Here is a 252709-nt window from a genome sequence, read left to right on the forward strand (position 1 = left end):
CGGGCTCGGCCTTGGCCAGTGGTGGGTCCTTCTTGGAGCTGCTGGCACTGGCTGTGTCGGACATGGGGGAAGCTTCTGGCAGTTTCTCACAGGAGCCACCCCTGCAGCCACCCCACTACCAAAACCTGGCCACGCAAACCCAGTACAATCATGGAGTTAAATATTCTACCGTGGGATAAAATGAGTGTGCACAGTTTCAGCCCACATGTTGGCTGAAGTTATGAGCACGTAAGAAAAAGGGATTTATAATGAGAATGGCAATTCAACCTCAATTATAGTGCACGACTGTCTGCACACTATAAACTGGAGGTTTAATAATAAGGCAAGTAGGCTGAAGGAGAGAATTTCATTGTGTATGTTTCACAGACTGGAATTCTTACTAAATTCATCAGATCACTTGAGTTATCCTGACAACTGTAGCAGTGTAACTAATTTTAAAGGGGTTTATTGTACTTTAAGACTGCAACAAAACGTACAGGCAGAGAAAACCTCATAGAGAAAGAGAACTCCAGATTCAGAACTATAATGTATATGAGATTTGAAAGAAGTAAGTGCTAAAAGATGTAGACAGCAGTTTTTCAGGGTCCTTAACCTTGATGCATAAATGAATAAAATCCCTTTAAAAATTGCAGTGTTTCTTTCAAGTGATTTCCAGCATGTTAATGATCAAGAGAAGCTAAGAAAATTGCTGGGAAAGGAGATGACTTTCCTTAATATGCTCTTACCACAGAGACTATGAGACAGACTTGAATTGTGAGCAAATAATATGCATTGCAAAATATGACAGAAAGGAACAGAGGCTCTTTAGCTGTCGATAATGCGTCTGCATACAGGTGTATTAACTGCAGGACTTTGTGACGTTGCCAAATCAAAGCTTTAATGGAGACTTGGAGCCTTCCAGTTCTTCCAATATCCAGGTACTTAGACAGGGCCCTGCTGTATTCTGTTTGCTTACCTTACTGCCCCAAAATAAAGAGAATAGGACCCAAACTGAATGAGGGCATAGAGAATACACAGAAGCCTTTGTCTACCACCGTAAGCATCCCACCCACCATGTACAACCTCCTGACAGATAATACTGGATGCCAAAGGGGTCTGAGTTGCCCACCTCCCTCATTTCTATCAGCAAAGTCTCATAGGTGTTGCTGAACAAGTTAAAGACACACCAGTAGAAAGCACAGCATCTCACCCCTCAATGCAGTCCACAAAGGAGGCATCTCACCACCTTCTGCAAGATAGGAAGGGAACGTCTTGTTGGTGTCCTGGCATGGCCTTGCCCCAGGAGGCGCTGAGGACTGGAGGAAGGTGCAGCTGAGAGGTGCAGGGAGCATCAGGCACTGGTGGGCAACCTGGTGCTCCCAGATTAAACAAGCTGTCAAAGGAAATGGCAAATGAGGAAGAGGTATAGAAGACTGAAATTTTGAAGGCATCATCTCCAGCAATGTTTTCACCTCTCAATTTTACTGGCTGAGAGTGCTTGCAGATAATGCTCCTGTCTCTCCCTGTCTTTGAACCCTCTCCAGCACCCACATCACCCACACACCCCTTTTCTCTCCTGGCCCCACCAACCTCTAGCTAATAACGTAGCTGATTAGATCTTTCATCATTTTTATTGTTATCCACCCGTAGATTAATAAAACAGCTCTCTGGCTGTTTCTGGCTGACCACATTCCCTAATTTATCATAAAGCCTTCGCCTGAAATACTTCCCTGTGACATGTGGGGAGAGTTGCAGTCCCTCCCAGCCAAGCATATCTGCGAGAGCGCAGCACAATGGTCCTCAGTGATACAGCCCATATTCTCACCACAGAGAGCAGAAGTTAACACTCCATAACCAAGCTGCTAAAGCAAAATTACCAGAGATTGGTACCAGAGGCACAGAGGTGGAAAAATGAGGAGTTAACTCCAGCTCACTGGAGCACACGGCTTCATACATGTACTGTCTCCGAATACAAGGGAATATGCTTTTAAAGCAGTCCAAATTTTCTTTTTAAAGACAGTAATCACAAGGGTGACTTAACATGGCCTCGGGGACTATCCTACAAGAACTGGAAGACTTGATCCCTTAAAAGTCAAGAAGCTGGAGGAATCATGAGACCAGTGATGTATTTTTTTCCCTAACTTTCTTCTTCTCCGCTCCCATCTCATCCCATCCTCTGCCTTCCCCTTGCCCTTCCCTCCCCTCCCTTTCTCTTCCCTTCCCTTCCCTTTCCACTTTTCAGGGTACTGATTTAAAGAAATGCAAAGCTCAAATGTCTTGCAGTCCAAAGGAGGATTTGAGCCCACAAACTAGAAGACAAACACCTCAAAATCACACAGAGCTCTGTTGAACTAATGGTGTCTTCCATTTATTTTGAGCACATGACATTCACTAGATGAAGATGAGTTCATCTTTTTGTGGCTAGTGTTATACTGCAGGCAACTGAGACCTATTCATTATTTTCCAACCCAAAGTAAGAAAAAAGCTAAAAACTTCCGTCAGCTAGACATTTTTGTAGGATTTTTCCTGTTTTAAACTGAACAACATAAACAATTTTCAAAATACCAACAGAGGAAACAAAACCAAAAAGTAAACAACTTTTTATTAAATAAAAAATGAAATAAAAATATTTTTTAAAAATTTTTAAATAAAAATCTTTTTGTTAAATAAAAAAAATTTATTAAATAAAAAACAAGATTTCTACAGAACCAATAATGTTTTATAGAAAGATTCCATTTCATGAAAAAATCCATTTTCTGCTGAGACATATTTTAAGGGGACACATTTCAGTCAGGTCTGTCAGCTGTTACTTGCCTTTCAAACACTGACTGATGCCCTAGCTCACATCCCCCACACTGTGCAAAGATGCCATAAGCAATCTTTGGCTTATGGAACTGGGATCTCATTTTGGGAAGAGCTGAATGCAACAAGAAATGGGGTGGGGGTGCAACAAGATCCCCGGGATAAAGCAGCCAACGTGTGAGAACAACCCAAGGGTAGCAAAGTTTGAAAACAAAGAGCTGCCTCGAGCCCGCTATGCCTTGTCTGACTTCATGCAGGTAACCTCAAAGATGTCTGCCACAGTATTCAGTAGGATCTTAAGAAAAGATTGAATTGAGAAAAGGTCTGTGATCTTTCAAGGCAGTGCAGTGGCAGCGATGTACCAAAGGACGTGCACTGAGGATGGAGCAGGAACTAAAAGACCCTGGAGCCCTGGTAGCAGTCATTGGATTTACACAGTGGGCAGACAGGGAGATGTGAGCTGCCTCCTCCTCCCAGACACACATCCAGTTGACTGCATTGCTTCTTGGTAAAGCCACGCACCCTTACCCCTGTAATGCAAGGCTATACAGAACTGCCACGATTGCTGGTCTTATTAGGAAAAGGTGAAGGTATGTGTGCAAGCAGAGAACCAGCAGGCAAAGCACAGAGCTGCTAGTCCCTTCCAAGGAAAAACATATTTCCTACTCCTCTGATATCCAAAATATTGACTTCACTTGGATCAGCTGCTGGTGCAGTTATACATTCCTACCTTCTTTCATTTTGCACTATTCCTTGTGCCTCCTCTTCATTTTCATCCAAACAATCCATGAACTGAGGAACCAAGACTGATTTCCCATGATTTCATGACTCCAAGCAAAGTCCTCGCATGTGTGTGCCCTTCATTGTCTTTCAGGAATTCTGTGCTTACCATGACCTATCCATCAGCAGGAGACAGAGGGGATAATACTTGTGAACATCAGTAACAGCTTTGAGGAGACCTTTCCTCCATGCAGATGCCTATCTTCACAAAACATGCAGGAGCTTAGTAACTTTCAGATCTCTTCCCCCTCTAGATAAAACTTCTTCAAGGCAGTTAAACATTAAAATGAGAGAGGCACCAAGCAGCAGACAGGCACATGCAGTACAATTGCATTAACCCTCCCATCCTTAAGAAGCCAGACCTTGGCGACACACATCCCCTCCTCCATCTGCCTGATGGTCAGTTCATGCATCCTGCCTGGCTACCTCCAGACCTGGGTTATCTTAGATACTCCACCAGTCTCACTTCTTCCTCCCTTTTTATCCTTCCAAAAGCCATCTGCGACAGAAAACAGCAGTTAGAAAGATTATCAGGACATGGTTTCTGGAAAAGAGACCTAAGCAACAAGGCCCTCATGAACAAGTGATACTCTGCCCAACCAAGACCAAAGGGGACCTTAACAAAGTCAGCCTGCAATGAACAAAATGCAGCTTCACTTAGCTTCTCCAGGCCAGAGAGGACATGGGTCTAATTTGCAGCTCATAGCCCAGCCCTGCAGTGACAGATGCTGCCTGGAACTGGCGGAGAAATGATGATGCAGGGCCGTTTCCTTCAAGACACTGTTCTGTCACCATGGAGGCAGACAGCACACTCTCAACAAGTTTATCTGCAAAGTAACATGAAAATTCCTCACAGCAGGAGAGATTTGATGGGACGTGCCTAGCACAGCTTTATAAAAAGGTTTCTTCAAATGCTTCCAAATCCCATGCATCTTTTTCTTGCTTTATCATCCTTTTCAACATCTTCCTTTCTCTTGCTTTTTCTTTTTTCTAACGCCTCCACAAGGCATGTTTATCAACATCAAAGCACATTCTCATAAAGCTCAGCTTTTTCCTCTGAATCCACTCTTATGAAGTCCAAACCTAGCAGTGCTCTCCACACCCAGTGACTTCACCAGGAGAAAAACCTGCCTCTGTGCATGAAATCTCCTTCAAAGTCTGGGCAATATCAATGTCCTAATGTAGGGACCAAGATCCTTTTCACCTAGGTGAATTCCTCTGAGTCAGAGCATTTGCTTGATACTCCTGCATTTGATCGATCAAGCATTTTTTGATACTCCTGCAGACTCCACTGTGCCTGGACTAAATTTTGATGACTGTCCCTTTCATACATTTTTGCTCCCTTCCCAACCAAATCAGAAGTGCACACCAGAGTATATTTGCAGGCTGCATTCAGGTTGCAGACAAACAAGGGCTCTAGCTCTGTGCTATCACCAGAGAGATGCCTAAGGCTTAGTCCTATAGCCATCACACTGCCTTATAGGCAGCCTGTGCTCAGGTAACATGCAGGTCCCCTCTGCCATAATGGCAAGCAATGGTCAAGTCCTTCCAGACCAGTTTCATGACCGAGCACAGCATCCCCAACCTACCCACACACCAGGGCATGGCTGAGTGCATGCTGAAAGTGTTGCAACCATGTTTTTCCTTCCCATGTGGTCCTTGGGTTTCCTCAGGTGGTAGTTACTCTAGGAATATGTGTCTACACAGCTGATGTGAAGGCAAACTAGGATCCAAGGACAGGTCTAAGCCTCTAGTCCCAGGCCCTCAACGATGAGTATCTGCTGTTAAAACTACTTTTCCTCTTTCTGATTCCTTCCAATATAAGGAAGAGCTCAGTCATGCTCCATCAAGCTCTAGAAGCATGAGTGTGTTTGCATGGCATAGGCAGGAAAATTTTTGAAGCCCAGCACTGATCTGCAACTGTATTCAAGACAAAACTACTTCATACAGGTCTGCTTTCCTAGTGTGTTGCTTTCATTAAAAACACCAAGGCAAGACCTACAGGATTTTTTCACTTTAAAATCCAAAACTGGATCCCAACTGGGTGGTAAGAGAGTTCATCCCCAAACCCTTCTCCTCTGTCCGGCTTACAGCACATGACAGTTTTGTCACTCTAATGTCTTCATCTCAGGAAAACAGGTTTCTCTTCCTGTCATCCTCGCTAGCAGAGCCTTACATCCTCTCTCCTTGGCACTGGCACTGCTGTAGGGACAGGCTGGGGAGAGGAGGAGCCTTGACACAGCTCCCTCCACTTTTTGGAAAATTCCAATTGGCAACTGGCCATGGGAAAAATGGAAAATGAGCTAAAGGATTCACTTTCCTCAGTGTGTAAAGGGCTGTGTGTGTTGGGGTGGCAACAGTAGGAGAGAAGGTGAAAGGGGATTTGGAGCTGTGAAGTTTGAAGGTGAAAAAAGTCTTTATATCTGTATTAGTGGAGTCCTGGGGCCTTCAAAAATAGTTAAAATTCCCTTTTCTGAGTAATGGAGAAGTAGTTTGCATTGATCTTAAGAATTTGCTTATAGTTTTCCCTGGAGTTCAATGTACTGGGGAGTGCAAAGCTGACACAGCTCAAAAGTTTTATGAACCTCAGGTAACAGCGTGAAAGGAAATTTTAATAAATATTACATTTATTTAAATTTAATTTTTTTTCCTTGTTAATAATAAAAGCCAACCTTGGTCTTCTGGGCTTTTCTCATATGGCTGCTTAATACAGCAGCTGAATCATGGAATTATTTATACTTTAACTTCGTTTTCAGTAAATCGTCAATCATTCACCTTTCAAAAGCATTAAATTCAGAGACGAACAGCAGGGGAGAGGGAGCCTGAAAAATAAATATTGACTTTCAGGGGTTTGTTTTGGGTTTTTTTAAACACGGGGTTAGAAATAGAAGCTGTTGTGAGTGACAAGTAAACACATAGAAAAAAGAAAAGATATTTGTGCCTATAGATTTCTTCCCATCATGGACCTGCAGCAATATTTCTGCTTCATTTGCAGGAACTCACAGCAGTACCAATGCATAGTGGCCCTTGCTGGCTTAAAGAAGCACTTGCCTGAAAATCATGGTCTGGTCAGCATTGGGTGAATGATCTTCCTTACCAAGGAGACCTGCTATTAGCCATAGATACTAGTATGGTGAGCAATAGTTGAGATCCCAAGTAAATACCAAGCAAAAGAGGCATGATAAAGTTGAGAATTCCATCAGGATTTCCATACAGTGACTCTTATGCTATGTGAAGATTCCAAAGATTCTTCCTTTAAAGTTCAGCAGCCCAATAAATGTCTAAAGATAATCAGAAAAACATAGAATCATAGAATCATAGAATAGTTTATGTTGGAAGGGACCTTTAAAGGTCACCTAGTCCAAGTCCCTTGCAATGACCAGGGACATCTTCAACTAGAGCAGGTTGCTCAGAGCCCCATCCAACCTGACCTGTAACGTTTCCAGGGATGGGGCATCTACCAGCTCTCTGGGCAACCTGGGCCAGGGTTTCACCTCTCTCATTGTCAAAACTTTATTCCTTAGATCTAGTCTGAATCTACCCTCTTTTAGTTTAAAACCATCACCAATCGCAACAAGCCCTGCTAAAAAGTCTGTCCCCATCTTTCTTATAGGCTCCTTTAAGGACTAGAAGGCTGCAATGAGGTCTCCCTGGAGCCTTCTCTTCTCCAGGCTGAACAACCCCAACTCTCTCAGCCTGTCCTCACAGCAGAGGTGTCCCAGCCCTCTGATCATTGTTGTGGCTTCCTCTGGACCCTTTCCAACAGGTCCATGTCTTTCTTGTGCTGAGGGCTCCAGAGCTGGACACAGGACTGCAGGCGGAGTCTCATCAGAGTGGAGCAGAAGGGCAGTATGACCTCCCTTGACCTGCTGGCCATGCTGCTTTGGATGCAGCCCAGGATATGGTTGGCCTTCTTAGCTGCGAGTGCACATTGCTGGCTCATGTCCAGCTTTTCATCCACCAGGACCCCCAAAGTCTTTCTCAGCAGGGCTGCTCTCCATCCCTTCATCCCCCAGCCTGGATTGATCCCAGGGGTTGCCCCAACCCAGGTGCAGGACCCTGCACTTGGCCTTGTTGAACCTCATGAGGTTCACATAGGCCCATTCCTCGAGCTTGTCCAGCTCCCTCTGGATAGCATCCCTTCCCTCAGGTGTGTCACCCACCACTCAGCTTGGTGTCATGTGCAAACTTGCTGAGGGTGCACTTGATCCCACCGTCTATGTCATTCATGAAGATATTAAAGAGTATTGGTCCCAGTACAGACCCTTGAGGGACACTGCTCATCACCAATCTCCATCTGGACATTGAGCCATTGACCACTAGCTTCCAGATGCAACCATGCAACCAATTCCTCATCCACACAACAGTCCTCCCATCAAATCCATATCTCTCCAATTTAGAGAGAAGGATGTTTTGAGGGACCATGTAAAAGGCCTTACAGAAGTCCAGATAGATGACATCAATAGCTCTTCCCTCATCCACTGATGTGGTCACCCCGTCGTAGAAGACCACTAGGTTGGTCAGGCAGGACTTGCCCTTGGTGAAGCCATGCTGGCTGTCTCGAATCCCTTCCCTGTCCTCTATGTGCTTTAGCATAGCTTCTAGGAGGATCTGCTCCATGATCTTCTCAGGCACAGAGGTGAGGCTGACAGGTCGATAGTTCCCAGGGTCCTCCTTGCTACTTTTTCTAAGGGTGGGTGCAATGTTTCCCTTTTTCCAGTCTCCAGGAACTTCACCTGCCTGCCATGACTTTTATAATGATGGACTCATGCTAATGGTCTCTCCTGTCCCCTAGGACAGAAAGACTATGCCCAGCCAATTGTCTCCTTGGATGCTCTAGAAGCCTTCTGTAGGCTCCTTGCCTTCCTGTGAATGAAGGCACCTCTTCAATCCCCAAGTAACATCTGCAACATCTGCCTGTAGCACCAATCTCCCCTGTTACTCTACCCTCTGAATTACGTGAAATTCTAGCCCATGCAGGTTAAAATGCAGCAGGAAAGGCTATCTACAGCCTGTCACATACATGAAGAGCAGGCAAACACCATACAACACGTGTTGTGCTCATGACCACTTCAAGCACCCACTCCAGTCAGAGCTAAAGATTACAGCAAAAAGAGCCCAGCCTGCAGTCTTGGACATCACAGTTCACAGTGAGTCACCTGACAAGTGAGGCTCAACTACAGTTGCACAGTCTTGAATCAAAGACATCAGGAGATGAAATCTCTACCAAGATCTTTGACAATTTGTTCCCAGAGATAGTGACCAACAAAACAGGTGCCTGGATTCCGGCTCATGACTGTGTTCAGCTTGCAGGCACTGGTCTGTCTTGTGTCCTTCTTTCTCTTTTAGATTAAAGAGTCCTTTTACAGCAGATGCATACACACAGCAAGCTGCCACTTGAGCTTGTTGATGAGCTAAACAAACCGCTCTCTTGGAAGCATTTTCTCTAGCCCAGATTTGTGTGGGCTTCTGCATCTTCTCCAATTTCTCATTGTCCCTGAAAAAGCACATGTCCCCAAACTGGAGATGGGTTTCTGCTGTCAGTCCCCTTGTGACTTACACTGAGATAAAATTAGTCCTGTCCTGGGTTTCTGCTGTCAGTCCCCTTGTGACTTACACTGAGATAAAATTAGTCCTGTCCTTTCACCAGTCTCCTTTAAGTTGTCATTAATTGGGCCCAACACCTGACTGAGAATACAGGTCCAGATGAAGGACCTTCCTTTAGGACTTTTCAATCTTCTTCAAAGTCATTGCCTTCCAGAGGGACTCCCACACACCACCGCACACTGAAGGCTGGCCAGCTGGAAAGCAGCTTTGCAGAGAAGGACCTAGTGGACACCAAGATTACCATGAGCTAGCAGTGTGCACTTGTCACAAACAAGGCCAACAGCCTCCTGGGCTGCATTAGGCATATCATTGGCAGCAGGTGGAGGGAGGTGATCCTCTACTCAGCACTGGTGAGACACATCAGGAGCGCTGTGTCCAGTTCTGAGTTCCCCACTACAGGACAGTACAAGACATATTTGAGCAAGTCCAGCAAAGGGGCACGAAGACAACGTATGAACTGGAGCATTTGACATGAGGAAAGACTGAGAGCTGTGACTAGCAAGCATATTCAAGGGGAGGCTCAAGAGGATCTTATCAATATGTATAAATATCTGATGGGGGCAAGTAAAGACGACAGATCCAGACTCTTCTCAGTGATGCCAGTGAAAGGACAAGAGGCACAAACTGAAATACAGAAATTCCATTTGAATGTAAGAAAAAGCTTTGTTACTCTGAGGGTGCTAAAACACTACAACAAGTTGCCCAGAATGGTTGTGGAGTCTCCATCCTTGGAAATATTCAAAACACAGCTGGACATGGTCCTTGAACAACCTGCTCTGGTTGACCATATTCTGAGCAGAAGGGCTTGGAGTAAATAATCTCCAGAGATGCCTTCCAACTTCAGCTGTTCTGTGATTCTGTTGTATACCACTCCATAGCTTCAACCTGTCCTCCTGGTTCCTATTCTGTCTCTCAATTTGATGCTTTGAAAATGTATGCTATACGTGCCTGGACTACTGATAGATCCAGAGTCCTTTCCACACATTGTCAAGTCATATTATGCACTCCTCCAAACTTTTAGGTTATCTGTACATTTTAGCCAGCAGCACTGCCTTTATTTATTTCCAGACCATTGATGGAAACATTAAATTGCATCTAAGCTATGACTGCCTTCTCAGGAATGCCATAGAAAAGTGCTCATTAAACAGATTTCCTGCTCATAATTTCTGTCCAAGATCTGTCAGCTACCCATTGTTTAATCTGTTGAATATTAGCACATAAAAATCTCATAGATCACAGAATCACAGAATCACAGAATCACTAGGTTGGAAAGGACCTTTAAGATCATCAAGTCCAACCATTAATCCAGCACCACCATGTACCCTAAACCATGTCCTGAAGCGCCACATCCACATGTTTTTTGAACACTTCCAGAGATGGCGACTCCACCACCTCCCTGGGCAGCCTGTTCCAATGCCTGACCACCCTCTCAGTAAAGAAATTTTTCCTAATATCCAATCTAAACCTCCCCTGGCGCAACTTGAGGCCATTTCCTCTTGTCCTATCACTAGTTACTTGGGAGAAGAGACCAACACCCTCGTCGCCACAACCCCCTTTCAGGTAGTTGTAGAGAGCGATAAGGTCTCCTCTCAGCCTCCTCTTCTCCAGACTAAACAACCCCAGTTCCCTCAGCCGCTCCTCATAAGACTTGTGCTCCAGACCCCTCACCAGCTTCGTTGCCCTTCTCTGGACATGCTCCAGCATCTCAACATCCTTCTTGTAGTGAGGGGCCCAAAACTGAACACAGTATTCAAGATGCGGCCTCACCAGTGCTGAGTACAGGGGCACAATCACTTCCCTACTCCTGCTGGCCACACTATTCCTGATACAGGCCAGGACGCTGTTGGCCTTCTTGGCCATATAGTCTCTATGTCCTTTTTCTATCCATTAGTAGCAACAGACATCTGGAAATGGCTGCAAGGACTGTGACATATCCACCCACCCCCAACATATTTTCCCCGCTTCCAACTGCTGCAGGTTTAGAAGTCCTTGTAGTAGTGGTAGCAACCAAACCATTGTGTCCTATGGCCAGAAGGAATTATTCTACTTCTTTTTAACCTGTTTGCACTTTAGTTGTTCACTGTCATGATGAGTTCTCTAACAGGGTTGTATGCCCCAAGGAAAACTACTTCCCATCTTTTGTTTTAAACTTGTGTGATATTTTCACCGGATGTCCTCTCCTCTCTGTGGTGTGGTAAGCAGTGTGTCATCTTGCGTTCATCATGTAATCTCTAGCACTTACGATTTCAGAGCCTTCCATTCAGGCCACCTTGCTGAGACTTGTCAATCACCCTGTCTGTCCTTCCCACTGCTTCCTCAGAGCTGGCGTTAGACCTCTGCAGGTAGACAAACAGGGCTTTGTCCTTTGCAGACAGGGCTGCCACCCCACTCTGCCTTGCTAGCTCCAGCTGGCCTGAAACCAGGGTTTCAGGTTTCTCTGGGTTGCATCCATTTGGGACAACACATTTCCTTTGGAAGCGGGACAAGGAACCTCCCTGGTTCACAGGGAAACAGGGGCTGGAGCCCTTACAAGCTTCAGCCTTTTGCAAAAAAGCATTCTCCTTCCCAGTTGGCCTCCTCAGGCAGGCAGGCAGTATCTCACCATGTAAGCAAGCAACCAAAAGGGGAAACAAAAGTTAAACAGAGGTTAAAAGAGTAGGAGAATTAAAACAAATGACTGCTCAGAGCCTGGGGCTGAGTGGCAGGAACAGTAGGAGCCCCTGTAAGCCAGCTCATCCATGCGCACTGCCCTTGCTGTATTCCAGTTCCCAGGAGGGGGTCTAATTTTACAAAAGAACAAACAGCTGAAAAATGCTCGTATTTAAAAATGTATTGAGAGAATTTGCATGTTGTTCGCTTTTGTGTGGGGATGGCATTTATACAGCCGGCGTTTCAGCAGCACCACATCTCAGAGCACTTTACATAGCAATTAATTACACACTGGTCATGGAGTGACTGTCTACAGGCAACCTCATCGGCCATTATACACTCAGCAACATCCAGCGTACAGCTGTGAACATTTGCATTAGCAGAAAGTTGTCTCGGCCGCCATTAGTAGGGTGTGGAAATGTCAGGGAGGATGCTAGGGGTCAGCTCACCCGTGGCTCCTTCCTGAAAAGCCTTTAACAGTTACTGTCACAGCTTTCACAGTCAAGCTTGTGACCCTTCCCTCGTTTCACCCCAACTTTGGACCATGGAGATGTCACCAGCTTACAGCACACTGCAGATTCTGCAGATCTGCTTAAAGATCCTGCACCAGAACAGAATCATTAAGGTTGGAAAAGACCTTCAAGATCATCAAGTCCAACCATTAACCCAACACCACCATGCCTACTAAACCATGTCCTGAAGCCCCACATCCACACGTTTTTTAAACACTTCCAGTGATGGTGACTCCACCACCTCTCTGAGCAGCCTGTTCCAATGCTTGACCACTCTCTCAGTGAAGAAATTTTTCCTAATATCCAATCTAAACCTCCCCTGGTGCAACTTGAGGCCATTTCCTCTCATGCTATTGCCTGTGACTTGGGAGAAGAGACCAACACCCACCTCACCACAGCCCCCTTTCAGGTAGCTGTAGAGAGCGATAAGGTCTCCTCTCAGCCTCCTCTTCTCCAGACTGAACAACCCCAGTTCCCTCAGACACTCCTCATAAGCCTTGTGCTCCAGATCCCTCACAAGCTTCGTTGCCATTCTCTGGACATGCTCCAGCAACTCAATGTCCTTCCTGTAGTGAGGGCCCCAAAACTGCACACAGGGTTTGAGGTGCGGCCTCACCAGGGCCCCAGTACAGGGGCATGATTGTTTCCCTACTCCTGCTGGACACACGATTTCCGACAGCGGCCAGGACACTGCTGGCCTTCTTGGCCACCTGGGCACACTGCTGACTCATCTTCAGCCAGCTGTCAACCAGCACTCCCAGGTACTTTTCTGCTGGGCAGCATCCCAGCAGCTCTTCCCTGAGCCTCTAGCGTTGCACAGCATTGTTGGGACCCAAGTGCAGGACCCGGCGCTTGGCCTTGTTAAACCTCATACAGTTGACCTTGGCCCATTGATCCAGCCTGTCCAGATCCCTCTGCAGAGCCCTCCTGCCCTCGAGCAGATCAGCACGCCCACCCAACTTGGTGTCATCTGCAAACTTACTGAGGGGGCACTCAATCCCCTCATCCAGATCATCGATAAAGACATTAAACAAGACCGGCCCCAAAACAGAGCCCTGGGGAACACCGCTTGTGACCGGCCACCAGCTGCATTTAACTCTGTTCACCGCAGCTCTCTGGGCTCCGCCGTCCAGGCGGTATTTTACCCAGCAAAGAGTACACCTCTCTAAGCCATGAGCCTCCAGCTTCTCCAGGAGAATGCTGTTGGAGATGGTGTCAAAGATTTACTAAAGTCCAGGTAGACAACAGCCACAGCCTTTCCTTCATCCACTAGGTGGGTCATCTGGTCATAGAAGGCAATCAGGTTGGTCAAGCAGGACGTGCCTTTCATGAACCCGTGCTGGCTGGGACTGATCCCTTGGTTGTCCTGCACATGCTCATGCACCCTCAAGATGAACCGCTCTGGTAGGGAGGTCAGGCTGACAGGCCTGTTCCCGGGATCCTCCTTCCAGCTTTTCTCATAGATGAGTGTCACATTGGCAAGCCTCCAGTCATCTGGGACCTCTGCTGTTAGCCGGGACTGCTGATAAATGCTAGAGAGTGGTTTAGCAAGCTCCTCTGCCAGCTTCCTCAGTACTCTTGTGTGGGTACTTGTGTGTACTCCCATCAGGCCCCATAGACTTGTGGGTATCCAGGTGGCTTAACAGGTCCTTAACTTTTTCCTGCTGGATCATGAGGAGTTTATTGTGCTCTCCATCCCCGTCTTCCAGCTCAGGGGGCTGAATACCCTGCAGATACCTGGTCTGGCTATAACACCGTCTTTTCCTATAACACGGGAAACACTTTTGGATGGGAGATTTCTGAGATAGCATATGAAAGTACAAAACACATATTTGTACAAGGGATAGCTATATGGTATGAACTTTGCCCACAGCCTGTGCAAGTTTCTGTTTCATATCGTTGGTGTAGCAAACCACAGCGCAACCCCTGTGCCCCAGGGTCACTTTCAGCACTCCCCACATCTCACCATAAATCACCCTGGAGAGACACTGCACACCCAAATGACCAGCTTCTGACAATTTCCCGTGCCTCAATGCTATTGTGAAGTACTTTGCAATGCCAGAATTCTCTCCTAAGTCCCTTTTTGCCTCTGCTTTGCCCACACCACAGCAAAACCATACGTGTGACTGCCACCAGGAGATTAGAGGAAGCCTGTTGGCAATGGGCAATAGGAAGAATCCCAGCAGTGCACTGACCTTCAGAGGGGACCTGAGGACAAGAAACTGATCAGCAGTACTCACAAAGGACCTGGAGGTATTCTTGCTAGAGTTATAACATAAACTCTCAGGCTATATCTTTACCACCAGAATGAACAGTTGCAAAAATGTCCCTGGACATTAGAAATTTATCTTCTGTATTGCAAGTTGTTAAAATGCTACCTGGCATGTTTTTGGCACAAACAAACTAGCATTTTCCCAAATGATGCCTAGACGCAGCCTGGGAATTAGCACAGACTCGTGCCCATTCTCAGTAGGCAATTTGGATGCAACCCCCCTTTTTTGGAGGGTGAGAGAATTTAATAGTACAGATGCAGGATATCCTGCGCCAGCTCGGATATCCTCCGAGCAAGAAAGCAGACACAATTACAATTAATTTACAGGTATAGACACAGCCTCAGACTCCTGGACAACACCCAGCCGATGACTGCATCCTCCTGCTTTCAATTATACCAACTGAAATGCAAAACAAAGCCACAATGCTTCTAATCTTTAATTGCTGCTGTGTACCATTGAAATGTTTCTGTCTTTTGATCCTGGATAAGATAGTTGAATTTCTGCAAGTTAAGGAGTGTGTGAAGTCTTCGGGCTTTCTTTGAAGGGCCACAGGAGATATGATTGCAGCACAAACCACTTGGGTCTCTTTTCTTTCTATCTTGTTTTTGTTTCATGTGTGCTAAAATGTTCAAAACAATACTTCATTTTGCATTGTCTTTCTTGTTGAGCCCACCAAGCCAGCTCTGGTCACCAAAAGACCCTGGAGAACCAATAATCAGAATCATTATTGTCATTTGGCAGATAACAAATCTTATCCAAGCTGGAGATATAAGAACAATCTACAAAGTTATGTCATGGTAGCACAGATCTCTTTCCACTTTATGATTTATACTAACACAAGTTGGATGGATGGGAAAAAAACTAATCGACTTGTAAGGATAAATACGGTCTTCTTACAAATGCTGTCATCAGTATGCAAACTCGGCTCTCCAGCTTTGGGCTTCTTCTTACTGAAAGACCAATAAACCAGGGTACTGGCAGCATGGGACCATTGCCCGAATGCAGAACAGGTCTCCCTGCTCAGCCCTCCTGTCTAGCCAATACACAGCCTGCATCTGCTGTCCAGGACTGCAGGACCTGTGGCACTAAAGGTGAGCAGACACAAACACATCCCAGATCCTTTTGCAAAGAGGAGAAGGGAATCAAAATTTCAGTGATTGGAGAGGGGGAAAATTCTTCCAAGTAGCTGGTTTACAGCAAGAGCATAAAGTCTTTGGAAACAGAGTACGATACTCTGGGGTTTACTTTATCTCGTCTTTGCTGCCAGAGGTAATTTCTTGACTTCTAACCACTCCTTGAGATATGCACAGAGACATTTTAATGAGCTTTTGGGAGACAGGGTGCTCATCCCACTCTTTAGAGCAGACTGGATCCCATTCTGTGCTTGCCTGCTATTAAGTTTGTCTGCCTATAATTACTCATTGGTTTCCTGTATGACTTCCCAGTTTCTTCCCCAAACACAACCCAAACCCTAAATCCCTTCAAAACCCTGGCAAACCACAGAAATTGCTAACTGCCATATGAGGTTTCAGTGGTGTGTCACTGTTCAGGGACTTCATTGTAAGCAGTGAAACAAGTCAGGAAAATGAAAAGGGTTTTCATGAAGAGATGAAGGAAATGGGAACAGTAAAGCCCTTAGCTATCTGTCCTCAAATGAGATGTCCATGTAGACTTCCTCTGAACAACCAGCCACCAAGCTTGGTTTGGCAGGACTCAGCTTGGCTTGGTGGGTTCACTTGCCATGACGTCCTGGAACAGTTTCTGCAGCCGAAGAAATATTTTTCGCATTAGCACTATAGGAGTTGATAATAGACTTGTGTATTTTCCTGCCCAGGCATTTACATGAGAACAGCTGTAGGGAAGGGTGGCTGATCAGCCTGACCTGGCCCTTACCTGCTGGTGGTAGCCCTTTCCACAGTTGTTTTCCTGACAGAGGAGAAGAGCTGATGTGATGCATGGCCGTGTACTGAGAAGCAGAGCTAAAAACCACTAGGCAATTTCACAGATTCCACTAGAGACCATTTCAGACAAGTCACTGGGCTTGATAACGCTGATTTACATAGCAGTAAAGCTTCCCCCACCGCGGGAATTGCCGGTTGGTGTTCTCTGGCCTGCGTGATGCTGGAGGTCAGGCTGCTGGTCCCATCTGGCCTGAAAATCTATAAATTCAGATCTGGATGAAATTGGGCAATTTTGGATTTGGATAAGCATTCATGAATTTAAATGAATAAATAATAATATAATAATAAATCATTCATCTCGCTGTCTAGCGTGCAAGTACCCTCAAAGACCTGCAGTTCAGATGCAGCCAAAGTTTGACTACCTCTGCAATTAGAGCCAATGAATTTCAAATGAGGGGGAGGGAGGAGGAAAACCAAGAGAAATGAAATGTTTTGGGGGACCATTTATCCAAAGTGACTTCCCTGCAGGCCATACAAGGACTAGATGTTACAAAACTCGTCCCACTGGTGGCTCAGGGTAGTGGTACCAGTGAGAGTTTCCGTCTCCCACTACATATACCCAAGACAAGCAGGACCCAATAAACCCAGCTAGTCCCAGATCTGCCAAGCCAATAGAAAGCTTGCTGTCTTCACAGCTGGCTTCACTGGTCTAGACTCAAGAGGCCCTGATTCAATCCCAGGTGACGATGTTGGAAAGTACATTTCCTTTTGTTTAGTAATTGTCAAAAAGAGCGTTGGGCAGTGAGTTATGCTGCTGCAGAAGCTGTAACAAAAGGCCCTCCTCACCAGGCTAGAACAATGCTACACACTGCTCAGATTCAGGCTCTCTCCCGTGAGCCAGGGGTAAATTTATGGGCAGTCACCACAACGGAGAAGAGACAAGAGGCTGAGCTGTGCTTATCATGAGCAACTTCCACACCTGATCTCTCTCTACCAAGAGCTGCCTCTTCATTCTTACTGACGGGCCTTCACCAGCCGCTCGCTGCAGCCCCAACGCCCGGCACTGTTTTGTCCTCATCCTCATCCCCTCTATGCCCAACCGTTATATCCCCTTGAACCATACCCAGACCAATTCTGTCCTGATTCTCCCTGGTGTGTTTCTGCCCTCCCCAAACCACTGTATTTCATTTTCTCTCTAACCAGCTCTTGCAGCTTTCCCTAGTTTAGCCTCCTCCATTCATTTCATTAACATGCTGTTTACTTCTGCTTGTAGATCATTAGCAACAATATTAAACAGCTGGCAATTTGCCCAGGAGGCTGCTATCTCTGGGGTTGATGACTTGTTTTATTTTCCCTCCCTGAGAGAGCAGCAAAAGCAGCAGAGATGGGTGGACTTGGAAAGGCCTGAGCCATGAGTAGAGATGAGAGAGACAGCTCGCCTTCCTTTACTAGTAAATCTCCTGCTCTGCTTTGTCCTTAAATTCCTCACTCAGGCCCTCCTCTCATTGACATGCTTCTGATACCTTTATGTGGACCTTTTGCTTGAAATAAGCCCCTGCCACCCCTTCAGCCCCTTAAAATCCCTTGGTTTAGAGTCTATGAGTCCATACCTATGACTGAATTTTAGGGCAGTCTCTTTCCAGGCTCCTTGTATCACAAATCCCTCCTGCTTTGCAGCTGAAAGCTGAAACAACAAACTCATTGGCTTATTTCACTCCATTCTCTAACCTATTCTGGCTCAAGGATTTAACACCTTACAGGAAAACCCACCTCCAAGATTCAGACTCTTGAGGTTTTCATATAATTCCCTCAGGCAAATTCCCCCAAGGAATTTTGCAGAGATGCAGGAAAAGTTTAGGTTCAGCTCAGGAATTCAGAAAATCTTTTTAATAACCCAGACCGAGTATGAAATGAACCCAAGGCAATCTGTGAAGCGAGAATGAAACTCAGACAAGGGCAAGGGGACTTGATGCCTTGCAACGGCTCTTCTGTTGTGAACAGAGTAGAGAACTGGCTGCAAATTTTCATTAAATATTCATCCCTTTTCTTTCTAATATGCTTGGGGTTTTTTTGTGGGGGTTTTTTTGGCCAGGAAAAGCTGGAGGGAAGGAGGGGTGAAGGGAAATTGACATACTCAAAATCTTCCAGTATCTGACAAAAATGTCAGCAGAAAATTCACTGGAAAATTCTAATTCAGACTATTTTCACCATCTCTGATCATGGTATTTCCAGTGCTGCCATGCTTCTCTTTGCACACCTAGACTAAAAGCACTATCCACAAAGGACTTACAAGGGACTTGCTGTTGAAACCATTCAGTCCCTGTTATCACCATTATAATTTCCAATGCTAATTCTGAGCCATGTTCAGAACGTGCTCCTTCTTCACTCCTCTTTTCACGATGAGGCTGTTGCCAGCCATGACCACAAAAGGGTTGGAAAACTACATTTAGGTTCCTCACTCAACTCAAGACCAGTTTACACCAGCTTGTTTCTGCTCTAGCATTGCCATAAATCTTTTCTCCTCCCCTCTGCCCACAGGGTACATATGGGGAACCGCTGGATCCTCTCTTGGGCCCCAGTTAGCTAGGTTAAACAAGCCAAATTGTTTAGACCCTTTCTACCTGAAGTACCCTGACTCGCCTAATAGCCCATGGTTCAGCAGATCCTGACATTAGGAACTGACATGGTGGATTCAAGTTGAAATGCCTCCTTTCCCAATTTTGTGCAGCTGCTTCTAAATGTCCCTATTCTGATCAAGTAACTATCCCCCTGCTGCATTGCAATTTCAAATGTGCTTGGTAGTGTTTTTTACTCAAAGGCCTTCCATCACAGGACACTTAGGTGGGGCGCAGACCTTTTTTGCAGTGTTTCTGGCATTACTTACCATTTTTCTTCTTGCTGCCAGCCTTCCCAACACCTTCCTGGCCAAAGGTATCATGCACTATTCCAGATGTGTGCTCCTGTGTCCACCACCCTATGGACACAGACTGCTGTGTCCCAAATTTCAGCAGTTTATGGCTGAGCTGTATGACAGATAGAAGTTGAATTTGTTCTTCAAGTCCACACCCAGGCACCTAAATGTCCTAAATGTGGGCTTTCATTTCTGCTCTCCTGCCCACTTGTATTCCTTCAAATTATTCCCAAGCCAAATGTCAAGCTGTAATTCCCTGCTTGTCTTTCCAACCTCCCCAAATCCTTTTGGTTTTTTTCCCCTGCCCAGACCAGCCCCTCTAGCTCCTCCCAGTTTAGCTTCACCCACACATTTCATTAACGTGCTATTTACTTCCGCTTCTAGATGGTTGGCAAAAATATTAAATAACTGGCCTCTCTGGGCAGGTTGCTTGAGCTCCAAGCCATAGGATGTTGCTCAGAGGCTCCACTTGTACTCAAACTCATGAACTTAATAGCTTTGTTTGCAAATTAGGAAAACCCTGTGTGAATACGCATTGGCACAGGGCTTGAAAGGACAATCTCATGAGTTTCCCCTACTCTGAACCCCTCTACTCCAGAAAGGCACGTTGTCAGTTTTCCTCTTAAAAAGAAGTATATCCATGGATATTTTACAGATTGTCTCCCAGTGATGGAGTCACTCATGTCAGATTCCCACTTTGAAGGGATTTGATTTCCAGAAGACAGCAGAAAGCGGAAATAAAAACATAAAAGTAAACAGAAAACTTCTTGTATCTTGAAATGGGAAGCAAAAGATGGAGAAATCCCACACCAGCAACTCCATTCAGAAATCTTGGCAGCTCCACTTAGGTCATGAATCTGCCAGCAGGCCTTCAAGATCTCAGTGTAAAGTCCTGCTGAGGAAGGACAGACTCCGCAAAGCACCATGCCACCCCAGAACCCACTCGCACATCTTCTGATAAACAAACAGTCAAGAAGCTAGTGCAAGACACCAGATAGGGAGCTCCTTGTGGAGCCCCTGAAAAATGCCGGGAGCAGGTCTGGGCCAGCTTTTGTGGTCCTTTGGGGATCTTGGGCACCTGAGGTGAGCTGCACCAAGGCCACTAGGGAAACCATGTGGATTGTGGGGGCTTGCAGGTTCTCTGAATGCCCTGAGTGGGGTGTGCTGAGGAGTTCTGTGGGGACCTGGGGGTGCTAGGGACAGAGGTCGTCCAACGTGATGTGCTAAAAGGTCATTTAGCAGGCCATCACCTTTGGGGCTGATGACTTGTTTTATGCTTCATCTCTCAGAGTGGTGTGCGCAGCAGAGAACAGCAGGTCTGGAAGCTCCTGAGTTGTTGGGGTGAAAGATCCACATCTCTACCTGTTCACATTTGCAGTGCACCAGTAGGTTGATGCTCTCACCCCACCACCATGCAAGGCCATCGTGTACCCTGGGAAAGCCCCAGGCAGCGGCCTTTTAACTGGAGGCAAGCAGACATGAAGAAGAGAAGTTGGGAGATAACGCTACTGTTTCTCAGGGATCTCCCTACTCCCCAGAGTAGGTGGAAATAGGGGTGGCAGCTAAACAAAATCATAAAGAACATCCTCCGGTGCTGGCACACAGTGCTCTTAGCACTTGTAACAGGTGGGGAAAGACGCGACAGCATGACCCTTGTAAAACCAGTAAAACTCTACGTTTCCTCCAGGCCATACATTAGGGTGGCAGGTTCCCGCAGGCTGTGAGCAAGGTGTATGTTTTAATTCTGACTGAGCTGAAACTGGTTCTTTTGACAAAATACCAACAGGGCACCAATGTCTACCTGAGAACTGGGGAGCTGGGTAGAATCCCTTCACATAGAGCCTTTCAGCCCTCACAAGTCCAAATTTCAGCAGGACCAAAAGCTGTCACTTATGTATTGTGGAGGGGATGGTTTTACTAAGCACCCTGGTGGGTCCTAGGACAAACGTGGGAGCTGACCCCTTGACCCCTTCCAAGCTGCAACCTGGGATCTCTGCTTCCAGGCCACTTCTCCTCCAGAGGGAAAGCTACCTTCCTCACAAAGCATTGACCAGCACAGAAAACCATCCAGAAGGCAACTTACAGCGGGGCGACATGTTTTCTGATGGTCACCTCATTTGATTTAGTGGTCTTTGGAGACTCTCAGCCTGCAAGATCAATCTGGATTGTCATCGGAGTGTCTGAGAGCAATGATTTTGATCAGCAGCTCTTGACTACAACAGTGGTTCCAAGACACAGCCCTTCCACACATGAGGAGTCACATTTCCCTGCCCAGGCTGCTTCAATGCAAGGAAGATGCTGGTCACCCTTCCAGAAAAGCACTCTTTTGGGGGGCTTTTAGAAATACAGATCTTACTTGCCTTTTACACTCCTTTAAAGAACAAGATGCAAAGCGATCTCTTCCCCAATGAATAAAATCACTGACTTGAGAAAAGAAATGTACCAGGTAGCTCCCACTCTTTCCCACCTTTAAAAAAAGAAAAAAAGAAAGAAAGAAAAAAGGCTTTGAGTTGTTCTTCAAAGACTGTCTGATTTTCTTTGAATAATATAAAATGATGATGGAGGGAAAAAAGAGAATATTAAACTCAAGGCTGTAAAAGCTCTTGCGCTCAACCTCAGCCACTGAAAAAGATCCACATACACTTTTCATAAAATAACCACAATGATGTCTTCTTTTCTTTGAAACAGCTGGGGGACCAGTGGCAGTGCAGAGCTGGTCCAAACATGTCATGAATAACAAAAGCAGGGGTGCTTCTTCCCAGGAGATGTTTCCTCTCCCAGGACATCCTAGTGCCCCACACTTTGCTGTGGGTTTCTCCCCCAGCCTCCTCAACAGGGACCCGTCCTGGGACAGATCTCCCAGGAACAGGAGGCCAGATGCAGAGAAGAGGTAAAGCAGAGACACACAGAAAGAAGGGAAAAATGAAGGAAAAAGTATTTTCTTCTGAGCCTTTGGAGAAAATCAGTGCAAAGCAAGAGGAGCTGATTGCTGTCAAAGGCCTGCCAGAGCCCAGATAGCTGGCTGCAGTCCCCAGGCGCAAATGTGATAATAGCCAACAAGCTAAAATCATTAACAGTAATGATTGCCTCTGAAAAGACCCCAGCACCTGGGAGGAAAAATCAGTGACAGAAGAGGAAGAAAAAAAATTAAAAGGGAAGGGAACAATTGTAATTCCCTCTTAGCATTTCTGCACTCTGCTTCCCATAACCCTCTGATCCCAATAAACACTGCCTCACCCAGTCATGGCTCCATCCAGTTTTTCCCAGCCACCACCCCTGTGAGCATTTCTTCCTTTATTTGCTGGTGGGAGAGCAGAGGGAATGAGGGTGAGGGAAGAGATGTAAATATTTGGTGAAAATAGCCATCACCTTTAGCTGGTTCTTAAGAATGCTAACTGATTAAAAAGGGATCTTCCGGTTCTTGGCTGGACACACAATAAAACTCCCACACCCATGCATGTGACACAGAGGGAGGGGGAAAACTAGTTTCTCCATCAGATCTCTAGGATTGCTTTGGAGGCCTTGTAGGTGGTTCTGTACAAGCCCAGATCTGCCCATATGGGGAGCAGATGAGCTCAAAACTCAGTGTATCTTCCCTTATCAACACTGTGTTCCACCAGCCTCAGGGCAGTAGATGCCATTTATGTCCATATTCTTGGATCCAAGCTAGGACAGACAATCTGGATGGGTGCACAACCAGCTAAGTAAAAAGATGGTTGAATGGCTGGACTTAGAGTGTCACAGTGAAAGGGTCATGCTCTACATGGAAGCCAGTGATAAATGGAGTACTGCAGTGACCTATTCTGGGACGAGTCCTGTTTCATTTCTTCAGCAATGACTCGGGGAAGGCAACAGACTTTGTAGATGAAGTCAGACTAGGGTGACCAGTCTCAGCTAAACTGAGACCAGAGAGGTTCAGGTTGGATATAAGGAAAATCTGCTTCTCCATGAGGACAGTCAAGCACTGGAGAATGCTGCTCAGACAGCCTACGTCATCTCCACCCCTGGAGGTTTACTAGACCCAACTGGATAAAGCCCTGAGCAACCTGGTCCAAACTCATAGCTGACCCTGCTTTTAGCAGAATTTTGGACTAGACACACAGTCCTTGGAGTAGACACCTCCTGAAGTCCCTCCCATCCTGAATTATCCTGTGATACAGATCAGATGCTGACGCCCCTCCTTTCAGGTATCCCCCTGGGTCACGCAGCCAGCTTCACCACCCTTGCTCAACCAGGGCACCTCTGTCCACTCCAACAGCCTGGTGCTCCTGGGAATGGCTCCTTCCTACTGAGGAATTCTTCTGTGACAACCAAAATTGGAAAGGAGGCCATAATTAGTTTGAATGCTCCTCCTGCTCTGTGACAAAATGAAACACCCTCAGATTATCCCCTCATTTGCATAGTGCCCTTAAATCTTTAGCAATTCATGTGCCACTCTACAAACGCTCAAAGAATTTCCTCTTTCTTCTCAACTCCTTACCCTGTCTAAGCTTTCTGTTTTTTCATCCTGCTCCCAAAGCAAACTCCATGTGAGCCGCCTCTGGTCAATCAACTGCTTCTATGAGGAAAAGTAAATGACATTAGGTTTTAAAAGCAAAACCAACAGACTTTGGCTCCAGTTTAATTTGTGAGAACATTTGTCTGGCACTGAGGTATGGATTTCAAGCTTTGCCTTGGTACAGTCCCGTGTACCAAGCGCTGTATCCCATCCAGGGTAGATGTGCCTGGTGATGGAGAGAGAAAAATATAAGGCTGTTTCTAAAGCTTATGGCCCAGAGCACGCCCTGCACAAGGCAGTGCTGATGTTAGGGGGAGGGGAGCACACTGACCCTAAAAATCCCCAGTATAATGCAAGGCTACATTTACTATGTTCTCTTTGGACCCATTTGCCTTTCTGCAAACAATTCTTTGCAAAGCCATGGCCGATGTTCAGGAGCAATGAAGTGGAGCACCAGGAGCTTTTTGCACCAGTCACCAAGTCCATTGCTAAGCTGCTTTGTGCAGAAGTTGTAGAAATTGCGTCCCATGCTGACGCTCACCTTCTTGGGGAGCTGGTGGGGAGGACTGGGTTCCCTTCCAAAGATTGTCAGGGCCCAGAAAAGCATTTAGCAAAGCCACACTGAACCTGTTCGGATGCAGTTGGATTTTGTAAAATGGGGGACTCTTCTTCCAAAATTAATTCCTGCCTTTGGGTTCACCTGATGTAAAGAGCGTAATTTTCCAGCTCAGAAAACTCCGTGCTGTTCCTCTAGCAGAGGCATGGGAAAGGTCCCTAGTGTCCCTGCCAGGACCAGCAAAACCGCCAGTTTCCTGGGTGGTTTCCTCCTGCGGCTCATCTGCTCCCTAGAACAACTCCAAGTGTCCTTCAATACAAAGTCCCAGGCTCAGTCTTTTGCTGGTACCATTGTACCAGCAGCCACAGGAATAACCAAGTGAGAGGCAGCGTGATCTGGTAACAGGGAAAAGAGTCAATGTTTTGTGGAGGGGATGGGGACCCCCAAACAAAACCTGCGGGATTTGCCTTAGCTCCTCCGCAGCCTGCTAAATGACCTTTCAGCACATCACGTTGGACGACCTCTGTCCCTAGCACCCCCAGGTCCCCACAGAACTCCTCAGCACACCCCACTCAGGGCATTCAGAGAACCTGCAAGCCCCCACAATCCACATGGTTTCCCTAGTGGCCTTGGTGCAGCTCACCTCAGGTGCCCAAGATCCCCAAAGGACCACAAAAGCTGGCCCAGACCTGCTCCCGGCATTTTTCAGGGGCTCCACAAGGAGCTCCCTATCTGGTGTCTTGCACTAGCTTCTTGACTGTTTGTTTATCAGAAGATGTGCGAGTGGGTTCTGGGGTGGCATGGTGCTTTGCGGAGTCTGTCCTTCCTCAGCAGGACTTTACACTGAGATCTTGAAGGCCTGCTGGCAGATTCATGACCTAGGTGGAGGTTGAGCTCCAAGCCACAGGATGTTGCTCAGAGGCTCCACTTGTACTCAAACTCATGAACTTAATAGCTTTGTTTGCAAATTAGGAAAACCCTGTGTGAATATGCATTGGCACAGGGCTTGAAAGGACAATCTCATGAGTTTCCCCTACTCTGAACCCCTCTACTCCAGAAAGGCAAGTTGTCAGTTTTCCTCTTAGAAAGAAGTATATCCATGGATATTTTACAGATTGTCTCCCAGTGATGGAGTCACTCATGTCAGATTCCCAGTTTGAAGGGATCTGATTTCCAGAAGACAGCAGAAAGCAGAAATAAAAACATAAAAGTAAACAGAAAACTTCTTGTATCTTGAAATGGGAAGCAAAAGACGGAGAAATCCCACACCAGTAACTCCATTCAGAAATCTTGGCAGGGGTTGAGACAGACTTCACAGCCTTATGGCAGGGGTAAGAATAAGAATCTTTCAGAAGTGTAGATAGTGCACTGATGACCTTGCCATCTAATTAGCTAAATGAGTCTCAGTCTTCACTCAAAAGTAAACTTTTCCCAATGTTCAAAAAAGCTGATTAAACTTTAAAAAAAAATTTAAAAAATTAACAGACAAGACATCCCAATCAAGGTGCTATGGGACAAAACTTGGTCACAACAACAAACATTTTGGTGCTATTCTATCCAGCTAACCTTTTCTATTGAGATTTCCCATTCCAGATGAAAGATCTGCAATTTTGATTTTTTAAGAGTATGTCTGGGCATTTGCTCAACCTGTGAAATCTCCACACCATCACTGTGGCTCTCTCCAAGACTGCCTGCCTCATTGTATAGTGCATCCTGCTTCTTATACACCTTCCATCCCCTCGCAAAACATCTGGGAAGGCAGATACTCCCAGTACAATCACACTTAGTCTCAACATCTCAGGGCTTGTCTAGGACACTCAGTCTGAATTAAATAAAGTATAACATAAAACGAATTAGTCAAACCACACCAGCAGGTCCTCAGACACCCTCATCTGATGTCAAAGAGGTCTCTCATCTCTTTCAGTTCACTCCCTAAAAGGTAAATTAAAGGGGTCTTACTTCAACTTATCCTAAACCTGAGTGCTGAAACAGAATCTTGACGCAGTTTAATTAATCCCCTTTAAAAGTGAATTTGAGTTAATTCTCCCATGGGTCTCAAAGTAGACAAGTACCCAGACATCACTACGTGGTTTAATGTTTAGCATGAGATGAAATACTTTCAAGGTGAGCTACTAAACCGTACCTGAAGATTTCATTTTCTTTTTTCTGTATGTTGGAGGAAATGTTTTAATTCAGAGAGCAATTACAGGCAGTACTGTTGTGTTCCTGGTTTGATTGTAAGCTTGATGATGAAGTGGAAAGGTCACAGCTCTTGGAGTCAAGTGGTGGAATGATATTCCCATCCACCCCATAAGTTTACAGCTCTAACAAACATTGAAAAAAAGCTTTGAAGCGTGATCATAAAAGCAAAAACAAGATCTCAAATATATTAGTATTTTTTTAAATCACACATTTTTTTCATCTTTGTGGTTGGCAATATAACATACAATAGCATCTGCAAAGCACTAAGTACTACTTGAATAGACCAAATGCTTAGGAAGGGAGCCAGAAAAATGTTCATAGCAAAATTTACCAACCCTTAAATTTAATTACAAATCCAGAACTAAAACTGTGTTCAGTGGAAATTTCACTGTGGTGGCTATAGTAGAGATGGGCCTGAGCCAAAAAAGTAGCAAAGAAGCAAATCCGAACCTCAGAGATGTGTCTCAAGCCGGGAGCCTGGAGGTTGCTCTGAACTTCACAACTGTGCAACAAGACTGAAAAACCCAGACCTGAGCACCTCCTAGTTTGGATAACTCAAAATCTGTGTCAGACCAGAAGCTCCTTGGCTGAATAAACCTAACTTGCTTTCTTATGAAGTGGGGCCACACTATGAGAAAGTCAGATGAGACTCATCTGTTTTGGCTGCATTTCATATCATCTTCCTGCTTTCCAGAGGAATCAGTTAAATAGCAAAACCTATTCTCTCATCCAAATTCACAATACACCACATCCATTAGTCATGTTGGTTGACGTGGGTCTGTTCCATAATATATTGACTCACCTCTAACTTTGATGGGAAATGCGTTATTTTTTTCCTTTTTTCCTTATTTTCCATTCCATACCTGATGGAAGGAAACAAGCATTCCAGTTTTGCCTGTGTTTGGTCACCAAGGGTGGCCAAAGAGCATTTTCAGAGCCAAGGGATCCGCTGCAAACCTAGACGCTCTGCCTGCACCCCCCCCCGCCCACAGGTGCCACCACCAATTCCGATGGGGATATCCAGGGTCACTGCAAATTTGAAATTCAGCAGCATCACATGCACAGAGCAGGCAGACAAGTGAGATCTGGCACGTACCAACAAACCCACACTGACAAATATTTTTGAACCAGTCCTTGCCAACAAAAGTCTGACTTTTCCTGGGTCTTTTTTTTTTTCGTCTCTTCAGTACCTGCCCACCTCCTACCCAGTGGCCAAATCCACAACGCCTTCAATGACTTTAAGGAGAAGACTCTTTTTCTTTTCTTTTTTTTTTAAATTTTATTTCTCCCTCTACCAGATCTCATGGGGGTTTGCTGCCCAGTATCTCTGTCCAGGGAAATTAAAACAAGAAAATGAAAAATCAGAAGCAGGCCCCTCGGCCCATGGCAGCCTGTGAGCCTCGGCTGTAGATAACATTGGGCGCTGGGTCATGTGCAGTCCTGCTGCTCAGAAATTGCCTAGCAGAAATGATGGTCTGGTAGCTCCGCAAGACTGTCTACATCTATTAAGTGAAATCACTGGCTGATTCCTGCAGCATTAAAAGTGAGCTGGAGTACAATATATTTATTGATCACAACTACACACGCCCCGGACCTTCCTCCAGCTCCCCTTCTCCTGTTTATTCAAGCAGAGCCCAGAGCACACGTAAACATTTGCATGCCCAGGATGGACTTCCCCTGTCCATGGAGTAGGGACCCAAAACTGCTGCCCAAACGTCTGTGGTTCGTCTCTTGGAAGTGGTGGACTTCCACAGACAGGGACCAGGGAGATGGAGTCACAAGGCAGGAGAGGGAGAGATGAGCTGGTGGTGGGGCTGCTGGGCAGCCAGGACACATCTACGGGAACTGGCAAGGAGAAGGCAATGGGCATTAACCCCGGGGATTAAAAGGGGAAGCACAAATGAGGAGGAACCAGTGGAGAGGCTGGTGGAGGTATCTCCACAGCTTTCCCTGGGCTGAGTATCACAAGCAAGGGCAGGACTGAGCCAGCAGAAACAGATGCCAGAAAGGGCACTCGGCTTTGCACAGGGTGGAGGGGCAGAGCAGAGAAGCCCAGATCCAGGCATAGCTCTTAAGGCCTGGTTAGCCCGGCAGTGATTCCCACTTTGTTACTGTTCTCTGGGGGACCCACAGCAGAAAAACGAGCCCCTGGATTTATCCTCCTTTTCCCATTAGCCTCCTTCCTCCGCCTGCTCTCCCTCCGCCCCACTGGAATCAATCCTCATCCTGGCATTTTAAAGGGCAATGTGCACATTTTATGGCCGTCCCCTATAAAACCATACTACGTGATAACACATCCAGCCCTTTATTAGGGACGTTTTGCAAGTTTATTGGCCAGACATTTTTCTGCGCTGACAGATGAGGTCCTGCCATCACTTCTGTGAGCACGTGGGGCCCTCTCCCGTCCCCAGTTCCCCTCTCCCTACCTGCCCAGCCTCATGGTGTGGGCAATCCACAGCCATCCTCCATGCACTGCCAGCCCCATCCCTGGGCAGCTGAAGTCCTCGAGTGTCCTACATATCACCTGCAGCCAGGCAGGGCCACCCCACCTCGCTGGACAATGAGCAGCATTCAGTTATCCCCTGTTGCAGACACATCTACCAAAGACCCATTAACTCTTTAGAACCAGGGAAACGCTTGTCTCCATGCACGGACATCCTGGGATATAGATTTTCACATCATGGGAGGATGGCTCTGCCCAACTCCTCATTTCTCTACAGCAAGGCTGTGCACTGGGGAGCTGGGAGGCTTTTAGGTATCTCAAGTAGGTAATCACTCTCATTAGATACTAGGAACTGATTGGCCTTTGACATTTTGGCAATTGTGATACTTTGCCCCACTCAACCCCAATCCCAAGATCACCACAAACACCAGACCCCGTTCCTGCAGCACTCCATGAAGAGATGAAGCAGGCTGGGACACAAGTGCTCAGCAGATGTTTACACGGCTCAGAGAGGCTCCTTTTCCCAAGACAGCCACAACCACGCTGCCAAAGCGGATTTGTCTCAGACCTCAGATACTGGCATCACCAAGGCAGTCGTTGTGCCCAGCTCCTCCTTTTCTTGCCCACAAGGACCCCCATGAAGCCAGGACGACATGACGTGAAGCCAGGATGACGTGATGTAAAGCCAGCCATGTGTTTTATCATCTTGCATTCACAGCCGTCCACATGCATAACGGCGAGCAGCAGGACCAGCAGAGGTTTAATGAGGGGTCAAGGATTAAAACAGTGACCAAAAGTTATCTAAGTGCTTACCTGGCACCTCCTCACCACAATTCAGGGGCACTGGTGGCTGCTGAGGGATCTGCTCCTTGTGCACTATCATAGTCAGGAGGGACGAGGTCCTTGAAAAAGGGCTGCGGCGGGTGCCAGAGGTCAGGAAGGGGAAGGCGACCCCAGGCTGGGAAGCAAACCTTTGGCTCAGGTCCCATCCCGGCGAGGCAGCAGTTCGGCAGCCGCCCTTCCAGGTCGCGGCGGATGGTCCGTGTCACCTTTCCGGTGTTTGGATCATGCGTTGCACAGTAAAACGGAGGTGAATGTAAGGCTGTGTTGTGATTCCCACCCTGCAGGCAACTCTCCACCCAGCTACCGCTTCTGCTCACTGATCTTGACCCATTGCCGCTCGCTTAACTCTCGGCCGTGCCACCGTGACCGGCGGTGGGCTCCCGGCGCTTGCCAGCCCCGTGCCCGGTGTTGGTTCACATGTCACATTCCCAGGCTGTGTTATTCTTAAGTACTGTAAATCTCTCACTATTATTCTCCCATATGATATACTGAGCTGTGTCATTTTGAAAGGAAATACATAATAGTATATTAAAGAAATCATGGATCTCCTCATTCATGTTTAAAACAAATTTATTACAATGTAAGAAACCCTGAATAGCATGAATTTATTATAATGATTTAAGGCTCCTGGCACTTGAGTTAAAAATGTCTCTCGATAAATATCTTTCCCTTGAAACACAGCAAATTAATATAGTTTACCATTTCCAAAGTTATATAAATCCAAGAGGCTTAAATCAACAGTATGCTGGATAAGATTACTGCTGCTCAGCCAGAGCCTGGTATCGCAGCTCAGAGGATGGAAAAAGTGAAAGATGGATGGGGTTTTTTTGGTCACCTTGCTCTCCCTTCCACCACCTTAGGCTACGTCTGTGCTGTGAAAGCCAGACTAATGTGAAATGGACGAAGGCCTTTGCACACAGGTATCGTTAAAACAGAGCAGCTATTCCGCCATCAGACTCAACAAACGCCGCTCTGGTATTTCCCTAAAGTGCCTCTAACACACGGGGCCCCGCTGCTTTCGGCGGCGGCGTTTTAATTTGACTGCAAACCCAGGAACGGAGATGTCCCCAGCTCGGCTGCCTCCAACTCTGCCGCGGCCTCTCAAGCCCGGAGCAGGCCCAGGGCTCTCTGCGCGGCAGCGCGGGGGAGCGTGCGAGGCGGCCGTGCTCTCAGCCAAGGTTTTAAGTAACCCTCGCCCGCAGGCTGCTGTGCACCTGCGCAGGCGGGCCCGCACGCCGCCTTCCCTCTTCTCAGGGGTCTCCAGCTCAGAAAAGCCAGAACGCCACGGCTGTTCGCGTTCGGGAGGATATGTGTAAAAATACGTATTTAGTGGGATTGTGCAAAACGAGAGGGGAACTATATGCACAAAAAACCTATCTGCACACAAAAACCTATCTATCTGCACAAACACCCACCCACATCCCGGTGTGGGGACCCCCGTGGGTGAGGCAGCAGGTCGGGACACGCCGAGGGGCAGCCCGCCTGTCCCCCAGGGCTGGATCCCGCGGCGCAGGGGCCGTGGGAAGGGAAGTGACACCCCAGGCGTGGCCGTAGCCATCGGTGGGACCGGCAGGGTTTTGGCTGGCACAGAGCTTGCCCCCAGAGCCATCCGTGGAGCTCAGCTGCTCTCGGGGACAATAGGCTGCGCGCCTCTGCGCACATCTGTGCGTAGCGGGAAGCCATGGTTCTGCTCAGCCGTGTGCACAGCTGGGTGCCGGCAGCACCCGCCTCGCGCAGGCGGAGGCGAAGGTGCATGGACCTTCCCACGTGGCGAGTCACCCTGCGGGCAGCAAGGAGAGCTCAGCATCACCGGCTGGATATTTTGGTAGTCCATCCCCGTCAGCCCTGCTCTCTGCAAGGCCCTTCAATGTTTTTTTTTATTTTATGAAGGTCTAATTTTTTTCCCTTTACTGTCAGTGTGTCAATTTTTTTCCACAATATGGCTGATTATTTTTTTAAACAAGGTACAATGCCAGTGACGTTCTGCCAGTGTCAATACAGCCAGAGTACACCCACCTGAGCTTTTCAACATGGGAAGTTAGGGCTGTTAAGAGGCAGACTGACAGCCTTGGTAAATTCAAGTCCTCTGTACAGCAGACAACAAGAAGTTACTAGACACAGACAAGTCACCCAGTCCATCTCCCACCCTGCCTTTTAATTGTCTCTCTCACCCAAGCTGTAAATATCTGACTCTTCTCATCTTGTTTCCTCATTATGTCAATTCTAGAAGTCCCTGATCATTTTTATTACTCCTCACTGACATCTCTCCAATCTGCAAGTAAACTCTCTGGTAATGAGATCCCTGTGCTGAAGGCACTAGTGCAAATAGAGGGGCTCCAGACCCACTGACAAGGAGCCATTTCCTCCACAATTTGGAGATGTCATCGCCTCCTCACCTGCGGCTCAAAAGTTTTCTTGTCTTTTTTTGTTGCTATCAGATGTCATTACTTCATACTTTGTTCACTCTTCCCCTTCTGAAGGTTTCTGCTGTCTGGGTCTCCCCCATACCATCAAGCATGTGTCTTTCAGCTTGTTTTCAAGATGGCTGAGTCCACAGGTGCAGCACACCCAGGTTCATGCTCCATCCCAAATGGAACCTTGCAATTTTTTTTTCTTCCTGCTTAGTATTTCTACTTCACATTATTTCTTCCTCCTCAACTCTTCTAATTTTAGCAGGATCTCCTGGTTTCACTCACAGACTTTCTGTTTCCAAGAAACAGAACCATCATCTGAAGAGCAACGAGACCAAGCACCCAAGACAAGAGCTCCAAACAAGGCTCCTTGAAAGTGTCAAAGGGGAAATACTTTGCAGATGAGGCCACGCTGTCATCGTTCACAGCAACAATACCTGCTCTAGTGTAAACCCTACAGGATGCATAAATGCTGGAGAAAGTTCAAAAACAGGCCCCCCAAATCATCCAGGGGCTGGAAAACAGACACATTAGGACACAAGGCATAAAGGACGCCATCTCGTCAAAGAGAAGGCTGAACTAGGAGTTGATCACTGTGCTTGGGGTACTCAATGTTTGACAACAGGGGAACTTCGTAATCCTGCTTCTGAAGGCACAACTAAGTCCAGCAGCTGGAAATTAAAGTTTGTCTAACTCAAACCTCAAAATAAGGCAGGGTCACAAAGTAGCAAGGATAATGAAACACCAGAAAATTTTGACAAGGTGCTTTTAAAATTTCAATGCAACTTCCTTGCAGTCAACTCTTCCTTGAGAAAGAACCAGCTTTTGTGTCTGTGAATTCATCTTGTCCGTCCTTTCCTTATCACATCTAGCAGAAGAGTTTCCACATAGTCCTTAATGCTCATGTCACTCAACACTCTGTGTTTGGACAATGGCTTTAATCAAACCCACACTTCAAGGTTTTAAGGTAGTTGCCAGTAAGCAACCAGGAAAGACAAATTTTTTCCAATTTTTCACTCTCCTCCTGCCTGCAGGCAGGAGACCAGAAAGAATGAAGTTACACTCCAAGACTGGTTATTCAATGCTCTGAGTGAATAAAGTGTTTTTTTCACATACTCAGAATGACTCCTGAATTAAGGAAGCTACGAATTTATGGCTCTTGTTACAGCTTGTGGATTGGTTTGTCTGCTGGGACCATCTGGGCCTCACCTGTCAGGGACATCTGAGTTCCTCCAGTTTAGTTCCCCAATGCCTGAAATGACCCCTTCAAGCCTCAAAATATATGAAGTCTGGGAGCTTCAGCTTCTGTTAGATGGGAATGACTGGCTGATACGCTTCTGCTCTAATAGCTTACAGTTCCCAGACAAAGTGTTGGTGGATACGTCCGGTGCCGTCTGCTGCAGGCGCTAATGTAAGTCACATCCCTTCCAAGACATGGATGTAAGTCACAGCCCTTCCCCCACCAGCAGAATCCAAAGCATGCTGAAGAAGGAGGCCAAGTGTCTTCCGCAGAGCTGGGAATCAAATCCAGTTCCCCCACATGTCCATCCTCTTGCTGCACTTGGGATGCAGTAGCATCCCTTGTGAACATCGAGCACCAACACTGACCAGACTAAGTTGGGTTTCTTGCTCTTTTTTAGCTGACTTCTGCTTCCAAACACTCTCCCCAAGGATCACAGTGAAAACTCTACTACACAGCCATGCCAAAGATGGTCAAGGTAGCCTGCTCTCTCACAGCTACATGGAGCCAAAATATTGTAAAACATTTATTGTCATTGTGAGCAGATAAGCCTTCAAGAGATGCAGGGAGCAGCTATGGATTGGGAGAGGCATTTTCCAGAGGAGAGCCACCCAGTCAGAGCAGACTTCTCTGCTTCTGCCAGTTTAAATCATCTCATTCAATATTCTGTGTTGTTTTATGCAGCATGCAGTTATGTAAGTTTATAAATCATACACTAATTAGCACACAATTTCATAAATTTAGTAACAGTGAAAAAGGAGGTTCCTAACTAACCAGGTTGTGCTCTCCCCCTCTCAGATGGTACAAATTCAAACACTGCCTGGAGGTCATATTTCAGAAAGTCTCTGCTGCAACTTTTAGAGTTTAACCCTGGGCTCATCTGCGCTTTCAAGGGATATCTTTTAGATATCTCAGGCTCAATCTCTCTCAAGCATAGCCAAGTACTTTCCTTTCCTTCCTTAACTCCAAACCTCCACTGCTCATTGGATCACTGCAAATTTTGTTTTGCTTTTTTCTTCTTTATTCAGATTCTTGCTATATCCATTCCCACAGCCATCTGTCATCTAAGTCCATACCACCAGCCCTTGCTAGCAATTAAATTCAGTCAGTGCTTGGGTTATACCTGGGTTCCACGCTATCACCCTCTTTGTGCTCTGGCCTACCTGTCTAGCCACTCTAAAGGGGAGCAGCTAAAGTTAGGTCATTTTTTTCTTTCGAGGTATCCTTTGGACAGTCGCTCCCCAAATTCAAGAGCATGATTTGGAAAAGGAGTGGGGAGTCATAGTCTCTTCTGGGAACCGGTGCTTGAAGACATTTCTCCCTCTAGGATATAAGCACAAAACTTGCCTTCATCAACTTGTTATATTTTAACAACCCATCTCTATCTTCTGGCTCAGCTCTACTCAACCTACACCTTCTGCCATCCGTTGGTAGAGTTCTCTGCCTTGCATCCTTGTCCTTTACCTCCATCCTTCCTTCCTTACTCCTTAATTCCACCTTGTCCCAACACATGGTGCTGGCTCTCCCCTTCTCTTCTCTTTTGTAATCTGAAACCTCTCCCCCACTTTGTGCTCCAAAAGAGATCTTGCTCCTTCTCACAGAAAAACCCATGTCCTGGAGAGGAAGAGAAGGTTTAAAATGAGTTCCCCATCTATGTTAGCAAATTGGAGATTCCGAATATGTATGACATGATGATGTGGCAAGTGGAACATATTGACGATGGCAGAACTGACATCTGAGCTGGACAAAACAAACCAGGAGATAACCAGGACGACTGGTGCCCCTCAGGGGTCTATACTGGGTCCAGTACTCTTTAATAATTTTCAGTGACATAGACAGTGAGATTGAGCGCACCCTCAGTGAGTTTGCAGATGACACCAAGCTGAGTGGTGCAGTTGATGTGCCTGAGGGACGGGATGCCATCCAGAAGGACCTGGACACACTTGACAAATGGGCCTATGTGAACCTCATGAGGTTCAACAAGGCCAAGTGCAGGGTCCTGCACCTGGGTTGGGGCAAGCCCCTGTATCAATCCAGGCTGGGGAATGAAGGGATTGAGAGTAGCCCTGCTGAGAAGGGCTTGGGGGTACTGGAGGATGAGAAGCTGGACATGAGCCGGCAATGTGTGCTCACAGCCCAGAAGGCCAACTGTGTCCTGGGGCTGCATCCAAAGCAGCATGGCCGGCAGGTCAAGGGAGGTGATTATGCCCCTCTGCTCTGCTCTGGTGAGACCCCACCTGGAGTCCCGAGTCCAGCTCTGGAGCCCTCAGCACAGGAAGGACATGGACCTGTTGGAGCTGGTCCAGAGGAGGCCACCAAAATGATCAGAGATGGAACACCTCTGCTGTGGGGACAGGCTGAGAGAGCTGGGGTTCAGCCTGGAGAAAAGAAGGCTCCAGGGTGATCTTCTTGCAGCCTTCCAGTACTTGAAGGGGGCTTAGGAGAAAGATGGGGACAGACTTTTTAGTAGGGCCTGTTGTGATAGGACATGGGGTAATGGTTTTAAACTAAAAGAGGGTAGATTTAGACTAGATACAAGGAAGAAATTCCTTACTATAAGGGTGATGAAACATTGGCCCAGGTTGCCCAGAGAGGTGGTAGAAACATTCCAGGTCAGGTTGGATGGGGCTCTGAGTCGCCTGATCTAGTTGAAGATGTCCCTGCTAATTGCAGATGCGGTCAGACTAGATGACCTTTAAAGGTCTCTTCCAACACAAACTATTCTAAGATTCTATGATAAATCAAAGAAATAAAAGTCTGGAAGATTAAATTAAACCCCTGGATAATTTATTAGATTAAGACCTCACATACATATATAAATATAAGCTCAGGATGGGATTCAACAGCGAGACTGGAGAGAGTAGAAGTGGAAAGGGTGTGATCACTACAGGTCCACAGCGTGCAAGGTGCACAAAAGCAATGACTACACAAACAGTCAGCACATGTGTGTGCACAAGCCACCCAGGAAGAACACACAGTGAAGCCATGTGTAGAAGTCTTGGCAGAAATCATGTTACTCCACAAAGCCTCATGTAAAACACAGCCCGATGTGTAGCCAAAGCATATTAACTGGGCACACTCTGGACAAACAATCCATGGCCGGACCAACTTCCCAGCAGCAGCTTCCTAATACAGAAGCTTAAATTTAAAAGGACACTGTCAAGTGATTGCTTTTGCTAGTTTAATTTTTGCATTTCCTCTACTGTTTTAGCAGATGGAAAACAATTCCCCTCCCAGTCCCAACTACTGATTTTGTCCTTTCCTATTTGGCAATCATTGATTTTTTTTCTAAGGCTATAAATGTTTTAATAACTTCAACACTGTAGTGCCTCATGGCAAAATATCTGTGCTTGCACTGACTGCTAAACACTATTCCTAATGTAATGCTGATAACTACAGCAAAAGCCAGAATTATAAAAAATTATTTTTCTCAGGGTCTACTAAATTAATATCTTTTGTTTCTTCATTCACATCTCACAGGCAGTTAAAAGAGGCAGGTCTTCACGCATCAGACATTTCAATCACCTTAATTCTAGAATTCTTGGCTTCGTAAAGTAAAGTACGCCTCCTGTGTAGCTCTGACTGATGGACGGCACCTTGAGTGTAGAGCCCAGAGCCCGGACAATGTCCTTTTAAACTACTACCAAAATATAGATTCAAGTCAAAAGTCACTGTCAGAATTAGAATTGTTAATGAACAAAATGGATCATACGGAATCCTAAAGCAGTTAAATACTGGCACCCACAAAGAATCAAAAAGCAGAATCCTCCCACGTAGTATTTTCAATCGGGTACACAAAGGCACCTTTCAAGAGATATACATGTATTTTTTGCTGTTTCAAAAGATCAGTTAGCACTTATTAGAAAAGAGCAATTGAAGCTTCAGTCAAACTGGAAAAGAGAAGAGAAGCAATTGGACTGAAATCAGAGAACTGCTTCTTTATAAATGCCAAACCTTAACAACAAAAAAAACCCCCAACAAAACTGAAAAACACCAAAACTGAAAAGTGCCAAAAAGCAACCCAAAAATCCTAAGATCTACATGGTCGTAATTTCTTCATTGTTTTCCATGGTTTTCCTGATGCTCCTTGTACATTTTTCTCTTCCGTACCATCCCTTTCCCTGCCTTCTTAAAGAAGTAGACTACTCAGCCAGCAGAATGAGAAAACCTATTTCCCCACCTGCTATACTTGTGTCAGGGCACCAAATACATCTTAGGAGCTTTAGGTAGAAACCTGTGCCTTCACAGGCTTGGGGAGTAGAACAAAAGGGACATTCAATAGCAGCTGGACATATTGAACAGAAGTATAATACCTCAGTGGCAGCAGGACAGACCAAGCAGGGCCTTTCCACAGTAGTCATTTTCTGGTCCAATAATGCTGCTTCCCCCCTTTAAACTTCTCCAAGCAGCTTTTAAAAGCTCTTGGAGCTTTTAAAACTCCCTCTTGCTGGGAGGCAAGAAAAGGATATCGCCAAATTTGTGATTAAGACTGGGCATGAATTAAACTGCTCAGAGTAACTTGAGGTTCATCTTCCCCTTCACTCTCCTTTTGTTTCACTGCTCTAGGAGCACGGTGCTGCCAGGGGCACGTGCTAGATACCCTGCACTGATGCTCTTATCAGAGATGCACCATGGGTCTCGTTGCCGAGTCTTGTTAGCTCCTCGCAGAGCACCAAATGTTGCACAGGAGCAAGCACATGGGAGGCAGCCCGCAGTGATACCCCAAGGACCAGTGCAGCAACTCGCTGCCATTAAAATAGGCAGGGTTGCCTAAAGAGACGACTGTCAGAAAAGCTTGTACTGGCCCACGAAGTGGTGTTTGGGAGCAAATGGCCTAGAACTTGCCCGTACTGCCTCAATTCTACCTTTCCCTTGCTGCAATTTTACTGTGCAAATTGAGTATTTTAGCCTCATATTTCTAGGAACACAAGCCGATGGCTACTGTTACAATAAAATATGAACACTGCATTGTGGAGAAAATGACCATTAATCCTGTAATCTGCAGTCATTTTTACCAGTTCGGCACATTTCTTTAAATAACCAAGTACATGCGGTAGATGGAAGTGCATTTAAATAAACTGAAATAGATACAGCATGAATAATTAAAGCCGACAGGGAAATGTGCATTGTGAGCCGCTGGTGGAAATAATTACTGATTTGTCTTATTTACAATGGAGCCTGGATGCAGGATCAAAACAGTGCAAGTTAGTGAAAATGCCTTAAGACAGCTGACTGTACTGGAGACCGAAGTGAGCCTAACTGGGAATGAGTGGCAGAAGCACCCCATTGTGACTGGCCCAGAGGCTCCGTGCACCCTGGGCATAGACTACCTCAGGAGAGGGTATTTCAAGGACCAAAAAGGGCTTTTGGTATAGCTGCCTTGGAGATGGAAGAAATTAAACAGCTGTCCACCTTGCCCGGTCTCTCAGAGGACCCTTCTGTTGTGAGGTTGCTGAGGGTTGAAGAACAACAGGAGCCGATTGCTACCACAACAGTGCACCGGCGGCAATATCGCACCAACAGAGACTCCCTGATCCCCAGCCATGAGCTGCTTCGTCGGCTGGAGAGTCAAGAGCAAGACTCGCTCACCCTTTAACAGCCCTATATGGCCAGTGCAAAAGCCTAATGGAGAGTGGAGACTGACAGTAAACTATTATGGCCTGAATGAAGCCACACCACCACTGCCATTCTAGCACCGTACGTGCTTGAACTTCAGTATGAACTGGAGTCAAAGGCAGCCCAGTGGTATGCCACAACTGATATTGCTGATGTGTTCTTCTCAGTCCCTTTGGTGGCACAGTGCAGGCCACAGTTTGCTGTGAGGCTCTGGAATACCTGCAATACATTGATGACATCATCGTATGGGGCAACACAGCAGTTTTCGAGAAAGGGAAGAAAATAATCCAAATCCTTCTAAAAGCCAGTTTTGCCATAAAACAAAGCAAGGTCAAGCAGAGACCCAGTTTTCAGGAATAAAATGGCAAGATGGATGTCATCAGATCCCAATGAATGTGATCAATAAAATAATAGATATGTCTCCATGAACTACCAAAAAGGAATCACAAGCTTTCTTAGGCGTTGTGGGTTTTTGGAGAATGCATTACAATCTTTACAAAATTACAGTCTGATTGTAATCCCTCTCTACCAAGTGACCTGGAAGAAGAACAATTTTACATGGGTCCCTAAGCAACAACAAGCCTTTGAACAAATTAAAAAGGAACAGTTCATGCAGAAGCCCTTGGGCCAGTCCGGGCAGAACAAGGTGTTAAAAATGTGCTCTACACGGCAGCTGGAGAGAACTGCCCTACCTGGAGCCTCTGGCAGAAAGCACTAGGGGAGACTCGAGGTCAATCTCTAGGGTTTTGGAGTTGGGGATACAGAGCATTTGAGGCCCACTATACTTCAGCTGAAAAAGAGATATTGGCAGTGTAAGAAGGGGTGCGAGCTGCTTCAGAAGTAGTTGGTACTGAAGCACAGCTCCTCCTGGCACCCCAACAGCCGGTGATGGGATGGACGTTCAAAGGGAAGGTCCCCTCTACACAGTGTGCAACTGATGCTGCATGGAGTAGGTGGGTTGCACTGATCACACAGCAGGCTCGAATAGGAAACCTCCATCGCACAGGAATCTTTGAAGTGATCATGGACTGGCCAGAAGGCAAAGACTTCAGAGTATCACCGGAAAAGGAGATGACGTGTGCTAAAGAGGCCCCACCATATAATAAACTACCAGAAAACAGAAAGCAATATGCCCTGTTCACTGATGGGTCCTGTTGTATCGTTGGAAAACATCGAAGGTGGGAAGCTGCTGTGTGGAGCCCTATACGACGAGTCACAGAAGCTGCTGAAGGACAAGGTGAATTGAGTCAGTTTGCAGAGGTGAAAGCCATCCAGCTGGCTTTAGATGACAGAATCACAGAATCACTAGGTTGGAAAGGACCTTCAAGATCATCAAGTCCAACCATTAATCCAGCGCCACCATGTCACCTAAACCATGTCCTGAAGCGCCATATCCACACGTTTTTTGAACACTTCCAGAGACGGCAACTCCACCACCTCCCTGGGCAGCCTGTTCCAATGCCTGACCACCCTCTCGGTGAAGAAATTTTTCCTAATATCCAATCTAAACCTCCTCTGGCGCAACTTGAGGCCATTTCCTTTTGTCCTATCACTAGTTACTTGGGAGAAGAGACCAACACCCTCGTCGCCACAACCCCCTTTCAGGTAGTTGTAGAGAGCGATAAGGTCTCCTCTCAGCCTCCTCTTCTCCAGACTAAACAACCCCAGTTCCCTCAGCCGCTCCTCATAAGACTTCAATGTGCTCCAGGCCCCTCACCAGCTTCGTTGCCCTTCTCTGGACATGCTCCAGCATCTCAACATCCTTCTTGTAGTGAGGGGTCCAAAACTGGACACAGTATTCAAGGTGCGGCCTCACCAGTGCCGAGTACAGGGGCACAATCACTTCCCTACTCCTGCTGGCCACACTATTCCTGATACAGGCCAGGACGCTGTTGGCCGCCTTGGCCACCTGGGCACACTGCTGGCTCATGTTCAGCTGGCTGTCAACCAGCACCCTCAGATCTCTTTCTGCCGGGCTGCTCTCTAGCCACTCCTCCCCAAGCCTGTAGCGTTGCATGGGGTTGTTGTGGCCAAAGTGCAGGACCCTGCACTTGGCCTTATTAAACCTCATACAGTTGGCCTCTGCCCATCGATCCAGCCTGTCCAGATCCCTCTGCAGAGCCCTCCTACCCTCCAGCAGATCAACACTCCCACCCAGCTTGGTGTCATCTGCAAACTTACTGAGGGAGCACTCAATTCCCTCATCCAGATCATCAATAAAGATATTGAACAAGACCGGCCCCAGAACTGAGCCCTGGGGAACACCGCTTGTGACAGGCCGCCAGCCGGATTTAACGCCATTCACCACAACTCTCTGGGCTCAGCCATCCAGCCAGTTCCTCACCCAGCGAACAGTAGACCTGTCTAAGGCACGAGCTGCCAGTTTCCCCAGGAGAATGCTGTGGGAGACGCTGTCAAAGGTTTTACTAAAGTCCAGGTAGACAACATCCACAGTCTTTCCCTCATCCACTAGGCGGGTCACCCGGTCATAGAAGGAGATCAGGTTGGTCAAGCAGGACCTGCCTTTCATGAACCCATGCTGGCTGGGCCTGAACGCTTGGTTGTCCTGCAGATGCCCTGTGAGCACTCTCAAGACCAAAAGATATTGCTGAATGAGAAAAATGGTCAGTACTTTATCTCTGTACTGATTCATGGAGGGTGGCAAATGCTCTGTGGGGGTGGCTACAGCCATGGAAGCAGAGCAACTGGCAGCGCAGAGGCAAGCCCATCTGGGCGGCTGAATTGCGGCAAGATATTGTTGCCCGGGCAGAGAATATGGTTGTGAAAATATGCCACATAGATGCCCACATACCCAAAAGTTGGGCTACTGAAGAACATCAAAACAGTGAGCAGGTGGATCAGGCTGTTAAGATTGAAGTGGCTCAGGTGGATCTGGACTGGAAACATACAGGTGAATTATTTATAGCTCGGTGGGCCCATGACACCTCAAGCCATCAAGCAGCATATAGACAGGCTTGTGATCAGGGGGTGGACTTCACCATGGACACCGTTGCACAAATTATCCATGAATGTGAAACATGTGCTGCAACTACATAAGCCAAGCAGTCAAAGCCTCTCTGGTATGGTGGACAATGGCTGAAATATAATATGGGGAGGCCTGGCAGACTGGCTATATCACACTCCCACAAACTCGCCACGGGAAGCGCTATGTGCTTGCCACAGTGGAAGCAACCACCAGATGGCTGGAAACATACCCTGTGCCCCATGCCACCACCCGAAACACTATCCTGGGCCTTGAAAAGCAAGTCTTATGGTGACATGACACCCCTGAAAGAATTGAGTCGGACAATGGGACTCATTTCCAAAACAACCTCATAGACACCTGGGCCAAAGAGCATGGCATTGAGTGGGTGTATCACATCCCCTGTCATGCACCACCCTCCAGAAAAACTGAATGATACAACGGACTGTTAAAGACTGCACTTTAGTTTAGAGAGCAATGGGTGGTGGGACATTCAAACACTGGGATACACATTTAGCAAAAGCACCTGGTTAGTCAACACTAGGGGATCTGTCAATGGAGCTAGTCCTGCCCAGTCAAAACTTCTACATACTGTAGATGGGGATAAAGTCCCTGTGGCGCACATAAAAAATACACTGGGGAAGACAATCTGGGTTATTCCTGCCTTGGCCAAAGATAAACCCATTCATGGGATTGCTTTTGCTCAAGGACCTGGGTGCACTTGGTGGGTGATGCAGGAGGATGGGGAATTCTGATGTGTACCTCACAGAGATATTATTCTGTGGGAGAATAGTCAATGTTTTGAATTACATGACGTTAATTGCTATATAATACTGTATGTCATCACCACTATGGTCACTATACACCATACTAACAGTATTATAGTAAGAACCACCCAGATTAATGAAACCGAACAAAGAGTAGCAGTGATAGAACCAAGGCTGGCTTCAGCATGCAACAACCCAACATCACACACCATCTCTCCTGCCCTGAAAGGCTGTTATGACAGATGCATCCCAAAGTCATGGACTAAATGAACTCAGCAGACATTTTAGAGGGATGGCCCATTAACTAAGGGAATGATAACTGTGTGTATACAGGAGAAGTAGTAGTGCTTAATTGAAATGTACTGGAAAGTGTAGAACCTGGGCATAATGTAGATGACATAGAATAAGAGGTGGATACTGTCGTGGTTTGGGCTGGGATAGAGTTAATTTTCTTCCTGATAGCTGGTATAGTGCTGTGTTTTGGATTTGGGATGAAAATAATGTTGATAACATACTGATGTTTCAGTTGCTGACAAGCAGTGTTTACACTAAGTCAAGGACTTTTCAGCTTCTCGTGCTGGCCTGCCAGCGAGAAGGCTGGGGCTGCATGGGAAGCTGGGAGGGGACACAGCTGGGACAGCTGACCCAGGCTGGCCAAAGAGATATTCCATACCATATGACATCATGCTCAGTATATAAACTGGAGGACTTGGTCATGGAGGGGCCATGGCTCAGGAACTAACTGGGCATTGGCCAGCTGGTGGTGACCTGTGCAGCGCTTGTTTTGTATATTCATTTATCATTATTATTCTTTTTTTTTCTGTCCTATTAAACTGTCTTTATCTCAGCCCACAAGTTCTTCTTTTTCCAATTCTGCCTCCCATCCCGCTGGGGGTGGGGCAGGGAGTGAGCGAACAGCTGTGTGGTTGTTTTAGCTACCTGCTAGGTTAAACCATGACACTGTTCATATACTACCACTACTATATATTTCATCTTGAAAAGTACATCAAACACATCTTGGACCACTACAATGTCTCTGTTCTGCTTTTTCAGGGTTAGGTTACCCAGCACATTAAATCAGTGGTATTTGACAGAATTTAAGAGGAATGTATTTCAAACAGATGCCTAGTACATCAACCTGCAACATTGTCATTAATGTTATTAGACACTGTACAGTTGAGCTTACGATATACCCCCTAAAAACCCAGCGTGTTAAATATCAGAATGTTGAAGGAAAAAGTAGATCATAAAATCACTGAAAAAAATGCTAAAGTGTTTGTACCTTTATAATATGCCAGGTTTTAAACAGACTTGTTTAATTAGAAAATAATCTACTTTGAACATGGTGGTTCTTGAATGTTAGTCAGTTCTTGCAACTGCTTTAGAGCTAAAAATCAATAATGAAATATACTTCTGATATGAGGCTGGCAAAACCATGACTTCGATCTATTAGAATATGTTGTAGATTAAAAAAAATTCTATTTTAGAATGATTACTTGGCACATGAAAGGTTTAGAAGAAAAAAAGTCAACGCTTTCTGATTGGTCTCCCCCAACAACGTTCTTGCATCACAATTACTAAATCCAAAATGAAACTGGTTGCTAATTATCCATGTTTTAGAAGAGGGAAGACAAGCAATTGGCACTCAAATAATTTAGGAATGGTATTTTGACACAAAAAAATCAGCAATGAAAAGGTCCTCAAAATTCTACAGAAGGGCTGTAGACCAGTGAGGTGTGTCAAATGAAGAAAATCTCCTCAAGGAGCCGGCTCTCCTCTAGATCATCTGCTCTGCTTCTGGAGCTGCGAGGGGTCTGGTACCAAGATGATGTCCTGTGGCTCACATGGCGAGGCGTGTGCATTTTGTTCCTGTCGTAAGATTCTCTGCAGAGGTGTCCTGGGGCAGATATTGGACTCATAGCTTCAACTAGGCCAAGACGACAGCTTTCATACCTATAGAAACACACCAAGAAAATGGAGCTCCATTAAGCATCACACAGGAACTGAACCCAGTCTTCCTGCCTTCATAATTCAGACTAGGCCTAGATTTGTGCGACGGGGGCCACCAGCACAAAATTAATTTTGCTCTATGGGTTCCTACAAGGAATACCTACACAGAGGTAGTGAAAAAGAGGTGAGCAAAGCATGGGTGTTCAGATTATTTTAAGCTGTTTCATCAGTTTTTCCATTTGAGATGTGTAATGTCTTCATTGCACTCTGGATACTGAGGACAGACCTCAGAGATATGACAGCCAAATACACTGAATGGGTACAAGGCATATTGTACCAAGGCACATTACCCACACAGGTAATGGCGAAGTGACTTAAACACATGCTGCATTTCTTCGAATAGACCTCTACACTTGATTTAGTTTCCCAGGGATTTGAAAACAGCAAGAGACTTTATTATTATTGCCACAAACTACACATGCTTCCCGTAAATCTCTATGCGCTATATGGAGTCTGTCTGGTGGAAGCACTGAAGGAGTACAATCTAAGCAAGGTAATACAAAATCAACACTTCAGACACCAAGAGAGAAGGCAAAGATGCTCAACATCACTCAGGCTGTCCTTTAAGTGTAAGTACAGATGTGGGGGAAGGTTGCAAGCCAATGTTAGCTGGTAACGCATGCTGAGTAATAGCAGTTACTTCAGACAGACTTCCTATTAACATCCACACAAGACCTGATCTAAATATCATCACAGGATTGATCACTACAATATATCTTCTCCTGTCTGATTTTAAAGGTCTTAAACAGTACTATTTCCACTGCTTCCTCAAGAAAGTTCTCCAGTCTAAGCGATATCACTCAAGAGTTTTACCCAAAAGTCCCCTTTGTTCCATCCTGTTGTTAGCACCAACCTGCCTGATGTTCCCAACGCTGAAATAATTCACACAATCAATGACTTACATGCACAGAACATTATTCACAGCATCCTACCTAAGGTATCTGTAGCTGACTGGTTTCCATAGGGTCCCACTCTTGAAAGCAGAAAGAATTCAACCATCAGGTGAAGAAACTTTTTGGGCTCTTTCCTGCTTTGAGGCCTGGTGGGAAAGCCTCTCGTTTTCATTTCAGGACAGTGGGAGTCTAGGAAGACTAAGTAACTAAGTCAGACAGATGGGGTAGGTTGCTCAACTCGGGCTGAAAAACCGTTAAGTACAAATATTCACAACAGTTTACTGATGTGAGATTAGCAGAGGCCAATGTATCTCCCAGAGGCAGACTACCACTTGTGCTGTCCAATAGCACCATGCAGGTAAAAAGACTTCCTTCCCGAGACTAGCAATGACGTGCAAAATATCCTCCATTAGGTCCAGCAGCGACTATTATGTCCCAACCATCAGTAGAAAACTGACCATGACAAGGTAACTCGTACTGTGTCCGAGACACAGAAATATATCCTCAATTCAAAGGAGTTAACTGTGGTGCTGAGGGGTTAATACTGATGTTAATGGCAACCATTGGAGTTACTCTATAATTGCTTGGAAAAGTCATCTCTTATTTCCTTCAATTTTTATTGTTTCTTCCCTGATGGTCACCATTATTTCTAACACAGTCCAACTCAACATTACTGCCTCACAGGACTCTCTCCTCTATTTGACTACCGAAGTATTGTTTTATTTTTCTTCATACGAACTAGCTTGTAATTTCACCTAATCAGAACCCCATTTTGCAAATTTTTTCCACATTTTAAGCTTGTCTACATGCCCTTCTGTTATCTAAATCACCCCTGATCCCCCAAAAACCAAACAAATACAAAAACAAACAAAAAAAATACAGCTTTAGGTTTGTTTCCATTGGGCTGTGTAAGTGGCTAACCCTATAGAAATAGGATGCCTTATAGTTACCCTAACCAAAACATTTCAGAAAGACATAGGGATTTCGGGTAGCCAAACAAGACCCAAGACCATTTTAGAGGAGCCTGTTGTTTGTATTAGCATTCAGAAAGTATCCTCCAAAAACAGAGGCTCCTTAAAGATATCTCTATTGTAAGATGGAATAAGCCACAGTGATAGTGAGAACTAGCACATAGCTATATTAGATTTTTCACATAGAGAAGGTTTTGGGCTAAACTCTATGCAGATATACACAAATGCTTTGAACCCCAAAGAAACCCAGTTAACACATACACTGGTTTCATTAGCCACACCTAAATCTTCTTTTTAGATTAATCTAGTCTAGCATACAAATGCTTATCTCCTCTGACTGTAGTGCTATCATAAAATTTCAATTTCTCCAGCAGCCACATTCAATCACAGATTAGGTAGGGGAAAACCAAACCAGCCAGTGCATTTATAGCACACGTGCAGGCCCTAGATTTCAGCAGTACCTTCGAGTTCATTTCTTCTGCAAGTTTATCTAAGTTTTACAGCATTTCCGCTATCAGGAAGGCTAAATGATCTAGCAGATTACAAGCACAGCAAATAGCAAAGATTATGTAAAAGACCAGGTGTTGTAAATCAGTCTATTTGACACCACAGTTATATATGCAATAAAGTGAACGAACTCTGCTAACAGAGTGCAATCTGATAAAGAGAATGCTCCTTGCAGGTATTTAGTGTTTAATCCCACGATAATGGTTTGCCCTGATTTGTCTAGGCAACATCAGACAGCAACTGGCTGGAGGCAACAGAGAAGACCTAGAATGGTTTGAAGCTCGCAAAGACAATTTTCTCACCATTTATTTGTATCCAAATATTTAAAGAGACACAGTCACAATGCTCAAATCTTGAAACACAACTTTCCCTAGAACCAGGATATGTAGTCCTTGCATGATCTGAATAAATGCATAAGTAAAACCAGACTTATTATTATTATTACTATTATCATCATCATCATCATTATCATAATCATCATCATGACACTTAATGGTTTCAGTGAAGTCAAAGCTGCAAGATCAGGCACCCAAGAGTCAGAACATTTCAAACAGGAAAACTGATCTGGCAAACTTGGCTTGTGAATACTGAATGCTCTTTCAATGCAAATTAACAGCCAAGAATTCCCTTGTATTGTTCATGCCTCCCAAGGAGGAAAAATTCCCAAACATTCTGTGGAAGTACCAGCACTGTACATTAAGTCACATACAGATTGCTCACGTATGGATGTTCAACCAAGCAACCAAATGTTCCATCAGTGCTAGATGCTTACACACATTTTCTTTGATGGGTTTTGCCCTTTCAACAGAAGGAAATTGAGGTGGGCAACTGTCCCTCTAAGGATGGTGATTATTCAGTCTATCTTCATCTTTTTGGTACATTTGCTAGTGTGCTGGGAAGTCAATGAGCACCTCCAGAACAGACTTGAAAACAATCTCTTTTCCAAGTCTGGTTTTCACACTTCCTCCATGTAAATTTTTTCATCTAACTTTCATGAGCTTTAAAGTCTGCATATTTCATCACAGTAGAAGAGAATTTGTAAAGTCTACTCTACAAGTTTGGATTAGAAGTCTAATTATTTAGCCAGCTAAAGTTTGGTAAAAGTAATCTTATCATAGAATCTCCAAAAGTTCCATCAGGAGAGGGAACAGAAAGAATTAGTGTACAAAGCATGAGTAAGGCAGGGCCATGTGCAAGAGGACAGAGATGGGAGCAGAGAGAATAGACCAAGGTAAGCTTTGAAGCTTTTCTTTCAATGAAGAAATTTGACCTTTGCTTTTAATGTAGAAGGTAGAACTCCAAATATGGCTCAGAGAGCAACATAGAGATGCCCAAACTACCTGAGAGGTAGTTACCACTGGGATCAAGAGAGTATAGCTGGATAAGTGCAGACCAGTGACCTGGGTAGCTAAATCCATCCTGGTCAGGTGTTGCACAGTGCCGTGACAGTATTCCCTTAATCTCCTCTGTACAATTAACATTTGGCTCCTCAGCTACTAAAATGCTTTCGGAAATTTTATTAGAAACTTTCAGCATTTGCTCCTAATTAAATAAGTATCTCGTAGAGTTTGTAAACTCTTAATGTATAAGAGTTTTGTAGTCCATCACTAAGATAACAGGAAACATCATAAAGCATTATGATTCAGAACAGCTCATTTTAATCGTTCACATTTTAAAGGGGAAAACAGCACAAAAATAAACACAGGTTGACACAGAGCCCAATCCTTCCTTCCACAGTGTTTCTGTTTGCCTACGAATACAACTCTCTGAAAATCTACAGGTGCATCTTACTTTGTACTGTGTTTCCAAATTGAATGGGATGGAAGGCTTTCATACTTTTATGACCAACACAAAAATGTGGCTGTTGCTCTGGGAACCATAAGACCACTTATTCCCAGGATGGTTGCTGAGAAATCACCTGAAACCACTTGGTATTCTGTCTAATAAAACCTGCTGGGCAATCAGAGTTCAGGCAGTCCCACAGTACCTAAAAAATGGTCAGATTATGCAAAAGTGGTGCACAGAACTCATTACTGCACAGGATATTAGAGGAAATGGTGCTCTTAAAAGTAACCACAGAGCATCCTTGCATCAATTGGCTGAACAGTGATGTTTGTTTATTTATTTATTTAGACATTTGGGATATAGCATTGACTTTTAAATGTTTGTCCTTTTCCCATTGCTAGTTAAATATATTATATTTCTTACATGCTGTTCAATTTTTAACCTACACTATTGTATTTTCTTATTGTGCAGTCCCGCTTAACTAATAATATAATTTGTTCCTTCCTGAAAAAACAGCACAAGCCCAAACAAGTTTGATATTTGGAGGAGCAGGAATTTCCCCACAAGGCAAAATAACTAAACTTATTACAGTCATAAATACTCTGGAAGTGAGATATATGCATATTTCTTTAAACAAGCAGTGTCAGATATTATTTGATCACTATGTTCAGAGACATCTTTTCATTTACAGTCTCTGAAATTTTATTCGTCAACCATAAATGTGTACAAAAAACACCGAATGTCTATTCTGCATGGTGATGGCATTTCAACAAAGCATACTGGCAACATGGATTTGGAGATTAGTAGCTGTATAGGCTTACTTTATTCAACTGTATACACCAGATGACACAAAAGGTTTAATTTTATACTACTGCTTGTATTTTCAACATAAAGTTCAAGTGATTTACTAACGTTACATGAATTGCCTTTGAATTATGGTACAGCATTATGCCTAAGTACAAAGTCTAACACTATTTTCTATTCTTAAAATACTGCCTGCCTTCAAGCACTTTATAAACGCTAAGTACAGCTAAAAACACATTCAAGGGGTAGGGAACAGACCCATTTTACAGAAAAGGAAACTGAGCTTATTGTTATTATAAAGCAAGTATCAAATCCCTATTTGACCAGAACAAACAGGGCAAACAAAAGCAGAGAAAAAAAAGATGCAGATAAGAAGTGGCCTCAGCAGTCAAACTAGCCCAAACCTGAAGACACCACTCTAGTGATGTGCTGATGAGGTTATCTGGAAAAAATGGCTGTGATGACTGATCATGCACCCCCAAGTTAACCCAGGCTCTATGGGCAAAGGGCAGAACCCTACTCTAATTAAAGAGTCCTATCCACTTTCTGTCATCTTTGTTCATCCATGTTCCATTAGGGATGCTAGAGGTATGTCCCTGGCTTGTCCTTTCAACATCTGTGTATGAATCTGTTGTCCACAAATTTGCCTAATTCCTTTTTCAACCTGCTGCTTCCACAATGTCCTGTTCATTGCTATTGAAAGACATACTTTTGTTTATCTGTTTTAATCTGATATCCTGCTAGTGTCATCAAGGGCTTTTTAAGAATTGACTGCAGTTAACGTCTCTCACGTGGTGGGATCTGGTGAACAACAGTTGCACTCTCAACTTCAAAACTGCACTTCACAACTTTGCAAACCCTGATCATTTTCTCATTTAGTCTTTTCCTATCCAGAGCCAGAGCTTTTTGATCTCTCCTTGTATGGCAGCTGCTTCATCCCCTTGATGATTTTAACTGTTCTAGCTTCCACTATGTCGAGAGAGAGACCAAAGTACATATAGGAATCAAAATGTGTATCCACAAGCTTTTGTGAAGCTCTGGGAAGCTTTTGACTTCACAAATTGACACCACCTGCTCTGAGTTCATTATCATGTAGGCATAGTGTTGATGACACCTCCCTAGGTAAATTACCTTTTGGTCCACTCATTTTTGATGCTTTTTTGGAGTTTCTCGCTATTGACATATCATTTGACTATCTGAAAGAACTTGGTATCATCCACAAACTTATTAGGTCACTCAGAAGATTTTGCTGTTCACTTCGTGCTCCAAGTCACCTATGACGAACCAGCCCAGTGGGTTCCTGGGGTACCCCAATGCTGATTCTTCTGCATCATGAAAAATGAACATTAAGTCCCTTTGCCTACTATAATTTAAACAGCAGTACATCCATTGAAGGACTATCCTCCAATACTGAAGAAACTTCATTTCCTTAACAACCTTTGATGTGGAACATTGGCAAAGGCCTTCTGAAAATCCAGATGTATTGTGCTCACTGGATCCTCTTTGTGTCACCAGATTTCCAGGTTAAAGATCCATAGGTCTGAGCTGATGTCTCAGATTCTTTCTTCTCTCCCTCCTTTTTGTGTGAGTATAAGCCAGCTTTTAAACAGCATGCTGTTTGGCCCAGAAAGCCAGAGATGAACATGCCAATGAATATTAGGAAATGAAAGCTGAGAAAGAGAAGGTGATTTTGCAGTCATTCCCTGAAAGGTCACAAGTCAGGATAGAGGACCTTGCCTTTCATGCGTGAACTGCATCTTCAGTGACCAAAAAACACCCTCAGGGGATATTTGCATGGACTGACTCTCAAGATGCTGAAAACAAAAAAAGAACACAGAGAAGCGCAGTTCTTGGGGCTGAAACGTCAGGAGAATGAAGGAGATTAAATCGAGAATCACAGACACAAGGACTGTGCTAGTTAGCCTGAGATTCCCATTTTACTTTCATGCAGGCTGGGACTCAGAGCAGACACTTCACTATGGGATACTGGAAGAGGCAAATTCAACAGTACTAAAATGTATTTAAACCAACTCCAGGTTGGGACATATTTCTTGCCTGTAACAGGTCTGTATTTTCCAAAGACATCTCAAAGTTTCTTAATTCTTAAAGGAAAAGATCAGACTGCAGAATATTTCAAAGCAATTAAAAAAAGATCTAAGCCTTTTATTTAAAATACATCACACAATGTAAAACAGAATATATTTACACAGTGTCCTCAGAAAGAGCCTCCTGGAGTGCTGTAAAACCCACACCCACATAATAGAGAGGTTACAGTATCAGAGACTTTTACAGAACTCTCAGAGGCGGTATTCACAGAATCATAACCTAGAGAAGGAAAAGACTTATTGGATCATCCAGCCATCTCCCTGCTGATGGAGAACTGTTCCCTACAGTGTGCTGCTTTGTATTTGTTGCTAACAATCGGCCTCTTGCTATTCTCCTTGGGAAGTCATTCCACAGCCAAATATAACTCACGCTATCATTACCATCATTACTTATTTATAGGCTATGGTATAACCTAAAGGGCCATGATCAGGATCAGGGGGACCCACTCTACAAGCACTTGTAAGAGCAATCCTCTCTCCAAAAGAGAACACAGTCTAACTAGGTAAGTTAAAGTCCAAGGGGAAAGACATAACATACAAATAAGGAAATCAGAATAGCATGGCAAGCACCACAAACATTGCATGAATTTTTGCTTTGGAGTTTGGTAGGAGGAAAAAGTATGTGTCACAAACAAGAACATGTTTCTGATAGTTAGTCATAAACAAAGAGGATTTTCTTTCTGCCAGCTTCACGCTATTAGTTATAGCTAAAGATCTGGCATGGTGCTGAGAAACCAGTCTCCTTTTTTGGTGCAAATACTCCATAAGTATTTGAACAATATTACATTTCTCCCTTCTGCTCCAGTCTCAGCCAACATTTATCTGAGCCACACATATTTTAATCTTCTCTCATAAATCAATAACTCTAGCATAGCAACAGATTTTGCCACTCTCGTCCGATCCTTGACGGTATCTTTCCATTATATGGAAAGATATATGGCAGAACTGTTATAATCGGACTATTCAACTAATCCACCCTCACAATTATCTTAACCGGAACTGCAACCCTACTAAGTGCCTTATACACCCTGTTCATACTACTAATAAACCAATGGGGTACACTACCCACCTACATCACATCAATACAAAAACCTCAAATACACGAGAACATCTCCTAATAATCCTTCACATTGTGCCCCCTCTTCATCCTAATCCTAAAACCAGAACTAGTCTCAGGAATCTCTTCATGCAAGTTTCAACCCAAACATTAGGATGTGATCCTAAAAATAGAAGTTAAGCCCTTCTTACCTGCCAAGGGGCAGTTCAACCAACAAGAACTGCTAATTCTTGTATCTAAGTCTAAAACCTCAGCCCCCTTATAACGGATAATGGCAATCCACTGGTCTTAAGAACCACCCATCTTGCTGCAAATCCAAGTAAAAGTAATGGAGACCACACTACTCCTCAACTCAAGATAGCTCAAGTAAGCGATCACCCAGAAATGAGCACCACATTCCCCTGGTGGGATTACACAGAGACAGAAAGGAGATCAGCTCCCTCCAGCACTCATGCAACGCTTGTCTGTTGTGGACTCAGATGACAACGGCATTTTTGCTGCCGCTTCATCGCTCTGCATGTCACTCTCTCACACATGTTTATTGATACACCACACTGCAACACATCACTGTGTGCTGCAAGACCTACACCACCAATTAACTCAATGCCTCATTTTGTAAGGTTACTAACAATTATCACTAAATCTTGTTGAAAATGGAATTAGAGATCATAGCCTTTGCACAGGAGATTTTGGAGGGAAGCAGCAAAATTACAACATCACACTTTGCTAACCAAAATGAGCTGTGCTTGGCAGTGTTATGGGACAACTCTCCCTCCCCAGTGGGATAAACAGTAGTAAAGAGCTGAAGAGGACTTGGTCTTGAAAGGGGCTGAGCACTGTCGGCTTGTCCCTGGCCTTTTGCATACCAACCAGAGCCAGTGCACTAAAGGACACCGGATACAGCAACAGCATCTCAAAAAACTTGTGCCCCAAGGCAGGGCTGATAACAGATTGTTCTTCCTCAGTTTTCACCCTGGCTTCATCTATGATAGCATCTAACCAGCTGTCATTATTGAAATAAAGGTTACTGCTGCTATCGTTCCTCTTTGCTACACAAACAGGCCATTTTCACTTATCCAGTAGTCAGAGACTAACACCTTCTTTCTTCACCTTTCTGCGCTCCCATCTCAGTGCTCCCAATCCTCAGTTATCCTACATCTTTGCGCCTGGTAACTCAGCCTTTTCTATTATTTCCTCGTCGGACTTCCACTCAGACCCTCCTGCCATGTTACCAACCTGTCAAATACAGTTGAAAGGGCTTCTAGTTTTTATTTCTGTGCTTTCAGTGGCTAAAAAACCAACAACCCTCCCAGACAATTTCTTTTAAGGTATGGCTGCAGGCAGCTGAATTGGCATAACTAAGGTTGTAATAATTCTGGGAGGGAGAGGATGAACAAAGACATGAGTGCAGGGAAGTAAAGAAACCTTTCAAATCAGAACTGCCAGTAACAGAAGAATAATTTAGAATGAAGTTCTAGTACAAAAGAAAGAAATTACAGAACCACAGAACTACCATGGAGTTTAACAAACACCTCTGCAATCCCTCTATTTGTATTGTCCTTCTCTGCCCTCCCACACACCCATTTGCTTCATCAAGTCTGAAAGCTCTTCAGATCAGAAAATGAACCTCAGTATATGTACAGCACCCAGGGCCCTCATTCTCATGTGATATTACATAATAACTTTGCATTTCACAGCATGCTTAGCTTTTATTCCCTTTAAGCACTCTGTCATCACAGCGTATCTTCAGCAAGATCTTCACCCTTTATTGTTCTGGGCCAAAACTAAGCTGTCATCACCTTTTCTGCCATACCTCATCCCCCTACTTCTCCTCCCTTAAAGCCTTTCTTCTCAGTATTTTACTCTTACAAGTTTGTTCCCAAGCATCTTTCCCCTCAAAGCAAACTCTAATTCAATGAATCATCTTCAAAATTGTGCTTTTTCTTTTATAATGTACTAAAGCTTCTGATAAAGGGTTGCATATGTAAAACCCACTGCAATTCTGTAACTCCTCTCTGCCACTCTCAGTGTTGCCCCTTAGTTTTGATTTCTTTTCCATGTTTCATCTCTTTTTCTTAGTGTGCTTTCAGCAAAGCTGGGACTACCTTACACCCTGTACGCTGCCTAGAACTTAACGGGTACTAAATAAGTACAAAACAATTTTAAGGGGCATGGCTTAAGGGAAAAAAACCCCACCACATACAGCTTGCAAAGTCCATCACCATTTATATCAATTAGCAATCTGTCTTTTTTCACAATCTCAGTCTAAGTTCCCAGCCTTGCAGATAATAAATCAACTTTTTGCTTCAATTGTACAGTCACCAGGAGATCTGCATAGTTTTAGGTCAAGCACTTCTAATTATTTTATGATTCCAAAGTTTCTTACCTTGTCATTTAGTTACTGAACTGTGAGCTTTCATTGACTTTCTAACCATTGTGGAAAGAATTGCTACTAGCTGTGCAAGATTTAGAACCTCATTGAGCAGAGGAGCAAAATCAGACTGCAGTAGTTTTAAGTATATATTGGGTTGGAATCGTGACCCTATGGCAGCCAATGGAAGTTCTGACACTGGCTCCCTGGGGCTGGGTTTCTTCCCTGCCTGCTGCCACGTGTTGTGTCAGGGTGCATAGGTATTGCCAGCTCTCTATATTACACCCTGGAAATCAAATGCCTGGAAATTATTTATTTTACTTTTTTCTTTTCTTTTTCTATCCTGGTGAAATATTTTACATACAGTCAATTTCTGTACCTAAATACCAGCTCTTCCCTGTGGATCTGTATTATCCTTCCTCTCCTGCTTGTCAGCTTAATTTCTTCTGCTGTGGCATGGAGTTTTTAATAGCAAAATCTTGCACTAGAATTCTTCTGTTTCTTAATTATCTTTGCCCTGTCAGCTATATCAGTTATGATTCAACAATTCCGATTACCAGTAAACACCAAATTGTGATAATATAGAGTCCTGTATTACTGTCATTACGGAGAAAGCAGTTTCAGGAAGGTTTAAAAAAATTAAATAAGTCCAGTACTTCTAAATGGCCAAAAACCTAAAGTTATCTTAATTATTCTTCAATATGTTAATCATTTTGTAGAATCATGATCTTGTATAATGGCCATTCTGAATGAAAGGTTTGCTGCTCGGCACAGTTGCCACTTCCTTCTAATTGTGAATTAAAGCATAATTTAGCGTGGCTTTATGCCAGCATGACTAGAAAAATTTACAGACACTAACTCTGGTTGAAATAGGGGGGGAAAAGCAGTTAGATTTCTTTAAGTAATAGGAAATCACTCACCAAGTTGTACTTTAAAACAAAACACTACAGCTTTAAGTTGACAAACTGACTTGAATTAAACCACATAAAAAGTGCTTGCACTGTAAATCTTACAAGGCAAAAGTGATGGTAGGTTATCATTCTGTTTATTAGCATGCACTTTGGAGAGTTCAGGGCAAGTATGGATACGCATTCATTCCATTTTATGCCGCACATTACTGAAAACACATTCTCCATAAATAATTCATAATGCATTGTCTGAAATTTAAGATGCCAAAAATACGCATGTTTTCAACTTTATGGTTGTTTGGTCTTCAAAACAGAAATAGACAATTGGATGGATGGACTTGGCAAACCTGATAAGAACTTATCAGTCAGAATTACACTCCAGAGGTAAATGCAAACATCTCCAGGCTCCTGATCCCCGGAACAGCAAGGCCATGCTGATAGCCCCTGTGCTTGTGTTAGCAGTCCCTTGGTATGGAACAGGGAGAAAAGAGAGAAGGGGAAGAAGTAACTAAGCAGTGAGAAGGAAGCGTTCAGTCAGACATTTGACTTCAAAAAGAACTTTTCTTAGGAAAAAACAATGCCTTGCTGTTCTCTGTTAATGAGCTGGGTGTGTAGCAGGAAAGTTAGAAGAGGAAAGGATGTTTTACAGGGTGGTGTGGTGGGGAGCTAATAGGTTGAAACTGCCTAGAAATCCAGAGGAATTTAAATTTAAGGTATAGTAACACTCAAAATACAGAGAATGGACACACTTTGCCTTGCAAAAAAGCCTGTTTTTCTGCCCAGATTGCAACACAAACTTAGAACTCTGCTTCTTGCTCTCAGCTTTTAATCAGTATCACTTCGTTAATGCTGTCACAGAGTAAGTGGCATCATCGTTTATGCCAGCTATGCTAGCATAAGAGGTGAATAGGATCTTGCAGTTCATCTAAAGTCTAATTTCTGCAGGGAGCAGAGTGACCGCAACACCCATCGAAGAAACTGAAGTATGCTTCACAGGCTAGAGCACTTCAGCTTTATATGCCTTGTGATTCAATATGTTGCTGACATTATATATGTAGTTTATGCTCAGTTGCTTCTTTTTCCTTCCTAACGTACTCAGAAGCCTCACATCAGAAAGCAACTGCTTTTCAGACAGATTTGCACTCACTTGCTCTGTTCTACTCGCCTCCCAGTGAGAGGCACACACAATTTCTGGCACCTTATCTAAAGAAACCCTTGGTGCCTAGCCCCTAACAGACCAGACCACGACCTCCCTATTAGCCAGCTCTTTATTTGAACTCATTCTTTCCAATTTGCCTGAGAACAGATGTTGAAAACCAAGCTCAAATGTATTGATTGGTTGTGTGCAGATCATACACGAAGAAACAAACGCTCTCATAAAAATTGTATTCCAGTACCCGACTGCTGTAAAACTTCCTGCTCGGCGCTCTGGTGTGGAAGGGTTGGGACTATCTGCCGCTTTATTAATTTTCAGGTGTGCTGAACTCTCTGGGCTAATCTTTAAATCAGCTGAGATTTCATACATCAAAGATGAGGATACATAATTCAAGAGAAGCCACTGAGATAAAACAGTAACTGTAAAAAATACAGCGTGTTGGTGGTGCCTGGTTTAGCATGTCAAGGAGGGCTGACTTGCTGGTGAGGAGTTGCACGCAGTCGGCACAAGAGCATGCCGTGTGGCAAAGCAGGTAGAGTTGTCGTAAGCTTCATAGGGACACAGGCACTGAAGAGGCTTGATACTGTGCAAGTACCAAGTTAGAAAGCACCCTACAGAAAAAACCAGCAGTAAAGCAAGGAGTACAAGGCGCTCAGGCCTGGTGTCCCTTGGCTGTCATCACACACTAACAACATCTTTCAAAAACTTTACACAAGTGATAGGTGTCCCACAGAGATAAATTATCTCCTTCCCGTTGCTGAACAGATGGGCAGGGAAGTGAAATTTTAGTTTGCTCATTCCCAGCAGTAACTAGCAAAGATGATCTCAGGCTCTGCAGGATTACTTTTCGAAAACCATACACCTGCAGACAGTCCACATTTCTGTTAGAAACTACATAAGGTCATTGCTACACTATAAAATAAAGCAGGGCACTTAATAGCCTAAGAGACTGCTGCTCAGTCTCTCATTCCTGTATCCTTCTGAATATACTCCAGGCTGAGAGGGGCCAGAAAGTGTAAAGAGAGGGATCTCAACAGGCAAGAGAAATGGGCCCACAAGAATCTCACAACATTCAACAATGGGAAATGTGAAGTCATGCACTCAGGAAGGAATAACCCGATGTACCAGCAAATGTCAGGTTTGACTGGCTGGAGAGCAGCTTTGCAGAGAAGGACCCAGACTCACTGTCAACTGGACTAACTGTCCAGTAGACAAAAAAATTACCATAAGCCAGCAAAGGCCAGCACTGCCAGCAGGTCGAGGGAGGTGATCCTTCCTCTAAACTCAGCCCTGGTGGACACAGCTTGAGTGCTGTGTCCAGTGCTGGACTCTCCAGTACAACCGAGACATGGACACACTCAAGCGAGTCCAGTGAAGGGCAACGAAGATGATTAAGGAATTGAAGTATCTGGCACAAACGGAAAATCTGAGAGATGTGGGACTGTTCGGCCTGGAGAAAAGGCAGCTCAGGGTGGTGTTAGTTAGGGGAGGAAAGAAGATGGAGTCAGGGTCTTCTCAGTGGTGCCCAGTGAAAGGACAAGAGGTAATGGGCACAACTGAAATGCAAGAAATTCCATTCAAATGGAAGTAAAAAAACTTTCTTACTATGTAGGTGGTTGAACACCGGCACAGGTTGCCCAGAGAGGTTGTGGCGTCTCCATCCTTGGAGATATTCAAAACCTGACTTGACACAGTCCAGAGCAGCCTGCTCTAGCTGACTCTGCTCTGAGCAGAGGCTTGGAGCAGATGACCTCCAGAGGTGCCTTCCAACCTCAGCTATTCTGTGACTTCGTAGTGGGGTATTCCTCTTCATCAACACATTAAACCTTACGGACAGCATATGACAACATGGCAAGGACTGACTAGCAAGGCCAGACTCTGACTTATCCATACAATACAAGCATGGTGCAATCAGAGAAGCTTAAAATGCCAGTGCCTGCAAACCAGGAAGCTCAATAAACCAACCCAAACATTAACCAAAGGCTTCTGCCCAGAAAGATTTGCAACTCATTAAAACCAGGATGTATGGAAAAACCTGACAACATACTTAAACAAGGGTTTTCCCTTACTTCCCTACATATGTTACCAAATCATTTGCAGCTATTCATAGACAAATATATCACAGTGTAGCACACAATCCCATACACATTTTTTTTCTTTTTGAATAGGATGGTCATAGCCACACTGTAAGAAACTTAGTAAAAGTATTTTTAGTACCTTCACTTTAAGCTTGCAAATATTTTTCTGGCAGAAATCCCCAGCTAACTTTACAGTAAGATCTCTCAAAGGAAACAGACCTCTTATTTAAAAAAAAAATAACCAAAACCACACTACAAAATGAATGTGACCCAGGGACTTACCCTTCTATGCAACAGCATAAGCAGAGAGCACAGAGACAGTGAAGTCCGCAGGGCGTGAAATTAAAAGTTTCACACAGATACAATGAAGTAATGATACAATGTTACAACATTGGCACAAAAAATCTTCTGGTTTGAATAAAGTCAATGTCATGTGATGTTACGATTTGTGCACTAGTAGAAATGGTCTGCTGTCAAAAAAGTTCGTAACAAAACAGAAGGAGCAAAAGCAAGAAAATTGTATGGATAATTACAATAGGCCTATACAATTTAGTAATCTAGACATTCCTTAAGGTGCTCATCACAGTAGTATCTAGCTGTCACTGCAGGCCAAGTTACGAAATCACGCTTCTCCTTCATGCCTAGAAATCTAGATTCTGAGATGCCATCAGGAGATAGGAAAAAGAAGACTAAAAGAGATTTGAACTTGGCAAGGAAGAGGGAAGGAGAGGACATCTCTCTTACTAGGTTGGCTTGCTGCCTGTGAAGGAGGTGGGTATGCAGGTTCCAAATTCCAAGCATATGGGTAAGAACAGGGATGCCCAGAGCAATTAACAGAGTCAAGCAGAAGCTGGGATGAGCAGCAGCTGGAGCACTGTTAAAGTCCTTCTAGGAATTGCATCACCTGTTACAGTAAAAAGAAAAGGCAGTGCTGGAAGAACATAGGCTCCTCAGCAAGGACAACGTCATTGGAACAAGAATGGAGCTTGAAAAATCCCAGGCAGATCCACATGCAGGGGCACAGACACTATTACATGCTACATTAGACTGAAGACTTGCAAAACGAGTTACAATATGCACCCTTTATACTACAAATATACCTACACAGTGCAACTCTGAATTATCAGATAATCTGCATGGAGCAGGAAGCATTTTATTTCTAAGAGTATGAAAAAGCCTGTAAACTCATAAATCATAAAGCTGCTTGTACATTATGATGTTTCACAGATACCTGATAGACTGACAGAAGTGCATGCATTCTACAAAGCATATTTATAGGTCTGAAGTACAGGGGGAAAAATCGGAATTCAGTACTACTGCTCATCTCAAACTGCAATTTCGTGATCAGCACAGAAGTCGACGAACACAAAAACCTTCCAGTAACCCTTCTGGAAATGTGACAGAAAGAGGCAGTCTAATAGTGCAAAGATAGTTCTTTACAAGGCATGTTTCTCACCCTACTGATCCAAGATGGTACACACAGAGAAACATACAGCCAAATGTGACTTAATAAAATCTTCAAGTCTTCAGCTTATTAATTTTTTTTAAATTTGTCTCATTTCATTCCAGTGATTTCATTAGGTTAGACTTCATCTTTATTAAAAAATAATCAGAACTGAAATGTTTCAATAAACCCATTTTCTGTTTTAAGTAGTAAAAGATGATTCAATGCAGATGAAGCAAAAATGAAAGTTAAAACTACAATAGCATTAGAGGCTTTGAGAATCTCCTTTAAAAGACTTCAAATACATAAATTATAAATTATTACTCTGGAATGTCTTTGTTTTTTACAGAAAAAAGAACTTTAAAAGCACTTTTTTCCACTATGTTCTCCAGCTGCATGTATCAAAACAAAAATCCTTTAAATTTACGGGTGGGAAGAACCAAAGGAAAAAGACAATGCTTAAGGCACCCTTACTAAAACAGATAGAGCTAACTTTCTACAGGGCAGAAAACAAAGATACAATATTATTTTCAGCAAAAGGCTTAATTTTCCAATATGCTTTCAAATTATTTCCCTCCCAATACATTCAGACTAAAGGAAATAACTCCCTCACACACCCCAGAGGGCAATAAATGAAGTACCACCTCATAAAAAACACAAACCGGATCAAATTATCAGACATGTCCCCAAATTACCTAGGAGCTAGAAGCAAGTTGCACTGAGAAATTCAAATGTCAAATATAAACAACATCTACAATGAAATAAATGGTGACAAAAACCCCAAAATACTGTTTTCTTTTAAGATTACCTAAATGTTGAGGAGATAATTTTAGTGCTCTAGTCATAGCCCATTACAAAGACAAACTTAACAATGTTCAATAGCATACATTTTTCAAACAGAAATGTGGTCTAGGAAGAGAAAAAAGTCACACCTCCAGTAAAAATTGGTGCACTCAGCTTGAACAAAGATCCGTAACCAGGGACTACCCCATCAACTCTTTGTTTCCTTCAAATCTGTATCAGAAAACTAGAAGGTAAGTTACATGATTCAGGGTTCCCAAAAGTATTGCTGGAAAGACTACAAAACAAAAATGTATTTAACAGTTCAGTAGTCTTTACACTGAAATACTACCATGACTTTCCTTACCTAAATGTGGAAGATACTTTGTTTATTTCATTACCCTATCCAGGAAAAATCAGGGCCCAAGTCCTCTATTATTATGTCTTATTGTAATTCCACTTGCGTCAATGAACAAATTCCATATATGTAACACTATGAGATTGAGACTTAAACCTAGATATTGTTTTTTTCCATATCAGAAATGTCTTAACAAGGATGTTAAGAGATGAATATGTACTTACTTAAAAGTCATTATTGCAATCCATTTATTATGCATGACTTTAGCTAAAAACCTGTATAAATAAGAGAAAACCACAATGACACAATCTTGGAGTGGAGTTAAGAACACAGTAACGACAAGAAGTCAGGATATGGCCTAACTGGGCCTCCTGTCTCTGTCTAAATGTTGCACACTGTGAATGTGCCATCTCACAATTCTACCTGATGCCTGCCAGTTTCTCCAGTATACCAGACAATAAAGAATTGTTACCTATTCATCTTCTGCATCACTTTTGATTTTATGAAATTTTAAGGTATCCTAAACATAGCTACCTTTTTTCCAACCTGAAGGGTCCTACCCTTGTTGGGTTGCTCATTCTGTGAAATCTCTCCCACATCTGAGCAGTGCAATGGACTGTTCAGATGTGATGACCAAAGAGTGACAACACACTCAAACTTCTGAAGGAGCTCAAGTATGAAACAGCTGAACTATTAACTGTAGTGCATAACTAATTGCCTAAAACTGCCTCAGTTCTGGGGCAAATGCAGGGTTTTTTAAAAGTGATCTGGAATGATGCAGGAATCTACAAATGAAGAGGTCTGATGTTTAGAACAAACAGATTGGTAGATATTATAATTAAAAAAATGATAAATTTGACATATTTGCAGAGTCTTTATATTAAGTTCTAATGCACTGGGGACCTCTACTAGATTTGTAGAATTATTATTCATCCCAAAAAGGAAAATACCATTTATATAGTCTATCTGGAGTTCCAAAAGCTTTGCAGCAAATCTATCACCAAAGACTTAAGAGTTGCCATAAACTAAGAGGAAAATAAATTAATGGATAGATAACTGGTTAAAAGGCAGGAAATAAAGCGAAAACACTAAAATTGGTCTGCTATAAAGTGGCCAAGGAAGTCACCAGTGGAGCATCATGAAAATCTGTTAGGGCCTGAACTCTTTAATGCATTCGTAAGTGGCCTAGAGAAGGGACAAATAATGAGACATTTGCTGCTCATACTATGCTATTCATGATAGTAAAAACAAAAGCTGGAGGTCTTTATTGAGGCAGAGAATTAGAATATCATGAAGAGGAAAAAAAAAAGTACATAAAAAACTGGAAATGGGGCAAATCAAATAGTATAAAGTGCTGGTTAATGTCGCTAAGTGACAAAGAGGTAAGAATTTCTTTTGTCAGTAAGCAACTCATCAGCTGGAAAAAATTCAGAAGAGATAGCTGTGTCTGCCTACTGAGACCATCTCCTGATGCACACTATGTTTGACTAGCAGAGGTGGGAAATGACCAGTGCAAGGCCCTGCTCATACCTCAGAAATGCTGCAGTACCCTGGTCACCTGTGTTTAAGTTGCAGTGTCGCCACTTTACGTCACCTTTTAAAAGGATTCTTTCCAACTTTCTATCACCACAACTTTCATTAAATATGTTACCACGTCACAAGCTCACATTTCACTGAGGAAGATGCTGTATGTTCACAATCATACATATCCACCCCCTCTCCTAGAGTGTTCAGTACCTAAGCCCTTTAATTTATAATGTGAGCATTAATACTGTGTTAATGATCAAGGTACTAACCATGCAGCACATAGGTTAACCCTGCATTTGCCTCCACTCCATAATCAAAATATGAATGACAAACAACTTATTTTTAGATCCACATATTCAGCTACGACAGGGATAAGGTGTCTGTGCACGTTACTCTAGGCTTATTTCACAGTCCACAGGCAGACAGCTGTCATCAAAAGATGATTTAGCTGATCCTAAAGTAAGTCATTGACTATAAAAGGAGCTGTGGGTAACTAGCTCAGTTGTCTCAAGACAAGCAAGATGAATTCCACCCTAACTATACTAGAATCACAGTTAATCATCGTTATTACATGGACAAATCAAGCATGGTAATGCACTGTGCCAGGATCCTTGCCCTGATGAGTTTACAGCCTGAGAAGTCCAGGCAGGTGAAGGAGAGAGAAAAGGGGGAATATGTTAACACATAAGCAACGTGGTGGAAGTATGACAGAGCCATCTTTTAGGAGAATGGTTTCTTAAGTAAGAGGTGATTATTCTGTATATATAATTATTCAATTTGTCCCATCTCTAAAAAAAAACCACCAACAACAATGGAGAGTCCACTGAAAGAGAAAGAGTAGGGAAATTACTACAGTGCTAGGAAGAGAACCATGCACAACAGTTCCTTAGAGAACTATGAAGAGAGAAAGCAAGACTGGTTTTAATTTGCCAAGTTCTGTAAAAACTGACATTACAGTAATTGCAAGAAAATGGTTAAAAGCTAGAATACAGAGCACTCAGAGTATCAGTGGAGGAAGAAAAAATAGATAAAAAAGGTTTTTTGACAGAGAAGTAAAGCACAGAACAGAATGAACCTTAAAATATTTTTTTAAAGAGTATTTTGAGACTAAGTTTTTATTGCTGTGATTACAACTGTAAACAGGAATCACATCCAATGAACCAACTTTCACATAAGATTGGACATGGTATTTGAGAACTTGCAAAAGCACAGAGGGGTAAAAAAAGTAAAAAAGTAATTAAGATAATGACAATGATGGTAAAAAGCAGACTTAAAGAGTTAAGTCAGCTTCATAATATAATTTGTACTGTATTTTCCTTTTTTTTATTATTACTTTCAAACTACAACCAAGTTATTGTCATACCACTGAATGATGAAAACCTTGCCAACTAATCCAAAACTCTTTCTGTTGCACTGAACATTCCCAGAAGATATTTCTCCTCATTTTAATACAAACACCTGTCAGATCCACAGAGCTGAACAAAAAAACTGTGTAGAGGATATGTAGCTGTAATAGACCTCCCCCAACTAGCCAACTCTGGAATAGAAGATGATCAAAAAAGACTCAAAGATCCCATGCTAGATTAATGCAAATATCTGCCTGTTTGCAAGTGTACTTTTTGATTAAACTGGCATACATTAAGTACAATTAGAAAGGTTATTTATAACTAAGAAATACATAATTCTGCATTTTAATGAGGATGACAATTACAACCAACAGTTGCTAATTAACATTAATCCTTTTGCGCTGCAAGTCAGAATTTCCCAATATGATTTTCATTGTCAGCAACGGACACACCAAAACTGTTACCGCAAAGCAGCTACTAGGTAGGCTGCTTTGACACAAATAGGTTGTTACACATGTAAAGAAAAAGAAGCTGAAGATGCATTAAATTTTATAACCTCAGTTGTAAATACAGAATGTCATTCCAAAATTTACTTGATGCCTACAACATGAAATATAATCAAAGCTTATCATTTTCATGGGTGAACCCAATTCCACATTTCCCAAGAGCCAGGCTTTACCGCTGAAATCTGATTTCAACACAAGCTTGAAATCTCCCATTGTTAAATTTGGTTTTGATCCCTGTCCTGGGTTCACATCTGCATTTCACACCTGAGACTTCAAAGCTTTCAGTGGTCATAACCAAACAGCGTAGATAAGGAGTAGTGTTTCCCCAGTCTGTATCAGTTTCTGAAGTTAAACTCTGGAGATAGGAACTACTACTGAAGATAGGAATGATTACTATTGATTTGACTTCCTACTGTAGCACAACCTTATTGCAAATGTTTTTCTTACATAGATTACCAAGAAAAATTTGATTCTCAAAACCACTGAATTTTAAATCCTAATCTTTCAAAATTGCTCTAATATACTACCATTCATTGATTAAAAATTCCTGTGTAAAATAAATGCCAACCTATAATAACAACTGTTGACCTAATTAAACACTTCATTTCTTATAGCCACAGTCCTCTAAAAGAGAGATGATTTAGATTTGCTATGCATGTCTTTCCAAAAGAGTACTTATCTCTGTTTTAGCCTCTCAGCCATCATCTTCTCAGACAGAAGCACTAGAAAACTATCTAACAGTCTTTTTTCATACGGGTCTTTAACAGGAAGAGAGACCTGGTCCAAACACCATCAGAGGCACAAGATCATAATGCAGACAGTAAATAAAGCCTCTAGAAGAGTGCTGCGGTGCTCATCATCTGGGTCAGGCAATTGGAGTGGGATCAATGTCAGATGTAAATAAATGAGAAGGCAGAAAAGGAGAATTGTGAGCACTAGGCAAAGAAACCTATAATGCACTTCTTACAAAGTGCTGTAAAATTCACATTTATTTTGTAAGTATGAGATAGATGGGTTATTTCTACACACAGAGGTGCTCAACTAAAATCAAGATAAGTGATATTAATGTCCTATGGTCAGTATTATTGAACCTCGAAAGCAATAAACTATGAGTCGATAAATATTACATCTGCAACATAGTTAACATTCTTCTACTGTCTCTGGCACTTATTACACGTTGTAACCGCAAGTCTACAATACATTATTCATATTTGGGGTGTCACTGAGTGATGGATTGCTGTAAGAGAGGCTGTCCTTTAAATAAATCAACAAATAAAAATGCAAATGTTAACATTTTCAGCCACAACTTTTTCCATCTTGAATGGGGAATGAAAATTTCACATTATATCGACAGCCAGCAGAGAGAACAATTAACAACCTACACTGTGAATAAGAGAGATTAATTTGCCAATGTCTGGTTTTATCACTTGCATAAGGAACTATATTGGACTTTTTGTGCTGCTGGCTTTCTCAGAGAGTAGGCAAAACTTGTGTCTCCTACTACACTCAACACTTAACTCACCACCCAATTCCAATCACACTTTTAATCCCTTTAAATGTTCCCAAGTTAGATTTGGAATGAAAGGTATCTCCTCCTCATTCTCCTTTTGAATCTTGAATGGTGTCTGATCCTAGGTGGGGAAAAAATAAATCTATTTCTTTGGCACTGCTTGTTTAGACTCTACAGTAGAAGGAACTTCATAGTATCTTCTTTAAGAACCATATCATATTTAAGCATCCAACATGCACAGATCTGAAAGGCAACTACCGCAATAAGGTAAGGCAAAAGCTTAAATCTCATCACTGTCATATTTCCTAATACTCAGCATAACAGATCTACTTTAGACTATTCCAGCGTGCATTATTAAGTATACAACTCTGCACATGATATTTTACATCAGATATTAATTTGCTTAAAAGTCCCCGAATACACATTCACCTGAGATGTGCTGGGCAATTGGGTAAATAGTTTTGTTTTTAAAATGTCCCTAAACACAAATTTACACAATACAATCTGTTTATAAAAACTCTAAACAGGCCACTGTAGTCTAACAGATAATAATATAGCTCGAATATAGAATTCATATTGCAGGAACTTCTAAATCACTTATTATAATGGCTACAAGAAACTTCACTCCAAGACAATGTGTTCAGCTAGCATTAAAGCTCTGATTTAAAACTGCAACAAGAAAACACAGCTTAATGCTGAAATCCCAGACTATCACTCAATCCCTTAATTTACCTAACTGTTCTTAAATTCACTTCTCAGATGCCCAAAATGAACAATGTTACAGGAGAATTATCTGCTTCCATGGTGAGCAGGACAACCTTTGCCTGTATCTTTTTAAGTGCTTGATTATCTGCAGTGTTATAGGACTTACTGTGCCAAACGCGACACTATAACTGTTTCTGCGTGGGGAGAGCCTGACAGTTGCACCAGGGCTGTAATCAAATTAAATGGTCTTTCACAAGGCACAATTCACAGGACTTTTGGAAAAAAAAGAGAATAGCTTAATACTTTGATTTAGAGCAGTTTCATTTCTCTTTTTCAGTGCAACACTTGTTTTGCTGAAATCAGTACCTGGTTATACCTAAGGTAAGATCTAGTTTATGTAAAAAACTTCTTTATTACTAAATGAAAGCATACAAATGCCATTACCTCACCTTTCCAGCTCCCTTCCAGCCTACAGCCAAAACCCAGCCATGTCTTTCTTTAGGCAAACAATAGTCATGAAAAAGATATCTCTGGTCACTAAAAAAGTAATGTTTAAGACAGTCAGAGGAACTATGATTTAGGGGTAAGGAACAAATTTACTCTTCCAAATTTGCCCAGCCTCAACCTTACCTGTGATTTTTTTTCCCAAATGTATCAGCTTTGGTCTAGATAAATAAGCACAAGGAGTACAAGAGCTTTCCAGGCCTGCTGTGAACATAATTTCAAGGGGCTCATGCAGGTGTAGACACTTGGCTTAAGAACACTGGATAACCAAACATGCAGTGCTTGGCTGTATTATGAAAAGCAGCAACAGGGATGCATAGAACCATGATGGGCAAACTATTAGCCCAACTCAGGATGCCAAATAAAAAAATTACATTTTTTGTCCAGAGATACCACTGAAAACACCTTGTGCACATTCATTCTGCAAGTCTGGTCCTTCTACAGGTCTATCACTAAGGCTCTCAAAGCACACACCTTTACCTTCCAGGGACATTTATTTCTTGTCCCAGACATGATTCATTCCAAGAGAGAGAAGAAAGTAGGACTGCAGTGATTCTTCCTCAAGCAGAAGGTTGCTGTAACACACTGAAGCCTCCAGTTGAGCCCTGCCAAGACAGGCTATCAAGCCAATGCACGTTCTACCTGCCATGCCTGCTTACCCAGCCAGCCCTCCCAAGAAGCAGCACTAGCAACCTGATGCCTCGTGCTGGCAGGGAGCTTCTGTTGCTTTGCAACACCTTCTCCCTGGCAAGCTTTCCATTGCTGCTACTGCCACGTGCCAGGGTTTGTGCTATTTAAGCTGGCACAAACATGAGTTGAATCTAGTCCTATAAATTTAAATAGTCAAAAGTAATTAGGTTTACATGTACTGCTGAATAATAAATTTGTTCTCAGGTTAGGGCTTTGTGCTGCAAGCTTCAGGCCCGTGCCAACTGTTGTGGTTAACCTGTTAACTGCACTCCCCCCGTCCCGTTCTCCCCTTCAGTCACAGATTATAATGAACATGCTGACAAACCCTAACTTTAGTGGCACAAAAGCAGCAATAATTCTCAATATTGATTAATTTATTTAGTTAAACCTGCAGTCTAAGCTTATAACCATTCAGTGATAAATCGAGACTGACCTGCTGCCCAAGCAGGTTTTTTGATGAAGGATAGGATCAGCTTTAGGTCTCCACAGAAATACTTGTCCATTTACCATTTTCAATTAGAGGAGGCCATGAGTAAGGGAAAGCACAACACAGCTGCTTAAACTGGTCAACTATACTTACAGCACCAACAGAGAGAAAGCAAGCAAGGAAGTATGGGAGAGTGCGCCACAGAAATACAGGATTTTTCAAAATTTGTCATCAACTAGTAAAACAAACCTTTAAGGATGACAGCTAATCAGACTCCTTTTACTGATCACTTTATCTGATATGATCTCTAACAGCATACTTCAACAATTACTTTATTCCCCTCTGTGGAAAAGAATGGAACATCAATCCTCTTGAATAAAATTCCTTTTCCTGAGCAGTGGTTGTATGATGTGAATAATTATATCTACTCCTCAGTGCTTGAATGGAATCTCAACTTATCACTATTAGACAGTATCAAGCAGTATCTTTACACACTCTGTATCTGACATTACCGGCTTGCAAAGGTAACACGTGCTTCTAAGAGAAATGCTTAAGCAATCTTGTGATTTCTGTTTGTTTAAACATAGAGTTACTTTGGGAAACACAGCCCAATCTATCTCAGTTCTTAAATCCTCCAAGAATTATCATCCCTTCCTTCAGAAGAAAAAAACCAAACCTGTTTCCATAGCAAGTAAGTACAAATTTGTCAATATTGATAGTGGTTTTTCACCTATTACATATCGCAAGTTCTCTCAGAAGATAGAAATAAACTGCCAGCTGCTGCCAAGAATACAGGGATGATATCAAGCATACATTTTCCTAGTCCACTGGGCCAAGAGAAGATTAAATCGGACTCAAGCCCTCTCATTCTCCAGGAAACATTTAACTCTTCTTATGAACACTCATACATTCTTGTCATCCCATTGCACAAAGTCATCTAACTAGCAGTGTAAAATACAGCAAATTCACACTTTAATCTGCATTTACTTTGTTGCTTAACTAAAGACTTTATCATGAGAAAATGTGGGATATTTTAAAGAAAAGCAAGGATTGGATGCTATTTTTCTAGGCACTTACCACTAGAATTGTATTCCTGCCTAAAAGAAAGCAAGTTGGTTTTAGAGTCATAAGTGCAACAACAATAGTGCTTTCTGTTTCTTCATTGGAGCATAAGTGATAATGCTGCTTTTCCAGTGCATTTAGTGCAGATATATGGTATAATCAAGAATTGCTGACAATGTAATTTTGTTGCTTGTCATTAAACATACAATAACTTTGGTACAAAACATTTTAAAAGAAATGCCATTTGATAACATATGGGAGTGGGGGGAGTGCATACAGAGGGATTAAAATTTTCAAGTGGATTTAAGACCTAACACAGGTTAACACCATCCATCCAAATTATTTACAGATGTATTTAATGTGTCAGGACTTGGAAGATAAAATACTTTCTGTTCAAAATCTAAGTAAAATTAAAATGTTAGAATTTGGCATATTCCTGCTTTTCTTGTTCTAACAAGCAATTTAAGGCTTACTATGTGTCAAAAGGATACAGCAGTTTTTAGTTTATATTATCCAGTTCATGCTAACCTGAAATATCATAGAAATTCAGCCACTTCCCTGCATCTAGGAGAATATGATGGTTGTGTTTGCAGAATCTTAAAGCAGAGATTACATAGTGGCTTACCGTGAAGTGTTATGCTGGATTGGTGATGTGGCTGTGGTTGCAGGCTCTTTGCTGCTGCCTACCAGCACAGGAGACGTGGCTGCATCCTTCCTAGGTCCTGAAGTTTTCCCTGTGGAATCAAGTGAAGACCAGCCAGACATCAGAGGCTAGTTAAGTTTTGGACAGGTGTTTCACAATTCTGCATTATTACAGAACACTGGGACTAAAAGTTGCAACATTTTTGGACTGTCATATATAGTCAAACAGCAACCAAAGAACTCATCAGTTGACAGTACCATGCATAGCATGCATTTCAGGATCACATAGAATCAAATCTGTAGAATATGTCACACTCCACAGCTTCCATCTTACCACACAAATTTTGACAGGCTTGCACTGTTGCAACTTATTATAGTGGTCCACAGGATTCAGCTTGTTTCACAGATGCAGTTTTCATGACACGCTACAAGATACTAGTTTTCCAAGTGTAAATATCACTATAACAGTATTTTGCTTTCAATAAAATAGAACTGTTAGTCCATTCCTTCGTCTCCCCCCCCAATAACTCCTGAATTACAAAATAATCCAGGTTGAAAGGTAAAGTCTGGAGATCATGTAGTCCATTCCTCCATTCAAAGCAGGGCCAACAAGATCAGGTTTAAGGCACTTGTCCAGTTAGGTTTTGAATGTCTCCACTGATAGTGAACCAGTGAACTTTGCTGGTTCCAGTGTTTGACCACCCTCACAGTGAACAATGTTTTCTATATAGCTAATCATAATTTCATGAGTTGTAACTTTTCCTGTTGTCTTTTGCTCTGTTGCTGATGTCTCCTAAGAACAGTCTCATTCCTTCTTCTCTACACCCTGTCCTTAGGTAGCTGAAGAAAGCAGTAAGATCTGTGCTGAATCTTCTTAAGATTGAACATACCCAGCCTTCTCAGTCTCTCTCAGTAGGTCATATCCTCCAACACTGTGACTGTTCTGGAATCCACTGCAAGACTTCCTACAGTTTGTCAGTGTTCTCCTTGCACTGTGGAGCCCCAAACTGGACATTGCACTGTACAGATACAGTATCATCAGAGGGGAAATGTCACTTCATCAACCCGATGACCACAATTTTGCTATTATGGTTCAGTGTGAGGTTTAGCTACTCCATCACACAGGCACACCGCTGACTCTTGTTTAATTTGCTGTTCAACAGGACACACAGTTCTTCTCGGCAAAACTGCTTTCTAGGTTGTCAGCACACAGTTGGTCCTGTTACATGAGATGGGTACAACCCAGTTGAAGGAACCTTTGTTGAACCTAAACAGGCTTCTGTCAAACCATTTTCCCAGCCTGTTAAGGTCCCCCAAAGGTTCCTAAGGTCCCCCCTCTTAAGGGCCCTCCAGCATATTGACCGCTTCCCCAGCTGGTGTTGTCTGCAAACATGATGAAGGTGCATCCTGTCCTACTGTGCAGCTTGTTAATGTTAAGCAGTTAACCACTAGCAACTGGCTGCCAGCTGGACTAATGACAGCCTTTGAGGCTGGCAGTCCAGCCAGTTTTCCACCTATCTTCCACCTTCTACACACCTACCTGAGAACTGGGTTTTATAGATAGGGTTTGGTTAGACAACTTGCATACATGTAGTCAGAGGTAAGTGGAATAGACAAATTAGGAGTAATCTGATCTACTACTCAAAAGCCTGTGGGTCTGGGCTTTTTTCATCTAGCCTAATCATCTCTGTCCAACGAACATCACTTAAGTAAACAGTAAGTATAGTGAAAATACAAGTCTCAGCAAAAATCAAAGTCAAATCAGTGCTTAACTCTTTAAGTAATTCTGTCATGCCTAGATACATCTCAGTTCTGTGAACATCAACATTATCTACCATCCAAGCTAAAACATGAAGCAACACAAGGCTGTAATTCCAGCTTCAGCACAAGATTTGCAGATGCCCAAGGGATTAGGATTATTTAAAATACTGCATTGATTTAAGATGTATATAAATATATACAATGTAGTAAACCCACACTTTTTAAGGTGTATTCTAGGGAGACTAACAAAAAAACAATGGGTTCCTATTGCCCTGTTATAATGCATTGTGATTCAGTACCACACAGTGAAAAAATCTCATCTAACAAAGAGTTAATTATCAGTGAAGGAACTCTTAGAAATATCATGGGGATAAATGTTGATTGTGTGTCCCTGGTAACTTGATAGTGTGCCAATCCATGGTAAGAAGAATGAGTATGCATATAAAGACTGGAAGCCTCTTGCTTAGACTTTTGGCTTTATGATCAAGTAAAAAATATTTAGAAATCATTTCAGATGACAGTGGAATGAGGCAGCTGGATTTTAAGAAACTAATACTGAAGTAATAAAAACCTGGTGAGCACGGGAGAATATATTCAATTCCTAATAAGAGAAAACGCTGGCACACTGTCAAGACACTACATTCAGAGCAAGGTAGATGTATTTCTCAAAAAAAGCAAATATATGGACTCGGAAGTGGCCAATACAGCCTCAGGGGGACTGTTCAAAGACCCAACTTCGAAAATATTACCAGGGCTAGAAATGGAAAACAAGAAAAGGAACTAAGTAGGAATATACTGAGGCTGTTAGGCTGCACAGACATAAAACAGGGGTAGCAAGAACTCCTGAATAAGTGCATATCTAAACAAAAAAATGTTTAAAAATACATCTTGAAAAAGGCATGCAAGTCAATTGAGGGAAAAGAAACACCAAAGAGCAAGCAGGTCTTTGAATACATGAAGAAGATTAAATCAATAATGATCCTAAAGTGGACAAGCTACTAATAATTTTAAAATATACTACAAGAAAAAATAAAGAAAAGGAATATTGTCAACTAGGAGATAATGAAGACCATGTTGATGTCTAATACCTGCCTATATAAAGCTGATGAAAAGAAATTATCAGGGGGGAAGAAAATAGAAATTCTTTAGTCTGAAGGATATATATTTCAGGGCTAAAGGGAATTAGTTAATGAATTTATGAAGTGGCTGGTAATTATTTATGAAAAGTCATAGAGAACTGAGGTGATACAAATGACAGCAAATTAATTAGATTTGCAGGTGTTGGAAGACAGTATGGGACTGGAGACCTTGCAGACAATGTAGAGAAACAAGAAACGTGGAAAAAAAAAAAAGACACATTCACCCTTGAAGAAACAAAAAACTCATACATGGTGTGATAACCTAAATCCTGACACCAACAGAGAGAACCTGGAGTAGCAAAGAATAGCAAAAACCAAACTAGATGTAAGCTTGCGGCAAGCTACCTCCAAAGCAATTACACATGTCTTCTAAATGGTAATGTTAAGAAAACTACTTTCAATTTGGTTAACTTGGTATAAGAATGATTTAAAGTAGATTAAAGACTCATTTGAGAAAATTCAAATAGCAGTATATTTCTGCTTGAGAAGCAGACAACTAAAATGTGAAGAAAGTGGGGAAATACAGCAGACTACATTTTGAAAGTATAAACAGTAAGATTAAAGGAATACAGTTGAGGCTGGTTCAAGCAGTAATGGGATGAAACTAAGCAAAAGGAAATCTAGGTTGATAATCATGAAAGAAATCTTTATGAATTGAATAATACCAATATTCGTAACACTTAACATTTATATAGTACTTCACATCTTCAAAGCACTTCACTAATATTAACTAATTGCTCTATTCGATTGTAGGGAAGAGTCTTCCCTCAAGGGAAGAAGTTCCAGATCCTGAATCCCTAAAAAGCTACATTAGAAAACCTACTGAAAAACAAACACTATACAGAAAAATCAGCCCCTGGAAAAGTACAGATTCTATGAGCTAAAATAACTTTCCTTCTCTGGCTTTTTATTTTACATATGGAAAGGAAAGCTACGCATGCTATACAATATTATGTGGATGCTATGTCCCTCAAATAGATACAAAGGGGAAAATAGTTCTTTGTTTGTTTCAACACAAAGATATTTCAGGAAGGGTGTGAAGAGGAAGACTTTAAACAGAAATGTAGAGAAGTGCCCAATATTGCAGAATGCAACGGGTAGAATCCAGTTTAGTTTCCCAGCCCAAAAGCAAAATTTCCCAGGGCAGAGAGGAAGAAAAACACACATTTCCGTACTCCAGTGCTTTTTAACTAGACAAGTTGTTAGATTTTAGTACAAATTGACATAGTTGCTGGTGACACCAATAAAAACAATTTACTGATGAAAAGATCTAAGACTTGAAGAATGCTTCATCTGCTTGAAGTTTTGCTGGTAAAACTAAAAACTAAAAAAGACACAAACACCTGCTAAAGCACAGGAATAAAAATTAAGGAGCAAACAGAAATAGGAGACAAGAAGTGAGAGAATAAAAGCTGATTGCCTAAGCTGATCCAGTAAGCTTCTACCCTGAAAAGAGAGAGGTGCTCCTTTCACTGCACGAGGTGATGGGACCAGGTTTACAATGTTCTTCTCCCCATTACTAAACATCTGCAGGGAGAAAGGAAAAGTGAGTTTGTTAGGAAGTGACCCTTTCCAAACTCACTGCACTCACAGTAAGTGAGCAGTCCTGTGGGCACTAAAGCCTTCCACCATTTCAGCATGGGAATCGTTTCCTGATTAATCATTTTATCTTCTCCCTCTTCACAGCCCCCCAAAAAAATAAATCTGAGATGACAGTTGAACAAGACAACACTAAAATCTGGTACAACTGTCTATGTTGCTGTGGAGGGACACTATCATGAGTTTTACCATCCCCTAGACACACTCACTGTTCCCAGTGGTAGAGGGAAATTATATAGTGAGCCCAAACGCCCACATCAGCACTGGCACTGCACTAAGGTGTGCTTGGAGAGAGTCCCCATCATGAAGAATATGTAATTTAAACAGGCAAGACAAATCAAGGCATGAGAAAAATAAACTTCTGTAGCAACAGGTTAACATCTGACTGTCAAGAAGTTTTCAGTGGACATGTTTCTGCACGCAGTATCCAGCACTGCTGTCTTCTGACCAAAAGGCCACCTTAAGTTACATGGCTAAATAAAACCCAGTTTCATACCTCAGGATGTCATCTTGTTGACTTCATTACCCTTTCCCACATCACATGGCTTAGCTACAGCTCAGGTAAATGCACTGCAGTAGAGCACTTCATACTGACACAACAGATACTGAACACTGTCTGAGACAGACTCCCCAGCTTGCTGGTTCAGCATTGTGACGCAGTAGGGCAAATACTATTTTTTATAAATTTCACAAGAGAAAACAATGTTAGCATCCCTCATTTTATTTTTGAGAGATGCTATATAATTGCTTCCTAAGAAAAAAAATTAATTCTGAAGCAGAAATCCAAGGTCAGCAACAGATGGCAAGGTAAAGCGGAAGGAAGGACAGAGACGGCTAAGTCCAGAGCTAATAAGAATTAAGAAGCTTGACATTGTGCCCTAGTGATCCCCAAAGATGGAAAAAATATTTTACAAGTATGTGTGTATGCTCATTAAAGGAGTCCACACATATAATGGAGGGAAGACAATTAAAAAGGTACTAAATACAGAAGACTTCAACTTCAGTGATTAGTGCTAGGTAATTTGATTTGTGATAAACAAGCCATTCAAATCTGTAATAGACCTGAGGATGCTCCACAGCTTGAAAGCATTTCTCTGAACTTTATCTGGTATCACAGCAAGTGCCAATGTTTATAACTTAAATTTTGTCACGTAGCTCTACATTTTCAAAGCTAGCAATCCCAGTAAGTGTTTGCAAAAGATACCCACAATCTTCAGACATCTTCACTACGATCACTTAAATCATCATAGGTGCAACTCAGTTGCTATGTGCAATAGCCAGGTGCAGCTTGTAACTTCTCCTAAGTACCACAAAATTAAATGAAGGAATGAGGTAGAGGCTAGGCTGGATTTTTTTCCCCAAATCTATGGAAATAAATTACTTTTTGGGGACTATCCCTATCCAAGGAACAAAACCCATCATCCAACTATGAAAAAAACTCAATTTCATCACTACAGTATTGAGAAGGAAGGGGGACAAGGAAAAGGAAAAAAGAGAAGAAAATAATGATAGCTGAAAAAAACGTAAAAGAAAACCATCAGTGAAAATTGCCCCTGAAACGTTGCAGAATTGTAACGGCTTTCTCTTGCTTAAATTGATTGGTGTAGCAATGTTATAAAATGACTATTAGGATTCATTGTGCACAACAGAAAGTGTGAAATGTCAGCAGACTATACAGCAAAAGTAATGGGTCCTGAACCCCTGTTAGTCAAAAATGATTTTGTTTCAAATTAGAAATTGATTTTTTTGGACACAAGCCCTTTACAGGCTTCCAACTTTTGTAGTTGTGCCTTGGAAGAGATTAACCTCAGCCACTGTTTGGGTCCAGGCTGATGATATCCTTTTGAAAGTTTCTTCACAGGGACTGCTTTTTAATGTTGGTATGGTCTTAACCAATAACACAAGTTATTTGTTCCTTTGAGAACTGCACCACATTTCTTCTCATTTTGCCATTTTCTTTATTTTTATGCTGACATATAGGGTAAACTGGCTGACAAGTTAAAATTAAAAAAAAAAAAGCTAGTTCATAATTGAACCAAGGATTATGTACAAGGCTCTGCAGTGAAACATCCAAGCTGCTTTTGTTCCCAACCCTTTCTCTTCCTAAGACAGACTGCTTCTTTGCTCTTTAAGTTAAGGTACTAAGCTAAGAGCAGGATAGATTCTAGCCGTACAGACATCCCTGCGTGGCAAAATATCAGGTTGTGATGGCGGAGCCATTACTTGGGGAGGAAAAGAATGTGAAGAAGATTACACTTCAAGAGCAAGCCCCACTGCACTTATTCTCTGCTTGCTGGGAAAGGAAAAAAATTGTTGAAGTAGCTTTTTGAGATTAAAAGGCTGTTTTTTCCCTTCCATCAGGAACACCAGCCAAGAAGATCACTTGTTGTTTACAAGGCTTTCTATGCTTTTTATCACTTTAAATGTAGCTACCTTCTCTTGGGTTGTTTTAAGCAACTTGCAATCCTCTCCCTCTAATTGTACATTTCACTAATATGCTCTTGATATAACATATGTAATTTCTAAATGCCATCAGTACACTCATGGCCCTGCAACTGTGGTGGTGCATTCCCCACCCTGAACTCCTCGCCTTGTACCTGGGCCGCTCTAAGTTGCCCGACAAGCCTTGGCCTCCGAACAAAGGGTTTGGTGGTTGAGAAGCCCTCAGCGGTACCAAGCACTCTTCTGTGGCCAAGGAGGAGAATGGCACTGAGTGTATCAGGGACACGATTGCTTAAACAAGGTACGAAACAAGAACGGAACTAATCAGTTATCTCCTGACAATTCTGGCAGTGGTACTGTTAAAACCTGAGAAATCACCTGCCTGGATTGTGGGGAACTCACTGATGCCTAAAGTCAATCATCTCCCAGTCCTATAAATAGTGGTCCCAAGCAAGACCCTTTGAGCTCTCCTGGACTGCAGTGGGCTGCGACCAGCATCTCCCTCTGAGTGGGACGCCTCTCAAAGCCATGAACCCTCAAGTTTGTGATCAACTCAGAGGCTCGACTGTTCACCCGTTGAGCTATGCAAAGCATCCGATATGAGTGTTTGACTGAATTTGAGTGGGATATGTAATAGGTACCTTGTACATATCTATCTCTTTTCTCTACATCTTTTTATGTGTCTCTATCTCTACACCTATATGTGTGTGTGACCACAACAGTCCTTAAGGAATCTTAGTAAGTTTTAGTTTGGTTATGCTGCTAAGTTTTATATTATTCAATACTGTGATTTATCTCAATATCATTAGTGAATTTGATTGCTGTTATTTTGTATTAGATCATTGCCATCCTAAATTTACACCAAGCACAAAATATATCACCACACCAGAACCTCTGATACCCTATCCCTTCAGTCATAAACCGTTGACCAAGCCTGGGACTAGGAGTGGATTCAGCCTTACCTAGACTCCTCTCTGAGAAGAGCTTAGAAAGCAAGGGGGTCCACTCTGAACCTTGTGACTCAGCGAGACTGTCTCCCCTACTTTCTCTCCTCTATATACACATTAAGCAGATTCGATCCATGAGTAAATAATTCCAATTTAATTGGAATTTGGTTTCTCTCTGTATACCTTTTCCACATTGAATAAGTAATAGAGTGAACCTTGCCATCGAATTCTGTTAAGTCGTGCTTTTTACAAATTAATATTAAAATCATTCATTTTCTGCTATTTTTGGCAGTGATTCTTTAAGCAGCCTAAATTCTTCATTCGCAACAGCAACACAGTATACTTCCCCTTACCTTTCCTTGACTTGGTGCCTTCCCTCTTGGTTTGCATCAGAAGAGTTTGCTCACCTTCCACATTTGCACCAAAACCAACCATTTTCTTCCCCAAACTGCTCCCACCACTGCTCCCTGGTGTTCTGGAGGTTTTGCTCACTGGAGGTGTCCTCAGAAAATAATTTTCTTGTTTCAACACTGGTACACTGCGAGGAAATAAAAATCACGCTATTACATAACGCATTCAGTCCTTTTACACTGCACCCAGCCCTCTCCCGCACTCTCACTCTCCGGAAGCATAAAGGTCATGGTGCTGGTTGAGCTCTTGTTGAATGGTGGAAAGCAGGATGCCTAAGGATTGAAGAGTTACCAACGTACTTTACCAGGAGTCTTTGGTTATCAGCAGCTGGCAGCACTCTGACAATCATATTTGGAGTTTCGTGATATTTGGCACATTCCCTAAAGCATGAGGTCCTGGATTTCCTGAGCAGTTAGGGCAGGATAAGTGGGATGAAGACACAAAAAGTACTTTGTCCAGCACAGTGCAGCAAGGTTGGAAGAAAGAGTAATTAAAAAAAAAAAATGCTCACTTTGCTAGGATAAAGGGGAAACAGAGAAAATTATGTGAAGAGAAAACTGGAGTAATGGGGCAGTCTAGAAGCAAGAAAACTCACTTCCCTAGCAGAAGGGAAGCAACATGATACACTGATTCAAGAAGAAAATGAATGAGAGGAGATGAGACAAAAAGAGGTGAGATGAAAGACAGAGGTACTTGTAAGCAGGATAGAGAACGTATGAGCAAACTGGTGGGAGAGCACCTGGTGCAGAAAGTGCAGCAGTTTGAGTAGACTAAGAAAAGAGAAAGCTAACCAGAACCATTATGGCTCAAAATGAACTTCAGTACAAGAACACTAACTGCACAGATACAGCCAGCCAATGAATTTGGTGATATGGAGCAAGCATGACTTCAGCCTCTGCAGACAAAGGCAATCACAAAACATTTTGGGAAGACAGGAGGCTATGGAGACCCATCTTTCTCTCAGTAAAGACAACCTACTGCTTTCAAATTCTTCTCCCTGGGAAAAAAAAATACTGCTTTAAATGAGGATTATCAACATGTATATATCATTAGCCTTGTCACCATTATAACAAGCAGTTAAAAACATTAAAAAAATGTTTGGGTTATCCGCATGAAGAAATACAATTCATCCCAAGATTATACTGCTCCATTTGCAGTCATGGGAGTGACACACATCTTTCCTAAGTTAACAGAAGACTAAAAAATCTTCTTCCTCTTTAAGCACCGATTTCACATGGGCAACCCAAAGGCTGCCACTGAGTTCGCATTATTTGGGATACAGCTTTATGGAGGTTGATTCACAACAATGTTTCACCTAAAAGCTTACACTATAGAAATTACTGTACATCCAAAAAAAAGCAGGTATCTGATGTTTCTATCAGAAACTGATAGCTAAATTAGTAGTTTTAAACCAATGTGCTGTATAAGCCATTGTTTAATAGGGCCCACTGCGCCTGTTGGACAATTAGTATTACTCCTGTATTATTAATGTAGAACATTATATAATGGCTTTATGACCTGTAATAACTGGCTGAAGTGTTGGATAAAACTTCTCTGAATAACATCCGTTTACTTTAGGGCTTCAAACTGTGTGGCCACTAATAATATTGTAAAGTGTTATTAAAATTTATGGTGGATTAAATTAGTATTTTATTTGAATTATATGAAATTATTAGCCTACTAATTCCTGCAACCTTGAGTACAGCAAGACGTGACTTTGGACCCTAGTAACTATTTAAAGAGGCTTAAAGGTGTAATACTTGACACCTGATTTCTCTGATAACACAGGACATAATATTCCATTTGCCTGTACTTGGATGACTAACAGCATTTAAAAAGACTGAGGTTGTCATTATTTGGATGCTTTCTGAGTTTTTAAAGTACTATTAATTACAACCTACAGATCTTCTGTGAAGAGAGTGACCTTTGGTTTGTAGATGAGGAGGTGATTACTCCACTGGTTCACTGCAAAACCTTTTACATTGTGCAGGTACCTCTAGAATAGCTAAAGTTCTGGTTTAAATAATGCTATGGCAGAAACAGACACCAAGAAGAAGTTACAGAAGCTAATTTATGAGGAAATAACAAAAGCAAATGTATCTGCATTTATAGCTTACTAAACAATTAAGTAGAGCCCGGTTCTTTAGTATTTAATAAAAGAAAGCTCATGGTAAAGTTTTTCTCAAGTAAGAATAAACAGTTCAATCTTAAAATGACAAACACCTAATCTGAGGTGTGCAGATCAAGGAGGGAAAGGGATAATGCAGTGAGATACAAAAATTCATAATTAACCATGTACCAAAAGTAAACAAAGAAAATATAAGGGGGAAAAAATTATTTCAGAACATAGTTACTCATTCACTTGTGGAATAGCTAGTGAAATGAATGATGTGACTATTGCAACCTGGAAAATGTAAAACTAACATATGGTCCAAAGAGATCAGTTATGTATAACTGGAGAGATTAGGCAACAAAACAGGTCCTTCTCTATTTTCAAATCCAGCAATCCATCATATCACTCAAATGCAGCATGGTTAGTAGGACTTCCTGCAGGGTACTACGATATCTGATGAATTTTCATGCTACTCCCTGAAACTACACAACAGAGAAGACTGCCTAAATAAAGACCTTATTAACCTACTTAAACTACATACTATGGCAGGAGTTGTGAAGCAGCATAGCCAGAAAAGAAGCAAGTCTCAGCATTGCTGCCTCCTTATGAATATTGAAGTAGATCACCAACAAAGAAAACATACCTTGAATTTGTCTGAGCCTCATATCGCGATATCCCTGCTGAGCGTGAATGGCAAATTTTAAATGTCATTCAGGACTCATTGAATACTGCTAGTATTTGCATTCCTTAAAAAGTAGAAAAACATTAACCTTTTGTTTTATTGAATTAAAATGCCATGGAAATGCTGATGTAGTCTTCAGAGACTAAAATACTTTTACAAAGAAGAATAGCTGTCATTTATTAGACACAAAGAACAATTACTTGATAGGATGCTTTCTGACAAAAAGCAGATTGGTATTCTCATCATAGAAAAGGCATTGTGAAAAAACCCAGCACAGACCTCTGAGACTTGAATAATTTAAAGCTGCATTTGGTGCAATTTGAATTTTTCTTTAGGGAGGCAAAGTTAAATACCTTTAATTTGTTCTAATTATTTCAAATTTGCAAGTTAATTATGGCTGATCATTAAATAACAAAAAGGACTATCGTCTCCATAGAGTTTTACCTCCTACCCTCTGCATTACTTAAGCTAGATTTTAGTATGCATGAATTAACTTTCTAAATAATCACACGGTTTGACTAAATGGCTCAGTAAAATGAGCTCTGATCCTCTGAATAAGCATTAATGGACATTACAAAGGCTATTGGGACCCATGTTACTTACATTATAAGTATTTTTAATGGGGTCTTATTTACTAATCTTTATGTACTGTTCAAGTTAGGGCACCATATAGATACATTATTCTGCTTTAATAGAGGAAAGGCAGTTCTTCAAGATACTAAAACAAATGTCTATTTAGAGCCAACAAAATTAATTTTTAAATTAATGCAGGAAAACTCTGATAGAATTTAACTTGTTTTAGCTGCTCATCTTGATGAATCAATCCAACATAATGGTAGCCCTGGTCTGCAAATGGAGTTTTACAGATCTGTTGAATCACTAAGCAATTCAAGCAGCTAAGACTCTTGCCACAGAGCAGCATTTACTATCAGCATGTGTACGCCCAGAAGGTTTCATCTCTTCCCTGCTCCATACCTAACGCTCATCTGACAGGTTCCCAGTCATCGATCCCAAATTTAGATGCTCACCTTTCACTGAATTCTGATCTTTCCATGCATTTTTCAGTGCAGATCAGTGGCATCCAGAGAACCTGACTACATTCTAACTAGTCAGAAACCCAAAACATGAGGCAATTTATGCTTCCAGTATACATGTTCAACAGATGGCTGCCTTAATGGTACCCTACTGCACCCTGTTGAGGCAAGGGCTTGCGAGTTTAACCATTATCAAACTAACAGATTGCCATGGTAGGTTAGCTCCAAAAGAAAACATGTTGGAATGTTATTTTCCTGTCCTGCAATTTCTGTTTTAAAAATAAAATAATTAACAGTTCATGTGTGCAATCTGCTGCAATTATATCAGGCCAAGGATGCGTAACAATTAATGATGCAAAACTGGTGAGAAGTACACAAACCAAGCAATACATTTTCGTAGCTGTAACCTCTATTGCCTTTTCAGATGCAGTTTGACAAACAGGCTGAAAATTGTTTACCCTTACCCACCCCTTTGGCTGGGAGAGTTTTCAGCCAGATCAGCTTCCCGAGTTAGCTTAGTATAAAGCATCAGTATCACAAGTGCTGGGACAAAAAAGAAGGTGTCAATATATCACATGTTCTTCCTTTCAGCAGGGGTTTGAATGTAGATCAGCTTAAATCAAGTTATCAAACCATCAGTTTGAAAGTGGGACTGCTTGGGAAGTTGGTTGTCTGCATGGCAATTAAAAAATATTCGTGGGGAGAAAAGAAGAACTGTAGACTTTGGATGAGGGCATCTAAGAAGCAACAACAGTGGTCTCCTGAGCAACCACAATGCATGACAACCACAATGCAATGAGCAACCACAGAGCATGTTCATTTATAGTTTTGAGATCATAGAATCATAGCGTGGTTTGGTTTGGAAGGGACCTTTAAACGTCATCTAGCCCAACCCCCCTGCAGTGAGCAGGGACATCTTTAACCAGAGCAGGTTGCTCAGAGCCCCATCCAACCTGACCTGGAATGGTTCCAGGGATGGGGCATCTACCAGTTCTCTGGGCAACCTGTGCCAGGGTTTCACCTCCCGCATTGTCAAAAATTTCTTCCTTAGATCTAGTCTAAATCTGCCCTCTTTTATTTTAAAATCATTACCCCTTGTCCTATCATAACAGGCCCTGCTAAGAAGTCTGTCCCCATCTTTCTTCTAAGCCCCCTTCAAATACTGGAAGGCTGCAATGAGGTCTCCCTGGAGCCTTCTCTTCTCCAGGCTGAACAACCCAAACTCTCTCAGCCTGTCCTCATAGGAGAGGTGTTCCAGCCCTCTGAGCGTTGTTGTGGCTCTCCTCTAGAGGAGACCTGCTCCAACAGCCAGGATAGAGCTGGTTTTCTTCACAGAAGCTAGTGTGAGACTATGTTTTGGATTTGGGATGAGAAACTGTTGATAATGTGCTGATGTTTTGGGTTGTTGCTGAGCAGTCAAGGACAGTCCAGCTTCTTGTGCTGGCCTGCCAGCAAGAAGGCTGGGGGTGCACGGGGAGCTGGGAGGGGACACAGCCAAGACAGCTGACCCAGACTGGCCAAAGAGATAGTCCCTACCATACGATGTCATGCCCAGTACATAAACTGGAGTTAGCTGGGGGGGTGGAAATTGCTGCTCGGGGACGGGCTGTTGATCGCCGGGTGGTGAGCAATTGCTGTATTGGGCATCACTTGTTCTTGTACATTCCTTTGTTGGTATTATCATTGTTGTTTCCTTCTCTCTTTCTGTCCTATTAAACTGTGTTATCTCAACCCATGAGGTTTTTTTTCTAATTCTCTCCCCCGTCGCACTGCGGGAGGGGGAGTGAGTGAGCAGCTGCGTGGTACTTAGTTGCTGGCTGGGGCTAAACCACGACAATAACCTTTGGGACAGTCCATCTCCTTTCTCACATGTTTTTGTAGGCAAAAGGTAGGAGGGCAGAAACAGGCAGAGGAACACCTCAGCAGCCAGCAAGAGTTCTGGAACTGAAATATAAATATTATCAAATCTGCTTGTAATGAAAGGATTTTTGGTCACAGAAAATAGACAGCGATTGCCTACAATCTACATGTTATTATGCACACAATATATTACTGGGGAGTGATGCAGAGAATTAATCTCTTACAATCCTCTTCAGTCTCAGCACTCTTGAATCCAGTAATCCAGTCACTGTATCAGGTTTCTCTGTTGGGTTTTTTTATGTTGAACCATCTCTCTTGGACCGACTGTGTTTGGTTTACTTTTCTCTCATCTTGGAGCAGTTATACCAGCCACTATGCTAAAAACTTGTCCATATATCAAGCTGTACCAGTGTACAGTAATCAATAGCATGGCTTCTCCAGACCACTCTTTCAGAGACCAGTTCCTTCCCCATTCCCTCAGTGACTGGTGCTCAGATATTTAATTCCACCAGCAAGAACTGAGGCCACATATGCTCTTAATTAGCAATGACCTATTAGATCATACCAGCTATAGGTGAAACCCTGGCCTCATTGAATCAATGAGAACACTGCTTTTATCTTCAGTGAAGCCAGGATTTCACTTAATATACAGTTAGAAGGCCATTTGTAGCAAGTACTAAACTAAATTCCACCTAAAATTAAATTTGTGCTTTCCTTTTGAAGCTCTATCCTCTTTCTGCTTTAAGTTAGCTATATTTTAACTCCTTACAAGCACTTTTCCCATGTATCTTAGTTTTCCTTATAAACAGCGAAATGAGCTCTGATTACTGTACTGTCTTCTCTTCTGAACCCAAAGAAAATTCCAACATAAAGGTTTTCAGACAGTCATAGAGAAATGGCCACAGAAAACAGATTGGCAAAGCTTTAGCAGGACAAAATGCCGTGATTGTGTGTTTGGCCTTTCTTACAGAGCAGAGCAGCTGTCGTTCCAGCAAGCAGTGCTGTCAGCCTTCACAAAAGAAAGTCATGTAAATGTCAAGTCATAGGTATAAAAACAATCCTGCAAAACAGCATCTGTATATCTGAAAAGCCTTGCCTGGCTGTCACCAATGGAAGTACCATAAGGAATGATGCAAAAGCCTATTTAGGACAAAGTTTTTGAACTAAATCCAAACTTCTGCAGTAGATCAAGTCTTGTCACTCTCTCCTTCAGGAGGAGAATCACAACCTCTTCAGCCCATCTTAGTGCCTTACCCAGCATCACTATTGTTTGGCTGAGAGCCAGCCCCATTCACAAGGTGCCCATCGAAATGCCATATGCAAGCTATCTCCTGAACAAACATGCCCCAAATTAGACTGCAGTTTGGTTGTGATAAAGGCATAGAAGAACAATGCATCATCCCTTCTCAAGACAAAAGACTTTACAGTAGATGGGCTGCACTGCAAAACAGGCTGTCGCTGAGCTGTTGCTGCAGAGATCAGTCTGAGTATGCAGGTAACCACCTGCTTGGTGGAATTGTCCTTACGTATTCCCCCACTATCAGTACATAAGCACTCTGTCCTCCATAGGAGTTTCCAGGCAGGCTGACAGGTGTTGATAACAGGAGCTTTCAGTAAATGAGCAGCAATTGCAAAAGCCCTTTTTCTGATCATAGGTCACATCATGGGACAATCATTTGCTAAGGATAAGTGACAATATAGCAAAGGAAGGACACAATAAGAGTTGGAAAGTAGGTACTCCCAGGGTTTCCAGTATGCCCTACTAACAAGGCATTTGGAAGAGATGCCTAATTAGGGCAACAGATATTTAAGATTGCACTCTTGTGTGCAGGTGTTATGACGAGTTACATATGCACAGAAAACAAGAGTTTTGGAGGATCCTGTAGTGACATATGTGGACAAAAGAGTTATTAAAAGCATAACATCTACAGATGCTTCTGTACATTGACAAAGTTGCACTTGATAGATGCTAACTTTCAATACTCAGAATACTGGCACGATAAATTATCATTCCTTGTTCTAAGTGAGGAAATGAAGGAACATAAAATCACAGACTTCTCACACTGATAGAAATGAAAATCAATAACCATTAACCTAGTAAAATACACATACCCCTAAGGGTCCTGTGATAACCTTCTGGGTCACTGACAGCTCCCCTAAGATCAGGGAACATGTTGCTAGGAAAGCCTTTCATAAATATATCAAATTCCATAATGAACACAATTAGAGATTTTATCTTTCCTGTTCTTCTGATGCTGCTGTTCCTGAATCTGATTTCCCTAACGATTAGGAACCACTATCACTGAAACCAACATGGGAGCACCCTTAAAGGACCCATCTTTTTCTATTAAAATTCTGTCCTTTTATTCTAATAACCTTTATCTGCATCATGATGATTGAATCAAGTAGTTATAACAAAGATTACTATTGGGTTTTAGTGTTATATAGGTCTGTTAGTGTCGCAGTCTTACAAACCTTGGGACTAGTGAATCTGGAAGCTTCAGGTAATGTATTTGCACCTCTAATACTGTGTCCAGTTTTGGCCCCCTCACTACAAGAAGGATGTCGAGGTGCTGGAGAGTGTCCAAAGAAGGCTAACGAAGCTGGTGAGGGGTCTGGAGAACAAGGCTTAAGAGGAGCGGCTGAGGGAACTGGGGTTGTTCAGTATGGAGAAAAGGAGGCTGAGGGGAGACCTTATTGCTCTCTACAATTACCTGAAAGGGGGTTGTGGTGATGTGGGTGTTGGTCTCTTCTCCCAACTAACTAGTGATAGGACGAGAGGAAATGGCCTTAAGTTGCACCAGGGAAGGTTTACACTGGGTATTACGAAAAATTTCTTCACCAAGAACGTGGTCAAGCATTGGAACAGGCTGCCCAGGGAGGTGGTGGAGTCACCATCACTGGAAGTGTTCAAAAAACGTGTGGATGTGGCACTTCAGGACCTGGTTTAGGGGGCATAGTTGGCGCTGGGATAACGGTTGGAATTGATGATCTCAAAGGTCCCTTCCAACCTTAACGATTCTGTGATTCTTATTCCAAAAAGCCATCAGAGACTCAGTGTGTTGGCACAGGCTGAGTCCAGGTACAAAGCACAGCTCTAATATGATGCCAGCATGTCTCCTCACGCCACACTGGCACCCCAGACAAATACAAACCTGATGTGGTTTTTGATTCTTGTTTTATAGTGATCAAAAATAATGACATGTTAGAATAAAGCCAGGTCTGCAACTATAAATGTACATGGCATCCTAAATGCTGTCATACTAGAATCTTTTAAAATGGTGTCATACACTATCCCACTTCTGTTGGAAACACCCCTCCTGATGAATCTTTACACTTCATCAGCCTTTTTTCCATGATTAAATGACATCTGTGGGACATGATCGCTCTATGTTTAAGAAGTATATTAATGATTTACTACTACACTAGTACTCATCTGTATTATATTTCTTAGTAAAATGAAAACATCAAGATGGTTTATTGATCTCTTTTTAAAAAGTGTTATAGCCCCAAAAGTAGAGATGTTAGTCTTTAGTCTTTACTCAGATTAGTGGATTACCATTGCCCAACCGATGTAGATTTGACATGGTAGCTCTTGGTAAAGGTTTAAAATATCACTTCTGGCCACTTCAATTGCCTTGAATCCACTGAAGTTACATATTTCAAAGAGCATGTTTGATGGCTAGTAACTGAAAAATCAGGTATTTATTGCAAGTGCAATACAGACTTAGCCACCTAACTGATGACATACAACTCCAAAAATGATGGCCTGGGCTGCACAACAAACACCACACTAAGGATTTCCTTTTGGTGCATGGATTTTATGTGAATGTGACCACCGAATATTGACTCAACCAGGATGTTTACGGAACAGATTTAACACTTTTTCATACTCCTATATTCAGGAAATTAAGAGACAATAGAATTGATGCAACACAGAAACCACTACCTTGCTAAGAGACACATATCAGTGAGGTACTTATTGGTACGCTCTGATGTCCAGTATCAAGGGAAGGAACAAAGGGAAGAGATCCTGGCACGAGGCTGTGTGCAGTGAAGCTGTGGGCTCTGCCCAGGTTCTGGGCTGCCAGTTCCCTGTCCCTAGGAACTGAACATGACAAATACACCATGTACTTTTGTTAGTCTGATTCTTGCCATCTTACAGCTACTGCTATCAATCTTAGGTCTTGGAAGTCTACCTTTACACTAGTTTGCTATAACCTGTTTGTAAAAGTCTGTCCAGAGCTGTTGCCACCAATGCCACTCTGACACTGTGATGTGGGTTTAGAAGCTTGCATTATTTGTATTGTCAAACCATCTCAGCCCTACTGAGAGTCAACAGCCAGCAGATAAAACTATCCCATCTCTCAGAGACATGACTTTGTCAAAAGGATGAAAGATGCAGATGGAGATTAAAGGAGCACAAAGTTAAAAAGAAGAAAAGGATTAAGTATGCATCAATCAAACAGAAGGGCATGCATTATACAAAGAGGTGAAGCCTGGTACTATTGACAGAAGACTGAAAATACTTGCACATTGTTTTGTTTCAATCTCTTGCGTGTGCTAGAAGCCATACGTAAACTTTTCTACACAGAAGAACTGGTGATTTGTCACTGAAGGTTAGTTACAATACTTCTCTCCCTCAGTCACTGGTGATATCTTTTGAGTATGATTTAGAGTTTAGGTGGATTTCCTAGGCAGAGACCATCCTTGTGGTCAGTGGAAGGAGGGATTGGTTTGAAACTCTTGAAATTAGGATGGGGGTTGGGATGTAAAAAAACCACACAAACAAACAAACTCTGGAAAAAAAACTCTGAACTCTAAAAAGAGGTCTTAAAGATGTAAGATATGATTGCAGGAAGGATGTAGTCAGAACAGACATATGGAGGCAAGAGTCACCACGTGACTCAGCAGTTCCAAAAGTCAGGAAGAATTAAGGAACACGGTAGGAGCACATGGCTGAAAGTTCATGCAACACCCAAAACAATGTGAAGACTTATGTAACTGAAGTAGTAAGGAAGAGAAGATGGCAGATAAAATAAAAAGAAGCATCTTTGTCATTTTCCGCAGAGCCCTATAGACTGATACAGTTGGCAACCAGTCTTCAAAGGAAGGTTTCAGAGAAGCAATGGTGACAAGATCTGAATAAGTAGACAAGATACACATTCAGAAAACTTATTCTGAAGGAGCAGAATGAATATTGAGCAGTCAAAGAAGGCTTTACAGTAGTTCAGGAGCAAGACGAAGGACTAGAGCAAGGGCTGGTGTTTTAACTGTTGACACACTGAAGGCATGTTTTTGCAGCAAAGGGAAAGGAAGCTGCAATAGCTGTCAGCAGCTCCAGATGCATATGGAGGAGAATGGCCCCAAGGTTATGAATCTGAGTGACAGGGAGGTTGTGGCATTATCAAAATCAGAAGTGAAGAGAGATTTGGAAGAAAAAGTAATGAGTTCTGTTTTGGCCAGATTAGGAATGATCTGAAGGCAAAACAACCAGCAATACATGTCAGGGAGGCAGTCAGATATGCGAGACTAGATGGAACAGAGCAGACCATTTAAGAGTTATTGGCAGAGACATGATAGCCCAATTCATGTAACTGGATGTTGTCATCCAGGGACATGGGTACAGAAATCTCCAAGCAAATCAAGGAATGATTAAATCCCTTCCCTGCCACCTCACAGAGGTTCCTACCTAGTTCACAAAGAAATTATCTAAAACAGTGCTGCAAAAACATGCATAAAACCCCCCATCTCTCCATAAAATCTAAAGATCATACTGTTTCTAAAATTAAGGCAACCACTAAATGAAAGTTAACCCGAACAATAACTTTAGCTAAACTTTTAATATAATAAGATGAAGAATATGAAAAGGCCATTCATAATGGAATTCATTGAGTTAGGAATGCCATGCTTAGCTGCCTTATAACAGATAATTAATGATCCTATAAAAATCCAGCAGTACGAACTCTCCCGGTTGCCCGCAGAACTGTTCTTTTTGCTGGGTAGGGCAAGCAAGCATCTGCTTCCACAAATACTGCCCTTTGAGAAGCTGAAAAGCTTTTTTCCCCTGCTCCTTCAGGGACCACACTGCCATTTCCATGACACACTGAGCTTTGAACCGTTACCCAAATCAGACTATAGCATTTGGCAACCCAGTACACATCTGTCATGATAGACTGGTTATTGGTGAAATGTTAAAGAAAAAGTCATTAACTCTTTTCCATTGCTTCTAATACCCCACCTTCCTCTAGATTATTTATAATCCCCACTAAACCCACCCTCTGTTTATAGTCTTTTAACACAACAGAGAAATATATACTGTCTGGAGATCTGTCTTGCCTTATACCACTCCCAACCATTTGGTACAAAAGATGTTCTCTTGCCATCAAAAGGCCTGATCCCTCCTGAAGCCTTGATGCTTAGATTCAAGGTTAAAGGATTAAGGCCTGAAGCGTTGAGCAGCAGAGGAAAGCAAGCCAAATATCAAAAGAAACACAAAAATCAATCCTCTTCACCGCAGGAGCAGTGTGAAGAACAAATCAGCTGGGCTGAATCTAAAATTTTCTCTGCATGGCTCTCAAAAATTAGCACTGTTATAAATGTAATGGGTAGCTCTGTAAAGCCTCAGCACCCATGCAAAGCCACAGAGTTCAGCTGAGCACACCAGTATGGTCTGGAAAGTTTTATCTCAGAATAATTCAGTGACAAATACACAAAGTTCACTTCAGAGAAAGTGAGAGCCAGAGAGCGAGTGAGAGCACGCGTGCCATTATCTTTATATGTAGTCTGTATATCTGCAAGTGGCAGAACCTAATATTTACTGGAGTTTGCCTTTTGCTTCAATTCTCTCTGTGCTGAAGCGCAGCCAAGGTCACAAGAGGGGTGGAGGAGTGGGTTCAGCTTAGTGCAGCTGTGATCATGGCCAGAACAGCAGAGTACAAAGGATTTCTTGCTTAACTTTGTAATACCAATAGCTTTTGTTCTTAGTCCTGCCCCATCAGTTCTGATAGAAGCTTTTAAATGGTGTGAAAGTTGTGCGGGTGGGTTTAAAATCTCCTAATTTAAAACTACTCCAGAACATTCTGTTTTATAAGATTTGTCTTAACTTTTCCAACTCACAAATTTCTGGGACGTGTAAGTATCTAGATTAAACATAATTTTCTCTTCATCCAAAATTACATACAAAAATAAAAAGTAACAAAATTATGTCTGAAAAAAGTAATCCACTCCAATTTATAAAAATAGAATTCAGGTTTACAAAATTCAATTCAGGCAGTAAACTAACTGTCTACATTTTCCTGTAAAGGAGGCATCTGCGAATGACTTGCAAAAATGTCTCTCACTGTCTGCAAGTGCTGGCAAGAAACAAAGTCCTTCAGGAGATGTATGAATTTTAAATATTTCAACCCAAAGAAAAAAATTCTCCAAGCATTTTCAGTTCTGATAAGTGATATTAGAGAACCATAACCATGCAGAAGACTGGCAGGGCATGCAAGTTTTGTAAAAATACGAAAGCACTTGAGTTTTAGCAAGCCTGTTTTCACTGATTGCTATCCTATGCTTAGCAGTGTTTCTAACACCAGAGCTCCTGTGCTTCTTGAAGACCTCACCTATAGGTTTGGCTCCGTCTCCCTACAGAAACTGCTTATGGTATCTTCTACTTAGATCTTACACCTCAAGTCTGTCAGTAGGCTTCCTGCTCAAGGTTACTTTGGACTGTAATGGAAATGATGTAATACTGTTGTGTGCAGCATACATGATCATGAGAACAGAATCAGCATAATTCAGGTAAATGTAAGACAGGCAGCTTCAAAACACTGCCTCATTTGAAAGTAAACCTGAAAATGAGATTAGTGAAGCAACCAGGTCAGCAGAAATAAACTCACTTCCCAGTCCAATAACTATCACTGCCTACCTTAAAAAAAAAAATATGAATAAGCATGCATAAAAATATGTAAAAAATTGTCACAGACCCCCATTCAGCAATAAGATTTTAGTAACCACATCAGAACAAAAGCCTTCACTCTGCACAAGAACACCTACTACCTTCAGAGTCTGCTTGGGGCACTGATGACGAAAAAGTGCATATCTAACTCTGACTATACTCTCCCGTTACATCACAACAGACTCCAGCAGCCATCTGTTGACGGGATGCTGTGCCTTTGTACAGAGAGACAATGCCATGAGAGAAAGAAAAACTCATATCTGCACCTAATTCAGCATTTGCACTATTGGCAGATCTGCAAGCATTTCTTTTACCATCCAAACAAGTGTTCGCTCCACAAATACCCTGTCTAAAAATGACACAAACTTCAATGTAAAATCATCTGGAACACAAAAGTAACTTGAGTGTTGAAAGTAGCACTACTAAGAAGTGGGTAAGCCACTTCCAGATACACAGATTTTATGGGCCATTTGCAAGCACAGTTGATTTCAGCCTGATTTAATGTGCCAGTCTGTCAAAACAGCGAATTAATTAAAAAAATCCCAACAAACTGTATTCAATAAATTCCTAAAAGTTGGACAAATACTATGTAGATTCACCTCAAGAGACCGAGGACAACTCACAGATGAACTGAAGCCTGCGAGGTCTTGGACAACAAGCCAGTTGTGGCACTGGTGATGGTTTCTCCTCCAGAGGGTCAGGACAAGAGTAATAGGAGGTGACGCACGCCGGCATGAAGAACGGACCAGAAAACTCCAAATACGAAACAAAGTGGGTGCTACCATTGCCACCGGTTTTTAAATACCAGTTCTCTTCAAAAACGGTAGTAATGGGGCCAGCGCAAATCAGGTCTGAGGTGGCAAAGCTGTGTGATTGCCTGTGATTTTTATTTTGTTATTAGATTAGTCAGAGGCAGGGACTGTGTGAACAAACCTGGATATGCCTGGGACAGCAGGGGGAGCTGCGAGTCTGTGTTCCTCTGCACGCCTATTTAATTGTGTTGAGTATTTGGACAAAAACACAGAAGTATGCTTCCACATCACCATAGAAAGATGCCTGCATGTCTAACAAGCCACAAAAAAAATCAAGTTCATAACAAAGCATTAAACAAGGAGCAAGATATAATTGTCACCTTCTCTCACAAGATAATAAAAATAAGTTACACCATAAACATAAAAATCTTAAAAGACGCCTGACAGCATTCCCTCCTGGAACTATCACCATAGCAATGAGCATTCAAATAGAGGGAATATACTGCTGAATTCTGTGTTTGATACTTTCAACTAACTAAAAATACAAACCGGAAAAAATACACACACATGATACAGAATGAAGCACACAAACATGAAAAGCCTTCAGTGAAATTAAAGGTTGCAAATTCCACCTGCAAATCTTTAATACTCCAGGAAAGGAATCCTTTAGCCAGGTAGTATATGTTGAAAGAGTGCTTGCAGATAACTGTAAACCCATCCGATAGCTGCTGTATCCAACAATTCCTATTTATAACATTTTGCACAGGTCAGTGTAGAGGTGCAGTGGCAGCATTGTGTGAAATCTGAGGAAAAGCTGCACATTACAGAGAAGGCAGTAGAAAGCTGTACTGGCAGAGCTGTACAGGAAACCTAAGAATCGGCAAAGCAGGGAACCTTGTATGTTAAGATTTAGGCACACTCTGGGGAGGGGTGCTTGCAAAGTAGCAAACCGTATCTTCTCTAGTTGGTGCTATTAAATAGGTCTTATTTCCATGACATTCAGATCTGAAGTTAAGATTAAATAAAGGAGAGGAGTGGATTGTTTTAAAATTCCTCTCCCAGATGCAGACGTCAGGAGCACACACAAAAGCAGGTGCTGGGTGTATTGATCCTACTGAATACGCATGGAGTGGGTACTTGAGCACGTACCAAGCATCTGCGTGTGGGAGATGGAAAGCACTTTGTACAAGGCTGTTTTATGCTAAACAAATGCACCAGGTTATGTTTTTGTTTTGAATATTTCAAAGCATTTTGCACACTGGGGAAGACTTGAAAAGAAATTATACAGCCAACCAGAAAACTTGCCATTAATTGCACAAGTTACTGTCACCATAACTGAATATTGGCTGTGGGCTCACTTAGGAGCACTCCAAGCCACTAAAAAACATCCTCAGTAAAACCTGATCTGACTGTTGCGCCTTAGAGAACTGGCAATCTGCATCTGAAGACTCTTCAGGTCCCATGCGCCAGCCCATCTGCAAGCAGGCAAAGGGACAGACACATTTCTTCCCAACAGCTCCTCAGCATACCTGGCAGGGAATTGACAAATACAACACTGGAAATTCATACTGGGACCATCCAAAGAGGCAGAGGTGGACAAAGCTTGCTGACTTTGATAATGAAAAAAACATAACGGCACATTTTGAAGAGAGCACAAAACAGCAATCTATTAGAAAATTTGGTTAGAGTTTGTAGTAATCCCCAGGATGAAAGTTTTCCTTTTCACAGACCAAAATCTCTATCAGAAATCAAACTCTGTACTGTATTTGCTCAGGGAATCTTTTTTTCCTTTTTCAAGAAGGGAAAAAATTAATCCCTACAGGAGATGACAAGATGCCTTTTAAAGTACGTATCTCATTTCTGACTACAATTACCTTTCAATAGCCTGGCACAGCTGCACGCTCCTATTTGCTTTTTGTTTTTCATTAAGGGCGCCTCTGTTATTTGTACCCATCCTATAGCATTTATGCCTGGCAGTGATGCACATTCCCTTGCCTACGATTCTTCCCACATATAGTAGAGAATGAATTACAATTAGATTTTCGTAATTGTAGATAATTAACTCAAAATGAGCTGTTAATTATAAAAAAACTATGTTTTTAAGTTCTTGATTATATTATTTATTTTACTTCTAAACTCCAATATCTCACTTCAGCAAGTTTAGTATTTTAAAGGACTTTCACCATTTCCTTTAAAATACAAGGACATTTTTTAGACAAGTTGTGCTTATTTGAAGACTGAAATCAAGTTTCATGCTGTGAGGTTTGCTAGAAGAGCTCTCATGCTGGAAGTCAGAGAAGGCTGGTTTTCCATTAGGGTTCTGATAGCACTTGCTGTAACAAGAACCATTTGGCAGATCAATTAAAAAACAAATAACAAAATAAAATTAAAGAAACCCCAAACCCCAACAACAAAAAAGAAACTGTCAAAAAAAAAAAAAAGATTTATTCCGACCAGCTCTTCCTCCTTTCTAAGCTCTAGCCATGCACTTGCACACTCTCTCTCTATATTGAAGAAAACATCCCTTATATATTCAAATGCATAAGAGAGACAAATGGACTTGTCTTCTGTAGGCTCTTTCAGTCTTACATTAGAGTAAATTATTTAGGGACTATTCATCTGGTAACCTTTGCAAAACTGAAGATGGCATATAGGAAGAAAAAATTCCAAGTGTTTTGCTGCCAAACTTTGGAACCAGCTGGCATGGCAACATGAGACTGCAAGAACACGTATTAACTTTGAAAAATTACAGTAAATTAAACAAGGGGAGGGGTGAACCTTTTGAAATCTGTAACTCTCATTTTGTTAACAGCACAGGTTTTCTTTGTTTTCCCTGCTAGGTTATGAGTCTTCTTCCAGGTTTTTGGTAAACTGTTGCCAAGAAGCCCTACAGATGTTCTAGGTTACATTTTTCCTCCAAGGGGCTTAATATGCTGCTGCATCTTAAACATATCATGACCCTGTATCTCTTTTGTTACAGCAATCACACTTTGATCACTTCAGTCCATGTGAAAGTGAAAAAAAAAGGCATCAGAATACAACAAGGATATGCCAGTAACTCACAGCAGCCAAATACCTGGTTAAGCAGAAAAGTATTCCAAGGAAACTAACAACTCCTGCTTTTCTGGAGAATGAAGTCTTATCACTTTTCAGTGATGAGGGATCTCAAAAAAATAAAATAAAACCGGTATCACTTGATGTTCAAAATATAAGAAAAGAGAAAGTACTGGACCCTTAGTTTATAAATAAATGAACAGTTTTTCCAGTGTTCTCATAGTGGAGAGAAAAGCTTATTGTTTTAAAGTCTTCTTTTGTCACTAAAGAAGGGGCCATTCAAAGGACAGTTGCTCTTCCTGTCCACCAAACAGGGGATATTTTGGTCAAAAGAACACCTATAGTTAAAGCATAGAACAGGAAGCCATTACTTTTTGAGAAAGGGGGAAAAACCTTGTCAAATCCACAGTTTTTAGTTATTGCTTTTCTTATAAGTCTGAATCTTCTTCCAGTGTTAACAGGAAATGTGACAGGGTTGGACAGAAAGAAAGCACAAGAATGTATTGATTAAAGTTTTAAATAGCATGCAAAATTGAGATAAAGAGCTAAATACTGACTTAACTCTACTTCCAGTTATTTCAGTGGTAGTTTGCTCTGATCGCACTGAAGCAGAGGTGCAACATGGCGTTGTTAAAAAAACAAGTAACTGTCACCAATTGTAAAAGATCATTTCTATCCGAAAGTTAAGGGGTAATGTATTTTTCACATGAGGTCCAAACCAAGACTAAAGAGATGTTCTGATCTTAAGTGAAAGAACTATAATGCAGTACCTAGAACAAAGAACAAAAGGTAAGACTTTGTTAAAAATCCACTTTGCACTGGGCTAGGTTAGTGTCTTTAAAGGATGACACACAAAACCTGGAGACCTCTACAGGAAGCCAACCCCTAAACCTTGAGTAATAACAGGTCAGCACAACTTGAGTTGACTCATAAAACCCAACAGTCAATGAATTTTACCTTTCCTGCAGAAAAGAACCTCTTAATCTAAAACAAACACATGAACAAATACACTTAGCCAACAGCACACTGTCAAGAAGATATATGGACACTGCCAAGTACTTAGAAGTGAAGAGAGGCTTTACCTTAGCCCCAGGCTGTTGCCGTTCATCATCAGACCAAGTTCTCCAGGTGCTTCATCAATGGGTGTGTCTTCTGAACCAGGTACATGGCCTCTAAACCTGAAAAAGCAGACTTAGCTGGTTTTGCAGCTGGTCAAATCATCACACCAAAAATACACCACAAAAAGGGGAGTTGTGTGTCCACAAACAGGGAATGTAATGATGGTAAGTGCAGAAGCTTTCATGAGTGTTTTAACACTTTCAAATATACTTTTGTATTGGAAGGCTGACTTAGCTACAGTGCCTTCTAACGGTTTCCATTGAGAAGAAGATTAGAAAAATTTCATTTACTGATTTCCAAGGACCCGCTCCCTTAAGAAAATGGTCATAGTGTCCAACAACAAACATCCCTGTTGGGCTCAGATTACAGCTCCAGCAACACCAGAACTCAAAGGTGTCATGTGTAAACCACATAAAATGTAGATTTTTTTTTTTTTTTTTGAGATGGTTGTGTCTCCTGAAACTATGGGCCTACAGATGATGACCCATTTTTAACAGATTACCCCATCTTTTTCTTTCTCTCCAATTAAGATAGAAAAGTCAACAATAGAAGTGCTTCTCCCTTTATATTTGAACAAAATTCCTGTTTCCAGGATTTACCCATATTTGTCTACCGTGGTGTGGTTTGCACCAGCAGGAGTCACTGAACTGCCCCTTTCCCTGCACACACACCATTTTTGATAGCTGAGCAACTCTGTCACACAGAGAAACATGGCAAACAAAGTACTATGCTCACTTGAGGCTAAATAGAGAAATTTGGGAAATTAAAATGCAGTTATGATGCAGCATGGCCAAAAAAAGGATCAGTTCATACTTTCACTAAAAGAGCAGAAGAGTTAATAGCCAGTAATTACAAATGGTCAGACCTTTTACTTGTCGTTCAACGACAATACTTTCACCAGCTCAGAATGGACCTTAACCAGCACTCCACCCATACAGAAGGACGGACAAAAATAAACACTATCTGAAAATTGATTTTTGTTGTATTGTTTTTTTAAACTGTCATGACATTAAGAGATGAACTAGGTTAGAGCATCCTGACAATGAAGCAATAAGTATTTGTGCTTAGCTAAACAAATTTTTATTGTTTGTAGGATATAAAATTACCCCCTTATCAAGTGCAAAAGTGAATTATATACCTAGAACTGAAACAGAACTGTGATACCTGAGAGATTTATCTGTAAGTATCAAACATAATACTGAAGAGACTGAGTATTTTTTAAGAGCAAGTACACTATATTCGACTTGCTTTTCTTAGAGAGAATTTGGCAAATGTGCTTTCACCTGCACCTCTGAAAAGAGACCACAAAAATACTGAGTCCTCAGACTGATCATATATGATTTTCTTTCATATAATTCTTTTAGGTAACCAGAGCGCTGGTTACCTAAAGTTACCTAAACCATGATGTTTTTGTTTTGTTTTAGTTTTTTTTTTTTTAAGAAAATGGCTAAAATAGGCATAATGGCATTAAAAAGCACATCATTATAGATATATTTAAGGTCCTTTTTTTTCTGGGCTTATGTGCCTCAAATGCTGAAAAAAATCCATTAGGAACAAAACCCACCAAAAAACTCAGTCTGTATGTCCTTCATACTCTGCTTTTTCTTTAGGGGGGTGCATGCATAGAATTAAGGTATCTGATGACTAAGAATCCATCTGTTCATAGTTAATTCTCACCTGAAGTCATAATCCTTTGTTTGTGACCTCAGTCATTTTCAACACACACAACTGTGATTGTCTTTAAGACAGGTATTTTTAAAGCCATATAAACACGTAATTTTCAATGTAAGGCACAATCCGAAACAGAAACAAAAGACCACCTAAATTACAGTATCCTTTTTTAGAGTTTTAAAAGTAAGCAGGGGTTAGGATTAAGAAGAGAAAGTGATATATTCCCATGGTGCTTATAATACATGAATGTAGGAAGTGGGTCTCGCAATGCAGACTCTCAAGGGATGCTGTCAGCTGTTGCCGTATTAAAACAGTATAGAAATAAGCAACCTTGTGAAACCCTCCTATTGTATCTTCTAAAAGACTGCTAGATTTTCCCCATTTGTTTCCCTTCCTCACACTGAAATACTAGTATATAACTGAGCTATCCTGACTAATTCTACTGGCTTTAACCAGCTCCCTTTCACTGATCTTCTCCACTCTAGTAACATGATACCAATAAACCAGTTTCTGCCTCTTTCCCAGAGGCCCCATTTACATTGTCAGGAAGGTGTTACCTCACCTTTGGCAACAAACTCACAGGTCTTTCAAGCCACATCCCATATTTCTGTGGTTATTACCTTTCCCTTCTTCTAGCTTTAAGCATGTATTGTGCCTCAGTCTTGGTTTTCTCCCTTCCACAAACACCACTGGAAAGAAAATGTCTTTGCTACACAGGGCTCCCTTCCTTTTCCATACACATTAAAAAAAAGATATATTTCATACAGATAGAGAGAGAGAGATATAAAAAATTATCTCAATCTTTTCTTTAAAACCCACTTCTTCCAGTCCCTACCTAGGAAGGTGCAATACTTCAAAACTGACCTCTCCAAGGAAAGAAGGGGGAATGCTGCACCTATGTCATCCATACTCACACTGCTCTCTTGCCAAAGGTCTGTATTCCTTCAAATGCCTGCACTAAGATCAACCACTCGCTTTCTTCTACTGCTCCTCTTTTCCTAACTAGTCCATTAGCACTGCTTTTCTTGTGCCTTTCTTTCTACCACATACTGTTTTCCTCTGCTGCTTTCCACAGCTGTCATGCTGTTTCCCAACAGTATATGCTAATATACTAAAAAGTCTCCTCTCCTCTAAATCACTGTTAGAATTTGTGCCACAGGTTTGCCTACCATATTTTATCAGTTCCATTCTCCCACTTCAATTAACTATTGCCCATATGTTCATTAGAAATTTTAGAATTTTTTTTTTTAATTATAAATCTCAAAATCACCTGTTATAATCCATTCGGGATTGGTGTAACTGCTGTTGTTTTAGGAGCAGTTTTGCTTCTTGCTTAGCCAACAAGTGTTGGAGTCGTTCCTTTTCAATTTCCAGCTCCATTTTCTGCAGAAGCAGCTTCTGCCTTCTTCCTTCGTACAGCCTTTTAGCCTGCTCTGTTTCTTTAGGCTCTGAGTCCGCACTGTCATTCAGCCCAGAAACTCGAGAGCGCCTAGAATAATCACAGGTTTTGTGAACTGCCCCGGGGTGACTTCTAAGCACCTGGCTGATATGGTGGATCTCCTGCACACTCCCTGAGCTCCCTACATGTCTGCAGGCACAACCGTGACTCACTTGCTGAAGGCATGTGCTCTGAAACTCATTTGCTTTCTGGTCCATCTCCTGAGCTGGTTTTAAACGGTGAGGGCTCCTCTGCTTGGCTGGCGAAATCGTATTGTTACACTTTCTGTGCAAGCCATTTTCTACCGGATATTCCTTCAGACATTCCTGATGGTTGTAATGGAATTCAGTCCCGTAATTGTGATTATTCCTACACGGCTGAGACAATGAAACACAGGCTGGGCTTCCAGCCTTCGGTGCTCTACTGTTCTTATAAAAAGTTTGAGGTCCCCCAATACCCAGGTAGGAACCATCCAGCTCCAGAGATGGTTGTTGGCATGAGCTCTTCTTACTGGATACCTGCAATAAGATAAACGATTTCCTGTGAATTACCAAAATTTAACTTTCCTCAGTAATTTCACTTAGTAAATGTGTTCTCTCCAAAATAGACTTGCTGTATCATGCTGATGGACATGCAGCCAAACGCGAGAAAATGTGTATCACAAGTCAGACATGAATCTGCTATCAAATCTACATTTCATTCCACCTACACAAGTATAATAAATGTAAAACTACTGCCTGCAGGATCCTCAGCATACAGCGAGTCACTTCAGAGTATCAAGTAGTTGTGAGCATCTCAGGTTACATAAAATCAACTTGAAGAGTGGCAAAAACATTAAATGTTAATGTTTGAAAATGTTTAATTTTGAACACTGAGCCAAAAAATCCATTCAGCCACTATAAATACTCTTTGATTGGCCATTACACAGCAGGAGATTTGATGTAAAACATTTCACCTTGCACTGAATAGGATATTACTTACCGCTGGAAATTTGATGAGAGTTTTGAAATAGCTTTACAGAAACAAGGATAAAAAACAACTACTTTCTGTAAAAAATGATCGTACATCAAAATCTGTCATTTAAATACAAAACATGTTTAAATTCAGCTATAAACATAAGTGATTTTTCAATTAAGCTGGGCAAGTGATTATACTCTGATAAAATTCTGAAGAAAGAAAGCAAGTGTAATTCACATTTGTCAACCCAGTGCAAGAAAATTCTAGTGGTTTTGTTATACTCATGGATATTATGTAACAGACATCAAAATCCTATTTAGGAGTATCTTTGCACTACGGTTCATCTAGGCAGTTAGGCATTTGAGTTTTTATGCACATCAGAACAGCAGTGAATCAGGCACTCATATTTCTTTTGCTAGACCCGTGCATTAGTTTAAATAACATACTAAATTTAAACTCCTTCAGCCTTTGGGACCTTCCACAAAGATCTAATTTTTTTAATTATAGAAATAAGGTTTGTTAAAGATAACAAAACCACTGCAGTGAAAGTGGTTTAGCAGGCCAATTTGGTATCCACTGATGGAAAGAAAAGTATCATTTGCACTCTGGCAATGCTTAAAAAAGATAGGTATGATCCACATAAAATGGAAGACAGTCAGCAAGCTCTGAAACACTAGCACTTAGGAAGGCAAGCAAGTCTCCAACAATGATTAGAAGAGAGCTATAACCCAAATCTATGCAGTGTTTACATGTATAATTTAAATTCTTTTTTATAAATAAACAAAATACCAAATATACTCTGCCACCCTTCAAGACAAACAATTACAAGTTTCTTGTAGATTTCACAGAATGTAAATTAACATGTATTAGTACCTGAATAGTGTTATTTTTTATTTCCAGTTTCATGGATACAATTTTATCATCTCTACCATGTGATTGAAAGACAAGGATGTCATGTTTTGCCCCAAAGGGTCTGGTGAGTTGGAGGCATTTGCATTAATGTCAGTGCTAAATGTCTGAGGAAAGTCTGGTGCTTGGACTGGGTGAAAAGTGCAGAACATTAAAATATTTCAAAGTCAGAGGGGCTGGCAGGGCAACTGAGCAGAAATGCAACATGCTGCCAAAGAGACGGAGTTTTGTTATTTATTATTTGTAGTGTGCCATCCTTGTCTGCAATATTTTCTAGACAAATAAAGGCTACAACGCCCTTTTAATCTAAATTAGACAATACATAAAGGGAGGGCCAGCAAGTGAAAGAAGTATTACAGAAAAGGGAAAGTAAGAGAGTCCTGTGGTCACGCACTATCATTTTCCACCTCACCTGCTTCTGCTAGCATAGCGTTTAGGGCACCTAGTTTCCCAGCACCCTAGGACAGCAGACGTTGGCAGACCTGAAGGCATTCTTAGAGGATCCTATCAGAGCTGGCAGCTTAGGGTGGTCTACAGAAAGCATACACCTACCCTTCTGCAGCCCATAAACAGGAGTAAAAAGGAATAAAAATAGAAGACTCAAACGATGAAATAACTGAGTATTTCTTTATTTTAGAAGTTTATTTCATTGACTGAAGGGAAAAGATAATGTTAAGAAACGTAAGCACACGAATGAAGATGGTACAAAATAATTATCAGGCACAGGTTTAAGAATAAAGGCCCACACGGCAAATTAACTTCATGGCTGAGACTCTATTAAGAGTCCCTGAAGGCCCTAAAAGAGAGGTACCAGTTAGCATTTGTTGACCTTGGCCGCCATTAAATATGCCCTGATGGTCTCAGAAATGGCATTGACATTTAAAGATTTCATAACAAGGCAGAGAAACTTTAATATTATTTCACAGTTACAACATGTTTGCGGGGGGGGGAGGGGGCGGTGTGTGAATTCTCATTAATGTCATTGAATGCAAGTGGGGTTTTTTTATTCCTTTAGAAGGAGGAGGTCATATTAGGCAGAATATTGAGTTCCAACATGCCTTTGATAGCTATTCAGTATTTTGCAGGGTCTAACCCCAAAGAAAAATTAACTATTTATTGAGTGTCAGAAGCTAGTTGCCAACTATTTCAGCAGTGTGTGTTTTTCTGTTAACACTTTATCTGAAAACTACAGCTGGATGGTAGAGGCTGCAGGGAAACCGGACTGACATTTAAACTTATGAGGGATCAGATGAGACCAGAGCATGCCATGACAGACCTGTAAGATGCAGGCCAGGTGAAAGGGAAAAGAAAAGAAAAAAAATAGAATTCCAAAGACTCACCTACTACTGTGAGTCTGAAGTTGCACAAGCATAAGGAACTGGGTAATTTTACAAGATAAGGTTAAGAAAGATATTGCCTATGGGACACATGGAAACCATGACGGACCATGATGGAACAGCTGTGCTTTCCCCTCTGTGGAGCTCTTCCAGGCTTGCTGTACGGTATTTAAAGATATAACTTCCTTTAACTGAGGCTTAAACAAACAAACTCAGACTGCTCCTTGCAACATATGGAGTTAATAAGACTTGATCAGATGTGAAACTCTTGCATGGAAACAAGGAGATATTAAAAAATAGTTCAAATAATCTTTAAAAGGGTTTAAAGAGGAAGACATGGGGAGATCTTTGAAATCTTCACTGCAATCACAGTAATTTTTGCTCAGGGATTCAGAGCAGAGCTTAAACAAACATACAGTCTTTAAAACCTCCTACAAACAAACAGTGCACCAGGTTTATGCACACAGCATTATGATCTCTGCAAATTCTTCTTAAATGCAACTTATGTGCTCTGCAGTGTTAATTCACAGCACTAGCAGGAGAGACACATTTACAAGACTGACTCTAGCACACAGGGCTTTGTATTGCAAGGGACGACCTAGTAACTGATGAGATCTTACAATCTCAATGCAGGCAAGGTCCTGACAGATTTCACTGGTAGCTCTGCATGTACAAAACATGTTTAAGAAACAGCCCTAAATCATCATCTCAAGAAGTCTTACACTCTGAAGACAAAGGCTAGGGTCTTAGCAAAATTCCTATAGACGTTAACAGTGTTAGAGTTTAACCCATAGCACCAGGGTTTGTAGTTTGTAGCTGAAATGCATTTGAATACAGAAAAAGAGGCAATGAACTAAAATAGTTCTCAGTTGCATCTTAAGAACATTTCTGTAACCTGGATTTTCAGCTCTTGGGTTTCTTTTTGTGGGGTAGAAACAGAGGGAGAAACATGCAAGTTCAGAAGTAGTACATTGTGCTGACTGAGCAGGGACTCTGGAGGAAGCCAAGAACAACAAACAGAAGCAGTAACCAGAGGAGAAATACAGAAATTTAAAGATATTTAAAGATGAAGCAAAAACTTCAAAGTGGACAAATGAGAGGCTACCATACATAGGAACATCTTCAAGAGCACCAAAGGCATGTATTGGTGACATAGCTGATGCACTCACTAAGGTACACGTCCTAAACCTGCAACTCCGTCACCACCGTGCATTGTTGACATATGGGTCTCATCTGAATAAAGCTCGGTTTAGGTCTGCAGTATAAGCACTTGCTCTTGTCACTAGAATGAGCAGAATATATTATAAATAAGCTCGGATAGGATATTGGAGCCACAGAAATGTCATTTTAAGAACAATTATTTCAAATGATAGGATTATTTGAAGTGCATTACTAGTGATTAAGGAGCTATTCTTTCCAAGAGTCTGTAAGAATTTATCAAAGAGAATGTAAAAAGGTAAAAATTTTAAAGTAAATTAGTAGGATCTACTGAAATCTATCTTTTTTTGTCTTTAAATCATATCATGCTTTATTAAAATCTCTACCATAAGTAACCTAATATCAGTCATTACAAAGTGCCCACATAATAGCTCAGCAACTGTCCCTGTCAGTACCCAAGATAAATACAGTGGATAACTTGGAAGGTAAGCTGCCCATTTTTCAAATAAGAAATAAAGCACCATTTTCTGTAGTAATTATGTATAGCTATGATTGCCTTATTCCACTGAATAAAACAAGCAGTCTCAAATCAAAGAAACTATGTGAATGACAGTCACAAGCCTGTATTTTTCCTGTAAAAATCTACTGAGCTCATTATACTGAAGAGTTGTAGCAAAAAAAAAAAAAAAAAAGGATCACGTCACAAAAAGGTGAATCTATAGCTGCTACCTGACAGCAGAGGAACACCTCCTATGTTTGTGCTGCCTTCAATTTTTTCTCCTCTTTGTTCAGAGGGTTTGAGCTGGGATGCCAGGTGCACAAAAAACCTGCATTCTAAGTGGCATGTGAGCATTTGCTGGCACTCAGCTTTAAGCGTATATTTTGCATTCACAAACATGCCACCATTCTTCTCCAGCTACACAAATATTGTAGATAATCTCTGACAAATGCTTCCATTTCAGATCAGCAAACTGGGTTTACGCTGCTGGTAAGGCAGTCATTAATAATACAGTGCTCCAAGAAAACTAAAGCGAGGTGCCTGTACATTGAGTCTTGGAAGTCACTGTGAGCAGAACGCCCATTAAAGCCCAAACAGTACCTACATATGGCAATGCAATACCCGACCACTAAAACTAAGGAAACATGTTTGCTTTCCAAAACAAAACTATTGGACCTTTTTGCACTGTAGAAAAATGCCACTATAGTAATGTTGACAGCACCAGGTCTAACTATTAACATTCAGTGTGCTGACAACATTATAAAAACAAAAAATCACAATCTTCTGACTTCAATTTTTTACTTCTGCCCTTTATTTTACTGAAGAATCAGTAGTTCAAGACCTAGATAAATATTTCAAAAACTATACTATTTGTGAGCAGAGCAGGTCACTACCATTTCCCAGTGCATTTGGAGTTCGCGTGAAATAAGGGCAGAAGAGTGATGAGCTGCATTTTTAACATGGGCATACACAGAATAGTTGTCTAGCTGATAGAGAATGCGTAATGCAACATCTGCACAGTACGCCTTGCCAAAGCCCATCCCAAATAAACGTAGCGCATTCTCCCTAGTGCAATTAACTCTCGTACTCTGGCAGGTTTTGCTAGAAGATCATCAAGGTAGATTACCTTCCAGCGTATGAACTAAATACTTACAGGTGTTATATCATCAGTTATTACTTACAAACTTCTGCATTTAACAAGACATCCAGGCAAATGAATGATCTAATTTATGAATTATTTATAAGAATTTCACAGCATGCTCTTAGCATCATCCATGGCCTTTTCTAGGTCATATGACACCAATTAGAGCTGAATTTTAAATTATTCAATAACCTGAACTCTCTTGTCATTTAACATATAGATATCAATGCAGTAAACAAGTTAAGTCTAATGGGCCCTGGAGGTTTGCATTCCTCCACCCATCAGCAGCAGAGGCTGTACGCTACCACTGGAATAGAAAATAACAGAATGCAGCAGTCAAAAACATTTGCAAGGTTTTAATAAGTTATTTTGGCTCCCTTAGGGATTTCAGTATAACTTACAAGCACTGAATCTATAACATATTAAAGTCCTTAGCTATGTGCTTTTAAAACAAAATTAGGACATAGCAAAAGAGCAAGTCTGACACTAACCCTAATTTAGGCCCTTAATTTGAAATGTAGTGGAAATTATGGAGTAAGCAAGATTTACTGTGCACAACTCATTACCTTCAGGCTCTCTGGCAGTATAGCCAAAAATAGCCCCTCTCCCAACACATATACACCTGTCTGTAAAGATAAGGCTACATGCAGGGAAATGGAAATGTTAATTTAACAGCTACCAGTTGACAGATATACCTCACACTCCTTAGCAACTGGGTGGAGAAGAGACCTCCGTGATTCTTCTATCCTGCACTGCAGAGACCAGCGCTCTAGGAACCCATCCAGTTTTGGGTATCGGCTTCAAGATTTATCAGTTCAGAGGAAAGGTTTAAGGATCTTTGCAGCATATTATAAAAAGGAAAGGGGCTATAACAGCCTCTGAAGCACAAATGCAATAAAAGACATCTTAAAACCATAGTTTTCCATGATGACTACAACAAGATGATGTCAACAGCAAAGGTACTGGAGATGAGCATGGCTTCATGACTGAAGGGAAGCATACAGACCCCCTATCTACTGCTGATGTAGCCTAAGAAATACAAGACATATGGTGGAAAACTTTTGAGATTGCGTGCAGCTCAGTACAGGTCTAAACTGTGCCTAGCAGCAGCTGACTCATTTTTATAGTATCTGTGCCTCAACTTTCTGAATGCTGCTGTAATAAACCTCAGACCCATTCCCATAGATGGTCACTTGCAGACCCCTACCTTGGAGGACCCAGCGACCACACTCATCCGTACCTTTCCTTTGCACTCTCACTGATTTGCCAGAATTAAAAAATTTCCTAAGCTCTACCCAACAGCAAGAGGAAAGGATGGAAAGGGTGATGTTCAGTTTATCCTTTTGAACACTAGCAAGAAGTTCTCTAGCTACTGCTGTCAAGATGAATGCCAAAACCCCAATGATGGCGAAAAAACATCATGCCAAATAAGTAAAACCACACCTATCCAAAATGTCTAGGCACATTAGGAAGAATAAGGATTTAAATAAAAGAAGGTAGTATTGGATTTTCTGCCCCCCAACCTTATCATAGTAGAGGTCTGCAAGGGAGCATTTTTCTAAATTATTTTAACTTTTTAAGAAAAATAGCAGAGAGAGGAAAAAAGAAACCTGCCTAATCTCACAGCACATATATTACAAACATACAAAAATAGCTATAAGGGATTTTATTTTGGTTACCAGCCAGATTTAGTTTCATTCCTATGCTGGGCAGCATTTGATCATTACACATTAAGCACCCTTAATGGAACATGTTAGATGATAGAGGGAAGTTCATATTGGTTTTCACTGAAGAGTAATACCCACCATGTATTTGGTCCTTCAAGGTAACTTTTTCAAAGTTATTTTAAAAAGCAAACAGTTTCTTCTTGGAATCACAAGTTTAGCATATCAGAGGCTACACGTGTTCCTGGCTACTGCCAGTCTCTTTAGAATTCAATCAACATTGGCTCCAAAGTCATGCTTTCATAGCTCCAGACACAAGACAAAAGGGCAAATAAAACATGACCCTTCTAAGTAGCTCTGATTACTGTGATTATACAGAAGCCAAATACTTATGTGGATAAGAAAGTACGGAGTTCGATGTGTGAAGATTACTGCAGGAGTAGACATTGAGTTGGCACTTGCCAACATACCTCACCAGGACAGTCAAGATCACTTTCCCCTGTATTTACAATAGGGATAACTGTGGTACCCATTGGCCAGCGATGAATTTTAAGTAACAGCCGCTGTTCACTCAGAAAGAGTACCAGAAAGTTTTACTTCCTTCAGAACATGTCTCCTGCAGAGTCCCTGGTCTATGGACATATGCTTTGAAATACCTTTGCTGCACAAAGGAATAAGCTGGATGACATCTAAGAATTAAAACCATGTTCAGAAGTAGGGACAGTGTTTTGGGGAAAAACATACAACCAGAAAGCTATTTAACTAATAAAGAAATCCAACAAAAAGAAAGACCCTTTTGATTTTAAAAGAGCAGTAAGGTGTGTGCCCAAGAAAGTGCATTCTGTCAGGACTGTCCTTGCAATAAGAGCCAGCCAGCATTTAGATTCTGCTAATGATCCCCTCTCTGGGAAATAATTCATAAAAAGTAAACAGTAATTTTCATGTGCCTGCCCTTTTGATCTTACATTTGTAGGGAATATCCTGAGGCTAGCTATGGGCGCCCCCATGGCTCTGGCTGACTGACCTCTAATCTGCTCCTCAAGTAACGATCATGCCAAGGAATGACAACAACAGTTGCATATAAGCAGACATTTCAATGCAATCCCATTAAAGACAGGCTGACTCACTTCATCTAGTCAAAGAAGAAGTCTCATGTAAGAAATAAAAGCTTTTTAGAAGGCCTTTTTTATTTTGTAATGATGCTTTTCTTCAGAACAAAGACTGGAACAAGACTCATGTACTAACGTCTGACTGGTACATAGCTTTACATCAACTGGCCAAATGCTAGTGCAAGACAGAACAACAGGCAGCCCCAGATTATGTGTTAAACAGTCTTTGTAGCAGAAAATTAAGAAAATCCTCTAGAAAAATCATGGTTCTTGACCTCCACATTTAAAAAAAGTGTATATATGGCATTTATCAGAAAGCAGTTGTCTGAAGGCTTAGATGCCAACTGCTCATGATCTCATCAGCTTTGAGATCACAGCTTGCATGCTTTTTACCCTATAACAACCCACAGTAAACACAGGATGGTATATATGGAGTAACTTATGTCTCTGTCACATGAAGGTAAGAGATAAAATGTCCAGTACAGAGCAGCTGACATGCTGAAACTTGCTGTCATGCAAAGGCGACAATTATCACTTCTTTAAATAAGGGAGTGAGGAAGCTACAAATTGAAATAAAAATTGGAGCACAGACTATTTCTGTTTTACAGTAATACTGAAAAAACATGCATACTCCCAACAAACTGAAGAGTACAATGCAACATATAGATGGATGAACTGGTATATAGGTAGCATTGGAGTTGCTACCAAGGCACTTGAAAGGCTTAGTCTGCTCTGAATGGTGGCAGAACTCCATCATCGGCAGATATTACATACACATTATGCTTCCAGTTCCTGCTTCAGCCTTTTCACAGTTAGTTCATACACCTGTTTAAGAAGATTTTTGTCAGATTCTCTTGCATCAGCAAGCACTCCATTTCTTACCAGTAGTCAACATCTTAGTCTACAGTTACATAGGAAGTCCACAAAAGCACAACTGGCACTCTGCAAATGGAAAGGACATGAACATTTTTGACTAAGAACATACATAGCTGGAAGTTCTGTGCAAAATACAAAAACACCTGGAGAAGTTCCACCTAAGCAGATTTACAACACAATATCTCATAATCTGTTACCTAATCTGACAGTCTCCACATTGGACAGATGTCCCGAGACCTCCAAGCAACAGAGGCTATCTCACTGGAGTCTGGAAGGCTTGGCTCCCTGAACATAAAAATTCAAGCTCACATTCATGCTGGCTTACAGGCTGTGATTTTAGTGAGAAATGAAATGTTTTCTATTTGGGACACTTGCAGTATCTCAAACAGGTACATAAATTAACTAATGAAAGATTGTGGGAAAAGTTGAATCAAGGAATAGGAGCAGGCATGGAGCAAATACCAATCTCCCATTCCCCAGGGGTAATCCAGCTGTTTCCTTTCCAGTCCACTGTGAAGATGTTGACTTCAGAATACTATTGCCACACTTGAAATGCCACTGAGGATGTCCCAGCAGATCTTCCATCTATGGCTGAGAATCCTTAAGAGCTGAGGTAATTCTGCAGTTAGTTTAGTACTGCTGAAGGTAGCAACAGCTGACAGGGGGAAATGACCTCTGACATATCAAGCTGCAAAGATCAACTTCCTCTTGACCCATGGAAATGATCTTTTATAGTCCTGCTTGACACTATAAAGTATAGCAATGGTATCACAGCTATTGCTTGCATAAAATCATCCTAGATGTGGTGTAGAACAGTTTGACAGTCCATCCTGATGGGACTCAGATGCAGAATATTGATATAAAAGCTCTTCTATAGTTACCATAGGCCATTAGGTTGTCTGAATGGACATCCATCACTAACAGCTTGTGTGAAGGAGAACATTAAGTTAAAAGGGCATGACCAAGCATATATTGAAAGCCTCTCCATCACTCCAGGGCAGCAGTGACCTTGTGAGGCAATCGCCTTCACTCTGAGACACGGCAAACTGGACAGACCAAGTAAAACCCATCCACAGGTTTATTAAAGGGAGTTTCATTTAGAAAGGCTCACAAGTGTCAGCATTTACATTATCCTGAAAGGAAATCCTTGCACAAAGCTGGGCCTTTGTCATAAGCACACAAAAGTATGAAAAACTTAAATATGTGTTTATAGCCTTACATTAATAGCTAGCAAAACACTATGCCCTGCTTGCAAGCTGAAGGACAGAGGACAGAGAAGGGCAGTTTCCAACTAAGAACCCTTACAGTACAGTCGTTCCAAGTTACAATGGAGATGTAGACCTTCCTTTCAATACAGAACCACCATTTTATTGTGCTGTGCCAATCTAAGAGCACTGGCTCTAGAGCGATGAGCAAATTTTACATACCTCCTTTGTTCTCTTTCTAACAAGTACCCTAACAGCTGTCCATTTTCAAAAAAATCTGCTCCCCACCTGATAATAACGTAGCAGATATACAACATCCAAAATTTGACATTAATTACTCTCAATTATGGAACCAATTTTAGATGGGAAGTTTTTTTCCCCAGGGAAAACTGTAGAAATTTCAATTTTTGTATTTCACCTTTGCTCTGGTTTGTCATTCCCCGGTTTGTGAACTCAGTGTGTATAAGTCTGCATGATAAGTCTGCACAAATGCAGAAAGCAGAAACTGTCCATGATGCCAAAAGGTATGAATTTTGGAAGTTCTGACAAAATTCTCATGCAGGGTAGAAGGTTCCTCTATCTGGGTTCCCAGGCCACTTCTTTTGATAGAGTTAGTTAATAAATGTATCCTGAGTACCAGGCTTAAGCCTTCCTTATTCCATCTGAAAGAGCTGCACTTCAGCTCTCCTTCTTAAACTCTGGATTCAACAAAGAATAGTAATGCTTTGAGGCTGAAAATCTCTAAAACCACTCAGTGCCAACTTTAACAGAAGCAGAATTAGGTCAACAGTAAAATTCACCCACTCCAGGAACAGAGTTAAACCATCCAGTTGAGCACAGAGGAAATGCTCATCACATTTCCATACCTGTAAAATCCCTTGGGATTTGCAAATATTTAAATAAAAATAAAAATTATTTCCAAATATTGCTGTAGAGCAAAAAGCTCTCTCCTGCTGGAGAAGCAAAAAAGAGACTGAGTCTCCCTCAGAGTTACCTATTAAATAAGTGTATCTTTTCAAGTGCCACAAACTTGATTGGAGAGAAGATACAAAGTTGCAAGTATTCAGAAGAACTGAGTGGGACAAAAAAAAAAAAAGGAAAAAGGGCCAAGAGTAAAGAAAAGAAGAAAGTCAAATCACATTGGTTCAGTCAGGTATTTAAAATGGGTTTTCTTTAATTGGGTGAACTGTAATACAAATTAAAACTGCATTTCTTGTTCACAATATATTCATTGGAGGGGAGGGGATGCAGCTGGCTATTTCCAGAGCAGTTCAAGCTAAAACAGACTCAGTTCTGCAGGACTGAACAGGAGCCAATCTCCATCCTTCTTAAAAGACCGAAAAGCAACTTGGCATCAGAGAGTTTGACTGCAAGCTCCATCTCAGAAATACTTACGAAGCACAACAAACCTGTGGCAGTTGTGACTGAACTCATTAAAATCACTACAGATTATTTAAAGCCCTCATGCCTGACATTCAGGTCCTTTATTATGCTTTAAATGCCTAGAAAAAGAAGCTGTAGACATGGGGCAGAAGTAAGGGCTTTAATACCAGAGCTGATCACTAAGTGACCAGTAAAAGGAGTTTGGTGCCACACGGTATTTTTGGCATGAAATATTAAACAGGATTGATTGTAGAATTTCACTTTGTTTTTGAAATCTTTTGCTTTCTGATGACAGAACTGTTGATGATACAAATGCCCAAGCCCAGCTTTCAGTCTGGATAATGACCAGAAGCAAAGTAATCAGATCTCTTGGATCAGTGTTTGTTTCATGATACGAGATAAGATTAATAGTTTCATGCTGATTTGCCATTTCCTAGAGTGGTGTTAAATTACAAATTTATGGGGGAGTGGGGGGAACTGTGTATTATATGAAACTCTTCGAAAAGGGCAAAACCAAAGCACAGTTATCATAAGATAAAACCATAAAACAATCACAGCCCTTGGGGGACCAGAAGCTCTGTGCAGCCTCTCATGTGTCAGATCACCATAGGGTGCCTGGTTATTTTATGATAATCTTATCTAATGTTAATCTCACCACTAGAATTGCCTGCAATAAAAATGTTACCAACTTTCTAATTTTAATTACTGAGTTGCTGAAGATAACTACTTCAATTCTGTTTAAAAAAAAACCCCTCCCCATGGTTTCTCTGAAGCTGGGAATACTTCAAATATCAAACTTGTGGCTTGAATTACTTCCAATGTCTTTAATTCTATGATTATTAACTCCTTTCTCCCCTTCTATTTTCACCTAGTCATCCTGACGCAGGACGGTATTATATGCATATAGGACAACATAACTTCTTCCATTTCACTTCACAAACTACACCCAAAAAATGCCGAATACCTCAAAAGAAATCCTAATGCATCTATAAGTAGGCATTCTTGAAATAATGCAGAAGGGGAAAAACTATTTCCTAACACAATATTGTCAACGTAATGACCTTAGGATAAGCTGGCAGAAGTGGCAACCACCACTGTAACAACTTCAACAGCAGAAGTCTACAAGCCGATTCCCTGGATGATGTTTCTGTTGAGCAATCTCTTCAGAACCCACCACGAATTTACCAAAGTGATAATCTGAAGTGTTAGTTACATCAACTGGTGTTATAATACACACACCCCCTCCTTGCATTACAATTCTCATACCTGTAAAGCTTTTTAAGCAAGTATCTGTCTCCCACTATTCAATGCACAGTAGCAAATGAATGTAGAGCCACACAAGATATTTACTGTCGTAGGACTCCAGCTGCAGACAAGAAATTTCAAAAGGGGACACTGTGCAAAAAACCTTTAGGCAAACAGTTTTCAGGGGCAGTGGGGGGTGGGGTTCCTCAGGAACAAAAAGGAGATGTAACATTAAATAGGAGAAAAAAAAAACAAGCAGAAGAACTCCGGCAATTTCAAGAACCTCCCATTGTATCACAAAGCAGCTCGATCTGGTCCAAAACCACACTCTCACCAGGGACCCCAGACAACTCATTGGTAGTCCACAGTTTGGGTCTGATGCTATGTTTTTAATCAAATTTTATTATAATCAAACTGAGGACATCGTGTTACAACAGAGGGATACAGAACAAGTCTCTTTTAAGAGTTGTAACATGGTAAAAACCAAATAACTATGCCCCACTCACACTGTTACTCAATATTATCCTACTGTTGTTATTTTCTGTAGATGAAACTACAGAATATGAACAGTTGAAGACAATTTAAAGAATTGATCTGTCATGTTACTCACTAGTACGATACAATTTCCTTACACATCAGTTATTTTATACATGCACACATAACGTATTGTCTGCATTTCTCTTGTGCTTTTAGCATAAAAATGGTTAGAGAAAAACCTAGATGTGTATTACTCCGGAGTTCACCAGTTCCTGCTGTTTGTTTCTCACCTGAAGTCATAATCCTGTCTTTGACATCATAATCATTTGCACAGCCACCAATTGAGATGTCACAAATGGAGGATTATGGCCAGGTAGGGAATAAGCAGCAGGAGCAGATGAACTCTTAAGAAACAAAAATTTTGTTTTCATGCAAATGTCCTTCATAATAGAGAACAAAAGAACAAAGGAAGAAAAATACAACAGAGAGAAAATACTAGAAGCTGGATTGTTTCAAAATACCTGATCTCCCTGAAGTTTCCTCTGAGGAGTCAGCTGATTAACAACTGCATAAATCATTACAAAAATAAAACAAAACTTGACATCTGATGATTAACATCCCTACCACCACACCACACATAGACCGTTTTCTACTTAACAAGATATCAGTAGAAATACGAGGCATGCAGAGAACTTCTAACATTTAGAAGTATATAAATACTTCTAAATAATAAAGTTATAAGAATAAGTTATGCCTGAATATTCCTGGCAGGAACTAAGCATTGTTATCTTTGTTCTACAGATGAAGACACTAAGGTCAAGGAATACACAGGACCTCTCAATCTTAGTCACAATCAGATTACCCAAAACATAGATGTTAAAAAATTTAAAGCTGAAGTCTCCCAAATTTTGGAGGAACAGAAAACCCATAGCTCCAGTTACAGTCCTATGGGAGGCTGTTACAGAAAGGCTACTCTGGGTTAGCAGTTCCAAAGAGTTAGGGGAATTGTGAGCAACTTTTATATTTAAATAAGATCATTCATAAATTAATCTGTCTGAAATTGATTCTAGTTATCAATCTGAATGCCAATATGCAGTCACTGAAAAAAAAAAATCAAAACTGCAATCTAGATACAAAACAACTGAATCTTTGTATGTAAACAGAAATCCAACCAGTTACACTGATATCACTCACACTGAAATGTTGCTGCAAAAAACATGTACCAGAAATTCTTCTGGTTCTATTTGTAGTCTCCTCTTTCATTCAGCTTTGGGTAAGCAGTGCTAAATTATAAACTGGTTAAATTGCCATGTTCTTGGTACTGCTGCTATACCCATACCAGAAAAATCAGTGTTTCTGCACCAGTCTAATTAATAAATATAAGAAATTCATTTCCGGAAAGAGGGAAAAACCATGGTGCTTCACATAATTGTGTTCTGCCTCACTATTGCCTATGATGATACTGAACATATGCAATTAAATGCAATGGCATAGATAGCCTACAGATCAAACGATTCCATCATCTGCATTCTAGTTCCCATACAGTCTTCTGGACATATCCTATCCAGATCTTGCCACAGCACAGCATATGTGGCAGCTCATTTCCTCAGCAGTAAGCAGAGGAGAAACCTTAGCATGAAAATTCTGTCTTCTGTCCTCTTATTTTCCCTTCTCCGATTTACGGTGCTGAAGTACCAGGACTATTTCAAGTTCTTTGGATTGTCCAAATAGCCTCCCTGTAAATAAATGTGTCATTTGACAAAGGAGTTAATTCAGTAGAAAAAACTTCTTGGCTTTGGCAATAATCACCTTCTATTGTGGAAACAACCCCCTCTTTCCTCCAAATCTGAAATAAATACAAGCAGAGTTATAAACAGCATTCTAGCTTTCAAGCACTAACAGGCATGAGAGCAGACTGCTAAGAACACGTAACAGTCTGGATATCTGTACAACACAATTAGACTTGAAAAAAACTTAAGTACTATGTATGACATTTATTCATTACTTCAAGTAAATTAGTTGCTTAATAACTCGAGGCTAACCTAGGATTTTACACTTGACAAACACCTAAATATCCTAACCTGTAATTGCTCTCAACTTGTATTTTCCTTTGAAATCTGCTGTTTCCATTTCAGAACTCAAAAAAGGTTTGGCTGCCCAGAACCTTATTAATTTTCCCAGGCATACCAGTCCAGTTTAATAAAAGATATTATGTCTACCTAGAAATCTTGTCTCGCATTTGCTTTTATACCTATGCTGTATTTTTGAAATAGAAGCCTTATTCATCCACAGTGTGTTTCTTAGCATCTTTAAACCTGTCACTTTCAGAATCCAGCTGGTAAAAGAATGTTTTGCTCTGATACAAATTTATGCATTATGTATTAATAAGGCTGAAATTCTATATTCAGAAAGCAGGTATGGATATTTATGAATAACCTAACAAAAACTGCTTTACAGAAACACATTTAAATTCTTCCTTCCATTTTTAAATAAAGGGTGACAGGCAGTTTGTTATGCTAGTAACAACTCTGAATGTGCAAAGTGGTCTTTAGCTGTGTTCATGTGTCTTACTGGTGGCAGTGACCACACTTGCAAAACTTTCTCTATTGATACCAAAAGCAACAGACATACAACAACACGGTCAAGTTAAGAGTGAGTAGTAAGCACTGTGGAAGTCAGTTTTATCTCACCTGTGCTGAAGCTTCTAAACTAATGGGAAAACACTGATACTTTTAACTTTCACTTTTCTAAGAATTTACAAATCTGTACTGAAAGCAAGTGTTCTATCATTTTGGAAAAACCAACATTGTGTTTGTATTGAATCTTTACTTTTAGGTGGAGGGAACACAGGGTGGAATCGATTCTACACTAAATATACATCTAAAACCTCTATTTCCTTAACACCTTTGTAAGGTGAGTACCACCCATGCTGAGAATTGCCTACTGAGAATACCAAGACACAGCCTCTAGATAACATAGTGCAGCAATGGATAATGGATACTCCAGGAACAGGCTGACAGAAAAACAGTAAACCTTTAAGATAGTAAACCTTTAAGAATAAAAAGAAATCTGCTAGTAACATAAGTGACCAACTGCATTGTACTTTGCTCAAAGTAAAAATAACAGGGGATGCAAAACCATAGTTGTGAAACCAAGGACAGAAGGCCTGTCCAGCCACACCTGCATGTAGTCTGAAGTAGCAGCATTTCATTCCTAAAGGGTATTGGTGTCTACAGTTGAAGGGAAAAATCTGCTAGGTAACAGTATAACCAATGTGCATCCAAGCCAAAAATCCTTACTATTATAAAACTGTTTGCTAAGCAGAGCTTTAAATATAGTTTGGAAGTGAAATGCTCTCAAATGTTAGCCTGTGGTTTCTGAAATTAGGAGGTCAACTCTATTACCCCCTGATGCTTGACTTCTGAAACTTCTTAAAATATGGCACTGGCTTCCCACTTTTAGGAACGCACCTCATGCAGTCAAGCATATGGAGCCAATAAAGGTGTCTCTTCATCTGCCATCTGAAGCTTTTTTTTTTCTCACTTATAAATTACAACTGGTTTTAGTAATAGCAATCCCTACTCACATTTGAAATGCACTTCCATTTTTCACATTGCAGAGCTTTATGGCTCAGTAAATACATGCAGTTTAGGTTCAAAACCATAGCTCCAGGCACTACATATCGAGAATTTTACATTACTGAAAATTAATGCCTTTTTTGCATATGCTTAAACAATAAATTAAAAACCTATGTCTTATATGTATCAATTGGGATTTTCTTAGCCTTCGTTTTAAAAAAGAATCATGCATACAGAGTTGCATTTCAGTTTCTTCTCTGAGCTTTTAATAAGAGAATATGAATTTATTTCAATTCATCAAAAGCAACTAACTAGAACTCTAGGAGTCTCGTATTTTGTACTGAAATTTGTATGTGTTCAAATGCATCAATATCAACCTCTGAATTCAATTCAAAAATTGGCAGCTGTGTGTACTGTACTCAAGGCAGCACCCGAGTAGAAGAACCAAAGCAATAGTCAGAATTTATTTTAGCACAGAAAACTACAGTTCCCATATCAAAGTTGTGTAGAAAATAAATGAGGTTATGATAATTGCTGGAAGGAGGGCAGAGGGGCTAAATAACGTGTTGAAGTTGTTCTCTCTCGGAGAGCTCTGTTCCATCCCAAAATCTCCATTCTCCTGTGTACATGGAATGGAAACACTCCTCTCCCAGCACTGCCTGCTCAAGGCAGCAGGAGACTAAGGAGGTATGCAGGATTTTCTTAGGCCACATGAAGAGGGAACTCGGAACAGATAACTGGAATTGAGCTTTTCCTTCAAAGTTTACTTTTCAGGCTCCTTGACTGTTCTTGCCTTACCTCAGTTTGCTACCAGAACCATCCCTCCAGTTACTTCTACCCCATCTATGATAAGGAGCAAAATAGCATAAAATGGGCAAGTTATGTCTAAGCTTCAACCACAGAGCCTATTCAGCAGTCAGGTTTTAGCATTTACTTGCCTTGGCTTTTATCCAGTATATGTTCAGATCGACTGTGCTACATATTTACTATCTGGCTACCTACAGCGATGCACATCTATTGATTAGGGATCTTTATACATGGATTCTTGCCGTTGTCTTGAGCTATTCCATCTCTCAAGTGACATTTGTTCTAGGCATTTTGTTTATATTTCACCATTAATACTGCCTTTGCTGAACAAAAGGCCTTTTTTTCATTAGTCTTTCAGCATTACACAGTATTACTCAACATCATTCTTCCTGTTCAAAAGCCTCTGAAATACAGTTTCTCTGCAGTTGCTACATTTAACATCACTTAGGTCCACAACTACCACCAATGCCTTCAAAAGGGGTGCAGATCTGCAGCTGTTTGTGACCTGAACCTTTGGACAAGCCAAGGATAATATGTCTCAACAGTTTGTTCAGAAATATAAAACTGCCATACTGGGTCAGAGCAAGTATCAGTCCTTCCTATAGTCTTTAGCTCAGTGCCTCTCAGCAGCCCCAGTGACAACGAGGAGGAGCTGCTCTTAGTGTAGAGGTGCCACCATCCAGGGGACGGCCCACAGTTCCCACATGGTCTGTCAGCCACCCCAGAAGACTGCTGCTGCGATGCACCACGGGGTCTTGCGAATATTATCTGTTTTATACAACTGAAGAGAAAAAAAGGTATAAAAACCCAAACTCAGTGGTGCTTGGGACTCTGGAGAACTAGCTACATTTCCTGCCCAGATGACAGACTGCACACGGGATCTTATGCAAGTCATTTAATATGGTCAATTTTGTTCTAGACAAAACTATAACTATTACTGAATGTTTACTGAAGGTGCATAAGAAATAGTGCAAGAGTTTTGCTCTCTACTAACTAACATAGCCTCACAGTTTCTTATAGCTTTCTCTTTCTCACCCCAAGCTGATCAGTTACCAAGGTTCAAACACTACAGTAAGCCAGACCTTACAGACCCCTTAAAATTCAGGCTACAGTGGACATGGTCCAACAGCAGGCCAAGGAAAGAGCTTTGAAACAACTGTTGGTTCTCAATCCTCTCCCATCCCCTTAGACATCACGTACTGTCCCCCACAATACAGAAGGGAGAGCCTAGAGCCAGTTTAACCTAGCTAGTTGGGAAGCCAGGTCATGCCACAGAAAATGCAGGGGCAGAAAGGCTTCGTCCTGAAATCAGCAAGCTGTTTGTTTAAAGTGGTTTTGAGACATCTCAGACAGACCTCATTTGGGAGATGCCTTTCATTTTTGCCATACATTACCCATAAACACGACAGAATTGGAAATCAAGCTTTTCTTTCTTCTGTGTCTTACTTGCTGCGCTCAGAATATGCTTCTGCTCCAAATTCACATTTAAACTTGGGGACGTTATGCTTCAGAAAATAAAACTCATGCAGAAAAGTTCAAAAAGAACTTTCAACATGCTATTTAATACAATGGGTTTTGCCTCCCAAGTAGAGGTAGAAGAAGTGATTCAATAAGCCAGTGGTGAGGGAAATCTATTAGTTTATTTTCCTGTGAATTTTAGGAGTTCACATGCATTATTAGGAATTATACCATGTGATTTCAGGGAATTCCACGAATTTAAAAATGTATTATTTCATAAAAGCTACAAAAATAATTACATAGATGGGAAGGATGTGAAAATAAGTATCACCTTCCACTTCATAAGGCCAATGAGTGAGCCAGGCTGCCTGCTTATAAAACAGACACCTTAAAAATGATGAACATTTTTAGAAAGAAAACTTTAATCTACTGATTTTTGAAAGGAGCACATACAATTTGTATACAAGCCAAGTTCAAATTAAAGTTTTGTGTTTGGGTTGGTTTGTTGTTGTTTTGGTTTGTTGGGGTTTTTTAAAACCTTCAGACTACAAAACCCACAGAGAAGTATTTTGCTTATGTTTTTCCAGCAGTGGAATGCCCCCGGAACTGGAGCGGTACCAAAACCCTCCATTCTCACAAGATTTGATCTCAGCAATGGAAGCCTTCCTTTCCTACACTCAACCTTTTTGAAAGTAACTTTCAAAGTCTTTCCTATATTACACATACACTAAATGCACCAAAATATAATTTTCTCTAAACAAAACCGTATTCATCAAATCTTCAATCTATTATCCCACATACTCTTTTGGAACACACACATCAATAGAACAGCATCGTCAATCAATCCAATAGATTTTGAGTGTATCCACAATGAATCTACCCTGCAATAAATCAGGTTAAGTCATTTAAAAACTCGTATCTTAATGTTAGGAGAAGGAAAATTATTTTGATCTATTCTTCGCCCCCTTAAAGTACCCTGGGCAAGGGCTAAGCATTAAAAAGAAAAATAACCAACAACTGTATTACAGCAATCAAGCCTAAGTAAGAACGAATGATCAATCCAGAGGAGAAAATATGAAAGACATCATTCCATATAAAATACACACAAAGATTTTAACTCAGAAGTTTTTTACTGTGTCAAATGTGTAACAGTAATTAAACAAGCAGATAGGGTGCCAAAACTGTAGGTAGGTTGAACACCCATGTGTTCCCCCCCTTTTCAATCTTTCTCTCTAGATCATCAAAGCATTTAAAATTGTACCCTTTTACAAACACCGTTCCATTAAGGTACTTAGCAAGAGCACCACAGGAAATGATGACCCAGAAACTGGTATGTAGATTTCTCTGCTAGCACCACAAGAAGAGAAAGCAGGATTCTCTCCTCCCTCCTTTCACTAGGTAGGAATTTGGAACTCCTTTACAGAAACTATTCCGATTACACTTCCTCCTCAATACATGTTCCATTACTTCTCTTGGATGAATCCCAGCTATGTTGTACTGCATCTCAAACTCCTATCAGCTCATTTTAAAATCTTGTTTCCCTTCAGGAAATGGCTGTGCCTGAAAACACAGTTGCCACTTAAAAATATCATAATTCACTACAGTTTGATCAAATGGCAGAGAGCAATTGCTTAGCTCAAATTATAAAGGAAGTAAAAGGTTCACCAAGAGGCAGTTTCTGGTGGCCATATAAAATACATGTCTGACATTAAAGCAACTTAGTACTTTTGAAAGGTGCTGAGCACCTGAGTGCTCTTAGCTTTCACGAATTTCCAAGAGTCAAGAACACTAAGCATCAGCAGTATTAGTTCAAGCCCATGTCAAATCACTTTATCTAAGTATATATTTAAACTTGTAAAGTAAGCTACAAATAGAACAGAAAACAGCAATGTGCATAGGACAGAATCCAGAATCACCAAGGTTAGAAAGGACCTTCAAGATCATCAAGTCCAACCATTAATCCAGCACAACCATGTCCCCTAAACCATATCCTGAAGCGCCACATCCACACGTTTTTTGAACACTTCCAGTGATGGCGACTCCACCACCTCCCTGGGCAGCCTGTGCCAATGCTTGATCACCCTCTCGGTGGAGAAATTTTTCCTAATATCCAATCTAAACCTCCCCTGGCACAACTTGAGGCCATTTCCTCTCAACTTATCACTAGTTACCTGGGAGAAGAGACCAACACCGTCGTCGCCACAACCCCCTTTCAGGTAGTTGTAGAGAGCGATAAGGTCTCCTCTCAGTCTCCTCTTCTCCAGACTAAACAACCCCAGTTCCCTCAGCCGCTCCTCATAAGACTTGTACTCCAGACCCCTCACCAGCTTCATTGCCCTTCTCTGAACACGCTCCAGCACCTCAACATCCTTCTTGTAGTGAGGGGCCCAAAACTGAACACAGGATTCAAGATGCGGCCTCACCAGTGCTGAGTATAGGGGTACAATCACTTCCCTACTCCTGCTGGCCACACTATTCCTGATACAGGCCAGGACGCTGTTGGCCTTCTTGGCCACCTGGGCACACTGCCGGCTCATGTTCAGCCGGCTGTCAACCAGCACCCCCATGTCCCTTTCCACAGGGCAGCTCTCCAGCCACTCCTCCCCAAGCCTGTAGCGTTGCACAGAATCACAGAATCACAGAATCACTAGGTTGGAAAGGACCTTTAAGATCATCAAGTCCAACCATTAATCCAGCGCCACCATGTCCCCTAAACCATGTCCTGAAGCGCCACATCCACACGTTTTTTGAACACTTCCAGGGATGGCGACTCCACCACCTCCCTGGGCAGCCTGTTCCAATGCCTGACCACCCTCTCAGTGAAGAAATTTTTCCTAATATCCAATCTAAACCTCCCCTGGCGCAACTTGAGGCCATTTCCTCTTGTCCTATCACTAGTTACTTGGGAGAAGAGACCAACACCCTCATCGCCACAACCCCCTTTCAGGTAGTTGTAGAGAGAGATAAGGTCTCCCCTCAGCCTCCTCTTCTCCAGACTAAACAACCCCAGTTCCCTCAGCCGCTCCTCATAAGACATGTGCTCCAGACCCCTCACCAGCTTCGTTGCCCTTCTCTGGACAGGCTCCAGCACCTCAACATCCTTCTTGTAGTGAGGGGCCCAAAACTGAACACAGTATTCAAGGTGCGGCCTCACCAGTGCCGAGTACAGGGGCACAATCACTTCCCTACTCCTGCTGGCCACACTATTCCTGATACAGGCCAGGACGCTGTTGGCCTTCTTGGCCACCTGGGCACACTGCCGGCTCATATTCAGCCGGCTGTCAACCAGCACCCCCAGGTCCCTTTCCGCCGGGCTGCTCTCCAGCCACTCCTCCCCAAGCCTGTAGCATTGCATGGGGTTGTTGTGGCCAAAGTGCAGGACCCTGCACTTGGCCTTATTAAACCTCACACAGTTGGCCTCTGCCCATCGATCCAGCCTGTCCAGATCCCTCTGCAGAGCCCTCCTACCCTCCAGCAGATCAACACTCCCACCCAGCTTGGTGTCATCTGCAAACTTACTGAGGGAGCACTCAATTCCCTCATCCAGATCATCTATAAAGATATTGAACAAGACTGGTCCCAGAACCGAGCCCTGGGGAACACCACTCGTGACCGGCCGCCAGCTGGATTTAACGCCATTCACCACAACTCTCTGGGCTCGGCCATCCAGCCAGTTCCTCACCCAGTGAAGAGTAAACCCGTCTAAGCCACGAGCTGCCAGTTTCTCCAGGAGAATGCTGTGGGAGACGCTGTCAAAGGCTTTACTAAAGTCCAGGTAGACAACGTCCACAGCCTTTCCCTCATCCACTAGGCGGGTCACCTGGTCATAGAAGGAGATCAGGTTGGTCAAGCAGGACCTGCCTTTCATGAACCCATGCTGGCTGGGCCTGATCCTTTGGCTGTTCTGCAGATGCCCTGTGAGCACTCTCAAAACCAACCGCTCCATAATCTTCCCTGGAACAGAGGTCAGGCTGACAGGCCTGTAGTTCCCAGGATCCTCCTTCCAGCCTTTCTTGTAGACGGGCGTCACATTGGCAAGCCTCCAGTCTTCTGGGACCTCCCCTGTTAACCAGGACTGCTGATAAACGATGGAGAGTGGCTTGGCAAGCTCCTCCGCCAGCTCTCTCAGTACTCTTGGGTGGATCCCATCAGGCCCCATAGACTTGTGGGTGTCCAGGTGGCTTAGCATGTCCTTGACTGCTTCCTCCTGGATTATGAGGAGTACATTGTGCTCTCCATCCCCGTCTTCCAGCTCAGGGGGCTGAATATCCTGTGGATACCTGGAGTGGCTATTAAAGACTGAGGCGAAGAAGGCATTAAGTACCTCAGCCTTGTCCTCGTCCTTGGAGACAATGTTCCCCGCCATATCCAGTAGGGGGTGGAGATTCTCCTTGCCTCTCTTTTTGTTGTTAATATATTTGTAAAAACATTTTTTATTATCCTTTACGACTGTGGCCAGACTGAGCTCTAGCTGGGCTTTTGCCTTTCTAATTTTGTCCCTGCTTGACCTAACGAGATCTTTGTACTCTTCATGAGTTGCCTTCCCCTTCTTCCAGAGGTGATAAACTCTCCTCTTTTCCCTGAGTCCCAGCAAAATCTCCCTGTTCAGCCAGGCCGGTTGCCTTCCCCGCCAGCTCTTCTTACGGCACATGGGGACCGCCTGCTCCTGCGCCTTTAAGATTTCCTTCTTGAAGACTGTCCAGCCTTCCTGGACCCCTTTGTCCTTCAGGACTGTCTCCCAAGGGACTCTCTCAACCAGTGACCTGAACAGGCCAAAGTCTGCCCTCCGGAAGTCCATGATAGCAGTTTTGCTGACCCCTCTCCTTACTTCCCTCACAATCGAGAATTCTATCATGTCATGGTCACTAAGCCCAAGACGGCCTCCGACCACCACATCTCTCACCAGTCCTTCTCTGTTTGTAAACAGCAGGTCCAGCAAGGCACCTCCCCTGGTGGGCTCACTCACCAGCTGCATCAGGAAGTTATCCTCCACACACTCCAGGAACCTCCTAGACTGTTTCCTCTCTGCCGTGTTATACTTCCAGCAGATGTCCGGTAGGTTGAAGTCCCCCACAAGAACAAGGGCCAGCGAATGCGAGACCTCCGCCAGTCGCTTATAGAATGTCTCATCTGTCTCTTCATCCTGGTTGCATGGGGTTGTTGTGGCTGAAGTGCAGGACCCTGCACTTGGCCTTATTAAACCTCATACAGTTGACCACCGCCCATCGATCCAGCCTGTCCAGATCCCTCTGCAGAGCCTCCTACCCTCCAGCAGATCAACACTCCCACCCAGCTTGGTGTCATCTGCAAACTTACTGAGGGAGCACTCGATCCCCTCATCCAGATCATCAATAAAGATATGGAACAAGACCAGCCCCAGAACCAATCACACCACTTGTGACGGGCCACCAACTGTGTTTAACTCTGTTCACCACAACTCTCTGGGCTCGGCCATCCAGCCAGTTCCTCACTCAGCGAAGAGTAAACCTGTCTAAGCCACAAGCCGATAGTTTCTCCCAGAGAATGCTGTGGGAGATGCTGTCAAAGGCTTTACTAAAGTCCAGGTAGAGAACAGCCACAGCCTTTCCCTCATCCACTAGGCGGGTCACCTGGTCATAGAAGGAGATCAGGTTGGTCAAGCAGGACCTGCCTTTCATGAACCTGCGCTGGCTGGGCCTGATCCCTTGGTTGTCCTGCAAATGCCCTGTGAGCACTCTCAAGACCAACTGCTCCATGACCTTCCATGGTACGGAGGTCAGGCTGACAGGCCTGTAGTTCCCAGGATCTCCTTCCGGCCTTTCTTGTAGATGGGTGTCACATTGGCCAGCCTCCAGTCTTCTGGGACCTCCCCTGTTAACTAGGACTGCTGATAAATGATGGAGAGAGGCTTGGCAAGCTCCTCCACCAGCGCTCTCAGTACTCTTGGGTGGATCCCATCAGGCCCAGACTTGTGGGTGTCCAGGTGGCTTAACATGTCCTTAACTGCTTCCTCCTGGATTATGGGCGGGTTATTGTGCTCTCCATCCCCATCTTACAGTTCAGGGGGCTGAATATCCTGCGGATATCTGGACGGGCTATTAAAGACTGAGGCAAAGAAGGCATTAAGTATCTCTTAATGAGAATTAAACAGAATTAAGAGGGCCAGTTTCCAAAGGCAGAGGATCACCTGCAACGGAGTAACAAATCACACTTCCAAGGGCTAATGAAGAAGTCCATCAGAAGAATCCCAAGCCAGCATTCTCCTACAGAAGGCACACAAACCTGTCTCCAACCATTCTGATACTGTAAGATCAACCTAAGAAGTTTCCCCAGAGTAACTTTCAGGCTACATCTATAATTCTGTTCAAATCCATCCTCTTGCACTAAGGACGACTGGCTGAGATATGGCTGGCATCAATGACAGCACCATGAAAACTGAAAAATTACCTATAAAAGGGTTTGAGAAGAAAATTATCACACTGTATTTTGTATCACTGAGCCTGAAACAGAGCATGCTGTTCTATAATGCTCTTTCAAAGTACTACAATTAAAAAAAATTAAGATGTATTAACAATAGATGGTAATTTACTACACCAGTGAGCCGGTTAAAAGACGAACACTTAAGAAGCAAAACATCATAGTATGCACTAACAGGTTAACACCAAATAAGAGACAACAGTTATACAGGGTACTAAAAACAAGTGTAATATCATGAAACAGGAAATAAGGGCTATAAAAATGCTTTCTGATAGCAAACCACAACAGAAGTCTTCCATGGGAAGCAATGGAAGCTACCTTTCATGATATTTAGGCTGGACAAAAATGTTTGAAAAAGATCTGGAAGAAGAAAAATCCAGCAGTGGGAGCAAGGTCGGTAACATGAAAAGTTAGAGAGATTGAGAATTCAAGGATTAGATGATTTACAAAAAGTAAAACTGGAAATCTCGGAGAAGTCCAGAAAATTGGGAGGCAGGGCAGAGAAGGAAAAGTTTAGAGAAGTTCTTTGTCTCTAACATTTATGATTTTTGTATCATTTCTCCAATTCAATAAAAGAAAGCAGTAATCTCCAACTAGAATTAACAACCACACACAGAGGCAGTAAATATGGATTCAAAGTGGAACATCTAATAAGAAAAGAAAGTCTTTCTCTTTCCTGCAAATGGAGGATGATGATGATTCAAATGAAAAAAAACGTAGCAAACAATATTCATAATATATGGTTTCTGCAGGCTACAGAAATCATTGTAAGGTACTGTATACTGCAGAGTTTTATGACATTTTTTGGCTGAGTTCATGATTAGGAGATTACATAAGCTGTTTATTACTTGCTGCAGCCTATGGAGCGCAAAAAAATGAACTGGTCATTTAACTTACACTAAATTTGTACCAGATAGCAGAAAAAACCAAAGCAACTCACTGAAGACAGAGGAAGCATTAAAATGCTGTGACTGAGAAAACAGAACCATTTTCCAGTATCATGCTGTATAGAGAAAAGAAATAGTTTGGTAAAAGACAATTAGTACAGAAAAACTCTTGAACTCTGCCTAGACTCATGGATTAATGCCTAACAACAGAAACGCATGCATGTGTACTCGCATGCATGCATGAGCATAGCGGTTGTGGATGAACAAGCGAAGAGCTTGAGAACGACATGGGGGAAGGGAGAAAAAGAATAGCAATTCAGTTTTCATGTTTCCTCAAAGTCTCAACTAGAAGTAATCAACATTAATTCATCTGAATGTCTGTGATGGCCAAAAATTTAGTCACACACAGTCTGGCTGTCCAAATGAATGGTGAGGAAAGGGCTCACATCCATCAGCTTCGTGTAAGAAGATTGGCACTACTTCAATAGGGATTGACAGGGTCCAGTGCCTGCCAGACTGATCAGCCAAGCACCAAGCTGAAAAAGTTCTGACTATTCATAATGACATTGCAGTCTAGGGCCTTTGATTAATTAATTCAAGAACCAAAGCTTTCAGTTACTGTAAGAACAATATTTGAGGTAGCTGTTTCTCACCCCTTACTGTATATGAAATCCACATCCCACTGCTCCTCTTTCAAACCTGCACTGGTACCATTACCAGAATGCCTTTGACTGCTGTTACACGGGGTCTAACATACACTCCAGTTCCTCCCCTGCTTCAATTTACTTTCCTACAAAATAAATAAAACCATGTAAATGTTCAGTGCCTTGCCTTTGAGAGGTTTTGCTAAATGAGCCTTCTTCAAGCCACAAATGAAACGTTTGTCTTAATTGTTACTAATAATGTTACCTTTCAGCACTCTCCGAAAATCTCTGACCAATAGCAGGGCCCTTGCACAGCACTGCTAGAAATGCTGCTAGGTAGCATTACACATGCAGGCAATTAACAGCTTAAAAAAAGAAGGTTGATTATTTTATTGCATTATTGTTTAGACAGGAGAAAATTCCTTTTCATTAAGATAAGACCATTCCACTCATTCTCAGCCCTAAATCTGGTTAGAGGAAGGCAAGGTGTCTGCTATATTAATGTATTCCAATTAAACAAAATTAGGTAACACAAACAGGACACTTCAACAAGTTGCACTTAAGTTAGGGGGCTGCTGCTACACTTTCTTTGGAATGCAGTCAGTCACACTGACTATGTTTAACACAAAACTTGAAGGACGGAAGGCTGAAGCAAATCCCTGTTCCAAGGTCTCACCAACCTAACTTATCTCACCCATATTGTCCATGTATTTGAACTGAGTACCTGATACAGACTTGGTTCCAAAGTGGTTGCCATTTCTTCCTTCCAGCATACACCACTTTTCTGCTTAGTAATGCTGCTTTCTATAGCATGATACTTCACTAAAGCTGCACAGAAAAGCACTTTAAAGGGAAGCAACAAGCTTGACATAAACAGTCAGAAGTGAGAACTCAGATAAACAGCAGCAAGGAAAAAAATTATGATTAATGCTGGGAAAGGTTATTAAGTTACCTTACTTCTCCAGCAGTCATTTTGCACCCAGCATGCATTTATTTTTTGAAATTTCACTTGTTCAAAGATAAAGACTTGCATGCTTCTTGCTGGAACAAAGTCAATCATCAAGAAGACTGTGGCCCATGTAAAAGGAGAAATTTAGCTAGAGTCAGACCTATGCTGCATGAAAGTGAAGAAGCATTTCCTTACTTTTCATGGCCTTTTAAGCCATCTTTTTGTTCTAGAGTAAGTCTCACCCGACAGAAGACCATTAAGCACCAAACCACAGAGGATTCTCAATGCAGTGGCATGAAGGGCCCCTACAGGCCACATACAATGAACGCCTAATGGAAATACACATGGCAACAGAGAATGCAGCAAACTCACTGGATTTACAAATTACATGATTCTCAAAATTACAATCCATTTGTAAGGGACACACGAAGACTACAAGGCCCATTATAATCCAAAAGGCATATTTATAGGCCTGTGGCTGTTTACAGCTTTCAATTTACATTTAAGTTTCACTCCTGTTGTGAATAAAATATTCCACATAGAGACTATTTTCTTCTTCTCAGCACTGGGAATTATGACCTTTAGGAGATTCTGACTTAGTTCAAGTGATTTGGCTGCATTTCTCCCTTCCCTCGTTCTTTCTCAATTGAAGTTTATATAATTCATCTTCATCTACAAAGCCTAGGGAAGTCTACAGATAGAAAACAGTGTACTAATCTATTACAAACCAACAAAGGATAAAGAACTATTTATTTCCTCTTAAACACATACTTTTTAAACAAGTGGTCTGCAGCAGTTTCTTGTAGGAAATAAGAGGGTCTGTAATGCCAGTACCTAATTCATAAATATACGTTAAAAAAAAAAAAATCAGAGCAACAGTTATTCCAACACAGAAGGATGTGCACTCAAGGAAACAAAAAGACTGCTAATTTAAAGTAAGTTATTGAGATCGAGCAAGTCTGGATGCAAATGAGACCACCAGTGACTAAACCAAAGTCATCCCATCAAAAATGTCTATACACAAACCTGTATTCATCTCATTTGACCATACATAGGGTAACACCTTCCATTAAACTGCTAACAGTTGACATGGAGAAGAAACTTTAAAAATCTTTACTCTCTTCTTCTGTGCTTCTGCCACTGCTGTGCACTTCAGCCTCCCTGGCTCTTGGCACAGTCACCTCTATGAAAGCTACAGAAGTATTGGAAATTGACTAACAAGATTAGCAAATCTACACTTGACTTGTTCAATAAGGAGTTGATGCATGCAGATATATTTGCCAAAATGACTTCATCCAAAAGGCATCAAATCTCACAGGAGCTCCTTCTATTTTCAGTCCCTAATCCCTAAACCTTTCTAACGGGCATATAACAAAAAAAAGAAGCTGAAAAGGAAGGAGAGGAGATAATGATGCCCGCAGCGAAGGCAGCTGATCAGGCAGTGCCTCCCCCAGCCCCTGCACACACAATCAGTGCCAGCTGTAGGCCAATTAAACCCAGGCACTCACAGGTGTTCCCAGAAATGACTAACACAAAAGAAATTCACACTTCAGAACTGCAATATTTAAAAGCTTTGAGGTGGAACCAAGAAAGATAAAAGCCCGAATTAAGTTTATTGCCACCTTGTGCTTCACTCTAATGCAGGTTTTGAACAGGGCCTCCCATTGGTATTAAAAGTTGGATGAACATCTACATTTAAAATACAGGAAACCGAGCACGTGAAGTGCTTTTAAAATGCCAGTTGCCATAGTAGATAGGGGGTTTTAGTATATAGTTCATTTATTATTGTAGTTGTACAGCAATATGGTGAAATATATTTGCCAAGTGGGCAATACAAGCTCCACTCTAAGTCAACATAATCTGCTAGATTGCCTAGATTTTCATAAATATTTTTGGTGCTTATTTTCCCTAAACATAATTCTCATTTCCCAAAATAACCATTTCTTTAATTTTTAATGAGAACAAAACCATGGTAAGATCTTATCATGCTCTCTTACATTCAGATTACAAACCACAAGAGGGAAGAAAAAGGAAGAGAAGCAGCCCCCTGACAACTCTCCATGTTCTCTTTAAGTGGTCAAATGACAGGAACTATCCAGTAAGTGAATTCTTTCCCTCCCTCCATAGAGTAGCAAGCACAGTATCTGTAAAATGAATTTCTCTTTATGGTCCTATACCAAAAAATACGTATACAAATTACCATCCAAATGTCTTTAATTCCCATGATATGTCTATTAAGCAGCAATTCTCCATAAGGCTGTTTAGCTATCCAAACAGCAGCCTAAAATTATTATCTCTATAAGCTTTCCATAACTTATCACTCAGTTCCTATGAAAAGCCATTAATTTTGGTCTCTCTCTATCTTGGTCTCACAGGAAATATTCTGCAAAGGGATGTAATAAAAATGTGATTTCTGCCATCATTTCATTAAAATTCCCTGTTAAATTTCTATCTGAACAGTGTACATAATATAAAAAAAAACTCAGGGCTCTTATTAATGGTGCTGTTCCTTATGATACAGACTTTAAAAAATAATGAAGACCATTTCTTTCTTGTAAGAATATTGTTCATTTTTCATTCCTATTAAAATTTAATCTGGAAGTTGTTTAAAAATGTTTAAGTTTCATTACATTTCAACATCTTCAGAAGGGGAAAGAGCTAGTGAGTTCATGAACAGGAATGCTGTCACTCATCTATCTCTTCCACTGATACGTCAACAGTAAATCATTCAACCTATCCCTGACTGAGGATACCCATTTGCAACAGTTTACTACTTGCCTACCTCATGAAAGCACTGTGAGATGTTTTCTGAAGAGTTTCAGCTCCATAGGTGGAGAATGACAGAGAACACACGAGCAAATCACTTCCTCTACTTCACAGGATATTTGAAGTTTTGGTAGAGGGTTTTTGGAGGTTTTGTTTGGGGTTGGGGTTTTTAGTGTGGGGTTTTTTTTGTTTTGGTTTTTTTTTTGGGGGGGAGTGGGTATTTTTGCAGGATTTAAGCAAGATGAAATCAGTGCAGAAAACTGTGGTTGATACACCATAAAAAGCCACTGGGTCTCCAGTGTGAGAGCATTGTTAGCAACCACTCTTCCAAGGTGCAAAGAGGAGCTGCATTTCTGAAAATGGAGACCCAAGTTGTGTAGAAGTATAGCCCAGTTCTCAAAAGTGGAAACCAGCCAGCTCTCCCCACAACCTTTCAAAGCAGGTTATTTCACATTTTAAGACCTTTCTAGATGGTACTAGTGGTCTAACTTTAAAATGCTCTTCTCTCTGCTTCCTTATCCCTAAATACTCAGTGGTGAGACAAAGGTTGACACATGTACCATGGAGTCCCACCTACATCACTGGCTCTGCTGCAAGGGGATGTCGCACAGGGCACATTCCTGCACTCACTTCAGTAGTGCTCAACACACTTAAGTCAAGAGAATTAGACATTTTGGGGCAACACAGAGTTAAATGAACTGACAGTGACCCAACAAGAAAACTAAAATTAAACTATCAGAACTACGACTTGCATCTCTCTACAAACACTGTGCTTAAGCACTTTCTACAATCAGGTCTTTTATTCAGGGGTCTAATTTTAGACATCCAAGTATAAAAATTCTGGCCCATACATTTAATGGAAGTGTGCGATTGCCAAGCTGAGAATGTTAAATCCAATTTTAGTTTTTCTTTGCGTACTTTTTTTTTCACACAATTTCTGCAACTGACTAGAAAAATATCTGTGAGATTTTCTGGACCGTATTCACAACACTCATTTTAGTCATTGCTTTTTGTGCAGCTATAAAGCCTACTCCAATGAAATGGAGCTTTTTCATTATTGCCAGTGAAACCAAAATTTTATTCTTAGCAAAGCACTTTCTGATAAATTTTTTTAGTCTTGAAAATATTTCTATTAAAATGAATGTTAATATATTGTGATCTGCACACATCCTAAATTAGGAACGAAAACTTCCCTGAAAGTCTTCCTTTCAGATCTTTTAATCACCCAGCTATCGTGCTACTGGCAAATTTTTGAATTTTCTTCCTCGTGTACATGGTTTCATAACAGGAATATATTGATTTAAACTAGTTTCATTACTACTAACGCTCTGCTAAATTTTAAAGACAACGCAATATTGAACAGAATAATGTGTTCTATTAATAAGCATGCTATTGAGGTACTGAGCAGATTTATTGCATTTGGACGTTCAAATAAACACTAAGATCATTTTCTATAAATCATTTCCTGCCTAAAAAGATGACTGAAATGGGATTTGATTTTTTTAAAAAAGTAATAAAAACAATGAAAACTCATTTGAAAAATTAACCAATGGATTTTAATCAAAAAGAGTATTCTCTGATCAGACATGTTTGGGCCTTGTTTAAAGCAGTGCTTATTTTCAGGTACAAAGAAACTCTAAAGGCACTGGTTGTTGCAACAGCTTGAGGGAAGAAGTTTAAGAAGAGATTCAAGCTCTGTTTTGTAAATGAATTAAAGCAGAAATGGCAAAACTAAGTCCACACTGCACAGTGCTTGGCTCTTGCATGCGTACTTAAGCTGGCTCGGGAACCAGGAGCTAAGTATCCATGTCAGTGCAATATCTGCTTGAGCCTGCTAATTAAGCTTGCTGAGGAGAACTAATTACTGACACAGCTCTACTGCTTGTGGGAGCAGAGCTAACACCACTATGCGGTACAACATATCAGCCCATTTGGAGCAGCCTCAGGTACCTGACCAAAGCAGGGCACAAGCATGCCCTTAAGTAATTAATTTCTGATATCAAACAACAAATAAAGATTTTCTTTCTTCAGCAGTGACCCAGCATGTGATCTCCCACGGGCCCCTTCCTCTGTGCCTCATCTGCCACATATGGAAAACACTCTTGCAAGAGTGCCTGAGCACAGAAGGGCTTTCTGAAAAATGGGAAAATAAGCACCTTCTGATCACTAGTGTAACTGCGACCAAGGGTTTGCACACACTGAAATATTCTTCATTAACTCTGCAACAAAGCATCCTCATTTCCTGTGTTTTCAATTGCTACAAATTTCGTACTAAGTGCTCAGGTTAAAAGAGAACTCTTTAAGCCATTTTCCAGCACAGATTTCAGCTGCCATAAAACATTCACTTCCTATCTTGCTCTAACAGATCTCCATAAGAATACTGCTAAAATTGCATGGGAATCCAGGCTCAGGGAAAAAAAGCAAGATTGTAAGCAGAATAGCAAGCCCTGCTAGGGCTAACAACAACTGCTGGTTACTACAGCCAGAAGATAACAGCAAGGCAGGCACAGAGCACCGCTGTGCACTCAGCAAGCACATAGGGCAATATGCTTCTGTGGTCACCCTGTCTTTCCATCTCTGCCATCATCACTACGTATTTTCTTTGCTTTCTCTATTTCCTGTACCCCAAACTGTAAGCTTTACAGGACAGGAACTGTGTTTTATTTACATGTTCAGCATCTGCCTAAATGACTCCAAGACTGATGATTTGGTCCTATCGTTTCCCAGGATCTCTGCAGTGACACAAATCAACTAGAAAGTCTCTGAATTTTGTTTCTGGTTTATTACAGCAGTTCACAAACCCTGGCAGCTCTCTCAGTAGTTCGGATGTATTTCCAGGCTCAGGACCCTGTCACCCAGAATGGCACCATGCTTAGCAGCAGAACACCACCGGCTCCTTCGCCAGTGCTAGATGTCACTGCCTGGCTGCCTAGGACAAAGCCTATATGCTGGTGCGAGCACCAAGCTGTGCTGCTGCAAAATTGCAGCGTGGGCCAGAAGCCTCTATCTTCCTTTAATATTCATGCAATACCTGAAAGAACGGAGTTTGGGCTTCTGAGTAGTATCACAATACAAACAACTACAGTAATTTTTTACAATCTTCTATTTCTGCTTGCACAGGCCGTACGGCCTACAAAAGGTTATGCATATAAAATTGTTAGGTTACAGTTATTATCTTGTTAGAAAGAGCATTTTAACAGTGTTTGAGGAATGAAAGGACTTCTTTTTATTAATATTTCAGTAAAACTATGAGTGCGTAGTACTTGTTTCTGATGTAGGAAAAACTAATTTCAAGTCAGTAATCCAGCATAACTACATGTTCAAATCCCAACATGCCTCCAAAATCTTAAAGACATAAAACTGGGCCATGGTCAAACTCTAACCCAACCTTCACCACCTCAGCGGAGATCTTCCAGCACCTAAACAAGCTCTCTAATTACAGCTACATGGAAATCTTTGCCTGTCAGATATTAAATTTTTATAATCATGATACTGATTAAGTGTATTTTAAAATGTTCCTAACAATTATTGTCCTTACAGAGGACCTCTCATTGACCTGTACTGCAAACCTTCTACTGTTCTTGCAATCATTTTACTCCTTACCCACATCCCCTTTACAGCCTACCACAAAAGCGTAAAAGCCTTTTTTTTATTAAATGCTGTCATCTTTGATGGGCAGATGAACCTGGCAAACTCATGACACCCACAGTGTAGGAAAGGCATATACTTACCCTTCCTTACAAAGTAAATGTCAGCATTTCTTCCAAGTTTGCAAGAAATATCAACTCTGGATCTCCACAAAGGCCTCTTACCAATATTACATGCACTTACAGATAATCTTCACAATGTTTATCAAAGAAGATTACCCTCTCAAGAAACAATAACCTGGGTGAATTCTTCTTCTCCTGGGAGTATCTACTGAACTGGCATTATCATAGTGCATAAACATCATCAGCAGAGCATGGCTATGTCATCTCCCCATTCCTCTGCTTGAACACATCTCTGTTTCTACAGTTTTCCACATTCTAGTCTTATATTCCCATTTCCTCCATTTACTGTTAATTTCCAGATAGTGACTTCTGTTACAAACAAGTTACAAGTGCTCTAGGTCAATATTATGTAAGTATCAGAGGTCGTCTGCTTATCTTCAATCATTCTGTATCTATACCGGCTTACCAAGTAAATTATTTGCCGACTACTATTAGTCCTCTTCTAGTCCTATAAAAAAGTTAAATTAAATTAAAAATTAAGTTAATAAAAGAAATTAGGATTAAGCACATCAAGTCTCACTAACATACTGAGTCTTTAGCAAGCCACTCAAGATTATTCCGTGCACTTTTCCTTAAAAGGGACATCCCTTTCAGCCAGCATTCTTCAGGGTTACTTCCCCTGCTCCTATCCTGTCTGAACAACTGTTTGGAGCAATGATGGAGTGGATCTTACCAAGGTCATTAGCTCGCTACCTAGCCAGTACCACCACCTGCTGCTACCACTTTGATTTCCATGAACAGGCACAGTTCAGGTACATTACTGCACAATCAGTTTGCTGAGATGTGAAAACCCAGGTTCTCATCTGAGGTTCTTGGGCTTATTTCTGACCGAAAGGAAAGCAGCATTCAAAAGCAGCAGTCCGAGGAAACTAATGATCCAGTTGGCATTTAAATGGTTTGCCATTTTGCATGAGTGCTTCTTATGGTTATTTTATATCTCATAAGTAGAAAAAAATTAACCGACTTAATTCACCACTCATACTCCAGCACAACTGTGCTTATTTCAATAGAGGGCTTTGGTGCAAAGGAGTAATGCAAAAAACTCGTGGTTTTCATGCACAGAACTTGAAATGCTTTACAAGCGTTAGTGGGAAGCACTGTTAATCTCACTGTACAAATAGAGACCTTAGGCACAGAAACCTGAAGTAATTATCCAAAGGCTAGAGAGTGAGTCAGTAGTAGATAAGAAACAAGAACCCACTTACATTCACTCCCAAATTTTCTAATGGAGCATCGCCCCTGCTTACTGCAATGAAGTTTTAAGTGTAAATCAATAATTGAGGCCACTGACAACTTTCTGCATGCAGACTGTGGTGAAGTCACTCTCTAGGAAAGCACGGACAAAAAAGAATTTGTTTAATGAATTTTTCAGTGGTCCTTACATAAGGATAGAGCATTCTGGAAAGGAAAGGGGGGGGAAGAGGAGGGAAAAGGGAGGAGAGGGTGCTTGCTCAGGAAGGTCTGTAACAGGGCTGCAGTGACAAATCATTACTCCCAGAACACTGCTCAAAGAAATGTAATGCTGTCATTTTCCAAATGCTGGGTTATTAAACCTTTCACACATACAATATTTAAAACTGTGAATTACCTTCAAGAATGTATCCAAACACCTAACAGTATCAGGTCATGCTAACAGTTATCTGTTTATAGGTCAGAAGGGCAGTAAATTATTGCAATGAAAGTAGTAAAGCCTGCATTGTATCTAGTTGTGCTGTTTAACAGGTGATAGTGAAAAGTAGGTGATGCATGGAAACTTCAAGTTTTTATAGCTCCTGCCTCAATCTGTACTCACTTATATAAAGATGTCACATTTTTAAACATTTAAAAGTCAAATTGTCTGGAGAATAGATTCATATAAAATTTATTTTCAGAAACCAATACTTAGCCTACTGCTATCAGAGTTGATTGCTCTTATGTATAAGCTTTATTCAAGTTTCTACAGGTTTGAAAATACAAAGACTGGCATTTCAGATCCCATACTCAAGTGTGTCATTAACCAGAAATTGAAATGGGAACATTTCCACTTTCTCAGAAATACTCAGTTTGTTAGGGTGATAACCGCACTAACTGCTTTTGAGTTTTTGTGAAGCTACTAAATATGACTCTACTTTAACACAGATAGGAAGGAGGAGTCACAATGGCAAAAGAAAAACCCTGAATTTGTGCCTTACTGAGCACAATATGCCCTGAAAATGGAATAGTTTCAAAGTTCTGCCAAAATAGCTATTTGTAAGTGGCTAATGGCAAAAATGTTTTATTCTGTTTATGTTAAAGATGTTTGTCAGGCACTGGACAGCCAGACAAATCAGGGTCTAATTAGTTCAGCCAATTCCCTCAGTTTTATCCTTTCATACTACATTGAATTATTAAAGCATCAGAAATAATAAGCTACTGAGACAGCAATAAGGGAAATAAGATGTCAGAACTCTATTAATAATGGCATTTTCAGGAAGCAATGTAAATAGAAAATCAAATTTATGCAAGAAATATATATCAGTAAGTAATGCTCAATATAATCATCCTACATTTAGCTTTAAAGCAGCTCTTTCATCTCCAACTGATCTTAAAAAAATGCTTCAACACATCAGCATAGTGACTTCTTTGGAACAGTGACCATCGTTCAGATTCAGATGCCTACCTAGTACAAGAGGATATTGGTCCCCAACCCAAATACTACACTTGTACAAATAACAGCATGTGAGTAATAATTTATTCCACCCTTGACATTTAGCCAGCTCAAAGAGAACATGTGACAGTTAAGCAGTTGCAAGATAAAAAGAACCGGAAAATGCCACATTCAACTGAAATGACAGGAAATATGTAGGTAGACAGAATTTAATAAATTTGGCAGACTTATGGGAGCCCCTTTGTGAAAAGGGATAAATACATGTAAAAACCATAACTGTGAGGACCAGTTTCTGGGAGGAACAGCTTTCTACTAGGGGTGTCTAAACCTTCATTACTTGAATATGACTACCACAGAAGAAATTTTCTTGTACCCCAGCAGTGATGGTTGCGTTGGTGGCAGCAGCTCCCAGCTCCATGCCAGGCTTCATGCAGGCACCAAGAGGACAGTGGCTTCTGTCACCAGAGGGGCTGTCACATGTACCAGCAACTTCCTGGTCTTACACTGGCTCACGTTTGCTAGCACAGATAGTGAGATGTTTCCTACTTCAGGCAGCATCTGCCACCTAAATAACTGAGCCTCATCTGCTCCCAGAAGACTGTAAGGTGACCTTTTTTCTCCCCCTACCACTGTGAAATAGCTCATCTATCACAACGGCTGCAAAGTCCCACTCTAGCTCTCACTCAAGTGTCTCAAGTCATCCTGTCTGTCAAACTATGACACAGAAAGATTTCTTCATTAACATAGAGGAAAAAAATTTGGTGATTTCACCAGCACCTTCACTGGATGAGGAAAAATTTTTCCTGGGCTTTTATTTGTTTAAAAAATGATCAGGCCCCCATTTTACAGTGTTTCTGACATTTCAAAACATTTCCATAATATCCTTAAACTTTCTTACTGGTTTATTATAACAGAAGTATTCATCTCTTATTTCAATCTATTAACTTTCTCCTATTAGGAAAAAAAGTTAAAAGAGCATAATGAACACCCCCATTTTTGGTGGGTCTGTTTGGCAGCCTGCCACCTGCAATATGCTCCCACACAGAAATTTAGATTCATGGGTCCAAAGAGTTGAAGACAATTTAAAAGGAATACTTAAAATATTTACTAATTTTAACACAAGGGTTTAGTTCAGCATGCAAACAGCATTAATGATATGCCTGAAAATCAACAAGCCACACCAAGAAAAACATGGTCTTACTTATTACTTAGGATTGTACACTTATGTTCAGTGTTGATCATCTTAGTGATGACTCCATTTAATCATTCATGAAAAAGTAGATGGAGTATCTTTATATTTGATAAAAGAATGAGGTTTTCAGAAAAAAGATGATACAGCTTAGAAGAATCTGGGCATCAGCTGGATTTGAGTCACCTTCTGGAGCTGCCTCACAATTTCACTCTTGCTTTCTACAGAGGTACCCAACAGTGACTGAGGCTCCTATCCTACACATCGTTAGGAAGAAGGAATCAGAGAGTAACTTTCTAATATGCCAGCATTCACTGAGTTTAGCCTGACTGACAAAGCACTAGGAAAAAAAAAATGTACAAGTTTTGCAATACTTTTTTAAAAGAGAATCTGTAGTCCTCTACATTTACTTCTTTTTAAATAAGCATGTTGTTACAATAACAGCACTTTGGTTAAACTGTTAAAATAGAAATAATGCTTGATAGAAACACATAACAAGAATATATAGGTCTGTGTCTAACTAAGAGGGCTCTGGTATTTTCTTCTTCTGTTTCACTTAAAGAAGTGCAGACTCTACATTTCAGATTACATGATCATTTTTACCTCTGATGAATAAACACACCTGTGAAATGAGTCATATGTGTACCTGCATTGTGTCATACAGCATTGGATGGTTTTTCCACATGTTGAGCACTTGTTCTCTCTAATCCAGCACAGGCAAAAAGACTACCTTTTTACAAGAATTAACTTACGTACGGACAAGCCGTACAACAGATCAACTGAGCTCTACTTGCATATCTTATAACTAGACCAACAATTCATCTTTGCAGCATTTTAAATTAACTGAGTTTACATGCTCTAACAAACAGTGGACATCATCTTTTACTTAAAGAGCAAGAAACTAAGCCAGCAAGCAATTAAATAACTTGATGGCAAGACAGTAGCAGAACAGAATAAGAACCCAATTCATCTGCTTGCCAGTCCTCACCTACCTGGCAGACCACAGCAACAGTCCCAGTAGCACACTTGTATGCACAAGTCTCACAGTCAGCACAAGTAATGAAAAATATTAATCAAAAACTCTTATGTCCCTTTAATGACATTCCCATGGATAAAATGAAAAACAAAGTCCTAAATATTCAGAGACTTTTCTGCATGTGTGTCTAAACTCTCAATTCCTCAAGTAAAAAGGACTTCCTCCAGACATACCACTGGCTTCACTTTTACCTGAAGCTTCAGAATCATAGAACCATAAAGGTTGGAAAAGACTTTAAGATCATCAATTCCAACCATTAACCCAATACCACCACGCCCACTAAACCATGTCCTGAAGTGCCACATCCACATGTTTTTTGAACACTTCCAATGATGGTGACTCTGCCACCTCCCTGGGCAGCCTGTTCCAATGCTTGACCACTCTCTCAGTAATGAAAGTTTTCCTAATGTCCAGTCTAAACCTCCCCTGGCACAACATAAGGCCAATTCCTCTCGTCCTATCGCAAGTTACTTGGGAGAAGAGACGAACACCACCTCCCTACAACCTCTTTTCAGATAGTCCTAGAGAGCAAGAAGGTCACCTCTCAGCCTCCTCTTCTCCACACTCAACAACCCCAGTTCCCTCAGCCGCTCCTCGTAAGCCTTGTTCTCCAGACCCCTCACCAGCTTCGTTGCCCTTCTCTGTACTCACTCCAGCAACTCAATGTCCTTCTTGTAGCGAGGGGCCCAAAACTGCACACAGGGTTTGAGGTGCGGCCTTACCAGTGCTGAGCACAGGGGTAGAATCACAGAATCATTAAGGTTGGAAAGAACCTTCAAGATCAAGTCCAACCGTTAACCCAACACCACCATGCCCACTAAACCATGTCCCAAAGCAGTACATCCACACGTTTTTTGAATACTTCCGGAGATGGTGACTCCACCACCACCCTGGGCAGTCTTCCAATGCTTGACCACTCTCTCAGTAAAGAAAGTTTTCCTAATTCCAATCTAAACCTCCCTTGGTGCAACTTGAGGCCACTTCCTCTCATCCTCTCGCTACTTACTTAGAAGAGACGAGACCAACACCCACCTCACCACAACCCCCTTTCAGGTAGTTGCAGAGAGCAAAAACGTCTCCCCTCAGTCTCCTCTTCTCCAGACTGAACAACCCCAGTTCCCTCAGCCGCTCCTCATAAGACTTGTGCTCCAACCCCTCACCAGCTTCATTGCCTTTCTTTGGTCACGCTCGAGCACCTCAACATCCTTCTTGTAGTGAGGGGTCCAAAACTGAACACACAATATTCAAGGTGTGGCCTCACAAGTGCCGAGTACAGGGGCACAATCACTTCTCTGCCCCTGCTGGCCACACTATTTCTGATCCAGGCCAGGATGCTGTTGGTCTTCTTGGCCACCTAGGCACACTGCTGGCTCATCTTCAGACAGCTGTCAACCAGCACCCCTAGGTCATTTTCTGCTGGGCAGCTTTCCAGCCACTCCTCCCCAAGCCTGTAGTGTTGAGGGGTTGGAACCCAAGTGCAGGGCCTGGAACTTGGCCTTGTTCAACCCTGTACAGTTGACCTCTGCCCATTGATCCAGCCTGTCCAGATCCCTCTGCAGAGTCCTCCTGCCCTCGAGCAGATCAGCACGCCCACCCAACTTGATGTCGTCTGCAAACTTACTGAGGGGGCACTCAAACACCTCATCCAGATCATCGATAAAGACATTGAACAAGACCGGCCCCAAAACAGAGCCCTGGGGAACACCGCTTGTGACCGGCCACCAACTGCGTTTAACTCTGTTCACTGCAGCTCTCTGGGCTCAGCCATCCAGCCAGTTTTTTACCCAGTGAAGAGTACACCTGTCTAAGCCATGAGCCTCGTTTCTCTAGGAGAATGCTGTCGGAGATGGTGTCCAAGGCTTTACTAAAGTCCAGGGAGACAACAGCCACAGCCTTTCCCTCATGTGGTCATAGAAGGAGATCAGGTTGATCAAGCAGGACCTGCCCTTTATGAATCCATGCCAGCTGGGCTTGATCTGATCCCCCGGTTGCCCTGCATATGCCCTGTGAGTGCCATCAAGATGAACCTCTCCATAATCTTCCCTAGTACCAAGGTCAGGCTGACAGGCCTGTAGTTCCTGGGATCCTCGTTCCAGCCCTTCTTGTACACGGGTGTCACACTGGCAAGCCTCCAGTCATCTGGGACCTCCCGTGTTAACTAGAACTGCTCATAAATGATGGAGAGTGTCCTGGTAAGCTCCTCCATCAGCTCCTTCAGTACTCTTGGGTGGATCTCATTTGGCCCCATAGACTTGTGAGTGTCCAGGTGGTATAGCAGGTTGGGAGTTTGTTCTGCTCTCCATCCCTATCTTCCAGCTCAGGGGGCTGAATACCCTGAGGATACCTGGTCTGACTATTAAAGACTGAGGCAAAGAAGGCATTAAGTACCTCAGCCTTTTCCTCATCCTTGATGACAATGTTCCCCCCCACATCCAATAAAGGATTGAGATTATCCTTGGCTCTCTGTTGTTAACGTATTTGTAAAAACACTGTTTGTTATCCCTTACGTCTGTGGCCAGATTGAGTTCTAGATGGGCTTTCGCCTTTCTAATTTTGTCGCTGCATGACCTAACGAGATCCTGTACTCTTCCTGAATTTTCTGACCTTTCTTCCAAAGGTGATAAACTCTCCTCTTTTCCCTGAGTCCCAGCAAAAGCTCCCTGTTCAGCCAGGCCGGTCGTCTTCCCCACCAGCAAGTCTTACTGCTCCTTTAAAACTTCCTTCTTGAAGGATGACAAGCCTTCCTGGACTCCTTTGCCCTTCAGAACTGTCTCCCAAGGGACTTTCTCAACCAGTGACCTGAACAGGCTGCAGTCTGCCCTCCAGAAGTCCATGGTAGTGGTTTTGCTGAACCCCCTTCCTTACTTCACCAAGAACAGAGAATTCTACCATTTCATGGTCGCTAAGCCAAAAGACGGCCTCCAATCACCGCATCTCTCACCAGTCCTTCTCTGTTTGTAAACAGCAGGTCAAGCGGGTCACCTCCCCTGGTAGGTTCACTTACGAGCTGTGTCAGGAAGTTATCCTCCACACACTCCAGGAACGTCCTAGACTGTTTCCTCTCTGCTGTGTTATACTCCCAGCAGATGTCCGGTAGATTTAAGTCCCCCACAAGAACAAGGGCTAGCGATTGCGAGACTTCTGCCAGTCATTTGTAGAATGCTTCATCCACCTCTTCATCCTGGTTGGGTGGTCTATAACAGACACCCAGCAGGATATCTGCCTTGTTGGTCTTCCTCCTCATCCTTACCCATAAGTACTCGATCTTGTCACAACGATCATCGAGGCCTATACAGTCAAAACACTCCCTAATATACAGAGCCAATCTACACAAAGGACCTAAAATAACATTTCAAAAGGCTGACATCTGTTGATTAACAAGAAAGTTCAAGTTAAAAATAAATAAATTTAAAAACAAAAATCAAACTAGCACTTATTTCTCTGTCCAGTTTTAGAAAAAGTAGAAAATAATACAGTTTCACAACCAGAGACAGTATTACAGGCTTGCTTTCTTACATGTATATCAATCCAAGTGGGAACACTGCACTTCTGTTGGTGTTTCACCATAGGTTTGTGTCTTCACCAGGTGCTACATACTGGTTTGAAAAACAAGAGGTTACTTACACATCTGTCTATACATTCACACGATGGTTGCACATCCTCCTAGGCACACAGAACAGGAGGATTTTTGCACTAGCAGTGCTGGTCAGAAGTAAGTCCTTCCCACATACATGGACATGCATGCTGCTACCTCAGCAATACTCTATCCCAGGTCCTCTGTTCCTCTCAGCCTCAAAGTCTCTAGGGACTCCAAGGTAGTATACCCACACTTCATGCAGAACTTACAGATCAAAATAACTGTTCTGTCTCCTTTAATCCCCATGCCTAAATGTACATACTACGAGGGGCATTATTAAATACTCCAAAACCACAAATCACCAGGAGTCCCAGATTGACTAACTGAATGAGCACTGAAGGATAAGTATCCAAAAGGAAGAGTTGTGCCAATAAGCTGTATTAAAAGTAGAGTATTGTGCTTTATGTGATGAATGTATGGATCTCAGGAAAAATGTGGTCTCCACAGCTGTCACTTGAAATACAGAGGAGTGACCTCAGTTGCTCACAGGCTGTTCTACCTTTGTAATCTCATGAGTTCATTTAATGAGACAAGTTCTCTATTAAAATTTTCATTCTCATTTTCTGTAACCATGACCATAAATGGTTCTTGACTCAAACAACATTCTCAATATGACTATGATTAAAAGTTTTTCTGCTGAGGTTTAAAAGTGACATTAGCCTGCAAGAGCTAGCCATAGAAGGCACCAACATCCTCCCTTCTTTTTGAAAAGTCTTCTGTCTGAAGTTTTAAAGCAGAAACATTGATCATATGCACTGTAAACTGACAGTCTTCAACTAAGTAATTGATGTTCATGACCCAGCTCCAGACAGTAAGAGGAGTTTTTGAAGTTACACACCAGAAAACAGAAGACATCATGAAAATTTGTTTGGCCTGCTCCAGCCAACAGGATTGTTGCTGCTTACAGACAGAAGAACGGATGGGGAAAGGCATAGCATCGAATCAAATGCATCTATTACATCTATTACAGATTGATAGAAATTATTTCACAGCAAGGACCAACCTCAATGTAATCCAGACTTCCAAGACAGGTCAGAGGACATCATTTGCTTTCTCCTACCCTAAATTTTAGGAAGTAGTGCAGACAGCCTGAGAAACCATATATCTGTGTGGTTAGCTTTGACTGCTTTGGTTTCAGATTGACAGTTTTCTTCCATAAACTAGAAAAACTCATGTATCCCTGTTTGTGTTGATGGTACTGGGACTTATCATTGGTGCATGATGGTACTGAATTTCTGCATGGTCTGTTTCTACCAATGTCCCAAGCTCAGAAATCATAGGAGCAAATTTCCAAAATGAACAGACCTGTATTACTATACATCAGAAAGTGGGATATTTCAGACATTTTCTGGCATCTGCCATGAATAGATGGCAATGAAAAATTGTTATGTAATGATATTTAATGCATTCACTGGAACAGAGACAGGTAACCAGGCTGTTCTAAATCATAATCACATGCAGCATGTATGCAGTCTTGCAATAAATGTCATAGATGCACGGTCTGTGCTGATGCCACCTCACTATATATATTCTGCTTATATTGGGAAATGAGTCCAGCTGTCTCAACAACTTTATGCATTTGTCTTATGGTGGATAAAATCCCAGGAGGACAATCCTTACAAACTTCAAATGGCAAACTGTGCATCAGAAAAACTTTAAGTTTGAACTTTTTGCAACTCAAAATGAGAAACTCAAGCTAAATCTTAGGGTATTCAGAACTAACTCGAAGAGATATTTCTGCAGGCAATCATGCCGGTACTGACAGATAATGAATTTCCACCTTCTTAGCTGAAAGAAAATTGCAGCCCTGGCTCTCATGAAAAAATCTTTCCGCCATATAAAACCAACCTATAGGGCCCTGAACTGATAATCACATGGCTTTCATTAAAGACACTTCTAATTAAGCAACCTGATCAACACAAAAATGTGTTCTTTGTAGGCAAGAGATAGTAAGCAATTTATCTTTCAATATGATAATCACTAATATCACACTATCTGGAATTAAAACTGATGAATATTTAGGTTATGAAGTCCTAGATTAGTCTACAGCCTCTATTCATTTCAATAGCAAGAAATAGCAACACTAATCATTTCCACTTTAAGAAATAAGGGTCTAGTTGTTGGACTATTGCTACTGGGCCAGAAGCATTTTCACTTACTACAAAAACAGGTTCTCACAGGATGATCTCTCACATAAATAGGGTTGGTGAAGAGAGAATACAGAATAGGGTCACAGAAAAATTCAGACTGGATAGCAACTCTGCTAAACATCTGGTCCAAACCTCACTAAAACAAGGCCACCTTCGAAGTTACATTAGGTTGCTTGTTTAGTTAGGCTTTGAAAGTCTCCAGCATTGGTTTTCAACAAGTCAAAAACTTCGGGTATATAATCTTGATCAGGACATGCCACACTTAGAGGAATCCAAGAAATCTGTTATCAGGAACTGGTGAATTGAGGAGGTTGGAGGTACATGAGAAACTGATATTGAAGAGTCTCAACTTTTCAAAAAGGTCAAACACAGCAGAACCAAAGTGCATATGCATAGGTCAAATAGACTACAACCGCAAGTGCCAGCATATGGGTAGGAAACTGGGATGACTGCACTCCTAATGGCTGTCAGGTAAACAGGTAACTCCACACACAGGGTAGAACAGAAGTTTTCTTCTTCAAGGTCTGTAGAGTTACACAAAATCTTTGACTGCAAGCGCAGTCTTATGAAGCCTTGCATTCACTGAAGAAGCCGTACTATCACTTCAAAGGGAGATTAAGAGGATGCTGGTGAGTATGGTCACAATGATCTCTCCCAAGAGCCACTATGAAGGTTATACTGAAGAAATTTCAATATCTGATCTTAGAAATTGTAAAGTACTTCTCAAGGACAGGCAGTCCTGCTATGAATTTCTTAAATTCTCTTAGAGATCCAGAGATATAATTTCACAATAGTAACAATATCGCCAGAAGTCCACAAGGCCAAGAAAATATTTTGCTGGAAAGGAAGGCACTGTCTTCCTTCCAGATTTATCTCCCAACAGGAAAATACATACCAGAGATGAGTGTCCACCTAAGGAAAAGGACAGTTTTTAAAGCCAAGTGGATGAAACTGAATGAGGCATCTTCAAAAAAAAGAAAAAGAAAATCAAAAGTCCCCAAAGAGACTAGAGACAAGGCCGATTAAAGACAATAGAACAAAGAGATGGTGAACTGGCATAGACCTCAGTCAAGCAGTGAACTGCTCAGACCTTGCTTAGCTTAAGCTATGAGCTGAGAGTGAAGTGCTTATCACCACGAATACAGCATTGTTCACAACATGCAAGTAGACAGGGCTTTTATGTGAGCCAAATGGTTCTACTATGGCACCCATTTCCAGAGGACTGAGTGCAGGTGGAGTTCTATTGTGAATGCTAGCAATACACAGATATTTCACTACTGATGTTTCCTTTTCATTTAAATGTTTATGTCCATCTGCACTGCTGTTTGGTGTTCGCACTTTTTAGAAAATACAGGTAAATCAACTATGACTTAGTAACCTAGAGGTGAAAGGAAACAATGTGTTTTGTCTACTCCAGACTACACTAAGTTTGAAATACCACTAATCACTTTGAACTCCATGAAGAAGCACCCAAAACCTAACATTCTCAGTAGAAAACAGAAAGAATGGGGACAAAAACATTACCTCCCTTTTACAGATATGATAGGTACAGAGAGAGATCAGAGGATTTGACAAAAGTAACACAGGTAGGGCAAGGCTATTCCTGATATTTACTCATGCTAAAACTCTATTTCTATCTGGCTTCATGAAATTATTCCAACACCCTTGGGCCCACAGTCAAATTAGTTCTTTATTTATTATCCCAGTTCTCAAGTATATTTCAGATGGGTTCATCCATTGTTCCGGTACAGCTGGGTAAACAAAGTCTATTCTAGCATGCAGGCTTAACTTTGCAGCATTCAAAAACCTTTGCATATGTGGGATATTTTTTTTTCTTTAAGCAAGCTAAGAATGTGTTATAAAGGTGACCTGTGTTGAATAAAAGAAGAACGGGAAAGTTTGGGGACAATCAGAAACTTAGGGCTTCTGAAGATTGACTTGTTTCAATATCTTTTTCAAAGGAAAAATAATAAATCAAATAACCAAAGTTTGAAGCTTTAGTATGTAATCACCCTTATTAAGGCAAAAAAATGACAATGATATGGACAAGAATTTTAGTCACTAACATGAAAAGAAAGCAAGGCTTTCTAACCTTTGCAAGAAACTGCCTTCTTTGGACTTTACTTGAAATGACACCACAACTGTGTCAGCAATTTTTAAAATGAACAAGTGATTCAAGAGAAATAGTAATATTGAAAAAAAGTTAAAAAAATTATCCTCCCCACAAAAGTTAATCTCCTTAATATTTTACAATCTTCCCAAAGTAGACCATGTCTTTCAGTATGCTTGCACAGTGCTTAGTACATAACAGTATCTCATTGCTTATGACGGTCTCTGGCATTACTGAAATATAAACACCAAACAGGAGGCAGACAATACAAGAAAGGGGGAGAGCAGATATCCCATTGAAAATAAATTATTGGTATTCCTTTCCATCTACAATCCCACCCCATATCTCTGCCATTTCTACACAGGGGGAAGAACCAAACCTTAAAACACATACACAACAAGAAACCATGTAAATTAAGGGAATTAGCAGATGTGTTGGTAATCTTCCACAAATAAGAAACAAAAGCTGCCAGCTGTACTTGTAAATTCAAAGATTAACATTAATAGGCAATGCAGCGACTATAGGTATTATCCTTCTTTTAGGTGAAGTAGCTCAAGAATCCCCATCCTGCAGAAACTCAAACCACCTGTCCAACTTTTGTGACTCAAGACCTACACTATGCTGCAGAACATCTACAGAGTCATCAACCAGACATTTGCCAACGTAAACTGGATTCTTGCCACAGTTTGAGATGGCAGTGAAGCAGCGACTGTATAACTAGTTCAAACCTGATTACCTAGAACAAAGGCAGTTTTCTTTACAACTCTGTGTAAAGGTCCTGAAAATGGCAAAGACTACATTTGGGAGTGGAGAAAGAACATCCAAATATCATTTTTGATAGAATACGTGTAACTACATGGTATTTTCTATTAACATCAGGGCAGAAGCCTATTGTTCAGTAAAGCTCTTCACTTCCTTCACACAAGAGCTATCTCTTTGAATCTGTTTGAGTCAACTTTAGTGACCACTTTAATATTCACTTTACAATTAATGCTTCTTTTTATGGGTTGGTAGAAGGTAAACCATTTCAGTTTGGCTTCTAGGTATTGAATTTATTATAAAAAATTATGTACTTAAAACTCCTGTAATGAAACCAGAAGCATCATAAGATATTAACCTAAAGTTAATGCTGAGAAGGCCAGTTTGAATAATTCAATTCATGTCACCTTAAGTATCTTTTCAAATGGAATTAACTTGTGCCACAAAAAAAGGAAACTCCATGTTCCAGTTACTGATTGACTCCACGAGAGTTCTGTCTTAAATCATCTCACCACCATCTTCCCAGCAATTTTATTTCACTACTACCAGAATGCTTCTTTAAATTTTGAGGGCTGACTTTCATTATAAAGAAGCAATATTAGGTAAGAGGAAAATATGATTTCAAAATTATTGTTACTGTTAGGTGATACTAAATTGGACAAAAATAAAAGTTAACATCAAAGTAGCTGCGCTGGTTCAATATAGCTACAAGCCAGGTCTGCATTTCAGCCACATGCACACAGCTACTGCAGTTGTTTGCCTCCCATACAACTCCACCTCTTTTTCGCACAATGCAGTAGATGTTTGGTAATGCTGCAGTTCTGCTGACATGTTAGTTGTCCAATTCTAACACAAAGCCCAGCATTTAAAGACTGAACAGAGATGCTTTCAAATACTTGTCTAAGCTGAGGGGAAAGTGACAGATCATGGTCAGCGTTATAGTACAGTAATAAGAATGAGGGAGCCAGACAGGTGAAAAGCAGGTGGTGATGTTAAGATATAGGTGGAACATCAGAAATTAATCAAAACAAACAAGTAGGAAAAAGAGGGGAAAGCGAACAGAAACAAGAAAGAACAGCTCATAACAGGCAGACCAAGAAGTGCTTCAGTACAGACTATAACTGTAGTCCCATGTTTCTGGAAGACACGGGAAAAATCAGAATGACATCTTACGTTGAAGCACAGATGCCCCAGTAACATCAGCAGTCACTTGAAATAGGAAATGCTGGTTAATTCTCCTAGGCAGTTCAAATAAGTGAAAACTAGGTAACAAGTTAGTATCTATTGATTTAAAGCGAGACATATCCAGGATTTCCTTAGCCCAGTCAAAAACAAACAATAGGGAAAAGATTCCCAATACATCAGGACTCAAACAAAACTCAGGAAGACTTCCTTTAGCCTATTATTTAAAAAAGGGATTTTTTTCCAAAATCCAGCTTAAAACAAAAGGAGGGAGGTCAGCAGGGCAGAGACAGTTGGTATGGCAGCACTCAGAGCAGAAGGAACATTTCCTGGGTCTGTCCCCCTCCCAATTCTTACTTCTGCCAAAATCCCTCCCTGCTGCATTGCCCGGTGGCATTCCCCATCGAGGCAGACACCAGAATGCAAGCCCTATGCCTACCTGAACTCCTGTGTTAAGACAACACTCAAACAGGAAAAAAAAGAGACCAACTATAAACCTAACAGCTTGAAGTTCAGGTATTAAGGCAAGAGACAAAAAGACAGCAACAAAAAATATTGTGAAAATAACACAATAGTCCAACAAGAAGTAGCCCAGTGACTTTTCTTCAGTTTTGAGAGCTATCACATGAAGGAGTGTGTTAGGTAAAAAACCGACGCAGTAAGTCTTGCAAATCTCTCCAGTTTCTGTGCTGTGAGGAGAAACATAGCATGACGTGCTTGTCTGGGGAAAAAAGGTAACAATTTATATATTAAGCCCAATGCATTCAAGATATAAAGAGCTCTATGCCTACCAGGACTGCATAGAAAGAGAAAATTGAAGAGGAAGGCTAGAAACATTAGAAATATTTTGCAAGGAAAACCAGTTCAAACATGCTTTGACAGTTTTTGATTTATGCCTACAACGCTTTGCAGAGGGCAGGAAGCCTAGGGTAATTTCAGACTTGCTAGGCTGGAGCTGTAGACTAGGTAACCATAAATGAAATGTCAAGGCAAACTTCAACAGAGTATCTGAATTTGCATTTGTGGACAAAAGCACCTGTAAGTGTGGAAGAGGAAAGAAATAACGTGATCAAAGATAAGCTTGATAGAACTTTGCACATGAAATCTGAAAACAAGTTCAGAGAAGTCTCTGTGTATACACTGATAAAGCGATTAGGAAGACAGAAGAACACGAGGAGATGAACATGGATTGCTGTACCATCAGATGCTGATTTGATAGTTAATGGGATGAAGGTTTCCTATTATCTGCTTCTATACTTTAGCACTGTAGATGTGATTATACCGTATAACTTTATACTAGGCACTAACCTAGTACAAGATACGTGTATTTAAAGTTGAAAAGCTAAAGGTGAAAGGTTAAGCATGGCAAAACCCAAAAGAATTATTGGCATCATCCCAAACACAGTTGCCATGCTGCTTTTGGACTACATGGGCTCCACTGGACTGTTTTCCACAGAGATCCCCTGCAAGCTGCATATCACAGGCAAGAACACAGGCATCATGCATTCTCAGAAAGAAAAGTTCTTGTTTTGAACTCAATGCCATTACAAAATAGATGGCAGATAAAAATACAAAATAATGGAAATAAAATGTTCATAAAGGCTACAAACCTGACATACAGTTCAGTGTCCAACAACATATTTTACCAAAAAAACCCCATCCTCAAGATAAAAAACTATTCTTGATGCCAAAAAAGTCAGAGAAGTATTGCTACCTGCTTCCTGAACAGAATTAAAAATGCACCCCTTCCTTCACAGGCTCCTGAGATGAAGGACCTGTCTGTGCAGTTTTGTATAGTAGGGAACCACTGAGAAACCAGAATCAAGCCACCTTCTGGATATTTTGTGCTGAAGACTTTACTTCTAGCCCTGTTATAAGCCTTTAAGACTCTTCCAGCAAAGAAAGGATCAAGGGCCCAACCTATAAAAAAAGTAGTAGTCTTGGGCAGGGTAGACTGGAGATCTGCAGATGGATGCTACTGAAACAGAATAGCAGGTAAAAGCATTAGGTAGAGCACTTGCACAAGTAGCCTTCATTTCTTGGTACAATCCGCTATCAGCAGGGATACAAATCAAGTACTTGCCTATCCGGAAAAAAATCTCAAACAACCATGTGTTCAAGTCTTTGGGCATATGCATCTGAGAAACGTTTTACCACTTAATTTAACATGTTTTATTTCTACTCAACATTTTCTGTTTTTCAACTGCATATATAATTATAGGTAGCTCAAATCAGATGGGCTGCCTTACAGACTTAAGAAAGCACTTATTGACGAAATACATCATCTGTAATGTCCTTTTCAATTATCAAAGGCCAGAGTGAAAATGTGAAAGGCTGTATCTATAGTCACTGCAATTATTTTACTGTTTAAGAAACAGGACAGAAAACAGAAGGGTATCTTAACTGTCTCCTTAGCAAACGCATAGGTTCCTATGACTCCTACTCCATTACAACATGGTCAATTAACTTCACCCATTTTATCAACCCAAAACTCGGGGTTTCTTTTTTTTTTTCCTGCAATCCGTGTATTAAGGGAAAGACTCATAGGAAGCCAATCACAAAACAGTATTTGACACTGTATAATGCAAGACAACACACTTAAAGTTGCAATTCCAGTAAAAAAGAAAAGACGTTTCAAAGACATCATTAAAAAAGGAGATGGGAGAAAAGAGGTTACCTTCTGCTCCTTTTCCTTGGCAGCATTGAGTTCAGACAGAGAGAGCGATAGTTTTTCCTGCTGCTCAGCTAGGTACTTCTGATAAAGGCTCAAAAGTTCCTGGCATTCTCTGTACTGCTGCTGCAGAGGTGAGACATCAGAAGTTAAGGAAAAATACTCTTTAGCAAATAGTTAAATATATACCAACTTACACTGTGTAAATCCGATTTAGATCCGTAACAGTTCAATTTAAAAACAGATACTGTGTGTTTGAGTACTGCCTAATGATGATAAATCTGCCTAGAGATGAATGTTCAAGTACAACCTTCTTTCTACTCAGAGAGCGGAAAAAGAAGAATTGCACCAAATTCTTTTATCATGGGAAAAGGGACAACAGCAGGAGGCAGGTGATGACATTGTTTCAGTTGGAACAATTACGACCCTCTGATATGTATTCAGCAAAGCCAGACACTAGTAATGTTTATTTATAAATAAATAAACAGCCAGCCAAGTAAGTAAATAGTCCATTTTTAAGCACAGACATGGATTCACAAGCCCACATACCCAAATCCAGTCTCTTTGCTTGAGCACCAACGGTTCCAAAACCCACAGCCACAGATGCAGCACTACAGGCCTTTCAGAGACCAGCAATGAGTTCTGGACAGTAATCAGGAGAAGCAGCAACTGTGGTGTTTGCAAGGATATTAGCAAGCAACAGTGTCCTGCCTCGTTTGCAGCTTTGAAAATCCAACAAGAGATAAATCTGCTCTTCACCTGTCATTGTGTAATTCCCTCCCTTGCTCATGTAGCATGGTAAACCATTTATGCTCCCCTCTCTCCCCCCTCACTTTTAATTATGCATGCAGATGGGATAAGGGCTCGCTGTCCAAAGAGATTACTCTGAATAAATACTTTAATAACAAGTCACCGCAATTAAGGTAGGGAACAGAAACTTCTTCAATCTATAAAATGGTGTTGAGTTACAGATTTCCTTAACATTTTTATGATCTAATCACTGCTTCTGGGCAAATTCATGTTGCAATCATTTTTGCCAATCATGGCTGCATAAATAACTCACTGCTTTGTTATTCCCTGTTATGACCCTGAGGTTTTTTTTTTTCCTCTTCTTCTTGCTCTTTTGGAGGAGGAGGGGCCTTACCAAGGTTTTTTTGTTTGTTTTTCTTTACCTTAAATAAAAAGCTACACAGAGGATAAGCAAAATGTTTTAGGAAGAAATGGGAGGTTATTAAACCCCAAAGTTTAAATCAATCAAGAGAGCTGCTAGAACACCTTTGCTCAGCACGTGGAAATACAGGAGGGTACAAACAATGGTCTAAACAAGCTAACTGCTTTCCAGAGTCAGCCTGCCTGAAGCCTGAGCTGTTTTACATTTCAGTTCATTTCTTCAGAGAGCACCAAAATGCTGAAGTGATTTGTGGTGGTCTCAGGAGTCTCTGCCAGCTATGATGTATATATAAGGAATTTTTTATTCCGGTTGTAACCATAGGCAGTAATGTTTATAGTAAGTGAACATATTAGCCTGGACGCAGGGCATGAATTTTACTCTAGAAAAAGCCAGTTCATTTATACAGCCTAAGAGTTAACTGTCGGTATTTTAAGACAAATTATAGGGAAATTCATTTAAATCCATGTTATGTGGCAGAATATAAAAACAGACAGTCCTATCTTTATCAGTTTTTTACAGCCCTCTTAATTCACTTGGCTTCCAGCAACCCCTTCCCCACAAAACAGATTTTATCCTCCTCTCCCTCCACCTGGCACTCTGCTGGCACAAGGAATGAGTACCCTAAGCAGCCCTGGGGCACATAAGTGATGGCCATGCACCTACCCTCACTCTTGCCACAGTGTTAACATCAGTCCTGCTGGAAAGCTAGGCAAGATTGCCCTCGCTCCCAAGCTTAGCATATATGTGGCACAAGTGTACCATAAAAGAGATGTCCAAGTTGTGTTTTACAGACTGCAGAGCCCTTGTTGTGCACATGATGCCACCACCTCTTGCTTACAGCTGCCAAATTTATTTAAAATACAGCTTAAAACGTGACATGCTAAATTAACATTAGGAAAGCATGCAAGAAAATTCTGATTCTCCAAGGGGCGGTTATATGATCATGAGTGGGAAGGGCAATAGTTAACATGAACTTGAATGGCAGCCGAGATACCCCTGAAATTCTTCTAAGATTCAGCCAGCACTGTAACTATTAAAACTTCCTATATTAGAAGATTAAAACCTTGTTCATTCACACAATCACTCTACATTAAGCAACATATTGTTACAGCCACCATAGTCTCAGAATCCAAACAGGGGTCAACAAAAAAAAAAAATCAAAATCAGAAATGGAAAGGTTAGGATTTCAACAGCCACATTTACATGTCATATTGAAAGTACTACATATTTTATTGAATAAATGCGTTCATTTCACCACTGAATGTAAGCCACAGAATTAAGAGTTCATTTATGGCTCTTAAGAGATAATAACCTCAGTGGAGATAAAGTTGGCTTTGAGAAGAGGGACTGCTAGCACGCAGTGGTGGCACACTTACAGATGACAGGAGCAGATTTCCAGGGACAGGGACATTAGGCAGGGAACAAAGAGCTTTTCCTAGGAGTGAAGCTTCAGGAGAAGGCACAGCCAACCTAATACTCAACTGCTGCCAAAGACACACTCAGCCCCACAGTCTCCCTCCCTTCCTCCCTCCATCTGCACCAGCTCTACAGCTCTTCCAAATCTCTCACTCGCTCCAAGGGCTCAGCAAACTGACCCAGCAAGGCTAAGGGTCAGTCAAGCACAAGAGCTGGAATAAAGGGAGCAGAGGGAACAGGCAGCTGGGAGACGGAAAACACTAGCAACTGCTAGTGTCCAACCACCTTGCAAAGTCTCTACCCTATTCTTTCTCTAGTTCCACTTTTAAGCCTCAGGCTTAAAACATGACTACAGCAACTACTCCTAGCTTACTCCTTGCTGAAATACTTTAAGCCCTCTGACAAGCTGATGTAGGACAGACAGCTACCATTCCTTGCTTCCCCAGAAACTGGGGGGGCAAAAAAATAGGTAGGAGAAAAAGTGCCAACCTCTAGCATACCCACTGACCTTCTGTACTGTTGCCATTACACTGTTTGCACTGCTGCTTTGACTATAAGTGAAGCCCAGCTTAAAATCTGAAATGTTTTGGTTTAGAGCATTCATCAACTTCCTAGGAAGCTTTTGAATTCTACACATCAGCCTCTACATCCTTCTGTGAGCAATGTTCACGCTACAGGAGTTCAAACACCCATTGGTCTCTTCATCTATAGTTGAAGTTTTCAAATGAAGCCAACACAACACTGCTCCACAAGAGGTATTTGCTGAAGTTCTGCCTTTCTTAGATCACTTTTAGAAAAAAAAAGAAAGGAAATAAGGTAGAGGACCTTGTCTTTAGAAAGGTTTTTTTAGCCTGTATCATTCAAGAAGAAATGTTTAGTTTTACCTCACTTTATTTTAAAGAAAAAAAAATAATTAAAGCAGCCTCCAATCACAGAAACCTGGGGCTGGAAAAAGGTTTTCTAGAAGCTATTAGCAAGTGAAGACAACACTACTAATGAGATTTTTTGGCAATCAATCAACATAATAACAAAGGCCTTTTTGTATTTTCAGAGTGTTTGTGAGAACTCCTCACCTAGTGACTCCTTCCTCAATGGCTTGTCACAAGCATTTTTGGTACAGGCAGAAGCTCTAGTGTTCCCTTTTTACACATGGAAAAACTGTGGCACAGGGAGTCTTTGGGCATGTCTGTGAACACAGGTGCAGCCCAGCAATCCCACGGTCCACAAGCCAGCTCCAGGACACAAGTCTTGCAGCAGTACGGTAAGTTAGCACAGCTCAGGCACAGCACCACCAGACCAGATTCATCTTGTACCTGATTAGCTTAGAGTGCAAGTTTGCCTGCATTCACCCATGCAGACAAGCCCTAAAAGACTTCCTGAGCATTGAACAAGATGCCCAGGGATGACTGATACCTATAGTCCCTGACTGTAGCTCTGACTTGGACCGTCCTTTCATTCAAGGCTGCATACTCTGATCCACATCCAGAAAAGAACACAAGAGCTAAATCTCCATCTTCAGCAACAGAATGCTCCAGTTTCATCAGCCCCTATATTCAGTGGAAGATTCTCTAGAGACTTAGAGCTATTACAGGTATGCAAAGAGGAAGGTGGTAGATGCCCCATCCCTAGAAACATTCCAGGTCAGGCTGCTGGGGCTCTGAACAACCTGATCAAGTTGAAGATGTCCCTGCTCACTGCAGGGAGGTTGGACTAGATGACCTTTAAAGGCCCCTTCCAACCCAAAGATTCTATGATTTTATGAATAAAGCAAGCAAAGGAAGGAAAAACTCAAGACAGAAGTTAGATTTAAATTTAAATAAGATAGCAATAACTTACACTTTGCTGTAGAGAGACAAGAAATCTTTAGGGATATGATTTCAGCACATGATGAAGAAAATTTTTTGACATCTGCAATCATGATCTAGCAGCCACAAAGCACTTTTTTTTTTTAATCCTTGCTTAAAGGTGTGCATCTAGAAAGCTGACTAGTTATCATCATATTGGCAGTTTCAGCAAAGACTGAGCTCTCTTCACTGCCTCAGGTAGTCCCTTCAAGACAAAACTAGACTGAGAAGGAGATGTTGAGGAAGTACCACTGCTACTAAGTTGCTGAAGTTAGGCTAAGCACTGAAAAAGAGGTCTTTGGTCTCCAAAGAAAAATCTACCCAGATAAGTTGCAGGCAGTCCTGATCTTGTCCTCCTGCCCTACAACTAGGTGTGCATAAGCTAGACCTATTCAAGGACCTGTGCACAGCCACAGTACAGAGCACCAAGCACTTCATGCCTGATCTAATTTGCTTTGCTTTTATGTTTCTGTGGGGTTTTTTTCTCGGTTTGGCTGCAACACCAACACTACACCGTTTCCAGAATGCAGCTGGACTGTGTCTGGCAACCTGAACAATGTCAAAGCAAGCTCACATCTGTTTAATAGACACACCTCTGCATCTATAACTTTGGCACTTCGTACTACTATGGCATCCCACCGAACTGTTACTCAGTAGCCCAAAAATGCCTTAACATGCTGCTGCAAGCATAAGAAAGCATTTCACCAAGCTCAATGACCCAACATATCTGGGTCTCCAATACTATACAGGTATAATACTATATCTATATCTACAATAAGGCTTAAGCTACATTTAAATGCTCATAATACAAGGGAACAGAATTTGCAGAGTCTGCAGAGCCCTAAAGGCCTACAACAGCCTTTTAGCAAACTGCACTACAAGCACGCTCAGCTTGAAGTAGGCCCACATTTTTCCATGCATCACCCAAGCATATATTTTTCAGTATTTTGACATGAGGCAATGAGTTTTATTTTCTACCTTAATATTTTGCATATCAATAGGCAAAAGATACCATGCCTTTTGGGAAAGAAGCAGTATGTGTGTCATTCTGATTTCCACCTGCAGGCTCTCTTCTTTGTAACCAAATAAAGGATTAAAATAGTGCAGCTTCAACTACTTATATATGAAAAGTCATATGAATAAAAATAAACTGCTGGTATTAATGAATTAACATCTAAAAGGAACACTTTAAAGTATAAACTAAGATATTCTAAGCTCTTTCCTTCAGTATTAAACAATTACATACCTCATTGGAAGCTGACCCACATTTAATTTTAAAATTAAACTTGTGTTTAATACATATACAGTCCTGCACTTTGACAACCTCATCTGAAAAAAGCAACAACAGGACTGCATTTCAAAAATCAAACTACCCAGGCACAGAACAAAATCAACCCTAACACCTTTCTTCTGCCTTTAAAATTAAGAGAAATAAAGTAAGTGGCTTGAACCTATGTGAATCATTGTTCTGTGAAAGGGTAAAGACGAGTAACTTCTATGAAGGTTTATTATCTAAACTCTGAAGATGCTGCAAAGACTGAGGGTAATAAAATGTTTTATGAACAACTTCACTTCGCTCATTCTTATATAACTGAGTTTATGTGGACTCCTTGGCACAGTGATGCTAAGGACCTGTAGGGAACTTTCTGCACATCCACTTTGCAATGCATTAAAGAAATCATCTGGTGCAGGTCTGAACCTTGTGAGCCTTCAATTCAAAACACACAATCTCTTTCTGATCCAAAATGCTCAGGAAGCACATTTCTGAAAACACTATAAAGAAGCAAGTCACATACAATAAGATAGAGTGATCTCCAATCTGAGGCCAAACACTTACATTCTAATTTACACTTGAATATTTTAATGTTGTTATCCAGTCAGTAAATTAACTCAAGATGCAAGAATAAAAAGGGAAGATGCATAGGGAAAAAGGTCACAAGGTCCACAAAAGTTAAGAACTTCACTTCTGTTTGAAGCATCAGCATTATGCTGTTGAATGCCACATCTCTAATATACAGGAATTGCTTAATACTTTCCCATTCTGTTGGAAGAGAAATTAAATTTACATTCTTTGGGAATATGGTATTGTAATTAGTTCATGACTTGATTACACTTTGAAGTGAGCCAAGACTGCATATGGTGCATACAAATTAGTTAAGTTATGGTTACGTACCTAAAGAAAAGCTACAGAGTTAAGAACAAAGTTAGGGACAAAGCCAGGGCAGTCTTTGGAGTTTTCAGGAAGCATATGTAAAACATCAAATTCAAATCTAGTCTCTGAACTTACTGATGTCAGATGGTAACAGTAATAAAAACCACAGTTTCCTAAACAGCCAAATGACTTATTTTTAAAAAATAATCTTTCCATGTCCACTCATACCACCTGTAGGGAAACTGTTAAAATTGATCCTAAAGAAAAAAAACAGAATGAAAGATACAAGGGTTCTGACCCTGGTTAAATCCTCTGGGATGATTTATTCCTAGGACTTGTAATTTTTTTAATTTCTTTTATAGACACACTGAGTTTTATATGACCTACCAAGATGTTCTATTCCACCTAGATGTTGAAATTCCCAAGGTTGCTTTAAACATACTGAAAAATACTGAGATGCACAATATAAATACAGTGCATCTAAAATTGGCCAAACAAAAAGATATCCAGTATGATTTAAAGAGAGCAAGGAAAGCATTTAAACCTAAAACTAATTCCCAACATAGCACATGACCTCAGAGAAGTCTCTATTATACTTGCAAAATGCAAAAGCAGTTTAGGGTACGGGATTTGATCCTATGTATGGAAAATCCTTTCCACAGGCTATGCCAATCAAACCGGACAGCTTATCTGCCATGTTCTCTGGTTCAAAGGTGGGTAAGGACAAAAATATCACATGCCATCATATGCCAGCAGATGTGCCTGGATCAATAAATGCAAAAACCATCTCAGAGCCTGCACTTTCCATTCCAAGTGGAAAACACATCTCCAGCCTTATCTTCATTAATACAAACAAAAGGATACTTACAAGCAAAGAAAAAAGAAAATAAAGGTTTATTCTGCAGCCTGACTGTACTTACAAATTTCTTCTAGTGAAAAGGAGGGAAGAATGCAACACAGAAAAGGCAAGGTATGCCACTACACACACTGGTGAAAACATGTCTTTTCATAATAATGAAAATAAGGAATCGGATGACAGAAAAACTGAAAACCTGAGTACACAAAATACAGATCCCACAGATCATCATAACAAGCTACCGGTCCTGGAATGGGGCATAATTTTTTTTTTTTTACTTTTGGCTTAAGAACTGCGACGGCAGGAGATTTTCCTGCACTGGCAAGAAAGAGTTTGATCAGAACACACCCGCTCCTTTCAGGGGAGCTCTGCCAACATCTACTGTATCTTTCAGGATTTAAAGATTTCCCTTGGCATTTGCTTAGACAGCACAGTCACCCAGACTCTTCCAATGGAAACTGTTAAGGAACTTGTTACTTATGTATTTGTCTATCAGCTGGTAAATGTATGATCCGTTTTTACGGAAAAAAGGAGCCTGGAGATTCAGCCATATATAATTTTTGTGCAAAACAGTCCCAGCATCTGAGAACAACATCACACTTTCATCATGTACGTCAGAAAATAATCTCAACCTGTGTTGTGTGAGAATATGAAGCCAAAAGAATGTATTGCACCTATCACCATCCACAAAAAAAGAGTGCTATTTTTTCCCTTTACATATTTAGAGTGCAAAATTAAACAAATAAAAGGAACACTGCATAATTTAGCTTTCATTTTCTATCAAATTGCTCATAATTGTAACCATAAAATGATAATATTCTACCATATGTGCATCTGTAAAGCCGACAAAAGCACTGGGCAGCCCCCGTGACAAGAAAAATAGACCTGTCGCTCCATCTAGTGACCTCGGTGGATATTACCGCTCTCCTCACCGAACTTGCACAGAGCACTTGTCCAATTTTGAGGTTAATTTTCTTACAGAGAGGGATCTAACACATCGCTTTGAAACATGAAAATCCACCGTGCAATCCTCCTGCTACCGTTCCTCGTCAAATTACGCTCCCTTCCATCCATACAGGCTGTCACAACTTTACATAAAATACCCATCATTGGAAATACTTGCTGGTTTAGTTGCAGGCCTTTGTGAGAAATAAAAAACTTTCACATTAGCTACCGTTACTGTTTACACAAAGCCATTTGTCATATCAGTACTACTCGATATTAAAACAGCCATGTTCTTTACTTTAATTTGACAACAGAGCTCCTGGCAGAAGCCCGAGGAGAGATAAGGTGCTTTTAGCTTATATGGGAATTGAGGTATCTGAGAAAGGATGCTCAGCCTGTTAACGTGTAGACACAGTAAGAGGAGTTATTTAACAGGATAAATGTGAGCTCAGAGTCAGATGCATGGAGGAAAGGGGATGAAGAGGGAAATGAGAAATGGAATGTAAAACCTGAACTTATTGAGAGCAGAGCTGCAGCATCTCCATCTCAATTAAAGAACATGCATAGTAAATCAAAAAAGGGGTCTGCTTTGCAGGGAATGAGAATATAAAAATCACAAAACATCAACTCATTTTATAACAAAGCGAATCAGGTTTGGTCTCGGTTACTATCAGAATGGAGATCAGCTGAGAATACACAGTGGTGTCTGTCTTGTTGCTTCCTCACAGGAAACAATCAATCATCACTCTTAATTTCATATACTTGATGTCTCTTGCTGAACCTTTTCCTTACAGCCCTCTAATGGGACTAATGCTGCTGGAGAAAAGCAGACTTTCCTTCAGCCAAGCTCGTACCACAAGAGATTCCTTGTTCGGGTCTGTACAGGAAAGGAAATCTGGCCTCTATGGGGATTTCATTTGCTGCTTCTTCATATAGTTGCCTCTCATATCTTTCACACTGCATCAGGCTTGGGTATTTCAACTTTCTTTTTCACCCTTCTAAACTAGAACAAACTCAGACAGGAACATGTAGATTTTAATCTGACTATCTGCAAATGGTGCAACGTGGAGAGATAAAAAAATCTGTAAACATTGCTGGACCAAAATTGAAAAAAATTAAATGCCAGTAAGTCAAGAAATCTTGCCTTTCTTATGGAACTGCCTTCAGAGTTATAGCTAGAACAGCACAAAATGTAAGAATGGCAGATCATTCTAGATAATTTAATATTTTCTTTTAAAACTATTGCTATTTTGACAGTCTTTCTAACCTTGTTAAAACACAATCTGTTTGCACACTGTTGATGAGAGAAACGCAATGCTCCTTTTCCTAAAAGGCAGCTGAGGTCAAACCAAACTCCATAGAAGCACACTAATGCTAATTTTAAAGGAGGCGCCCCCAAACACAAAGAAAGGAAAGTATTCCATGTCAGAGTGCTCCAAAGATTTTCTTTTCCATCACGTGTTGTACACACCTCTAATTAGATAAGAATTTCAAAATAACAAAGGCCTCAGAAATTGGGTTCTTTCTTGTAAAAACTGGCCTGAAACACACCAAACTGAAAAGCACTGGTTCCACTGAACTGATGCCAGTGAAGAAAAGATTTAATAAGAGCCTCATTATAAGGTTCATTGTTGTAGGACTATTTAATATACAAGATTAACACATCTTATCTCCCACTTTCACTGAAACCTATTATACCCCTCATTAATACATGCACATTTCTACATCATTTACAGCACTAAGGTCTCAAATAGTATTGTCAGAAACAGGGTGTGTTCTGCTGCTCTTCCTGGTGGTAGGCTTTTTTTGCAGTGACAGTACTCAAAAATAAGCCTCACAGCTCAATATGGAAGACATGGCTAGGTAAACGGGGCTGTTCAAGACAAATTAAAAATAAAAATAATTTGTTTTGCCAACACTCCATATTTTATCTCTTGACTTCAGTTCCCTCACACAGAGACCAAAAGGGAACACTTCCACATGCTCTAAGACAGGAAACTACCCTCCCAACCTAATGAATAATGATATTCTTTCCTCCTGAAAATCTGAGATTTAGAAGTAGATAAAATGAACCACAGCTCCTCAAATTACCAGGCATTTTAAAATTCTCCAGCTCTGGATCATCAGAGGAAAAAAAGGAAGCTGTCTGATACAGACAGTACAACGCTGTCCCAGATTACATACATTTGTGTCTGAAGATATACCAGGCAGCCTAGAACAATGTGCCTTAATATTATATAAAGGGGAGGCAATCAGATAATAGGATAATAAAAATATCAGATAATAAAAATATAATTTTTATATTCTCAGTAGACCAAAGGGATCAGGCTGGACCTTATTCTCGCACAAACAGGAGAACTGTTATGAGCCAGATAAATACAGGACCCAGTAAGACAGAAAATTTCTATTGGAAGCATTTCACAACAGAGAACATGCATTTGTGCAGAAACTGAACAAATGGATTCAGGTGTTTACAAGCTTTTCTGGACTTTTACTCACCAGGTTCCAGGCACATAAAAGGACAAGAGTTTTCACAGAGTTCCCCTAAGCTGTGGAACTGCTCTCCACAGGAGGTTGTGAAGGTTTAAAGTTTACAGGGACTCAGCTAAACAAATTCATAACAAGAACAAATAAAAACACCCAGTGCCCCCCCACACACAGAGACAGATTCTGATTCCATCTTTGAATTACAGGTTTCCGGGCATAGGGAGACTCCTTGGGGCAATTATTGCTACTTGCTTATCCTGCTACTTTGCCACATGGTTATTGCCACTGTCAGAGCTAAACCACTAAACTTGGTGGTTTGACCCCATACAGACATTTTATGTTCTCATCATAGTAAAACTAACAGGTAAAATATATTAAAACTTGCTAAGTATAGTGAAGATATGTCTTCTCCAACCATCTGAAGATAATTGCTACCACTCATAAATTGTTAGAAAACACAGTAACAAAAACCCCTTCCCTTCACACTTGACTTTCTGCAGCTACCCTGTCCAGCACAAAAAGATTTCCAAATCAAATGGTTAATATTCATTGAAGAGGAAGAAAACGAATTACCTGGAATGATTCAACTGCAATGTACTGATTGCAAAAACTTAACTTCCAGGAGCCAAATATACAGCTCCTGGGATTTTCTACTATTCGTGGAGACATAGGTGTTTACTCTGGCTAATTAGCTTTGTCTTAGAAAAAGGGTCTTGCCAGGAAAGCAAGGAAGCCTATCCCCAGAGTGACAGTGACCCGTTCACATTTACTATTGTCTTTTTGGAAGTTTACATGACTTCAGGTAAAAAGAAGTTTCATGGGGCTCTGGAAGTGCAAACTCCTGGAAGAAAAACACTCATCCCTATATCCTCACATTTATTACCACAGAAGAATAGCTGGCATTCCGGAGGTAATCTCATCTTCTTACATGGAGCACTGCCAAGATATCCAGCTGGATGCGTATCAGCCAAGGAAGTCTAATGTGTTGGTGGGGAAGAGAAAAAAGCTTTTCTCCAAAGCTAGGACTTTTTTCCCCCCACATTCTCCATTCCCCTTAGAGAAACATTGCTAAGTGTTAGCCTTGAGGATATCAGTGCTGGAGTGCTGTTACTCCAGAAGACAGGAATTCCGAAATCTAAACTCGGAAGTGATCATCAGAAGAAAAAATAGCTGAAAAGAGTTTGAATAAAGACAGCTACCAGCAGCAAGAAAATGATACTTTTAGATACCCTCCTCTGACAGGATTAACATTTGAGTAAGCAAATAGCTCTTTGTCAAATTCTTTACTTACTGGAATACAGTCAGAATCACAGTATGATGCCTCCACGCATACAACCACTCTCCTTAAAAACAAAACCAGAAGAATCTGTGATCCAGTGGGTCTGCAGATAATGACACCATGGATGATTGGAAGACCTTAGTCAAGTCAGGTACTGAAAAGGCCTTCTTGTAAAATACATTCTCCTGATTAAAATAAATTTCTGAGCCATCAAACCAAAGACACAACAAGGAAATGGAGAAAAATATTCAACACTAAAAGATTTTATACAATAGGGGATAAATATCAGAGAAATTTGGGGTATTTTCCACACCAATAGGTCACCAAGGTAACCTGCACACCAAGCTATATGGGAATGCTCGTTTCTTGCAACAGGTAGGAAAGGAAAATTAGTGTATGTGAACACCTTGCAAGAGCCCTAAACTAGAATTGACTGGCTTTCAAAAAGAGGAACATACAGAAAAAATAAAAATCTAGAGAGCTACTTTCCTTGCAGAAGTTCAAAACACAAGACTGTTCACTAAACAGTTCAGTGAACTGGAATACAAGATCCTACAGATCTTGTGGTTCCACAACAGCTTGCCATCCTATTGTTTCAGAACCATTTTCTGAACTGCTGTGCCCTGTACTGGCAATGTAGCTTTGTGGCCAGTCTCCCTAACAGTCTGATCTGTAGCTAAACGAGAAAAAAAAAAAAAAATGAACCTGTGCTTTTCTCTTTGACAGTTTTCACCACTAAGGCATTTCATATATTCTTGCCTTCCCCTTCCAAGGATTACAGTGAGAGAGAACTGAAGCAAGATAGGGGCAAAAATTAAAGCAGTAAGTGTACCATAAAACATCTGCCTCTGAAGTGAGAGGGAACAGACAGCACCAAAACATCTTCAGATCTGACAGGTTGCTCTGCTACCAATCTGCACTAGCAGGTGAGACATGTCACTCCATGACAAGTATCAGAAATAAAGGAGCTTAATGCAAATGCAAGTGTTTTAAATGATTTCTCTATCATGCAACAGGAGATGACAAGCAGTTCTAACAAAACGTGGAGATTTTTCTCCCCTGAGCTGTAAAGCTTTAAAATTAGCACTCTGTATGTGCTTGTTCTTTTAATGTCTGCATTTATTAAGGAGCAAAACAACCATGTATCCGAAATGCCAGAGAAATATGGATCCATAAATAATGCCATATCCCTATTCACACCTAATCTAAATATTTATGTAGTAATTTACCAGAAAAATATGCAAACTATTGTTTAAATGTTACACTGTATTAAAGGTTAACCACATGACACGTTTTATTATGAGGCTCTGAATTATGTTTAAGAAAAGTTTTTATTTTCAGTGGAAGGTTTGGTGTTGAAATGGATGGACAGAGGCAAGGAAGTCTAGTCACCTCTCAAAGATGAATGCTGCAGCTCAGACTTCTTCAATATTTTTTCAGTCTGCATAGCCATAGGCCATGCAACTCAGCAGCATACTGATGGAGAGAGGAAGGGCCACCTTCTTCACAACTAGAAGAGCTAGAAATAGATCTATTAGTGAGGCTTGGTTCTTATAGCAAGACTGATGATCCTGAGTTTCACTTAGAGAAGCAGCCTCTACTGAAATCAGCACCAAATCAAAAAGGCGGTGTACACACCCCTAAGAGAAATGTTAAATCTAGCAGCAGAACTGCTCCCAGTATAAATGCATGCCCTCAGCTTTCATAACGTTAAGTGCTAGATATAGCCTGTCAGTGATGTAATGCTTCTCTCCATGGTACCTTACGCTGAAATTCATGATCCACTCCTCACTCAGTCCTACAAAGTCCAGCTTCTCTTTTACTTAATATTCTGCTACAGTTATCATCACATATTTATGACCTTAACTGTTCCTTTTGGTTCCTCCTTGAGCTCTCACCATCATGCCTTCTGTTCCTAAAGCCTTTAATGTTAAACATAGTTTTCAACATATCTTCTACTATTTTTCTTACACAATGGTTTCTTTAAAAATGTTACTTTGCTGACTTTGTTTCCAGTTCTCTTGATCTCTACATGATCTTCCACGCTGAACACTTTCTTCATGTCATCACTTTCCTCAGATGCAAGACCTTTGAAGCTCACTACAGACTCAGTCATATAGATACTTATACAAAGATTTTCCTGTGTTTTGCTTTTTCACTAACAGAGTGAAAAAGTTCCACTTACACTCCACTGAATAAGATCCACTCTTGTGTGACTGTTTTGAGCCTATTAGTCTGCCAGAGTTTCCAAGGTTGTAAAATGGAGGTGGGGGGGAAACCACACTTAAGTTTCAGTGGTGTTCTAGTAGGTAAATACTTTCCAGTTTGGGGGATAAGAATAAATTGAGCACTATTGTCAATACTGCCACTTCCTATCCTGAAACCCTTGTGAGAAGATAAATTCCCAAGCTCTAAGCATAAGATATTCACAAATAAACATTACGACCCTTTTTAAATGCACTCAAATATAAATACAAACAACAGAAATAGTAAGAAAATACTGCCCAACTTCTTTACATTTCATTTGTGACTGTTAATGCACACACCTCTAACTCATCAGCAGGAAAGGCTCATTTTTTTCCCAATAGCTAACCAGACAGAGTAACATGAGGAGATCTATTAACGTTCCCTGCTTCAGTGAGACATGAAGTGCAGACTTAGTGATGGAATCTGCATTTTTGGTTCTCATTTGTTCTGCTTGAATAATCTTCCAATTTGAGGCAACATTTTCAGACACTGGTATTTTGAACACCATTGGTCTCTAGGACTATCCTTTTTCTCCACCTTGCCATACGTCAATCAAAGAAAACTTGGGGGAAAAAATGTAAGAAGCTGGAAGCATAAACATTCATTCTTAAGATGCCATAAAATCTTTCATTTCAATGATATACAGAAGTACTCAGAATGTATTACAGCTGATCAATGCAGAAAAGAAGTATAGAATACTACCGAAAATAGACCTTATTTGTATGCACTCCATACAAATATGTTAAAATACGTAGTTAAATATGTTGTTGGAGTTAAGTAGCTTTCATAGAAGAGAATCATTGCAATTATCAGTGGTAACAGCAAATACTCTCTGATACAGATGTTTACTTCCTGTTCCAAGAACTACAGCGGGAAACAACCCTGTTAAAAATATTTGTCTAGCAACACCCATAGTGTTCCTATTTGTTACCCTTAAGTGTACAATCTGTAACAAAAATAAGTGGCTTTTTTCCTCTTCCCAGTATAACTCAATGTATTTAAAATACTTAGTCAGCAAGCAAATGCCTGGTCCCATATTTTGTTACAAGCCTGACTACAGTCCTATCTTCTCAGTTTACAACAGGAACTTAGAATTAGTCATCTCTAGGAAACAACTAGTATTAGCTTTTTATCACAACAAGCTCAATTAAAACCCATTTGAGAGAAGCTGAGCCACTACTTTACTGTATTTTTCCCTTTCCCCGCCTCTTGATAGCTAGGCTGAACCTGAATATTTAACCACCATGAACACAAATATGCAAAGCCTACGTACAGACCTATCTATATAGAGTGTATCTATCAGTTTTGTTGCATGGGGAAAAAAGAGACGGGGGAAAGAGGCATCAACATACAGACAGTTTCTTCCTGATGCCCACACAATTTCTTTTGGAAAATGGTAAGAGGTGGAACTGCCTATTCAATTTCCTAGATTTCACTGTGCATCTTCTATTTCTTAGAACATGGCAAATACTGTCGCTACACAATATCCCTAGTACTTATAATGCAAAACACTTTATGACACTTCTAGCTCTGGGAGAAGAGAAAATGAAGCATGAAATAAGAAATATACTAGTAGAACAATATTCATTGACACTGGTAAGTCTGTATACTGCTGCACTAGGAAAGTATTAATATTTGTGGGGTTACACTTTTTTTTAATATAAGTTTGCCCAGGTTTTCTGATGTCAATAGTATGCCAGTCCTTGCAGCTTTTCTCATGTAACATGCAACCCAGAAGCCAAATTCAGTAAATTGTGCTCAAATCCAACAGATTCAGATGTTCTCATTCAAATGACAAATATTTTTGTGGCTATCTTTGCAAAGTTCCTCATAAATCCTCTGCCCTTGCAAAAAGATGATCACATTTTTGGAAGAGTCTGAGCCCAAACACAGAATTAGCAATAATCTTTTCTTTCCTAGCAAGAGTCAAGAATTAGCAATAATATTTTGTTTCCTAGCAAGAGTCAAGATAACAGATTTACTAACAATAAAGCCAGGAACATAGAATAAAACCCATAAAAGAACATTTTGACTGACAGAAGATTGACCTTAGTTGAAAAAGTTTTAAAAATTATTCTGTTTCTTGTAGCCTGTATTGAAATTGAAAAGAAAATGTCACCAAAAAAATCATATTCTTAAAGTCCAATATATATAAGCAATATACAATTTAACCTGTGCTAATCTGTCAATCTTACACTGGTATTGCATAATATGCTCTTGCACTGTTTTTAATGTACAAATGCTAAAAATGGTGCAGAAACATATACAAAAAATGACAGAACTCTAAAACTCGTAACATCTAACAAGTAAGAGTTGGGCAAACTACAGTTAAAAGAAAATGCATTGCAGACACAGAATAAATGCTTTTCAGGGCAGACTTCTGAACCTCAGTCCCAAAAAGCGAGTGTTCCAATCAGCTGTTCACCGCACATCCTGATCTGGTATTTGGCATGAAAGTTAGGGGAACTCCACACTACCATGCCACAGAAATGTATGGAGGCTGGCACTTCTGCACCAGGTATCCAAAGCAGAAGTAGATTTACTTACATCAGCTAATCAAGACTGGAACGGATCATATATGGCCACCTAGTGCCTTGTGCCACATATTCGAAGTGTGAAAACCACAGCTTGCTTTTCTTTTGGACTACAATGACCAGTACAAACCCCTTCAGACTACACTTGTACTGCTGCCACGTTCCTAACGTCTCAAGGAAGATAGTCCTCTTATTTTCTTTTTCATGGGAAAAAGCTTCGATATATTAGAGGAAGGGACAAGACACATCAGCACACCACTGGGTGAACTACAGTTAGAAATTTGGCTAGAAGTCATTACAGCTAACCGACAAAGGCTTAAATCTTTTATTACTGATTTGCTTGAATAATACATCAGACTTGCACTAATGTAATGGGCAATTTGGAATACAAAGCCCTGATTTACCAAGGATTCTCTCATCAGGAATTACTGAAAGTAAAAAAGCTATAAAATAAGTGACAAAAAAGCAAAGATAAATGTTACAACATTCATTACTATCAGGCCCAGTACAATACTGATAGTGTCATAGCTACGGTGTTGGGAATTTACATTATGAACAAGTAATAAACATTTAAAAATCATTCCATTTATCTCCACTTTGTTTTTTTTCACTGGCTTGGGGAAGGATCATTCACACCTGCAGTTTTACATCCGCTTCAAATCTACCTGGACCTTCTTTGAAGGGAGAAGTTGATATTTCAGAGTTTCTAAACGACTTTCAAAGCCTACCGCTTTGGTCCTGATATATTTCCAAACTACAAAAGGAACTATGCCAACTCCCCCTTACATGATAAAAAATATATTTATAACTATGCTATTTAGGACAGCAAAAGAATTTTCTCCTATGTTGCAGCAACCTTATTTATAGACTGCCATAAATGGACAACAGTATTTTATTCAGTTTCCTTAAGGCAGGAGTAATTGGATATTGCCAGCAGAGACAGCAAAACGAAGATGACTTTCTGTATGTATCCAATGTAGGTAATGCTACATAGGTGCATTTTTCATTTTGCTCCCCAAAAAATTATGGGGTCTTACTCATAAGCATCAGTATTGAAAAAAAGGTGCTTAATGCATACTTTGCACTAAGGATCGTATACATATGGTACAAGTGCCTTGTTTCCCACTAAATTAATGAAGACATTGACTAATCACCCTAAAATAATCTCATGCCACAAACACCACACACTGCTCATCACAGCTGAGATGCTGACATTTGCTGCACTGAACTTAGGCACATAATCCACCTCTTTTCTAATTTAACTAGAATCTATTCTAGTCTGTAGAACAACTGCAATCTTAACTGCACAATATGTATATTTTTCCCTTGATTGCGCCTACTTGTTCTTTCAAGGGCACTCCCATTAGGAACAAACACTTCTCCATCCTCTCTCCCCCTTAAAGCAGAGGGAAAATAATCATATCAAGGGAAACTTATTACTGTTTCCAAATTGCGTCTGGTTCTCAGCAGGCACACTCTCCAGGCAACAGTTTTGCCGCTACATTATGAGTAATTTTTTTTTTTTTCCAGATGACATTTTGTACTGTACATAGGTAGAGGAAGGAGAGATATATGTGATTTGGGATAAGACAAAACCTCCTAAGTCAAGTGAAATAACAGTGTCTCCCCTCACTCTGCACCCTCCTGCAAAGAAATTCCATTTTCACTCTGGAGAACAATTTCTTAGCACATTGCACCATGCACAAACACAGATCTTTTCACAAATTAATTTTTTAAGAGAAGGATGAAACCTGTAGATTGTTCAAATGTAGAGCTCCTCATTACTTTGTATAACAAAACAAAACAAAAAATAAGAAAAAAGGGAAGGGGGAGAACAAAAGAAACCTGAAAGCAATCATTTGATTTCTGGCTACCTGGACAAAGCACATGTTGTCTAATGCTGCCATCTGCTGTCTACTTGTAATGGCAATGCAGCTCTGGCTGTAAAAAACAATTTTCAGGAGTATTATCCAGACTGTTCTCTTCCACCACTATTAGTATATCCTGGATCACCATTTTGAAAAAAAACAAACAACAAAACCGCTCTGGTTTCTTTTCAATTTATATTTATGGCTTTCCACAATCCTTACAAATCGATGTACCAGAGTGTTTTAAATAAACTATTTCTACTAAGAAAAAAAAAAAAAAAAAACACAAAACCACAAAACAAAAAAACCTCAAAACCAAAACACAAAACAACCCAAAACCAAGGCCACATTTAACAGAATAAAATGCTGCACATGTGATTTTTAGGGAGTGGATAAAAAGCAATTTTAAAATTAATTCAAACAAAAGCCACACAGCCTGCTTCAAGATCAATTAACAAAAATGCCTCAAAGGCACAGGTAATACTGCTGAACAGAGAGAAGCTTATCCAATACACACCAAGGGATTTAGGTACAGTTTCTAGCTATTTAAAGAGAACATACATCAACCCACAAGCCTTACTCACAGACCCACCTGACATTTTGCATGATGAAACAACCATTTGAATCAATAGAAAGGGCTTCATATCTTAACAAATTCTTCTGAGTAAAATAAGCAGGGGAAAGAGATACTTCTTTGGAGACAGGACAGAGAGAACACAAGAATTGTACATTAAGAACAGAGTTGTGTACATCAGAACACTATATCAAAACCAGACTGAAGAGAGGTTGATAGCCAGGTTCCAGCCTCTAATCTGTAAATGTAAGAACAGCAACTCTCAACCTACCTATAAGAAAGGTTATACATTTCCATTCTACCTATTAGTAAGCCCTATAGCCCACCTCCTACCTGGAAGTCTTAGTGTAAGGGCAGGTTCAGAGGTACTATCTAGCCACATCACACTTAAGTGAACATTACACTATTCTGCATTTCATCAACCTCCCAAAGGAATTTAAGTAGCCACAGCCACTTCCTCTCCCACCTCTTGTGTTGCTAACCTGAGTAATACTCACCCCTCACCACAACTCCCCATGCACCAGTAGGATCCCCTCCACATGCAGAGGCATTTCTGAAAACCTGGGGCACTCCTGTTGATTCCATAACTCAGGCATGCAACCCTCCTAGATTCAGGGCATCCATACCCTTCCTGCTCACAGAAGTAAGAACCAAAAGCTTACCAAACCCAGAGCTTGTTAAAGTTTTAGGAAAATGTACTGCAGACTTGATATGAAATAAGGATTTAGTTAAAAGACAGCTAAGCAGCATCCCAGGCCTATTCTCCAGATGATGCTTAGATCCAGCTTCCCACTTTCTGCACAGCATCTTTTCACGTCAAATACAACATTATTATAAGATAGTTGTTTAAAAATCTTTTTGGCCAACAGAGAGTAACACTTTAGGACAAGGGTCAGAAGAAGAAAGTAGTAAGAACTACACCATAGCTGAAGTACCAAATTCAAAAAATTACTGATGCAGGCAGTTTTACAGCGGTGGTGCCACAAAGATTGTCAGGAACGACAAAGCTTTGAAGCCACAAAATCCTTTTCGAAGCTTGGCTCCAAGCTACTATCACTTTTAAGTTGCAACTATTCTGCACTGCAATTTTAAGTGAAAGGGCCTGGCAAGCCTGAAGCACTCTGAGTGAAAAAAACAAATAAAAAATAATAAAAATGGAGACACTGTGATTTAGCTCCCTTCAAAAAATACAAATAAAATTACTTATGCCAGGCTTATTTCTTTAACTGTATGGAGTGAAGGAATTTGTAAAGCATATGCAGATTTTTCCAAGTAATTTAAATACTGCAGATCTGAAAGGCCATACTGGGGCAATACAGGTCTTTCTAATTCTGATTTTTGTTTCTTATGACTAGCAAGTATCATTGAGCAGATTTAGTTGTTTCTTCTTCCAATTGTCCAAAAATAGGCTGACCTTGGTCACTAACATCCTTCCTTTGGTTAAGTGAAACAGAATACTTTTTCCTTATTAATTCGCTGCATCCTTCAATACAGCATGCAGTCCCTGTACCCTCATTCTGGCACCCCTTCATTTCCAAAAACATCACAAGTCAGGAGGACAATCAAAATCGAATCACTTTTCCCCCAGCAGGTCTCCATAGCACATTCAGCTTGCTGTGTTTTCCATTGTTTTAAATCTGCAATGTCTTCTTCAGTTTCTAACTGGAACCACAAGACGAGCAATTGTTCTCCCATTTCTGTAACTCTTGGGGACCCTGTAGCACTATGGTCTTGTTATTGAGCGTTTTACTGCATAGCATCTGCCAGTTTGATGCAATTGTTTTCACCAGTGTTTTTATTTGCCACAATCACTAAACTGAGATTTCTACCATCCTACCCATTCTTTTTACTAGAGTCAGACTCAAGTAAACTTTTATCACTGTTCACTGCCTGAAACACTCTAAGTACCTACTGCCTTAGAAATTCATACACAAAACGGAAAGATCACACTTGCTCCAAATAATTTACACTTGAATGTAAGCTTTGTAGTATACTCTCCACTTTTGTTTCTCTCTTCATCATGATCACAAAGACAACTGCTGAATTTTGTATCTTCTCTGAACAAGATTCCCCAATCCTATCCTGAATTAAGTCATATAAAGGAATCCATTATCTTAGTTTGATCTAATGCTCAATCTTGCATTATGTCTGTGTCTCAGCTGTCACTTCTTGGCTTCTACACCTCTTCCATCACTTCAGTGCTTTGCTTCTCTACCTTGCTACCCACATTGTTTTCAGCCTTTACTCCCATTGCTCTCTGGACTTCAAAGAGAACCTGCATCTGCCTTCAGTGACGTTCTGCGTAGGAATTAATATCAGCTTGCCCTCTTCACTAGTGGTTACTCTACAATCTCATCTATTAAGTTGCCATTTTTAATTATCTCGATTTGCAAATCTTTGGACAGCAGATGTACTTGTAAAACACTGAAAATATGCATGATTAACACAAAAGCAGAAGTACAGTTCCAGGCAAGTCACATTTGAACCAGAAAATATAAGGCTGCAGAAGTAACACACGAGTACTTTGAATTAAATTTCAGATGAAACAAGGCAGTAGATCAGAGATCTCCAGTGTGCCGTGCTCAATATAGCTCACATTGCTACAATAAGCAGCAAGCAGAATATTCCAATTGGCTTTCAAAATAAATCTCAAGTAGGGGGTGTAATAATCAAGTTGGCAAACTCAATTTGAACATGAATCGTATTGATTTCTTCTGTGGCTAATCACCATGATGATTCTAAATTATAAAGATCAGAAATTCTCTTCTCCCTCAATGCATAGAGTAAATTGCAAACCAACAGCCACCCATAGAGCTGTAATTGCTATCCTGACAGGATAAAAACACCTACTTGTCCTATTGGTTTTGTCAGTCCATCTCCTCTCTACCCTTTTCCTCTGCTTGTTTATTTTATCTGTTTGTTCACCACAAATGTGAACTTCAGGGCTATAAAAATGAACAGCCTTTTCCAGATGTTGCCATAGAGGAACAGAAAGGACCACCTTCTCACTCCACAGAGTACTTCCTTGGATGTCCCAAAAATATCTCTCATGCAGTAACACATTGAACATTCTCAGCTTAGTCAATAACCAAGATTAATTATTAACATATCCCACATATTCCAGTATTGTTTCTTTGGAAGTTGCATTCCATTTCAACTAAGTATCATCATGGATTCTGTGAACACATCCCTTTTTTTTTTTTTAAAGCACAGTCATCCTGCTCCAAGTTACTGCCAACATACAGATTTCCCAGGAGTCCTGCAACACCTAACTTATCCAGGAAGATAAGCATCACAGGTATTCAAAGTCAGAACTAACAAGATCTGTCACAAACTTCATCACCCAATTTGGGGTATATTGCCACATTTCTGCCCCCAAATTTCACTTCTAGCATTTATTTAAATTCTAAGCCCTTCAGTCTGAAGTGTCTAACACTTTTGATACCATTAATATATACCTACTATACAACTTGGATTATTTTACCCAACTGTATTTGTTTGTTTTTTCCAAATTTAATACTACCATATTATTATCTACTTCTACTCTCTTGGTTCATAAAAGAGGAAATTTGTTTCATAAAGGTAATGTTTCATGGAGGTAATGTTTGTGGTATTTGCTGTAGAAAGACATGGATGATCTTAACTGTGCCTGACAAGACACCCACAAAAGAAAGTCTTATACATTTTTGTTGGGATTACTGCAATAGAAAGGTAAACTCTGCCCAAAGACAGTATCTTTGAGTGAAATACACACAGGACCCAACTTCAGGACAGGGAGAACAGCAGAGCTTTCTTTTTGCTTTTCTAAAAGATATCATCCAAAGCCAATGTTGAAGCTGTTAATTCTGAAAACAATCTGCCACATTCAGAGATCAGGACACACAATATGGGCTTCAGTAAATAACTGAGATTTGGGTCAAAGCAAGGATGGATGCAAAAGAAAGTATGACAGGCTGGAGTTTACTAGAAGGTCCTGAACTATGGACTGTCATACAAAGTCTTCAGCAGCTAGATACAGCTTTGGCATTAAAAATAGAGGGATGCCATTACTTGAAAGGAGTCTGTTGGGTGTCATTGTTCCCAGTATTTGCACAGATCAACTACTAACAAAAGAATTCAGGCACATTTTCATTTAAACTCTACAACATCCACAAAAGTTCCAATTCTGTGCCAGAAATTTCACCCTCATGGGCTCAAGCAAACACAAAGAGGGATTCATTTGCATTCTCCATACAAACAAGCTTTAACAACCGGAAGAAAAGGTGGCCCTCCCCTGATGTCAAGGGAAGACGACTATTGTTCAGATCACTTTTTATCCACAGCTGCCTCTCTGTTCACATGAGGACCAGGCCAACGTAGTCCTTCTAAAGTTTTGATATTGTGAGTAAGTCCTGTTGAGAATTTGGAGAATTCCAATTTTTCATACCCTTCACTGTCTGCATACCCCAAAACCACTACATCTCTCCATCTGCCAAACTGGGACTTTTGCATTTTAGAAGTGCTATATTAGATCCTTACATTTAGTTTTCTGTTAGGCCTGGATATCACCCATATCTGCCTGCCAATGGTAGCTCCCCTCTGAGAAGTAAGGAAAAGTGCCCTAGCATTATCCACTTGGTCAATTCTTTCAATACATAATTACAGCTCGAACAGAATTCTGTGCACCTCCCATCAACCAAGCAGGCTAGGTCATAAACCCCTCCCTGCTGGAACATAAGTCTTTTCTTTCCTTCACTTTGTGGAAGGGAAGGAAGCAATGCTTCTTAATCATTACAAGAACACATAATTGTATACACAAATAAAAATTACAAAAGCATACGCTAAATATCTGGAAGACTGAAGGTAGAGGGGCAACTCAACAGAGCAGCCATGATCATTAGCAACAAGCCAATCATTTAACATAGATGATTTTCCTACAGAGTTAGGAATACCACCTTTCCAAAAGCAAACCAAAAAAAACAAGAAAAAAAGCAAAAGAAAACTAGTCTTTTTCTCAATTGATCAAAAATTTAAGGACACCTATACTGTTCCCAGAAAGTCTTTGGACAGAGCTTGTAGGCAGTGCAGCTTCATAACACAGACTGCAACCAATCAATAAAACACACCTCTTAACAGAGGGAAGAAAAATTTAATGACTGAAACAAAAGGAAGGCTGACTGTCCCAGGCATGCTCTTGGGCACTCTCAAGTATTGCAGCCTTCCAGTACTTAAAGGGGGCTTAGAAGAAAGATGGGGACTGATTTTTTAGCAGGGCCTGTAGTGACAGGACAAGGGATAATGGTTTTAAACTAAAAGAGGGCAGATTCAGACTAGATTTAAGGAAGAAATTTTTCCCAATGATGGTGGTGAAACCCTGGCACAGGTTGCCCAGAGAGGTGGTAGATGCCCCATCCCTGGAAACACTCCAGGTGGTCAGGTTGGACAGGGCTCTGAGCAACCTGATCTAGTTGAAGCTGTCCCTGTGCATTGCAGGGGGGTTGGACTGGATGACCTTTAAAGGTTCCTTCCAACCCAAAATATTCCATGAATTAACTTCATTTAAGGAACCTTACCAAGGTTTGCTAGACAGAAACCAGTAAAGATGTACCTCAGCTTCCTCTGTGCTTTAAAATGACCTTCCTCTTGGGAACGGAAAGTTTCAAGATACAGGTATTAAGACATTTTCTCTGATGTAAATTCCTACACCTACTCAGAAAGGCCATGTTGCCAAAGGTGAGCTACCATATTCCACTTACTGTATCTCAGCTAGATAACAAATCAAGTTTGCAATATAAAGTTGTTCAAGAACAAGATAAAGTACCAGCATCCACACTTCCAAACAGATACTTAACATGGAAATGGCAAAAGACACTGCTTCAATTTTCACCGTTTGATTTTGCAGAAACTCTAAAGCTGTCTCAGGAACTAATGTCCATGTGCAGACAAACAGAGAATGCCCAGGTGTTCCACAAGAAGATTAATGCCAAGTCTGAAATGAAAATATAGGAAGACAAAAGCAGAAGTAACTTGCAAGAACCATTTTAAGGTTCTTGCAAGTACCAAAAAGATACACTTTGACACAAGGAGATTTAACACAATCAAAGCATCTTTAGACCTTAGGGACTTGGAAAAAAAAAAAAACAGAATGGGAAATCTGAAGTTTATTCTTTTTGTAAGCAGAAGGGTTGGCAGGGGTGTTGTTGGTTTTGGGGGTTTTTTTGTTTGGGGTGTTTTTTTGTTTGGGGTGGTTTTTTGTTGTTTTGGGGGGGGTTTGGGGGGGGTTGTTGTTGTTTTGGTTGGATTTTTTTGTTTGGGTTTTGGGGGTTTTTTTGTTTGGGTTTTGTTGTTTTGTTTTGGGTTTTGGGTTTTGGGAGGGGGGTGGGTGTTTGGGTTTTTTTGTTTGGTTTGTTTTTTTTACAGACCACAGTAGGTTGCCCTAACTGGCAATAAAACTCATACTCATCCTCCAATATTTTTAAAGGAAATTCCTAGCCCTTTTGCCTCCCGTAAAAGCAGTTTTCACCCAGAGTCCTTATTAAGCAAGCTCAGAAAGACAAAAAAGGAAAACACACGTGCCAAAATAAAGCTATCTGAGTTTTAAACATAGTTCTGCTACAGCCTTCCTTTAATATGTTGAACAAATTCTTAAATTTCAACTTCATTTTTTTTTATTTTTATGAAGATAAGATGGCAGCAATACATTTTAACTCACAGGATGAGGACAGAATTATGAGCATTTTCAAACCACTCTGATCTCCTTCAACAAAAGGACCGAGATTAGTACAACACATTATATCAATCCTTAGAATGAGCTGTTTTTAAGTAAGCAGCAGCATTATGTAAATTACTTACAAGAAAGTAGAAATGAGAAGGAGTTGATTCAAATACAGTCAAAAAGTTTAGTAAAGACAGTATTTAAAGTTTAGTATGGATACATACACATTGGCTCCATACAAACATTTTCTGTTTGCACACACAAATGGAAGTTACTGCATTTCCTAATTACACTTCAAAAGAAGCTGACCATTCAATGAAGTTTCAACTACCCTATTTTAATTCAGAACGTGGTTGTTCTCATAAAGCATTAAACATTTATATAGACACACACATACACATCACCATTCTAATTTTATAATCACTGAAGGAAAAAAAACAGTGTATACAAATCAAAGTTTTGTGTTGTTTTTTTCATTGACTGCAAACTACAAAAAAAACCTAAGATTTCCTATCTCCTTGACAACATTACCCCTCTTCCTCAAAAAACTACATGTAATTTTGCAATTAACAACACACACAATAATATCTCAGTTCATGTAGAGTCCTATACAACATTATTACAAGAGGAACAATTCTTAGATTTACCAAAGTTTCTATACCTGCAAGCCGAATTGCATAGTGCTGACTATGTCCAGAAAGTAAAGTTATGCATCAGGTTGTTTTTATAGTTCATCCTCTGATAAAGGGGGAAGTTGCATGGGAAAGAACATAAAATGCTAGGTACAGTTTAATATCCACAATTTCATGTTTATGTATGCTTATACAGACCACAAAAAAAAGTGATAGCAAAAAATAAATCAATCTGACCTGCATAACCAGGATATAACTGAGAGAAGGTCTATTTTAAGGATGGTCCCAGGGAAATTATTAAAACTAGTTACAGAAATTAAAGATGTGTGAAGGTGCCTTTCTATGATGACAAGCCTAGAATTATTGCCTAGACAAGCAATAATGACAAGCCTAAAATTATAGTTTTAGAATATAGATTCTTGTATATTCTTAAGTATTTCAGTGAGATACAGTAAAGTGGTCTCTTTCAAGATATTGAGTACTTTTTCTGTGGCTCTTATGGCAATAACGTAAGGGTTGTCAGCTTCACTGAAATACCTCAAAACCTGAGGCAGAATAAATGCCAAAAATTTAATCCACTATTAAGGTTCACAATAAGTAACAAGCAGTGAGGCATGCAAAAATTCAGATTCCAGTACAAATATTACTCCAATCATGCCGCATACTCTGTGTGTCTTACAACAGAGAATTCACTAAAAACAGTAAAATAAATTCACATAAAACTGAAAAAGCAAAAACATCAAAAATATAGAACAAATGTATTAACACTGCAAGCCAGAAAACCTCCACTGTAACCAGGTCTAAAATTCCAACAGTGGTTTCACTAACAAACCCCACATTTGGGGCATTTTGGTTCATATTACTGCATATTAAGGTAAACTCATGCTCAATCTCACACCTGTCATCAGCTGTAGTTAACATACGTACCCTGTATGCTTTTATAATCAGGAGATTGGCTGAACTCTTAAATTGTGAACCTCAACTTAAACAAGGAGATGCATGCAATGAAGCAGTATAAATCAAGGCCATCTCCATTCCTGTACGTATGCCATAGCCATAAATGAATGCAGCACACTTTCAGAGAGGACAGAAATCTTTTGAAAGCCACTGAAAACAATACAAGTCAAACTTTTGCGCTATTCAGCAGAAACAGTTGCAAATATGCTTCAGAGTAGCATTTAAGGGCAAACATAAAACGACAAGTTGAAATGTGGCTTTTCTTTTTCCCCAACCAAAGCTTTTTGAGAAAACTCCAACAAGTTTAGCTTTTAAGACAGAATATGTGTGCCCATCCTTACACATCCGCTCCCACTTACTGATCTCTACAGTTCCTCTCCTTCCCCCTTCAAAACCCAAACTCCCATTTGTGACCCATAGAAATTCAAGCCTGTGTATTCATGAGGCTGACTACCAGCCAGGAGAAAGGAGGTCTTCAAAGAAAGATAAAGTTATGCTTGGCATAACAGAGCCTCAGCCCATGACTGTTGGTTTCACCTTACTATCACGAATTGCTAATACAATGCAAATAAAAATGCACACACTCTGCAACCTAGCAATACTTGGTTCACATATGCACACAATTAAACAGAAACAGAACAGTTACTAGAACATGAGCTTCTGTCAGAAGATTGATGATGTTATTTTAGAAGACAATCCCCAATTTTTATTATAGCAGTAGTCCTGTAATATGACTTGAAACAGATCCTTATATGCTTTTAACAAGTAAATGGAAGTTTCTTCTGTGCCCATAATGTTTAATACAGGATCTCCATTCTGTTCAAACAAAAGCTTTAGACTCTGAATTTTTTGCCTAATTCAGAAAAGATAAAGGTACTTTGCTTATGAAGGCTTTGACATTCGGATGCATTTCTGTAAGACAGGAATGGAAGCTAGAGAAATACAAAATAGCATGAGAACTGCCTTACAGTCACATAAAGGGTAGTTCAATAATTCAAAGTTTATTTGGAGGCTTGTTTGCAACTGTAGAAAAGGCCAGACCTTTCATATAATATGAATAAGTATTAAAGTTTGCACATAAAGTCTAAGGTAAAGATAAGTAACAAGTCTTGTTTACCATCCAGTTGCTCAGAGTGTGCAAAGAGTTAAGATTTTTAAATCAATGCAGTGATAACAATATGGATTGCTGAAAAGATTCTGCATAGAGGTCAGCACACATGCATCAAGAGTTCAACTGGAAATCACAAAATCTGATACGACACAGATTGTGTGAGGGAAGTTTTATTAAGAGATGTGTGGCTTTGAATTACACTTAGCATCCTTATGTTTAATTTCTCATTGCTCTTTCTTGCACTTTTTGGATTTAATACTTTACCAGGCAGACTCCCATGCTTTTGCATTAAACATTTCCCACACTGTTTAGTAGCAGTCAGATACAACAAATTGGTACATTTGGACCTGGCCTATGCTGTTCAGAAAAATCCTCATTACACCAACATGGATCTACTTTGGGGATCCATAACTGGATGCAGAAATAGATATATCCAAGAAGATGCATAGACACATATACTCTGCTTCTCTGGGACTGGTAGTTTAGTACTTGCACACGCACCTGTGCATATTCAAATATGTGCACATTTTGAAGGTTAGTTAAGTTCAAAACAAGTCTTAGCAAAACACTGTCTCAAGACAGCGGGACAGTAAAAATAAAGACTCAGATTCTAGTGTAAGCAGGAAGTCGTACATCACTTTTTAGTAGCCAACAGGAAACAAAAACAATCCACAGCTGCAGAAAAGACAAAAAGCATTTTCAGGAAAAGCAAAAGCTCAATCAGAAATGCTTCCACATCATCTACTCTACCTTGGAAGGAAAGCAAACATGGAAATTTCTAAGCCTTGAGGAAAAATTATCTCTCTTCTTCTAACCTAAGCTCCACTGATCAAATTCACTGAAGTCTTAGTAGCATAAATTTAATTTTATTAAATCCTTTTTGCCTCTTGATCTAACAAACAGAATGGACTGCTGCTCCTGCAAACCCCTACAATCTATCCATATCAGCCTCTCAAGTGTCTTCTGGTAGGAGAGACAGCACCAGAGGAAATCATACACTAGCAGAAGGGGCCACAGCACTAGACTGCATCTAGAGAGTTCTCCTGCTGGTAGGGAACACTTTGAGAATTCCCGGTATCTCTACTTCCCAGGTCTGAAGCAAGAGCAGAGGACCCTACATGTTGGTTCAGCTAACTGCCAATCTGCTGAGCAGATGTATTCAGAACATTGACCCACCAAACCCAAGCTTCACCATGTCGGTGCAATGCACTTACAAAAAAGGTACCTTTAACTGTGGGGAAACATACAGTAGGCATCATCTGTGCAAGCCCGACATTCATCATGACAGATTTAACCTGTCTGCACCTACTTTAACCAAGATTCTGTAATTATTTTATCCTATGGTTTCCTTTACTTACATGCACATTCACATCAACATGATTTTGTTCTGTGGCTTAAACACTATTTATACACTCAATTTATCGTTGATTCATAGTTTTCAATAACATCAGTTCACTGTCCAAACACTGCAAGGGAATATTAAACAAGTTTAGATAGCCTGGGGAATTTGCCCACCAATGTTAAACACAGAATAAGTGGTTACCATAATCTCGTTTTAGATAATTGTGTCAGATAAGCAAAGTATGACTGTAATGTACCTGCTCTGAACCCGAAGAAAATAAAGTTCAAAAACTGTAAGACAATATTGCAAAAACTTGTATTATTAAAACACACAGGCGGTTATAGGTTATTCCAAAGAACTGGTACCCATTTTCAAATTATATAAGAGCAGAAAAATAAACACAAATAAAAATTTTAAGTTTTATGAGTGGCTACTGTTCACAACTCAGTATGAATCTCTATTGCCTTTGTCCAGACTTTAGGTTGCTTACTGACTGCAAAATGACACCCTCAGGAGTTTATATTAAATTGTTAGTGCTTTCAAAATCCCAGCAATTAGTAATATATACACATATATATATTTTAAAAAAATTAACACTCTGCCTAATAGTTACACAAGTTGTTTTTGAATCCTCCTTATTAATGGGTACACTTCTCTGTAGAGCAAAGAGTGCCCTAAAAATGAAGTGTTAAACAGATGGCTTTTTTCAAGTGTGGTTTAAATATGTGGCATATGCATGACATATGCCTTTCCTTGATTTTCCCGACACTAATTGTTAAATAAGACTTCTGATGTAGTCAAAGGCATGGAATTCAATAATCAGTCAAGGATTTAGACACAAAAGTCTGCAGAATTTTAAGGGTAGACAAAAAACAACTTACCAAAACTAGAATATCTTCTGTACTAAATACATAGTTAGCACTATAATAAAAGGTTAGAATAATGTAAGTGCTTGTGCACATACACAGAGACACAAAGGAAATTGTTTCCATTTTACACCTAAAAGAATAAATATATTTTAGAATGGCACTATTTTTCTTATAAAACCTAAATAGCAAATTGTTTATGAGAAATCTGTTTTTTTCCCTTTTAATAAGGGATATACTACTTTGTCCCAGCAGTCTGATACTTTTTTTTAAACCTTCCGTATTGAATATTCAGTTGCCTTTCATCCACCTCTGTACCTAGGGTTTGCCAGTCAGTTCTCATTTTCTTTGCCAGTGCTCCTTATTCCAAGCACTGTCCCCAGCATAGTGTCATCAATATTTTGTGAATATACGATCCTGCACACATTGATTCAAAATATAGCAAGCATACATACTCCGTACTTGCACATACATGGTTAAGAGAGAGACTTTTAGAACCTTATCATGTCAAACCATATTAAAGTGACATTTTTAAGGTTGACATTCCATTTTCTCTAAGCTTGTTTTGAGTATACATTTAGTAGAAACCTCAGCCCTTTCAGGATTTTAATCAAGAGAGAAAATTAAGAAAAAATTAAGTCTGCTATCTAGAAAAAAGATCTATTAAGTCTCGTCTGTAGTAGAGAAATGTATTCTTATAAGAATCAATTTAGTCTTTGCAATGCACTTGTAAAATGTCACACATTCACACACAGAAAGCATTGCAGATACTGTTAAAACTAGTTTCATTAACTCTAAATGCTCTTTCAGTCGGTTTGCGTTAATGCCAGCTAAGTTAAATGTTTACTGGCATTGTGGTTCATGCTGATCAAACAGTCTACCCACCACTTTCCCCACAATATACTTATGGCCCTTTGAAATCTGCCCAACTTCACCATTTCTGAGAACTGACAGAAATCTGTGGGATAGGTACCCGAACTGCAATGCCTTTCATAAGGCACAAGCGAGGACAGAGCAAACCTGCGACATCTTGGAAGCAGTCCACTTAGCAGCAGTGTACACTGCAGAGCTTAATTTGAGTGAGAAACAATTCAAATTCCTAGCTGTCAGCCAGGGTAGAGTTAATTTTCTTCATAGAAGCTAGCGTGAGGCTATGTTTTGGATTTGGGATGAGAAAATGTTGATAAGGTGCTGATGTTTTGAGTTGTTGCTAAGTACTCAAGGACAGTCCAGCTGCTCACTGCAGGCCAGCATGAGAAGCTGGACTGTCCTTGAGTACTTAGCAACAACTCAAAACATCAGCACCTTATCAACATTTTCTCATCCCAAATCCAAAACATAGCCTCACGCTAGCTTCTATGAAGAAAATTAACTCTACCCTGGCTGAAACCAGGACACTAGCCTAGAGAAAGGCTTACAGCTATGGCAAAGCCTCCAAATTGGAATGAAAACCTAAACTTCAAATCCAGGTTATCTGGACAAAGAACTAGAAGCCAGAGAGTAAGGGAAGCTGTGATCCATCCTCTGCTGGGAAAGAATAGGATGCCTAAAGATCTCTTTTAGGTCTGTTTTTCTAACATATGCTTCTAATGTAACACCAGCCTTTTCTCAAAACCACTTTTCCACCAGAAAAAGAAAAAAAATCCAACCTGCTAAAATTTAAGAAAATCCTCTGTATTTCAAAGAGGATATTTTCATTTTGCATCAGGTGTTCAGTTGCTTGCTGAGATTCTGTATTATCACATATAGAAATTGTCATGTTTTGCTCATTATAAAAAAGTCATAATGATATGGCAGTAGCTGAAAATCTTGAAAGGGTGACTGACATTCAGTATTGACATACCATGTATGTTGCAATGAAAGACTGACACACTTTTTAAAAAAATAAATAGATCACTTCCATTATGTCAGAGCATGATCATCAGGACAGCAGGATCAAAACATGCATTTCTCACTATGTCATGAAAAAACACAAAACCAAAACATGGCATCACAAAAAGTCTTTGAACTTGAAATACATTTTGGTGGAACAAAACTGAATTTCAAAGAACTAACAATCCCTGCAAAATACAAATTTAAAAAGCTTGATCAACTTCAAATGAAAAATAGTTGCTTGCCTTTATTTTTTTGTATTGGTTGCTAAAGAAGCAATATTACATAAGCAAAAAAGCTAACAGGATATTTTTCTATTCCTGATCTATGAAATAACTGAAAGACAAAGAAAACAATTTATAAGATATTAGAAATTGTTTTCTTTTCAAGTCAAGATGCATCATAATACAACATTAGGATCAATTAATAACAATTTCCTAGCACTGCACCAAGACTGTCTAACCAGTATAAATTCTGTTGTAATTTTTTCATGTAACAGTTTATTTCACCAAAACATTGTTGGTTCAAGACCATAACAACTGTGGGAAACTCATTCTGTAAATGAATCTCAATCAAAATTTGTTTTCTACCATTGCTGAGTTTTCCAAGACTCCTAATGCATCCTTTTCACAGAGCAAGGCATACAGCATTCAACATTCCGCATGATAAAACTATAGTAAAATTTACATTGTGACAATGGAGACTACATCTCTATTAAACTTACAGAACAAAGAGCCAACTGAGTTTTAAATAAAAGATAAAGCACTACATGGTTATACTAGGAGTCTCATGTCTGTCAGCAAGTCTGTTCCCACCCGACCAGGGTTCTGACAGATGATTTGGCATGCAAGTTCATTACAGAGTCTGTCCACACTCTGTACTTTTCATACTGGAGTTCTGTCAGGCCAATGAAAATAACCAGATAAACATCTTGCAGTGTGACACCACCCTCTCTATGGACCTGTTCTATTAATGTGCATCTAGTGCAGCTTAACATATGAAAACGTTAGAGTGAATTACTCTCCTGTTATCATAGACTTGTCTTGGCACTAGGCTTAATATTACAATTGATTCTCAAGTTGTCTTTCACAGAATCACACAGAATCACTAGGTTGGAAAGGACCTTTAAGATCATCAAGTCCAACCATTAATCCAGAACCATCATGTCCCCTAAACCATGTCCTGAAGCGCCACATCCACACGTTTTTTGAACACTTCCAGGGATGGCGACTCCACCACCTCCCTGGGCAGCCTGTTCCAATGCCTGACCACCCTCTCAGTGAAGAAATTTTTCCTAATATCCAATCTAAACCTCCCCTGGCGCAACTTGAGGCCATTTCCTCTTGTCCTATCACTAGTTACTTGGGAGAAGAGACCAACACCCTCATCGCCACAACCCCCTTTCAGGTAGTTGTAGAGAGCGATAAGGTCTCCCCTCAGCCTCCTCTTCTCCAGACTAAACAACCCCAGTTCCCTCAGCCGCTCCTCATAAGACTTGTGCTCCAGACCCCTCACCAGCTTCGTTGCCCTTCTCTGGACACGCTCCAGCACCTCAACATTCTTCTTGTAGTGAGGGGCCCAAAACTGAACACAGTATTCAAGGTGCGGCCTCACCAGTGCCGAGTACAGGGGCACAATCACTTCCCTACTCCTGCTGGCCACACTATTCCTGATACAGGCCAGGACGCTGTTGGCCGCCTTGGCCACCTGGGCACACTGCTGGCTCATATTCAGCCGGCTGTCAACCAGGACCTCCAGGTCCCTTTCCACCGGGCTGCTCTCCAGCCACTCCTCCCCAAGCCTGTAGCATTGCATGGGGTTGTTGTGGCCAAAGTGCAGGACCCTGCACTTGGCCTTATTAAGCCTCATACAGTTGGCCTCTGCCCATCGATCCAGCCTGTCCAGGTCCCTCTGCAGAGCCCTCCTACCCTCCAGCAGATCAACACTCCCACTCAGCTTGGTGTCATCTGCAAACTTACTGAGGGAGCACTCAATTCCCTCATCCAGATCATCAATAAAGATATTGAACAAGACTGGTCCCAGAACCGAGCCCTGGGGAACATCACTCGTGACCGGCCGCCAGCCGGATTTAACGCCATTCACCACAACTCTCTGGGCTCGGCCATCCAGCCAGTTCCTCACCCAGCGAAGAGTAAACCCGTCTAAGCCACGAGCCGCCAGTTTCTCCAGGAGAATGCTGAAAACATGAAACTTGTATGTTCATAGCCCTTTAAAAAAAACACAAAAACAACTCTGTTTTGATTATGATAGTTCTGATTTGAAAGACTGCAAGCATGAAAGAACTATGGCCTGTTAGCCACAAATCCAGGCTAACTCTAGAAGCCTCCCTCTGCTTGAGATAAAACTGAGATCCAAGAGTCCAAATCCCAAAGCAGAACAACAAACTTAAATTCTAGGGGGAATGTATCTAATACTAACAGACTAGTAGTAACTCATAGTTTCTCAATTCTTTGCATATTAAACACTACATGATTTACAAAAAATGGGAGATGAGCAGGAGAGATGAAATATTATATGTATTCACATCTATTTATAGGTGAGTATCCTCAATAGAGAAGAATGATTCCACAAGCTGCTTTCATGGTTTGTGTTGTGACTGGTTACCACACTGCTTCTGAACATCTCTACATTACAGACACAAAAGGCATTCTCTGAATACATTGACTGCAGGCCCATCCATAGTGCTAGATCACAGACATGGCTGAAATCAAGGTAGGAAAAGCAAAGAGTACCAACAGCAAAGGGAAGGAACGAGCAAACCAGGCTCCAATGCATCCCGCCAATGAATTCAGCACAGATTAGACTGCAGAGGCAGCAAATGGGTCATGGGTTATCTTTATTATTTAGCAGGGATATCAGAAAGTCCCAAAGATACATGTTCCGTGGCATGATGTTGACAGAATGTCTGGACTAGAAACCCCAGGAAGTCACTTCTAGTTCTCTTCATGTGATATAACAGCATAACTGTAGTCTGCAAGGGCGAGGACTGCTTATCCTCATCCATGCAGTTGTCCAAAGAAACTCTAGGAAGCCTTGTGCAGGCTTCACTAAAACAGGTGATAAAAGCCATTACATGGCTTCAGAAAAGTCTCTTGAAACTTCCTGTCCTCTCCTACACTCATATTTCTCCTGACTAAAAATGTTCTTCAGTCCAATGACAAGCAGATAACTTTAATAAACTAGATGTTAAATTCCAAAATATACAAAACAGAGATATATAATGCACAAATACAGTGCATTTACACATTTGCCTTACTGAATCAACCTACGGCAAATACACAACACAACCCTTTCAAACAAAGATCTAGCATTAAAATATAGACCCACATTATGTAACACACTTCAAAGACTGTTAGACTAACTATCTTCCAGGCAAATTCAGAGAATATGCCTACCATACTGTCTTCCTGAACAGAACACGCCTCTTCTAGGGAATGAAGTTTCACATGATCTAGCAAGCAGATCTGAAGAGTGGAGTTTAATTTTATGTATCATCTCATATACTCTTCTTGAGCATTATAAATATAAACTTCTGGCAGATTTACTAATCTTACATAAGTCTCCAAATTTCACAAGTCCTATTAAAATGAAATTCTTGACATTGAAGGAAAGTAGAACACCACCTTAAGCAATGCAGTGTTATAAAAAGAGAAGAGAATGAACCACCCTTTACTACAGCTCACAAACACATTTTGGGTTGCTCTTGAGGCCAAAAGTTTTACTGGAGACAAAATACCACTGAATCAGCATGCCCACAATAATTTTATGTCAAAACTGTGAACTACAGAGCAAACCTCCTGCAATACAAGAGTTACCCATACTTTATATCTATTTTCAAGCAGCAACAGAAAATTACTCTTTCAATAAGTTATAAATTGCAGAGCTTGTCTTTCATAGGCTTTATATGAAATATTAGTTAAGAATCTATCTTAGTGCCTACACAGAAAAACAGATATGCCAATGGAAAAGGGCCACAAATCATCCCCAGGAGGGATAGATGTCGACAAAGACTGAGCCCAACTAAACACTCAAAGACAGCATTTAGCAGCTTTGAATTAATAGACAATTTTCCTGTACTTTCCTTCAGAATGGTTTCGGCTACGTTTATTTCCTCATGCACAGTGAAGAAAACTCACAACATGAAAAGCAAATACGTGACTAGCTAGATGCACTACATGAAATTAAATCTGTTGCAGATCAAGATCTCAAACTTCTGACAACTTCATTATTTGTATTTAAAAGCAAAATGCTTTTAAATGCTGGGGAGTAAATCCTGACTTTGCTGTGGGCAGCACCATTAACAGATCTGAGGCACCAATAGCTACACAGCTAGTGCAAATCCAGCTACATGATGCTGTTTCTCTCCAAATTTAAACTATTCACAACAGCTTGACGACCTTGAACAACTACCAAAAGAACACCTGCAGTGGTGTCCCACATCCTCCCTGTCTGATGATAAAGCAAGACTGAACACGATTCCTAATGAGAACTGAGAAGACACCTTCACCATGGTGGAAATTGAGAGGCCAGTTTAAAGTCACACCATAATTTGTCTGCTTAGTCATCTCAGTTACTTGAAAGCACCAACTTTGAATCATAGCATATATGTGCATTTAAGTTTGACCTTTGGGGACTTGCTGTAACACCAACCAGTTTCACTATTTAGCTTGGCAGATATGAACTTTATCAAGACAACTTCCATATGCAAGGGAAAAAAACCCCAACACAAATCCCAATTAGCAAAGTCAGAACAGTAATGTGTTCTAAGTCCCTGACCTTTCAGCCATACTTCTCAACTTTGTACCATTTCACCAAGATTTCTAGACTGTTGTAATTCAGAAGTCAAGCAGTTCCCATCATTCATATAACATGCATCAAAGTGAAAGAGAAACTCTCTTCTCCCTTTGAGATGGGGAATGTCTATCGCTCTAATCCCTCCTCTGTAAACATTAAATAGAAGGAAGATTTATTTAAGCAAAACACTCACACAAGAATAAGCATGTTTAAGCTAGTTGTGACTGTGTCCAGCTTAGAAATTAAAAATAGTCAAAAAAAAAAAAAAAACAGAGGATCTTTTAAAACACTGCTCCTTCCCAAACTGGCACAGTGGAAAAAAGTAACACGTGATCCAAGACAGATACTTGCAGCTTTGTGAACAGAAATATGTTATGAGGATTGCTCAAGAGCCAGAAGGTTAGTGATGCTCATCTGTGCCCTGAAGACGAGCCAGGAAAATCTCTGATGCATTCACTGTCCAGTCAGAACAATGCAATTATATTGGTAATATACTACATGAACCTTGCCAACATTAGACATATTCAATATAAACAGTTTATTAAAATCAACTAGGATTCACGGGTTGTGCAGAGATCCCCAGACATCACAGCAGACGTACCTAAGGATGGCTTTCTGAGGAAACCAAGAGGTTACTGTTCAGGGTAACCAAATCCAGTCTCACACTACCTAAGATAACACCAGGCAATACCTTCCACAATCAAACTTTGTCCTGAAGGGAAGTTTATATTACTTGCTCCCATAACTTCTTTCAGATTATAGATACACTATACATCTTGATATTCACTTTTTCCTGTGACCACAACTGTATACTGCAGGTTGCACTCATCTGCTCTACCTTTGGCAACCCACCTACAACTGTCATCCTAAGATAAAGTTCATAGAGAACAAGATGCAACATATTAATTTAATTTTAAATGGAAGGAAAGCAGTGTGGTTTTGGTGGTGACATTATTTTTTTATTTATTTATATTCCATCGTTTCCACATTCAGATAATTAGAAATATATTTCTAATGTCTAATTTCCCTCTATTCATAAGACAAATTTATTCAGTAGATATACTGGTGGGTTAAAGCAAAGAGCATTGGCAAGTTAAATACGGTTATTCACATTGAAACAGAGCAGTAAGGCCTCACAGGACTTGTCCAGTTACCTGATGTGACAGCTGGATGTTAAGAGCTGTGCTCACTTGAGTCTTATTCTGCACTGTTAAGAGATGATGAGTAACATCTTTAAAAGAATCCAAGGATCTTTCATCAATGTGGCTAACAATATTTATAGCAACCAAGAAGTTCTCTCTGAAGATAATGAAATATGAAGAAATCCACACAAGCATCTGAGAAGTGTAACTGGAAGAGTTCACATACCATGAAGGCTGTTAAGTACTTTGCTCGCATTTTTACATAATTACTAAAGTTTTACTCTCTGAAGTAACTACATGAAAGCAACACCTTCTTACTTCAGTATCCTGCTCCCGGGATGTAAACAAAATTAGACCTGCCAATTATTGTCACCACAGTACATTCTATTTATCACTTCTTCTATTTTTGCATTTTGGAATATGAGCCATATTCCTCCACTTGTTGCTTCTTATACAATTTCAAGGCGCACAAACCTGCTGAAAACACCTACAAGAGGATTACTAAATACCCTAATTGCACTCAAAACCTTCATTTACAGGACTTCAGAAGACAGCAAGGTGCCACTTTACTATCAAATTCCAAGCTGAGTTTATGGAACAACTAGGTGGGGAAAAAATTAATTTTTTACTAACAAGGACTTAAAATATGCAGAATTCTAATGACAAACCTTCACAACGGCAGTTTCAGATTTCCAAACAGTAACACTAAGTAGTTCAGATTGTAAATACATGGTTTCATTTATCAAAATATGTGCCAATCTACCAGAAATGAAACTATACAGGGATAATACAAAGCCTGGCTGACTGCAGACTGCTGAAAGAAAAGATGCATTGTTAGATCAATCATATTTGAACTTTGCTGGAGGTAGATGAATCCAGAGGCTATAGTCTTGGCCTGGCAATTAAATTTAAACATAATCATCATCTGGCAGGCTTTAAAAAAAAAAAAAAAATCATAATTTCAGATGCCATCATAGCATGCTGACTACTCCTTTGCTGCACCTGCACTGGCACCAGACAAGACACAGTCATTCTAAATAACGCTACTTTTTGATTTCCTGGTTCCTTTAGCCAGGAGGGATGGAGAAAGTTTTGATAGGCACAATTGGTTTATTCCATTTTATTCTCAATACTTGGGATATACATCCTTCAACTGGGTCATTTTTAAATCACTTCAGTAGTTAAACTGTCGTACTTGATGCATAATCTGACACCACAGAGTCATAGTTTGAGTATTTCAGTTCCATTACTATTAATTCTGTACCAGTTAATCATATTTTATTTAAAGGTAAAATGTTAATCTTCAGATGCTAAAAATCACCATACTTTCCCTTTTTATGGCCACATATTAAAATAAGGGTACCTGCCAATTACCTTAGAGCTCTCTTTTCAGGATTCAAATGAGAAGTTGGCAAGAGGTCAGCTCAGGATCTCTGCAGTACAACAGTCTGCATGCCAGAGTTGCTCCTTTAAATTCGCCAGTACTTCACAGCTGAAATTAGCACACCTCACCAATTGCTACCCCACTTTGGTGCATCCTATTTGAATCCTGAGTAAAAGGTTTACCAAAAAAGCACCTTGCTCTAAATTGTTTCCTATAAACTAGTTGCATGCACTATTGCAAGCTGAAAACTGTAATAGAAATACTTCAAAAAGCCAATGGTTCTCTCTAAGATAATGAAAACAAATTTTTGTTGTTAATACTGTTACTTCTCCTGACTTAAAATATAGCTCTACATATACCACCAGAATAAGGTCTTAGACTGCAAGCATTTCCCAGGGATTTTTGTCACTGTACTTGTCTGCGAAGCAACTAGCAGATTATTAATCATCTATAATTAAAGACACCATAAGCCCAGAACCCATCAGAGTATATTTCCAGTTTGCTCACATGGCCCTTTATGCATAAAATACGCCTTTTCATTCAGTGCAAGTACCCTTCCCCATTGGGGTGCCTACTTCAAACTTTCTTCTATGACATGCCCAAGAAGAGAGGCACTTTTAAACACTTATTTTTACATATAAAATACTATGAAAATTACAAATCTGTGTGACACACTTCTCTCAGCCTTTTGCTTGACCCTAACATTTCTGGTTTTATTTAAAATTTTCAGAGATGTATAATGTTTGTATTGCTCAAGGCTGAGGGTGCCCATGAAATGCCATAACCAAGCAACATGCATACATTTAGCCTTTCATGTCACAGAAAGGCCAGCAGGCACTACCCCAAATTTTTAAACAGGTAAGTAGGAGAGAAGACAGCAGAGTTGCCCAGTGCCACATACGTACAAGCATAGAAGTGCGCTAGAGGTTCAGTGGGTTTCCATGATCATTCATACGGGTCATGTCTGGCTCTTAAGCAACACACTATACATCTTGATATTCACTTTTTCCTGTGACCACAACTGTATACTGCAGGTTGCACTCATCTGCTCTACCTTTGGCAACCCACCTACAACTGTCATCCTAAGATAAAGTTCATAGAGAACAAGATGCAACATATTAATTTAATTTTAAATGGAAGGAAAGCAGTGTGGTTTTGGTGGTGACATTATTTATTTATTTATTTATATTCCATCGTTTCCACATTCAGAACTGCAATTATTGGCACTATCTCTTAGGTTTTTCATGCTCTGCTTCCACTGTCAACTTCAGTCTGAGTATCAAAGCTCTTACATACATATAAAGAATCAAAGCAACACTGATCGTACAACCACCACCATACCCACTTAGTTAGCAAGGGCTTGTATACGTCTGTCTGCAGAATTCCAAAACACAAAAAAATCTGTTTTAAATTTAAAATTAAAAACCCGACAATGTACAATTCCAAATGCACTTCTGCTGAAAAGCACCAACTCTAGAAGCTGAAATTTCTCCCTCCCTAAACCTCCTCTACAGCAGTGGTCTGCTGCCAGGAAAGCCAGTCCATGGACCACTGCCTGATTACGCAACTTGCTGTGTAAGGCCCCATGCCTTAGACATGAGGCAATCTTAAGGCTACAACCTTTAACACGTCACTACCGTAAATTTTAGAAGACTCCTCCTCCTTCATGCAGGGGATAGTCTCCAATCCTTCATAATGAAGGTATCTGTTACAACATTTGGAAGTGACTAGTAGGGTGAAAACTAAGTTTCATTTCTTAAAGATTCTTTAGAATGAAACAAACTATATCTAAAAAGTGCAGATATGCTTTTTTATTTCTTTTGCAGTTCAGAGGAGGGGGGAGGGAAAGCATCTCTGATTTGTATATTAAAGCGCAAGCATCTGTCCTACTGATGATATTCTAGGGAAACACATTAGCATAAAATTTAACGATGTCAAATAAGTGGATGTGAAATAGGGACTGCGTAAAGACACTATTTCCAAGCCTGACAGAAACATCACTGTTTAGAAATGCAAATGAAACCATTATGTTCAATAATTATATGAAAATATGAACAGTTCAGCATGTTTTCCAGCCCTGATGGCGGTTAATGGGATGTACGCTTATGTAAATAACTACTATTAAAGCTAATGCTGAAAAAAACTAATAAATTCATACTAAAGCAACTGATTTAGTACGCTTTTAAACCCCAGCAGTGCTCACTTATTAGAAAGGAGTGCATTCTTATGTTTAGAACTCATTACTGTTACAAGTCACTGCAACTCCATCAATTATCACGCATTAATGAAAATGGGACACATACAAAAAAAAATTATTGCCTCTCAGCAGTTTTCTTTAAAGACAAAATATAGAGGTATTACCATCATGGGGCCTTGAGGGGAACTTACCAGCAACACAATCTTTATTACTACAACTGTACTATAACCTCGGGGTATTTTTTGTCCCAAGAAGGGGATAACCTTTATGTAAAACTCTTGACATATGCATAGTGAAGGTGGCCACACTGCCATCTCTAAAAACCATTTTCACAATTTAAAATGCATTTAAACAAACATATATACACTAGCATGTGAACTGAGAAATGTAGATGTGAAATGAAAAACTACAATTCCTGAGACTAGAGCAAGAAGGTATAATGAGAATAGAATTAAGGATAAAAGGTACAGATGGAAGTCTTCTATGAAGTTCTTGATCTGGACAAATTCCATCACGCTTTACACTTACACTTCTAAAGAACTCCTAGAGAGCCATGGAATTAAGCCTTCAAGGACACAATTCATTCCTCTTTGGAAGTTTTCTCCAATTCCTCGGTGTTTCTCAAAAAATTCTTAGCCCTGGTTAAACATCACAACTGATCAACAAAACCAACAGAGCACTGTTACAGCAATGAATCCCTACGGAAATTAAAAGCTGAGATTTATTGAATTTCTATAACTCCACAACTAACCTAATTTCATTTTCTAAGTAGTCTCTGAAAATGAGGTATTAATGTAACATCCACTAGATTCTAAGAAGTTTAGTAAGGCGGAGAATGCTTTTATATTAGTTTGCTTTGACTGGCAGCTTAAAATTAAGGATGGGTTTGAACAACCTTACAAGACACTATGAACAAAGAACTGATGCCAAATGGAGAAGATTCACACAGGACAGTTATCTGTCCAGCCTCAGCTGCTGTAAAACTTCAGTCCAAGATGGCATTCTACTACCGAAAATCACAGCACAGACTCACGACTCATCTGACTACAAAAGCATCATGAATAAGAACTATGAAACCCCATAATAATAGAAAGAAGGAAAGAGTTTTCATCATGCATGAACAGTGGCAAAGTTCATATAGGCTAATGTCCAGTATAATAGCCAATATTAAATTAATGATATGTTTAACTGCAATGTACTCTCCACGGCATAAGGCAAAAAATAAAGGCTACCCCAGCCCAAAAAATTTACAGTCTAAAAGTAGGTAGCAAAACTAACCTTTCAGAGGGCCAGCAGCTGACAACATACAACAGCAAACACACACATGATGACAGCCACTGTGACAAACATTTGATGGGAGGACAGCGGAAGAAAAAACACAAAACTATCCAATTGCTTTCACTAAATCTCTGTTGAAAGAGAGGTACGAAGCGTTTTGCTATCTACACCATTAAAACTATTTCATGAGCAAAGGCCACTGTAAGGTTAAAAACAGTAAGACAAATTTGCTACTGATTAGTAATAAAGCCATTCATTTTATTCTTCAAATCTAAAGCAATTACAAGTCAGAGCATAGCAAATGGATTTAGCAGAAGCTATTACGTCAGAAGAATCCTTTAAAGAAGAACAGTAATTTAAAAGACTAAACTGAATAATGAACTCTCCTGAACAACAATTATTATGAGATTGATTTATTGAAAGTGTATTTAATCACGCAAGAAATGTTTAAACTTTCCAAAATTGTTCAGGAAGACAAAGAAACCAATAGCAAAGTCAGCCCAACGTCCTCATTATAGTTGAGAAGCTGAAGCAGATGGAGAATTCATTTAGTTTGGAAGGATAAAGTACATCAATTTCTCTGAATCTACATTTCTAGTCAATTTGTTACAGTACCAGCTTCAACAATTAATGATCTGATTTTCCCATTTGTGCCTCCTTTTAAGAGACCTCAGTCTTTGTTTCCAAATGAGCCAAATGTCACTAGAGGAAAACTTAACTCAAAAATCACCACTTCTGAAAGCTCATGTGCCTAAAGCCAAACGATTCAGCAATAGCTACAAAAGCAGGGGCCAAATTCAGTCAGATCAGTAGCCTGGTCAGTTTAAGCGCCTGAAAAAAGAAAGATCTTCCTTTCACCTGACAGAGAAATGCCTTTTACCTCCCCTACTTCAGGTTTTTTCCTTATGGTAACTGATGTTGATATGGCAGATTGCCATGGCTGAAGCTGCATTTCCAATGACAGGTCTCTTCCGTTAAGTTCAGACAGGGCCAGCTTATCATCATATCCAGTTCCGAGTCCACACCAGATAGCATAGATAGTATCATGTCTGTGCTTGAAGATACCATTCATCCTCCAGAGCTAGAAGACAGGCTCTCTGTGAAGCATACACCTACCAGTGGCCATTAACAATCTGGCAGACCAGAACTCTAGCTCTTTAGCTGGCAAGACTGCAGCTCAGAAACATCAAGTCGCTAGTATCAGGAACAGATCACCACAGTATAAAAATGTCATGAAACAGAGGAGATCCGAGAATGCTACTAGCCCTCAACACTCACCTCAGTGGGCCTCCAAAATTCTACACCAGAGCTGCTGAGTAGCAAAGTCTTCTCTTCAGTCAGGCACACACAGAACAATGTCATTCCACACTATACAATATAAATTACAAAGTAACTCTGCTTCTCTTATCCCACAGCTATACTTCTGTATTGACAGTACCATCTCACAGACAAACCTGCACCACTGGGTGCAACGTTTTAGGGCAAAATGCCTATCTAGCTCACATTTTACAGCGGCTGATGTTGATTGTTTAGATGCTGCCTGTTGATGCTGGATAATTTCATAACATGGACAATGGGGCTAGCTTGTGCTCTAAGGCACTAGCTAGGATTAAACATAGAAAGCTGAGCTTTAAATTAATCTCCAGCCATTGATCCGTGTGAATATCCAACATTACAATATGTTTCACCTTGTTTTAGTTTAAAAGTTCATGAAAAATTCAAAATATTTTATTTACCCAATAGTCCTTGACTGATTTTTCTACACTTAAGAAGTTCTTAAATACATACATTATTTAGCCAATACTGCCATTACAAAATAGCATATAAATATTCAGGGACTTTTTAGTAAGTTCAGCTTTTATTCAATAGACCATAATGGTTGCTTAGAAACATTTACTAGTAGAAGTCATATAATACCAGTAATGGAAACACCTTCAAAGAGCGAAGCGGTTAGACAAAATGGAAGAAAGGTGCAAAATACTAATTTTCATTCTCCTCACATGCCTTCAAACAAATTCTGATGCACAAAAAGATATATAGTATGCATTCACATATGAAAAATATGAAAGGAAAAAGTTTAAACGATGAGCTGAGGGAGCCAAGTTGAGAGATAAAAGAAAAACAATGATGGTAACTCCAATCCCTAAGTATGTAACTTGTCAGAAACTATACTATCAGGAACTGTACTACAGAAACAGTAACAAAAGCAAAAACCATCCTTAGACTTAGCCAAAGTTAAATTATAAAATTGTTACTGAGTTTTAAATAAATAGCCTGAATTTCAAAAGCACTAGGCATGAGTTTCCTGCAAACGGCAAATTTTTCTCACTATAGAAATTTTCTTCTTGCCTCTTATTATTATGCTGTAGGCAACAAGGCAGGGATCCAATTTTCATATATTATGTGTTAATTTCCATTCCCCACTTATATATGCCATTCTGTGTTGTCATTGTGAGTTCAGACTAACTGTCCTTTTGCAAACAGCAGCCCTGGGGAGGCACAAACACATGCGTTAAGCAGGACACTGTGACCACACATTCAACAAAATACATTACCAAAGGCTTTCTGTGCAAGACCTTCTGTTTTGTTTCTTCACCTGTGATAACTTGGTGGGTCAGCTTAAAAAAGGGAAGGAAACAGGAGTAGCACCTATTTATTTTCCCATTTACAGAAAAGCGAATTCAACACTATGAAGAAAAGTAAGTATAACAAGTAAATTCTGCACTCTGATACCTGCTTTTCTATCATTTTGTTCTTTGCCATTAAGCAAGTCAGCAACTATTTTTGTTCTGAAAAATACTAATTCTACATTAATACAGAAAGGTAGGAAAAGGAGAAAATATGTAAATAGCACTAATTTATAAGTATATGCAAGAGTAAATAGCACTAATTTATAAGTATATGCAAGAGTAATGTAATGAATGGTGTTATGGCAAAACTAAAAGCATTTTATTAAAGACTCCAGATAACGCTTATAAGCAGCCCATTATTCTTCCAGCAAATTAATATTCTATGTCTCATGAACAAGATCATCCAAAGGAACTGTTTTAGTTAAACTAATATTCATGTTAACTGCATGCAAAATCAACTAATTAAGTAGTCCTAAGTTACAATATCAAGGACATAAAACAGAGTCCGTGATAATTGTTAAGACTAGCCAAGTAAATCATATGAGATATGTTGCATGAACTTGGCTGGGTCTTCAAACCAACGGATCATCTTCAGTTAGAAAATAATTCCAACAAAAAGCTTAAGAAATCCAGGTACATTCTAAATATAAACTAAAACAGCGGTTTAGTAGGGCTAACGAGTTTAAATTTACAAAAAGAAAAAAAGAGGTTATTAAAAACCAGAATCTTTTCTTCCCTTTATCTCCCTGTTCTTTGTCTCCAAAATGATAATTTCAGCATAGCTTAAATTCAATAACCAATTAAAAAAAAAAAATTTAAAGAAGTTTCCTCTTCCCCAATTAATACGTCTTCACAGAAGTGTTAAGGCTGTTTTTGCATCTTCTTTTATGCAACACCATCAAATTTAGATAAAAAAAATCCTTAATGGTGTTAACAAGAAAAGCTAGAGACCATAACATAAGTTCTCTGTGTTTTGAAATAACAGTAGTATTTGTTTCTTAATTTTCTAATTATTATAATTTTTTTCCTAAGACATCTATCATGACAGTACTGGGGCATCTTACAAAAGGTATTTTCCTCTTTCTTAAATTAAATCATATTTGGGACCTAAATTAATAGTAGATGCTTGAAAATATGCCAGGGGAAAAAAACGGAAACCCAGGAGCTTTTCTCTTAACAGCTCCTACAGAAGTGGAAGAAGGGGCAGCACAAGTAACCTAAGAGCATAACGTGGTAGACGCTGCTCATCCCTTATTCTGAAAACACAAATGAAACAATAAGAACCTTGAAGTTACAACTCAAGCATTCCAAAGGCAATGCCAGAATTTAAATTGCCACTAGAAGCACAGTTCAGTCACTCAGTACGTATGCATCATGATCTGGGAATGCAGAAGCAAAGAGAAGACAAATACCAAGAGCGGATGCTGAGGAAGACATGGAGGTAGGTTACACATGGTGAACCTTCTCACACGAGTTTAGTCCCAGATTCTGTTTCAAAGTTTGGAGGGTGCTAGAATACACTGCACAGACACATTCCTGCTTTCATCAGGTGTCTCACAATCATCTGACTAATCCTAGGCCACCTGCCTCCAATCTGGCTCTTCCTTAATCCTGGCTGCTTATCCCAAACACCTTTGAACTCATCAGACACAGGCTTCACTTCTTTCATATTAGCCATGCCCAGGCCAACCTCCTTCTCCCAAGTCTTTCCCTACAGCCAGGTTCTAGTTCTCACTTCCCCAGTACAGCCTGCACTTATGTTTTCCCCTCTATCTCCTGCTTAATCTTCCCTTTCAGAAGATTATTCTTTTCCAGCACTTTCTCATCCTTACAGGTATAAGATGCTTTCATTGTGGAGGGCATCAAAAGAATGGGAGCACATGTTACTGGATTTTCCAGTTTGGCCCAGTTGGGCAGGTTTTAGCAAGAAGAGCAAAAGATGTCATCACATCACACATACCTTACACCACTAAGTATCACATGTCCAACAAACAGCAGAACTAGAACTTTTTAGAAAAAAGGCTACAAGAGTTTATTATTGACAAAATAAAGGTTTGATCCTCTTTTGGTTTTGGAACTGGTTGAAACACTTTAGGTCAAGTTTATTTTGAAAGAAGTTTGATTGAAGTGGGAACACTTCAGTGGTATTTTGTCTTCGTTTTAGCCAAAATACCTAATATTGACCAAATTATAAAATAATATGACATGTCTAACAATACTGCTATAGGGAAAAGGAGAAGACCAGATGACTACTTGAAATGCCTCATTTTCTTTAAAACTGCGATCTGTATTTGGCAAACATGACAACAGGCTGGCCTACTTATCACAGCATGCTCATCAGGGTCATCCTCAATTAACTGCATGCCATGGTAAGAGCCACTCAAAGTTTCAACCACAATAGAAGAATAGAATTGACTTTAAGTTTGCATGAAGTTTTAGTTGTTATTCCCTACCCAGACACACTGACCAATTCCAAAGCAAATGTAAGCTTAGGTGCAGACACATACTGTAATTATTTCAATACTGTGAAAATATGCAGTCTTGCAGTGAGAACACAGCACACCACCTACTACCCTATGCCCCAAAGTTTTCGTCATAGTTCATCAACAAAGAGTTCAAAATGGATGGATCCCACATAGATTCTCAAAAAAATAAAATAAATCACAACAAAGTGAGGAAAATGAGCCTTTAAAGTAGGGATTACAAGTACTCAAAGCATATCTTTGCTGCAAGAGTCTTAAGAAGGAAAAAAAAATCTTGCTGAAAAAACACAGCCATTCAAACTAAACCTTTACTAAGTTGAAATTATACTTCACTGGATAGCTACAGTTATATCAGAAGCACCAATTTATTATTGTAGGGTAATTTTATATACTGGGCTAGGTAAGTTGCTGTACTTGAAAATAGCCAGAATCGGTATTCAACTTCAGCAAGTCATTTCTACTATTTCTTGTCTCTGCAACAAGCTTTAACATCAGAGGTACATGGAGGATCTTGAATCATTCATGTATGATAGGCAAGTATTGCCATAGTTAAAATTATATTGTTTTAAATTATAACCTTGTTGTATATTTCTAGGTTTTATGAAGTGTAAAATTGCATGCATTAGCCTTCCACCATGCCTACCACACTTCTGAAAAGGTATTCATGCTTGTGCAATCTATTTCTAGGAAAAAAAAAAAACAACAGACAAAAAAAACCAAACAAGACCCACCAAAAAAACAAACAAGCATGCCAACTTCCCAGTAGCCAAATAAACCTCAAATTAATTAGTGAAAGCTTCAGGTGTATAAATTAAAAAATATTAATCTGGAACATACATGCCACCCACATTCTTGAGCTGACTGAATACGCAAGACATAATATAGAACAAAATACTGACTTCAGTGAAATCAATGTAAAACAGTTGTAGTCACATCTAATGGCTCTTAAATACACCCGATTTAATATTTTCCAGGAACTATTCCATGCCCAGCTGAGCTTGTTGATGGGTATATTGTTTGGTACAAACAGACCAAATTCTTTCTATCAATATTAGTGCCACTGTGCTACAATAGATCTTCTGGGTCATGAAGGGCAATCCCCTACTGACAAAGACAACATATCCCTGAATTCCTTTCATAAGCCAACCAAGCTCCATCATAAAAAAAAAAAAAATCTTTTCTTTTTTTTTGTTACGCCCTTCAGTGCTAAACTGTGAAATATGATTGCTCTAATTTTCAAGAACCCTCCTCTAACTTCATGTTTAAGTTTGTGGACTGTTTATCTCCGTTTATTTCTGCTCCAACCCTGGCCTATAGCTTGAAGAGTCCCTTTTTGTCTCAGCATTGTCTCTGTCCATATTCACCTCACCACTATCTCGACCTACTTCTATATGGCCACTCACTATTCATAAGCATACACACACAAACCTTAGTCTCTTCTCAGAAAATAGCTTCTCCAGGCACCTCCATCAACTTAAGTAGCCCTGCTCCACAACTTTTGTCACTAACTTCATTTTTTAATTGAACAAGGGATGACTCAGAACTAAAACAGTATGGCACACTAGGTTTCACCAATGCTTTTCAAAATAGCTTTCCTCCCTACTTGGAATACAGCTCCCGATGAATCACATACTATTTACTTTTGCTGTAGTTGCAGCATAGTCTCCTCCATATCCCACTGTAGTCAACTGTTCACTAAAAAGTGTCACTATCAAAGATTTGGAAGAGAAATGAACAAGAGCAGTTTGTAAAGGTCTGCCACCCCACACTGAAGGAAAATTGTTATTCCTGCAACATTGACTTTGCATGTGATATTCCAGGACTGGTACTAAGCATATGCAGTGTAACAAACATGGAAGCCACAGTCTACAAGAAAAGAGAATCAGTTAACTTTATAAAAACAAACAAACAAAAGCTACAGCAAAAAAAGTCTGAACTGGCTAAACCTCCTAATACATACTACGTATATACATATATAGTTTAAACTCCTAATAGAGTTTAAACACCTTCAGTGTAAGTTGTCTTTCTCTGGACATAGACAGCACGAAAATATCATGCAAGTTTTACACCTCAATTACAACAACCTAACAGGATTAAGTAAAAAAAAAAATCTGTAATCATCTTTCAATGCATAAATTCCTCATTGTAATTTTCAGTTGACAAATATCTATTTCATAGCAAAACAACATCATAGGAACAGCTGGATGGCAGTTTTAAGCTCAAATGAACCAACATCACATGCTGACAAGTCATCTCTCTGATTGCTTTTGAATGGCAGCACATGCAGATTTATTCTCTGCCATAAATTAGAACAATTATTTCTCTGTAGTTCACTTTTTATTTCAGACAGTGAGCCCCTGCACACATTTTTTTAAAGGATATCTTCCCTTTCCTTGATGATAAGTTCATTCTGTTCCTCTAGCTGTCTGATTTTCTTCTCAAATGACTCCTGTTCAGCTTTCAGCCGTTCTTCTGTCACCTCCTTTTCTTCACTTACCCTGAAAAGAATTTGAGAGAAATAAAATATATGTTCACAACCACAGTGCCTAATTTCCAACTCCTCCACTTTCCAGGTAAATGGGTATCGCCCTCTCCACCCTTAAACAGGTCAGTTCCTCATAATGTTTATTTGACATATGACTTTACGCAACACATTACTTTTTCCAAAGGCACCAGTCTCACTAGAGTACATGTACATTAATGGGCAGCATGAGACTACAAAGTAAGGACCTGAACCCACAATTATATTTGTGCAGTTGACTCCCTGCAGCCATAATGAAGACACACTGGGATCCTTACAAGCCTATGGCATATAGACAGAAAATTTAAATGGGAGGGCTTAGCTGCTAAGACAGGAAGAAAATTGAAAAAACTTTTCTGTTTCTTAATCTATAAACTACTCCTTCTTTCACATTTACTGTTCAAATGTAAGTCCAGGAAAGGAATAATTTTTCTTGTTAGTTTTCTCCAAACAAAACAGTGTGTCCTCTTCTGGGGATTTTAAAATATCAAGCTGCAGGAGTAAATTTTCCTTTCTGTCTGGGCCATGGCAGCCCTTATCTTTCTGCTCAGTGTAAATAACTGGATCAAGATTAAAAGATGACAATGTGAGAAAGGTTTACAATGATCATTTATTCTGCACCTCAAGAGCAGGCTGTAAAAACAATTCTTCTGGTATCACGTAGGCAAGATGACCATTATGCACAGATCATCCTGTAACTATGTTAAAAAAAAAAAGGCTTAGAAATCATGGTTCTATAAAAGCTCTACAAAAATATTAAGTAATGAGCTTAGATTAATAAATATTATTGCTCTGCACCTGGGCAGTTTCTGTCGCTGAAGGCTCTTTAAAGTTCAGTCTTTTATGATCCACAACACACGTGAAAGGAGACCAAAGCAGTACAACTTTTAGAAAACTTCAACTTTAAACTTCCTTTAAGTGAAACAATGTCTCTCTCTCTCTTTCCTGGGCTGCATCCAAAGCAGGGTGGACATCAGGTTGAGGGAGGGGATTCTGCCGCTCTACTCCATTCTGGTGAGACCCCACCTGGAGTCCTTCATCCAGTTCTGGAGCCCTCAGCACAGGAAGGACAAGGACCTGTTGGAGAGGGTCCAGAGGAGGCCACGAAAATGATCAGAGGGCTGGAACACCTCTGTTGTGAGGACGAGCTGAGAGAGTTGGGCTTGTTCAGCCTGGAGAAGAGAAGGCTCCAGGGAGACCTTATAGCAGCCTGCCAGTACTTAAAGGGGGCCTATAAGAAAGATGGGGATAGACTTTTTAGCACAGCCTGTTGCAATCAGACAAGTGGTAATGGTTTTAAACGAAGAGGGCAGATTCAGACTAGATCTAAGGAAGAAATTTTTGCCAATGAGGGTGGTGAAACCCTGACACAGGTTGTCCAGAGAGGTGGTAGATGCCTCATCCCTGGAAACGTTCCAAGTCAGGTTGGATGAGGCTCTGAGCAACCTGATCTAGTTGAAGATGTCCCTGCACATTGCAGGGGGTTTGCACAAGATGACCTTTAAAGGTCCCTTCCAACCGCAACCATTCTGTGATTCTATGAGAGGGAGATATGTAGGCACTGGACTATGCCTTCCACTCATTCCATCAGACTCACTGACATGTTAACAGAGAACTCCATTAAGGGACTGAGCCATCCATTTGACATCATGATGTTTCCCTTAAGTGGACAGAGATTTGTTTTGATGTTCCAGTGGAAAAGCCGTAAATACCACAAGTGGGTCACCCCCCTGGGGTGAACTACAGACAGGCAGTATTCCCCAAGTCTAAGATCAGTCCACAGATTGATTCTGCTGGAGCAGACTACATGAAGTTGGAAATAACACTGAAACTCACACCTTTTCTCTGCAAACCTGGAGGGAGAAAAATGATATATAGCATATAATCAAATTCTGTCAATTAGGGCAGTTTGAGAGCTTGGAACAAACTATTAATTGGACAGTTTCTAAATTACACAAAAAAGATATGTATTTAGCTTAAAAACATACACTGTTCATATGCCCATGGTCTCATTTACAGTCCTGTCCCTAGTAGTGTTCATCAACCCACTCCTAGGTCCCTTTCCCTCCATTCAATGGCTGTGAAAAGGGGTGTGCATACATCAGAAAATAAACAAGGGAAAGGGAACCAGCTGTATTAACTCTGGATCCATCCCAACACCTATGTACTCCCTAGTTAAGCAGGCAACAAACTTTTGAAAAACATCTACCATACATCCTTGCTCACCAATGCAGTTACAACTATGGTACCTATGCCATAGGCTGCAGACCCATGCTGTTTCATCTAACCACAACCATTTTTTTTCCTCTGAATCTAGATCAGATCAGATAATCTAGATAATCAGGTAAAAAGACTACAGCATATACATATATATACACACATATATACATATATATATAAAGACTTCCTTCACATAATCAGTGAAAGATATAAGAATGCTTCCTGTTTTCTAGGGTAAAAAAAATAAGTGTAGAGAACAGAGAATAAAAGCAATCAATCAATTAGAAAAAGACAATGAAGACAGCAATGACCATGTAGATGAAAGATAGGAAGGAAACAAGAATGCAGGTGTGGATCAGAAGGGAGAGAGAAGACAAGTCACATCTCAAGGACACTATATAAGGAAGCTTGTTTACTAACTGCAGGAGTGATGCTGTCTTAGAAAACTATTCCAGACAGCTAAAACACTGGGCCATGCTGGTACCTAAGAACATTGAACAACAGTAAGAAAACAAGATAAGGTAAGAAAGAACAGAGCACTAGAGAAATAAGACTAAACCTAGCAGGTTTTACCTATCTCTAGATTCTATGAATTTTCTGCTTGTATCAGTTTGCACCACATTCACGTTCTGTGTTTGTATTTAACACAGATCACAGCAATCTGTCATACTCCCAGATACATGAATATATTGTACCACCTATCTTATGCAGTAAGTGACTGAGAACAGTAAGTGATCTTGGAAGAAATGTGGCAGTATGTGTTTATGTATCACAAAGCAGGAGACAGTCCATAAAGGGCAGGCGAGATATGAAGACAGTTACTCACAGGAGGTGGCAAAAGGAAGTCAGAGAAAAGGAATACAAGAATGTCATCAGATTATGCTGGATTTATGTCACATCCTATACATAGCTCACTGAGATCTTTTTACATACTTATTTCTTTACCTTCTAGCAGTAAAGAATAGATGATTTTTAGCAGAACTAGAAAGGACTTCACTGATGCCAAATAGAAACATTACAAGTCTCATAATGCTCCTCAAAAGGATTTTCAGCCACTTCTCATCCACCCATGGTCAGAAAATAGCAAGTGAAAGAATTAAGGCACCTCAACTACAAAGAGCACAACCACTCCACTGGGCAACACACTAGTGTCCAGTTCCATTATCGCTGTTTCCAGGAATAACTAGAGTACTGACAGGTGAGATTGAAGATGACAAATTAGTAGAACTATTCCTGCTGTTCAGTGTCTGCAACATTTCCTTGCATGCAATTTACATTCACCTATCTTGCGTCACAGGATACATACCATCTTTGTTCAAGATTTGTTTTAAATTCGACACTCCAAAGTTATGTTGTTCTAGATGCATCTGAATAAATATTTTATTTTACAGGAGCCTCTATAGGAAAAGAAAAATTCATAATGCAGGTATACTGACAAAAAACCCTCCTGGGACATCAGCCTTAGTGTTAAAATGAATTCCTAATTCACCAGTTCCAATTATTATGGTGTGCTCCCAAGTCCACTGCTAATACTTAGTAGTTCTGGCTGATATGAAGAAGGAATTGATCAACAAACTTGCTGATGACACTGACTCATTCCACTGAGTAAGCAGGATTGATGCTCTCCAAGTGGAATTTCTGAAGCACTGCACAGGTCAACATCACTTCAAGTTTTATTTGTCTAATGAAAAACTGGTAAGCACAAGAAAGAGCCATGATAATACTCACATCAACATTACAATAGGGACAAAACTCAAAAGACCTCTTTCTGACTGAAGGCACTTAAAATCTTTACCAAAAAAAAAGAAGAGCTGAAAATGCAAATTAAAAATAGTGTTTTCTATTTTTTAAAAACATTAGGAAAAAAATAGAGCTTTTACTGAGGGAAATCTGAATGCATGAAGAACTGTAGCTAAGCAAGCTAAGACGAAAGACAAAAACAAAAACCAGAGACACAGACACTGGAAACTTCACTGATCCATCCTATACTCATTGGGAACATTTATCTTTTGGAGCACACTCATCTGATATCAGTCTGCCAACTAACTAGCAAAAATGAAAACCTTTTGGTGACTATTCTTGAAAACGACAGGTTTCAAATTCCAGGCAAAGAATGACATCTGGAAGAGGTAAGACCACAGAAAGAGGAAAAATGGACCAAGGACCAAGACAAGGGTATCATGCAGGACCCAGCACACACTGGATACATGGACTGAAAGTATTCCAAGTAAAAGATGTGCTCCAAAAAGATGAAACAAGAAGTTTTCATGCCAAAGTTGATCACAGCATGCCTCTGGAAGAACTGAGCAACAAAGTGACTTTTAATACCAGCACTGCAGGAAGAGAGAATGGCAGCATTTTTAGTCCAAGGATACTGTTCACAAATCTGATACATTTTACTCAAAGATAATGGGCAGTTGTGTATAAGTTAAAAAAAAAATCAACAAAACCCCCAACAATCCCAAAACATAATTGAAACTGCTGCACAATGGATAAGTTTTATGATATGCAACTTACAATATAATACAAAACTAGACCTCACAGCATGAACTTATAGCTACAAATTACTTTGTAAGCCAAAAAGGTGAGTGCGGTTGGTGATACAATAATCCTAGCATGCTTTACTTATCAACAAGAAGTAATTACCAGACAAGCTTAGGGATATCTCATTTGCAGTCTCACTGCTTGACCAATTAAGAGAACTGCAACACAACATTGTCTCCTAAAGCAGCACACAGAAAAGAAGAGATCTTGACATTGAAGTTAAAACAGTTAACAATTTGGTTAAATATGAGGTAGTGGAACCCAGGATAGAAGGCAACCTAAGAGGCCAAACACTGTTGATTTGTCACATGGGTTTCCACGGGCAAGTTGTCCTTCAAAGATCCTAAGTGCTAGAAGAAAACCACTTAAACAGCAGATATATGCTACAATAGTTTTACTGTCCTCCTTTGTAGTGGTTTCCAGTTCTTTAACCAAATTAACCTTGTGTTTTGATTCCCATTTTAACCTTTTGTTGGAAAAGTCCCAATTTTAGTTGGTCAGTTTCATCTTCAGATCAGGATAAAAAGCCTACATAAAGCAATGCCAGTAGAAAAGACTAGCATCCCAGATGGCCAGCACCCTACAAAGAGTTTAGGAATACAAGATCTTGGGAAGGATGAAGCATTTTCTCAATAAGGGACAAAAGGCTGTCTGAAGGCTGTTTTACTAGCTGGTGGGTACAAGCCGTTCTGGGCATTCCAGTGGTCTTTGCCAGAAAGACACTAATCTGATTGCAAAAACCATCTCTCTCATTTGAAAAAAGTAATCACTCCCTCCCTTGCGGGGATAAGGGTATTTTGATACCTTTCTACCTAAATTACTTTCAAAGATCTGTTTGCAAAGTCAAATGATGGAGAAAGCCCGCTCCCTATTATCTTATCTGAAGAAAGAAAGAATACAAAGTAGTTAGCAATTCTCACCACTAAAAGCAAAAATTAAACGTTCATGAACCATTCTACCTCACTTAATCAATACTGTACAGGCATACATGAACTGTGCAGGCAGAGAAGTAGGACTTAAAATGTACACATTCTAGTGGGAGCCAGAAAGTCACTACACTGTAGCTATGTATCAGTTAGGAGTGAGATGAATGCTTGCAAGCACACCTCACTCTCTCTGCAAAGCAAGCTACAACCCCCTCCATTCAGACAAACGCTGAGACAGAGCGAGCTCTCAAAATCTGCATACCACTTAAAACATTTCACTCCAGAATACTTTATAACCATTCTCAGTGTGGTGTCTTGCAAATCCTTAATGCTCAGTCAACTGGCTCAGTCCCAGGGGACCTTGCGCTGCTCTTTCTTGGAAGAGGCTAATGTATCCTGACATTGGCACAGAGTACAAGGGTAGGAATTTTTCAGTGTCTTCACGATGTCACTGCTCATTTCATTATATAAGCTGATGACTGCTTCAGGAGTAGCCTGCAGTAACGAAAGCTCAAAAAAAGTCTTTTTTGCCTCTTAAAAGGACTCTGCTTGTAGGGAGAGCTAAAATTTGCTCTTACTATGCTTGCCACTTTCACCACCACACCTTCATGAAAACTCAAAGGTGTCATGCTAGTTGTTTCTGAAAATAATGGTTGATCACACTCAAGAATTTCCCATTTACTCAAAGCACCTTGGCATTCATAGACATGACTCAGTCTACTCAGAAATTCTCTGACAAAAACAATTTGAACAAGAATGTGCTGACACAATTAAAAAAAAAAATTCACATTTACAACATTCAGCTCTTAACTTTGGATCCAGTTTGCCTCTCTTTTCACCTCAAGAGGGAAGATAGACTGGATATGTTCAATGAAAAGCATAATAATGGTTAGATTTAGAGGTGGCAGCGCAGAGCAAAAACTAAGATTATTTATCCTAGAAAGAACGATTAGAAAGGATATTGCTGAATCCTTTCTTTCGACCCTGTCTCAAAATCCAATTTCATAAACTCCCTAACAGCTAACATGATGTCAGCCACTGGAATCTCCAGCCGCACAGTATTACAGCCCAGCAACTGATTTTCTCAAAGGAGAGGAAAATAATGTAGCCAGCATTATGCCACACCAAGACAAAGTCTCTCGCTACAGTATATTAGCTAATGCACAGGCACACACCTTCCCAACATTGGGAATGAGAGTTGGAGGAAGAGAATTAAGAATAGGAAGAAAAGTACACTAGCTCTCCTTCAGCAATCGCAAAAGTCAGGGGAAAGACCAACATCCTGAACTGCTCAAGCAAGACTTGGTTGCAATTCCAGCCCCAGGAGTTAATCATATTTTGCTACCCGTTTCCACACAAACAGAATTTTACCACTTTAAAACTGTCTTCATGAAGACAGTCATTGACCAATCTGTTTCTGTCCACCATCCTGCAATAAATGTGCAAGAATTAGGCCCAACTCCCATAATTTTAGCTCATAAATAGTAGCAAAACAGAGAACAGTGAAGTATAGCTCTGGTCAAGTGAGATCTTAATTATTCCAATTATTTACTTCAGGACAATCTTCCTGGAAAACGTTCAGCATTCTGCTAGTTCTTTTTGTTCTCTGAAATAGCAAAGAATGTTCTACTGCATGTAAAAAACCCTTCATCATTGCACAACTAGGGATGAAAATTATGGAGAGTTTTAAAAAAGTGACGAGGTGAGCGGAATTAAAGTTCAACTTCCCTATTACTCTGCAAAGGACTTTTAATTACATCCAATAAAAATATGATTAGGTTTAAAAATAAAAGAGAACTAAGTATAAAATAATAGTGTTCCACTAATTTTACTTTTCAAAATTAATGTTGCTGCACCTCCTATTTTTCTCCAAAGAAATGTCAGGCAGAAATATCAAACTGTCCTCAGGGAAAAATCACAGCATCTGAGATTTAAGAAGAATCCCATGCTCAAATGAATTAGTGTACTACCATTCACTCGGGAGCAGTGTATTATGAGGAACAATGTAATAAAAGGCTTTTTTTAATATTAGACTATACCTCTATATATCAACAGTGGCAACAATGTCCGAATAGCTCCAACATCTGCCAATTTGTAACCACGCTTCCCAGCAATCTACTCTTTATGACAGACTTAACTAGACATTTTCTAAGACATGAGGTAGGATAAAATAGAGCTGCAAGCATGAAGAACGTCAGAAATTACTAAAATACTGTATAGCAAGAAATCTTATATTGGTACAAATTATCAGCAGGCAAAATGGTTCATTGGATGGGGATAATCAGGAGAAAACACTCCTAGATGCACCAGAGACCTACTGCATGACCTTGAGCAAGTAACTTAGTTTCTTAGCACAAATTTTCTTATACAAGGAGAGTAATGCTTGCCAATTATTGCACAGACATATGAAATCTATGGCAAAAAGTATTTCATTAATACCTGATAACTTGCATTTTGTTTTAGAAAAAACTTTGCCTTTATAAATTCTTAGTATGGACACTAACTTTTAGCCCAAAGGACCCAAGATCACCTCACAAGGCTTTCCCTTCTGATGTTGTGCAAAAGCCTGACGAAGTCCCATGTGCTGCTTCTCAATTTTATTGCCATTATATAAGAAGCAGATTCCCAGAGATTCTGAAGTGTTAGGGACACAGCAGGGGAGAAAAATCTCCTCCCTCAAATTTAACCTATTTTTCACATCATTTATCTTCATGAATGAAACTAGCACTGGAATTAAACTTAGAAAAAAACTTTTGCTAAAGCTGAGAAACTTGCACTATTTCTACCTCCCTCTTCAAAAAGCAGGGAGAACTTGAAGAAATCAAAGCAAAAGAAAGTTTGGCTAGATAAGTTAAAATTACACTGGACTGTTTATTGCTCTACATGGGCAAACACAGGCAAATACTGATTAAGTTGTTTCAGCCACAAAATCACAAGTCCACCTTTAATAGGGCATTCCATATAAAAGCTTACCCCTGGCAAACAAGCACTACAAAGTTTCATACGAACAGTTTGTCATTTCCAAAAGACAACGTGTTTATTTAAAGCCCATGATACAAGCAGCAAACAAAACCCTAGCCCTGTGACTAGGATGGAGAGTGGATGAACTACTGCAGGTCACAAATCTTTGGCTCTTGTTTTCAATACGTTTAGGGGCTTTTGGGTCAGGAAGCAAGGAAAAAAACATCAGGGTGCTTCATGTTCATACCTCTTCCAGCAAGAAAAATTATCTTATGCAAATATACTGTTCCATAATCCAGTTCTACATTGCTTGATGTTAATTAAAGGAATGACTCTCCTGAAACATAATGCATTATCAGGTGATGCTTATTCTTACCTGGCAAGTTCTTTAATTAAGTTTGCAATGCGTCTCTTGTCCTCAGGACACAAATCCTTTAAAGAAGCACTCTTCATTCCTCCTTCACTAGTGACCTGAAAATTTAAAATAACAGTTTAGAAAGCACTCTTTAAAGGAGAACAAGTATTTCATTAAGTTATTAAAAGCATTTCAAGACCTAACAATTACAAGTTGAAAGTAGACAAATTCCAACTGGAAGTAATTTTTTTTTTAATGTATGCACAGTTCAGTGAAACAAATTACAAAATTGCAGAGAATTGTTTTGAGATTCGTAATTCAAATGCAAGCTGCTAGCTTCAATACTAAACATGTTGGGTGAAGTTTTAAGACATAGACTATTCATACTAGATAAAGGGCAGTAGGTTCTCATGACTTGGAAATCTAGTGCAGTGATATCCAAATCCAAGTTCAAACTTTATCATATTACGATCCTAAAATAATAAGTAAGAAAAAAAAAGTTCTCCCTTAGCATTTATGACCCAAGTATATAAAACAAAAAAAAGAAAGGCATGCAATATATCATTAGTAGATGCTTAAGTCATAGAAAGAATCTCTGGGTTGGAAGGGATGTTTAAAGGCCATCTAGTCCAACTCCCCTGCAGTGAGCAGGGACATCTTCAACTAGATCAGGCTGCTCAGAGCCCCGTCCAACCTGACCTTGAATGTTTCCAGGGGTGGGGCACCTACCACCTCTCTGGGCAACCTTATTGCCAAGGTTTTTTTTAATACACAGAAAAGTACACACCCTTTCACACATCACTGTCGCTTGTTTTTAATCACTTATTTGCTACCTTTGTACTCACTACTCCTTCCCAAAACAGACCTTTAACATACTCCAGTACTTCAGTTCTTTTAATGCATTTATCACACCGGGAACTGCAGTATTCGTTATCAATGTCCGCCAGAGGGCATATTGCTGTTAATGTTTGCAACAGTCCCTTGTGTTACAGAGGTTACTGGCATTATCTATTTTGGGTGTTTCCAAGCAGGAAACAGTTCTAAGTTCTAAATTTTTTTATCAAAAACTTCTGTCATCAGTGACTCAGTTCCCCAATCCTAGTGATAAGCAGAAAATAAGAATCCCAAGATGAAAGCAACAATAAGAGCTATGCTATTCTACCCAAGAGTTTAACAAGGTTTAAATATTTCCACTTAATCTGACTTGCTTATTTTCAGTTTAGACTTTTACAAACCTACAAATATTATAAATCTCCCTGAGCAGATAGAGTGCGTAACATGAGATACAAGACTGCTACCAAATGCCATGCAGTTTGGCCAACCTAACATAACACAGCACAGAACAACTTCTAAGCAGACAAAGCAAACACTGGGCTTCTCTTCCCTCATTAGCAGTAATGGCAGCTGATCTACACACATCAGAGAGGAAGTGCCCCGTGCCATTCTTAGCTAATTGCTTCCTGAACAGTGGTTTGATACAGTTAAAGGACTATAGCACTTTTGAAAGAGGTGATGATTTTATACAGACTTGTGTTATACCCACTTGACTCCCAAGTACACTCTTAGTTTAACATCAGTGTATTTTCCTTGTGAAAAAAATAAATAAATGGAGTTTCACAAGGCAAATTAGACTTCAGGGCTTTTCAAGGGGACATTTGATTTCAGTTTCCTTCCCAAACATATGCTAGTTACAGCCATATAAGTGAAGAGAGAATGTCTTTAACTTAACTGAATTTAACTTCAACTAAGCATATGGTTGAAGGATTTCCATTTCTCATGATAAAAATACCTGAAATTTTTTTTTAGCAGCTAGATGACAGAAGTTCCTGAAGAAAAATAAAAAGTTACAGGACATTTTTCACTCCGAAAAGAGGCAGAAGCTTGATCACATTAGTGAAGGAGATTTTAGCACAAGGTACGTCAAGCTATTACCCAAACCTATGTACCTACTGTCAGACAAACATCTGTGGGCTGAAGAGGAAAATCTGAAAAGTTAGTCTGTGTGTTTTTGTATCACCCACAGGTGTGGATAGATAGGCCATAAAAAATTCTCAGAGGCAGTCTTGTACCGTAACACATGTCAAAATGAAGCTGTGGAATTATGCACAGCAACACCTCCACCATCAAAACAAGATGATAAATGAGATACAGGTCAAGACAGTATAGTCTCCTCTTTCCAGATTCCTGTCCTTTATACACAGCTCAGAGTAGAACGTGGTTTTCTAACTCAGTATTTTCTGGATGAAATGTACTACATGAATGGAAGAATCTCTCACTTTATAAATCACACCTTGGAAGATGACAATCTGCATGACAGAAGCAGACAACTTCTGTCAAATGGGAAGTAGAAAGATTGGAAATTTAAGTCAAGACCAGTATAGCAAACCACAGGTTTATTAAAAATACCGAAAAGCTACAAAGCTAGCAAGACTATTTTGAAGTCTTCCCCAAAACTCGCATCTGCGTTTGTGGAACTCAAGTCTATCTGAATGAAGAAAAGGTAAACAAGTTCTGCCAAGATTCATATAGGACCAAAACTCAATCCACTCTCTTCAAAAGACAATTCTGGTAAATCATAATCATGAGCTACCTACCAGTAGAACAGTGCAAAGTATGTTAAAGTAAAGCAGTCAGCTCTCCCTAGAAGCTTCTCCCTTGAAGACAATGAGTTTTGTTGGTGATGAGAACTCCTTGCAAAAAAAACTTTGGGAAATCTTCCTCTTCCATAACAAGTAAAATGTGTTTGTTCTGTTTGTTGCAAGTAGTTCAGAGCTTATCTTCAAAGTTAGAATACAAAGTTTCCATGAGGATTTGGCAACGTAAGAGAAAAACAGAAGGTTAAAAAAGGCAGAAAAGAGAAAAAGCTTTGAACGCATTTTATGTCAATATTATAAAAGCACATTTGAGTCTCCAATCAAGATTTGGTGTATTAGGCATTGTATAAAAAGAACAAAGCCCCTTTCTACACCAACAGCTCTCACAGGAAAAATGGAGTAAAAGAATGCAAAGAAATGCAAACAACACAATGCAACAAAACAGATTTTTAAGTGACATATGAAGGCATCTATGAGGCAGCAGGCTTGTAGATTCTTATGAAGAGGTGCTTCTATGTAAAGATATAATAATACATAATGCAGGCTATGTATGAAATGTCTCTGCATGTCACTTAACGGCATCATTTGCAAAGTAGAGGTACATACCAGCCTCCTAAAAGCAAGTACTGATAAACAGAGAAATTTTCTATTCACAAGTCCAGGATGGACCTTGAAAATGAATTAGTTAGAGTGTCATGCTGAAGGATTTGAAGGGCAATGACACTGTCAGAGCAATGAGAATTGAGTGATCTGTCTTCACATCAGAGTTTTGAACATACATATGAGGCACACAGCATTTACTCAGCACACAGGAGACAAGGAAGACATCTTAGCCCAGACGAAGAACAAGATTTAACTGCATGATAATACAACAGTGATTCAGAAGCAGTCAAAAGTTTTAGATCCTGCCTGTAAGTGGGAAGATACCAAACCCTTGTGACCTACAGCCTTGCCCAAGATGACTACTAGGCATAATACTCCAATAACTTAGATAGTCACTGTATTATACAAATCATGTTAGAAAAATGGCATCTCTCAATAGATTTCTGAATATCACAAGACCTATCAGAATGCAGAATAACCTTCCTAAAGAAAGCCCGTTGCTTTGAAATTTCTAACGCAATAAACTGTAGGAAAAGTATCACCTATTTTCTCAAGAGTAGACCAGACAATTCGAAGCAGAACCAAAATAACGTCAACTGACAAAGCTACTCCTACTACTCAGGTGTATTTGTAACTTCTACTATCAAAAAAAGAAAGTGACTTTACCCTAGTAACATGAGCAGCCACAGCAAAAAGGTCTCCGAAAGGTATTTTACAAGTCTTGTTTCTAAGTGACACCTCATCACAGGAAACACATGGACCTGTTGGAGCAGGTCCAGAGGAGGCCACAAACACAATCAGAGGGATGGAACGCCTCTCCTATGAGGACAGGCTGAGCGAGTTGGGGTTGTTCAGCCTGGAAAAGAGAAGGCGCCGGGGAGACCTTATTGCAGCCTTCCAGTACTTAAAGGGGGAAACAGACTTTTTAGCAGGGCCAGTAGTGACAGGACAAGGGGTAATGGATTTAAACTGAAAGAAGGTAGATTCGGACTAGATCTAAGGAAGACATTTTTGACAATGAGAGTGGTGAAACACTGACACAGGTTGCCCAGAGAGGTGGTAGATGCCCCATCCCTGGAAACATTCAAGGTCAGGTTGGACAGGGCTCTGAGCAACCTGCTCTAGTTGAAGATGTCCCTGCTCATTGCAGGACAGGGTTAGACCTTTCAAGGTCCCTCCCAACCCAAACTATTCTATGATTCTATGACAAGAGCAATGAAACTGAACAGACTGAAACACATCATCTTGCATGTTTGGCTAGTACCATACAGATTAGGGGCCACTCAAAGCCACGCTCACTTTCTCTCTTTACACACACATAGAAATATATATATAATCTGTTTTACATAGCCCCAGCTACATACCAGTTACATAAATTAGCATATTCAGCCTTTGTTCTTTTTAAGTGAGCAAGCAATGCAGTAGAAAAGTAATTTTTGCCAGCAAGGCACCATGTAAGTAAGCAAAAAGTATAAGAGATTGCAAAAATAATAGTACTCTAAAACTGTTTAGAAGTTTTCAATCTAAAGATTTTCTGCCATTTTTCTACTATGTGCACTCTCAAGAGCAAGAAAAATTTACCTTTACTTACCTGCTGCCCTGTCAGATCTCCTGTGCTTCTGAGAGGATCCATGGAAACAAAAGCAACAGACGCAGGCACTGTTAGCTCTGTTTCACTTTTTTGATATTTTGGCAAATACTTTGTTCTTAAATTTCCTTTTGTAGACAATCCTGTAGATGAAAGACAAGCAGAACACACAAATTATAAAGTCGAAAGAGACCCTTATATTGCTTCCTAGAACAGGACTTCCATAAAGGCATCCTTGCCTTAGCCACTCTTTTTTAAAAGAATGAGCATTTCAGCAGTTCCCCCCAGCCTCTCACTGTACACAAAATTTTATTAAGATGAGTGTATCAGCAGAAAAAGAGGTGCACTGCACTGAAGTACAGCCAGCCACATGAACACCAAAGTAAATTCTGAAACACACATGCTGTCTTCTGACTAAGGTTCAATGCAAAAATCTGTGTTTAAGGTGCAAAAGCATAAAATCAAGCTGCTTCTTTGATACTCAAAGACAATGAGGAATCAAGCAGCAGTAATGCTCCTAAAGTACCACTCATAGGATAAAATACAACTTTTTTCTGCTATACAGCCAACTTACTCATTGCTCAGGCTAATTGTTTGTTCCTGTCAGGACCAGGCATATGAGTAAGGTAACACTGGAGGGCACACTCCACAGATCATGTGTAAAAAGCTTTCTGCCATAAGAATTAGTTCACCCCTACCAACAGTAACAACACTAAAGCACTGAAAATCCTGGTGCTGTAATTATAAAGTGTCAACACTGACACTAACACTAAAAACTTCCAGGGCCAGATGAAAGCCAAGTACTGCCACAAGGCTTGCGTTTTGACTGTTCAGAATTCCAAAAGGTTTTGAAGAAAAAATACTGATTTGATACTACCAGATAGATTACATTTATTTGGGTAATGAATTTCAGAAGTGTGTCAGCAATTCAAGCAAAAGAAATAAGTTATAAGCTTTAAAACCTTCATGCTTGTACACAAGGGAGAACAATTCTTCTGAAATGCTCTTGCATGGAAGTGGAAGAGTATTTCTCAGAGTGAATCCATCACTTAGGATCACTGTTTTCTTTCCAGGGCAGAAAGTATAGCAATCTGACATTGCCTGGCTTGAACTACACTAGCTACAAAACACACACAGAGATTTTTAACAGGGCTGTTTGGCCAGTAGTTTTGAAGGATAGCCATGCTACTCCAAACCTAGAGCACAGGATTCCTCAAAATTTATAACTGCTGGACATACACAAAATTTTAACAGAGTTAATCATCCCTAGATATGTTTTCAGGACTGGTGTCACTATAAAAGTTGTGTTTGAAAACAATTAGAAAATTCTGAAGGGGGACTAAGAACACCCAACATTTCCCCAGGGATGTACACAAGCATGCACTCAGCAAATCAAGGTCAACAGAACTAATAAAAAAATATTATTTTTCTTTACACAATGAATCTTCATTTTAATTGTTATCCTCAAAATTTACAAAAGACCTGAACATTTCTAATGCTTCAACGTTCTCTGGAGAACACATGAAAAATTCAACTTACCTCATAAATTGTATAAAACTACACTGTACCTACAATAGAAACAACTCCTTTGAAACTGTTCATCTTTCACTGTATGCTTATCTAAGCAGCAGAGCATAAATGCTCTGCTATAATCCTCTATATCCCATTAAAACTTGTGACGACTCTATACTTTACGCACTGAAGTACACAAACCACGTACCTGAAAAGACATTGCAAAATTCAGCATTCACAGGAAAAACCTTTGTTTACAGCTACTAGAAGGTCATACCTGAAAGAGATACCACTGGCTGTTCTTCATCAGAAACTGCATGTGGCTTTGTTAAAGGCAATAAACAAAAACAGAATAAGCGTGGCCCTTTAAGAAGAACAATAAAAATGAGTATTTTGGCTTTTAATTTTAAAAGACTGTTGATAAGAAAACAAACTGGCAACACGTCAGGAGCACCAAAAGCAAGAAACACTTGACTAGAAAAAACAAACAATGCACAGAGTGCTAAAATAGAAAGCATTACTCCTTCTTCACTATGCATTAGCTTTCTGCCTTTCTGCCAAAGATTATTTCTGAGGTGACCTTCGCAAAAGATCCCTGGGACCAGCCCCAGTTGCAAGTGCAATTACTAAAATAATGAAGTAATAATATGTATTTAGATTAAAGCAGGTTATCATTACATAAGGAACCTCTTGATATGTAGGGAAGACAAATTCCAATAATGTATATTCATACAGTGATAAAATACATTTTGTACAATATATTCTAAGCAACATAAACAAGGATAAATATAAAAGGTTTCAAAGGAAGTTGGTCATTCTCATCTGATCATCACGTGATGAGTAAGAGATGAAAGCCTGAGGACTGATTGTCTTTAAGATGATCAAGATTTGTTCTGAAGTAGTTTAAAAAAAAAGCTATTTCAAGAACTTTCAAATAACCCAGGGCTTTAACTATTAAATTACCTGACTGCAGAAACACTTAAAAATCACAAAAGACTGGACACCACATTATTTGTGCTGTTAGCACTCACTGAACTTGAATCCTCATCTCCTAGAAGTCACTAAAAATAGGACTCAACACAATTCAGGGAAGGGTGTAAACTACAGTGTCCTCCTTAAAGCAACAGTTGCATTTTGCTGAACATAAAGATTTTTATTCCCACATAAGTAACTAACATTATACTAAAGTGAAAAGCAGAAGCACACAGCACAAAATTCCGCTCCACTATCTTTTCTTTATACCCCTTTGCTTTCCACAACCTTCTAAGGTTGGCCAATTAAATCAATTACCTAATTTCTGTACTGTTTATAGATAAATGCATTTAAGGTTTTGCAGTTGTCTTCATACAATAAAGTCAAATTGTGAAAATATTTCAATTAACCTACACAAATCTTTCCCTTAACTAAAGTTTTATTTTGATAGTACCATCTCAAAAGCTTAATTTAATAAATTACCACACAGTGGAGAAAATTAGCAACAGCCTTGAAACTTTCCCCTGTGGGCAGCAACTTCAAATTCAATCAATACCCATTGTCCATCACACAAACTGGTACCTGGCACACCAGAAGGGCTTGATCACAGGCTCATTTGTGATCTTGTTGATCCACTTTATCACTTGTAAACAATTATCACTCATCAGTCTTACACCAGTTTAAGAATATGTTCACTTAGTATTACTGTCAAAGACATCTCTCTCTACAAATACTGAAAGCACTTCCATTCTCACCTGTAAGCTGCAGCCTGCTATCTCTAACCTGTCACAACACATTGTGGGGTCATGCCATGAACCAGGTGAGGAAGCTGAATAAACTCTGGAAGTTGAGCACTGTGTTCCCTCTTTCCAAAAAGCACTAAGGTAGATCAAAAGTCCACGTCTGGATCACAGCCTAGCACAAAGAGCTGTGCACAACTACAACAGCAATCTGCAGGGCACTGCAGAGAGTACCTTCATACTACAGGAACGCATATGCAGGAAGAAACAAACTTCAGCACAGGCAATTGCTTTCTCCACTGACATATGGTTAATCTGTGTGTCAACACACGGCTATAATATATAAAACAGATTTCCCTAAACAGCAGTTGGTTTTTGAAGTTTGCTTCCAGTATTGGCACTGTTGTGGAGAGATACCCAGTACCAGGATGAAAAAATTAGTCCAGGCTGCTGCCATTCTCCCCCCAGCTACGAGGACCACTCTCCCATGAAGGTTTGCAGTCTAATGTATTAGAATAAACCAAAGCCAGGTCAGGTCACCTTAATCAGCTGGACTGAAAATTGCCGTGACTCAGGAGCTGATTCATAAACAGGTCCAACATCCTTGTCTCGGAGAGTGGCAACAGTACTAGCATCAACCATTTAACATTAATCCACTGCCTTGTGCCTCTCAAGACTCCCAATAAACGTTGTACCACCACAGCTAGTGTTCAAGGCAACAGCAGAGACAGTCATCACAGTCATCAGAGAACCTGAACATTTTATGATGCTGTATGGCTCCCCTGTGGCAAGCAACAGTGCATCTGCCTTCCTATGCTGTATCTATTCAGCAGTTACAGAGAGAAGGTCAGTTTTCCAAAGCTATTAAACCAACATTACCAAATCTTTCATCCCCACCGCCCTTTTCTGAAAGCATACACTATTATTTTCTCCTGTGCCATACACGTCTCCACGTATTTAAACTTTTCCAAGATCAGAGGCAATGCTACCTACTTGCAAAAACATGTAAAATGGAAATGGTTGTCAGGAAGAGCCTCATTCCTTGGAATATCATGCTGCATGAGGCCACTGCTAGGCTCAGGAAACCATATTTAGTCCACAGGAAACAAACTCTCACCCCAGTAGTTAACTGATAAAAATACACTGTCATTGTAACAGCATCAACACTTTCACAACTGAACAGAGCAGTGAAAGTGTGGCAACAAATCTGATACGTGACTACCAACCCTCACCCTATCAAATCACAAGGAAAGTTGTAGGTTTGTGGGTGTTTTTTAAACAAATGGGAAATCATAGCAACATGCTCCCTGAACAGTCCGGTGGATAGTTGGCCGATTTTGTTTGTGCATCGTTTTCCAGTGAATGTGCAATCAAATATAAATACAAGAGCACGCACAATCACTTCTAGCTGATGCTGGAATCCCACTCTCAGTGCAAGAGCAATGCTTCAAGTCCTTCATGTCTAAAGCTAAATTGTCAGCTCCTAAACTTCCACCAGGCCACACTGCTACCCTAAGGTCTTCAAGTAGTGAGCCTCTAACTCAGCCACATGAGCCCAAACATCAATGTCAACTCCTCCTGATTCTCTGAACCATGCAAGCACATCTCTCTCCAGCCAGGCTTTTACAGGCCGAATCCCCTACACCACAGCCACCACCTACTCCATCTACGTGTTCAGCCCCATGTAGTGCCCCACAACTGGAGCTTGCATGTCTCCTGCAAAGCCACCACAGCCTCTCACTTGTCCCTCACAGATAGAGCCCTCCAGCCTCCAGGTCTCCCACAGGCTAACCCTAAATGTTATGCTTGCATTCAAGCTTAGATGCCAGTCACAAAAGACACATCTTCTCCTTGCTGCCTGCTCAGCCTCTAACAGTTTCTCTCTGTTGATTCCCTTGCAAGTTTCTGTAACTTGAACCCAGTTCCTGCATTTCCTACATATTCACCTCCCCCAGGACTGCACAGCTAGGTGACACAGAAGACGGACACACAACCCTCCCTCCCCTTGCAGGCCACCTTTGCTTTTAAATCCCACATAACTCTCCACTCCCTCCCCGCACACAGGCACATGCCCAAGCTCTATCCCGAGGACGAGCTCCTCCACACTTGGCAGCGAAGCCCCCAGACCCGCTGCACCACGACCACAAAACCCCACCCGTCCCACAGCCCCACATCGGCTCCAGACTCTCTACACCAAAACTCCAAGGCAGACGCCTCCGTCGCCCGCCCAGAGAGGCTAAGCCCCCGCCTCAGCTTGCCCATCGCACACCCCACCCCCGCCACACCACCTCACAGCCTTCCCAGACAGCACCCTCTCGCCCCGCTCCCCTCCACACCGACTTCCGCCCCAGCCCCCCTTGCCGAGAGGCCAAACCCCCATGCCCCCTATCACGGCACAACCCCAGGGCAGAGGCCCCGCCACGGCCCCACGGCCCCCCGAGCTGCCCCCGCACCACGGAAGGATACTGTCCCAACTCCATATATGCCTCCGCCCAGCCCGGCCTAGCGGCCACCTCCGCCATCTTGAAACAACCGCCACTCCCAGAGTACCCCCCGCCGCCCCCCCAGCGCTCGCCGCCCATTGGCTGCCCGCGATGGCTTCGTCTTGCCACTGCAGGGGGCCGCCGGGGGCCGCCGGTACGCGGAAGAGAGGTGCATGCTGGGAGTTGTAGTCCTCCGAGCGCAAGCTGACGATGGGACTACGCTCCTGCGGAACTACCACTCCCGGCAGGCCGCTTCATGCTTCCCGCCCGCCACAGGCTGACCGAGGCATCGGCCGGGAGAACTACTACTCCCAGCGCACCTGGCGGCTAAAGGGTGGGATTGAGGACAAAAGGGGTTATTACCCACCCCACCACGCCCTCCTTGCCCGTACACAGGCACACGCCGCCATCAGTCTCGCCTGCGCACCGGGGCGTTGATGGTGAGGGGAGCTGGGCAGGGGCCTGCGGAGGATGGAGGAGAAGCCGCCCTCCACCAGCATAAAGCCCTACCTGGACAAGCTCACCCTGGGGGTCACACGAATACTGGGTGAGTGGAGGTGTGGGAGAGCGCCGTGGGCCTGGCGGATGTCAATCGGTTGTCTTGGCAACCGCGCGGGGGCGGGAAGGGGCGCTACCCGCAGCGCTCATGGCCTGGGACGGCCCCGGGGGGCCCGGCCCCAGCCGTGGCCCTGAGGCCGCTGCAGCAGCCGCGGCTCCGCGGGGCCGGACTGGGTCGGGCCGCGCCGGGCCGCGCCGGGCCGCGGGTGCCTGCTAGGGCCGAGCCGCGCTGGGCAGCTCCGGCTGCGAGGCCCGGGCGCCGGCTGTGGTGGGAAGTGCGGGGCTGCCGGTCGAAGCCCCGTCACGGCGTCCCTTGTACGTGTGGTCAAGGTCTCGCCCCTGGCATCACAGAGCTGTGCTTCTTACACACACAGACACAAAAACCCTGCTTCCAGTGTTTGAGCCAACGGCAAAAATCCTGACTCTTGCGACTTAAGACGAGCCCTAAAAATAAAAAAAAAAAAAAAAGAAAAAACATTCAAAGAGAAGGCGGTGTTTTATTAAAAATCCTGCATAATTCTTAGTCTCAGTTGTAATGTAGGCTCAGCACGTAGCGTGCCCGATGGAAGGAGTTCAGTGTGCTGCGGTGTTCTGGCAGAAGACAAATCTGCTCAGGATCAGCTCCCCATAAATAGGCACTCTGCAGCTTATCCCCCCACCCTGGGACCGTTTTCCACACCATGCCCTGCTTGCCATCTCCAATTTTTGCTCAGATCTTAAGCCTTATTGCATCCCTGCAGTTCCCTTTGAAGCTCAGCAGGAGTGCAAGGCAACCAACATCTGAAAGTAAGGCTCTGCAGACAAAACTTTACTCATGGCAGTAGAATCACGAGAATTGGTGAAAATATTTGCATGTGTAAAGGATTTTAGCATAAGACTTTTCATCTGTCAATAGCTTGGGGCACAGAACTGTAATATTTGTATGGCTGGAAAGCAATTCATTTATCCCAGGCCTTGAATATGACATTACAAATTGCAGTTCCAGAACTTCTTCATATGAATTTTAAAGCCAAAAGTGACTGCTGTAATTACCTCGCCCAGCCTCTGTATTGCAGGACAGTGAGTTTCATCTGGTAACCTAAGTATATCACTAATTGCACATGTTTTTCAATAGCTGGTCAGACAGATGAGATTAAAAGATCAGGGCAAAACTCTTGCTGTGGGCTTCAGTGAGGACAGAATTTCACCCCCAATCTCTCTCTGTTCAGTGACTTATTATTGGACTTCGGAGGGGGTTGTTTGGTGGGGTTTTTTCCAGTTGTGAGGTCAGGATAACATGATCATTCTACTCTATGAAAGCATTACAAAGGTGAAAATACTGCTTTTTTGAAGTAGCTTTTCTTAAAAAATTACTAGCCCTACATAGATTTTCACTACCCAGGCTCAGATGTATGAAATCTGCATGTCCAAAAGTAATTTTGCCATATAAAGTGTTTTGGGTAGGTGTGTTATTTACACCAGCAAGACATGACAATGCAGGTTCGGCTCTGAAAGTCCTGTAGCATCCCTTTCATACGGAAGGTGTTTCCTGGTTTGTGTTTGAAGCTTTTTGGTTTTCTGTCTGTATCTCTGATGATTTGTATTGTGCAGTATAGCAATGCACAGCCCAGTCCATTGCTGTGATGTTTTACTCTGGTTCTTTTCTCTGTCTCTCCACTCCTTCTAAGAATTTTGCGCATTTTTCCCCAGTGAAATATGTAAATTGTGCCACCATATTAATTAGAATTGCTGAACTAATTGGGAAGCATTACCAGTCTGTTCAGTGTCTCTTTCAAATAACAAAGGGTATATTATTCGGAAAAATGCCTTTCTGGGTAGTTTGCAGTGCTAGAAACTATTTTATTTTAAATCTTCTTTTGAGAAGTCTTATGAAGCCAGTAGATACCTTTGCTGCCTACCACAACATAAAAGCAGTAATAGGTTTTTAACTCTGTTGAGTTTGTGAAACACTTTTTTCAGGAGACAGAAATGATCGTGCAATGAAACTCAATATATTCCTTTTAAGCAAGAATATTTTGCATGTATAGCATATGAGAGCTTAAGGCCCAATTTATGAACAAATAAATGTTCATGGCACCATTTAAAAAACCCTCCTTTAAACAAACAACCCCCTATGTATGAGGGGGGGTCGTTTTGGTGTTCTTAACTTGTATTTTCTGTGAAAGTCCCTACAAGATGGGACATTTCTCACAAGCATAATGGAGGTTATAATTTGAAGAAAAAAGAGAGGCATCTTTCACACTACCAGTATGAGTCATCTTGCTGAAGTTCTATGACTAACAGCAAATTCCAGAAAGGTTGGTTCCTCAAAACTAAGTCTGAATGGGAGGTGTTAGCTGTTCTGGACTGCCCAGAGCAAGACCATACTTCTTAATTTATTATCTAATAAAGACTGTAAATAGCATATTCAGGCATTTTTAAAAGACGCTAAGAGCTTATCCAACTTACAGGCAGTATTAGCAGTACCATAAGGACTGATAATGCTGTGATTTCCTCCTTGAGCTTTGTGTCAGACCATTACATCGACTCTTTCTGATTAATACTGCAAAGCATTTTGGAAGCTTCCAGATTCAATGTCCTAAAAATAGGACAGAGTTTACTGTGATCTATCTAGGTTCAGAATAGTTAATAGGGACATGTCTCCTGAACTAGTTAAGCTTTATCTTATATCTTTTGTCTAACCCATGTGGTTTTTTGTTTTTCCATCTGGAAGAAAAAGCAACCCATGACAGACTTCTTCTTTTACTCATTAATTTTTAATGGAGCTCCCATTTATACCTACACACATCTAAGTTTAGCCACAGGGTATTTTTTATGTAACATTCAGGCTTTATAGATGGAATGTCTCCTCCTTTTGATCTTGGAAATGGTTCAGACCTCTTTAGAAGTTGCAGTTCTCTCATTCCTAGACATCTTCTTTGACTGATGTGATATTTAATCTTCCGTCATCCCAGCCAAGCCATTGTACATGATGAATTAAACATCCCTGCTGTTTTCTTTGATCACAGAAATAACAATTACTCTGTTATTATAATCTCTTAACTTGTCATAAGGCTTGCATAGCTTAGAGGGAAGACCAGTTAGATCATTGGTTCCACACACTTCTTTAGAAGCAGAATACATATGAATGGCTTATATTTGAGCAAGAGACAAATCCCCCCACCTTGCACTCACCTATTAGAAGTGAAACTTGGCGAAACATCAGACTCTTCTGTATGTTGGGACCCTGCATTGGACATACAGATTACTTAGGTGACCTGTTATGATCTTTTTTTTTTTTTATCTTTTTTCTGTCTTTAACTTGGAGTTTGGTTTTCTGCTGCCATGTTTTGTCTTTTAAATTATCTGACAATCTAACAATCAATACTTCCAATTAAAGTGAAATTTAGACTGCCTGAAACCGAGTGCTGCTCTTCCTCCAGCAGAATAGACAAGGGCAACACCACTGCTAGAATTAAAAGCCCTGTGCTGGAGACAAAAACCAAACTAAAGCTCTCTGGTGCCTGCCTTTCCTGTCTAATGCACTGTGTATGTTTTACCAGAAGGCAATTATAGTATGTGTGACTGCTTTGGGAGCCAATACTTTCACAGCAGCACTGGTCTTGAAAGACCTGTATAGTGATCACTTCTACTCCACAGCCCTGTATGCTGGGCTTGCAATTCCCACAAGTTAGTAGTCTTTCTGGACCTGATCCAAACTGAATGAAGTCAGTGGGAACTAGTTCAGTTGGCTGTAGATGAAGTAAAACATTATAAAGTAGTAAGTGCAAGGAAGACTGTTCTGCCATCACACACCTGCAAGGATAGCACCGTGTAGATTCATATCTCTATTTATATAGCGTTCTTTCCCGTAAAATACTCATGTGATTTTTATAAATTATGAGCTCAGTGCTCATTACAAATGTGCATGCGTCCAGCTGGGGATTACAGAGAACTGATGACTGCTCATGCAGATCCCTTTGGCAGGATCAGATTCTGTGTCTATTCAAACTCACTGAATCCAACGCTGAAGTGTGCCCGTCTTTGTGGAATATGGTTGTTAGCAATTCACAGCAACACAGCACAACATCTTGTGTCAAGCTGAGAATATCCTAGCCAACTGAAGCCACAGGGCATGCGTACAAAGAAAGATTTATCTCTCTTTTAGAGTTTGCCTAGGAACCTATGGTTGATTTTTTTCCATGAATGCTCTGGAAAAGATCACACCTCGAATACAAAATGTGTGTGTATATATGCGTGTGTATATATATAGAAACCATCAAAGGATGGCATCTTGTGCAGCACAAGGCATCTTCCTGCCAAGACATGCTGAGTACAGTTACAGACAAAAGAAAGTGACTGCTCTGTCACCAGTGCAGTGCTTGCAGTCGTTAATACCTTTTCCCCGGCTGCCAGTCAGGTTAACTTGCAAAATTGTCTGGCTCACAATGTTGGTGTCACCCATGCCAGCTGCAAACATGCTCCTCTTTTCCTTTTAGAGACTTCTCCAGGAGTTGCGGAGGTGACATTTGTGGAAAAGGAGCCAGCTGAACGCCACACAATCATTTCATGGGAGCAAGTGAGTATTTTCGTGATAGTACTGCAGTGAAGTCCGTCTGAATGTGCAGCAGCCCATGGAGAATGTCAAATGCAATGGCTACCTTTTATTTGTTTGTGAGACAGCCTGTTACCAAGTTTGATGCACAGTGGAGCCTGAACAGATGGTGGGTTTTTTTTTATAATCAGGTGTTACTCTATCTGTTAGACTATCACATGCACCTGATCTGTTAAAGAAACTTTATCAGTGTGGGTATATTCAGAATGACAACTCTAAGAAGAAATCACATAGTTGTAGTAGGCAGCAAGAGTGGTGACTCAGTGGAGAACAAACATTATTCTGACTCAAGACTGAAACCATTTTCCAACTCTCTTTCAAACAACATGAAGAAGCTCTGTATTTGTGGCTATTAAAGGTAAAGACCTCAAGCTGGGAAACACCACTGAGTCACCCAGTTTGTTCCAGTTAGTTATTTCTCTTTCCAGTCTCAGCTGTTCACTTCCATTTCTCATAGCCCCTCCTTCCACCTCCTCTTCGGCTAACCAACCCAGTCTTTTGGCCAAGGTATGTCCTGTTGTCTGTTCTAGAAGACTATGAAGGACACGTGCTATCTTCACGTCAGCTCATTCCATCAGACTGTGTGACCAGAGGGCTCCTGAATACTGTCGTGTGACTCTGGGGGCAGAGAGATGGCATTTTTGGTCCCCTTTTTGAATATACATGTGTTTATCAATCTCATGACCATGGGGGAATAACTGCTTTCTAGGTATCACTCCTATGTAGGGAAGGGACAGTGGAAGCTGACTGGCCTTTGGAAAGGGGCATGGCAGAGGATGGAGTTGCGTGAATCATCCTCTGTCTGCTCCAACCCTGGCTATGCCCTAACACACGTGCTCCCGGAGACTGCACTTGTTACCACTACATAAAACAACTTCCCTGTGATGATGACGCCTTGCCATTTACAGTTTTTCCTAAATGGTAGGGAAAAATCTTGTACTAGTTTTGAAAATGCCGTATCCTAATTAGTGATATTTATCAAGAATTTATAAATCCAGGTCAGAATGTATGTGATGTAAACCTGTATTATTTACTGAAACTGGTACAGTAGCCAGCAGCTGTGGTCAGGCAGAAATGTCCGGTTTTTCAGGTTCTTGTGAACTGATTTCTGATTTCCTGTAGCTGTTGTTCAGGTGTCAAATTAACTGGGCTGGAAAGTCGGAGGCACCCTGACTGTGAGCAAGCTCAGATCTGGGAGCAGCAGACTGACATTTGCTCGTTCTTTTGTTGAGTGGAGGGGACTGCTTCTCCTGAACACGGTATTGCTCTCATTTTCAGGTGCTGCTACTGCTCCAAACTAAACTGGCTTTGTTTCAAAGTTGAGCTATGCTTGTAAAGCCAAACTTTGAAATGCTGTAGTCGAAGCACTTCACTCCAAAGATGTCAAAACAAAACTTCAGCTCCCCCAACCCCAGTGATGGACCAAGTTAATTGTGGAAGTAAATGGTGAAAATCAAGTAGATACAGTTGAGCTGGACTGCTAATGGTGAAGGACTTTGCTATATATTTCTTTGCTTTTCGTTCCAATTGCATTGACAAAACCTGAAATCTCCCTTCTCAAATTAAAAGATGACTATTTTCTTTTTCCCTTTTTTCTTGAGCTTTGGGGATGAAGTCTGGTATCTAACCCAGTCTACGCACTTGCAGTATGGCCTGCAGTGATGGCTAAGTGCAAAGCACTCAGGACCTCACAAGGCCCTTCCAGGATGAACTTGTACCTCACTTTTCCTCAAAATCATCCTACTTGAATTTGAATACAAGTTTTTGTGTACCCAGTGTTCACCTTTATCACTGGTTTTTTTTCATAGCCACTAGGTGGCAATATTTATGCATGTAATCATTTCCCCATAGTTGAGATTTTAACAAAGCCAACTTTTTAACTCCCCTCTACATCTTTGGTTATGAGAGTATTTGCAGAACTTTTTGTGTGATGTAGGGAAAACTGGTCAAACTATTCCCAGAATTACACTTTTTTTCCCCAGAAAAAAACATCTCTTTTCATTGAGACTCACCAAATAAAAGCTTTATTCTTAACATTTTTTTTTTTTTCTAGAAGCAATTTTCCCAGTCCTATTTCAGTTTTACAATGGAAAGATATTTCTGCTGAGGAAAAATCTATGGTATTCAGAAATTCTTAAAATAAAATCAACTTTTTAAATTATGAATTATTAAAATTATATTATAATAATACTGGTAATATGTATTTTTTTGTCTCCATCATCTGTGTTTGTTAAATTGGGCAGTGCCCAGTTTGTGCTAGTACTTAACTGGACACTACGATGGGAGTTTTTAAATCTTAGATCATCTTGCTGAATGTCCATTAGCTGCTATGAGGCATTGTAGGGAAAAGTGAGCTTCATGACAGGAAGACAGTGCAGTAAGACAGTAGGAGAGCAGAAGAGATTTTTTCCAAAGCTTTCTGTAGATGCAGAAAGAGCTGTTCAGTCTTACACTTCAGGAAATCATACCTGAAATCAACCCTGAATATTTTATTGGAAATCAGCCCACTCAAAAATATTTAAGGTATATTAACGTCAGGTGTTTACAGAAGTAGCATCACCTCCCCGAACTGGAATATTTTAATTAAAAAAATCAATATTTTAATAAAAACAGATAATTTTTTCACGTTTCCTGATATTTAGACCTACCAAGATGTTATATTTTCCCCAAGAAAGTAAGACAAGCAATAGAAAGGGGAGTAGAGACAGAGTTACCAGGTCACTGGAACACCAGTGCTAGTAGCTGTATATCGTTGTACGAACCCATTCCCACTTCTAAAATTAGGCTGGCAACTGCCCTGTTCCCCTCCAGGTGCAGTTTTTAAAAGTAGGTGTTACACTGAAATATTGCTAGCAGGCATTCTGGTAGCTGCAGTGACAATGTCTGAACCACATTTTCTTTTTGCCTCAGCCAGAATAGAAATAAGTCACTCACATCATTGTTTTGGTTTTCAAAAAAATAGAAAATTGCATTCTGTTAGGGGGAGCTGGAGGCCCCAGAGCTCAGCACCTCAACAAGCCAAGCGAAATTAAGGGGGTCGTTTTGCCTGTTCCTCTAACTGGCTTGTTAGCAGAGTCTGAACTGCCCCTGGCTGTCTGTAAGCGATCCCTGCCCATCACACTGCTGGAGCATTGGTATTCTACAACTCTACACGTGAAATGTGTTGTTTCTCCTTATGCACTTTGTCTACAAAGATATATTTTTCTGTAATAAAACCATTAAAAAAGCCCTCAAGGAGTCTGGTTCTTTCCTATTGTGGACTGTCTTTGGCTGCCAGACAATTTAGTTAGAAACTCTCTCTGCATGTAAATCCCAGTGGGAGCTGTGGTGGTGGTTCCTGGCTATTCTAGAAGTCTTCCTCATTGCTCCTGCCATATCTCTTTTTCACTCAAAAGTACGCATGCAGGCGTGCGCATCCACAAGGGTCTTTCTTGCCATCCTCCTTGTAATGTCTTCCCTCAGCATTAGGCAAGCCTGCCATCTCTGATCCCCAGGAACACAGGATCTGCGCATCTCGAACCTGCCTTGTGGCCCTGACCATGGAAGAGGCAGAGAAGTGGATCCAGCAGAGACAGTGCATGAAGAAAGGGGTATTTCTTCAAGCTGCATAACGGGAGAGGCTGGAAGACTTTTGGGAGGTAGATGGTGTTTGTGACATGGTGTTCCCCTCGTGTGGGGCCTTATAATACTCTGATTAAAAAACTAGCTACACACCATCCTCAAGAGAATTGCTAAATCCTGTTCTCTGCTGCAGGGGACAGGTCTACCCCAGCCCTGTGCCTTTCAGGGCAGGAAATCCAAGCAATGTGATCTCTTGGGAGCACCCCCAGATCAGACTCCTAAAGGTGCAACAAGAACAGCTCGATATGTTATATAAATTAGCATCTGCATTCACTGGCAGCTAAGGCAGACTAGTCATGAAACAGCATGATGTTAGGGAGAGAGAAAAGTGGCCGCTGGTGTGCTCTGCTGCTTGGAAGCCCTAAGAAGTTACATAAATCTCTTCCTTCTCTCCCCAGAAGTTGTAGAAAACTCATTCAGTTTTTTAGAGAAGTCTTTCTAGAGCTATATGTTTTAATTGCTGTTCATTTCTTTAGGATATTTGCTTGGGAGGCATTGTTTCAACAGTGCTTTAAGTGAATTACCACATGTCCGTGTTTTACTTCTGGATCCAGCACTGATCAGGTCTTGGCAGCAAAACTACACTGGTTCTAATATTCCTCAATGGACTGTGCTTTCCTGGGAGAATATTTGGGGACATTACGGACAATAAATAAAAGAAATAGACCTCACACACCATATTGGGCACTTGGGATATTTTGTTTTATGAGCTGAGTGTAACCAGATGACTGGAATGAAAACAGCTGCTTGCCAAGGCTGTGGTTAAGCCACTTCTGGCATGTTATTAGGAATATTGTATTTCATGGGGCTGGACATCACAACCTTGGAAACTGAGCAGGAGGAGTACAAAGTCTGAGATGACATTTTTAATATATAGTAGTGGCTTGTTTCTCTGACTCTGCTGTGAGAAGACCACTGTTTTGACGTCATAGGGTCATGTGGCTGAGCATAATATATATGTCAGATCAATCAGTCCTTTACATCAGATGGGAGAGGTGCGTATAAGTGAAGCTTTCTATGTAGAATTCTTTTCTTATAGACCCCAGACCTGCCCTGGTACAGCATTTTCCACCCATATGTTCTGCAGCATCATTTTGAAAGTCATGCAAAGGGACATGGTTAGGAGAATCCTAAAAGAAAGTGGGGAGGGTAGCCATTTGGATAAACATGCACATGTTAATCTTTCCATCCAGAAGAGGAGGATTCAGAGCAGAAGGCCTAGCCAGATATGATTTTTTCCATGTCTGAATGAGCTATGTTTGTTACAGTGGGCTGTGCCCAGTTTGTAGTTGTATGTAACTGGATACTACAGTGGAAGTTTTAAAATCGTAGATTTTGTCATCCCAATGGATCTGGTTCTCCAGCTTAGAGGATAACACCCACTGAAGTCGAGAGAGCTGTTCACATGTGTATTTTTACTGCTGGGGTAGATTAGTTAAAATTGGGGGGTTTGAAGTGGACTGAAAGTGCTATGTAAACATTTGTACTCTTCTGAGGCTTTATAGCAGGTCTGTTGTATTTCCTTTCTTCATAGTTTTAAACCTAGTCATTGTGCTTACAGCTACAGCTTGAAATTGGAAGTGGTGAAAGAGCAGCATGAAATTATAAATATTTAGGACTGAGAAGAACTCACAGAAGAAGGTGTGTTTGTTAAAGGCATTTGAAGAACTTCAAATATGTCCATGTGGTTTAGTAATCTCCTGAAACTTACCACCAGGCTCATAGCCATCAGCAGGCTCTTATCAAAGGATGACAAATTCTTCTCAAAACAAAGTTTCTACAGTATCAGATTCTCTGCTTTAATACCGTTGCCTCTGAAGATTTTTCCTGCCTGGGTTAGGAAAGTACTGTGCTAGCGACCAAGCTGCTGAGGGGCCAAGTCAAGTGACCTGCCCTACTGCAAGCTGCAAAGCCATTAGTATCTGGGACTCATCAGCAGCAGTCTGTCGGCATAAATGGATATGCTTAGAAAGTAAATTAACACACAAGAGTGAAGGTTGTGGGTGGGTTAGAGAGTCTTGCACAGCATATACACCACAGGGACTGTAACAACTCAAAAAAAGGGACTGTGAAAACGGCATTGACAGGCAGAAGGGCTGCCCTGGTCTTAGAGGAGGGAGGGGATGTGGACAGGAGACGGCCAGCACCTGCTCTTGCTCATGCCAGACCCTGATGACGAGAGGCCAGCGTTGCAGCTGGATGCACAGCTGGCAGGTAGCTGCTGCTGGATAGATGCATTGACGCAACATCAGGGCAGATAACAGGATATGCATAAGTTGCAGGCATGGGGAAGAATCTGATCAGCATCTCTTGAGATGTTACAAATTCATGCCCCAAGTAAAGCAGAGCTACGTGAACGGCACGTGCATGTTTCTTTTCCTTAGCTACTGGTTACCAGTATATTCTTCCTTTATGAGACTTTGAACGTTACATTTTCTAGTAGCTGTAGGGAATTAGTCCCAGCAGAGGTACAATATTGGAAAGCTACTAACATCTGACTCCTCTGCTTTACCCAAAGCAATTCTGTAACTGCTCCAAAACCCACCCAGGCCTCTGAGGCCAGGCTGTGAATACCAACCTGAATAACATCTTGGATTTGTGTCTGTGTAAGCCTATACAAGGGACAGCACTACTGACCTATAAACATTCTTAAAGTTTGTAATTCTATCTTTTCTTGCTTTGAGTGTCAAACTCACTGCACAAAGAGTGGGCAATGTCCAGCAGCATGTCTTTAAAACTGGTGGGATGAAAGAAATACACTTTTTTTAGAAAACACTGAAAATCCTGTCACAAAAGTACTTGAATTATCAGACATGCTATGTGGCAAATTTCATATTATTTGTCCATTTTCCCTGTAAAATGTAGCTCCCAGAGTCCTGTGATTAGAAACAGGTCCCAGATCAACCTTTTAAAGAAGAAGTTGTCTATCCTCCTGGTTTAATGACAGAGCTTGACCCTCAAGGGATTTATCTGTGTCTTTCTAAGTCTGAGCAGATGGAACAGTAGAAGCACATGGAACTGAAAAGGGAGAATGACCATAAATTGCAGCTTGGAGGTTCAGACTCCAATTAGGAAAACTTTTTCACAAGGAGGATGGTGCAGCCCTTGGACAAGTCAACACAGAGACTGTGGAACTGACATCATTGGAGACTGTCCTGAATTTTGGGGTCTGATTCTTTTGGAGTCTTGAGTTTAACAATACTTACATGCAAACTTACTTCAATCATTCTTAATCTGTTTTTTCTCTGAAACAGTCACAACCAAAACAACAGATAACTCCTTTAATCATGCATGTTGCTTGGCTTTTTAAAACTGATAGTCTTCTGTACTCTTTCATTTTAAGTTCTTGACACATCAACAGGAATGGAGGGTCACTGGCCTGCAGCCAGTCTTGTCACCAGGAGCAGTGCCTGCAATTGCCTATGGCTGATTTGGCTTCTTGTTGTTCTGAGGATTAAGCCCTTATCTATTATTCTTCATATTTCTTGCTTAGCTGAAGAGTCTAAGTTAAGAAAGGCTCTTTCCACAACCAAGGCAGGTATAGAAGAGTCCTCATTCTTAGAAGCAGTCTCACCAGCGCACTGGAGTTACTTCTTTTACTGTTGGCTCAGAAGGAAGCAGGCTTAGGACCCCCAGTCAAGTGGTGAAGTTTGTTGGGATGAAGCCAGACCAGCAGGTTTTGTGAGACTGACTCTGTGTATTTGCACATACACCGTTTGTTAAGTGAAACATCAAACCTGCTTGATTATGTGCAACTATTGAGACTTTCACCTGCTTGGAATTGGAAATCCCTCAGAATAAGAGGGTCCTTGTGCTAATATTATACATGCTGTAGTGGAACAGGTAGGTTTAGTCTCATTTCACTTAAAGCAAAACTCTACTTTTGTAAGCAGTATATATGAAAAAGCCAGTTGTTGTTATATATGTGATCTTGGAATGGCTGTTAGTATCAAAGGATGGTATGTCATCTCAGTTGGGGAACAGTCCTGTAATAATGTTGTGATGACTGACTGCTCACTGTGAAATTTTCCTTGTTAATACAGTAGCACAGACCCAAGAAATATGTAGTTTTCTCTCAAGGTTTTAGGATGAGATATCTGATCTGATTTGAGTAATCTTGGAGTTGAGCAAAATACATGGTGGCAAATATTTCTGTACCAATATTCAGTTTTTCTTTGGATTTGAGGCATATTCTGCATTTTTCCGTAACACTTTTATTGTGATTTGCAGAAAAACTCCTGCATATTGCCAGAGGATTTAAAGAACTTCTACCTGATGACCGATGGTTTCCAGATGACCTGGAGTGTGAAGACTGATGGTGAGTCCATGTACTCCTCTCCACCAATACCCTCATTTCGTTGCAGCCAGCCTTTTCTTTGCAGAATCTCTTTAATTTCAAACTTACTTTCTGCACAATGCAGATCTGTCAGCGTCCTGCATTAGTCTGAAAAAAAGCACATGCATCAAGTCATTTTGAATGAAAAGTTAGCACCATTCCTTAATTTGCAAAAAAATGAAGTAGTTTGTTTCTGTTTGTTAGGCAGCTTGATCAGTGACTGCAGAAAACTGACCTCTGAATTAATAAGCAAGTGCAGTTCGGCATCGGATTGTAGACTATTTTAGAGATGTCCTGGTGAGGAAAAAAATATGACTGTACATCAGAGGTCCCTTCCTGATGTAATGGGCCAAAGTCTATTACTTGCTTGTGCTGCATTTCCACATTTTCTAGAAACCAGACAAGTCTTCATGACATAAATACCACTCTGTAATACACTGGCCATCTGTTGACACTCAGATTTAGGTATGTAGTTTAAACCTTATACCTAGACTTCCTGTGTAGTTCATGGAGAGAGAAGCAGCTCTAGCATATTATCCTATCATAAAGCAGTAGGAAGTGTCACCCTCTGATAATGCTTCTTTCTCATAAAAAGTATATGTAGGTTCCAGAGCCTGATTTTGCTTTTCACCAGCTAAAGTCCATTCACTGGCAGTTATTTCTGGAGTCAGTGGTGAAAGCGAGAACAGGACCGAGCTTTATTGTCCATCCTTGTTTGGCAGGAATCAGGCAGTTTGTTGACTCTGCACTGGAGCTCTGTAGCTATTATCCTGGCTCTCGTTGCCTTCAAGTGAGGTTGTCAGATTGGAATGTGGACACTGCTCAGTTCTGGAGATGGGTGGCAAATACAGGGTTTTCCTCAGGAATTGGAATTTCAGTTGACATCAGGGCTCTAGCACCTGCACTGACTCCCATTGTGTTTCAAATGGGATTTAGTGAGTTGTGACCTCTGAAGAGTCTTGTTTTCAGGGCACACAAGTGCACAGAGACCAAGGCAGCTCACATAACTGTCTTGCTTGAGCAAGCATCCAGTAGTACCTTCTGAGGCCCTTCACACTGGCACATGTTCAAATGGCATGCCTGTTGACTTGACGTCTGGTAACAGTACTCGTCCTCAGAAGGAGAGTCAAGTGACAAATCCTCAAGAATTCCACATGTTGACACACTGATAAAATCCTGTGTTGGCGTGGGAAACAAGAGGGTGCACACTGAGGAGGTACATGGGATGGAAGAGGACAAGCTGACCAATGAGCTGTGGACAGGTGGGATGGTTTTTGGTAGGAAGGGCAGCAGCAGGGAACGGAGTTTTGAGGAGGTGACTGTATCTAGCCAGGATTCTTAAAAGCCAGCTTCACAGTACTGGGCTAACAGCTGCAGCACAGGCTTAGTCAGCAGTGTAATTCTCATACCTGCACAACTCTGAGATGGTGTTGCATGACCTGTAAGTGTGATTCTATGTTGGAAAAAGACTAATTTTGGTCCTGTGGAGCCTGGCTTGGTTAAGTGTCCAGGCCTGCTGGGTACACCCATCTCTTCTCCCCCTCTGTGTTTTAGAAGAGGTTGAGTTGATGTGTGGAGGAAAAGAAATACCTCCTATGCTTTCCTGACACTGGATGTGGTTAATGTCTTCTTACAGATACTCCGATGCCCCTGGGCTCCATGGTGATTAATAGTGTCTCAAAGCTATGTCGGCTTGGGGGTTCCTCTGTGTACACTCTGCCTAATGCACCAACTCTCGCAGACCTGGAAGGTGACACAGATGAGGAAGGTAAGGTCCTGTTAACAGGCCAGAAAATGTGCTCTGTCTCCTCCCTTTTCCTCTGTTAGGGTAATGTTAAGATACAGCACACGGATATAGCAACAGAAAAGGTGACTCCAAGTAGATGGGGTTTTCTTTGTCTCCTGGACTGGATCTACTATATGTGCTATTAGTCCCCTACAGCCTTGACAGACAGATCTGTATGCTGTGAATCTCATGGGGATTGTTAACGCTGCTGGTCGCTAGTATTATTTGCATGCTCTTTTAACAGCCTGGCAGCCTCCTGTTCTGCCATTTAAATTTTTAACTGAGGCTTCCTCCAGTGATTCATGATGTGTGTTTCCAGACTGCCTAAAAATGCTGAGCATCCTGCAGTTTGGGGGGAAGAAGAAAAAAGCCCACTCCTTTTCTCAGAGCTCTTACAGTCTAAGAAGACTGGAAGAATTAAGAACAAAAGAACAGAGCCAGGTGTCATGCTGACTCCTTAAAAAATTGCTGTTTGATTTCAGTCTTATCTCTGAATCTCTATAGCTCTTGTAGCTTCTAAATGTGGCTGCAACTTTCTTTTTGTACACTCCAGCTTGGCTGCAGTGCTGATCGTCTAGCCATTGTAATGAAATGGACCAAGTTCTACTTCCATTTAGCCACTCAAACCTCCACTGATGCACTTATAAGGTACACTGAGAAAATGTTACATCCTTACAAGAGTTCTCATCCTGACTTTCATGGAAAACTCTTCTGAAGAGTTCAGGTCTTTTGTCCCCCTTATTCCCCAGCAGCTTTAGAATTCAAAATTATATTCTGCAAGAATTTGCAGCTACACAATCCCAAAATGGTCCTGTAGAAAGTCTCTGTGGTGGTTGTGGGTCACAGGTTGAGTATGAGTCAAGCCATGTGGCTGTTAAGAAGGATGTCGATGTCACACTGGAATATATGAAGAAATGTATATGTCTTCAAGTTCCACAAGGTCTTCTGTCAAGAGAAAAAGAATAAACTGTTCTCCCTTACCTCCTTTAGAAAAAAAGAAAGTAGGGCAAAATGAGCTAGTGGATAGAACAGAAGTAATGGGCTTCAACTGCAGCAAGGAAAATTCAGGATCCACATGAGGAAAACTTCTAAGTGATAACGATATATTTGGATTGACTGCCTGGATACTGTGGCATCTCCAACACTGGAGGATATTAAGAAAACATTAGACAAGCACCTCTCAGGAGTGACATCTGAAAAGTTGATCTTACTTATGTCAGGGGAGGACTAGAGAGCAGTCCAATGTCTTTTTCAGCCATCGGATTTTGACTCTGTGTTTTGTTTTGCTAATAGAGATTAAAATTTTTCTCACTTTTTTTTTTTGAAACACGGGGAACTTAATCCTTTCTAAGAACTATGAGGATAATAGTTTGGTTTAGTTCTTCCTCAGCTAATATATTAATACGTATCAGATATATTGACTTTTTGCAGCTGAGTCACAGTCAGTTTTCCAAACATGTTTCATGAAGATTTTTTTCTGTTTTCAGGTAATGGAGACAAACAAGAGAAGCCACACTTTGATTCTCGTAGTCTTATCTTTGAATTAGACCCATGCAATGGGAATGGGAAAGTTTGTCTTGTTTATAAGCATGCTAAACCAGGTAAGACTGAAAAGAGCAAAGTTAGCAATCTCCTGGTTTGGATCATATCTGGAGGCCGCATGTGCAGAATCTTCTTACATTTCTGATCTTCTTCATAATTTGCAGATGAACATTTGCTGGGATGTCCTATCTCCACTGATGTCAGGGACTAAACCTTACACAGACTTAATTAGAGCTAACATTTTCACTCCTGCTAGTGGTTGAGTCTGAGTTGTAACTTACGATTTCTGCATGTGTAGCGTACTTGCATACTGAAACAGGAAAGTATTCACATGGGACCTACAGATGACCATGTTGAAATAATGCAGAGAGTTTGAGCTCAGCCGCTAACATTTCTCTGGTTACTTGCATGTCTTGGAACAATTTCCTTCTATTTTGATGACAAAGGCTGTAACTGTTTTTAGAAGCAAAGGGTAGATTGTAAAAAAGGTCCTTAGCTCACTGAGACAGACTTAGACTGGTTCTTCCACCTTGTGCATGGATGCAGAGCCTTCAGATGCTAACAACGTCAAAATTTGGCAGGAAGGGTTGAACAGGAGAGTAAAAGATGCGAGCTGAGCTGTCTCTTCTGACAGATACACAGAAAACTGTTATCAGTCAGTGATTAGTGAAACACCCATAGTTGTCACCTGACACAGTGCACAGGTCACTGGGTGAATGTGTATATGTGTATGTTTGCTGTGTGGGGGTGTGCGATTGTCATATAGCTGTTCTTAAGAAAACCCTTTGGTTGTTATCTTGTATCTTTACTTGGGTGTGCCTACAACTCCCAAGGCAGAAACTTCTCAGTTGTCCTCTTGCCTTCCAGTGTTAGTCATTTCAGCACATGCAGTGGATAACCTGGGCAAGGGGAGGGAGCGACTTTTACAGGTGTTGATGACAGCACAGGGGCCAGTGTGTTTAATTGACAGTGTTCAGCATCTCAGTTTCCCAAGTAAAATCACTTCTTTTTATGCTGGTAATTTGATAGTGATTTCTTCAAGGGCTGTCGCCACCGGAGAAATATTTGATCACTGTGGAAAAATTTTCCAAATGTGTTTTTGTTGGCAGCACACGCTCCCATGACTTCCAGACTCTGGACTCTATTCAGTAATCCAGATGACTGACGATTGAGTTAGTTGCTTTTTATTTTGTGGGGCAGATAAATGTTTGCCATAATTGTACTTTGAACTTACTTACACTACCAATTTGCTGATGTCCAAGTATGTTGCATGTAGTGCATCCGTCCCAGGTTTGGAAGGAATAGCATTGCATCCATTTTAGGGTGGGGAAAGTGAGTAAAATGGCTGTTGCATGAGTATTTTTAGTAAGGCTGGGAGCAGAACCAAGTCCTTTTCAGTTCCTATGCTGTAACCATTAGACCACATTGCCTCTGGATAATCATCTATGTTAGTCAAGGATGCTGTGTTTTGGAAGCTGCAGCCTTTCTGATAAGTAGGTTGTGTCTCTCACCTGGTAATGGCCAGGCGTTGATGTTGTCACTACAAAGCAACAGTGTAATTTGTGCTTCTTGTGTTCTAGTTGTCTCCCCGGACACAGAGATATGGTTCCTGGACAGAGCTCTGTATTGGCATTTCCTCACCAAAACCTTCACAGCCTACTACCGCCTGCTCATTACCCACCTGGGTCTCCCACAGTGGCAGTACACCTTCACCAGCTATGGGGTCAGCCCCCAAGCCAAGGTAGGACAACAGGATCCAGCTTGTCAGTACTTTGCATAAGTATAGAGTGGAAAAATGTCTTCCCACCTTTGAGAAGCAGTCCGTAGGCCAAAGAGAAACAAACACAAAATCTTTTGTGTAAAGTGTTAAAAAACCTGCGTTATTGTATGTGTGAAGAGAGGGATGGAAGCTGTATTTTGAGAAGTTCAACTAGTTTAGTTCCAATTTATAAGCACTTTTAAATTCCAAGGTTTTTTTAATCTTTTCTGCATCTCTGAATCTAAATAAATGTGGTTTAGGTTCATCCCCTCTCTTTGCTTTTCCTCCTGTGATTTAAATCAGGAGTTGCTCCTGATTGGAGTCACAGTGCAGGAAAGGTAGTGTTAGGTTTGTGTCTGGTTCTCCTCTTCCCTGTCTGGAATGTGGGGCAGTTCCAGGGCTGTAGCTGTGCCTTGTGTGTCCTTATCACAAGGCACTCTGTGTGGTCCTGTAAACTGCAAACTGATAAGTGGTGTATGATTAAAATCAAGTCTCAGGAGTGAGGGGGAACAGGGTGGAAATGTCTAATTGCAGTTTGATTTTAACCTTTTCCTTCCCCACCATCCTGCTTTTCAGCAATGGTTTAACATGTATAAACCCATAACCATCAACACAGCTCTCCTCTCCGAAGAAGCTGATTCCTTTGTGAACAAGCTGGACCCCAATAAGGTATTTAAAAGCAAGAACAAAACTCCAGTGATCAAAAAGAAAACACCCTCCCAGCCAGCAGGCTCCCAAAAGAGCCACACAAGCATGACATCCTCCAAGACATCATCACTAGCTGGGAGTTCTTCAAGGAAGTGAGACCCCCAGATCTGACCTTGGACAGCATTTGCGATAAGCTTTGATGTTCTTTGATGCAGAGCCTCAGTGGTTCAAAGTTCTTGTGCATGAATAGACGTGCCCATGGAAAACACATTGCTGCATTTGCATGAAATATAAGCCACGATGTGCTTTGACACGGGAGGGATATAGTTCCTGGAAAGTCTGAAAAAAATACTTGAGACATTGACTTCATTCTCTTCTGCTGCTTGCAGCATGTACTTTTCAGAGGGCGTAAAGCCGCTCTTGATGTCACTGCTCTATAGCGAAGCTGTTATTCCTGTGCAACTACAGCAGTGAAATGAAAGCAAGTGTAAGTCACTGTTACTTTAATAGACCCATGCTGAAAGACACTGTATGAACATATTTATGCCATCTCCTTTGAAAGAAACCTGTCCTGACCTTGCATTCTATGGGAGCAAAGAAATATCTTCTGCTTCAGACAGAATCAAATTCCACACTTCCCTGTGATCCTTCCAACTTTTGCTCTGAGATTCACAGTACAAAGGGGCTTCCACATTTCTGCATTGGCCTAGCTGGTTGCTTTACAGCCCACTCCTTGGCCTTTGTGCCATATCTTTCGGATAGTGATGCCTGTGTGATGTCCTTCCTAATAAGCCTGAAGGCAAGCAGAAGCCCTAAGATCCATCATTGCCTCTGCTTTCTCCTCTTGTGGGAACTGCTGAGACAGGGCAGCTGCAGGTGGGTCAGTGGTGTTAAGAGTCCCATAAGCCCTTGGTTTGTCACATGTCCATTTGCAAAGTTGACCATTCAAACAGCCTTTGTCACTTTTCAATTGGGCAGGATCTGACCAGGGGCCACTGAGATCCGACAACCTTAGGTGCCCCTGGCGCTCTTTTCTATACTGTAAGTTTTCAGGTTAGAACTGCACTTTAACCCATGCACTGCTGGTTTCAGTTACATCTGGTTGTTTCCATTACTTTTCCATGCCATTCTGTCTTCCTAGGTGTTCTGGAAGCACACCGTAGAAACCAACATATTTTGTGCCTGAGCAGGGAAATCAAAGTCACTATCTCCAAATAAGCATTGATTATTTAAAGAGCATCATCTTTTTATTTGTGCAAGTCACATAATTACATAAGACAAAACCTACCTCACAGGGATTTTGTGAGGCTTTTGTGGGTATTTGTGTCACCTTCAAAAAGACAAAGCCACCCTGTAAGTGCTTAATTGTATTTTAATAAAGATTTTACTGTTTTCCTCCAGAGTGATTGGGTATTTGAATATGCTTTTGGGAGTACCTGCACAAGTATGCATGGTAGGAGTAGGGTGCAGACTGGATTGTTTAGATTTCTTTTTAATGCAGTGAAGAATCTCTCACTGAGAAGGGATGGGTTACAGTGTCTTTTAGCTAATCCCGTCTTGAGCTACTCTGAAGTTCCCAATTTAGTTCACATAGACCAAAAGACTCAGCTGTGTGACAGCTGTTCAACTTTTGTCCAGTACTCACTGTTCAAAACCTCTGCAGCCATCATCCCCAGCTCTGGCATGCTTTTCTGGCTTCCAGCACTGCCCATGGCCCACCATCAAGTGCAGTTCCTCAAAAGCCCTCCAAACATTGCCTGAAAGTTCCCTCTGCCACCCCTAAATTAGAGAAAATCCTCTAATGCTCTTCAGCCCTCTTACGGTGATGTTTGTCTTGTGCCAGGGTGAAGATCTGCTGTAGTTACTCTACTAATTTAAGGTCAGCTCTAATAAGGAAACAGAGATGTCATACACATATACAAGGCCATGGGACCTGATGAGATGCAGCCCAGAGTCCTGAGGAAACTGGCTAATGTAGTTGCCAAGCCACTCTCCATGATATTTGAATAATCATGGCGATCAGGTGAAGTCCCTGGATACTACAAAAAGGGAAACATTGCACCCATTTTTAAAAAAGGGTAGAAAGGAGGACCCTGGGAACTACTGACCTGTCAGCCTTACGTCTGTGCCTGGGAAGATCATGGAGCAGATCCTCCTAGAAGCTATGCTAAGGAGGACAGGGAAGGGATTCAAGACAGCCAGCATGGATTCACCAAGGGCAAGTCCTGCCTGAACAACCTTGTGGCCTTCTACGACGGAGTGACTACATCAGTGGACGAGGGAAGAGCTACTGATGTCATCTATCTGGACTTCTGTAAGGCCTTTGACATGATCCCCCACAACATCCTTCTGTCTAAATTGGAGAGAGATGGATTTGATGGGAGGACTGTTGGGTGGATGAGGAATTGGTTGCATCGTTGCATCCAGGGAGTAGTGGTCAATGGCTCAATGTCCAGATGGAGATCAGCGATGAGTGGTGTACCTCAGGGGTCTGTATATTGGGAACAGTACTATTTCAGTATCTTCATCAATGACATAGATGGTGGGATCAAGTGCACCCTCAGCAAGTTTGCAGAAGACACCAAGCTGAGTGGTGTAGTTGATACACCTGAGGGATGGGATGCCATCCAGAGGGACCTGGACGTGGTCAAGGAATGGGCCTGTGTGAACCTCATGAGGTTCAACAAGGCCAAGTGCAGGGTCCTGCACCTGGGTTGGGGCAACCCCTGATATCAATCCAAGCTGGGGCATGAAGGGATGGAGAGCAGCCCTGCCAAGAAGGACTTGAGGGGAACTGGCAGATGAAAAGCTGGACATGAGCTGGCAATGTGCGCTCGCAGCCCAGAAGACCAACTGTGTCCTGGGCTACATCCAAAGCAGCATGACCAGAAGGTTGAGGGAGGTGATTCTGCCCCTCTACTCCGCTCTGGTGAGACCCCATCCAGCTCTGGAGCCCTCAGCACAGGAAGGATATGGACCTGTTGGAGCTGGTCCAGAGGAGGCCACCGAAATGATCAGAGGGCTGGAACACCTCTGCTGTGAGGACAGGCTGAGAGAGTTGTGGTTGTTCAGCCTGGAGAAGAGAAGACTGCAGGGAGACGTTCTTGCAGCCTGCCAGTACTTAAAGGGGGCCTATAAGAAAGATGGGGACAGAGTTTTTAGCAGGGCCTGTAGCGATAGGACAAGGGGTGATGGTTTTAAACTAAAAGAGACTAGATTTAGACTAGATCTAGACTAGATCTAAGGAAGAAATTCTTTACTGTGAGGGTGGTGAAGCCCTGGCACAGGTTGCCCAGAGACGTGGTAGATGCCCCATCCCTGGAAACATTCCAGGTGAGGTTGGATGAGGCTCTAAGCAACCCGATCTAGCTGAAGATGTCCCTGCTCTTTGCAGGGGGTTGGACTAGGTAACCTTTAAAGGTCTCTTCCAGCCTAATCCATAGATTCTATGATTCTATTATTCTATGATTCTATGTCTGTACCTACCACCACAGCCCGTGCCACATTTAACAGGAGATGTGAAGGACCATTAAAGCCAGCAACTGCCATTTTCTGGAATTCTATGCAGTAGTGATGTTCTGTCATTTCCTAGTCTAGGAGATCGCTGTGTTGTGTATTCATGGTACCCAGCCCTGAGACTGCAGTCACTTGCTTTACATACATACCATACCTGCTTAAGCACTTTCTAGAAAAGTGAAGACTGTTGTTACCCCCCTGGGAACAGGCAGTTTCTGATAGTGTTTTACTTTTAATCCAGTGATACCTCAAACTTGTAAGGCTGTTGCAGGCCCTCTTCATCATTCAGGTGGAGGTGGCAGAATTCCTGCAGGAGCAGGGCAACTTCTTCCCACATTTCTCATGCATTCAGAGTGGAGAAAAGGATTGTGTGTTTTTTGTTTGAGTAGTCAGGTATGCTGCCACAGAAGTTGGCTGAATCTTTTCATATGGTGGTAGTTAAAGTCTAGCCTGTCAGGAGCAGACGTGGTTTCATGACACAGTGTGAACCAGCAGAACTGTACCAGGATTCAGGAGACCCTGTAGTTTAGTTTATTGATTTTTGTGGTACTTCCTGAATGTTCAGATCAAAAATCAAAAAACAAAAACAAGCATGGGAGAACAAAATCAGGTTCAGGTGTCTATTTCAGATTGCCCTTACTCTTCTCTTCTCTCTGCTCTGCCAAACTAGGTGTTTGTTAGGGTGGCAGATTAGCAGATGGAAGCAAGCCTAGGCCCCTGATCCATCAGTGTAGTATCCACCTCTTACCAAAGAAAGTTCCAGATCAAAATTTCTTTAATTACATTGTTTCTGCCACTGCTGGATCCTGTATTTTGATATCTATGAACATACAGGTATTTGGAGTCTTGCAGCTCTGCTGTGCTTTTTTCTCCAGAAGGTGATGATTTTTTTTTTTTGTAGATTTTTACCCAGGGAAGCTGAATAATTTCTTTGGGTCACAGATAGGTTTAGAGCTACCCATGTCTGCCCGGTGACTCAGAGACCCTGTTTGGCTGGTTAAGCAGAGTAAGTTTATTGAAGACTAGTCTTTCATTTTTCCACCTGCAGGAAGGTAGAGAAATGGGGTGCTCCAGTAGCACCATTGCACATGCTCTTATCCAGTTGGTTACCCTTCATCTGTCAGTCTGTACATCCGCCTAGGCTTCGCTGTCTGGCCCTTTCCTCGGAGCATATGGCTATCACAGCGTAGAAGTCTCCACCACTGGCTGTCCTTTCTCATTTCCACTTTCCAGGACAGGTTGGTTGTGAAAATCAATGAGGAGTTTGTAGATTAAAACACCAGCAAGACTTCCCAGAATCGGAGCTGTGAGTGGGACCCACCACCAGTGATGTCCAGCCCTAAAATGAAACAGAGAAGAGGCATCCAGTGAGCCAGACGAACTGCTGCCCTGCCGCCGCATGGTGCAGGGAGAGGTGAGCTGAGTCTGCTGGGGCAGGAGTGAGCTGTGTGAGCAGAGATGTCTAGTCCCACTTCACATACGGGGCCCTACAACTGGCTTAGACAAATTCTCTGTCTGTCAGCATGATTGCTGGAGGGAGGGTCATTTTCCCCATCAGCCTGGGAAAGTGGCTTTGCACTGTCTGCTGCTTTCTTGTTCTCCTGCAGAAATAGTCTGTCTGATCCTGATGAGTGTAACTGTCAGACAGACAAATGCACATACACACACCTTTTCCCTCCCATTTCCAATAACATCTGCACCTCCTCTACCAAGCTCTCAAAGAAATCTTCTGGAAATTTAATGAAAATGAGCAGCAGGAACAGGAGACTCTGCTAATGCCCTCACCATGTAGCATGGGATCATCTTACCAGATGGAGGAAGGCAGGGTTTTACCTCCAGGTTCAGACATCTAAATTTACTAGAGCTATTCATCAATCCAGCTGTAAGTATCTCCTTTCAGGTGAGCTGAATCACTCTTTGCCTCTCCAGTCAGTGCAATAACCATCTAGATCTCCAGCCAACAGGTAGCCAATTTTGTGCCCAAATTGAGGTATCTGAATGGCAAGATGAATCCCATTCTGGAGAATTAGTGTACCCCAAATTATGTGTAGATAATGCATGGGGCTCCTCTATGCACAACCCTTGCTCTCTGAAAACAGAGAATGCACTCTGCGATGATAGCATTACTTGGTCCAAAAAGGCTTCATGACTATTTTATCTTGGGCTTATCTCCACTCCTTGTGAGCTAACCAAAATAAAAGCAAAGCGGGTCACTCACGTGAAGACGTCCATTCCCCAGCCAGCAATTGCCGTGAAGATCCTGGGGGGCAGGTCCCGGGAGGGGTTTATGGCGTAGCCTGTGTTCATTCCCATCCCCAGGCCGATGCCCAGGACCAGGATACCCATGAGTAGGGCCTGCGTGCCTTTCAGGGCTGCGTTGTTTTTCTCATCGTGGATGATCAGAATGCCCAGGACCAGCATCACTGTTGCCATAAACTGCAGGAGCAGGGAAGAGAAAAGAGGTCATGAGAGAGAATGGGGAAGGCAAAAGGATCCCACTCAGCAGAGAGGAAGAGACTTCCCAGAATGGAAGAGCAGGTGGGATTCATGGTCTGATCAAGTCAGGGAGGACCCCAGTGTTATTCCCTCCTCACAGGTGGACTGAAGAGAAGTCTTGATTCATTTCCTAGCACAAATGTCTCCACCTCATCACCAAAAATGCTCTGTGAACTTCTCAGCACTGTAATCTCCCTCCCCCTTTCAAGACAGGGACATGGGTTATTTTAAGTACATTTTGCCTAACAGAGACAGAGCTGCTAACAAAATCTGATCCTCCTTAGGGGCAGTGATGTTTTCTATAGCCTGTTGCATTAGCCCTTTCAGGACTCAAAGCAGATACCAGATGCTCATCTGGGAAACTGAATCTCCCATCTGTGATGGTACATAGCTGGCATTTGTAGATCTGCAGTGCCCGAGACATCCAGAACTGTGGTTTCTGCTTCAGAAAATGCAGCTGGAGAACCTTGGACTGCTTGCAGAGATGCCAGCAAAAGCAGAAACTCCACAGCTCTTGGCAACGTGCTGTCATTGTCATTTGCTTTCTTGTGCAGCAAGGACAATGCATGCTCCCCAGGAGGCCAAGTGATCAGGTCTCCATCACGTAGGCTCTCCAGCTCTGACCATCCTCATCATCATCCCCAGGCGAGAGTTTTGTCAGCTCAGAAACAATAGCACAGGCTTCCTCTGATTTGAACTGAAAGTCAATCTTCCTTCTCCAGTGTCTGAGTGCTCCACATCCCCCGAGGCATCCCCTTCCTATTTTTGGGCATCTGGACATTGTGTGCTGGGAATCAACTGTATGCAGTCTAAATTGGACTGTTCAAACCCCAGAGGTTCAATCCAGACAGGCTGTGTTCACGTGAAGACAGTCCCAGGCCCTCTCTGCCAGTGAGGGGCAGCCAGCAGAGCTGCCTGGGAGCATGGAGCAGGTGTAGGATCCAAAAAGGGGAAGAACAGTTCAGGGAGCTCTTTGCCCAGAACCCAAAGGAGATGCTTCTTCATATAGTTCAGCTTCTCACTTCCCATCGCTTGGGCTGTGTGCAGGGAAGGTGCCTGGAGGGCATTCAGACCGAGCTGTGGGGCTGCCTGCAAATGTTACCTTTTAGGCTTGCTCAGCCACCAAGGTGCCTTGGATGCTGTCAGGCACCTAACTCCTTGGAGTGGAGGTTGTGATTGTGTCTATGCGTGTCAGGTTGTAAGTCCCCTGTAGTAGACCTGCACAAGTGCCTGTTACCACCCACCTTCTCCTACCACACCAGAGCCATCCCCACTGACCTCTGTGAAGAAGCCCCCCAACAAGGATACATAGGGAGAGGGGTAAGTGGAGAAGATCGATGCTGTGGCAGTTGGTCCCGTCACTGTAAAGTTGCCCTTGGTGTAGCTGTACAGAGCATCTAGGAGAAATGGGAGTTACGGGAGTTAGCACAGAGTTCATCCCACATGGCATGTACACAAGTCCATCCATTGCAGCCAGCACAGACACCAAGGGGAAGAGAGACAATGGGAGATATGATGGAGGTGAACACCCCTCACAGGGCATGATCTCACTGATATCTGCTCACAGATACCTGCAGACTTTGGTCTGCATTTGCCTCCTTACTCTTACCAGCTACCTGTCCCTGTTCTGAGAGCCTGGGGCAGGCTAGGTGCCCTGGAGGCCTCCAACCCTCTGCCCCTCGGAGACTGAGACATTCTGGAGCCAACGTGTGGTGGGACCTCTGCTCACAACTCAAAACCACAGATGAAAAAATAACTGCTGTCCTGTTTTCCACAGACCAGCAGAGTCCCCCAGAGCTCCAGCTGTACCTAATACATGGTAGTCCACCTAACTCAAGCCCTTGCAGACCCTGGAAACAAAATGCTGACAAAATGCAGCTATATGGTCTTGAGTTGAGGACAGGATTTGGCAGTGGGAATGCCCTGAGCAAAAGGAGCTATGTTCTCCAGGAACTGCACATCCTTCACAGAAATATCTGGGCTGTGTTCTGGCCTTGAGCTATGAAGGTCTGTCCCACAAGCCAGGAGCTCGCCCTCCTCACCCAGACATCACGCTGGGTACTGTAAAAGGAAACATTTTTGACAAACTGTTAAGACTGAAAGGTGCCCATAGCAACCCCTGTGATAAAGACAAAACCATACCATAGTAGAGGCCAAAGACAGTGGCTGCTGCCATAAAGGAGCCCAGGAACTGGCCGATTAGATAAGCTGGGAGCTTTCTCCAGGGGAGGTTTCCTAAAATGCAGTGTGTGATGCTGATGGCAGCATTCAGATGAGCTCCTGCAAAATCACAGCAAAAGAGAGTGGCCTCAGCTCTGTTGCAGCTGTTTCGGAGCATGCCCCCTGCCCCACAGAAACCACCCAGACCTTGCTGCAGAACACCAAAACTCTCCCAGGGAAGGGTCTCCCTCCTGCTCCCCTCCCTCCCAGGCTCAAAACTGACCTGTTTTCTCTGAGCAGCTGAACGAGCAGGGCAAAGAGCTCCTAGCTTTAGTCCTCTAAAGACAACTTCTGCTTTACTCTCTGTAGACCACAGGCTGTATCCAGAGAGTGGGTCATCTCACCTGTCAGTGAGTTGGCATGAGTTTCTCACCAGGCATGAGTTTCCCTCTGTATGGGTTTCTATATTCAGCTTAAAAGGAGCCCAGAACTTAGATTCATCACCCATCTTTCATATGGCTACATGAGGCAAATGTTTATATGAGACAAATGTTATTCCAAACAATTGCAAGGCTTTCTGAAAACATCTAATAGACAAGGAGGGCCTGATCCTGGCAGAGCTGAGCACCCCAGCTCATGGGAGCTGTGAGCCTTTAACACATCTAGCAGGCAAAGTGTGAGATACTGGGGAAACAAACTGCAAAATCAACCACTGCTGCCCCATAACTTCTTGTCTGCAAAGCAATTCCTACACAGGGAATTCAGGGACTCAGGTTAGCTCTTAGATGTCACTGTATTGAGAAGGGGTTACCAGGATGGTCAATCCTGCCCAGACCATGGTTGCTCCCCAGAGCGTGGAGCAGACCCTGTCCTTCCCTTGCAGAGTTTGTAATCTTGGACTGTATTTCCTTACATCTTTTAGTACATGGCTTTCATACAGTGCAAAACCAGTTTTCCCTGTTTTGAAGGGACATTTTCTATGGAGGATGTTGGTATCACAACGGTGCTTTTGGTGAAAGACTAAGTGGGTCCACATTTGGTGCCCTCAGTGCAAATCACATTTTGCTGTTCTCCCAGCCTCCTCTCCCCACAAGTCCAAAGGAAGTATATGCTATTTCCTGCCTAGTAGGTGTAACCTTTGGGGGTTAGTAAATGCTCCAACTTTAATGGCCTTCTC

At 41.1% G+C, this 252709-nt stretch overlaps 3 protein-coding genes across 3 annotated transcripts in view; 1 reads left to right on the top strand and 2 right to left on the bottom strand.

Annotated features, from left to right (window-relative positions):
- Nucleotides 1–44712: 44712 nt before the first annotated feature.
- On the bottom strand, nucleotides 44713–224615 carry KIAA1328 (the record flags this gene model as incomplete). Its single annotated transcript, XM_082012848.1, is given in 12 exon segments — nucleotides 44713–44926; nucleotides 71103–71211; nucleotides 79361–79545; nucleotides 97941–98030; nucleotides 100919–101604; nucleotides 153728–153847; nucleotides 204872–204995; nucleotides 214046–214140; nucleotides 218813–218952; nucleotides 220599–220634; nucleotides 224500–224512; nucleotides 224514–224615. Coding segments are annotated over 12 exon segments (1914 nt in total).
- A 372-nt stretch (nucleotides 224616–224987) lies between these two features.
- On the top strand, nucleotides 224988–243516 carry TPGS2 (tubulin polyglutamylase complex subunit 2; the record flags this gene model as incomplete). Its single annotated transcript, XM_082012742.1, has 7 exons — nucleotides 224988–225063; nucleotides 229553–229632; nucleotides 237520–237607; nucleotides 239262–239393; nucleotides 240899–241012; nucleotides 242534–242694; nucleotides 243289–243516. The coding sequence occupies 7 exons, from the start codon at nucleotides 224988–224990 to the stop codon at nucleotides 243514–243516; spliced, it is 879 nt and encodes a 292-aa protein (XP_081868868.1).
- A 3805-nt stretch (nucleotides 243517–247321) lies between these two features.
- LOC309415446 (aquaporin-7-like) overlaps nucleotides 247322–252709 on the bottom strand; it is an 11826-nt gene continuing 6438 nt past the window's right edge. The window contains exons 3-6 of the mRNA XM_082012977.1: nucleotides 251515–251652; nucleotides 250651–250769; nucleotides 249095–249312; nucleotides 247322–248215 (exon numbers count right to left, since the gene is read on the bottom strand). Of these exons, the coding sequence (XP_081869103.1) occupies nucleotides 248056–248215; nucleotides 249095–249312; nucleotides 250651–250769; nucleotides 251515–251652 (635 nt within the window). The 3' untranslated portion in view covers nucleotides 247322–248055. The remainder of the gene's footprint in view (nucleotides 248216–249094; nucleotides 249313–250650; nucleotides 250770–251514; nucleotides 251653–252709) is intronic.

This window comes from Phaethon aethereus (genome assembly GCF_964289735.1).
Source record: "Phaethon aethereus genome assembly, chromosome: Z".
NCBI lineage: Eukaryota > Metazoa > Chordata > Aves > Phaethontiformes > Phaethontidae > Phaethon > Phaethon aethereus.